The following is a 288358-nucleotide window of genomic DNA, read 5'->3' as shown; positions in this document are numbered from 1 at the left end:
TACTACATAGAGTTAGGGACCGCAAGAGCCATCAACAAACTTCAAATCTTTGATCTAGAAGTTATCTAGGTAATTATCTAGATAATTACTAGAGAATTGATTCATTGTAGTTATCTAGGTAGTAGTTTTAGGCATGTTTGAAGAAGTGGCCCATGATCTAGAAGTTATAGGGTAGTTTCTATAACTAAATCAATCATGGGTGATATTGTGGAGTGAGATAATTACTACTAGGTTCTATAAATATGACCATAGTTCATGAAACAAGATAGAGAGTGTGTGCACTTGAGAATATCTTATAAGTATTCTTGTCTTACCTCTTATTAAATACTGTATCGATTTTTTTGATCGAAAGGATTCCTTTTAATTGCATCATAGTATTATGTTTTTATTTTTTTCTTGCTCCTCTATCCCTAACATTTATGGTATCAGAGCCTCAATCTGAACTGGGTATTATGACTTTCAGTGGCAATTCTATGTCGTAATCCCTTATTCCCATCTTCTTGGGCAAATGCTATGAATTTTGGAGTATCAAGATGAAGACTCTGTTCAAGTCTTAAAATCTTTATGACTTAATAGAGAATGAATATATAGATCCAGATGAAGAAATCAGACTGAGGGAGAATAGAAAGGACTCAAAGGCATTATTCTTCATTCAACAAGTTATACATGAAACAATCTTCTCGAGAATTGCAGTAGCGACAATCACAAAACAAGCTTGGTTGATACTTCAAAATAAATTTCAAAGCTCATCAAGAGTGATTACGGTAAAACTTCAAACCCTTCGTCGTGAGTTTGAAATTTTGTTTATGAAAAGCAATGAATCGATACAAGATTTTCTTTCTCGAGTGACTGAAATTATTAGTTAAATGAAATCTTATGGTGAACATCTTCATGATCATATAATTATTGTAAAAGTTTTGAGAAGTTTAACTCCAAAATTTGATAATGTTTTTGCCATAATTGAGGAGTCAAAAGATTTATCTACTTTTTCATTTGATGAACTAATGAGTTCCTTGTAAGCACATGAAGCAAGGTTGAACAAGTCACTTGAGAAAAGTGAAGAAAAAGTATTTCAGGTTAAGAGGGAGTCTTCTACTTCAAAAGAAGACAAAAAATTAGTAGGAAGAGGACATGTCGGAGGAGGATTTCATGGAAGAGGAAATGAAAGAGGAAAAGGAAGAGGACACTTTGATGGGCATGATGAACAAAGGCAACCAAATTATGATAAAAAAAATTACAAGAGTGGAATTCAATGTCACTATTGCAAAAAGTTTGATCACATGAAGGCATATTACTGAAAAAGAGAAAAGCAAGCAAGCTATATGGAGGAAAATGAAGGAAATAATAAGTTGTTTATGACCCATTCACAAGTTAATGATATCTCAAATGATATTTGGTTTCTAGATAGTGGATGTTCTAATCATATGTCAGACATAAGATCAATATTTAGAGATGTTGATGAAACTCATAAGTTAAAAGTTAGACTTGGAGATAACAAGCAAATCTAAGTGGAAGGGAAATGAACAATTGAGGTGAAGACAAATCAAGGGAAGGTAAAATACCTTAATAATGTTTTCTTTGTTCTTACTTTATCACATAACTTATTGAGTATTAGACAATTGATAAATGATGAATATTCAGTTATATTTGATGATGGTTCATGCACTATTAAAGATAAAAAATCTAGTTTGATTACGGTAAATGTTTGCATGACACAAAACAAGATGTTTCCACTTAATGTTTCAAATATTAAAAAGTATGCTCTTGTTGCAACTAAAAAAAATGAGTCTAATTTATGGCATTTAAGATATGGACACCTTAACATTAAGGGTTTAAAGTTGTTAAATAAAAAAGGAATGGTTTTCGGATTACCTAAAATTAATACACTTAATGTATGTGAAGGATGCATTTATGGCAAATAAAGTAAAAATTATTTCCTATTAAAAAAGCATGGAGAGTATTTAATTGTCTTGAATTAATTCATGCTGATTTATGTGGACCTATGAATATAAAATCATTTAGTGAAAGTCAATATTTTCTATTGTTTACTGATGAGTATAGTCACATGAGTTGGGTATATTTTCTGAAATTGAAATCTGAAACATTTGATAATTTTTAAAAATTCAAGTCACTTGTAGAAAGGCAAAGTGGTGGATACATAAAGACACTTCGGACAAATAAAGATGGTGAATTTTTATCTAATTAGTTTAGTTCTTTTTATGAAGAAAATGATATTCACAGAGAATTGACAGCACCATACAAACCGGAGCAAAATGGTGTAGCTGAATGTAAGAATTGAACTGTCGATGAAATGACAAGAAGTTTGCTTAAAGAAAAACACCTTCCAAATCAGTTTTAGGCAGAAGCAATTGCAATAGTAGTTTATTTTTTGAATATTTCACCAATAAAGGTTGTTATAAATCAAACTCCTTTTGAGACTTGGTATGGTATAAAACCAAATATAAGCCATCTAAGAATTTTTGGCTATATTGCTTATGCTTGGGTGAATTCACAAAATTATCACAAGCTTGATGAAAAATTTAAAAAATACATCTTAACTGGTTATTCTTTACAATCCAAAGCATATCGATTATATAATCTTATTAGTGATAAATTTATTATTAAAGGTGAAAAACAAATTCAGATTCCAACGGAACTAGACATTCTATAGAATCAAATGACAGATTCTACTCTAATAAGTTCATCGTCAACCTCACCTAGTAGCAGCTCAAATTCTGATTCCTTAGATGAAACCCCTGCAAGAAATTTCAGATCACTAATAGAAATTTATGACTCAACATTTGCTTTGTTTATTTCAAATCTTATAACTTTTGAGGAAGCAGTTGAAAAAGAGGAATGACGATAAGCAATAAAGGAGGAAATTAAGTCAATTGAGAAGAATGAAACTTGGGAGCAATCTACCAAAAGAAAAGAAACCTATTGGGTTAAAATGGGTGTTCAAAACTAAGTTTAATATAGATGGAAGTATCCAAAACCATAAGACTCAGCTTGTAGCAAAAGGATATTCACATAAACAAGGTATTGATTTTGATGATATTTTTTCTTCAATTGCTAGATTTGAAACTGTGAGAATTTTCTTGGCTTTAACTGCTCATATGAGTTGGCTTCTTTATAAATTTGATGTGAAATATGTGTTTTTAAATGGTGATTTATACGAAGAGATTTTTGTTACTCAACCTAAAGGTTTTTTTTATTAAAGGATCTGAATAAAAGGTATATAAGCTAAAGAAAGCTCTTTATGGGCTTAAACAAGCTCCAAGGGTATGATATAGTAAAATTGATTACTATTTTCTTTAAAATGGATTTAAGAGGAGCAATAATGTGTTGAATCTCAGATTTTGATGATGAAGTCAATTGTCATTTGTTGTCTAATCTATGTGTTTGAGATAAGTGTGCAGGATTAACTACGATGAAAGTTAGACAAGCAGCAGGAGTTGCGCCGGAGTCAAGTTCATGATCACGTTGGGAGTTCGAGAGTTCGACGGAAGTTCGGACGGTCGTCGGAGGTTCTGCGAGAACAGATCCGAGAAGTCCCGAAGCTTGCCAAGCGAAGCTCGTCGGAACTTGCCAAGTGGATCGTCGCAAAGTCCAAGAGTTTGCCGGAAGTCCGCAGGAGCATCACCGAGGGTTCATCGGATGATCGACGGAAGTTCGCCGGAAACTCGCCGGAAGAAGCGATTGACGCACCGAAGCAAAGCTGCAGAAATTGTCTTAGATCTAATCGTAGTTAGCACGTTGATTAAGTTAGAAAATGGGAGGTGATCCCATTAGCTTAATCTTGGGGCAATTGGGCCCCTAAAAGACTGAAATTGGGCCGAATGGAGCTAACCATTCGGACCCTGATTGCACCAGGAGGTGCAACCACCTAGGCCAGGAGGTGGCACCGCCTGGGCTAAGCCTCCCAGCGAGACTGGGCGGTGCAACCTCTCCAGCCGGGAGGTGGCACCGCCTGAGCTCAGTCTTCGAGCAAGACTGGGCGGTGCAACCTCCCTGACAGGGAGGTGGCACCGCCTGAGCTCAGTCTTCGAGCAAGACTGGGCGGTGCAACCTCCCTGACAGGGAGGTGGCACCGCCTGAGCTCAGTCTTCGAGGAAGACTGGGCGGTGCAACCTCCCTGACAGAGAGGTGGCACCGCCTGAGCTCGGTCTTCGAGCTCTGCCAGGCGGTGCAACCTCTCCAGTCAGGAGGTGCAACCGCCTGATCCCGGAATTCCGGGATTTGATCGTTTTGAGCTCCAAATTTGAACTGGGTTGGGGCCTATAAATACCCCACCCATTCAGTACTGAAAAGATACAGACCTATACCGAAATCTTGATCTTTTCTGTGATTCTAAGAGCTCAAAAGTGTTGTAAAGCCTTTAAGTCTCCTCCTTCTGTTCTTCAAGTTTTGAGTTGTAAAGTGAGGAGAGAAAGGTCTATAAAGGTTGTCTCCTGAGCCTGCCAAAAGGAGAGAAACTGTAAAAGGGCAGTTGGCCTTCGCCTAATTGAAGGAAGGCCTCTAGTTGACATCGGTGACCTCGTCGGTGGAGGAAGCCAAAAGTGGAGTAGGTCAAGAATGACCGAACCACTCTAAATCTCTGGTTTGCGTTTATTTTGAGCACTTTATCATTACTGCAAACCTCCTTCATAACTACTGCATTCTGCGCTTTTACGAACAAGTTCTAAGTGCTGTTCTTTCCGAATCTGCATTCAGACGTAAATCGGTGTTTTCGTACATTACAGTTTACGTTTACGTTTTGATTCTGCAAAACTGTCTTCTACGCCTTCACGAACAAGTTTTTAAGTGCTGATCTGTCCGAATCTGCTTTCAGACGTAAACCAGCGTTTTCGTACGATATTTACATTGCAGTTTACGTTTACGCCTTGATTATGCAAAACTGTCTTCTGCGCTTTTACGAAAGAGTTTCTAAAGTTCAGATCCCTTTGAAACTGCGTCTAGACGTAAAAATTACGTTTAGACGTAAACTGTGTAAAGACCTTTTAGACGTAAACTGAGTTTAGACGTAAATCTGCGTTTAGACGTAAAACTGCGTTTAGACGTAAATCTGCGTTTAGATGTAAAATTGCGTTCAGACGTAAATCTGAGTTTAGACGTAAATCTGCGTTTAGACGTAAAACTGCGTTTAGACGTAAATCTGCGTTTAGACGTAAAACTGCGTTTAGACATAAATCTGCGTTTAGACGTAAATCTGCGTTTAGACGTAAAACTGCGTTTAGACGTAAATCTGAGTTTAGACGTAAATATGCGTTTTGCGCTTAGACGCAAAACTGCGCTTAAACGCAAACTGTGTTTAGACGTGAACTGCGCTTAGACGCAAACTGCACTTAGATACCAACTGAGAATTAGCTTTTGCATCATAATAGTTTTTATTGAACGAACGCAGCTTTTGGTTTTAATCGTTGTAAGATTTCCGCTGCACTAATTCACCCCCCCCCTCTTAGTGCTCTCGATCCTAACAATTGGTATCAGAGCAAGGTTAACTCTCTAACGGATTAAAACCCAAAGAGAAATGGAATACTCCGGAAACCAAGAGGGGCATTCTATTACGCGTCCACCCATGTTCAGTGGGACAGACTACACCTACTGGAAGACCCGAATGAGGATCTTTCTTATTTCTATGGATTTTGAACTGTGGAATCTTATCGAAAACGGATTTTCGAAGTCTTCTCTTCCAATGATCGATTGGAATGATTTGGAGAAGAAGGCTGTCGCTCTTAATGCAAAGGCTATGAATGCCTTATTTTGTGCACTTGATAAAAACGAGTTTAACCGTGTTTCAACTTGTGAAACTGCATTTGATATTTGGCACACACTCGAAGTGACCCATGAGGGCACAAGTAGAGTAAAAGAGTCAAAAATCAATTTGTTGTTACATTCTTTTGAACTTTTCCGCATGAAACCGAGTGAAACCATTGGCGACATGTTTACCCGTTTCACGGATGTCGTCAACGGTCTAAAAGGACTCGGAAAGAGCTTTTCGGATTCTGAGCTTGTTAACAAAATACTAAGATCCCTTCCTAAGAGTTGGGATCCTAAAGTCACTGCTATTCAAGAGGCAAAAGATTTGCGAAATTTCCCTCTTGAAGAACTAATCGGGTCATTAATGATCTACGAAATGACTTGTAAAGCTCATGAAGAGCAAGAAGACATCCTTCCAAAGAACAGGAAGGATATGGCACTCAAAACTTCTGAATGTCACATGAGAGAAAACTCAAGTGATGAGGACTGTGATGATGACTTAGCACTTCTAACAAGAAAATTTAAAAAGTTCTTTAAAAGAAACAAGTTTAAGAATGATGCAAAAAATAAACTTGAACCCAAGAAGGACCAAGTAATCTGCTATGAATGCAAAAAGCCGGGACACTACAAGAGTGATTGTCCCCAAGTCAAGAAGAGAACATCAAAGAAAAAAGCGCTTCAAGCAACATGGGATGACTCAAGCGCATCCGAAGAAGAAGAGTCCAACACCGAGCAAGTTGCTCATTACGCCTTAATGGCCATCGAAGATGAGGTAACAAATTCAATAGATACAGATTTATCTTTCGATGAATTATTAAATGCTTTCCATGAATTGTTTGATGAGTATAAGACTATCAGTAGTAAATACAAATTGCTAAAGAAGGAGCATGATAGTCTTATTTGTAATTTCGATAAGTTAAATGCTGAACATCATGATAGTTTAAGCCCATGCATAAAATGCCATAATCTAGAAACTCTCCAAAAAGAAAACTTGCTACTTAAGGACACCTTGAAGAAATTCGAGGTTGGTAGCAAGTCATTGAACATGATCCTTACAAACAAGGGTCACGTTCCCAAAAGGAGTGGAATTGGATTTGTGAGAAGTCCTCACCAAAATCCAACCACCTTCATAAAAGGCTCCATCTTACATGTTCAACACCAAACCAAGTGCAACTTCTGTTGCAAATCTGGACACAAGACACATTGTTGTCCATTCAAGAAAATAAGTCCAAACAAATTGATTTGGGTTCCTAAAGGAACCATGACAAATTCTATGCAACATGATAAAAAATGTAGATCTATTTATGAGGCACCCAAAAGCAAATGGGTACCTAAACATCATCCTTTCTTGTAGAAAACTAAACCATCGCAAGCTAGGAGCAAGAGATGGTACCTTGATAGTGGATGCTCAAGGCATATGACCGGAGATCCATCTCAATTCTCTAAGCTCGCTAGCATAGACGAAGGCTATGTCACCTTCGGAGACAACAACAAGGGTAAAATCATTGGCAAAGGAACCATAGGTAACAAATCCAACCTCTTTATTGAAGATGTTCTGTTAGTTGATGGTTTAAAACATAACCTCTTGAGTATCAGTCAATTATGTGATAAAGGATATACTGTCAAATTCGAATCTAATGCTTGCATCATTGAAAAACCACATAAAAATATGTCTATGATTGCATTAAAACATAATAACGTATACACTATTGACATCAATGACTTATGTGATGAAATGTGTTTTGCGGTTATGAATGAGGATGCTTGGCTATGGCATAGAAGATTAGGTCATGCTAGCATGAAACTAATCACTCAAGTATCATCTAGAGAACTTGTAAGAGGAATTCCTCATATCAAGTTCATCAAAGATAATGTATGCGATGCTTGCCAATTAGGTAAACAGATTAAGGGTAGTTTCAAAGCTAAGAATCAAATAAGCATCTCTAGGCCCTTACAATTGATCCATATGGACTTGTTCGGACCAATCTCTACATCGAGTCTAGGAGGTAGCAAATACGCATTTGTCATTGTTGATGACTATAGCAGATATACATGGACCTACTTCTTAAAACAGAAAAATGAATGCTTTAGATATTTTACCAAGTTTTGTAAACTTGTTCAAAATGAGAAGGGATCTATGATTTCGTCAATTAGAAGTGATCATGGTGGAGAATTTCAAAACCATGATTTCCAAGAATTCTGTGAACTCAATGGATACAACCATAATTTCTCTACTCCAAGAAATCCTCAACAAAATGGGGTAGTAGAAAGAAAAAATCGAAATCTACAAGAAATGGCAAGAACCATGTTGAATGAACATAGCCTACCCAAATATTTTTGGGCCGAAGCTGTAAACACTGCATGCTATATTTTGAATAGAGTTCTAGTAAGACCCTTACTCACCAAAACTCCTTATGAGTTATGGAATAACAAAAAACCAAATGTCTCATATTTTAAAGTCTTTGGGTGTAAGTGTTTTATCTTGAATGAAAAGGATAACTTAGGAAAATTCGATGCTAAATCTGATGAAGGAATCTTTCTTGGTTATTCTTCGGTCTCTAAAGCTTTTCATATTTTCAATAAAAGAACTTTAATTATTGAAGAATCCATCCATGTTGTTTTCAATGAGATTTCCGAAATTAAGAAAAATGATCTTGATGATGATGTTAACTTTGATTCTTTGAATTTAAACGAAACCCCGTCTCCAACTAGCAACTTGGATGCATCTACTTCCTTACCCAAGGATTAGAAGTATGTAGATGCTCATCCTAAGGAGCTAATCTTAGGAGACACGTCAAAGGGGGTTCAAACACGATCTTCTCTTAAAACTTTTTGTGCAAACGTCGCCTTTCTCTCCCAAATTGAACCCAAATGCGTTGACGAAGCCATGAAAGATGATTCATGGATTATCACAATGCAAGATGAATTGAATCAATTTGAGAGAAATGAGGTGTCGACGCTTGTTCCTAGGCCAAATGACCATTTAGTTATTGGTACTAAATGGGTCTTTAGAAACAAGCAAGATGAAAATGGTATCGTGGTTAGAAACAAGGCTAGATTAGTGGCCAAAGGTTTCAACCAAGAAGAAGGTATCGATTACGAAGAAACCTTCGCACCTGTGGCTCGATTGGAAGCCATAAGGATGCTCCTTGCCTATGCTAGTTGTAATAATTTTAAGTTATTTCAAATGGATGTTAAAAGCGCTTTTCTAAATGGCTTTATTTCCGAAGAAGTCTATGTTGAACAACCTCCTGGATTTGAAAATAATAGTCTCCCTAATCATGTGTTTAGATTAACTAAAGCTCTCTATGGTTTAAAACAAGCTCCAAGGGCTTGGTATGAGAGACTTAGTTCTTTTCTCATTGAAAATAATTTCATAAAAGGCAAGGTTGATACTACATTATTCATCAAGAATTTTGAAAATAATTTTCTCATTGTTCAAATTTATGTTGATGATATTATCTTTGGTTCTACGAATGAATCTCTCTGTGAATCTTTTGCTAAAACTATGAGTCTTGAATTCGAAATGAGTTTAATGGGAGAGTTAACATTCTTCTTAGGTTTACAAATCAAACAACTAAGCAATGACATCTTTATTAGTCAAACCAAATATGCCATGAATTTACTCAAGAAGTTTAATATGGAGAACTCAAAAGCCATTAACACTCCTATGAGCACCTCCACTAAATTAGAAATTGATGAAAGTGGAGAAAGCTTTGATCAAAAAACTTATAGGGGTATGATAGGAAGTTTACTTTACCTCACTGCAACAAGACCAGACATCATGTTCAGTGTAGGACTTTGTGCTAGATTTCAATCAAACCCTAAGACATCTCATCTCAAAGCAGTTAAAAGAATACTCAGATACCTTAATGGTACCACAAATCTAGGATTATGGTACCAAAAATCAGAGAATCTTGAGTTAATTGCTTATGCTGATGCGGACTTTGCTGGTTGTAGATTAGATAGAAAAAGCACATCAGGAACATGTCAATTTTTAGGACATGCTCTTGTTTCCTGGTCATCTAAGAAACAAAGCTCGGTTGCTCTATCAACAACCGAAGCTGAATATATTGCAGCAAGTGCATGCTGTGCACAAGTTGTATGGATGAAAAACACTTTAGAAGATTACAAAATTAATCTTAAAGATATTCCCATTAAATGTGATAACACGAGTGCAATATGCTTAACCAAGAATCCTATACAACACTCAAGAACAAAACATATTGATATCAGACATCACTTTATACGAGATCATGTTGCAAATCATGATATAATCATAGAGTTCATTGATACTAAACATCAACTAGCTGATATCTTTACAAAACCTCTAAGTGAAGAACAATTTGATTTCATTCGAAGAGAATTAGGAATGTTGATGTGTCCGAATAGATAAATTTGTTAAAATTATTTTTTCGGACTATGTTGAATGATCAAACCACTTGATTGCCATGTTTCTATGATTATATGTGAAAATCTGCAACAAAATCTTGTCCGAATGCATCTTATTTTTTGAATGCTATACACCAGATTTTCTCGTACACTTTCATGAAAAATAAGTTTCTGAAATAGATTTGATGAAGTGATTCATGTGTATGTATTCCATCCTGCAAAATCTTTACATAGACAATGGATTATAACAAAAAGGGGAAGAAGTATTTAAAGCAATCTATGTAAAATTCCTCTATAAGCTTGCTATTATTATTTTCCTGGTATCATAATTACTATGCTTTTTGTTTATGACAAAGGGGGAGATATATGAATAGATATATGAATTGATAAACACTGCCATGATTAGAAATACTATGAGTGATACTATAAACACACTGCTATGATTATGCCATCCTTGCATTACCAAGAGATATATGAACATGTGCTAAAGTTTGCATTATGCCTTAAGTTGATATCTTATCATGTGAAGAAAATGCAAAACTTGCTAGGATATTTCAAATGTGTGCATCATGTAATAGTGCTTCACAGCTTTATATGATAATGTTCAAACTACATGATGAATAGTTACAAACACAATCATACAAACTTGATGATGTATGTCAAGCCTTGACATCATCCTTGAAGAGATACATCATGATGAGTATCATGATGGGAGTATTGATGAGTTTAACTGATCTAACTTATCAATATGTCACTTGAATTCTCAGGTCTTGAATTCAAGGGTGACTTATCTCAACTATGGCATATAGACAGGGGGAGTTAAGGATAACTCCATTATCAATTGATTGTCATCATCAAAAAGGGGGAGATTGTTGAATCTCGGATTTTGATGATGAAGTCAATTGTCATTTGTTGTCTAATCTATGTGTTTGAGATAAGTGTGCAGGATTAACTACGATGAAAGTTAGACAAGCAGCAGGAGTTGCGCCGGAGTCAAGTTCATGATCACGTTGGGAGTTCGAGAGTTCGACGGAAGTTCGGACGGTCGTCGGAGGTTCTGCGAGAACAGATCCGAGAAGTCCAGAAGCTTGCCAAGCGAAGCTCGTCGGAACTTGCCAAGTGGATCGTCGCAAAGTCCAGGAGTTTGCCGGAAGTCCGCAGGAGCATCACCGAGGGTTCATCGGATGATCGACGGAAGTTCACCGGAAACTCGCCGGAAGAAGCGATTGACGCACCGAAGCAAAGCTGCAGAAATTGTCTTAGATCTAATCGTAGTTAGCACGTTGATTAAGTTGGAAAATGGGAGGTGATCCCATTAGCTTAATCTTGGGGCAATTGGGCCCCTGAAAGACTGAAATTGGGCCGAATAGAGCTAACCATTCGGACCCTGATTGCACCAGGAGGTGCAACCGCCTAGGCCAGGAGGTGGCACCGCCTGGGCTAAGCCTCCCAGCGAGACTGGGCGGTGCAACCTCTCCAGCCGGGAGGTGGCACCGCCTGAGCTCAGTCTTCGAGCAAGACTGGGCGGTGCAACCTCCCTGACAGGGAGGTGGCACCGCCTGAGCTCAGTCTTCAAGCAAGACTGGGCGGTGCAACCTCCCTGACAGGGAGGTGGCACCGCCTGAGCTCAATCTTCGAGCAAGACTGGGCGGTGCAACCTCCCTGACAGAGAGGTGGCACCGCCTGAGCTCGGTCTTCGAGCTCTGCCAGGCGGTGCAACCTCTCCAGTCAGGAGGTGCAACCGCCTGATCCCGGAATTCCGGGATTTGATCGTTTTGATCTCCAAATTTGAACTGGGTTGGGGCCTATAAATACCCCACCCATTCAGCACTGAAAAGATACAGACCTATACCGAAATCTTGATCTTTTCTGTGATTCTAAGAGCTCAAAAGTGTTGTAAAGCCTTTAAGTCTCCTCCTTCTGTTCTTCAAGTTTTGAGTTGTAAAGTGAGGAGAGAAAGGTCTGTAAAGGTTGTCTCCTGAGCCTGCCAAAAGGAGAGAAACTGTAAAAGGGCAGTTGGACTTCGCCTAATTGAAGGAAGGCCTCTAGTTGACGTCGGTGACCTCGTCGGTGGAGGAAGCCAAAAGTGGAGTAGGTCAAGAATGACCGAACCACTCTAAATCTCTGGTTTGCGTTTATTTTGAGCACTTTATCATTACTGCAAACCTCCTTCATAACTACTGCATTCTGCGCTTTTACGAACAAGTTCTAAGTGCTGTTCTTTCCGAATCTGCATTCAGACGTAAATCGGTGTTTTCGTACATTACAGTTTACGTTTACGTTTTGATTCTGCAAAACTGTCTTCTACGCCTTCACGAACAAGTTTTTAAGTGCTGATCTGTCCGAATCTGCTTTCAGACGTAAACCAGCGTTTTCGTATGATATTTACATTGCAGTTTACGTTTACGCCTTGATTCTGCAAAACTGTCTTCTGCGCTTTTACGAATGAGTTTCTAAAGTTCAGATCCCTTTGAAACTGCGTCTAGACGTAAAAATTACGTTTAGACGTAAACTGTGTAAAGAGGTTTTAGAGGTAAACTGAGTTTAGACGTAAATCTGCGTTTAGACGTAAAACTGCGTTTAGACGTAAATCTGCGTTTAGACGTAAAACTGCGTTCAGACGTAAATATGAGTTTAGACGTAAATCTGCGTTTAGACGTAAAACTACGTTTAGACGTAAATCTGCGTTTAGACGTAAAACTGCGTTTAGACGTAAATCTGCGTTTAGACGTAAATCTGCGTTTAGACGTAAAACTGCGTTTAGACGTAAATCTGAGTTTAGACGTAAATATGCATTTTGCGCTTAGACGCAAAACTGCGCTTAAACGCAAACTGTGTTTAGACGCGAACTGCGCTTAGACGCAATCTGCGCTTAGACGCAAACTGCACTTAGATACCAACTGAGAATTAGCTTTTGCATCATAATAGTTTTTATTGAACGAACGCAGCTTTTGGTTTTAATCGCTGTAAGATTTCCGCTGCACTAATTCACCCCCCCCCTCTTAGTGCTCTCGATCCTAACATAATGAACCTACTCTTTATCTAAAGAAGGAAGGTGAACATAATTTTCTAATGGTTTACTTCTATGTTGATGATATTATATATATATGAGTTCATCTAACTTTTTTGTGGCAGAATTTAAAAAGTGTACAATGAATAAGTTTGAAATGTCAGATTTATGTTTATTACGTTATTTTCTTGGGTTGAAAGTGAAGCAAGAATCGGATGAAAATTTTATTTCACAAAGAAAGTATGCAATAGATCTACTCAAAAAATCTAATATGATTATATGTCTAACAACACCCATGAATGTAAATGAGAAATTAAAACTTGAAGATGGTATATGTCTAACAAATGCAAGATATTACAGAAGTTTGGTTAGAGGTTTGATTTATCTAACTCATACTCGACCAGATATTACATTCTCTATTGGTATAGTATCCAGGTTTATACATAGCCCAAGCAAACATTATATCGGAGTTGTTAAAAGAATTTAACGTTATATTGCTGGAACTACAAATTATGGTATTTGGTATTCTTATAATTTTAAATATAAATTATTTGGTTTCACTAATAGTGATTGGGCAAGAGCTTTAGATGATAGAAAGAGTACTTCAAGTAATATTTTTAGCCTCGGATCAGGAATTATATCTTGTAGTTCAAAAAGACAAGCAACAACTGCGTTATCGACATCGAAAGCAGAATATATAGCCACAACATCAGCAGCTTGTCAAGCAATATGGCTTAGAAGACTTCTTGAAGATATTTATCAAGAATAAAAAGATGCAACAAAAATATTTTATGACAACAAAGCCACAATTGTAATAATGAAGAATCCAGCATTTCATCAAAAAATGATGCACATAGAGATACGCTATCATTTCATCCGAGATCTTGTAGCAAGTGGAGCTATTGCAATGAAGTATTATAGAACAGATGAACAGGTTGCATATATCCTCACTAAGTTGTTTCCAATTCAAAAGCATGTTTATTTCATGTCGCAAATCGATGTATGTAACTATGAATCAAGGGGAAGTGTTGAGAATTGATTCATGATATTTATCTAGGTAGTTACCATATTCTGAGTAGTTTTAGACATGTTTCATGAAGTGGCTCATGATCTAGAAGTTATAGGTGACAAGTAGTTCCTATAACTAACTCAATCATGAATGATATAATAAAGTTATGTAGTTACCACTGGGTCCTATAAATAGGACCATAATTAATAAAATAAGATAGAGAATGTGTGTACAATTACAAATATCTTATAAGTATTTTTATCTTATCTCTTATTAAATACTATATCACTTTTCTTGATCGAAATTTTTTTTTTAATTATATCATAATATTATGTTTTGAGCGTTTTCTTACTACTCCATCCCCAACATCCTTCACCACTCTTTTTTTTATTTCCCGGGTGCAGTGGCTTTCATAGATTTGTCTCCGTAATGTCTCTATTCAGATCATTTCTCGGGACGCAGCATGATCTCTGCAGTCTGCTGGCTTTCTATGACCCAGCACACAGCCTGTCATGGAATCTTTATATGGGTGTTTTACATTGCCCAAGTTCATGCATATCAGCAGAAATATCATCAGTTTCACATGTAGTTTACCATGTCTTTATCGGCAAATAGTGTAGGTTTAAGCTTTGCCAATTTATCTTAAGGGCAAAGTCTGAAATTAAACAGTAGCCTAAACATTAGAAAGCAACGTTTAAGGTTCCATAAACTCAGCCATTTTGCTCCGAGAGATGTCTCAACTTCACATTTGATGCTCAGAAAAAGATGTTTGCTGTTGTAACATTCGACAAGTCTGAATAACTATTGCAGGAATAATTAATTCGGTACAGTTTCAGCATACAGTTCCAAATGATTTATTTGTTATTTAGCTAGAAGCGAAAAGATAGTCAATATTTTCATATAAAATCTGCATAAATGAAAAATAATAATCATGGTTTATACATTGCACACACAATTCTTATGATTCTTTTTGTTCTCTCTGCAGACCAAGAATGGAGTCAGATGGATAATACTACAGCTGACTCGACCACGGAGTACATTTCTGTAGCAAAGGCAGCAAAAGAGAGAATTTGGATGAAGAAATTCATCATAGATCTAGAAGTCATGCCAAGCAGCGAGGAGCCGATTCCCTTATATTACGACAACAACGTGATGATTACTCAAGCGAAGGAAGGTGTTATGAGGAGGTTCCACTTAATCAAAGAGATCGTGATCCGAGGAGATATAGCAGTGGAAAGAGTTCTATACGAACATAACATTGCAGATCCGCTAATAAAACTGTTGTCTCATATTATCTTTAAGTGTCACAGGGGTCTGATGGGGATCAGACACATAGGTGATTGGCTTTAGGTCAAGTGGGAGATTGCTAGTCATATGTGCCGTACAAGCTAATCACGTGTAACTTAACACATAGTCTTTTTGCTTATTATATTTTGGCATTTATCACTTTATATTGCTTGTTGCATATATATATATATATATATGTATATGTATATATGTATATGTATATATGTATATGTATATATATATATACATATATATATACATATACATATATACATATACATATATACATATACATATACATATATACATATACATATATATATATATATATATACATATACATATATATATATATATACATATACATATATATATACATATATATATATACATATACATATACATATATATATACATATACATATATATATATACATATACATATATATATATATACATATATATATATATATATATATATATATATATATATATATATATATATATATATATATATATATTGTGATGTTCTTGGATATATATAATGTGAATTAGTTCGTGATGAGATCACGATAATGAGACCAATTTGCCTTTAAACATATATCCTAAATAATCCCGGTCATAAGTTACTAGAGAGGGACATCGAGATAACCGGACAGATTGGTGTGTTGTACACCCATCCATATGATGGGTGCAAATAGTCTAATAGCTGCTCTTGTGGAGACACTAGGGATATAATATAGGTGCTCATTGCAGAATAATTTCATTGAATGATCTGCTTACGGAATGCTAAATGGTTGATGATACCTTATTGTCAAATAGCGATTCTGTAGTCCCAGTGGTGTATCTGGTCCTTAGACTAAAGATATCAAGGATGTCCTATATGAGTGCTCCACTCTTTGATACTAGACTTATAGGTTTGGATGTCCCAGATCGAGCACAACCGGTCATCGGGAGTGGTAATCAACCTTATGAGAGCTATTGAGTGTTGATCGAGGATCATCCACTCTCAATATCATGAGAGGAATGTCCTATGTATTCTTGCTCAAACAAATCCCTAGCTAGGGTCATTCGGATTAAGAGAAAAAGAGTTCTTTAGGAGAATCTAATAAGAGCGAGACTCGAGTAGAGATCGTATGTGTCTAACAGCAGCATGCCCGGTATACGATCTCTAAGATATTAGATGGATGAGGGACTATAGGTACACGATAACTGAGGACAGATATGTCCATTGGATTGGATTCCCCTATATCGTCTAGGGACTACAACGTAGTGGCCTAGTACGTCCGCAGTTGATGAGTCGAGTGAATTATTATGGAGATAATAATTTACTGAGCCAGAAGAATTCCGATAGGTATGACTCACGACCAGCTCGATATTGGAATTAGAGGGTCACACATATATGGTGGGTATTGCGATGAGTAGAGGTTCAGATATGAGATATTCGCTGGAGCCCCTATATTATTGGATATCCAATAAACCCCAGAATTATTAGATTCTATGGATGAGATCTAATAAGAGCCCATGAGAGATTATTGGATAGATATCCACTAATCTAAGAGGCTTAGGTAGTTGGAAGGAGATCCAATACCCAATAGGGATGGATCCATTAGGGTTAAGTTGATAGGGGACATCTATAAATAGAATGGATCCATTTGAGTCACTGCTAGAGAGGAGGGTACTTGACCTCCTTCACCCTCTCCTAGAGATCTGTAGGGATTTAGGGATATGCGATCTCCCTAGGTAACATAATCTATCTCACATGTGGTTTTCTATTTCGCGGATTTTTGCACACCAATCTTTACACGACAATGAACATATCTTTAAGAATTAGGGATTTTATTTTTTGTTCTTCTTCTGCGCATGTGATGTCGCCCCTAAGATTTCCCAACATTCTTGCTCAGATAAATCCCTGGCCAGGGTCATTCGAATTGAGAGAAAGAGTTCTCCAAGAGAATCCGATTAGATCAAGACTGGCGTAGAAACCGTATGGGTCTAACAATACCATGCCAAGTATATGGTATCTAGGATATTAAATGGATGAGGGACTAAAGGTATACGGTAACCGAGTATAGGTAGGTCCAATGGATTGGATTCCCCTATATCGTCTAGGAACTGTGGCGTAGTGGCCTTGTATGTCTCAGTCAATGAGTCGAGTGAATTATTATGGAGATAATAATTCATTAAGTCAGAAGGAGTTCTGACAGGTATGATTCACAGCCAACTCGATATTAGGCTTGGAGGGTCACACACATATGGTAGGCATTGAGATGAGTAAAGGTTCGGATATGAGATATCCACTAGAGCCCCTATCTTATTGGATATCCAATAAGTCCCTGAATTATTGGATCCTATGGATGAAATCCAATAAGAGCAAATGAGAGATTATTGGATGGTACTTTTTACTCAAAGTTATACATTAATCCAATAATTCATGAAAAGCTTTTAAAAGCTTATCGAAAGATAAATTTGCATCTAATGAACTACTTTCCTCATCTCCGATAGCCATTAGTGCATAGTTGGGGATCTTCTTGTTGCTTTGTTTTTCGCCTTTGGAATCGCTCAAGTCATCCAATGTTGCTTTGAGCGCTTTCTTCTTCTTTGGTTGCTTCTTCTTTACTTGGGGACATTCGTTTTAGAAATGTCTCGGCTTCTTGCACTCATAGCATATAACTTATTCTTTCTTGGGTTCAATTTTATTTTTAGTATCATTTTTAGATTTATTTCTTTTTATGAAGTTTTTAAACTTTCTTGTCAAAAGTGTCAAATCATCATCATATTCCTCATCACTTGAATTTTCTTTTAGGTGGTCTTCATGAGTTCTTAGTGCCATATGCTTCTTGTTCTTTGGAATGTTATTCTCAAGTTCTTTATAAGTATTGTAAGTCATCTCATAGGTCATTAATGACCCGATAAGTTCTTTGATAGGAAAATTATTTAAGTCCTTGGCCTCTTGAATGGTCGTTACTTTAGGGTCCCAACTCTTTGGAAGAGATCTCAATATTTTATTAAAAAGTTTAAAATTAGAAAAACTTTTACTAAGTCCTTTTAAACCATTGACGATATCCATAAATCGGGTGTACATGTCTCCAATGGTCTCACTTGGTTTCATCCGAAACAACTCATAAGTATGGACTAAAATATTAATTTTAGACTCTTTTACTCTACTAGTGCCTTCGTGAGTGATTTCGAGTGTGTGCCAAATATCAAAAGTCGTTTCACAAATAGATACTCGATTGAACTTGTTTTTATTTAAAGCGTAAAATAAGCCATTCATAGCCTTGACATTTAAAGCGAAAGTCTTCTTCTCTAACTCATTCCAATTGTTCATTAGAAGAAAATACTTTTGAAATCCATTTTTCACAATGTTCCATAACTCAAAATCCATAGAAATTAAAAAAATCCTCATTCTAGAGTCTTCCAACAGGTGTAATCTATCCCATTGAACATGGGTGGATGTGTAATTGAGTGACCCTCTTGGTTGCTAGCAAATGCTATCTCTTTTGGGTTTCAAACCAAATCAAGAGTGACCTTACTTTGATACCAATTCTTAGGATCATGAGCGGCACTAAGAGGGGGGGTGAATTAGTGCAGCGAAAAAAAATCATCAATTTTGTAAGATATTCGTTCGTTGAAAACCAATCTCAGAAAGTGCTTAACTTTAGAGTAAATAAACTAGCAATTAACTTGGAAAGTAATTGTAGTAATAAAAAGCAGAATGGAAATGAGCACACTGAAAATTATAGTAGTTTGGTTGTTGTGACCTACATCCACTTTCGATTCCCCCTTCGTCGAGGTCACCGACATCCACTAATGGTCTTCCTTCACTAGGCGAAGACCAATCACCTCTTTACAGTGCATTCTCCTTTTCATGGGTTTAAGAGATAACACTTACAAGCCTCACACCTCTCTTAAATGATCACAAAACTTAGAAAGGGAGGAGGAGGGCTTGTAGCACTTTTATAATACTTTTAACACCCCAAGATTTCAAGATCTTGTCCATACTTCCATGCCCTTTCATGCAGAAAAGGGTGAGATATTTATAGGCCCTAATGGCTTCAAAATTGGAGCCAAAATATGTCTTATCCCAGATTTCCGGGGTACTAGCAATACCATCGCCAATATTGGGCAATACCAATGCCTGACACTCTAACACTAGGCGGTACCACCACCTAGTCTGACGGTATCACCACTTGACAGAGTTCTCAGAGACTGAACTCTGGTAGTACCACCGCTTGGCAGGTAATAACTGCCGACGGTACCACCACCTAGTTTGGGCGATACCATCGCCATACAAGGTCCACAACCTAGTTGGGCCTTGAATCCAGCCCAAATCAGTCCAATTACAGGTCTAATTGGCCCCCCTAACAGAGTTAGTGGGATTACCTCCCAAATCTAACCCTAATTACACGCTAACTATGATTCTTAAGGCATATACTAAGCAAATCAAGTCCGATTAGTCTAGGTTTCTTCCGGTAAGCTTCTAGCGAACTTCCGACGATCTCTCGGTAATGTTCTAGCGGACTCCTGACAAGCTCTTGGACTTCATGATAATCATTTTGGTGAGTTTCGACAAACTTCTTTGGCAAGCTCCTGGACTTCTTGGTCAATCCCGACAGAACTTCTGATGAACATCCAAACTTCCGACAAACTCTCGAACTCCCTACGAAATCTCGATCATGACTCCAGCATTTCGTTTTACTTTATGCATTGATTGCTATCGTAGTTAATCTTGCACACTTTTCTCAACATATAGATTTTATCAAATAATTTATCAATTGATTTCATCATCAAAATCTAAGATTCAATAGTTGGATGGAGATCTAATACCCAATAGGGTAGGATCCATTAGGGTTAAGTTGACAAGGGACCTCGATAAATAGGAGGGAACCAATGGTTCATAAGCTAGAGCCTCTTTAGGTTGCCATCTCCTATTCTTCTCCCCTTCTCCTCCTTAGATAGCTGGCTTGGAGTTTTGAGGAGCATCGTCGCAGCCCTATTGTGTGGATCACCGCTAAAGAGGAGGGCGCTTGACTTCCTTCTGTTGAATCTCGAATTTGATGATGAAACCAATTGATAGAGTTTATGATCTAATATGCATTTATGAGTAACGCTGGACTAGCTTTGATCATAAAAAGACAATTAAAGCAAGAAGAATCAATATTGGGCTGGAGTGAAACATGTTAGAAGATTGGATGTCGAGCCGAAGGATCGATCGACGTATTGGCAGAAGGCTTTGTGCCATGAGTCCGGACATCGGGCCTAGAAAAGCGGACATTACGCTAAAAAGATCGGAGTTGTGGAGGTCAACATGTCGATTGGGTAAAAAGTTATAAAAGAGGATGATGTGCCGAAGGATTAGACGATGTGCCGATGAACCAATGACATGCCGAAAAACATTTGATTAACGCTTTGTAATAATTGTCTAGATCGAAATAGTGTTAAGATGTAATTGGGTTGGAATTAAGCCAAATCAATTAGGGGGGCCATTGGGCCTAAGTAAAGGCTGAGTTGGGCCGAATGGAAGGCCCACTCGGCCATTTGGAACCATGCCAAGCGGTGGCACCACCCAGGGAGGGCAGTGGAACCGCTTGAGGCTCAGCCTCCAAGGAGGTTTGGGCGGTGGTAACATCGGCCATAAAGTCTATCAGGCGGTGGTATCGCCTTGTCAGGCGATGGTACCACCAGAGCCCAATCTCCAAGACTATGTCAGGCATTGGTACCACTAGACTAGGTGATGGTATCGCCTAGTGTTAGAGTGTCAAGCAGTAGTACTGCCCAATACTAGCGGTGGTACCGTTAGTACCCCAAAAATTAGGGATGAGACTCTTTTAGGCTTCAAGTTTGAATCCATTTAGAGCTTATAAAAGTCGCACTCATCCTTGCTTAGAATACACAAGAACTGAAAACAAAAATAAGGGAAAATTCTATTATAATCTTGTGAGAGTTCTCCTCCTATAGTCTAAGTGTTAATTTCTTTTTAAGAGAGGAATAAGTGGGGGTGTAAAGATTCTCTCCTGAGCATATCAAAAGGGTAGTTGGTCTTCACCCATTGAAGTTAGACCGTTAGTGGATGCCAATGGCCTCAACAGAAAAGGAATCGGGAGTGGATGTAGGTCACGATGACCAAACCACTATAAAACTCAGTTTACATTTACTTTAACCTCTTTAATTTCATTGAAAACTCCTTTATTTACTTATTCACTATGCTTCTGTATACTTTCAAGTTAACATCTTTCCGATATGGTTTTTCATAATATGAAGTTTCAAAATCGATGTGATTTTAACAAAAACACAACTATCTTTGTGATATTTTCTTCTAGTGCCCATCTTTGTTGCAGTAGAAGCACTGGTCTTTGTCTTTTGCTGGGTCTTTCTTAGCAACCTTTGCTTTACTCGGTCTGCCCTTGCCCTTCTTAAGGGACTTTTCTACTTTCTTTTTCTTTCTGGTCTCACTAGTATAGAGAACTGACTTCTCTTTCTCGATAGTGCTCTTTGCCTCCCTCAACATATTGAGAAGCTCAGGGATAGTCACATCAAGTTTATTTATATTAAAATTCATTATGAAATATGAAAAAGAATCTGGTAGAGACTGAAGCACAAGATCCACACAGGTTTTCCTCTAGGACCATTCCTAGACTTATGAGTTTCTCTATCCACTCAATCATCTTTAGGACATGGTTCTGAACTTGTGTCCTCTTAGTCATCCTAGCACAAAAGAGGCTCTTTGATATCTCATATCACTAAGTCCTTCCTTGTTCTTCAAACAGTTTACAGACATGTAGGAGAATGGATCTAGCATCCATCTTTTCATGCTATCTCTATAACTCAGGAGTCATAGAGCCCAACATATAATATTGAGCAAGAGTGGAGTCATCTATGTACTTCACGTAACGAGCAATCTCATTCTCGCTTGCCCCTTCCTCGGGTGTAGGCATCACTGTACCTTGAGAACAATTCTCATGTTGTGGAGCCAATCCATATAGTTTGGACCAGTGAGGCGGTTGACATCAAGTATGTCATATAATGGATTTGAAAGCGACATTTTCTGAAAATAAAGATGAAGCAAAAATAAATAACATATAAAATTTATAAAAAATAAATAAATAAGATATGGACTTATATCTTAATGTGCTCCTACTATTTTACTAGTGAGCCAAGCGACACCCTCAGCACGTGAAACGAAAGTCTCCGACAGACTTCTAGTGGGGATTAGGATCCAATCAGCATCTTAGTATAACCTCGAGGGACTCAACCAATCACACTAAGACCAAAAGGTAGGCAACTCTTGCTGATCATAAATCCTTATGATTCCCGTCCTATTCAGCCTCCGAACCACCATGGTCTTGAGCGACTCAACCAACCATGATGTCTGGTTAACTCAACACCATCGTTATAAGATGAGTCTGATTCAATGATATACCCTCGAGGGACTCGACTAAGCATACCATATCCTCAGGTCACTGGTTACATCTCTATGTCATAAGCAAGATAGCGAATTGTGATATAGGTGAGCCTCGAGGGACTCAACCAACTTAATATGAATCGAGAATCGGTCCCTACCTATAATGATGGAAGGTCACGTGGGTCAATATAATTGCCTCACGTTTACCGACTTAATATTATCGAGAGAGAGATTTCTTTGATTTGGTCTCCTAATATGATATGTCACACACATACATATTTAATATATATATCTATATCACATGAAAATATATATACATATCTAGTAGGTGTATAAGAAATCACACATCACATGAGCAATCACACTAGATGATCATGGACCACATCCTAATGTGATTTGGCTGGAGCTAGTAGGCATAATCATTCACATCAAGATCTATGTATGTTGTGGTGCATCTCTATGCCTTGTGATCATCCATCTCGTCCTCATTAGTTCTGTCGGCATCTTGACGCATCTCCATGCATCGCGATCGTCTGTCTCGTGGGTCCCGCTATCGCTTCCACGCTCCTACTATGCCTCATCATGTGATTAGAACTGAATCATAGGCATGCAGGCCTTACAATAAACAAGTAATAAAATGAAAGCTTGTAGACCCTAATAATAATAATCATAAGTATACATATCACATGGTCCATGATCATTCATCCATATCATACATCATATGTACACATCATCATCATGTAGGACTATTAGATAATAATAATAATTATTATTAATTAAAATTTTTTGAAGTCAAAGATATGTAGGGAATTTTTTAAATTATGAGGGGTATTTTCATAATTTGGATAAAAGGATAGAACTAGAATTTCTTAAATTCATAGGGGCGAAACTATCTTTTTACCCCAAAAAACCTAACCCTCCTTCTCTTGCTTGTTGCAACCGCCGCCACCCTATCGGCAATGGCCCTCTATGGCGGGGAGCGGGGGCATTACTGCTCTAGGTGGGTGCCCTCGCGGGCGGCTCTGCTCGCAAGCGCAGCTTCCGCAGGCACCGATGCCCTGTGGGCGTCTCTGTTGGGGCTCGCGCGCGGGCCCAACAGTGGCGGGCGCCGCCTGCGCCCACGTGCAAGAGGCTACCGCTAACGAGCCCCACCCCTTCGGGCAGCTCACCCATGGGTCCAGTGCCCGCAAGCGCCACCCTTGCGCGTGGGCGCAATGGCCGTGTGTAGGCGGTTGTTGTGTTTGCGACCCTACCTATAACCACTATTGTAGGCAGCCATACTTACACTCAGGCAGTAAGCCACCGATCATCGGCCAGGAGCCTGCATGCTGGCAACGCTACCATCTGCGAGGGTAGCAAGGACAGTAATAGTTTCTGCCCTTTCTCGCTTATGTGTTAACGATTTTGACATCAAAAGCTTCTCCAAAACACAACACATGCAGTTCAAAACCAATCTTTCGCACAAATAACCTAACTCTGATACCACTGTAAGGAAATATAGAGGGCAACACATGCCTAGCAGAAGAACATAAAAACAAAATCCCCAAATTTCCCATCGATGTGTTTGTCATCGTGCGAAGATTGGTGCACAAAATCCATGAAACTTAAAACCACGCATGAGATAGTTGTGTTACCTAGGTAACTCCTTGTTGTAGTAACTCTTTGTTGGAAAACCGATGTGATATTTTCTTCTAGATCAATGGTAACTCCTTGTTGGAAACCTTGATTCATATGAAACTTATTTCATCAGAAAGGAAATATAGAGGGCAACACATGCCTAGTAGAAGAACATAAAAACAAAATCCCCAAATTTCCCATTGATGTGTTTGTCATCGTACGAAGATTGGTGCACAAAATCCATGAAAGTTAAAACCACGCATGAGATAGTTGTGTTACCTAGGTAACTCCTTGTTGCAGTAACTCCTTGTTGGAAAACCGATGTGATATTTTCTTCTAAATCAATGGTAACTCCTTGTTGGAAACCTTGATTCGTATGAAACTTATTTCATTAGAAAATAGATTGATATATCTTTCGATAGTAGCTTTCTTAAGGGTATTGGAGCATAATTGATAATCTGAAGTATTTGTTCAATGTTCCTCTTGAATCGTGTCAAAAATCGAGCTTTGGTCGATTTCACGTATTCTGTTTCATTCGTTTGGAAATAGATTCCATTCAGTCCCCTTCGCTCAATTGAGGCTTATGTTAGTGCTTGAATTCTGGTTTGCTCTTGCCTATAAATTATTTACATTCTTGAAACATTTTTGTGTAACGTTTATGCTATATCGCATTGACACATATCGGCACATGTATATCCCATTGTTCCGCATTTGCTTTCGATATGTGCCCATTCTAGTTTCATTCCTTTGGATATTGAATTCATCTAACCTTCTTATTTGAATTGAGCTACATATGATTGCTTGGAATCCTGGTATACTCTTGCTTTCATTTTATTCCAAATCTGAATACATTTGTGAGAGATTGTTGCTTGCATCGTATTGACTCGTAACGGCACATGTACATTTTGTTATTCCGCGTGTGCTTCCGATATATGCTATTTATTGTTCATACTGCCCTTTTGTACTCTAGTGTTATGGGATAAAGTGAACCTTTGCCATAAATGGTAAAGGGAGTTATGCATAGAGCCTGCGATACTTTACCGACCCCCTCTGACTTCACCTAGACGTGGGTGGATGGAGCTCCCAGACATGGGAGACTTCTGTTTGGTGGTCATTCAAAAATGGATAAATCACATTCTGTCTGTGGTCCCACTACACCTTCTGTATGTTTGATATGATATCTAGAGCTTTGGTTATGTGTTTCTGTACATGCTTTGGATAAGAATGATATGAATGCAAGGTCAAAGACAACGTTTGAGCTTCTATTTGGTATTTGTTATTGATATGCTCCGAAATGTTCCATACACCGTTGATATACTCCGGAACATTTCATACACCACTGATAAGCTCCGAAACATTTAATTTGTTATTTATATGCTCCAAAATGTTTTATTCATTGTTGATATGCTTCGAAATGTTCCATACGGCATTGATATGCTCCGGAACATTTCATACGCCATTGATAAGCTCCGAAATGTTTCATTTGTTATTGATATGCTCCAAAACATTTCATTCGTTGCTGATATGCTCCAATTACTCTATGCCCCATCTATTATGAATCAAATATGTTTGATTGAAATGACAATTGTGATTCTGCACCTAATGATATTACGTCTATGAATTCTTATATTCTGCCTTGCATTTTAAAACTTTATCTCTTTGGAAATTATCCTCTTTTGACATGGATATGTTAGTCACTTGCTGAGCTTTATATGCTCACCCCGTTGTTGTATAAATTTTTCAGGATAGCTTGTCGCTTGCTTAAATGTTAAGATTGGGCTGAGGCAGTGGAAAGCTAAAAGATTTTGGGTAGATCTTTATTAGTATATATGTTTTTGTTGTATAAGCACACGCTGCATCTAATGAAATGTTAACGATGAATCTAAACTTGTGAATTTTGTATAAGTTTAAAGGATCTCTCATGTTTAGGATTCTGGAATGTTAAGTTTAATTCGTGTAATGATATGAACTTATGATAAACATTGGTTTTGTGACTGCGTAGACTTCCCCACTTGTGAATTTATGTTGTGGTTATTATTTTGATGATGAGTTCAGATTTTATGAATTATCGAGCGATGTATTGTATGTTTATAAACTGCACAGGGTTTATGAATTTGAGGATTATAGAGGTAAAATTTTGACTTGAATGTTTTCTTAGTAACCTCAAATGTTAGTTTGGATCCTGGATTGATTTGTTTTCTTAAAATTTAATATCATGGATAATTTTTTAGGGGCGTGACAGTCGAGTCCCTCGAAACCATGGTGATTCTGAGGCCGAATAGGATAGGAATCACAAGGAGTTGTGATCGACAAGAGTTGCCTACCTTTTGGGCTTAGTGTGATTGGTCGAGTCCATCAAGGTTACACTAAGATACTGATTGGATCCTGATCCCCACTAGAAGTCTGCTAGAGACTTACGTTTCACGTGCTAAGGGAGTCGCGTGACTCGCAACTAAAATAGTCGGAGCATATTAAGATAGAAGTCCATATCTTGATTGTTTATTTTTTTTTACAAAATCTACATGTTATTTATTTCTACTACATCTTTATTTTAAGAAAATGTCACTTTTAAATCCCATACATAGTATGCTTGATGTCAACCATCTCATTGGTCCAAATTATACGGATTGGCTCTGCAACATGAGAATTGTTCTCACGGCGGAGAAAATCACATATGTCCTTGATACAGTGATGCCTACGCCCGCGGAAGGGGCAAGCGAGGATAAGATCGCTCGCTACGTGAAGTACATTAATGACACTACTCTTGCTCAGTATTACATGTTGGGCTCTATGAATCCTGAGTTATAGAGGCAGCATGAAAAGTTTGATGCCAGATCCATTCTCCTACATGTCCATAAACTGTTTGAGGAATAAGGAAGGACTCAACGATATGGGAAATCCAAGAGCCTATTCTGTACTAGGATGACTAAGGGGATACCGGTTCATAACCATGTCCTAAAGATGATTAAGTGGATAGAGAAACTCACAGGTCTAGGAATGGTCCTAGAGGCTAACCTATGTGTGGACCTTGTGCTTTAGTCTCTATCAGATTCCTTTTCATAGTTCATAATGAATTTTAATATGAACAAGCTTGAGGTGACTCTCCCTGAGCTCCTCAATATGTTAAGGGAGGCAAAGAGCACTATCAAGAAAGAAAAGCCAGTTCTCGACAATGGTGAGACTAGAAAGCAAAGGAAAGCAGAAAAGTCCCTAAAGAAGGGCAAGGGCAAGGGCAGACCAGGTAAAGCAAAGGTTGCTATGAAAGACCCGACAAAGGATAAAGGCTAGTGCTTCCACTATGGCAAAGATGGGCACTGGAAGAGGAAGTGCAAAGAGTACCTTGTAGAGAGGTCGAAATAGAAGCATGGAGAAGCTTCAAGTACATTCATGATCAGTCTCCATTTGTCAAACTCTTATGATAACACATGGGTATTGGATACCGGTAGTGTTTATCATATTTGTAATTTATTGTAGGTTCTGGCAAGGCCTAGGAGGTAGGAGAGAGGCGAGATGGATCTTAAGATTGACAATGGAGCAAAAGTTGCTGTAGTAGCTATTGGGAGGTCACCCTACATCTACCTGGTGGAGCTATTATTGCATTAGATGCATGTTATTTTATTCCTCCTAGTATCAAAAACATTATCTCCATTTCATGATTGACAGTTAGTCGATATAAATTAGTTTTTGAGAACAATAGTTGTTCAATATTATTAGATGATGAGATCATCATACGAGGAATATTGCATAATGGTTTGTTTATGCTAGACACTACTCCACATATCATGAATGTAAGTGTGTCTAAGAGGAAACGAGATAAGGTGAACAGTTGATAGAACCCTTGCAGATTCTAAACTTGGGGTTGATCTCTTTAGGGGGATCGGCCTCCTTGGAACTCTATAGGGGTTCCTCCCTCCAGGTTGCTGCTCAAAGGCTGCATAAAAGATTCATATATTGCTTAAAAAAAGAGAAGGAATACATGGTTATTTATAGGGCTTCTAAACCCTAACTCCTAATAGGACTCCTACTTAAGACTCTTACTTCTAACCAACTCCTAATAGGACTCCTACTCAAGACTCCTATTCCCTTACAACTCCTAATTCTTCTCTAAGAAAAAATCTCCTACATGAATGTCCTTCTCAATTAGGACTCTCCTAGCTAGAGTCCTAACAGATCCGCTCTCTTCAAATCAGCCTTGTCCTCAAGGCTGAGATTCCATGAACTCAAGGAACCGGGTCTTCAACTCCTCATATGGTTCCCATGTGACGTCTTCAAGTGGTAAATTATTCCAATGCACTAGTACTTCTGTAGAGGGACGTCAACGACGCATCACGATCCTACGATCGAGGATGGCTTGTGGTTGAGCTTGAATAACTCCATCCTCAGTGGTGTTGGGCAGTTTGATCTGGGGTGACTCGTGTTCTCCCAACTTGGGCTTCAGGCATGACACGTGGAAGACAGGGTGAATTTTGGCATCCTCAGGTAATTTAAGTCTATACGCCACTGCTCCAATACGCTCTGTGATCTGATAGGGCCCAAAAAATCGTGGAGATAGCTTCATGGAGGCTCGAGTGTTGATGGAGATTTGCTTGTATGGTTGTAGGCGAAGATAAACCCAATCTCCTACTGAAAATTCTCTTTCGCTTCGTCGTGTGTCGGCTTGCTGCTTCATTCTGGCTTGAGCTATAGAGAGATTATCTTTTAGCAGTTGTAGGAGTTTGTCCCTATCAATCAATTCTTGTTCAATCTGATCTACCTTGGCCAAGCCAATTACATACATTGGAATCACAAGGGCTGGTCGACCATACAATGCTTCATAAGTGGCACATTTTGTAGATGAATGATATGTAGTATTATACCACCATTTGGCCCAAGGAAGCCATTTTGCCCACTCTTTTGGTCGGTCGCTAGCGAAACACCGAAGGTATGTCTCTAAATACCTATTTACCACCTCTGTTTGGCCGTTAGTTTGTGGATGATACGCTGTGCTCATCTTGAGTTTGGTGCCTTGTAACTGGAATAACTTGGTCCAAAATTTACTAGTGAAGATCCTATCACGATCACTTACAATGGACATTGGCATCCCGTGCAGTTTAATAATATTTTCTATGAAAACTTGGGCAATACTAACAGCAGTGTAGGGACTTCTCACAACACAAAAGAGCATATTTCATAAGTCGATCAACCACCACGAGAATTGTGCTTTTACCTTTGGCAGGTGGCAGCCCTTCAATGAAGTCCATGGAGATGTCAGTACACACCGAGTCTAGTATAGGTAGTGGTTGTAGTTTCCCTGGATTTGCTACAGTTTCACCCATGTGCTGTTGACATACATCACATTGTGCCACATATTCAGCAATAATTTTTTTCATCCCTCTCCAATAAAAATTTTGCTTCACTCTTTTGTAGGTTCTTAGGAATCCAGAGTGCCCTGCTGAAAGTATGGAGTGCATTTCATGCAGGATGATTGTAATACAAGGGGAGTCACGTATAAGCACAATACGACCTTTGTAGCGTAGATCCCTCGAATCCCAAGTGTAGTGGGCTATTGCACTTGGATCCTCCTCCAATTTTTTTTTAATGTTGCTGATCTCTGGATCCTTCTTCCATTCTTCCCTAATGTCCACGAGAAGACTAGTGGTAGGACGGGAGATGGCTGAAGCCTTAGCTTGCTCAGGTAGCCGTGAGAGTGCATCTGCAACAACGTTTTCTTTCCCCTTTTTGTAAATAATTTCATAATCAAATCCAAGAAGTTTGGTTGCCCATATTTGTTGCTCAGGGGATGATATCTTTTGCTCCAAAAAATACTTGAGGCTTCTATGGTCGGTTTTAATTTGAAATCGCCGGCCGATCAGGTAGGGTCTCCACCTCATTACTGCGTGTACAATGGCGAGCATCTCCTTATCATATACTGACATGTTTTGATGGGAGGGAGATAATGCCTTGCTAGTGTATGCGAGTGGTCGACCGTCTTGCATGAGAACGGCTCCAATTCCGATTCCAGATGCGTCGGTCTCAATGATGAAGGGTCGGCTAAAATCTGGTAGCACTAGCACCGGCGTCGTTATCATGGCTACCTTAAGTTTGTCGAAGACAGCAGAGGCTTTGTCCGACCATTGGAAAGCATCTTTTTTCAGTAGAGAAGTGAGTGGTGTACTGATCTTCCCATAGTCCTTAACAAATTTTTGGTAGTAGCCTGTTAGTCCAAGGAACCCGCGTAGTAATTTCACGTTTGTAGGTTTCGGCCAGCCTTGCATTGTCTCAATTTTTGTTGGGTCTACCGCCAAAAATACTCTTTTTGCTGGTGGCTTGCCCGCAAGGATTGGAATTCGATGGTCATGTTGTCGAGAAGGAGGAAGACCGCATGGTTCAACCAAAATATCGGCAAATTCAGTAAGCAATTTGGCAAGATTTTGATCTTCAATTTCTATTATCTTCCCCTCTGGTTGCCGCTAGAGGTGCATCAAAAAGCCACCATTTACCTTGTGTAAAACTTTCTCCATTCGTTGGGTCGAAACAATGGTAACGTTGCTTCCGCGCTTCCCGCGTAGGATGATCTGTTTGCCCTTACAGTAGAATTTCATAATTAATTTAGAAAAGTTCCAAGAGACATCACCTAGTGTAGTCAGCCATTCTATGCCAAGCACTGCCTCATAGTCATCAAGTGGTAGGAGGAAGAAATCGGTGATAATTTCTTGGTCTTGCAGTAATAGTTTCACCTGCGAGCATCTTTGGTCGCATTTTAGGATTCTACCGTCGGCCACCTTTACATTAAACTTGCTGCAACCTTCTATATGCAGTGCCATCCGAGCAGCAACCTTACTATTCAAGAAGTTATTAGTGCTGCCCGTGTCGATGAGAATAGTACTCGGCTATTGTTTGAGAAGGCCTCTAACTTTCATCGTTTACGGGCTTGAGTAGCCGGCTAGTGCGTATACCATAATGTCGGTCGGTTGTGGCTCTTCTTCCATATCTTCTATTTCATATTCACGGCTCTCTTCTGGATATTCAATGACCTCTTCTTCTACTGGTTCAATCATAAGAAGTCTCCCTTTTTTACAGCGATGCTCGTGGCTCCACGGCTCGTCGCAATGCCAACATAACCCCTTCACAAATCGCTCCCGAAGTTCTTCTCTTGTTAACCTTTTCAGTGCAGGGACTCGGTTGATAGTAGGGGGGGCCAAGGGCTTTAGAATTGTAGGTCAAGGAGTGATCCTAGTCCTTCGGGCTTCATGGTTCAATCGCTCCTCTTGAAGTCGTGCGAAAGAGATGGCTGCCATAAGCGTGTATGATTGTCGCGCCTTAACTTCTCCCCGGATCTCCGGCTTTAAGCCCTCAATAAAAGTCCCCAATAGTTGTTTTTCAGACCAATCACAAGTTTTATTAGATAATCTTTCAAACCTGGTTTGGTACTCCTGAATGGTGGAGGTTTGTCGGATCTTTGCTAATTGTCCGTCAATGTTCTCGTAATAAGTTGGTCCGAAGCGGATCAGTAGTCATTCTTTGAATTGTCGCCATAAAAGAACTCCATAAGTGTGTTCAAACCAGTCAAACCATTGTATGGCATCCCCTTCAAGATTTATAGCTGTAATTTCCACCATGGATGCATCCGTAGTTTTATGGTACCGAAAATATCACTCCACGCGCGAGATCCAACCAATTGGGTCTCCTTCTTCCCATCTAGGGAAGTCTACTCTCATGCGTGAATAGTTAGGGTCGGTCATAGAGCCTCCCCTCTCTTGGAAGTCATCTCTTTGGGCATGATGTGATTGGTTAGAGCTGTCTCCTTGATGTGATTTCTTTGGGCTTGGTAGTCGGCCCAAACTGAATTCGGTAAGGAGAGTCCGAATCTTATCCTCCATTCGTGCCTCGAAGGCTTCAAATTTAGCATTGATTGCCTCCTCAGAAGCCATAGTATATGACTCCAAATCTGTGATGTTAATATCTCTCTTTTGTTGACGAGTTAAAGGCATGTATAGGTTTGATAGAAATCAGTGAAAGTTTGTTGCAGAATTGTGTTGTCTTGTAAGAGTAGAATTATCGTCTAAGAAACAATGGTTTCTCGACGAAATGTCCACAAAAAATTTGAGAGATTTGAGGAGGGAATTGATAGCAATATCTTAGTTTATATGACAGCAAGGATGTCTAATTTAATCAAGAAAATTTCGACAGTAATAGTAAGAAAATTGGTGTAAGTTGCGATAGCAGAATTCTCGTCGAAAAATTTCAGCAACTTACAATGAAAATTTGCAGCAATATAGGAACGCAATTTTTTTTTTTTGGATTTTCGAATAGGGATAACTAAATTGCAGCAGCAGTAAGGTAGGAAACCAGAACCTCTTGCAATTCATGGGGAGATCAAAGGATGATCTGCGGTGGTGGAGATGACGGTGGAATTTGGCGACGATCTTTTAAGCAATTGTGGGAATTGCTTTGGGCAGTTGTGGAGGGTTGATGGATGGCAGTGGAAGGGCAGCGAGATGCCAAGAATGCTGCTCTGATAATAGGTGTTAGAACCCTTGCAGATTCTAAACTTGGGGTTGATCTCTTTAGGGGATCGACCTCCTTGGAACTCTATAGGGGTTCCTCCCTCCAAGTTGCTGCTCAAAGGCTGCAGAAAAGATTCATCTATTGCTTATCAAAAGAGAAGGAATACATGGCTATTTATAGGGCTTATAAACCCTAACTCCTAATAGGACTCCTACTTAAGACTCTTACTTCTAACCAACTCCTAATTGGACTCCTACTCAAGACTCCTATTCCCTTACAACTCCTAATTCTTCTCTAAGAAAAAACCTCCTACATGAATGTCCCTCTCAATTAGGACTCTCCTAGCTAGAGTCCTAACAGAATGTCCCTCTCAATTTGGACTCTCCTAGCTAGAGTCCTAACAATATATCACTTTATAACTATTGCATATATGCATATATATATATTGTGATGTCCTTGGATTTGTGCAATGGGAATCGGATCATGATGAGATCACGGTAATGAGATCGATTCACCTTTAAACACTGATCCTAAATAATCCCGGTCATAGGTTACTCGAGAGGGACATCGTGATAACCGGACAGACTGGTGTGCTGTATACCCGTCCATATGATGGATGCAGCTGGTCTTATAGCTGCTCGTGTAGGGACACTAGGGATATATTACAAGTGCTCATTGGAGAATGAGTTCACTGATTGATCCGCTTACGGAATGCCGGATGGTTGATAATGCCTTATTGTGAGACAGCGATTCCGTAGTCCTAGTGGTGTATCTGGTCCTTAGACTTGAGACATCAAGGATGTCCTATATGAGTGCTCCACTCTTTGATACCAGACTTATAGGTTTGGCTGTCCCAAATCTAGTACAATTGGTTATTGGGAGTGGTAGTCGACCTTACGAGGGCTATTGAGTGTCGATAGAGGATCATCCACTCTCGACGTCATGAGAGGAATATCCCATGTGTTCTTGCTTAGACAAATCCCTAGCCAGGGTCATTCGGGTTGAAAGAGAAAGGTTTTTCCGGGAGAATCCGATTAGAGCGAGACTCGAGTAGAAACCGTATGGGTCTGACAGCACCATGCTCGATATACGGTCTCTGGGATATTAGATGGATGAGGGACTATAGGTATACAGTAACTGAGGAAAAACAGGTCTAATGAATTGGATTCCCCTTATCATTTGGGGACTACGGCGTAGTGGCCTAGTACGTCCGTAGTCGATGAGTTGAGTGAATTATTATAGAGATAATAATTCACTAAGTTAGAAGGAGTTCTGATAGGTATGACTCACGGCCAGCTCGATATTGGGCCTAGAGGGTCACACACACATATAGTAGGCATTGTGATGAGTAGAGGTTCGGATATGAGATATCCGACAGAGCCATTGTCTTATTTGATATCCAATAAGCCACTGAATTATTGGATCCCATGGACGAGATCCAATAAGAGCCCATGAGAGATTATTGGATAGAGATCCACTAATCTAAAAGGCTTGGGTTATTGGATGCAGATCCAATACCCACTATGGGAGGATCCATTAGGGTTTGACAAGGGGCCTCTATAAATAGGAGGGATTCAAAGCCTCATAGGCTAGAGCCTTTGCTTGCTTCTCTTATTCTCCTCCCCCTCTCTACCTTAGAGCAGGCTTGGAGTTTTGAGGAGCGTCGTCGCAGCCCTGCTGTGTGGATCACCACTAGAGAGGAGGACGCTTGACCTCCTTCACCCTCTCCTAAAGATCTACAAGGAAACAGGGATATACGATCTCCCTAGGTAACACAAACTACTCTATACGTAGTTTTCAGTTTCGCGGATTTTGCGCACCAATCTTCGCACGACGACGAACATCTCTTTGGGAATCAGGGATTTTGTTTTTCTTGTTCTTCCGCTGTGCATGTGATGTCGCCCCCAAGATTTCCCTATAGTGGTATCAGAGCTAGGTTGTTCATGCGATAGATTGGTTTTGAACTGCATGTGTTGTGTTTTGAAGAAACTTTTGACATCAAAATCGTTGACGCAAATGTAAGAAAGGGCAGCAGCAGTTGCTGCCTTCGATCTACGTGCGTGCAGCGCAGTCGCAAGCAGGCAGCACAGGGGTTGCATCTGCAGTAGCCGGTCGGTGGCCTGCTTACAACAGGCTTGCGGCCGACGGGGATGGCAGCCCGTGGGCAGAGGGGCCTGCGGTCGCTCCTCCCGCGGGGTGAGGCGCCGCAGGGTAGCGGCGCTTGCCGCCGCTGCTCCCGCGGGCAAAACCCCCCTGCAGGGGCGGCCGCCCGGGGGGACAGCGCCACCTGCGGGCGTTGCCCCGCGGGCAGAACCGCCCGCGGAGGCGGCGGCGCCCGTAGGGGCAGCCCCGCCTGTGGGCACTGGCCCGCTGGTAGAACCGCCTACGGGGGCGCCCACTCGCGGCGGCAGCGCCGCCAGCGGGCGTGCCGCCTGCAGGCGAGGGCGGCGCCCTCGTCCCGCCGCACGGGCCGCCGCCAACAGGGTGGCGACGGCGGTGGCAGCAGGGGAGTAGGGCATTAGGGCATTCTTGGGTAAAAAGCTAGTTTTACCCTTGTGAATTTCTTAAATTCAAATTCTATCCTTTTATCCAAATTATAAAAATACCCCTATGAATTCAGAAATTTCCTATATGTCCCTGATTTCATAAAATACTAATTAATTAAAAGGTTTAGTTGATTATTTTTTTATCATTATTTAGTAGTCCTACATGATGATGATTAATTATACACGTGATGTTTGATGTATGGACGGATGATCATGGACTATGTGATGTGTGTACTTGTGATTATTATTATTGGAGTCTGCGGGCCTCCATTATATTTCTCGTTTATTGTTGGGCATGCGTGCCTATGATTAAGTTGTAATCACATGAGGAGGCGTAGTGGAAGCATGGATGCGATAGCGGGACCCACGAGATGGACGATTGTGATGCATGAAGATGCATCGAGATGTTGACGGAACCGACAAGGACGAGATAGACGATCACAGGGCATGGAGATGCACCGTTGCACACATAGATCTTGATGTGAGTGATTAGGCCTACTGGCTCGGGCCTAAACACATTAGGTTGTGGTTTATGATCATCTGGTATGATTGCTTATGCACATACTAGATATGTATATATATTTGCATGCGATGTAGATATATATTAAATATGTATATGTATGACATGTCATATTAGGAGAGCAAATCATAGAAACATCTCTCTTGATAATATTAAGTCAGTAAATATGAGGCAATTAGATTGACCCACGTGGCCTTCCATCGTTATAGATAGGGACCGATTCTCGATGTAGGTTGAGTTGGTCAAGTCTCTCGAGGCTCACCTATATCACGATTCGCTATCTTGCCTATGACATAGAGATGTCACCGGTGACCTAAGGACATGGTATGCTTGGTTGAGTCTCTCAAGGGTAAATCATCGAATCAGACTCATCTTGTATCGATAGTGTTGACTTAACCGAACATCATGGTTGGTCGAGTCCCTCGAAACCATGGTGATTCTGAGGCCGAATAGGATAAGAATCACAAGGAGTTGTGATCGACAAGAGTTGCCTACCTTTTGGGCTTAGTGTGATTGGTCGAGTCCATCGAGGTTACACTAAGATACTGATTGGATCCTGATCCCCACTAGAAGTCTGCCGAAGACTTCCGTTTCACATGCTGAGGGAGTCGCGTGACTTGCAACTAAAATAGTGAGAGCATATTAAGATAGAAGTCCATATCTTGATAGTTTATTTCTTACAAAATCTGCATGTTATTCATTTCTACTGCATCTTTATTTTCAGAAAATGTCACTTTCAAATCCCTTACGTGGCATATTTGATGTCAACCGCCTCACTAGTCCAAATTATACGGATTGGCTCCATAACTTGAGAATTGTTCTCATGACGGAGAAAATCGTGTACGTCCTTGATACAATGATGCCTATGTGTCACGGACAAACTTCTAAACAAGGTGTTTGATGTAATGCTTATATCTGTCCGTGTCTGTTGGCATGTTCATGCCTTGTACAGCATGTAAAGGGGCGGCCGAAGGCTTAATAGTCCCATTTTAGTTGGGTTGGTGGCCTCTTTAGGCTTGTAAATAAAGGTTGTGTCATGTGGACACGTGCGAGAGATTCTCGGTCTGTAATGGACCATTTTACCCTTTGTTGTGCCACTTTTCAGAGCTTGTAAAGTCTGTTTGTAATTTGCATTGTCTATGAAGTGTTTTTCAGAGATGTTTGCTTGTGGATCCCGATTGAGGCGTTCTCTCTAGCCCGTTCTCTCTTTTGTTGGTCCTAAGGGACAATGGGAGGCTTCGGGGAGGCTGACCTTTGCGGACGGACTCGCAAGGGTGCCGCATGGCTTAGGCAAAACCAGCTAAGTCCGTGTCATATGGTATCAGAGCGGGACAAGCACTCATAGAAACACTTGACATGCAAACGTGGGGGACCTAACGGGGCTGCGTTGAGGGCAGTCAGCACACGCGCGACCGTTTGAGGGAAAACGGGCATGGAGATGTAGGGAAAAGAGTCGCTCAGAGGAGCGGGCATCTGAGATTGGCATTCAGAGGAATGGCCAACCCTTCGCGCAAGAGGCACCATGAGAACAGGTAAGCATGGAAGAATTTGGAGCGCACAAAGGTTGGGATGGCTGAGTTTGAGCTACGGCTCAACGTTGACAACTATACTTGATGGTGCTCTAGGCAAGCAAGGCGCTTGGCAAGAATGAGACCATCCAAGGTGGAATGAGTTGCTCAACGTCCAAAAGAGTTATGCAAAGCTCACAGAGGTGAGGGGAATTGCTAACTCGAAGAATTTGGTACTCATGCATGGGCTTGTATGCGGACGATGGAATGTTCGTGGCCATCCCAAGGCGGTCGAGACCCGGCGCCATGGAGCATTGAAACTTTCTCTTCGGCATGCGAAGGATACGTCCGGAGGAGGCTGAAGTGTGCAACGAGTTCAGCATGTTGCTAGGCCTTGAGGGGTGTAGCGGTGGCTGTATTGACGTGGAGGCGCAATCTAGCAAGTGCGTTTGCAAGAGGCATAACAATGCACAGTTTGTTCAGCAGATCGGAGTAGTCCAAGGGGATGGTGGCCTCCGAAACGAAGAGAGATATTGCTCCAATGGGACAGTTATCCAGGAGGGATAAGTCTCGGCACTCCAGAGGGAGAATCATGTGAGACGAACTTCACATGTTGAGGAGGAGTACCTCACAAACAACAACTCCACGAAGCTCAATGGACCGAGCAAGCAGCAAGGAGTTGCCGCATGATCTCGCTCGAGAGAATGCATTGGTGGATGCATTGCGAGATCAAGTGGGGGAGCGACCTGAAGCAACTTAAATGAAGGCACACTTGGAGTCGATGTGGAGATCGGACTCAAGGGAGGGCTGACCCGTGGAATGGTGGGAGCGAGGGCCACCATCGACTCAATGCGAAAACGAGGAGCGGAGCAACTTGGGTGTAACTTGGCAAAGTTCCCAAGCCGCATGAAGGGAGCCAGCAGAGAAGTTGGAACATGGAGAAGAGGCACAGTGCTTTTCTTAGACAGAGGTCAAGGACATGAGCTCTTGCAGAGGCAAGAGCAGGATCATGTTGTTCTATGGGTCCTTCATTCTGACGGATTGGACTCATCTGGCATGGTGCCAAAGACGAAGGGAGCTTCTGGGCACATGCACCTTATCTCGGAGGAGCATTTGATGGAGGAACTAAGGCGACTCAATTTGCGGAGGCGAAGTTGGGTTCAGAAGGCCTTAGCACAGGGCAAGAGGACGCAGAGGCGGGTACTCTTGAAGAATATGCCACAGTGTTGCCATTCGAGTTGCTATGAAGGAAGCGGTGTGCAGCGGAGATTGTGCTGGTAGGGGCAGAGGCCCAGGATCCAGACAATGGTGCACAAATTACAGTGAAGTCGGTGGACTTCGGGAGCTACTAGGCGACGGACTGTCCTAGAGCGGTGCTTCATCTAGGTGTGACCCAAGAGTGGGTGGATGAAGGTCGATTGCCAAAGGAGCGAACAAAGTCGAAGGTGGAGGAGACCCTGCGATGTATTGGCAGAGGCCACACATGGAGGGTTCACAATTCAAGTTTATTCCACAAGGATCAGAATGCAATGGAGATGTCACCAGGAGGCGACATGGTGCAGCGGATCGTGGTGGAACAGTTCGATGGCAATGCGATACACACGACCTTGTCCCGTGAGGGATGAGATCATATGGAGGTATGATCGGGAGCTACTGGGAGCTCCACTTTGGTGAACAACACGACAGCAAGAAGGGCTATGGATTCAAGGAGTGAAGGCCATGGTACCGCAGAGGCGGGTCTTCCGGGCGTGCACCGAATTTTGCATCGAATGAAAACCTTGGACATCAGCATATGGGGGCTGGGTTCCACCAAGGGAAAAGTTCGAATGCAAGTACCAGTGAGTTCCATGGGAGGGACTTGATCATGCAGAGGTATGATCGAAGCAGCTGGAGAGTTGGACTGCTCCAGAGCTCATATTCGCTTAAGGGAGCCCGACAAGTCAGAGGACAAGGTCGAGTAAGCGAACGTTGCTACCAAGGAAGCTAAGGAGAACAGAATTGGTGCAAACCCTACAACGCGATGGCAGAGGCCATGCATGGGAGTTGCAGTCTGTCTTTCCGTCGACCAAACATACTGCTTGGAGAACACAGAGGTGTTGAAGCAAGGGGTCGAAAGGGGCGAGGAAGCGACGATGAGTCCAGAGGGACTTAGCTACCCAAAATCAAGCATCAGTTAGAATGGAGGTGGACTCAGAGGAGTGCCACGGAGACATATCTACTGATCGTGAAGAAAAGGGATGCAGATGCGAGGCGACGGATAGTAGGGCCATGGGCATGGCAGCGCCATGGTACTGTAGAGGCGGGACTTCCGTCAAAGTCATTGATCCCTTGCTCTTACGGAGGGAGAGCGCTTGGTCGTGAAAGGGGCCGAGGAGGCGGAGCATGCAGAGGCAATCTCCAAGTACCGAGATAAGGCTGAAGGGCAGAGGCCAAGAAACTTCGTAAGACCAGTGTCAACAAGTTTCTCATCAAGATAGCCGTAAGTGAAGGACTTCGGGTCATGCAAGAGTGCACGACCAAGGAACGAAGCAGGCAGTACGCGGTGCTGTACCTTTGCTACTCAGGGGAGTAGGTGGCAGGGTTGATGGAGAAGACGGTACAATCCCAGAGGCGACCTCATCTATCAGAGAATTACTCCAAGTTGGGGTGAAAACTTCCTGCATTCCAGAAGTTCAATGGCATTGAGAAGGTGAATCACAGTAGCTAACTCAACACAATGAGTGCAAACACTTCAAGTGCTTCAGAAGTGTGAGCAAAGAGCAGGTGAAGGCCAGTAACCAGCTCGATGCGTGAAGTACAACCTCGAGGAGGCGGGCGAAGTCAAGTAACCTTTGCCTTCTCAACTCTTAAGAGAATGGGCGAAACCGAGTACCCCAGTTCTCTTATCTATCCAGCAGAGGAGCTCTGCACAAGTTCAAAGACCCTTCGAAGATAATGGAAGACAATAGTTGTCAAATCTTCACCAACGGTGATCAGTGCTACTGAGAGTAGATTGTCCGCTTCATTTCCCAACGAAATGCCAATCGAAAGCGGAAGTGATGCGAACCTACTTGAATGTGACAACTAACTGAAAGAAGAGTCAATGAGCAGATTTTGTGGAGAAAGGACTCAAAACTTCAGAAGTTTGCGAGGCGATGCTCGTTAAAGCTCCAACAAGCATCCACCCAGTTCAAGCAGCATGTGGAAATTTTGAGAGACTAGCGCAGTAAGGATGGTCTTTTCCTTCATCTGGGAGATCCGCAGGAATCAACAAGGATCAACACAACTCAGCCAACCCCACACCAGAGTCAGAGTCATTGGCGAGTTGAAGCAGCATGGCGGATCAAAGGTTCGACTACTCAAAAACAACAGCGGAGAGCAGTTGGGAGCTAGGAGGCGCATTGCAGCTGGAGCAGAAGATTGAAGACTCAGTAAAGGCAAAGAGTTGCAGTGTTCACAAAGGCTTCGACGAGGACGTCAAAGGGATAAGTGGGGGAGAATGTCACGGACAAACTTCTAAACAAGGTGTTTGATGTAATGCTTATATCTGTCCGTGTCTGTTGGCATGTTCATGCCTTGTACAACATGTAAAGGGGCGGTCGAAGGCTTAATAGTCCCATTTTAGTTGGGTTGGTGGCCTCTTTAGGCTTGTAAATAAAGGTTGTGTCATGTGGACACGTGTGAGAGATTCTCGGTCTGTAATGGACCATTTTACCCTTTGTTGTGCCACTTTTCAAAGCTTGTAAAGTCTGTTTGTAATTTGCATTATCTATGAAGTGTTTTTCAGAGATATTTGCTTGTGGATCCCGATTGAGGCGTTCTCTCTAGCCCGTTCTCTCTTTTGTTGGTCCTAAGGGACAATGGGAGGCTTCGGGGAGGCTGACCTTTGCGGACGGACTCGCAAGGGTGCCGCACGGCTTAGGCAAAACCAGCTAAGTCCGTGTCATTTGTCCGAAGAAGGGGCTAGCGAGGATGAGATCGCTCGCTATGTGAAGTACATTGATGACTCCACTCTTGCTCAATGCTATATGTTGGGCTCTATGACTCTTGAGTTACAGAGACAACATGAAAAGATGGATGCCAGATTCATTCTCCTACATGTCCGTAAATTGTTTGAGGAACAGGGAAGGACTCAGCGATGTGAGATATCCAAGTGCCTCTTCTGCACTAGGATGACTGAGGGGACACTGGTTCAGAACCATGTCCTAAAGATGATTGAGTGAATAGAGAAACTCACAGGTCTAGGAATGGTCCTAGAGGATAACTTGTGTGTGGACATTGTGCTTCAGTCCCTACCAGATTCCTTTTCACAGTTCATAATGAATTTTAATATGAACAAGCTTGAGGTGACTCTCCCAGAACTCCTCAATATGTTGAGGGAGGTAGAGAGTACTATTAAGAAAGAGAAGCCAGTTCTCTTTACTGGTGAGACCAGAAAGAAAAGGAAAGTAGAAAGGTCCCTTAAGAAGTGAATGGGCAAGGGCAGACCAGGTAAAGCAAAGGTTGCTAAGAAAGACCCAGCAAAGGACAAAGGCCAGTGCTTCCACTGTGGTAAAGATGGGCACTAGAAGAGGAACTGCAAAGAGTACCTTGTAGAAAGGGTGAAACAAAAGTTTGATGAAGCTTCAAGTACATATCATAAATGTAAATGTGTCCAAGAGGAAACGAGATGAGATGAACAGTGCATACCTGTGGCATTGTAGGCTAGGTCACATCCATGAAAAAAGGATTCAAAAGTTACTAAATGATAGATATCTAGATCCATTCGACTATGTGTCATATGCAACTTACGAGCCTTTCCTTCGTGGAAAACTGACCAACTCTCCATTTAGTGAAACTGGAGAGAGAGCCACTAAGCTGTTGAAACTCATACATAGTGATGTATGTGGACCCATGTCAACTAATGCGATTGGTGGTTACTCCTACTTCATTACCTTTACTGATGATTTCTCAAGGTATGGATATGTATACTTAATGAAGTACAAGTCCGAGGCCTTTGAAAAATTCAGAGAGTATAAGAATGAGGTGGAGAACTAGACTAGAAAGAGTATCAAAACTCTTCGATCAGATCGAGGAGGTGAGTACTTAAGTACAGAGTTTACTCAGTTCCTCAAGGACCATGGGATATTATCCCAATGGACACCTCCTTATACACCTCAGCTCAATGGTGTCTCTAAAAGGAGAAATCGTACGCTATTAGACATGGTATGGTCCATGATGAGTTTCGCTGACTTACCCATCTCATTCTGGGGATATGCCCTAGAAACCGCAGCTTACCTTCTTACCAGAGTTCTAACTAATTCGGTAGTGTCTACACCATATGAGATATGGAAAGGGAAGAAGCCTGATCTTAAGGTTGTTAAGATTTGGGGCTGCCCTACCCACGTTAAAAGAAACAACCCCGATAAGCTAGAATCAAGGACAAAGCGATGTAAATTTATGGGATACCCTAAGGAAACTTGTGTGTATTATTTCTATCATCTCGAGGACCAAAAGTTCTTTGTAGCTAAGAGAGCAATGTTCCTTGAGAAGGAACACATTCTTGGCGAAGATAGTGGGAGAATGATAGAGTTGAGCGAGGTTGGAGAACCAAGCTCAAGCACCACTCTACAGCTCGAGTCTGTTCAGGTACCTAATACACAAGTTTCAACTTTGTGTAGGTCTGATAGAGTATCTCATCCTCCTGAGAGATATGTGGGACATATTATAGGAGAGGATATTGAGGATATTGATCCTTAGACCTATGAGGATGCTATTATGAGTATAGACTCTAGGAAGTGGCAAGAAGCCATGAATTTTGAGATAGATTCTATGTACTCCAACAAGGTTTGGAACCTAGTTGATGCGCCTATTGTACCCATCAGTTGCAAGTGGATCTTTAAGAAAAAGATCGGAGTAGATGAAAAGATAGAGACCTATAAAGCAAGACTAGTGGCTAACGGGTATCGTCAAAGGCAAGGTGTTGACTACGACGAAACCTTCTCACTTGTAGCAATGCTAAAATCCATCAGAATTCTATTGGCTATTGCAGCACACTATGATTATGAGATCTGGCAGATAGATGTGAAAACCACATTCCTCAATGGGAACCTCGAGGAGGAGGTGAATATGATGCAATATGAGGGATTCGTGTCCAAGAACTGCCAAGATAAAGTGTGTAGGTTGCTTAGATCCATTTATGGACTAAAGCAAGCTTCCCGAAGTTGGAACATAAGATTTGATGAAGCAATCATATCTTATGACTTTGTTAAGAATGAAGATGAGCCTTGTGTGTATAGGAAGGTAAGTGGGAGCGCTATCACCTTTTTGGTGTTATATGTGGATGACATCCTGATCATTGGGAATGATGTAGGAATGCTATCCACAGTAAAGGCTTGGTTATCTAGACACTTCTCCATGAAGGACTTAGAGGAAGCATCATATATCTTGGGGATTAAAATCTATAGAGATAGATCCAAAAGGATGCTTGGCTTGTCTCAGTCCAGGTACATAGAAACCATTGTCAAAAGGTTTGACATAGAAAATTTCAAGAGAGGTCTCATACCGATGAGACATGGGATATCACTTTCTATGAGTATGTCCCCAAAGACTCCAGAAGAAAGGGCGAACATGGATATGATACCTTATGCCTTAACATTAGGGTCTATCATGTATGTCATGATATGTACTAGGCCTGATATAGCGCATGCTCTGAGTGTCACTAGCAGGTATCAGGCGGATCCAGGCTTGGAGCATTGGAAAGCAGTAAAGTGTATCCTTAAGTACTTGAGAAGGACTAAGGATCTTTTACTAGTATATGGAGGTAATAGCCTTAAGGTTGAAGGCTACACGGACTCAAGTTTTCAGTCTGATGTCGATGATAGCAAGTCGAATTCAGGGTATGTGTACACCTTGAATGGAGGAGCAGTGTGCTGGAAGAGTTCCAAGCAAAATACTACTGCTAACTCGACCACAGAGGCGGAGTACATTGATGCATCAAATGCTGCAAAGGAGGGAGTCTGGGTGAAGAAGTTCATCACAGATTTGGGAGTCGTGCCGAGTAGCGAGGAGCCGATCTCCTTATATTGCGATAACAACGGGGTGATTGCTTAAGTGAAGGAACCCATGTCTCATCAGAAATCTAAGCATGTTCTGAGGAGGTTCCACTTTATCAGAGAGATCGTAACCCGAGGAGATGTAGTAGTGGAAAGAGTTCCATCCGAAGATAACATTGCAGATCCACTAACAAAGCTGTTGTCTTAGATTGTCTTTGAGCGTCACAAGGGTCTGATGGGGATCAGACACATAGGTGATTAGCTTTAGGTCAAGTGGGAGATTGCTAGTCATAGGTGCCTAGCAAGCCAATCATGTGAGTGATGGCACGTGTGACATGATACAAAATCTTTTTGCTTGTTATATTTTGGCATATATCACTTTATAACTATTGCATATATGCATATATATATATATATATTGTGATGTCCTTGGATTTGTGCAATGGGAATCAGATCGTGATGAGATCATGATAATGAGATCGATTCACCTTTAAACGCAGATCCTAAATAATCCCAGTCATAGGTTACTTGAGAGGGACATCGTGAAAACCGGATAGACTGGTGTGCTGTATACCCATCCATATGATGGATGCAGCTGGTCTCATAGCTTCTCGTGTAGGGACATTAGGGATACAATACATGTGCTCATTGGAGAATGAGTTCACTGATTGATCCGCTTACGGAATGTTGGATAGTTGATTATGCCTTATTGTTAGATAGTGATTCCGTAGTCCTAGTGGTGTATCTGGTCCTTAGACTTGAGACACCAAGGATGTCCTGTATGAGTGCTCCACTCTTTGATAACAAACTTATAGGTTTGGTTGTCCCAAATCTAGTACAACTGGTCATTGGGAGTGGTAGTCGACCTTACGAGGGCTATTGAGTGTCGATAGAGGATCATCTACTCTCGGCGTCATGAGAGGAATATTCCATGTGTTCTTGATCTGACAAATCCTTGGCCAAGGTCATTCGGGTTGAGAGAGAAAGGTTTCTCCGGGAGAATCCGATTAGAGCGAGACTCGAGTAGAAACCGTATGGGTCTGACAGCACTATACTCGATATACGGTCTCTGGGATATTAGATGGATGAGGGACTATAGGTATATGATAACTAAGGACAGACAAGTCCAATGGATTAGATTCCCCTTATCATCTGGGGACTACGGCGTAGTGGCCTAGTACGTCTGTAGTCGATGAGTTGAGTGAATTATTACAGAGATAATAATTCACTAAGCTAGAAGGAGTTCTGACAGGTATGACTCACGACCAGCTCGATATTGGGCCTAGAGGGTCACACACATATGGTAGGCATTGCGATGAGTAGAGGTTCGGATATGAGATATCCGACGGAGCCCTTGTCTTATTGGATATCCAATAAGCCCCTGAATTATTGGATCCCATGGACGAGATTCAATAAGAGCCCATGAGAGATTATTGGATAGAGATCCACTAATCTAAAAGGCTTGGGTTATTGGATGCAGATCCAATACCCACTAGGGGAGGATCCATTAGGGTTTGACAAGAGGCCTCTATAAATAGGAGGGATTTAGAGCCTCATAGGCTAGAGCCTTTGCTTGCCTCTCCTATTCTCCTCCCCCTCTCCACCTCAAAGCAGGCTTGGAGTTTTGAGGAGCATCGTCGCAGCCCTGCTGTGTGGATCACCACTAGAGAGGAGGACGCTTGACCTCCGTCACCCTCTCCTAAAGATCTGTAAGGAAACAGGGATATACGATCTCCCTAGGTAACACAATCTACTCTATAAGCAGCTTTCAGTTTCGCAGATTTTGCGCACCAATCTTTGCACGACGATGAATATCTCTTTGGGAATCGGGGATTTTGTTTTTCTTGTTCTTCCGCTGCGCATGTGATGTCGCCCCCAAGATTTCCCAACACGAAGCCTTCTGCCGATACGTCGACCGATCCTCCGGCTCCACGTCCAATCTTCTAAAATGTCTTTCTCTGGCCCAACATGATTCTTCCTAATTTAATTATCTCTCCCTGATCGAAGCATTCTGCGTCACTCAAAATGAATATCAAATCATAAATACTATCAATTGGTTTCATCATCAAAATTCGAGATTAAAAAATCTCACCCTTTTTAATGATGACAACCAATTGATGATGGAGTTTAAACAAACTCCCCCTATCAATATGTCATATTGATAGAACTTTTGGATTCAGAAATCCAAGCAACATGTTATCATAAAAGTATACATAACATCATACTTCTCCCCCTTTGTCATCAACAAAAAAGAGAAATGCAACTTTCAAGTGTTTGAGATATAAGCTTTATAACATTGCATAATAAACATAATCTCAAGTTTTATCATCATTGCAGTTTGTAAGCTAGCAAATTTAGCAAGTGTTACATCATATTAGAACATGCAAGCTAGCAAATTTTATATCACTTTACAATATGTATAATCACCGAATCATCATTAACTTTAAAGATGTGCAAAATTATAAATTTTACAAGTTTATATTTTTGCTTCTCTTTTGAGATGAGGAAGCTAGCAAGTTTTGCTCTCTTTGCGATGTGCAAGCTAACAAGTTTTAGCTTCTTCTTCCATATATTATCATGCAAGCTAACAGATTTTATCTCCCCCTTTGTCATTATCAAAAAGAAGAGAAGAATACAATTTGTAATTCTTTTTCCCTTTACATCTCATCCTTATGCATGATACCAAATAAATCAATATGGGCATATCATATATGATACTAAGACATTAAAATTTTTAAGCATTTATCACTTATTTTCTCTCTCTTTCCATCAATTTTCAAATCATCACATAAAGAATAACAAGAAAAATTAATTTGGTGATGAGTTATACTTCATCAAAACAAGGGAGTATCGAAACATGGAAGAAAAATCAATTTACGTATACAATGTTCCAAACATCAAAGCACATCATCTCAAGTTATGAGAAAATAATATTCAAGGAAACATTATGATTCATTTGGACAAATATTCCCTTTAATAAAATGTAAGAAATCATTCGAGAATAAAAAGTGAGTGATCTTGATTCACATAAGAAAATTATCAAGTTTTGATTCCGAGAATTCAATATTATGGTTTCAATAATGCTTCCTTTTAATATATAGCAAGTAGAATCATAGGAGATCAAATAGTAAAAGATGTTCAAAAGAAATTTTAAGTCATGAATTCCAAAAGAGATATTTCTTTAGTAAATGGCAAAAAGAGACATAAGAGATCAAATGATATAATATCTTGAATCATGCAAAAGAAATCTCAAGTTATAATTCTTGAAAAATCAAGATAAAAGTTCATTCAAATTCAAATTATCAACTCAAAATCATTTTCAAGAGATTTAAAAAATAACAAACATACATTCGTTGATATCCTTTTTTGAAAGATCGATAAAGTAGGGATTGAGAAATTCTTTAAGAAAAATGTTTTCCTTCCCTTTTTTTTATTTGATTTATTTCACACAAGCATGCCAAAGTTTTTTATTCCAAGTCAAAGTATGCATCATTTTTAAAACCAAAAAAGTAACTTTCATTACGGTAAAACTCGATAAGCGATAAATTACAAGAATCATCATGCATAATTTCAAAATATAAACTCATTAAGCATGATCATTATGTATTATTGAATTATTATGCATGATTTTATTAAACATGAAGTATTTTTAATCACATTCGGAAATCATCAATTTAGATACACATTCATGCTTCTTAAACAAATAAATAAGATTAATCTTACTTGGTCTACAAGCATTAGATTAACATTTTGTTCATTTATCATAAAACATGTAATTTTTATGATCATTTTTCCAAAATAAAATGAAGCATGATATAACCTTTTTGTATTTTATATTTTTTATTTTTTACTAACTAATTTAAAAACAACTCATGAAAAAACATCCAGTAATTTCGAAATAAGGCAAAGAGGTTTTGGTTACCTCATTGTCAAAAGCCGTTAAGGCGTAGTTTGCCACCTCTCTTTTGTTAGTTGGCTCCTTCTCTTCGGATGCACTCGTTTCATCCCAAGTCACTTTGAATACTCTCTTCTTCTTTGGCAACTTCTTTTTAAGTTTATTTTTATTTTTTAATTCTTATTTAATGAACTTTTCAAGTTTTATAGTGAGAAGTTCAAGTTCATCATCACTTGAGCTTTCGCTCGAGTTGTCTTTATTTGTTCTAAGTGCTTAATCTTCTTATTCTTTAGAAGGTTGTTCTCATGTTCGTTTTGTGCCACATTGGTCATTTCATAGGTAATCAAAGACCCAATAAGTTCTTCGATCGAAAAAGTATTTCAATCTTTGGCCTCTTTAATGACTGTTACTTTAGGATCCCAAGTTTTAGAAAGAGATCATAAAATTTTGTTCACAAATTCAAGGTTCGAAAAGCATTTGCCAAGAGCTTTTAAACCATTGACAACATCCGTAAAATGGGTGTACATGTCAACAACGGTTTCGCTTGGCTTCATTCGAAAATGTTCAAAATCATGCATTAAAAGATTTATCTTAGAATCTTTTACTCTACTAGTACCTTCATGTGTGATTTCGAGAGTGTGCCATATATAGAAAGCTATTTCGCAAGTAGAAACCCGATTAAACTCAATTTTATCCAAAGCACAAAATAGAGCGTTCATAGCTCTAGCATTTAAGGAAAAAGTTTTCTTCTCCAAATTATTCCATTCTTTCATTGGAGTAGAAGACTTTTGAAAACCACTTTCGATAATATTCCATAAATTCAAATCCAAGGAAAACAAGAAAACTCTCATTTGAGTTTTCCAATATGTGTAGTCCGTCCCATTGAATATGGGATGATGAATGAGAGCGTGACCCTCTTGAAAGCCAAAAAGAGTCATTTCTCTTGGGTGTTAAACCAAATGAGAAAAACATGGCTCTAATACCAATTGTTAGGAATGAGTCAACGCTAAAAGGGGGGGGTGAATTAGTGCAGTAGTAAAAATTATGTGAGTTTAAAATCTCTCGTTTGATTAAAGCTGATTTTGGAAAGATACTTAAAATTGAAAGTATACGGAAGAGCGTAGTGGATGTAAAGCAAGTAAGTTTGTAATAAAGGTAAATTGCATAATTAGAAATGCAAACCGAGTTTATAGTGGTTCGGTCGTCGTGACCTACATCCACTCCATCGATTCCTCTTCCGTCGAGGCCACCGACATCCACTATCGGTCTTCTTTCAATAGGCAAAGACTAACCACCTTTTATAGCTCTTTCTCCTTTTACCGGGTTTAGGAGATAACATTTACACCCCCACTTGCTCCTCTCTCAAACTATTCTAATACTTAGATTTTTTAGAGGAGTTCACATAATATTACAATAGCGTTTCTTTCTTTTTCACTCTCAATTCTTGTGTTTGTTAACCAGGGATGAGAGGGGTATTTGTAGGCCTCAAGTTGATTCAAACTTGGAGCCTAAAAATGTCTCATCCCAAGTTTCGCGGGTTGTGGCAGTACCACTGCCTACAGCACTGACACTGGGCGGTACCACCGCCCAATCTAGTGGTACCACCGCTTGGGAGACTGTGTCTAGGTGGTACCACCGCCCAGACTAGCGGTACCCCCGCCTGACACAGTCTTGGAGACTGTGCCATGACGGTGCCACATGTTGGGTCATTGTTTGGGTCTTTCATTGGGCCCAACATAGTCCATATATAGGCCCAACTAGTACCTAATTAGGTTGGCCCAATTCCAATCTCAATTATGTGCTAACTATAAAATTTAAGACATTTACTAAGCTAAACAAGTTCGTAAGTCTAGGTTTATTCCGGTAAGCTTCCGGTGATCTTCCGGCAAACTTCTGATGATCTCTCGGCAATGTTCCAACGGACTCCCAGCAAGCTCCTAGACTTCTTGGTCAATTCCGATAGAACTTCCGACGAATGTTCGGACTTCCGACAAACTCTCAAACTCCTAACGGAATCGCGTTCTTGACTCTGGGACTTTATTTTGCTTTATGCCTTGCTATTGTAATTAATCCTGCACATATAAAACCTACTTCGATCTAGAGAATTATTACAAAGCAAATCAAGTGTTGTCCGGCATGTCATTGGTTTATCGGCGCTTCGTTCGAATCTTTAGCGCATCATTCTCTCTTGTGGCCTATTGCTCAATCGGTTAGTTGACCTCCGCAACTTCGATTTCCTTGGTGCAATATACGCTTTTCTTGGCCCGATGCCCGAACTCATGGCCCAAAGCCTTCCGCCGATACATTGACCGATCCTCCGGGTCGATGTCCAATCTTCTGACATATTTTTCTCCGGCCCAACATGATTCTTCCTGCTTTAATTGTCTCTCCCTGATCGAAGCATCCTACGTCACTCAAAACGCAGATCAAATCATAAACATTATTAATTGGTTTTATTATCAAAATTTGAGATTCAACAAGAACGAAGATGAGCCTTGTGTGTACAGGAAGGTAAGTGAGAGCGCTATCACCTTCTTGGTATTGTATGTGGATGACATCTTGATAATTGGGAATGATGTAGGAATGCTCTCCATAGTAAATGCTTGGTTATCTAGACACTTCTCTATGAATGACTTAGGAGAAACATCCTATATCTTGGGGATTCAGATCTATAGAGATAGATCCAAGATGATGCTTATCCAGTCCAAGTACATAGACACCATTGTCAAAAGGTTTGGCATGAAAAATTCTAAGAGAGGTCTTATACTGATGAGACATCGGATGTTGCTTTCTAGGAGTATGTCCCCAGAGACTCCTACAGTAAAGACGAACATGGATAGGATACCCTATACCTCAGCAATAGGGTCCATCATGTATGTCATGCTATGTACTAGGCTTGATATAGCACATGCTTTGAGTGTCACGAGCAAATATCAGGCGAATTCAGGCTTGGAGCATTGGAAAGCAGTAAAGTGTATCATGAAGTACTTGAGAAGGACTAAGGATCTTTTACTAGTATGTGGAGGTAGTAGCCTCAGGGTTGAAGGCTACACAGACTCGAGTTTTCAATCTAATATCAATGATAGCAAGTCGAATTCGAGGTATGTGTGCACCTTGAATGGAGGAGCAGTATGCTGGAAGAGTTTCAAGCAAGATACTACTGTTGACTTGACCATAAAGGCGGAGTACATTACTGCAGCAGAGGCAGCAAAGGAGGGAGTTTGGATAAAGAAGTTCATCACAGATCTAGGAGTCATGTCAGGTAGCGAGGAGTCGATTCCCTTATATTGCGACAACTATGGGGTGATTACTCAAATAAGTGAACTCGGGTCTTTTCAAAAGTATTATGAGGAGGTTCTAGCTTATTAGAGAGATCATAACCCGAAGATATGTAGTAGTGGAAAGAGTTACATCTAAAGAAAACATTACAGATCCACTGACAAAGCCGTTGTTTCAGATTGTTTTTGAGCGTCACAGGGGTCTGATGGAGATCAGACACATAGTTGATTGGTTTTAGGTCAAGTGGGAGATTGCTAGTTATATATGCCCTGCAAGCTAATCACGTGAGTGATGGCACGTGTGACTTGACATGAGGTCTTTTTGCTTATTATATTTTGATATTTATCACTTTATGTTGCTTGTTGCATATATATATATATATATATATATATATATATATATATATATATATATATATATATATATATATATATATATATATATATATATATATATATATATATATATATATTGTGATGTCTGTGGATCTATGAAATATGAATCGGATAATGATGAGATCATGATAATGAGACCGATTCACCTTTAAACACAGATCCTAAATAATCCCGGTCATATGTTACTCGAGAGGAAAATCGAGATAATCGGACAGACTAGTGTGCTGTATACCCGTCCATATGATGGATGCAGTTGGTATTATAGTTGCTCATGTGGGGACACTAGGGATACATGTACTCATTGGAGAATGAGTTCACTGATTGATTTGCTTATGGAATGCTGAATGGTTGATGATGCCTTATTGTCACACAGCGATTCCGTAGTCCCAATAGTGTATCTGGTCCATAGACTTGAGACACCAAGGATGTCCTTTATGAGCACTTCACTCTTTGATACCAAACTTTTAGGTTTGAATGTCTAAGATCTAGCACAACCGGTCTTCGGGAGTAGTAGTCAACCTTACAAGGGCTATTGAGTGCCGATAGAGGATCATTCACTCTCGGTGTCATGAGAGAAATGTCCTATATGTTCTTACTTAGACAAATCCCTAGTCAAGGTTATTCGGATTGAGAGACAAAGAGTTCTTCGGGAGAATCTGACTAGAGCAAGACTCGAATAGAAACTATATGGGTCTAACAACACCATGCCCAATATACGGTCTCTAAGATATTAGATAGATGAGGGACTATAGGTACATGGTAACTAAGGACAGACAGGTCCAATGGATTGGATTCCCTTGTATCATCTAGGGACTACGACATAGTGGCCTAGTACGTCCGTAGTCGATAAGTCAAGTGAATTATTAAGGAGATAATAATTCACTGAGCTAGAAGGAGTTCTTATAGGTATAACTCATGGCCAGCTTAATATTGGGCCTAGAGGGTCACACGCATATGGTAGGCGTTACGACGAGTAGAGGTTCGGATATGAGATATCCGCCGAAGCTCCTATCTTATTGGATATCCAATAAGTCCCTGAATTATTGGATCCCATGGACGAGATCCAATAAGAGCCTATGAGAGATTATTGGATAGAGATCCACTAATCTAAGAGGCTTTGGTAGTTGGATGGAGATCCAATACATAATAGAGGACGATCCATTAGGGTTAAGTTGATAGGGGACCTCTATAAATAGGAGGGATTCAATGGTTCATTGGCTAGAGCCTTTGCTTGCCTCTCCTATTCTCCTCCCCCTCTCCATCTCAGAGAAGGCTTGGAGTTTTGAGGAGTGTTGTCGCAACCTTGCTATGTGGATCACCACTAGAGAAGAGGGTGCTTGATCTCCTTTAATCTCTCTTAGAGATATGTAGGGACACAGAGATATACGATCTCCCTAGGTAACATAATCTATTCTATATGTAGTTTTAAGTTTCACAGATTTTTGTGCACCAATCTTCGCACGATGACAAACATATTTTTGGGAATTAGGGATTTTGTTTTCTATTCTTCCACTACACATGTGATGTCGCCCCCAAGATTTCCCACTATGAGGCTGAGCCTCAAACGGTTCCACCACCCACCCTGGGTAGTGCCATAGCCTGGCAAGGCTCCAAGTGGCCAAGTGGGCCTTCCATCCAGCCTAACTCAGCCTTGTTTTAGGCCCAATTGGTCCCTAATTGAATTAGTGGGATTACCTCCCAATGCTAACTTAATCTAAGTTTTAACTGTGATAATTAAGGCATTAACTAAGTAATCTTTGTCTGTTATGTCAATCATTCTTCCGGCAAAGTCTCGATAAACTTTCGGTGAACTTTCGGCATCCTTTTGGTGAACTTCCAATGAACTCTCGGTGAACCCCCGATGAACTCTCGGTGAACTCCTGAAAAACTCTTGGCGAGCTCCCGATGAACTCTTAGTGAACTTCTGACGAACTCTTGGCGAGCTCTCGACAAACTCTCAACAAGCTCCCGATGAACTCTCGACGAGCTTCCGACATTTCGTCCAAATCTTTGTCATATCGTCCGATCTTTGACTCCAGCCCAATATATGCTTTATGCTTTATTTATTATCGTAGCTAATCCTATAAAACTTATTTTAATATATAGATTAGATCAGTAATTTATTAATTGATTTTATCATCAAAATCTGATATTCAACATTTATTTCTCATCATATATAATTTTATCATAAAAAATAGTATAATATCCTTTTCTTATCCGATGTTCTATACTAATAAGATTTTATTTTAGATCAAACATAAATATCACATCATTAATATATTTTTTATCAAATTTAGTAATTATAGCAATTATTTCTTTCCCTTCCACCGTAACCTGTCATTTTTCATCTACACTATAGTCTTGATTGAATTATTAAGCATTTAAAATAAAAATTTTTCCCTTCTTATATGATTACTATATCTACTATATAAAAATCAAATAGATTTAGAATATTCTTCATCTAATGCTATAAAAAAAATATTTTTTTATTTTTTTATTCATTATAAAAAAATATTCTTCATCTAAAATAAAATATATTTTATTTTTCTTCATTATAATTTCAAGAAGACCATTTTTTTACAATGAGAGTAGAGAGAAATATCTAGATTTTTTTATACTAGTAATATTTTTTAATATATCTATTTTTTTTAACAAAAATATTGATGAGTTTCTTTATTACATTCACCAGAATTCCTTCAACTCTCCTATCTCTCAGTGTCAAATCATCTATAACCTCTACTATTCTAACCTCTCTCTTAAGATATAATTTTTTATTTTTTATTTTTTATTCTTCTTCTAATCTCTCTTCAGTTGAAAAGCATGTTCTATCTAAAGATCTATTCACTTTTATTCTTAAACTAAAAGTGATTATATTAATTTATCAACAAAGAATGTACCTGTATCTTTAGTTTCTTCTATAACAGTAGAAATCATATCAAATTTTAAAAATAAATTTTGTAAAATTTTTTTTTGCTATTAGTTGATCTTTTAGGTTTTTACCATAAGACCTTATTTGGTTAACAATAGAAGAGACTTTTGAAAAACAAAAATCAGTAATAGATTCATAATCTTTTATCATAAGAGTTTCAAATTCATATCAAATAATTTGAAACTTTCAAGTTTTTACCTTGTCTGCACCTTCAAATATGCTTTTTAATATTTTTCAGAGTTTTATTTATGTTGATATCAATATGATTCGAAAAAATAAAGACTCGTCTATTGCTTATTGTATAATATAAAGAGCTTTTGCATCTTTCTACATGTTCCCATTCATTTGATCTTTTTAATCTTTAGTGATATTGGGATCAAATCATACTCAACAAAACTATTTTCTATCAAATTTTATAATTTTTATGAAATAAATAGTATTTGTATTTTAATGGCTCAAAACTGATAATTTTTACCTTTGAAGATAAGAAAAAATTGATTAGAAATACTTACTTCCTTGTTATCTTCTTTTTTTTTCCCTAAATCTACTAATCTCCTCTTTTTTTTTTACAATGTATTCTTACTAATCTTCTTCAAATTTACTTCGATGTCTATCATCTTTTTGTTCCTTTTTTTTTTTTTCTAGATTTACTAGTCTTCTTCGAACTAGGCTCTAATATCATATTTATTGGCTTCCTATAATACAGACTTATACAAAAGTACACACTTATATTAGTCAAAATAATAAATTATAATTTTTTTAAATAAGAAAGAAATAAACCATAATCTAACAAACCTCCTCGTCCTCATCCATACATTAACAAAATAATCACTTATCTATTTATCTTAATTTAAATTTAAATTTTTTAATTTTAATTGATTCTAATTATTTAAATTAATTTATTGTGAAAAAGGTGTAAAATGAAATTCCTAACTGATTTCCAAGATAGATCTTTACAATTTTAATTAAAAATCTTCACGAGGAACAATCATTAATAGGCGAACATGAAGTGAAATAACTGCATGATCCATGTAAAATTCACCTGTGGATTGATGGTTCATATGAAAGTGGAAAGATGTATCTGGAGGCAAAGTATGGAACAAGAATTATCGACGGGTGAGATCTTGAGAGCTCTCTGGAAAAGCGAGAGCAGTGAGCAGTGTACATGTCTGAGCCCTGGGGAACATGCCACATGCTCCTTGCATGGAGCTTGAAACTGATGGGAAATCTACATCCAAAACATGCTATTATACCGTAATACTGAACCCTTTTATCTCCTTTATAAGCTGCTCTTGTTTCTTTTTTACTTGACGTCTCATTTCCTCCCTTCCTCCACAATGTCAGACCGTAGTCATGGCCTCCAAAATCACCAACACCTTCCTGTGCTTCTTCTTTCTCTTGTCCTTTGTTCTCTCTATTTTTGTTTCTGAACCTGCAGGTCCTATCATCTCTTCTACTCTTGTTCTTTATTGTGACATATGAATAAGAAAACCACTCTTTCTAACATGACAAGGTTGCAGGTTCTGAAGCACATGTTTACAGCTCAAATTTACTGCCACTGCAGGTGTTCCAACCAACATGTAAGCGTGAAATATTTCCAAAAAGTATACCTGATGGTTATAGAATAACAAGTTGATGTTGCACTTGCGTTACTAGGAGCTAAATGAACAAGGGTTGTGGAGATCCAGAAATGCAGGTCCAAGGAGACTAATGATAGGTTCCAGAGTTCCTCTTTGCACCTACAACGAATGCCGAGGGTGCCGATTCAAGTGCAGTGCTCAGCAAGTTCCCGTTGATGCCAATGACCCCATCAACAGCCCCTACCATTACAGTCCATATGCTTTAACTCATGTTCCATCTGTCCATGGCTTCCTCTCAATGCTTTCTGTCCATTGACTTCGTATCGTATGAAATGATTATTTGAATGCTATAAACTACTCCCATGATATTGATAAATATGTTTTTTTCACTGTTGTCTAGTCTCTTGTGCTCTATATATATATATATATATATGTATATATATGTATATATGTATATATATGTATATATACATATATACATATATATACATATATATATATACATATACATATATACATGCATACATATATATATGTATGTATACATATATGTATACATACATATATATATATATATATATATATATATATATATATATATAGAGCTGGATCCATCTAAAAAGTACAAACACATCTTGAAAAGAATTTGGCCAATATAGAACAATTAAAAAACAATCAAGTCTAGCTTATGATCCAACCTGTCTCGGAAATTGTTTTAGAATAAACTATGTTCATGTCCTTGTTGTAAGAATAGCTTTTCAGGAAGCCTGCGTTTATGAATCACTAGTTTTCTAATCCACCAAAGGTTTTGAAGCCTGGGGTTATGTACTCCGCCTATTGCTTGAAATTTTTTCAATAGTTTATTTCTATATTCAAGGTGCACATATATCTTAAAATTGACTTATTATCATTGACATCAGACTGAAAATTTGAGTCTATATAGTCTTCAACCCTAAGGCTACTATCTTTATATACTAGTAAAAGATCCTTAGTCATTCTCAAGTACTTAAGAATATACTTTATTGCTTTTCAATGCTCCAAGCCTGAATCCGCATGATACTTGCTCGTGACACTCATAGCATACGCTGTATAAGACCTGGTACATAGCATGACATACATGATAGAGCCTATTGCTAAGGCATAGGGTATCCTATCTATGTTCGTCTTTTCTTCTGGAGTCTTTAGGGACATACTCCTAGAAAGCGATATCCCATGTCTCATCGGTATGAGACCTTTCTTAAAATTTTCCATGCCAAACCTTTTAATAATGGTGTCTATATACCTAAACTTGGACAAGCCAAGCATCCTCTTGGATCTATCTCCATAGATCTGAATCCCCAAGATATAGGATGCTTCCACTAAGTCTTTCATGAAGAAGTGCCTAGATAACCAAGCCTTTACTGTAGATATCATTCCTACATCATTTCCAATGATCAAGATGTCATCCACATATAAGACCAAGAAGGTGATAGCGCTCCCACTTATCTTCCTATACATATAAGGCTCATCTTCATTCTTAACGAAATCATAAGATATGATTGACTCATCAAATCTTATGTTTCGACTTCGAGAAGCTTGCTTTAGTCCATAAATGAATCTAAGTAACTTGCACACCTTATCTGGGCAGTCTTTGGACACGAATCTCTCAAACTGTATCATATATATCTCCTCCTCGAGGTTGCCATTGAGGAATACAATTTTCATATCCATCGACCAAATCTTATAATCATAGTGTGCTGCAATAGCCAATAGAATTCGGATGGATTTTAGTATGACTATGGGTGATAAGGTTTCGTCATAGTCAACACCTTGCTTTTAACGATACCCCTTAGCCACTAGCCTTGCTTTATAAGTCTCTACATTTTCATCTACTCCGATCTTTTTCTTAAAGATCCACTTGCAACCGATGGGTATAATACTCTCAGGCGCATTAACTAGGTTCCAAACCTTGTTGGAGTACATGTAATCCATCTTAGAATTCATAGCTTCTTGCTACTTCCCGGAGTCTATAGTCATAATAGCCTCCTCGTAGGTCTGAGGATCAATATCCTCAACATCCTCTCCTCGAATATATCCCACATATCTCTCAAGAAGATGGGATACTCTGTCGGACCTATGTAAAATTAGAGCTTGTGTGTTAGGTACTTGAACATACTTAAGCTATAGAGGGGTGCTTGAGCTAGGTTCTTCAATCTCGCTCAACTCTATTATGCTCCCACTATCTCTACCAAGAATGTGTTCCTTCTCAAGGAACACCGCTCTCTTGGCTACAAAGACCTTTTGGTCCTTGAGATGATAGAAATAATATTCAAATTTTCTTGGGGTATCCCACGGATTTGCACCGCTCTGTTCTTGATTCTAACTTATCTTGGTTGTGTCTTTTAACGTGGGTAGGATAGCCCCAAATCTTAAAAACCTTAAGATCATGCTTTTTCTCTTTCCATATCTCATATGGTGTAGATACTACCTATTGAATCTCGGATTTTGATGATGAAACCAATTAATAGTACTCATGATTTGATCTGCGTTTTGAGTGATGCAAGATGCTTCGATCAGGGAGAGACAATTAAAGCAAGAAGAATCATATTGGGCCGGAGGAAAACATATTAGAAGATTGGATGTCGCGTCGAAGGATCGGTCGTCATCGATAGAAGGCTTCGGTCCATGGATTTGGGCATCGGCCCAAGAAGAAGGGATATTGCTATTAGGAACGAGAGCGGGGTCGACATTGGGGGAGGGGGGGGGGGGGTTTGAATTAGTGCAACGGTAAAAAACATCTTCAAAAAACCTTTCGTTTCAATAAAATCGTTTACGTTGAAAACCAATCTTGGAAAGTGTTTAACTTTAAAATGTTTGCAAGAATGTAATGAGCAAGTGAAGTAAAGATTCAATTTGTAGTATGTAAATGGCAGGAAGTAAATGCAAACCAGAGAACATGCCAATTTTATAGTGGTTCGGGTGTCGTGACCTACATCTACTCTACTGATTCCTCTTCCGTCGAGGCCATCAGCATCCACTATCGATCTTCCTTCAATAGGGGAAGACCAACTACCTTTTACATCCCTCTTCTCCTTTTCACAAGTTTAGGAGACAATCCTTACAAGCACTCACACTCCTTTTACAGAATTCTAAACTTAGAGTGGAGGAGAGAATTTTTAAAAAGATTACATGAGCATTTTCTCACTTTTGAATACTCTGTGCTTATGTGCTTTAACCAGGGATGAGAGGGGTATTTATAGGCTTCAAGCTGATTCAAACTTGGAGCCTAAAACCTTCCCATCCAAGGTTTCCCAAGCACGGGCGGTACCACTGCCTGCGCTAGGTGGTACCACCGCCCAGTGTTTGTAATATCCCTCTTTTGAAATTAATCAATAAAGATTTATATGTAAATTTGAGGACCTATATGTAAATATAAAAATTTCAAGGACTAAACTGTTAAGTTACAAAAAAAAAAGAAAAAGAAACCCAAAAATTTCGGTTTTATCCCACTGCCTCCCATGTTCTCTGTTTCCGAAACAGGGAGAGGACCTATGGGGCGTGGGGAGAAGAAGAGAAGTAGAGGGAGAAGAGAAGAAAAGAAGAGAAAGAGGGAAAAGAAGAGAGGAGGAAGAAGAGGGAGAAGAGAAGAAAAGAAAAATAAGAAGAGAGGGAAGAGGGAGAGGAGAGAGAGGTAGCTGCAGCAGCTAGGGTTGCAGCACCTAGGGCTGCAGCACCTCTGTTTCCTATAGGAGGAAATAGAGGAGTGCATGTGTGGGGCGTCGGGGAGGTGAAGGGAAGAGGAGGAGAAGAAGAGGAGAAGGAGAAGAAGAAGAAGAGGAAGAGAAGAAGGAGAAGCGGGAGAAGAGGTTGTGATACTGGAGGAAACAGAGGAGAGGGTGTGTGTGGCGCCGGGGAGGAGAAGGGAAGGAGAGGAGAAGAAGAGAAGAAGAAGAGCAGGGGAGGAAGAAGAGGCTGCGGCTGCAGCGGTGCAGCTGCAACCGGAAGAGAAGAACAAGAGGGAAGAAGAGGAAGAGGGGAAGGTGGCTATGGCTGCAACTACGGTAGCAGTTGAGGTGGCGGCGGTGGCTGCGGTAGCTGCGGTAGCGGTGGTGGCTGCAGCAGCTGCTTTTGGGAAAGAGAAAGAAAGGAAAGGGAAAAAAAAGGGGCTGCGGCCATGATTGCGCCTGCGGTGGCCGCGGCTGTGTCTACGAAAGAAGAGGAGGAAGAAGGCAGTTCGGTGGAAGGGGCTGCGACTGTGGCAGCGGCGGTGGCTGCGGTAGCTATGTTTGGGAAAGAAAAAGTAGGAACGAGAGAAGAGAGGAAGGAAGTAGTGCAGGGGAAGGGGCTGCGGTTGTGATAGCAACTGCGGTCGTGGCTACGACTATTATTGTGGCAGCGGCGATGGCTGCAATAGTTGCATTCGAAAATGAAAACGAAGGAATGAGAGTAAGAGAGAGCAAGTGGCTATGCCTCTATGTTCTGCATGAGCTGTAGTTGTGGAGGAAAAAGAGAAGACATGTAGAAACTGAAACAAGGAGAGGACATGGAGGAAAAGTAGAAGGATTTGGGCTGACACCTTCTTTGGATCTTCGGATCAAAATCTTGGAAAGGCAAGTGTTCCGATCCTTCCTATTGCAAGCTTTCTAATCTTTCCTATTGCAAGTGTCTTGATCTTTCCTTACTGTAATTTTATCTCTATATTTGCTTTGAATATGAGGAACTTTGAATTGTTCTAGCCTTGCATTTGATATATCTCCTATTTAGACGTAATGATTCGAATCTATGCAACTTTTGAGATTATGATCTTTCTACCTTGTTATGATTATAACTTCATGTATTGACATCTGATTTAGACAAAACTTATTTGATCAGAATATAGACTCACAAACCTTTATTTTGATAGCTTATTTTAAGAATTTGGAGTAAGTTTGTTTGCCCAAACTTCTGTTTCAAATGAGCCTACAGATTCTGCAAAACATGGATCGTAATTTTTGACCTTTTGATACCGAGCTACCTATAAGTCGATGTTGGAAACTCCGATTTGTTCAAAACTAATTTAATTAGAAATTAGACTCATAGATCTTTCTTTTAATATATGGATTGAAAGATTTGGAGTCCAAACACCTGCCCAGTTATCTGTTAAATTCTACTAAACAAAGATTTTGTTCTCCGACCCTTGTTTACCAAATTATTTGTAACTCTATGTTGGACCATTCAATTCATATGAAGCTTATTTTATTTGAATGTAGATTGAAATATCTTTCCAATGATATATTTCTGAGTAAATTGGAGCATGATTGATAGTTTGAATCATTTGTTCAATGTGCCTCTTGAATTATGCCATAAATCGAGCTTTGGTCGATTTCGTATATTCTGGTTTCATTCCTTTGGAAATTGATATCATTTGACTTTCTTATTCAATTGAGCTTTATATTACTGCTTTGAGTTCTTGTATGCTCTTGTCCTTAAAATTATTTACATTCTTGAAAACTATTGTGTAACGTTTATGGTATATTGTATTGACTCATATAAGCACATGTATATCCCATTGTTTCGCATTTGCTTTCGATATGTGCCTATTCCAGTTTTATTCCTTTGGATATTGAATTCATCTAACCTTCTTATTTGAATTGAGTTATATGTGATTGCTTGGAATCCTTGAATGCTCTTGCTTTCATTTCCTTTCAAATCTGAATACATTTGTGAAAGATTATGCTTGCATCGTATTGACTCTTAAAGGCACATGTACATTTTGTTGTTCCGCGTGTGCTTCTGATATGTACTATTTATTGTTCATACTCTGGTGTTTGTGGGATATTGTGAACCTTTGCCAGAAATGGTGAAGGGAGTTATGCATAGAGCCTGTGATGCTCTGCTGGCCCTTATGACTTTACTCAGACGTGGGTGGATGGAGCTCCCAGACTTGGGAGAGCTCCGAGATGTGGGAGACTTATGTTTGGTGTTCATTCAGAAATGGATGTACCATATTATGTTATGGTCGCACTTCACCTTCTGTATGTTTGATATGACATCTAGAGCTTTAGTTATGTGTTTCTATACATGCTTTGGATAAGAATGATATGAATACAACGTCAAATTCAACATTTGAGCTTTTGTTTCATATTTGTTCTTTGATATGCTATGAAATGATTCATATGCCATTGATACGCTTTGAAATGTTTAACATACCATTGATATGTTCTGAAATGTTTCATTTGTTATTGATATGCTCCGAAACATTTTATACCCCATTGATATGCTCCGAAATGTTTCATCTGCTACTGTCCTAATTTATTGTTCACAATACCCTTTTGTACTATGGTGTTTGTGGGATTATTTGGACCTTTGCCAGAAATGGTAAAGGGTATGTGCTTAGAGCCTGCGATGCTCTTGATTATGTTTGGTGGTTATTCAAAAATGGATGGACCATATTATGTTTGGAATCCCACTTCACCTTCTATCTGTTTCATCTGTTATTGTTACGCTTCGAAATGTTTCATACCTCATTGATATGCTCCGGAACATTTCATACGCTATTGATATGCTCCAATTACTCTATGCTCCATTTGTTTTGAATCAAATATGTTATGAATGAAATGACATTTGCGATTCTGTATCTAATGAGATGATATCCTTGAATCTCTTGGATTCTTTCTTACATTATGATATCTTGTTCGTTTGAAACTATCCCTTTTCGTGCTAGACATGCTTTGTCACTTGCTGAGCTGTTTTTAGCTCACTCCATTGTTATATAAATCTTTCATGTTAGCTTGTCACTCTCTGAGATGTTTGAATTGGGCTGAGGCAATGAAGAGCTATTCAGAATTATGGGCAAGTCTTGTTGGTTATTATGTTATTGTTGTATAAGCATATTTTGTATGTAATGAAATATTATCGATGAATCGAAATGGATATACCTTGTAAAATTATTAGATGATCTCTCTTATTTGGAATTTCGGAATGTTAAGTCTAGTTTACGATGATATGAACTTGTGGTAAATGGTTGGAGTTCTGATTGTATAAATTACTTAACTTGTGGATTTATAAATGTTGTTTTATGTTTGTTAAGTTGGCTTGGGTTGTCATAAATGTGAATTATCGAGTGATGTGATATATGATTATAAACTGTACAGGTTTTATAGATGTGAATTTGATAGAATGCTTTTCAGTGTCCTCAAATGTGTGTTTGGATCTTGGATGAGTTTATGATGAAAACTTTAATATTATTGATATATATATTTTGAGGGGCGTGATAGAGGTGGTATCAGAGCATGGTTTGAGGACTACTAAAATATTTGATATGTTGACGTGCAAAATATATTGAGATCTAATAAATTATAGTGATTGGTGGAAATTTTCTTTGATGCATTTTAGGAATCTAAGATGATGAGGAAATTATGATCCTCCTATTTCATTTGTTTCTGATTAATTAAGGGGAATGAAAGGGTTGATCGAGGATACTAAATCAGAGTAGCGCAATGAAAGCATGGTGAACCTAATTTCATTAGTGGTAGAAAAATGAATGATTCAAACAGAGAAGATATTTGATGTACAAAATTGTTTTGATGATTGAAAGATTTCTTTTGCCACCTTATATTGGAAGTAGAGGCTGATCATTAATGGCAACAATGAAAAGAATTTTTGGAGATCAGTGGCAAAATTGATAAGGACAAGTTTACCAATAACAAGGGGGTCAAGACATTTGGATTTGAAATGAGAAGTCACCACAAAAGACTCAATCATGTGTGAATTATAAGTTAAATTATCAAACAAATTTGTGTTATTGGGTGACTGGAGTCTATTTTGCTTGTAGAAAGTTGGATCATAAAATAAAAGACTACTTTTTGAACAAGAAAAAAGAGTCATTGCCTTCTAAATCATCAGCCCATGTCAGAGTGTATGCTATCACTGAATATGATTCTAAAATTTCTGAATTAGTAGTCGAAGGTATTATGCATGTTTATGAAAGAATGCAAATATTTGTTTGACCATGGGTCCTATCAATGATTTGATTCGTAATATTTTGCTTATCACTTGGGCAATCAACCTAGACCACTGCATTATGTGATATATGTAAATACAATCATTGGAGATTCTTTGATAACAGACTTGAATCTGGTTCTCTTGTTTGATTTTATTGGAGAACTTGAACTTTTTGTTGATTTAGTTCTCCTAGAGATTTAGAGTTTTGATATTATACTTGGTATGAATTAGCTATCTTCCTATCATACTAGTATGGATTGGTATATAACAAATGATTACTTTTTGCATATTTGATCAACCGATCTTTTATTTTCAGAGTATTGGACATGATTTATCTCCTTGCCTAATGTATCCCAGGATGACATGCTTAGATTACCTCCAAACGTGACTTTGCTTTTGATTTGGTCCTTGGGACAATCCCAATATCTAAGCCTCTCTACAGAATAATATCATTTAAGTAAGTGGAATTGAAAAAACAACTACAAGGACTATTAAATGAGGATTTTATTTGGCTTAATATTTCATCATGGGGTGCTCTGGTGTTAGTTAGAAAGATGAATGGAACATTGACACTTTATATTAATTTTAGACAATTGAATTAGGTGACCATAAAAAATGAGTATTCTCTAAAGTGACGACTTATTTGATCAACTGTAGGGTGCACAAGTATTCTCTAAGATTGACCTAAGGTCAGGTTACTATCAATTGAAGATCAAGGAGGAGGATATTCCAAAAACAGCTTTTAGAACTCGATATGGTTACTATGAATTCTTGGTGATGCCTTTTGGTTTGACTAATACCCCTACAGCTTTTATGGAACTAATGAATAAGACATTTCAACCACTCTTGGATGATTATGTAATTATATTCATTGATGACGTAGTGGTGTATTCAAGGAGTAATCAGGAGCATGAGGAACACTTGAGAAATGTATTGTCTGAGAAAAGAAGTTGTATGCAAAGTTCAGCAAATGTGAATTTTGGTTGAATGAAGTTACCTTCTTAGGCCATGTCATTTCAAGAAAGGGCATATCTGTTGATCCAAAGAAAGTAGAAGCTGTAGTTAAATGGGAAGTGCCAATAAATGTAACATAAGTTAGAAGCTTCTTGGGTATCACAGGTTATTACATGAGATTTGTGGAGGGATTTTATCGAATCGCTCAATCTCTCACCAAACTCACTAAAAAAAATGTGAAATTTGTAGTGGATGATGATTGTGAGCAAAGTTTTCAAGAGTTAAAAAGAAGATTGACTAGTGCCCCTATTCTCACTATTCCAAGTGGTAGTGAGGGATTTGTAGTTTATACTGATGCTTCAAGAAAGGGCCTTAGATGTGTTTTGATGTAGGAAGGGAGAGTGATTGCTTATGCTCCTAGACAACTAAAAGGTTATGAACTAAATTATCTAACTCATGATTTGGAATTGGTAGCAATTGTTTTTGCTCTAAAGATTTGGAGACATTATTTGTATGGGCGGTAATTTGATATCTTTACTGATCACAAGAGTTTAAAATATATTTTCACTCAGAAAGAGTTAAACATGAGACAGCGAAGATAGATAGAACTTCTAAAGGATTATGATTGTGCCATCCGTTATCACCCGGGCAAAGCCAATGTTATAGCTGATGCACTTAGTAGAAAATCTACAAATTTTATAGCTAGTCTTGTCGTGAAGCAATGTAAGTTATTAAAAGAAAATTTTGATTTAAATGCTATGAGGAAAGAGCAAGACTCAATGATATTGATGGCCTCAATTCAAGTGCAATCTGATCTTACTCAACAAATTAAGGAAGGACAATTACGAGATCCACGTTTAATCTACTTGAGGAACGAAGTAGAAAGGAAATTGAAGCCAAAATTTCAAGTTTCAAAGGATGGCCAATTGAGATTTGGGGATAGAGTATGTGTACCAAATGAACCAGATATCAAGAACCAAATCCTAAAGGAAAGTTAAGCCTAAGATTTATTGGACCTTTTGAGGTCCTTGAGAGGGTTGGTTCAGTCGCTTATAGGTTTGCCTTGCCACCATCGTTGTGTCATATCCATAATATATTTCATGTTTCGATAATTAGAAAGTATATACCTGATCCTACTCATAACATTAAGTATGAGCTGATGGAGATCGATAAGGATTTATCTTATATGGAAGAGCTCACTCAGATTGTTGATAAGAAGGAAAAGATCCTAAGGAATCGAGTTATCCCTCTAGTTAAAGTAATTTGGAGACATCATTCTAGAGAGGAAATGAAAAAGGTTTATCCTCGTCTTTTTCATCGATTGAGGTATAACCAATTTAGAGGACTAAATTTTCTTTTAAGGGGGGGGAGAGTGTAATATCCCTCTTTTGAAATTTATCAATAAGGATTTATATGTAAATTTGAGGACCTATATGTAAATTTAGAAATTTCAAGGACTAAACTGTTAAGTTACAAAAGAAAAAAGAAAAAGAAAACCGAAAATTTCAGTTTTATCCCACCATCTCCCACGCTCTCTGTTTCCCATGAGAGAGGACCTGTGGGGCATGGGGAGAAGAACAAGAGAAGTAGAGGGAGAAGAGAAGAAAAGAAGTGAGAGGGAAAAGAAGAGAGGAGGAAGAAGAGGGAGAAGAGAAGAAAAGAAGAATAAGAAGAGAGGGAAGAGGGAGAGGAGAGAGAGGTAGCTGCAGTAGCTAGGGCTGCAGCACCTTAGTTTCCTATAGGAGGAAACAGAGGAGTGCATGTGTGGGGCGTCGGGGAGGTGAAGGGAAGAAGAGGAGAAGAAGAGGAGAAGGAGAAGAAGAAGAAGAGGAAGAGAAGAAGGAGAAGCGGGAGAAGAGGTTGTGATACCTCTGTTTCTTGCAGGAGGAAATAAAGGAGAGGGTGTGTGTGGCGCCGGGGAGGAGAAGGGAAGGAGAGGAGAAGAAGAGAAGAAGAAGAGCAGGGGAGGAAGAAGAGGCTGCGGCTGCAGTGGTGGCAGCTGCAGCTGGAAGAGAAGAACAAGAGGGAAGAAGAGGAAGAGGGGAAGGTGGCTGTGGCTACAACTGCGGTGGCAGCTGAGGTGGCGGTGGTGGCTACGGTAGCTGCGGCAGCGGTGGTTGCTGCAGCAGTTGCTTTTGGGAAAGAGAAAGAAATGAAAGGGAAAAAAAAGGGGTTGCAGCCATGATTGCGGCTGCGGTGGTCGCGGCTGTGTCTGCGAAAGAAGAGGAGGAAGAAGGTAGTTCGGTGGAAGAGGCTGCAACTGTGGCAGCGGCAGTGGCTGCGGTAGTTGTGTTTGGGAAAAAAAAAAGTAGGAATGATAGAAAGGAGGAAGGAAGTAGTGCAGGGGAAGGGGCTGCGGTTGTGACAGCAGCTACGGTCGTGGCTACGACTGTGGTAGTGGCAGTGGCGATGGCTGCGATAGCTACGTTTGAAAAAGAAAACGAAGGAATGAGAGTAAGAGAGAGCAGGTGACTATGCCTCTATGTTCTGCATGAGCCGCAGTTGTGGAGGAAAAAGAGAAGACATGTAGAAAACGAAACAAGGAGAGGACATGGAGGAAAAGTAGAAGGATTTGGGCTGACACCTTCTTTGGATCTTCGGATCAAAATCTTGGAAAGACAAGTGTTCCGATCCTTCCTATTGCAAGCTTTCTAATCTTTCCTATTGCAAGTGTCCTGATCTTTCCTTACTGCAATTTTATCTCTATATTTGCTTTGAATATGAGGAACTTTGAATTGTTCTAGCCTTGCATTTGATATATCTCCTGTTTAGACGTAACGATTCGAATCTGTGCAACTTTTGAGATTATGATCTTTCTACCTTGTTATGGTTATAACTTCATGTATTGACCTTTGATTTAGACAAAACTTATTTGATCAGAATATAGACTCATAAACCTTTCTTTTGATAGCTTATTTTAAGAATTCAGAGTAAGGTTGTCTGCCCAAACTTCTGTTTCAAATGAGCCTACAGATTCTGCAAAACAAGGATCGTAATTTTTGACCTTTTGATACCGAGCTGTCTATAAGTCGATGTTGGAAACTTCGATTTGTTTAAAACTAATTTCATTAGAAACTAAACTCGTAGATCTTTCTTTTGATATATGGATTGAAAGATTTGGAGTCCAAACACCCGCCCAGTTATCTGTTGAATTCTGCTAAACAGAGATTTCGTTCTCCGACCCTTGTTTACCAAATTATTTATAACTCTATGTTGGACAGTTCAATTCATATCAAGCTTGTTTTTATCTAAAATTAGATTGAAATATCTTTCTAATGATATATTTCTGAGTAAATTGGAGCACGATTGATAGTTTGAATCATTTGTTCAATGTGCCTCTTGAATTCTGCCAGATATCGAGTTTTGGTCGATTTCACATATTCTGGGTTCATTCCTTTAGAAATTGATATCCTTTGGCTTTCTTATTCAATTGAGCTTTATATTACTCTTTGAATTCTTGTAAGCTCTTGTCCTTAAAATTATGTACATTCTTGAAAACTATTGTGTAACGTTTATGCTATATCGTATTGACTCATATAGGCACATGTATATCCCATTATTTTGTATTTGCTTTTGATATATGCCTATTCCAGTTTCATTCCTTTGGACATTGAATTCATCTAACCTTTTTATTTGAATTGAGTTATATGTGATTGCTTGGAATCCTTGAATGCTCTTGCTTTCATTTCCTTTCAAATCTGAATACATTTGTGAAAGATTATGCTTGCATCGTATTGACTCGTAAAGGCACAAATACATTTTATTGTTCCGCGTGTGCTTCCGATATGTGCTATTTATTGTTCATACTATCCTCTTGTACTATGGTGTTTGTGGGATATTGTGAACCTTTGCCAGAAATGGTGAAGGGAGTTATGCATAGAGCCTATGATGCTCTGCCGGCCCTTATAACTTCACTCAGACGTGGGTGTATGGAGCTCCCAGACGTGGGAGACTTATGTTTGGTGGTCATTCAGAAATCAATATACTATATTATGTTATGGTCCCACTTCACCTTCTGTTTGTTTGATATGATATCTAGAGCTTTGGTTATGTGTTTCTATATATGCTTTGTATAAGAATGATATGAATGCAACGTCGTATTTCAACGTTTGAGCTTCTGTTTCATATTTGTTCTTTGATATGCTCTGAAATAATTCATATGTCATTGGTACGCTTTGAAATGTTTCACATACAATTGATATGTTCCGAAATGTTTCATTTGTTATTGATATGCTCCGAAACATTTCATACCCCATTGATATGCTCTAAAATGTTTTATCTATTATTGTTACGCTTCAAAATATTTCATATGTCTTTGATATGCTCCGGAACATTTCATACGCCATTGATATGCTCCGAAATGTTTCATCTGCTACTATCCTAATTTATTGTTCACAATACCCTTTTGCACTCTTGTGTTTGTGGGATTATTTGGACCTTTGCTAGAAATGGTAAAGGGTATGTGCTTAGAGCCTACGATGCTCTAGATTATGTTTGGTGGTTATTCAGAAATGGATGGACCATATTATCTTTGGAATCCCACTTCACCTTCTATTAGTTTCATCTGTTATTGTTATGCTTCGAAATGTTTCATACCTCATTGATATGCTCTGGAACATTTCATACGCTATTGATATGCTCCAATTACTCTATGCTCCATTTGTTATGAATCAAATATATTATGAATGAAATGACATTTGCAATTCTGTATCTAATGAGATGATATCCTTGAATCTCTTGGATTCTTTCTTCCATTGTGATATCTTGTTCGTGTGAAACTGTCTTCATGCTAGACATGCTTTGTCACTTGCTGAGCTATTTTTAGCTCATTCCGTTGTTATTTAAATCTTTTAAGTTAGCTTGTCACTCTTTGAGATGTTTGTACTGGGCTGAGGTAGTGGAGAGCTATTCAGAATTATGGGCAAGTCTTGTTGGTTATTATGTTATTGTTGTATAAGCATATTTTGTATGTAATGAAATTTTGTCGATGAACCGAAATGGATATACCTTGTAAAAGTATTAGACGATCTCTCTTATTTGAAATTTCGGAATGTTAAGTCTAGTTTACGATGATATGAACTTGTGGTAAATGGTTGGAGTTCTGATTATATAAATTACTTAGCTTGTGGATTTATAAATATTGTTATATTTGTTAAGTTGGCTTAGGTTGTCATAAATGTAAATTATTAAGTAATATAATATATGATTATAAACTGCACAAGTTTTATAGATGTGAATTTAATAGAATGCTTTTCAGTGTTCTCAAATGTGTGTTTGGATCCTAGATGGGTTTGTGATGAAAACTTTAATATTATTGATATATATATTTTGAGGGGTGTGATAGTGTCAGTCTGACACTAACACTACCCTGGGCAGTACCACTGCCTAGGTCTGGTGGTACCACCACCTGGGGTGCAGTGCTGGGCGGTACCACCGCCTAGACTGGTAGTACCACCGCCTAGACTGGTGGTACCATCGCCTAACATAATCTCGAAGACTATGTCACGACGGTGATACTTCTTGTGGCACTGTTTGGGCCTCTCATTGGGCCCAACACAATTCTTACATAGGCCTTTCTGGCCCTTAATTGGGTTGACCCAAATCAAAACCCAATTACGTGCTAACTACGAAATATAAGACATAATTTGAGCTAAACAAGTCTATAAGTCTATTCTTCCGGCGAGCTTCCGACGATCTTCTAGCAATGTTCCGGTGGACTCCTGGTAAGCTCCTGGACTTCACGATGATCTTCTTGGCGAGTTCCGACAAGGTTCTCTGGCAAGCTCTGAGACTTCTCGGCTGGTTCTACCAGAACTTCCAACGAACGTCTAGACATCCGACGAACTCTTGAACTCCCAATGAAATCGCGTCATTGATCATACACCACAGAGGCGGAGTACATTGCTGCATCGGATGCAGCAAAGGAGGGAGTCTGGGTGAAGAAGTTCATCACATATTTGGGAGTCGATACAGATAGCGACAAGTCGACTTCCTTATATTGCGACAACTATGGGGTGATTACTCAAATAAGGGAACCCGGGTCTCATCAGAAGTGTTCTGTGGAGGTTCCAGCTTATAAGAGAGATCGTAACCCGAGGAGATGTAGTAATGGAAAGAGTTCCATCCGAAGATAACATTGCAGATCCACTGACAAAGCCATTATCTCAGATTGTTTTTGAGCATCACAGGGGTCTGATGGGGATCAGACACATAGGTGATTGGCTTTAGGTCAAGTGGGAGATTGCTAGTCATATGTGCCCAGCAAGCCAATCACGTGAGTGATGGCACGTGTGACTTGATACATAATCTTTTTGCTTATTATATTTTGGCGTATATCACTTTATAACTATTGCATAAATGCATATATATATTGTGATGTCCTTGGATTTGTGCAATGGGAATCGGATCGTGATGAGATCACGATAATGAGATCGATTCACCTTTAAACACATATCCTAAATAATCCCGGTCATAGGTTACTCGAGAGGGACATCGTGATAACCGGATAGACTGGTGTGCTATATACCCGTCCATATGATGGATACAGTTGGTCTCATAGCTGCTCGTGTAGGGACACTAGGGATACAGTACAAGTGCTCATTAGAGAATGAGTTCACTGATTGATCCGCTTACGGAATGCTGGATGGTTGATGTTGCCTTATTGTCAGACAACGATTCCGTAGTCCTAGTGGTGTATCTGGTCCTTAGACTTGAGACACCAAGGATGTCCTGTATGAGTGCTCCACTCTTTGATACCAGACTTATAGGTTTGGCTGTCCCCAGATCTAGTACAGCTGGTCATTGGGAGTGGTAGTCGACCTTACGAGGGCTATTGAGTGTCAATAGTGGATCATCCACTCTCGGCGTCATGAGAGGAATATCCTATGTGTTCTTGCTCAGACAAATCCCTGGCCAGGGTCATTCGGGTTGAGAGAGAAAGAGTTCTCCGGGAGAATCCGATTAGAGCGAGACTCGAGTAGAAACCGTATGGGTCTGACAGCACCATGCTCGATATACGGTCTCTGGGATATTAGATGGATGAGGGACTATAGGTACATGGTAACTGAGGACAGACAGGTCCAATGGATTGGATTCTCCTGTATCGTCTGGGGACTACGGCGTAGTGGCCTAGTACGTCCGTAGTCGATGAGTCGAGTGAATTATTACAGAGATAATAATTCACTGAGTTAGAAGGAGTTCTGACAGGTATGACTCACGGCCAGCTCGATATTGGGCCTAGAGGGTCACACACATATGGTAGGCATTGCGATGAGTAGAGGTTCAGATATGAGATATCCGACGGAGCCCTTGTCTTATTGGATGCAGATCCAATACCCACTAGGGAAGGACCCATTAGGGTTTGACACGGGATCTCTATAAATAGGAGGGATTCACAGCCTCATAGGCTAGAGTCTTTGCTTGCCTTTCCTATTCTCCTCTCCCTCTCCACCTTAGAGTAGGCCTGGAGTTTTGAGGAGCGTCGTCGCAACCCCGCTGTGTGGATCACTGCTAGAGAGGAGGACGCTTGACCTTCTTCACCCTCTCCTAAGGATCTGCAAGGAAACAGGGATATACGATCTCCCTAGGTAACACAATCTCTATACGCCATTTTGTGTTTCGCGGATTTTTTGCGCACCAATCTTCGCACGACGACGAACATCTTTTTGGGAATCGGGGATTTTTGTTTTCTTGTTCTTCCGCTGCGCATATGATGTTGCCCCCCCAATGATTTCCCAACAGTTGGAACTCTGTTCAGAAGGTAAGCTGCGGTTTCTAGGGCATATCCCCAGAATGAGATGGGTAGGTCAGCGAAACTCATCATGGACCGTACCATATCTAATAAAGTATGATTTCTCCTTTCAGAGACACCATTGAGCTGAGGTGTGTAAGGAGGTGTCCATTGGGATAATATCCCATGGTCCTTGAGGAACTGAGTAAACTCTGTACTTAAGTACTCACCTCCTCGTTCTGATCGAAGAGTTTTGATATTCTTTCCAGTCTGGTTCTCCACCTCATTCTAATACTCTCCGAATTTCTTAAAAGCCTTGGACTTGTACTTCATTAAGTACACATATCCATATCTTGAGAAATCATCAGTAAATGTAATGAAGTAGGAGTAACCTCCAATGGCATGAGTTGACATGGGTCCACATACATCACTAAGTATGAGTTCCAACAACTCAGTGGCTCTCTATCCAGTTCCACAAAATGGAGAGTTGGTCAATTTTCCACGAATGCAAGGCTCGCAAGTTGCATATGACACATAGTCGAATGGATCTAGATATCCATTATTTAGCAACTTTTGAATCCTTCTTTCATGGATGCGACCTAGCCTACAATGCCATAGGTATGCACTGTTCACCTCATCTCGTTTCCTTTTAGACACTTACATTCATGATATGAGGAGTAGTGTCTAACATAAATAAACCATTATGCAATGTTCCTTTCGTGATGATCTTCTCATCTAATAATATCGAACAACCATTGTTCTCAAAAACAAATTTATATCCACTAACTGTTAAACATGAAATGGAGATAATGTTTTTGATAATAGAAGGAACAAAATAACATGCATCTAATGCAATAAAAGCTCCACTAGGCAGATGTAGGGCGACCTCGCCAACAACTAATACAGCAACTTTTGCTCCATTACCCATCTTGAGGTCCATTTCGCCTCTCTCTAGTCTCCTAGGCCTTGCCAGAACCTGCAACGAATTGCATATATGATAAGCACTACCGGTATCCAATACCCATGTGTTATCATAAGAGTCTGACAAATGGAGACTGATCATGAATGTACCTGAAGCTTCATCAAGCTTTTGTTTCGCCCTTTCTGCAAGGTACTCTTTGCAGTTTCTCTTCCAGTGCCCATCTTTACCATAGTGGAAGCACTGGCCTTTGTCCTTTGTTGGGTCTTTCTTAGCAACCTTTGCTTTACCTTGTTTGCTCTTGCCCTTTCCCTTCTTAAGGGACCTTTCTGCTTTCCTTTTCTTTCTGGTCTCACCAGTGTAGAGAACTGGCTTCTCTTTCTTAATAGTACTCTCTGCCTCCCTCAACATATTGAGGAGCTATGGGAGAGTCACCTCAAGCTTGTTCATATTAAAATTCATTATGAACTGTGAAAAGGAATCTGGTAGGGACTGAAGCACAATGTCCACACATAAGTTATCCTCTAGGACCATTCCTAGACCTGTGAGTTTCTCAATCATCTTTAGGACATGGTTCTGAACCAGTGTCCCCTCAGTCATCCTAGCGCGGAAAAGGCTCTTGGATATCTCATATCGTTGAGTCCTTCCCTGTTCCTCAAACAATTTGCGGACATATAGGAGAATGGATCTGGCATCCATCTTTTCATGTTGTCTCTGTAACTCTGGAGTCATAGAGCCCAACATATAGCACTGAGCAAGAGTGGAGTCATCAATGTACTTCACGTAGCGAGCGATCTCATCCTCGCTTGCCCCTTCTTCGGGCGTAGGCATCACTGTATCAAGGACGTACACGATTTTCTCCGCTGTGAGAACAATTCTCAAGTTACGGAGCCAATCCGTATAATTTGGACTAGTGAGGCAGTTGACATCAAGTATGCCACGTAAGGGATTTGAAAGCGACATTTTCTGAAAATAAAGATGTAGCAGAAATGAATAACATGCAGATTTTGCAAGAAACAAACTATCAAGATATGGACTTCTATCTTAATATGCTCCTACTATTTTACTATCGAGTCACGCGACACCCTCAGCACGTAAAACGGAAGTCTCCGGCATACTTCTAGTGGGGATCAGGATCCAATCAGCGTCTTAGTGTAACCTCGAGGGACTCGACCAATCACACTAAGCCTAAAAGGTAGGCAACTCTTGCCGATCACAACTCCTTATGATTCCCGTCCTGTTCGGCCTCCGAATCACCATGGCCTCGAGGGACTCGACCAACCATGATGCTCGGTTAAGTCAACACCTTCGTTACAAGATGAGTCTGATTTGATGATATACCCTCGAGGGACTCGACCAAGCATACCATGCCCTTAGGTCACCGGTGACATCTCTATGTCGTAAGCAAGATAGCAAATCGCGATATAGGTGAGTCTCGAGGGACTCGACCAACTCAACCTACACCGGGAATCGGTTCCTACTCATAACGATGGAAGGCCACGTGGGTCAATCTAATTGCCTCACGTTTACCGACTTAATATTATCGAGAGATGTTTCTATGATTTGGTCTCCTAATATGACATGTCACACATATACATATTTAATATATATCTACATCGCATGTAAATATATATACATATCTAGTATGCGTATAAGCAATCACACCAGATGATCATGGACCACAACCTAATATGATTAGGCCCGAGCCAGTAGGCCTAATCACTCACATCAAGATCTATGTGTGCAACGGTGCATCTCCATGCCCTGTGATCGTCCATCTCGTCCTCGTCGGTTCCGTCGACATCTTGATGCATCTCCATGCATCACGATCGTCCGTCTCGTGGGTCCCGCTATCGCATCCACGCTCCCGCTGCGCCTCCTCATGTGATTACAACTTAATCATAGGCACGCAGGCCCGACAATAAACGAGAAATATAATGGAGGCTCGTAGTCCTCAATAATAATAATCACAAGTACACACATCACACGGTCCATGATCATCCGTCCACACATCATATATCACATGTATAAATAATCATCATCATGTATGACTACTAGATAATAATAAAAATAATAATCAACTAAACCTTTTAATTAATTAATATTTTCTGAAATCAGGGACATGTAGGGAATTTCTGAATTTATAGGGGTATTTTCGTAATTTAGACAAAAGACAGAAACTGGAATTTCTCAAATTCCGAGGGGCAAAACTATCTTTTGCCCATAAAACCCTAATGCCCTTTCCCCTTTTCGCTGCTGCCGCCGCCGCCACCCTGCCGGCAGCGGCCTGTGCTGCGGGGCGAGGGCACTGCTGTCGCCTGCAGGCGGCACGCCCGCTGGCGGCGATGCCGCTGCGGGTGGGCGCCCCCTTCGGGCGTCGCTGCCTCCGCAGGCGGTGCTGTCCCGCCGGGCGGCCGCCCCTGTGGGGGGGGGGTTTCGCCCGCGGGAGCAGCGGCGGTAGGCGCCGCTGCCCTGCGGCGCCTCTGCCCGTGGGCTGCCAGCCCCGCCGGCAGCAAGCCTGCTGCAAGCAGGCCGCCGGCCGGCTGCTGCAGAAGCAGCCCCTGTGCTGCCCGCCTTCGGCTGCGCTTCACGCACGCAGATCGAGGGTAGCAACTGTTGCTGCCCTTTCTCGCTTTTGCGTCAACGATTTTGACGTCAAAATTCTTCCTAAACACAACACACGTAGTTCAAAACCAATCATTCGCACGAACAACCTGGCTCTGATACCACTGTTGGGAAATCATGGGGGGGCGACATAATATGCACAGCGGAAGAACAAGAAAACAAAATCCCCGATTCCCAAAAAGATGTTCGTCGTCGTGCGAAGATTGGTGCGCAAAAATCTGCAAAACACAAAACTGCGTATAGAGATTGTGTTACCTAGGGAGATCGTATATCCCTGTTTCCTTGCAGATCCTTAGGAGAGGGTGAAGGGGGTCAAGCGTCCTCCTCTCTAGCGGTGATCCACATAGCAGGGTTGCGACGACGCTCCTCAAAACTCCAGGCCTACTTTGAGGTGGAGAGGGAGAGGAGAATGGGTCTGACAGCACTATGCTCGATATACGGTCTCTGGGATATTAGATGGATGAGGGACTATAGGTACATGGTAACTGAGGACAGACAGGTCCAATGGATTGGATTCCCCTGTATCGTCTGGGTACTACGGCGTAGTGGCCTAGTACGTCCGTAGTTGATGAGTCGAGTGAATTATTACAGAGATAATAATTCACTGAGTTAGAAGGAGTTCTGACAAGTATGACTCACGGCCAGCTCGATATTGGGCCTAGAGGGTCACACACATATGGTAGGCATTGCGATGAGTAGAGGTTCAGATATGAGATATCCGACGGAGCCCTTGTCTTATTGGATGCAGATCCAATACCCACTAAGGAAGGACCCATTAGGGTTTGACACGGGATCTCTATAAATAGGAGGGATTCACAGCCTCATAGGCTAGAGTCTTTGCTTGCCAAGTCTTCATCAAGGTCCTCATCCTTTGAGTTTTCTTTTAAGTGGTCTTCTTGCGATTTTAGTGCCATATCCTTCCTGTTCTTTGGAAGGGTGTCCTCAAGCTCTTCATGAGCTTTACAAGTCATCTCATAGGTCATTAGTGACCTAATTAGTTCTTCAAGAGGAAAATTATTTAGGTCTTTGGCCTCTTGAACGGTAACTCTTTGGAAGGGATCTTAAAATTTTATTAACAAGTTCAAAATCCGAGAAACCTTTACCAAGTCATTTTAGACCATTGATTACATTCGTAAATCAGGTGTACATGTCTCCAATGGTCTCACTCAGTTTCATTCGAAACAACTCATAAGTATGCACTAAGAGATTAATTTTTGACTCCTTTACTCTACTAATGCCTTCATGAGTCATTTCAAGTGTGAACCAAATATAAAAAATAGTTTCACAAATGGACACACGATTAAACTCCTTTTTATCTAAGGCACAAAATAAGGCATTCATAGTCTTTGCGTTTAAAGTGAAAGTCTTCTTCTCCAACTCATTCTAATCATTCATTTGTAGAGAAGACTTTTGAAACTCATTTTCTACAATATTCCATAATTCGAAATCCATTGAAATTAGGAAGATCCTCATTCTAGTCTTCCAATATATGTAATCCGCCCCATTGAACATGGGCGGACGTGTAATTGAATGACCCTCTAGGTTGCCGGCAAATGCCATCTCTCTTGGGTTTAAAACCAAATGAGAGTAAACCTTACTTTGATACCAATTGTTGGGATCAAGAGCGGCACTAAGAGGGGGGGATGAATTAGTGCAGCGGAAAACTTTCCCGATTTTAGAAAAATGTTCGTTTCGATTAAAACTGATTCCGACGAAAATAATTTCGATTTAATCCGTTTCGGAGAGAATATGAACTTGAAAGCTTTCATAAAAGTGCAAGAGAGGATTAAGGAGATTTGTAGTAATGTAAATTGTACAAGTGGAAAGTAAACCAGAATTTAGAGTGGTTTGGTCAATATGACCTACATCCACTTTCGGATTCCTCCTCCGACGAGGTCTCCAGCGTCCACTAAAGGCCTTCCTTTAATAGGTGAAGGCCAATCACATTTTACAACTCTTTTTTCTTTTGTTGGGTTTAGGAGACAACCCTTACAAGTCTCACTCCTCTTTCTTGGATGGTTACAAGGCTAAGAGATAAAGGAGGAGAACTCTTCAATTTTACAACAATTTAAGACTCAAGAACTTAAGATTATGCCAGTGCTTTTCATGCCCTTTCATGTAGAAAAGGGTGGGATTTTTATAGGCCCCAATGACTTTAAAATTGGAGCCAAAAAGTGTCTCATCCTAGATTTCCGAGGTACTAGCGGTACCATCGCCATTACTGGGTGGTACCACCACTTGACACTTAACACTAGGTGGTACCACCACCTAGTCTGGGCGATACCACTGCTTGATAAAGCTCGAAGACCGAGCTCTGGCGGTACCACCGCTGACAGCATTCACTTTCAGTAGTAATATCACCCAATTTAGGTGGTATCACCGCTCAGATAACCTGGGGCACTGCTTTCCAGGTCGTGCTATCGTTGGCTAAGAATTCAGGGGCTGAATGAGCTGCTCAATTTGACCCAATTCCACCCTATTAAGGGCCCAATTGGCCCCTAATTAAGCTAGTAGGATTACTTCCCAATCCTAACTTAATTTACGATATAACTACGATAATTAAGATATAATAATAGTACTTCTTATTTCGGTGCGTCAATTGCTCGTTCGGCGAGCTTCCGGTGAACATCCGACGAACTCTCGGCAATGCTCCGACAGACTCCCGGTAAACTCCTCGACTTTACAACGATCTTCTTGGCGAGTTCCTATGAGCTTCTTTAGCAAGCTCTTGGACTTCTCAGTTGGTTCCGGTAGAATTTCCTACGAATGTCCGGAATTCCGAGGAACTCTTGAACTCCCATTGAGATCTCGATCTTGATTCTAGCACAACACCTGCTTTATGTCTCACTACTATAATAGTTAATCTTGCACACTTTTCTCAACATACAGATTAGATAAAACAATTGACAATTGACTTCATCATCAAAATTTGAGATTCAACATGTATAAGGGCAGTGAGACGCCAAGAACGTTGCTCTAATACCATGTGTTGGAACCCTTGCAGGTTCTAAGCTTTGGGTTGATCTCTTTAGGGGATCGGCCTCCTTAGAACTCTATAGGAGTTCCTTCCTCTAGGTTGCTACTCAAAGGTTGCTAAAAAGATTCATCTATTTATTATCAAAAGATGATGAATATATCACCATTTATAGGGCTTTTAAACCCCAACTCCTAATAGGACTCCTACTCAAGACTCCTACTTCTAACCAACTCCTGATAGGACTCTTACTAAAGACTCTTACTTCTAACCAACTCCTAATGCTTCTCTAAGAAGCAACCTCCAAACTAATCCTAACCTTAGCCGGCCTCTTCACCTTTTTAATATGGGTCAGCTAGGTAGGTTTTATATGAATGCTCCTTTCAATGAATTATGACTCTCCTAGATAGAGTCCTAACACCCCCCTCCCCCTCCTAGTGCCGACTCGATTCTAATAATTATTACTTGTATTTTATCACATATTAATTGGATGTATATTGTGATGTCCTTGGATCTGTATAATGGGAATCGAATAATGATGAGATCATGATAATGAAATCGATTTACTTTTAAATATAGACCCTAAATCATCCCGATCATAGGTTACTCGAGAAGGACATCGAGATGACTGGATAGACCGGTGCGCTATATACTTGTCCATACGATGGAGGTGGTTTATCTCATAGTCACTCATGTAGGGACACTAGAGGTATAGTGGAGGTGCTCATTGGAAAATGAGTTCACTGATTGATCCACATAAGGAATGCTAGATAGTTAATGATACTTGATGTCAAACAGTGATTCTTGTTGAATCCCGGATTTTGATTATGAAATCAATTGATGAGTTTACGATCTAATGTGCTGCTGAAGGAAAGTGATGCGGGACTAACTTTGATAAAAAAAAAGTTAAAACAATTGAAGCAAGAAGAATCAGACATTGGGCCGAAGTCAGAAAATGGGCATCAATCGGAAAAATTGGATGTTGCGCCAAGATCGGAAGTTGCGGGAGTCAACTTACCGATAGATCAGGCAATACACCAAAGATTCGGATGATACATCGGAAGTTCGTCGAAAGTTCATCGGGAGTTTGGATAAACAAATAACAAGTCGGACAACTTAGATTTACTGTCTTGTAATTATTTTAGTCCTTATTGTTAAAGTTAGGTTTTAATTTGAGTTAAGTTTGGGTGTAACCTTACTAACTCAATTAGGGGCCAACTAGGCCTGAGTTGGGGCTATTTGAGCCAAGTGGAAGGCTCATTTAGTGACCCTTAGCTGGCCCAGGTAGTGGCACCACCTTTGACTCCGCCTCCTAGGCTGTTTGGGCAATGGTACCGCTTAGACTAGCGATGGTACTACTAGAGCCCAATCTTTGAGGCCTAATCAGGCGATGATACTGCTAGACTAGGTGGTGGTACTGCCTAGTGTCAGTGTTAGATTGGGCGATAGTACTGTCCAATGTTAGACTAACAAGCGATAGTACCGCTAATTGTCAGTTTGACAAACGATAGTATTACCCAATAATGACGATGGTACTGCGAGTACTTGAAAACCTAGGATGGGATACTTTTTTGCTCCATTTTTTAAGCCATTTGGGTTTTATAAGTACCCTAATATTTCCTACTTACAAAGCATGAAATTGAGAATAAAAGTCTTGAGATTCTTAGTTGTAAAAGTCTTGAAAAATTGCTAAGTATCCTCCTCCTCTTCCTTAAGTTTTGTGATCATTCTAAGAGAGGTGTGAGACTTGTAAAGGTTGTCTCCAAAACCTGTGAAAAGGAGAAAGAGTTATAAGAGAGAGTCGGTCTTCGCCCATTGAAAGAAGATCGTTAGTGGATGTCGGTGGCCTCAACGGAAGAGGAATCGGGAGTGGACGTAGGTCACAACGACCGAACCACTATAAATTCGATTTGTATTTACATTCTGTTTTTCATTGCTATTACTCTCTAAGTTAATTGCTTAGTTCACTTACTCCAAGTCGAGCACATTTTCGATACGAATTTTTATTGAACAAAAGTTATTCAAAACTGTCGATTTTATCGAAAGCATTAATTCACCCCCTCTTAGTGCCGAAATGGTCCTAATAGTTGGTATCAAATCCACGTTTCTCTCTGTTTGATTTAAACCCAAGAGAGATGGCTTTTGTTGGTAATCTAGAGGGTCATTCTAGCACTCGTTCTCCTATGTTCAATGTGATAGACTACACATATTGGAAAACTCGCATGAGGATTTATCTGATTTCTATCGATTTCAAGTTATGGAATATCATTGAAAGTGGTTTTCAAATATCTTCTAAACTAATGAACGAATATAATGATTTGGAGAAGAAGACATTCTCTATGAATGCTAAAGCGATGAATGCTTTGTTTTATGTTCTAGATAAAAATGAATTTAATCGGGTTTCTATATGCGAAACTACACGTGATATTTGGCACACTCGAAGTCACACATGAAGGCACAAGTAGAGTTAAAGAGTTAAAAATTAATCTCTTGGTGCATAGTAATGAGTTGTTTCGAATAAAACCAAGTGAGACCATTGGAGACATGTACACTCGTTTTACGGATGTCATCAATGGTTTAAAAGCACTTGGTAAAAGTTTTTCTAACTTTGAACTTGTAAATAAAATACTAAGATCATTTCCAAAAAGTTGAGATCTAAAAGTAAAGACAATAAAAGAAGCAAAGGACTTAAATAATTTTTCGCTTGAAAAACTTATCGAGTCATTAATGACCTATGAAATGACATGTATAGCATATGATAAATATGAGAACAACCTTCCAAAGAGCAAGAAGGACATGACACTTAGAACTAAAAAAGATGACTTGGGAGAAAACTCAAGTGATGATGATGATGATGATTACTAGGCACTTCTTACAAAAAAATTTAAAAAATTCTTAGAAAGGAACAAAATAAAACAAGATACTAAGAACAAAAATAAACTCAAAAAGGACACAATAATATGCTATGAATGCAAGAAGCCAAGGCACTTCAAAAATGAATATCCCCAAATGAAAAAGAAGCTATCAAAGAAGAAGAAAGCACTCTAGGTGACTTGGAACGATTCGAGTGCATTCGAAGATGAGGAGCTAACCAATAATAATGAAGTTGCAAATTACACTCTAACGGCACTCAATGAGGAGGTAAGCGACTCAAACGAATCTCATTTAGCTTATGATGATTTACTTAATGTGTTTAATGATTTATATGATGAATGTAAGCTAGTTGGTAAAAAATATAAGTTGTTCAAAAATAATCATGCTTCTCTCTCTAGTAAATTTAAAAAATTAAAAAATGAGCATGATAATAGTATGTTAACTCATTGCATTAAGTGTATAGAGTTAGATTCACTTAAGAAAGAAAATATAGTATCACAACAAACTTTGAAAAAAATTTAAAATTGGTAACAAATCATTAAACATGATCCTTGCCAATAAGGGTCATGTTTGTAAAGATGAAGGAATTGGCTTTATGAGTAATACTCAACAAAATCTAACTACTTTTATTAAAGGACCCACATTACATGCTTCCCCTAAAAATAAATATAATTTCTATGGTAGGTGTGGACATTTTGCCTATAAATGTTCATTTAAAAAAGATAGCTCACACAAATTAGTTTAGATTCGTAAAGAAACCATAAATAACTCAATGCTATTAGTAAAAATAGGTAGATCTTTTCACGAGGGACCCAAAGCTAAATGGGTACCTAAAGTGAACCTCTCTTTCTTATAGATATGTCTACAATCAAAAGCTAGGAGCAAGAGATAGTACCTTGATAGTGGATGCTCAAGGCATACGATCGGAGATCCAACACAATTCTCTAAGCTCACTAGCCAAGATGAAAGATTTGTCACCTTTGGAGATAATAAAAAAGGAAAAATTATTGGTAAAGGAAATATAGGTAACAAATCAAACCTTTTGGTTGAAAATATTTTATTAGTAGATGGTTTAAAACATAACTTGCTAAGCATTAGTCAATTGTGCAATAAAGGTTACAATATCAAATTTGAATCTAATACTTGTATTATAGAAATACTACACATAAATAAATCTTTGATTGCCTTCAGGACTAATAATATCTATACTATTGATCCTGATGAGTTTTGTGATGAAACATGCTTTTCAATTTAAATTAGTTTCATACTGCCAGGCAAGCATGAAACTAATTTCATAAATTACAACTAAAGAACTTGTAAGAGGTATGCCTAAAATTAAATTTGTCAAAGATAAAGTTTGTTATGCATGCCAACTAGGTAAATAAATAAAGAGTGGCTTTAAATTTAAAAAACAAGTATCTCTATACCACTATAATTAATCTATATGGATTTATTTGGACCAATTGATATAACAAGTCTAGGAGGTAGTAAATGTGCCTTCGTAATTGTTGATGATTATAGTAGATATACTTGGATATAACTTCTTGGCATATAAAATTGATTACTTTAAATATTTTTTGAAATTTGTAAACTAGTTCAAAATAAAAAGGGTTTTATGATTGCCTTTATTCGAAGTGATCTAGGTAGTGAATTTTAAAACTATGATTTTAAATTTTTTTGTGATTTAAATGGGTATAACCATAACTTCTATACTCCAAGAAACCCCCAACAAAATAGAGTTGTTGAGAGAAAAAATAGGAGTTTATAATAAATGGTAAGAACCATGCTTAATGAGCATAGCCTACCCAAATATTTTTGGGCCAAAGCCATTAATATGGCATGCTATGTCATGAATAAGGTTCTAATAACACCATTACTTTCCAAAACTCCTTATGAATTGTGAAACAACGAAAAACCGAACATTTTATATTTTAAAAGTTTTTGATTGGAAATGCTTTATTTACATGAAAAAGATGCCTAAGAAAAATTTGGTGTAAAATCCAATGAAGGCATATTTCTTGGATATTCCTCTATTTCTAAAGCTTATCGTGTCTTTAATAAAAGAAATTTAGTTATTAAAGAATCTATTCATGTTATTTTTAATAAGATTTTTGAATTAAAGAAAAATGATATTGATGATTATTTTAATTTTGATACTTTAAATTTGAATGAAAACTCTCATCTTCCTAGCAACTTGAAGCATCTACTTCTAATGTATCCTTACCCATGGAATGAAAGTATGTAGATGCTCATCCTAAGGAGTTAATCATTGGAGATACATTAAAAGGTATTCAAACTCATTCTTCTTTTAAAATCTTTTGTGTGAATGCGACCTTTTCATCTCAAATTGAAATGAAATGCATTGATGATGCTCTAAAAGACGAATCATGGGCTTTTGCAATGCATGAGGAGTTAAATCAATTGAGAAAAATGAGGTATGTAAGCTTGTTCTTAGACCTAGTGACCATCTTGTAATTGACACTAAATAGGTATTTAAAAACAAGTAAAATGAACTTGGTATCGTAATTCGAAATAAAGCTAGATTAGTGGCTAGAAATTTCAACCGAAGAAGATATTGATTATGAAGAAACCTTCGCTCCTGTGGCAAGATTAGAAGCCATAAGGATACTCGTTGCCTATGCTATTTGTAATAATTTTAAGTTATTTCAAATGGATGTTAAAAGTGTTGAATCTTAGATTTTGATGATGAAATCAATTGATGTGTTTGTCATCTAATGTGCGTTTAAATGATATAAGACTAACTTCGATCAGAAAAGGTAAATTAATTAAAGTAGGAGGAATTGGACATTAGGCCAGAGCAAACATGTTAGAAGATGGGACATCAGGCCGGAGGATCGATCAATATGTTGGCAAAAGGCTTTGGTCCATGAATTCGGGCATCAGGCCAAGAAGATCGAATATTGCGCCAAGGAGATTGGATGTTACAAGAAGACAACATGTGCTGATTGGGTAATACGCTAAAGGAGAGGACGACGTGCTGAAGGATCGGACGAATCGTCAGAAGAACCAATGACATGTCAGACAACATAGGATTTGCTTGCAATCGATTATGTCTAGATCAAGTTAATTTAGAGTCTAATTGAGTTGATTTAGAATATAATTAGGCCAACTCAATTAAGGGCCAACTAGGCCCAAAGTGAGACTATTTTGAGCCAAGAAAAAGACCCATTCACTAACCCAAAAGTTGGTCAAGCGGTGGCACCGCCGGTCTAGGCGGTGGCACCACCAATGGCTCAGTCTATGAGATATAGTCTCCAAGACTATGTTAGGTGGTAGTATCGCCTAGTGTCAAGCGATGGTACCACTAGTCTAGGCGATGGTACTGCCCTGACATAGTTTGGGGTGGTGGTATCGCCCAAACATAGTCTCCTAAACTGTGTCAGGCGATGGTACAACCAGACTTGGCAGTGGTACTACCTAGTGTTCATGTTGCAGGTGGTGGTATGGCCCAGCACAAGTAGTGGTATCGTCAGTACCGCAAAAACTGGGGATGAGATACTTGTAGGCTCTAAGTTTGAATCTATTTGAGGCCTATAAAAACACCTCTCATCCCTATTCAGATGACACAAGAACTGAGAGCAAAAAAAAAGAAAAACGCTGTTGTAATCTTGTGAGAACTTATCTCGAACTCTAAGTGTTAGTAAAGTTTAAACGAGGACGTAGTAAGTGTTGAATCTCGGATTTTGATGATATAATCAATTGGTGGGTTAATTGATCTAATCCATATTATTGAGTTAAGTGTGCAGGATTAACTACGATAACCAGCAAACATAAAGCAAGGATACCGGAGTCGAGCTCGATGGACGTTTAAGAGACCGAAGAATCATCGGAGATGCTGCCGGAACCATCCGAGAAGAAATCGGGAACGTGTCGGAAGTTCGCCGAAGAAATCGTCGGAGGCTCGCGGAGATCACCGAGAAGGCTCGGCTACTCGTTAAAGTCATCACAAAGATTGGGAGCTTGCAGGGAGTCCGTCGGAAGAAGTTCGTCGGAAAGCTCGCCGGAACAAGACTCGACGTTCGCGGTTGAAAATTTGCTTAGGATGTTTTTGTGTTATGTAGTTCACTTGTAATTAGGATTAGGATTAAGAGATAATCCTATATCCTGGTTAGGGGCCAATTGGGCCCAAAGTCAGATTTGGTTTGGGCTAAAATTAAGCCAAACCAATGAATCGGAGAGCCAGGCGGTGGCACCGCCTGGCTGGGCGGTGAAACTGCCCAGCACCCGAGAGCTGGGCGGTGACACCTCCTTGGCTGGGCGGTTGCACCGTCCAGCACCCGAGTGCTGGGCGGTGGCACCGCCTGGCTAGGCGGTGGAACCTCCAGCACCGGGAACCCTAAGAGAATTCAAATTTTGGAGCCCAAAATTTGAATCCTCTTGAGGCCTATAAATACCCCTCAAATCTCAGCTGAGGTTACAACTTTTGAGAAGCATTTTGATTGAGAGAAAAGTCTTAGAAAGTCTTAGCAAGTCTTGTTTTCAATTTGCTAGAGAGTTCTCCTCCTCCTTTCTTATTGAAAATTTGTAAGAGGTTGAGCTGCTTGTAAAAGGTTGTAAGAGGGGTGTTTACCCTTCCATTTCAAGAGACTTGCTAGTGGAAGGTGGGAGCCTCATCGAAGAGGGGCCTCGCAAGTGGAGTAGGTCATTTGACCGAACCACTCTAAAAATCGGCGTAATCTCTGGTTTGCTTTTTATTATTGTCATTTACATTACTGCAAATCTTCTTACTGCTTTAGTTCCTCATTACTCTTGCTGCGCAACTTTAAGAATACGCCTTCAAGTTAAATTTCTCAAGTTTCGTTCTTAACGTACGAAAGATTTTGATTAAAATTGAAGTTTTAATCCGCTGCACTAATTCACCACCCCCCTCTTAGTGCCGCTCCGATCCTAACAAGTGGTATCAGAGCGAGGTTATCTCTCATATTTGGTTTAATACCCAAGAGAGATGGCTTACTCCGGCATGCAAGAGGGTCATTCTATTGCACGACCACCTTTGTTTAATGGGTCGGATTACACATATTGGAAGACTCGCATGAGAATCTTCCTCATTTCTATGGACTTTGAGCTTTGGTCTATTGTCGAGAATGGATTTCAAAAATCTTCTCTTCCGATGAGCGAATGAGATGAATCGGAGAATAAGGTTTTTGCTTTAAATGCAAAGGCTATGAATGCCTTGTTTTGTGCACTAGACAAAAACGAATTTAATCGTGTTTCAATGTGTGATTCGGCTTTTGATATTTGGAGAACTCTTGAGGTCACTCATGAAGGCACTAGCCGAGTGAAAGAGTCCAAAATCAACATCCTTGTGCACTCTTACGAACTTTTCCGAATGAAACCAAGTGAGTCCATCGGAGACATGTACACCCGGTTTACGGATGTCATCAATGGACTCAAAGCTCTTGGTAAAGATTTTACTAACTTTGAACTAGTAACTAAAATCTTAAGATCCCTCCCTAAAAGTTGGGATCCAAAAGTTACGGCCATTCAAGAGGCCAAAGACCTTAAAGCATTCCCTCTTGAAGAACTCATTGGGTCTCTAATGACCTACGAAATGACATGTCAAGCTCATGACGAGCTCGAGAACCCCCTTCCAAAGAACAGGAAGGATATGGCACTCAAATCACAAGAAGACCACTTGAAAGGAACATCAAGTGATGAGGACAGTGATAATGACATTGCACTTTTGACTCAAAAATTTAAAAAATATTTAAGAAAGAACAGATTTAAAAATAATACAAAAAATAAATTTGAACAAAAGAAGGACCAAGTGATTTGCTATGAATGCAAAAAACTGGGACACTATAAGAACGATTGTCCTCAAGCCAAAAAGAGAACATCAAAGAAGAAGGCATTCAAGGCAATGTGGGATGATTCAAGCGCATCCGAAGAAGAGGAGTCCAACACCGAGCAAGTTGCTCATTACGCGCTAATGGCGTTAGGAGAAGAGGTATGTGATTTATTTAATGAAGATTTATCTTTTGAAGAACTATCTATTGCGTTTCATGAATTATTTGATGAATGTAGAACTGTTAGCAAGAAGTTAAGTATCTTAAAGAAAGAGCATGCTTTGCTACAAGATAAGTTTGATAGTCTTCAAACTCCTCCATGCTCTAAGTGTGAGCACTTAGAAGCAATAAAAAATGAAAATTTGCTTCTTAAGGAAACCTTAAATAAGTTTAAGGTTGGTAGCAAAGGATTAGATATGATCCTTGCACACAAGGGTCACATCGCAAATAGAAATGGAATTGGATTTGTAAAAGGATTACATCAAAATCCTACCACTTTCATAAAAGGACCTACATTACATGTTTTCTCTTATATGAAATACAACTTTTGTTGCAAATCCGGACATATTGCCTACAAATGCCCATTTAGGAAAATTAGTTCACAAAAATTAATATGGGTTCCTAAAGGAACTATAAAGAATTCAATCATAAATAACAAAGTTAGTGGGTCAATTTTTGAGGCACCCAAAATCAAATGGGTACCTAAAAATCATCCTCTTTTGTAGACAAACCCACAAGCTAGGAGCAAGAGATGGTATCTCGATAGTGGATGCTCAAGACATATGACTGGAGATCCATCTCATTTCTCTATGCTCACTAGCAAAGAAGAAGGGTACGTTACCTTCGGAGACAACAACAAGGGCAAAATCATTGGCAAGGGAACTATTGGTAACAAATTTAATTTTTCCATTGATGATGTCTTACTAGTTGATGGATTGAAACATAATCTCTTGAGTATTAGTCAACTATGCGATAAAGGTTACATCGTTAGATTTGAATCAAATATGTGCATTATTGAAAAACCAAATCATAACATGACTATGATTGCTTTAAAACAAAATAATGTCTATACCATCAATCTTGATGAACTAAGTAATGAAATGTGCTTCTCCGTCGTAAATGATGATGCTTGGCTTTGGCATAGGAGATTAGGCCATGCAAGCATGAAAACAATATCTAAGATCTCATCTCAAGAATTAGTACGAGGAATTCCAAATATAAAGTTTATTAAGGACAAAGTATGCGATGCATGTCAACTAGGCAAACAAATAAAAACAAGCTTCAAACTAAAAAATCAAATTAGCACTACTAGACCATTACAATTGATCCATTTGGACCTATTTGGACCAATTGATACAACAAGTCTAGGTGGAAGCAAATATGCTTTTGTGATTGTGGATGACTACTCTAGATACACTTGGACCTATTTCTTAGCTCACAAAAGTGATTGCTTCAAGTGTTTCTCTAAATTTTGTAAACTCACTCAAAATGAAAAAGGCTTCATGATTTCATCAATTCGGAGTGATCACGGTGGTGAATTCCAAAACCGTGACTTTCAAAATTTTTGCGAAAGTAATGGGTACAATCACAACTTCTCAACTCCAAGAAATCCTCAACAAAATGGAGTAGTTGAAAGGAAAAATAGAAACCTACAAGAAATGGCAAGAACTATGTTGAATGAACATAGTTTACCTAAGTACTTTTGGGCCGAAGCCGTAAATACGGCTTACTACATCATGAATAGAGTCCTAATAAGACCATCCTTATCCAAAACTCCCTATGAATTATGGAATAACAAAAAACCAAACATCTCCTATTTTAAAGTTTTTGGTTGTAAATGCTTTATTTTAAATGAAAGGGATGCTTTAGGAAAATTTGATGCTAAATCCGATGAAGGCATCTTTCTTGGTTACTCTTCCGTTTCTAAAGCTTTTCGGGTTTTTAATAAAAGAACTTTAGTAATTGAAGAGTCTATTAATGTAGTTTTTAATGAAATTTCTGATTTAAAGAAAAATGATTTTGATGATGATCTTGGTTTTGATAATTTGAATTTAAATGAACCCTCTCCTCAAAATAGCCATTTGAATGCATCTTCTTCCGAAATTTCTTTACCAAAAGAATGGAAGTATGTAGATGCTCATCCAAAAGAGCAAATTATAGGAGATACATCAAAAGGGGTTCAAACTCGTTCTTCTTTCAAAAATTTCTGTGCTAACGCCGCTTTCCTTTCTTAAATTGAACCTAAATGCATTGACGAAGCCTTAAAAGATGATTTTTGGATCATTGCAATGCAAGAAGAATTGAACCAATTTGAGAGGAATGAGGTATGGAAGCTTGTTCCTAGACCAAGTGACCACTTAGTCATAGGTACTAAGTGGGTCTTTAGAAACAAGCAAGACGAAAATGGTATCGTGGTTAGAAACAAGGCTAGATTAGTGGCCAAAGGTTTCAACCAAGAAGAAGGTATCGATTATGAAGAAACCTTCGCTCCCGTGGCTCGATTAGAAGCCATAAGGATGCTCCTTGCCTATGCTAGTAGTAATAATTTTAAACTATTTCAAATGGATGTTAAAAGTGCTTTCTTGAATGGTTTTATTTCCGAAGTATTTGTCGAACAACCTCCCAGATTTGAAAATTCTCTTCTTCCTAATCATGTATTCAAATTGACTAAACCTCTCTATGGCTTAAAACAAGCTCCTAGAGCTTGGTATGAAAGGCTTAGCTCCTTTCTTATTTTAAATAATTTTACCAAAGGCAAGGTTGATACTACATTGTTTATTAAACATTTTGAAAATAATTTTCTTATTGTGCAAATTTATGTTGATGATATTGTGTTTGGCTCTTCGGATGAATCACTATGTGAATCATTTGCCAAATGTATGAGTCTTGAATTTGAAATGAGTTTAATGGGTGAATTAACTTTCTTTTTGGGATTACAAATCAAACAACTTAGTGATGGTATATTTCTTAACCAATCCAAATATACATTAGAATTGTTAAAACGATTTAACATGGATAATTCAAAAGCAATAAACACCCCTATGAGTACTGCGACTAAGTTAGATATGGATGAAAATGGTGAAAGTTTCGATCAAAAAACATATAGGGGAATGATAGGTAGTCTACTCTACCTCACTGCGACTAGACCGGATATTATGTTTAGTGTAGGACTTTGCGCTAGGTTTCAATCTAATCCTAAATTATCTCATCTTAAGAGTGTTAAAAGAATATTTAGGTATCTTAAAGGAACTCCAAATTTAGGATTGTGGTATCCAAAATCTGAAAAATTTGATCTAATAGCTTATGCAGATGCCGATTTTGGCGGATGCAGGATAGATAGAAAAAGTACATCCGGAACATGCCAATTTTTAGGACATGCACTTGTTTCTTCGACTTCCAAGAAACAAAATTCAATTGCACTATCTACGGCGGAAGCCGAATACATTGCTGCAAGTGCATGTTGTGCACAAGTCATTTGGATGAAAAATACATTAGAAGACTATGGAATTCACTTTAAAAACATTCCCATAAAATGTGATAATACTAGTGTCATATGTCTTACTAAAAATCCAATTCAGCACTCTAGAACTAAGCACATCGACGTTAGGCATCATTTCATACGCGATCATGTCCTTAACAATGATGTTGTTCTAGAATTCATTGACATAAAGCATCAATTAGCAGATATATTCACAAAAGCCTTGAATGAAGACCAATTTGAATTCATCCGAAGGGAATTAGGCATGCTAAATTGTCCCTAAAATGAACTTCACAAAAAAAAAGGGACTCGTTCTTTTCCCTTCGTTTATAAATTTGAATTCTTCCTTCTTCTACAATTCAAAATGATCCATTAAAGTATAAATTATGATCTTGAGGGAAGAAGCTAAACAAAAGGAAGGAAGAAATTTTTTTTCTTTCCTCCGCGTGATGCCAGCGGTGGCACCGCCAGATCCGGCGGTTGGACCGACTGGCGCTCGGGTGCCAGGCGGTGACACCGACCAGTTTGGCGGTGACACCGACCGAGTCACCCTTTTAACCCGAGGGGTTAGGGCCGGCGGTGACACCGCCCCCAACCCGAAGAAAGACCCCTCCAAAACCCTCTCCCATTCCCTCTAACCCTCATTCTACCTCTTAGAAACATTGGAGAAGGATTCTTGGTGGTCCAAGCTTTCCATCTCTCAACATAATCTCCACAAGGTAACACTTGAAATCCCTCATTTCTTTTCTCTTTCTCTTGCTTATTTTTCACAATTTCATCATCATCTTGTCTAGAAAATGGCACCAAAGAGATCAAAAGGAATAAGGATTGAAGGAGATTCATATAACCATGACCTTTTTAGATCAAAAGAGGTAGCCCTTAGCTTTCCAAAATTTGAAACACGATGTATCCATAAGGGAAAATACGTTGATTTGGATGAACTAGAGGACTTAGATCCCATTAAGTGGTTTGCTCAACTAGAAGCTCTACCTCTACTACAAATAGATGAACCAATCTATCCACGGTTAGTGAGATTGTTCTATGCCAACCTATATGAAGACAATGATAGCCTAAGCACTTACATTCTAGGAACACCCATTAGAATTTTTGACAGCACCATTTGTGAGCTAATTGGCATAACTGAAAAAGATAGGGGATGCTATTTTAAAGGTAAATGGGACGTCAAAAAAAATAGGAGCAACCTATTCCGAAGCCGTGAAAACAATTTTTGCAAATCCAAACCTTGACTTCCTACCCAAGAGCTGTGAACACTTAATGCCTTTCAACTCTAAAATTCTTCATCACATTATCACAAGCATCATATTCCCCAAACAATTTCATCTTGACGAAGTAAGTCAATTAGAGATAGGAACCATGTATTGGATTATGACCAGTCAGCATAATTGTTTTGGGTACTTGATTCGCCAACACATGCAGGAAATTATGACTAAAGATACTATATTGCCATATGGGAGGTTAATCACTAGAATTCTTCATGCCTATGACATTTGCATACCACCCGATAAAGAATCTATTCAAAATGATCGATATAACATAATAAATAAAAACCTGCTAAAAAAAACTTAGGTGCACTCTTAGCAATGGCATATGGGTTAGGCAGCCTAGAAGGACGGATCCAATTCCTACACCAATAGAATAACCCGAAACACCAATTCTTATGGGAAATGAATCTCCTCCTCCTAGTCCCTTTGGAGCAGCACCTTCAGCTCCTGTTTCCTCCTCTGAAGATATCATTATGGCGGAGCTATCTCAGATCAAATCACAGTAAGAACAAATTCAGAATCAACAAGTTGAAATTTTGAAGACACTACGACAGATGAATGAAAAAATAGATATCATGTATCAGCACTGTGGATTACCTCCTAAGGATTAAATCGATGTATCTTTTTATTCTGTTCTGTTTGCTTTTAAAAACAAGTTCATGTTTATCATCGATTGTACGATAACTGATCTTTCCTTTAGATAACTACTGTCTTAATCTGCATAGATGATGATGTCTTTTGGATAAACTATTTCTGGCAAATTTGAATGATGAACTTTGATAAATGCTAAACCTTTTTCTATGATCATCAATTAGCTGGCTTGTCTCTTTTTGTTGATGACAAAGGGGGAGAAGTGATGACTTGCACCAGAACGATAGCATGACTAATATGAATTACAAAAACTTATGTGATATGAATGTCCTATATGACTTGCAAATCCTTGAAAATATCACAAGATTGATATCATGAAATTTATATTGAAAATCTTTATCTTCTGTGTGATATGAATGTCTTATATGACTTGCAAATCCTTGAAAATATCACAAGTTTGATATCATGAAATTTATATTGAAAATCTTTATCTTCTGTCGTAGCAAAATTCGTCCCGTATCATTTAACTTATGATTTTCATCGAAGTTTCGTACTTACTATTGTTTAATGAGGATAACGATAAAGTTCTACGATTAGAACTTATCGGGTTATGCTTGAATCCAATGGGATGGAATTCAAGTGTTTTTTATCTTCTCATAATATGGCATATAGATAGGGGGAGTTATGTTTAACTCCATCATCAATTGATTGTCATCATCAAAAAGGGGGAGATTGTTGAATCTCGGATTTTGATGATATAATCAATTGGTGGGTTAATTGATCTAATCCATATTATTGAGTTAAGTGTGCAGGATTAACTACGATAACCAGCAAACATAAAGCAAGGATACCGGAGTCGAGCTCGATGGACGTTTAAGAGACCGAAGAATCATCGGAGATGCTGCCGGAACCATCCGAGAAGAAATCGGGAACATGTCGGAAGTTCGCCGAAGAAATCGTCGGAGGCTCGCGGAGATCACCGAGAAGGCTCGGCTACTCGTTAAAGTCATCACAAAGATTGGGAGCTTGCAGGGAGTCCGTCGGAAGAAGTTCGTCGGAAAGCTCGCCGGAACAAGACTCGACGTTCGCGGTTGAAAATTTGCTTAGGATGTTTTTGTGTTATGTAGTTCACTTGTAATTAGGATTAGGATTAAGAGATAATCCTATATCCTGGTTTGGGGCCAACTGGGCCCAAAGTCAGATTTGGTTTGGGCTAAAATTAAGCCAAACCAATGAATCGGAGAGCCAGGCGGTGGCACCGCCTAGCTGGGCGGTGAAACCGCCCAGCACCCGAGAGCTGGGCGGTGACACCTCCTTGGCTGGGCGGTTGCACCGTCCAGCACCCGAGTGCTGGGCGGTGGCACCGCCTGGCTGGGCGGTGGAACCTCCAGCACCGGGAACCCTAAGAGAATTCAAATTTTGGAGCCCAAAATTTGAATCCTCTTGAGGCCTATAAATACCCCTCAAATCTCAGCTGAGGTTACAACTTTTGAGAAGCATTTTGATTGAGAGAAAAGTCTTAGAAAGTCTTAGCAAGTCTTGTTTTCAATTTGCTAGAGAGTTCTCCTCCTCCTTTCTTATTGAAAATTTGTAAGAGGTTGAGCTGCTTGTAAAAGGTTGTAAGAGGGGTGTTTACCCTTCCATTTCAAGAGACTTGCTAGTGGAAGGTGGGAGCCTCATCGAAGAGGGGCCTCGCAAGTGGAGTAGGTCATTTGACCGAACCACTCTAAAAATCGGCGTAATCTCTGGTTTGCTTTTTATTATTGTCATTTACATTACTGCAAATCTTCTTACTGCTTTAGTTCCTCATTACTCTTGCTGCGCAACTTTAAGAATACGCCTTCAAGTTAAATTTCTCAAGTTTCGTTCTTAACGTACGAAAGATTTTGATTAAAATCGAAGTTTTAATCCGCTGCACTAATTCACCCCCCCCTCTTAGTGTCGCTCCGATCCTAACAGTAAGGGTGTAAAGGTTCTCTCCAAAGCCTATAAAAATGATAATAGAGTTGTACGAAGGTGGTTGGTCTTCGCCTATTGAAGGAAGACTATTAGTGATGCTAGTGGCCTCGACGGAAGAGGAATCGGGAGTGAATGTAGGTCACGACGATCGAACCATTATAATACTTGGTTTGCATTTCTATTTTACTTTTTATTCTCTTACTGCAAAATACCTTACTTGCTAATTGCTTTCACTATTCTTCTATACATTTTCAAGTTACACTTACATTTCCGATGCGAGCCTTTATCGAATGAAAGATTTTTGAACTAACGTCATTTTTATCCACTATATTAATTCACACCCCTCTTAGTGCCGACTCGATCCTAACAGTTGGTATCAGGGCCAAGTTTGTTCTCATTTGGTTTAATAGCCAAGAGAAATGACTCTTTTCGGATTTCAAGATGGTCACTCTATCATTCGTCCTCCTATGTTCAATGAGACAGACTACACATTTTTAAAAACTCGTATGATAGTTTTCTTGCTTTTTATGAATTTCAATTTATGGAACATCGTAAATCTAAAAAGGGGACAGACTATAAATAAAAGGGGATCATGCTTTTCTTTTTCTAGCTAATTTTAAAAATGATAATGATAATTTCATGTTTTATGAAAATATAACAAAATGTTAGATTTAAATCTAATGATTAATCCTATGTATGTTTTTAAGAAAAAATAATGTGTATCTAAATTTATGATTTTTTATTTTGATTGAAAATGCTTTATGAAATCATGTTTGATGATTATGCTTAATGAGTTTATATTTCAAAATTATGCATAATGATTTTTGTAATTTATGACTTATCGATCTTCACGTAATGGAAGTTACTTTCTCGGTTTTAAATATGATGCATGTTTCGATTTACAATAAATGACAAAGGCATGGCCTTTGTATGAAAGACCTGAACATGAAATCAATCACAAAATTTGGAACTAAAAGAACTTGAGCTATCTTTAATCTTATAGGAATATTTCTATGTTGCTTTTATTGAATTTTCCAAAAAGTAATTTTGATGATGATTTTGGATTCTTTTTCGTATGATTCGGTTTAATAATGAGATGATATGTCTAATCGAATTATTTATCAATGTTTGTGACATAAGATGTATTTTATATGAAATATTTTTTTCTTGATTTATGTATGATTTACTTGTCTAAGAGAAGATTTATCCAAACGAATCTTGATTCCTGACATTAATAATTTGAGATTTATTTGAATGAATATATATTATTTGATCTCCTATGATTCTAATTGTTATTTAAGGGATAATTGGGCCCATGTTTAGGTTGTGTTGGGCCAAGTAAAAGGCCCAAATAGTGACCCAATAGGTGGAACTGTCGTGACATAGTCTCTAAGACTATGTCAAGCAGTGGTACTGCTAGTCTAGGTGATGGTACCACCGATACACAATCTCCAAGAGACTATCAGGTGGTGGTGTTGCTAGATTGGGCTGTGGTACGGTCCAGTGTCAGTTCTACAAGCGGTGGTACCGCCCAGCATAGGCGGTGGTACTGTTAGTACCTTGAAAACTAGGGATGAGACTCTTTTAGGCTCAAAGTTTGAATCCACTTGAGGCCTATAAATACCTTTCTCATCCTTGGTTAACATACATAAAAATTGAGAGCAAAAAAATAGAAAAATATTGTTGTAATCTTGTGAGAACTCCTCTCAAGCTCTATTCGTTAGTGTCGTTTAAGAGAGGAGTAAGTGGGGGTGTAATGGTTCTCTCCTGAACTTGTCAAAAGGAGAATCGAGTGTAAAAGGGTAGTTGATCTTCGCCCATTAAAAGAAGATTATTAGTGGATGCCGATGGCCTCGACGGAAGAGGAATCAGAAGTGGATGTAGGTCACGATGACCAAACCACTATAAAATCTGATTTTTATTTCTTCACGCTTTTTCTTTATATTGCAAACTAAATTCCTACTTTCACTACACTTTCATACGATTTCAAAGTTAAACTCTTTCTGATAAGTTTTTTTATCGTACAAAGATTTTTGACTCAATGTAATTTTACCACTGTACTAATTCACCCCCCTCTTAGTGCCGACTTGATCCTAACAAAGGGAATTAACTCCTCGCTGCCCGGCATGACTCTCATATCTATGATAAACTTCTTCATCCAGACTCCCTCTTTTGCTGCCTCTGTTGCAGTAATGTACTCCGCCTCTGTGGTCGAGTCAATAGTAGTATCTTGCTTGGAACTCTTCCAGCATACTACTCCTCTATTCAGGGTGAACACATACCCTGAATTAGACTTGCTATCATTGAAATAAAATAGGAAACTCGAGTTCATGTAGCCTTCAATACTAAGGCTACTACCTTTATATACTAGTAAGAGATCCTTAATCCTTCTAAGTACTTAAGGATACACTTTATTGCTTTCCAATGCTCCAAGCCTAGATCCGCCTAATACTTACTCGTGACACTCAGAGCATACGCTATATTAGGCATGATATATAGCATGACATGCATAATAGACCCTATTACTAAGGCATAGGGTATCCTATCCATATTCATCCTTTCTTCAGTAGTCTTTGGGGACAAACTCCTAGAAAGCGATATCCCATGTCTTATCGGTATGATACATCTCTTGAAATTTTTCATGCCGAACCTTTTAACAATGGTGTCTATGTACCTGAACTGAGACAAGCTAAGCATTCTCTTAGATCTATCTCTATATATCCAAATCTCCAAAATATAGGATGCTTCCCCTAAGTCCTTAACGGAGAAGTGTCTAGATAACCAAGATTTTACTATAGATACTATTCCAACATCATTCCCAATGATCAGGATGTCATCCACATATAATACCAAGAAGGTGATAGTGCTCCCACTCACCTTCTTATATACACAAAGGCTCATCTTTATTCTTAACAAAGTTATAAGATATTATTGCCTCATCAAATCTTATGTTCCAAATTCGAGAAGCTTACTTCAGTCCATAAATAGAACTAAGTAACCTACACACTTTATTTGGGCAGGCATTGGACATGAATCCCTCAGGCTGTATCATATACACCTCCTTCTCGAGGTTGCAATTGACAAACGTGGTTTTCACATCCATTTGTCAGATCTCATAATCATAGTATGCTGCAATAGTTAATAGATTTCGGATGGATTTCAGCATGGCTACGAGTGAGAAGGTTTCGTCATAGTTAACACCTTGTCTTTGACGATACACCCCTTAGCCATTTTAGGACTCTAGCTAGGAGAGCCCTAATTGAGAGGGACATTCATGTAAAATCTACCTAAGTCGACCCCTATTAAAGAGGTGAAGAGGCTGGCTAAGGTTCGGAGGTTGTTTCTTAGAGAAGAATTATGAGTTATAAAGGAATAGGAGTCTTGAGTAGGAGTCCTATTAGGAGTTTGTTAGAAGTAGGAGTCTTGAGTAGGAGTCCTATTAGGAGTTAGGGTTTAGATGCCCTAAAAATAGCTATGTATTTCTCCTCTTTTCATAAAAAATAGATGAATCTTTTCTGCAGCCTTTGAGTAGCAACTTGGAGGGAGGAACTCCTATAGAGTTCCAAGGAGGCCGATCCCCTAAAGAGATATACCCTAAGTTTTGAATCTGCAAGGGTTCTAACACCTGGTATCAGAGTAATATTCTTACATCTCACTACCCTTCCATAGCCATCCATCAACCCTCCACAACCGCCAAAAGCAATTCCCACAATTGCTTAGTCGCCAAATTCTACTGTCATCTCCACCACCGCGGATCATCCTTTGATCTCCCTGTGAATTGGAATAGGTTCTAGTTTCCTACCTTACTATTGCTGGAATTTAGTTATCCTTATTCGAAAATCCAAAAAAAAAAATTGTTCCAAAATTGCTGCATAAACTTTTCGTCGTAAAGTTTTTATCTCTACGACGAAAGATACATTGCAAAATTCCAGCTGCATAGCACATATTGTTTGATCTTGCTACTACATTTTTTCTATCCAAATCTCTATAAAATTTTTATGATAGCTTTGACACTTCCTAACAGCAGATTTCCCTTTGGTTTTGTCAAAAAATTCTCAATATAAACTATTGATCTTTTATGTCTAATCTGCTATACTTGAAAATCTGTACTATAAAATTTTAGCCGCATAGCACTGCTTGTTTGATCTTGATACTATATTTTTTCTATCTAAATCTCTACAAAATTTTTATGATAGTTTTGACACTTCCTAAAGTAGATTTTTCTTTGGTTTCGTCAAAAACTTCTTAATATAAACCATTGATCTTTTGCATCCAATCTGCTACACTTGAAAATCTGTGATGCAGAAAATTTCAACCACATATTGTTGCCTTAACCCATCTATTTGTAATATTTTTTGAATAAAATTTCTTATACACTTCATAGATCATCTTGGCTTCGATCTAAGATTGATCTATTGAAGAATTCATCTCTAAAATCGATTTTGTGTTGCTGCAAATTTTCATCATAAATTGCTGAAATTTTTTGACGAGAATTCTGCTATTGCAACTTGCACCAATTTTCTTACTGTTACTGCTGAAATTTTCTTGATTAAATTGGATATCCTTGCTATCATATAAACTGAGATATTGCTATCAATTTCCTCCTCAAATCTCTTGAGTTTTTGGTGGAAATTTTATCAAGAAACTATTATTTCTTCGACGACAATTCTGTTCTTAAAAGATAGCACATATTTATAGCAACTTCCATTGATTTCTATCAAACCTTTGCTTCCATCTGCCACAGATCTAAAACTTTCATCTACAACCCTAAAACTTCACTAAACCACACCCTCAAACATCACCCAAAACAGCTACAAAACAAGCCTAAACCGCAGCCTACATCCACCTATCCACCAACCCTTTCGACCATCACTTCTCTCAACCTATACATACCTTTAACCTGACAACAAAAGAGAGATCTTAACATCACATATTTGGAGGCATATACTATGACATCTAAGGAGGCAATCAATGCTAAATTCGAAGTCTTGGAGGCACGAATGGACGATAAGATTCGGACGCTCTTTACCGAACTCAGACTGGGCCGACCACTAAGCCCGAAGAAATCATATCAAGGAGAGAGCTTTGCCCAATCACACCAAGCCCGAAGAGATGACTTCTAAGGGAGGGGAGGCTCTATGACCGACCCCAACTATCCGTGCATGAGAGTAGACTTCCCTAGATGGGAAGAAGGAGACCCGATTGGTTGGATCTCGCGCACGGAGCGATATTTTCGGTACCACAAAACCGCGGACGCATCTATGGTGAAAATTGCAGCTATACATCTTGAAGGGGATGCCATACAGTGGTTTGACTGGTTTGAACATACTTATGGAGTCCTTTCATAGCAACAATTCAAAGAAGGATTGCTGCTCCGCTTCGGACCAACCGATTACGGGAATATTGACAGACAACATACAAAGATCTGACAAACCTCCATCATTCAGGAGTACCAAACCTGTTAGGATCAAGAGCACTAAGAGGGGGGGGGGGTGAATTAGTGCAGCGGAAATATTTCAACGATTAAAACCGAAAGCTGCGTTCGTTTGATAAAAATAATTTCGATGTAAAAGCCGATTCTAAGATTACTTTAACTTAAGATTAAGCGAGATGACGTTAAAGTAAATCTACAAAGGTAGTTTGCAGTTTATGATGAAAATCAGAATGCAAGCGTAAACTGAAATGCGACGTTCGTATGATAAAATTGGTTTACGTCTAAATGTCAATTTTGAAGATACTGAACTTTGAGAAATATTTTATAAATGCTCAGAGGGCAGTTTGCAGTTATGATTGAAATCAAAACGTAAACGTAAACTGAAATGTAATGATCGTACAAAAAAGTCGATTTACGTCTAAACGCAGATTCGGAAAGCTCTGAACTTAGAAACTCGTTCGTAAAAGCACAGAAGGCAGTACTTATTTAGTAGGTTTGCAGTAAAGATAAAATGCTCAAAGTAAATGCAAACCAAGATTTAGAGTGGTTCGGTCAATCTTGACCTACTCCACTTTTGGCTTCCTCCACCGACGAGGTCACCGACGTCAACTAGAGGCCTTCTTTCAATAGGCGAAGGCCAACCACCCTTTTACAGTTTCACTCCTTTTGACAAGCTTAGGAGACAACCCTTACATAAATTTTCTCTCCTCTCTTTACAACTCAAAACTTTGAAGAACAGAGGGAGGAGAACTTTTGGCCTTTACAACAATTTTAAGCTCTAAGAATCATAGAAAGATGTCAAGATTTCGAGTGTTAAGTTCCTGCTTTCAGTGCTGAATGGGTGGGGTATTTATAGGCCCCAACCCAGTTCAACTTTGGAGCTCAAAACTATCAATTCCTGGAATTCCGGGATCAGGCGGTTGCACCTCCTGATTGGAGCGGTTGCATCGCCTGGCAGAGCTCGAAGACTGAGCCTCTGGGCGGTACCACCTCTGTTAGGGGCGGTTGCATCGCTCTGCCAGAGCTCGAAGACCGAGCTCAGGCGGTTGCACCTCCTGACTGGGGTGGTTGCACCGCCTGCCAGAGCTCGAAGACCGAGCTCAGGCGGTGCTACCTCCTGTCAGGAGAGGTTGCACCGCCCAGTCTCGCTTGGAGACTGAGCCCAGGTGGTTGCACCTCCTGGCTTGGGCGGTTGCACCTCCCACAGCAATCAGGGTCCGAATGGGTAGATCCATTCGGCCCAAATTGGGTTTTTCAGGGGCCCAACTGCCCCAAGATTAAGCTAATGGGATCACCTCCCATTTCCAACTTAATCATTGTGCTAACTACGATAAATTCTAAGACAATTTCTGCAGCTTGCTCCGGTGCGTCAATCGCTTTTTCCGACGAGTTTCCGGCGAACTTTCGTCGATCATCCGATGAACCCTCGGTGATTCTCCTGCGGACTTCCGGCAAACTCCTGGACTTGCGACGTTACACTTGGCGAGTTCCGACGAGCTTCTTTGGCAAGCTTATGGACTTCTCGGATTTGTTCCCGCAGAACCTCCGACGATTGTCCGAACTTCCGTCGAGCTCTTGAACTCCCAACGTGATCATTGTCATGACTCCAGCGCAACTCCTGTTGCATGTCTTACTTTCATCGTAGTTAATCCTGCACACTTATCTCAACATATAGGTTAGACAACAAATGACAATTGACTTCATCATCAAAATCCGAGATTCAACAAAACCAGGTTTGAAAGGTTATCTAATCAAACTCGTGATTGGTCTCAAAAATAGCTACTAGGGACCTTTATTGAGGGCTTGAAGTTGGAGATCTAAGGAGAAGTTAAAGCGTGACAACCGTACACGCTTATGGCAGCCATCTCTTTCGCATGATATCAAGAGGAGTAATTGAACCATGAAGCTCGGAGGACTAGGGTCACCCCTTGACCAGCAATACTGAAGCCCTTAGCCCACCCTACTATCGACCGAGTCTCAACACTAAAAAGGTTGACAAGAGAAGAGCTTCGGGAGAGATATGCGAAGGGGTTATGTTGGCATTGCGACGAGCCGTGAGCATCGTTGTAGTAAAGGGAGACTTCTTATGATTGAACTAGTAGAAGAAGAGGTCATTAAACATCTAGAAGAGATCCTTGAACATGAAGAAGAAGATGCAGAAGAAGAGCCACAACCGACCAAAGTTATAGTACATGCATTAGCCGGCTACTCAAATCCGCAAACGATGAAAGTTGGAGGCCTTCTCAAACAACAACCGATCACTGTTCTCATTGACACGAGCAGTACTAATATCTTCCTAAATAGTAAGGTTGCTATCCGGATGGCCTTACCTAATAGCAGATGAACTGCTAGATGAAAGGGAGCACAAATCTTCACAAAGCTAGACCTTTGATCTAAGTATCATCAAATACGAGTGTATAAAGAAGATATACTGAAAACCACCTTTTGAACACACAACAACCACTAAGAATTTTTGCTTTCTTCAACAAAAGGTGAAATATCTTGGTCATATCATATCAGAGAAAGGTGTGGCAATGGACCCCTTCAAAATTGGAGCAATGCAAAACTAGCCAACCCCGAGGAACATAAAATTGCTACATGGCTTTCTAGGTTTAATAAGCTACTACCGCAAGTTCGTGAAAAACTATAGAAAGATCAGTACACCACTTACTTCCTTACTAAAAAAAGATATCTTCCAATGGTCAAACAAAGCCTCCGCTGCCTTCGACAAACTTAAGGCAACTATGACGACGTCGCTGGTGCTAGCACTACCAGATTTCAACCGACCCTTCATTATTGAGGCCGATGCATCTGGAGTCGGAATTGGAGCCATTCTCATGCAAGATGGTCGACCACTCACATACACTAGCAAGACATTGTCTGCCTCCCATCAAAATATGTCAACATATGATAAGGAGATACTCGCCATTGTGCACGCAGCAACGAGGTGGAGACCCTACCTGATCGGTCGATGATTTCAAATTAAAATCGACCATAAAAGCCTCAAATATTTTTTGGAGCAAAAGATATCATCCCCTGAGCAGCAAAAATGGGTAACAAAACTTCTTGGATTTGATTATGAAATAACTTATAAAAAGGGGAAAGAGAATATTGTTGTAGATGTGCTTTCGCGACTACCCGAGCAAGCTGAATTTTTGGTCGTTTCACTTCCGACCAATAATTTCTTTGAGGGTATTAAGATGGAATGGTAGGAAGATTCAGAAACCAGTAAGATCATAAAAAAATTGGAGGAAGCACCAAGCTCGTGGCTCATTATAATTGGGACTCAAAAGAATTACACTATAATGGACACATTGTGCTTGTGACAAATTCTACTTCCATCTTCACGAGTAAATTTTGGACAAAGTTATTCCATATTCAGGGTATTAAATTGAAAAGGAGTATGGCATATCACCCACAAACCGATGGCCAGATGAAAGTTGTAAATAGCTGCTTGTAGACAGCCCAAAGCTACCCACCAAATAAGACTACCTAAGGAGAACTCCAGACCTAGCCAAGTGCCATTATTGATCGACAGATCGTGACTTGACGACGATGACCCACTACTGAAGTGCTAATACAGTGGGCAAACCTACCAACAGAAGATGCCACTTGGGAGAACTATGATGACTTGAAGATCAAATTCCTAGAATTCATGAATCGTCAACCTTGAGGATAAGACTGATTTGAAGAGGGTGGGTCTGTTAGGACTCTAGCTAGGAGAGCCCTAATTGAGAGAGATATTCATATAAAACCTACCTAAGTCGACCCCTATTAAAGAGATAAAAAGGCCGGCAAGGGTTAGGAGGTTGTTTCTTAGAGAAGAATTAGGAGTTGTAAAGGAATAGGAGTCTTGAGTAGGAGTCCTATTAGGAGTTGGTTAGAAGTAGGAGTCTTGAGTAGGAGTCCTATTAGGAGTTAGGGTTTAGAAGCTCTATAAATAGCTATATATTCCTCCTCCTTTCATAAGCAATAGATGAATCTTTTCTATAGTCTTTGAGCAGTAACTTGGAGGGAGGAACTCCTATAGAGTTCCAAGGAGGTCGATCCCCTAAAGAGATCAACCCCAAGTTTAGAATCTGCAAAGGTTCTAACAAGCCACTAGCCTTGCTTTATTAGTCTCTACCTTTCCAAATACTCCAATCTTCTTCTTGAAGATCCACTTGTAACCAATGGGTATAATACCCTCAGGTGCATCAACTAGGTTTCAAACCTTGTTGGAGAACATGAAATCTATCTCAAACTTCATGATTTCTTGCTACTTCCTAGAGTTGATACTCGTAATAGTCTCATCATTGGTCTAAGGATCAATATTCTCAACATCCTCTCTTCTAATATATCCCATATATCTCTTAGGATAATGAGATACTCTACCGGACCTATATAAATTTGGAACTTGTGTGCTAAGTACCTGAACAGACTAGGTTGTGGAGTGGTGTTTGAGCTAGATTTTTTAACCTCGCTCAACTTTATCACGCTCTCACTATCTCCGGCAAGAATGTGTTCCTTCATAAGGAACACCAGTCTCTTGGCTACAAAGACCTTTTGGTGCTTAGTATGATAGAAATAATACCCGCAAGTTTTTTTGGGTTATCTCACAAACTTGCACCGCTCCGTCCTGGATTCCAACTTAGTTGAAACTCTATTCAAATGTTAAGCTATGGTCTCTAAGGCATATCCCAAGAATGAGATGGGTAGATTGGCGAAGCTCATCATGGACTGCACTATGTCTAATAATGTACGATTCCTCCTTTCAGATACTCCATTAAGCTGAGATGTATAAGGAGGTATCCATTGGGATAAAATCTCATGGTCTTTGAGGAATTTGGTGAACTCTATACTTAAGTACACACCTCCTCGATATGATCGAAGTGTCTTGATACTCTTTCTAGTCTGGTTTTCCTCTTTATTCTTATACTCTTTGAATTTATCAAAGGTCTCGGACTTGTACTTCATCAAGTACACATATCCATACCTTAAGAAATCATTAGTCAAAGTAATAAAGTAGGAGTAATCACCTATAGCATGAGTTAATATAGGTCCACATACATCACTATGTACGAGTTCTAGCAGCTCAATGGCTCTCTCTCTAGTTCCACTAAATAGAGAGTTGGTTAGTTTTCTACTAAGGTAAGGCTCGTAAATTATAAATGACTCATAGTTGAATAGATCTAGATATTCATCCTTTAGTAACTTTTCAATCCTTCCTTCATGAGTGTGACCTAGCCTACAATGTCATAAGTATGCACTATTCACCTTATCTCATTTCCTCTTGGATATATTCATGATATGTGGAGCAGTGTCTAGCATAAATAAACCATTATGCAATGTTCCTCTCGTGATGATCTCATCATCTAATAATATTAAATAATTATTTTTCTCAAAAACTAATTTATATCTACTAATTGTCAAACATGAAATGGAAATAATGTTTCTGCTAATAGAAAGAACTAAATAGCATGCATGCAATGCAACAATAGCTCCACTAGGTAGATGTAGGGTGATGTTAGGACCGTAGCTAGGAGAGTCCTAATTGAGAGGGGCATTCATGTTAACCTACCTAGCCGACCCCTATTAAAGAGGTGAAGAGGCCGGCTAGGGTTAGGAGGTTTATTTCTTAGAGAAGAATTAGATGTTGTAAAGGAATAGGAGTCTCAATTAGGAGTCATATTAGGAGTTGTTCTTAGATAAGCATAAGGAGTTGTAAAGGTATAGGAGTCTTGAGTAGGAGTCCTATTAGGAGTTAGGGTTTAGAAGCCCTATAAATAGTCATGTATTCATCCTCTTTTAACAAGCAATAGATAAAACTTTTCTATAGCCTGAGCAGCAAATTGGAGGAAGGAACCCCTATAGAGTTCCAAGGAGATCGATCCCCTAAAGAGTTCAACCCTAAGCTTAGAATCTGCAAGGGTTCTATTAGTTGGTATCAGAGCAGTGTTCTTGGCATCTCGCTACCTTTCCACAACCACCCATTAGCCCTCTACAGCCGCCTAAAGCAATTCCCATAATTGCTTAAAAGATTGTCGCCAAATTCCGCCATCATCTTCACCACCGGGGATCATCCATTGATCTCCCCGTGAATTGCAATAGGTTATGGTTTTCTACCTTACTGCTGCTACAATTTAGTTATCCTTATTCAAAAATCCAAAAAAAATCATTCCTATATTCCTATGAATTCCTTTCATCGTAAAAGTTATCATCTTTGTGAACAAAGGATTACTGTAGAAAATTTTAGCCGCATATTATTGCCTTAACCGATCTATTTGCAATCCTTTTAAACAAAATTTCTTATACACTTCATAGATCATCGTGGCTTCCATCTAAGATTGATCTATTGAAGAATTCATCTCTAAAAATGTTCTTGTGTTGTTGCAAAATTTTGTCACAAACCGTTGAAATTTTTCGACGAGAATTCTGCTATCACAACTTGCACCAATTTCCTTGCTGTTATACTACCAAAATTTTCTTAATTATATAATCCAAGATTTTACCATCAAATTTGCTCCTTAAATCTCTTGGTTTTTACTAGAAATTTCATCAAGAAACTGTTATTTCTTTGACGATAATTCTATTCTTACAAGACAACACATATCTGCAGCAACTTCCACTGATTTCTAGCAAACCTTTGCTGCTATCTATGTTAGAACCCTTGTAGATTCTAAACTTGGGGTTGATCTCTTTAGGAGATCGGCCTCTTTGGATCTCTATAGGGATTCCTCTCTCTAAGTTACTACTCAAAGGCTACAGAAAAGATTTATCTATTGCTTATTAAAAGAGGGTGAATACATGACTATTTATAGGGTTTCTAAACCCTAACTCCTAATAGGACTTTACTTAAGACTCCTACTCAAGACTCCTAATAGGACTCCTACTTAAGACTCCTATTCCTTTACAACTCCTAATTCTTCTCTAAGAAATAACCTCCAAACCCTAGCAGACCTCTTCACCTCTTTAATAGGGGTCGGCTTAGGTAGGTTTTACATGAATGGCCCTCTCAATTAGAACTCTCCTAGCTAGAGTCCTAACAGACCCACCCTCTTCAAATCAGCCTTGTCCTCGAGGCTGACAATCCATGAATTCTAGGAATTTGATCTTCAAGTCATTATAGTTCTCCCAAGTGGCACCTTCTGTTAGTAAGTTCGCCCACTGTTTGCCACTTCTGTCTGATCGTCGATTTACGGGTGATACGCCGTACTCCTTTTAAATTTAGTGCCCTTATAGCGTAATTCTTTTGAGTCCCAATTGTAATGAGTCATGGAGCTTGGTGTTTCCTCGAATTTTTTTATGATCTTACTAGTCTCTGGATCTTCCTGCCATTCCCTCTTAATATCCTTAAGGAAGTTCCTGGTCGAAAGTGAAATGACCGAAAATTCGGCTTGCTAGGGTAGCCGTGAAAGCGCATCTGCAACAATATTCTCTTTCCCCTTTTTGTAAGTTATTTTATAATCATATTCAAGAAGCTTTGTTACCCATTTTTGCTGCTCGGGGAAAGATATCTTCTGCTCCAAGAAATATTTTAGGCTTTTATGGTCGATCTTGATTTGAAAGTGTCACCTAATCAAGTACGATCTCCATTTGGCCACCATAAGTAGAATCACATGTTAGGATCAAGAGCACTAAGAGGGGGGGGGGGGGGGTGAATTAGTGCAGCGGAAAACCTTCTGCGATTAAAATCGAAAACTGCTTTCGTTCGATAGAAGTGATTTTAGTAAGAAAGATGATTCGTAAATCACTTCAACTTTTGACTAGGAGAGATGCAGCAAAGATATGAACGCAGTTTGCAGTTATGATGGAAATCAGAATATAAGCGTAAACTGAAATACGACGTTCGTACGATAAAAGCGATTTAGGTATAAAAGCTAATTCGTAAACCACTTTAACTTGAGATAAGGCGAGATGCAGTTAAAGCAAAGATATAAAGGCAGTTTGCAGTTATAATGGAAATCAGAACGTAAGCGCAAACTGAAATACGACGTTCGTACGATAAAACTGATTTATGTTTTAAACCCCGATTCGGAAAGCACTGAACTTTGAAACACGTTCGTAAAAACACAAAAGGCAGTAAGCTATTGAAGAGGTTTGCAGTAAAGATAAGATGCTCAAAGTAAATGCAAACCGAGATTTAGAGTGGTTCGGTCAATCTTGACCTACTCCACTTTTGGCTTCCTCCACCGACGAGGTCATCGATGTCAACTATTGGCCTTCCTTCAATAGGCGAAGGCCAACCACCCTTTTACAGTTTCACTCCTTTTGACGGGCTTAGGAGACAACCCTTACAAAATATTCTCTCCTCTCTTTACAACTCAGAACTTGGAAGAACAAAGGGAGAAGAACTTTTGGCCTTTATAATAATTTTGAGCTCTAAGAATCACAGAAAAAGATCAAGATTTCGGTGTAAGTTCATACCCTTTCAGTGTTGAATGGGTGGGGTATTTATAGGCCCCAACCCAGTTCAAATTTGGAGCTCAAAACTGTCAATTCCCGGAATTCCGGGATCAGGCAATTGCACCTCTTGACTAGAGCGGTTGCACCGCCTGGCAGAGCTCGAAGACTGAGCCTCTGGGCAGTGCTACCTCCTGTCAGGGGCGGTTGCACCTCCTGACAGAGCTCGACGACCAAGCTCAGGCGGTTGCACCTCCTGACTGAGGCGGTTGCACCGCCTGGCAGAGCTCGAAGACCGAGCTCAGGAGGTGCCACCTCCTGTTAGGGGAGGTTGCATCCCCAGTCTCGCTTGGAGACTGAGCCCCAGGCGGTGCCACCGCCTGGCTAGAGCGGTTGCACTGATAGAACCCTTGCAGATTCTAAACTTGGGGTTGATCTCTTTAGGGGATCGGCCTCCTTGGAACTCTATAGGGGTTCCTCCCTCCAAGTTGCTGCTCAAAGGCTGCAGAAAAGATTCATCTATTGCTTCTGAAAAGAGAAGGAATACATGACTATTTATAGGGCTTCTAAACCCTAACTCCTAATAGGACTCCTACTTAAGACTCTTACTTCTAACCAACTCCTAATAGGACTCCTACTCAAGACTCCTATTCCCTTACAACTCCTAATTCTTCTCTAAGAAAAAACCTCCTTCATGAATGCCCCTCTCAATTAGGACTCTCTTAGCTAGAGTCCTAATAGAATGTCCCTCTCAATTAGGACTCTCTTAGCTAGAGTCCTAACAGTTTTACATGAATGTCCCTCTCAATTAGGACTCTCCAAGCTAGAGTCCTAACAGACCCGCCCTCTTCAAATCAGCCTTGTCCTCGAGGCTGATGACTCATGAATTCTGGAAATTTGATCTTCATGTCGTCATAGTTCTCCCAAGTGGCATCTTCTATTGGTAGGTTCGCCCACTGTATTAGCACTTCATTAGTGGGTCGTCGTCGTCGAGTCACGATCCGTCGATCAATAATGGCACTTGGCTGGGTCTGGAGTTCTCTTTGGGTAGTCATATTTGGTGGATGGCTTTGGGCTGTCTCCAAGCACCTATTTAAAACTTCTGTCTGGCTATTGGTTTGTGGGTGATATGTCGTACTCCTTTTCAATTTAGTACCCTACATATGGAATAACTTTGTCCAAAATCTGCTCTTGAAGATGCAAGTAGAATTTGTCACAAGCATAATGCGTCCCTTATAGCATAATTCTTTTGAGTCCCGATTGTAATGAGCCACGGAGCTTGGTGCTTCCTCCAATTTTTTTTTTTTTTTTTTTTTTTACTAGTCTCCGAATCTTCCTGCCATTCCATCTTAATATCCTCAAGGAAGTCACCGGTTGGAAGTTAAACGACCGAAAATTCAGCTTGCTCAGGTAGCTGCGAAAGCGCATCTGCAACAACATTCTCTTTCCACATTTTTTAAGTTATTTCATAATCAAATCCAAGAAGTTTTGTTACCCATTTTTGCTGCTTGGGGGAAGATATCTTCTGCTCCAAGAGATATTTTAGGCTTTTATGGTCGGTCTTGATTTGAAAGTATCGCTTGATCAAGTACAATCTCCACCTCGTTGCTGCGTGCACAATGGCGAGCATCTCCTTATCATATGTTGACTTATTTTGATAGGAGGGAGATAATGTCTTGCTAGTGTATAAGAGTGGTCGACCATCTTGCATGAGAATGACTCCAATTCTGACTCTAGATGTGTCGGCCTCAATAATGAAGGGTCGGTTGAAATCTGGTAGTGTTAGCACCGGCGTCGTCGTCATGGCTGCCTTAAGTTTGTCGAAGGCAGATGAGGCTCTGTCCAACCATTGGAAGACATCTTTTTCTAGTAAGGAAGTAAGTGGTGCACTGATCTTTCCATAGTTTTTCACGAACTTGTGGTAGTAGCCTGTTAAACCCAGAAAGCCATGTAGCAATTTTATGTTTCTCGAGGTCGGCCAGTTTTGCATTGCTCCAATTTTGAAGGGGTCCACTGCCACACCTTCCTCTGATATGATATGCCCAAGATATACCACATTTTGTTGCAGAAAGCAAAAATTCGTGGTTGTTGTGTGTTCAAAAGGTGGTTTTCCGTATGTCTTCTTCGCATGCTCGTATTTGATGATACCCGGATCAAAGGTCCAGCTTTGTAAAGATTTGTGCTCCCTTTCATCTAGTAATTCATCTACTATTGGAATAAAGTATTTGTCCTTGATGATTATGCCATTGAGAGCTCGGTAATCAACACATATTCGCCTTGTTCCGTCTTTCTTGCGTACAAGTAGCACCGGCGAAGAGTAGAGGTTGCAACTTGGCCGAATAACTCCTGTTTCGAGCATCTCTTTTATAATCCTTTCTATTTCATCCTTCTGGAGATGTGGATACTGATATGGCTGAGCATTTGCTGAAGATTTGCCTGGAAGAATCATTATACAATGATTATGCCGACAGGTAAGAGGTAGGTTGCGCGGTTCGTCAAATATATTTAAAAATTCAGCAAGCAAAGGAAGTAGATTTGGATCTTCAAATTCTGTTGGCTCTCCCTTAGTTTGCTGCTCAAGTTGTACCAAAAAGCCGCTGCATGCTTTATGCAAAACATTCTCCATTTGTTGTGTGCAAATCGTTGTTATGTCACCCCCACGTTTCCCGTGCAATGTCACCTGTTTCTCCTTACTGTAAAATTTCATAATTAGTTTCATAAAATTCCAGGAAATATCACCTAATGTCGTCAACCATTTAATTCTGAGCATGGCCTCATGATTGTTAAGAGGGAGAAGGAAGAAATCTACAATTATCTCTTGGTCCTGCAGCAATAGTTTCTCCTGCAAGCGCCTATGATCACAATTCAAAATCCGTCCGTCGGTGACCTTAACATCAAACCTGCAGCGATTCTCGATAGGTAATGATATCTGAACAGCAAGCTTACTATTTAGGAAGTTAGTAGTACTGCCCGTGTCGATGAGAACAGTGATTGGTTGTTGTTTGAGAAGGCCTCCAATTTTCATCGTTTGCGGGTTTGAGTAGCTAGCTAGTGTATGTACCGTAACTTCGGTCGGTTGTGGCTCTTCTTCTGCATCTTCTTCTTCATGTTCAAAGCTCTCTTTTGGATGTTCAATGACCTCTTCTTCTATCGGTTCAATCATAAGAAGTCCTCCTTTACTACAGCGATGCTCACGGCTCCACGGCTCGTCACAATGCCAACATAACCCCTTCGCATATCGCTCCCGAAGCTCTTCTCCTGTTAACCTCTTTGGTGCAGGGACTTGGTCGACAGTAGGGGGGGCTGAGGGCTTCAATATTACTGGTTGAGGAGTGACCCTAGTCCTCCGAGCTTCATGGTTCAATTGCTCCTCTTGATGTCGTGAGAAAGAGATGGCTGCCATAAGCGTGTACGGTTGTCACGCTTTAACTTCTCCTCGGATCTCCGGCTTCAAGCCCTCAATGAAGGTCCTCAATAGCTGTTTTTGAGACCAATCATGATTTTGATTAGATAACCTTTCAAACCTGGTTTGGTACTCCTGAATGGTGGAGGTTTGTCGGATCTTTGCTAGTTGTTCGTCAATATTCTCGTAATCGGTTGGTCTGAAGCGAATCAGCAGTTCTTCTTTGAATTGTTGCCATGAAAGGACTCCATAAGTATGTTCAAACCAGTCAAACCACTGAATAGCATCCCCTTCAAGATGTATAGCTGCAATTTTCACCATAGATACATCCGCGGTTTTGTGGTACCGAAAATATCGCTCCGCATGCGAAATCCAACCAATCGGGTCTCCTTCTTCCCATCTAGGGAAGTCCACTCTCATGCATGGATAGTTGGGGTTGGTCATAGAGCTTCCCCTCTCTTGGAAGTCATCTCTTCAGGCTTGGTGTGATTGGGCAAAGCTCTCTCCTTGATATGATTTCTTCGGGCTTAGTGGTCGGCCCAATCTGAGTTCGGTAAAGAGCGTCCGAATCTTATCCTCCATTCGCGCCTCCAAGGCTTCGAATTTAGCATTGATTGCCTCCTTAGATGCCATAGTATATGGCCCCAAATCAATGATGTTAAGATCTCTCTTTTGCTGTTGGGTTAAAGGCATGTATAGGTTGAGAGAAGTGATGGTCGAAAGTGTTGGTGGATTGGTGGATGTAGGCTACGGTTTAGGCTTGTTTTGTGGCTGTTTTGGGTGCAGTTTGAGGGTGTGGTTTGGTAGAGTTTTAGGGCTGTGGATGAAAGTTTTGGATCTGTGGTAGATGGTAGCAAAGGTTTGACAGAAATCCGTGGAAGTTGCAGCAAGTATGTGCTATCTTGTAAGTGTAGAATTGTCGTCGAAGAAACAACGGTTTCTCGACGTAATTTCCACCAAAAACTTAAGAGAATTGAGGAGGGAATTGATAGCAAAATCACAGTTTATATGACAGCAAGGATATCTAATTTAATCAAGAAAATTTCGGCAGTATAACAGCAAAGAAATTGGTGCAAGTTGCAATTGCAGAATTATCGTCGAAAAATTTCAGCGGGTAACGATGAAAATTTGCAGCAACATAAAATCATTTTTAGAGATGAATTTCTTAATAGATCAATCTTAGATGGAAGCCAAGATGATATATGAAGTCTATAAGAAATTTCATTCAAAAATGATTGCAAATAGATGGGTTAAGGCAACGATATGCAGCTGAAATTTTCTGCAGCATAGATTTTCAAGTGCAGCAGATGGACATAAAAGATCAGTAGTTTATATTGAGAATTTTTCGATGAAACCAAAGGGAAATCTACTGTTAGGAAGTGTCAAAGATGTCATAAAAATTTCGTAGAAATTTGGATAGAAAAAGCACAGTAGCAAGATCAAATAGATGGTGCTATGCGGCTTGAATTCTGCAATTCAAGTGCAGCAGATTGGACATAAAAGATCAGTAGTTTATATTGAGAATTTTTTGATGAAACCAAAGGGAAATCCACTGTTAAGAAGTGTCAAAGATGTCATAAAAATTTCGTAGAAATTTAGATAGAAAAAGCACAGTAGCAAGATCAAACAGATGGTGCTATGCGGCTGGAATTCTGCAATGTATCTTTCGTCGTAGAGATGAAAACTTTGTGACGAAAAGTTTATGCAGCAATATAGGAACGAATTTTTTTTTTTTTTTTGGATTTTCGAATAAGGATAACTAAATTGCAGCAGCAGTAAGGTAGAAAATCAGAACCTGTTACAATTCATGGGGAGATCAAAGGATGATCCGTGGTGGTGGAGATGATGGCGGAATTCGGTGACGATCTTTTAAGCAATTGTGGGAATTGCTTTGGATGGTTGTGGAGGGTTGATGGATGGCTGTGAAAGGGCAGCGAGACGCCAAGAACGCTGCTCTGATACCAGGTGTTAGAACCCTTGCAGATTCTAAACTTGGGGTTGATCTCTTTAGGGGATCGGCCTCCTTGGAACTCTATAGGGGTTCCTCCCTCCAAGTTGCTGCTCAAAGGCTGCAGAAAAGATTCATCTATTGCTTCTGAAAAGAGAAGGAATACATGACTATTTATAGGGCTTCTAAACCCTAACTCCTAATAGGACTCCTACTTAAGACTCTTACTTCTAACCAACTCCTAATAGGACTCCTACTCAAGACTCCTATTCCCTTACAACTCCTAATTCTTCTCTAAGAAAAAACCTCCTTCATGAATGCCCCTCTCAATTAGGACTCTCTTAGCTAGAGTCCTAATAGAATGTCCCTCTCAATTAGGACTCTCTTAGCTAGAGTCCTAACAGTTTTACATGAATGTCCCTCTCAATTAGGACTCTCCAAGCTAGAGTCCTAACAAGCACCTCCCAGTCTCGCTCGGAGACTGAGCCTAGGCGGTGCAACCTCCTGCCTTGGGCGGTTCAACCGCCTGGCAGAAATCAGGGTCCGAATGGGTTGATCCATTCAGCCCAATTTGGGTTTTTCAGGGGCCCAATTGCCCCAAGATTAAGTTAATAGGATCACCTCCCATTTCCAACTTAATTAATGTGCTAACTACGATTTTTCCTAAGACATTTACTGTAACTTGCTCCGGTGCGTGAATCACTTCTTCCGGCGAGCTTCTGGCGAACTTCCGTCGATCATCCGATGAACCCTCGGTGATGCTCCTGCGGACTTCCGGCAAACTCCTGGACTCGCGATGATTCACTTGGTGAGTTCCGACGAGCTTCTTTGGCAAGCTTATGGACTTCTCGGATTTGTTCCCGCAGAACTTCCGACGACTGTCCGAACTTCCGTTGAACTCTCGAACTCCCAACGTGATCATTGTCTTTACTCCGGCGCAACTCCTACTGCATGTCTCACTTTCATCGTAGTTAATCCTGCACACTTATCTCAACATATAGATTAGATAACAAATGACAATTGACTTCATCATCAAAATCCAAGATTCAACAATCTCCCCCTTTTTGATGATGACAATCAATTGATAATGGAGTTAACCTTAACTCCCCCTATCTATATGCCATACTTGAGATAAGTCATTCTTGAATTCAAAATCTAAGAATTCAAGAGACATATTGATAAGTTAAAATCATTTGAACTTATCAACACTCCCATCATGATTCCCATCATGATGTATCTCTCTGAAGATGATGTCAAGGCTTGACATTCATTTTCAAATATAACAAGTTTGAATGATGGTAATAGTAGCAATTCATCATATTGTAAGATATCAACATGTAAAGCTGTGAAGTAAGATTTTGATATCATTACATGATGTACACATTTCAAATATTTTAGCAAGTATTGCATTTCTTCACATGATAAGATATCAACTCAAGGCATAATGCAAATTAATGCATGGCATCTGTTCATATATCTCTTGGTGATGCAAGCATGGCATAATCATAGCATCAGTGTTTATAGCATCAATTCATATATTTCTCCCCCTTTGTCATCAACAAAAAGCATGGTAGTTGTGATAGCAGCAAATTATCAAGCATATAAAGGAAGGCATGATACGTAGATTGCTTTGAATACTTCTTCCTCTTTTTTTGTTATTATCCTTTTTGCATGAAGGAGGAAAGCCATTTGTGATACCAGCTATTTGTGAGTTTACTTTGAGTCAAGATATGTGTGTGAAACAACTTTTTGCAAGAAAAATACTATCATCCATATTTCAAGATGGAATTCATAAGCAGGAATCATTTCATCAAATCCATTTCAGAAAAAAAAATATTTTTCATAAGAGTGTATGAGAAAATTTGATTTTTAGCATTCTAATTGTTAAGCGAATCCGAAAAATGAAATGAACTCTTTCATGCATTCGGACAAGACTATGCTACAGATTTTCAAATACAATCATGAAGACAAAACCATTTTGTATTCAACACATAATTTCCAACATGTTATTTAGGCATGTAATGGCAATCAAGTGATTTGAGCATTTAAAGTCCGAAAAATAATTTTAACTAGTTTATGTATTCGGACACATCAACATTCCTAGTTCTCTTCAAATTGTTCTTCACTTAGAGGTAAAAATATCAGCTAGTTGATGTTTAGTGTTAATATCATGGCAATGTCATGACTTATCAACTGCATTGGTATATCACTTTCTGAAATTATATTTATCATGGAAATCAAGGCACAAGGTTTTCAAAACATTTAGTTTCAATGTAAAATCCGAGATAAACAATGAGAGATGTTTGTAACTCTGCATATGCTCAAAAAAAAAAAATATCAGGTAACCATATCAAGGATCAAGGCAAAGCCCATCATGGTGAGTAACATAAGGAGTTTACAATAACAATAGATGATTGTGTTCATACAAGCTCATTCATGAGGTGGAAAATTAAAGTGCCTAAACAAAGAGTCAAATTGTCGATGAATTTGCTGCAGCCCAGATAGGATTTGATCTTGTCGATGTTCAAGCCGTTCTTGTCTTTGTTCGAATCGGTCCATCCGAATCCCAATATCTTCGACAGATGATGTATGAGTTTGCTCAAATGGATGTGTTTCCTCAAAGGGACAGATCGGAGGAGATTGGGTACCCCTAAAGACTGGTGTTTCCGGTTCTGGTTCAGGTTGAGAGGGATCGGTTCTTCTTGGCATTCTAACCCAGTTACCATTTCTATAAAAACATCTTAATCGGTGAAGTAGATTTTTATTTATTATGCTAAACCTATCTACTTTTATTACTTCTTCTTTCGGTGGTATTAGAATATCGTAGACTTTCATTATTCTAGTGATTATACCACCATATGGGAGCATCATGTCTTTTTTAGATAGTTCTAACATGTTTTGTTGGATAAGATAACCAAGACAGATGTCATGTCCTTTCATGATCAAATACATAGTTCCTAATTCTAATTAGCTTACTTCATCATGATGGTATTGTTTAGGGAGAATGATGCTAGTTAGGATATGATGAAGTACCTTAGTATTTAGAGGTAGTAGATGTTCACAACTTTTAGGAACAAATGCTAAGTTGGGATTGGCAAAAATTGTTCCTAAGGCTTCAACATATGTTGTTCCAATAGTTTCATCATCCCATGATCCTCTAAAGTAAAGTCCTCTACTTTTTATGGGAATGCCTATCATGTCGCAAATGAATTTATCCGTAATGGAGATGTGTTGTCCTAAAAGATAGGTAGACATTCTTTTTTCTTCATCTATTTGTATGTTGTTGTAAAACAATCTAACAAGTCTTGGATAGATGGGTTCATTAATTTGCAAAATAGGGAGTAGATCTAAGTTTGTAAACCATTGGATTGTCTCTATGTCTCTTAGTTCATTTAAATCTACATATTTTCCTTTATTGACACTCCTAAGTTCGAAAGAGGAAAACTTTTCAGCATGGTATTTTGAATCGAAAAGGGTGAGATCAAAATCTTCTACTAATCTCTTCTTTCCTTTGTCCCTTGAGGATCTTCTAGATCCCATAACTACTGCTGTTTAGAAGAATAGTGATGAGCAAGAGTAAATGAATCAAAAAACAGAATTTAAGGGCTTCTTAGAGAATACCTTAGTGAGATCTTCAAGAGAGGGAAGGATTGTTGATGTTTTGCTCCGAAATGAGGGGTATTCGGGATGCTATGAGGGGAGAAATGGGGATGGAGGAGCCTTGGAAGAGTAGAGAGGGGAAGGGAGTGAGTTGGGGTCGGTTTCACCGCCGGCCCTAGCTTGGGTTAAAAAGGGCAGAGTTGCGGGCGGTTGCACCTCTGGCTGGGGCGGTGCAACCGCTTGCAACACGTGACAGCCGGAGGTGCTACCTCCAGTTGGGGTGGTGTCACCGCCTGCAGGCGGTGAGCACTTGTTCTGATCGCAATGTGATCTGATTTGATAGTATTTGTCTTGAGAAGAATTTTCATTCAGAGCAATCAACTTTACTTACGTAATTACGTAAGAGTTTTCGTTTTAAGACAAGAACTTTTGCACGATCAAGATAGATCTTTTAACGTGCATACTCTCAATGTCGTACACATGTTTGTGACAGTTTGTTCAAGTTGGTAAGCCTTGCATGTTCATGACAGACTTAGTTAGTTCATGATACAGAGTTGGATTCGAAAGTTATGAACGGATGAAATTGATGGGTTCGAAAATCTAGAGGATATGTGAATTGAGAATCATGCGTTTCTAATTCTAAAAAATCAAATAGGATTGTATCTAAATCGCATTTGTGATTTTAAATTTGTAATCTCCATCTGTTATTTAGGATAGAGATCATTGCGAGTTCTTTTTGGATCTTGGGTCATGAATATCGAGAATCCAAGGAGCAGAATATTATTTCTTACTCCAGCTTATAATTTTTTATGTTTTTACAGGAAAGGATGATTTTTAGGTACCCATTTGCTTTTGGGTGCCTCAAAAATAGATCTACATTATTTATCATGTTGCATAGAATTTATTATGGTTCCTTTAGGAACCCAAATTAATTTGTTTGGACTAATTTTCTTGAATGGACAATAATACGTTTTGTGTCCAAATTTGCAACAAAAGTTGCATTTGCTTTGGTGTCGAACATGTAAGATGGGGCCTTTTATGAAGGTGGTTGGATTTTGGCGAGGACTTCTCACAAATCCAATTCCACTTCTTTTGGGAACGTGACCCTTGTTTGCAAGGATCATGTTCAAAGACTTGCTACTAACCTCGAATTTCTTCAAGGTGTCCTTAAGTAGCAAGTTTTCCTTTTGGAGAGTTTCTAGATCATGGCATTTTATGCATGAACTTAAACTATCATGATATTCAGTTTTTAACTTATCAAAATTACAAGTAAGACTATCATGCTCTTTTTTTAGCAATTTGTATTTTCTACTAATAATCTTGCATTCATCAAATAAGTCATGGAAGGCATTTAATAATTCATCAAATGATAAATCTGCATCTATTAAATTTGTTACCTCCTCTCCGATGGCCATTAAGGCGTAGTGAGCAACTTGCTCGGTGTTGGACTCCTCTTCTTCGGACGTGCTCGAGTCATCCCACGTTGCGTTGAGCGCCTTCTTCTTTGATGTTCTCTTTTTGGCTTGGGGATAATCACTCTTATAGTGTCCCGGCTTTTTGCACTCATAGCAAATAACTTGGTCCTTCTTGGGTTCAAGTTTATTTTTTGCGTCATTCTTAAACTTGTTTCTTTTAATAAATTTTTTAAATTTTCTTGTTAGAAGTGCCAAGTCATCATCATAGTCCTCATCACTTGAGTTTTCTCTCAAGTGGCCTTCTGAAGTTTTAAGTGCCATATCCTTCCTGTTCTTTGGAAGGATGTCTTCTTGCTCTTCATGAGCTTTGCAAGTCATCTCGTAGGTCATTAATGACCCGATTAGTTCTTCAAGAGGGAAGTTGCTTAGATCTTTCGCCTCTTGAATAGTAGTGACTTTAGGATCCCAACTCTTAGGAAGGGATCTTAGAATCTTATTTACGAGCTCAAAATCCGAAAAAAAATTTCCGAGTCCTTTTAGACTGTTGACGACATCCGTGAAACGGGTAAACATGTCGCCAATGGTTTCACTCGGTTTCATCCAAAAAAGTTTGAAAGAATGTAACAGAAGATTGATTTTTGTCTCTTTCACTCTACTTGTGCCTTCGTGAGTCACTTCGAGTGTGTGCCAAATATCAAATACGGTTTCACAAGTCGAAACACGATTAAACTCGTTTTTATCAAGTGCACAAAATAAGGCATTCATAGCCTTTGCATTAAGAGCGAAAGCCTTCTTCTCCAATTCATTCCAATCGATCACTGGAAGAGAAGGCTTCGAAAATCCATTTTCAACAAGATTCCAAAGTTCAAAATCTATAGAAATAAGAAAGATCCTCATTCGGGTCTTCCAATAGGTGTAGTCCGTCCCACTGAACATGGGTGGACGTGTAATAGAATGGCCCTCTTGGTTTCCGGCGTATGCAATCTCTCTTGGGTTTTAATCCGTTAGAGAGTTAACCCCGCTCTGATACCAATTGTTAGGATCAAGAGCACTAAGACGGGGGGGGGGGGGGTGAATTAGTGCAGCGGAAAACCTTCTGCGATTAAAATCGAAAACTGCTTTCGTTCGATAGAAGTGATTTTGGTAAGAAAGCCGATTCGTAAATCACTTCAACTTTTGACTAGGAGAGATGTAGCAAAGATATGAACGCAGTTTGCAGTTATGGTGGAAATTAGAATATAAGCGCAAACTGAAATACGACGTTCGTACGATAAAAGCGATTTCGGTATAAAAGCTGATTCGTAAACCACTTTAATTTGAGATAAGGCGAGATGCAGTTAAAGCAAAGATATAAAGGCAGTTTGCAGTTATAATGGAAATCAGAACGTAAGCGCAAACTGAAATACGATGTTCGTACGATAAAACTGATTTGCGTTTTAAACCCCGATTCGGAAAGCACTGAACTTTCAAACACGTTCGTAAAAACACAGAAGGCAGTAAGCTATTGAGGAGGTTTGCAGTAAAGATAAGATGCTCAAAGTAAATACAAACCGAGATTTAGAGTGGTTCGGTCAATCTTGACCTACTCCACTTTTGGCTTCCTCCATCGACGAGGTCACCGACGTCAACTAGAGGCCTTCCTTCAATAGGCGAAGGCCAACCACCCTTTTACAGTTTCACTCCTTTTGACGGGCTTAGGAGACAACCCTTACAGAATGTTCTCTCTTCTCTTTACAACTCAGAACTTGGAAGAACAGAGGGAGAAGAACTTTTGGCCTTTACAACAATTTTAAGCTCTAAGAATCACAGAAAAAGATCAAGATTTCGGTGTAAGTTCATACCCTTTCAGTGTTGAATGGGTGGGGTATTTATAGGCCCCAACCCAGTTCAAATTTGGAGCTCAAAACTGTCAATTCCCGGAATTCCGGGATCAGGCGGTTGCACCTCCTAACTAGAGCGGTTGCACCGCCTAGTAGAGCTCGAAGACTGAGACTCTGGGCGGTGCTACCTCCTGTCAGGGGTGGTTGCACCTCCTGATAGAGCTCGAAGACCGAGATCAGGCGGTTGCACCGCTTGGCAGAGCTCGAAGACCGAGCTCAGGCGGTGCCACCTCTTGTCAGGGGAGGTTGCACCGCCTAGTCTCGATCGGAGACTGAGCCCGAGGCGATGCCACCGCCTGGCTGGAGCAGTTGCACCTCCCAGTCTCGCTCGAAGACTGAGCCCAGGCAGTGCAACCTCCTGCCTTGGGCGGTTCAACCGCCTGGCAGAAATCAAGGTCTGAATGGGTTGATCCATTCGGCCCAATTTGGGTTTTTCAGGGGCCCAATTGCCCCAAGATTAAGTTAATGGGATCACCTCCCATTTCCAACTTAATCAATGTGCTAACTACGATTTTTCCTAAGACATTTACTGCAACTTGCTCCGGTGCGTCAATCGCTTCTTCCGGCGAGCTTCCGGCGAACTTCCGTCGATCATCCGATGAACCCTCGGTGATGCTCCTGTAGACTTCCGGCAAACTCCTGGACTTGCGACGATTCACTTGGTGACTTCTGATGACTGTCCGAACTTCCGTCGAACTCTCGAACTCCCAACGTGATCATTGTCTTGACTCCGGCGTAACTCATGCTGCATGTCTCACTTTCATCGTAGTTAATCCTGCACACTTATCTCAACATATAGATTAGATAACAAATGACAATTGACGTCATCATCAAAATCCGAGATTCAACATCGCAAGCATCTCCTTATCGTAAATAGTCATCTTGAGATGGGAAGGAGATAATGCCTAACTGATATATGCGAGGGGGCAGCCATCTTGCATTAGTACAGCACCAATTCTGACTCTGGAGGCATCGGCTTTAATAACAAAAGTCTTGTCAAAGTTAGGTAGCGCTAGTATGGGCATTGTCATCATTGCAGCCTTAAGTTCATCAAAGGTAGTGGTGGCTTTGTCTGACTATTGGAAAGCATCTTTTTTCAGTAAGGTAGTAAGGGGTGCACTGATCTTTCCATAGTTTTTCATGAACTTACGGTAGTAGCATATTAAACCGAGAAAGCCACGTAGTAATTTTATGTTCCTTGGGGTCAACCAGTTCTGCGTTGTTTCAATTTTGGAGGAGTCCACTATCGCACCTTCCTCTGATATGATATGCCCAAGATATTCCACCTTCTGTTGAAGAAAGCAAAAATTCGTAGTGGTCGTTGTGTGTTCAGAAGGTGGTTTTCGGTATATCTTCTTCGCACACTCATATTTGATGATACCCAGATCAAAAGTCCAGCTTTGTGAAGATTTGTACTCCCTTTCATCTAGCAATTCATCTACTATTGGAATAGGGTATTTGTCCTTGATAGTTATGTCGTTGAGAGCTCGGTAATCAACGCACAATCACCTTGTTCCATCCTTCTTTCGTACAAAGAGCACTGGTGAAGAGTAGGGGATGCAACTTGGCCGAATAACTCCTGTTTCGAGCATTTCTTTTACAATCCTTTCTATTTCATCCTTTTATAGATATGGATGCTGATATGGTCGAATATTTGCAGGAGGTTTGCCTAAAAGAATTGGTATACAATGATCATGCCGACGGGTAGGAGGTAGGTTGCACAGTTCATCAAATATATCTGAAAATTCAACAAGCAAAGGAGTAGGTTTGGATCTTTAAATTCTATTAGCTCTCTCTTAGTTTGCAGCTCAAGTTGTACCAAAAAGCCACTGCATGCTTAATGCAAAATCTTCTCCATTTGTTGTGTGCAAATCGTCATTACGTCGCCCACACATTTCCCATTCAATATCACCTGTTTCCCTTTTCTATAACATTCCATAGTTAGTTTCATAAAATTCTAGGAAATATCACATAATGTCATCAACCATTCAATTTTGAGTATGGCCTCAAGATCATTAAGAGGGAGGAGGAAGAAATATGTAATTATCTCTTGGTCCTACAGTAATAGTTTTGTTGAATCTCAGATTTTGATGATGAAATCAATTGATGGGATAATTGATCTAATCCATATTATTGAGTTAAGTGTGCAGGATTAACTACGGTAGCCTGAAAATATAAAGCAAGAATACCGGAGTCAAGTTCAATGGACGTTTGAGAGTCTGAAGATTCGTCGGAGATACTATCGGAACCAACCAAGAAGAAATCGAGGACTTGTCGGAGGTTCATAGTGATCACCGAGAAGGCTCGGCTACACGCTGAATTCGTCACAAGATCGGGAGACTACTGGGAGTCCACTGGAAGAAATCCGAGGGCATATCGAAAGTTCGCTAGAAGATCGTCGAAAAGCTCACCAGAATAAGACTCGACGTTTGCCGGTTAAAAACATGCTTAGGATTATGTTTTTAGTTACGTAGTTCACATATAATTAGGGTTAGGATTAAGGGATAATCCTATATCCTGGTTAGGGGCCAATTGAGCCCAAATGTGACCTGGTTTGGGCCGGACTTGAAGCGCAACCAAAGAGATCTGTAAGGCCGGGCGGTGGCACCGCCAGCCTTGGAAACTCAAGAGAATTCAAAATTTGGAGCCCAAATTTGAATCCTTTTGGGGCCTATAAATACCCCTCAATTTTCAGCTGAGATTACAACTTTTGTGAAAGCAATAGATTGAGATAAAGGTCTTAGAAAAGTCTTTAGCAAGTCTTGTCTTCAATTGCTTGAGTGTTCACCTCCTTCTTTCTATTTAAAAATTTGTAAAAGTGTGAACCACTTGTAAAAGGTTGTAAGACGGGTATTTGTCCATCCCCTTCAAAGAGATTTGCTAGTGAAAGTTGGGAGCCTCATCGAAGAAGGCTTCGCAAGTGGATGTAGGTTATTTGACAGAACCACTTTAAATTACCTTTCTGCAATCGTTATCTACACAGCAGCAAGTTTCCAGTTTTTACTTTACTCAAGTTACTGTCAAAGCGAAATCTCCTTGCATTTTACGGAATCATTTTTGAACTTACAAGTTTTAATCCGCTGCACTAATTCACCCCCCCCCCCCCCCCCCCTCTTAGTGCCGCTTCTGATCCTAACAATTGGTATTAGAGCAAGGTTCACTCTCATATTTGGTTTAATACCCAAGAGAGATGACTTACTCCGGCATGCATGAGGGTCATTCTATCACACGTCCACCTATGTTTAATGGGTCAGATTACACGTATTGGAAGACTCGTATGAGGATCTTCCTCATTTTCATGGATTTCAAGCTTTGGACTATTGGCGAAAATAGATATAAAAAATCTTCTATTCCGATGAGCGAATGGAATGAATCAGAGAAGAAGGTTTTTGCTTTAAACACAAAGGCTATGAATGCCTTGTTTTGTGCACTAGACAAAAATGAATTTAATCGTGTTTCAATTTGTGATTCGGCTTTTGATATTTGGAGAACTCTTGAGGTCACTCATGAAGGCACTAGCTGAGTGAAAGAGTCCAAAATCAATATTCTTGTGCAATCTTATGAACTTTTCCAAATGAAACCAAGTGAGTCCATCGGAGACATATACACCCATTTCACGGATGTCATCAATGGACTCAAAGCTTTTGGTAAAGATTTTTCTAACTTTGAACTAGTAACTAAAATCTTAAGATCCCTTCCAAAAAGTTGGGATCCAAAAGTTACGGCCATTCAAGAGGCCAAGGACCTTAAAACATTCCCTCTTGAAGAACTTATTGGGTCCCTAATGACCTACTAAATGACGTGTCAAGTTCATGACGAGCTCGAGAACCCCCTTCCAAAGAACAGGAAGGATATGACACTCACATCATAAGAAGACCACTTGAAAGGAACATCAAGTGATAAGGATAATGACAATAACATTGTACTTTTGACTCAAAATTTTAAAAAATTTATAAAAAAGAACAAATTTAAAAATAACACCAAAAATAGACTTGAACTTAAAAAGGACCAAGTGATATGTTACGAATGCAAGAAGCCGGGGCATTTAAAAAATGAATGCCCCCAAGCCAAGAAGAAGCAACCGAAGAAGAAAAAAGCTTTAAAAGCAACATGGGACGATTCAAGTGAAGATGCTAGCAACAAAGAGGAGGCAAACTTTGCGCTAATTGCTTTAGGATAAGAGGTATGTGATTTAATTAGTGAAGATTTATCTTTTGAAGAACTCTCTATCACTTTTCATGATTTATTTGATGAATGTAGAACTATTAGTAAGAAGTTTAATATCTTAAAGAAAGAGCATGTCTTACTACAAAATAAGTTTTATAGTCATCAAACTCCTCCATGCTCTAAATGTGAGCGCTCTAAATGTGAGCATTTAGAAGCAATAAAAAATAAAAATTTACTACTTAAAGAGACCTTAAATAAGTTTAAAGTCAGTAGCAAAGGATTAGACATAATTCTTGCAAACAAGGGTCATGTCGCAAATAGAAGTGGAATTGGATTTGTAAAAGGATCACATCAAAATCCTACCACTTTCATTAAAGGACCTACATTGCATGTTTCATCTGTTAGGATCGAGAGCACAAAGAGGGGGGTTTGAATTAGTGCAGCAGAAATCTTTCAGCGATTAAAAACGAAAGCTGCGTTCGTTCGATAAAAACTATTTTAATGCAAAAGCCAATTCTAAAATTACTTATGATTAAGTGCAGTTTATGTCTAAACACAGTTTGTGTCTAAGCGCAATTTATGCAGTTTGCAGTTTGCGTCTAAATGCAGATTGCGTCTAAGCGCAGTTTGCATCTAAGCGCAGTTTGCGTCTAAGCTCAGATTGCGTTTAAGCGTAGTTTGCGTCTAAGCGCAGTTTACGTCTAAACTCAGATTGCGTCTAAGCGCAGTTTATGTCTAAGCGCAGATTGCGTTTAAGCGCAGTTTGCGTCTGAGCGCAGTTCAGTTTGCGTCTAAACGCAGTTTTACGTCTAAACACAGTTTTACGTCTAAACGTAGTTTTACGTCTAAATGCAGTTTACGTCTAAACGCAGTTTTATGTCTAAACGTAGTTTTACGTCTAAACGCAGTTTACGTCTAAACGCAGTTTTACGTCTAAACGTAGTTTTACGTTTAAAAGTAGTTTACGTCTAAAACACAGTTTTACGTCTAAGCAGAATCAAGACGTAAACGTAAACTGCAAAGAAACTCATTCGCAGACATCAGTTTGCAGTTATAAACAGAATCAAGACGTAAACGTAAACTGCAAAGCAACTCGTTCGTAAAAGCGCAGAAGATAGTTTACAGTTATAAATAGAATCAAAACGTAAGTGTAAACCGTAATGTAGAGATCGTACGAAAACACCGATTTACGTCTGGATGCAGATTTGAAAAAAACAGAACTTAGAAACTTGTTCGTAAAAGCGCAGAGAGCAGTAGCTATGTAGGAGGTTTGCAGTAATGATAAAGTGCTCAAAATGAAAGCAAACCAGAGATTTAGAGTGGTTCGGTCAGTCTTGACCTACTCCACTTTTGGCTTCCTCCACCGACGAGGTCACCGACGTCAACTAGAAGCCTTCCTTCAATAGGCGAAGGCCAACTACCAGTTCAAATTTGACGGGCTTAGGAGACAACCCTTACAGAAGTTTTCTCTCCTCTCTTTACAACTCAAACTTGAAGAATAGAAAGAGGAGAACTAGCAGTTTTGAGCTCTAAGAAACACAGAAAGATAGCAAGATTTCGAGCGTGTGTTCTATACTTTCAGTGCTGAATGGGTGGGGTATTTATAGGCCCCAACCCAGTTCAAATTTGGAGCTCAAAACGATCAAATCCCGGAATTCCGGGATCAGGCGGTTGCACCTCTTGACTGGAGAGGTTGCACCGCCTGGCAGAGCTCGAAGACTGAGCCCAGGCGGTGCCACATCTTGACTGAGGCGGTTGCACCTCTCTGCCAGAGCTCGAAGACCGAGCTCAGGCAGTGCCACCTCTCTGTCAGGGAGGTTGCACCGCCCAGTCTTGCTCGAAGACTGAGCTCAAGCGGTGCCACCTCCTGGCTGGGGAGGTTGCACCGCCCAGTCTCGCTGGGAGGCTTAGCCTAGGCGGTGCCACCTCCTGGCTGGGGCGGTGCCACCTCTTTCACTATTTCAGCTCACTTGGTTTGGCTCCAAACTTGGCCCAAACCAGTCCGAACTTGGGCCTAATTGGCCCCTACTTGGGTTATAGGATTAACACCTAATCCTAACCCTAATTAATGTGCTAACTATGATTTTAAAGACATTTTCTAAGCTATTACAAAGTCCGCAAGTCAAGACTTCTTCTGGCGAGCTTCCGGCAAACTTCCGGCGGTCTTCTGATGAACTCTCGGAAACCATTCTGCGGACTCCCGGCAAGCTCCTAGACTTCACGATTTGTTCTTAGCGAGTTCTAACAAGCTTCTTCGGCAAGCTCCGATCTTTCTCGGCGAGCTCCGCGAACTCCCAACGAACCTTCTGGCGAGCTTCCGAAAAACCCTTCGACAAGCTCCCAACTCATTCTCGGCTAGTTCCGGTAGCATTCCCGACGAACCTTCGGACTTCCGTCGAACTCTCGAACTCGCAACAAATCCTTCGCGCTTGACTCCGACACTTTGTTTCGCTTTATGTCTTCATCGTTATCATAGTTAATCCTGCACAATTAAAACAAAACTTCGATCGAGACAATTAATCCTAAGCAATTAACCAAGTTGTCCGGCATGTCATTGGTCCCTCGACGCTTCGTTTGATTCTTCGGCGCATCGTCCTCTCCTGCGGCCTATTGCCCAATCGGTCGGTTGACTCCGCAACTCCGATATCCTTGGCACAATAACCGCTCTTCTTGGCCCGATGCCCGAGTCCACTGCCCGAAGCCTTCTGTCGATACGTCGACCGATCTACCGGCCCGGCATCCAATCTTCTGACATGTTCCTCCGGTACAACATGATTTTCCTGCTTTAATTGTCTCATCCTGATCAAAGCATCCTACGTCACTCAAAACGTAGATTAAATCATAAACATATATCAAGTAGTTTCATCATCAAAATACTAGATTCAACAATCTCCCCCTTTTTGATGATGACAACCACTTGATGACGGAGTTAAACCTAACTCCCGGAGTTTAAACAAACTCCCCCTATCAATATGCCATATTGATAGAAACTCTTAGATTCAAAAATCTAAGCAACATGTCATCATAAACGGAGTTAACCTTAACTCCCATAGTTTAAACAAACTCCCCCTATCAATATGCCATATTGATAGAACCTTGAATTCAAACTGAATTCAAGTCATTGCAATATTCATCATGAATACTTGCAACACGTTATCATGATCTTATGCATAAACTTATGCATGTCATGTCATCAAATACTTCTCCCCCTTTGTCATCAACAAAAAGGAGAAGTACCACAATCAAGTGTTTGTGATATTGGTTTAACTTATTGCATGAAAAACATAATATCAAGTTTTATCATCATGCAGTTTTGAAGCCGGAAAATTTAGCAAATGTTACATCATGCTTAGAACATTCAAGCTATCAAGTTTTAGATATGCAAGTTTTACAGCATACAAGATAGCACTTTTATAACATGCAAGCTAGCAATGTTGCAACATTTTAGAACTTGCAAGCTAGTAATTTAGAGATGTTCAAGAAGGCAACTCTTGCTTCTTGAAATATGCAAGTTGCAAGCTAGCAAATTTTTACGATATGCAAGTTTTGCTTCTTGAGATAGGCAAGATAGCACTTTTGCAATTTTTGTTTGGCAAGCTTGTGATGTTCAAGATAACAAGCTCTTTCTTCTCTTTTGAGAAGTGTCATTTTTGCTTTCGTTGCAAAGTGCAAGCTAGCAAAATGCCAAACTAGCAAGAGATAATGTTTTACATGAGGCAAGCAAACAATTTGGCAAGTGTTACATTTGCATCTTCTCTTTAGATGTGCAAGAAAATAAACAAGTTTTTGCATTTTCTTGACATTTCAAGCTAGCAATTATCGGTGATGTTCAAGATAGCAATTTTTTCTCTTTTATAATTTTTGCCTTTTTCTTGAATTGTGCTAGCAATCTATCTCCCCCTTTGTCATTGTCAAAAAGAAGGGAAAAACCCTTTACATCAATTTCTAAATTATGACAAAGGTAAGTAATCATTCTTATTTGTGCATCATTATAGTTTCAATGCACAAATTCATTAACATTACATTTCATTTTTTTATGCACGATACCGAAAAAATCAATCATCATCATGAGCATATCAAACATGATATTCAAGCATTCATGATATATCATTTTGGCAACATAATCATAGATATTCAAACGATGGTATCTAAATGTCAGAATTCATTACATCCTATTATGCATGATCATTGACTCCTCATTTGTATTTCATGCATTATTTTATTTCATCTCATAAGCAATATCAAGAAGAGTTATTGGATGATGAGATAAATATTTTATGAATACACGGAATATCATAAGTGTTTCATGTATTCATATTATCACATGAAGCATATTATCATTTTTAAGATTCATAACATGAATAACGTTATTACTATTTCATCAAAATCAATTTCGAGATTCACACAATATCATGAAATCATTAATCTCGATAAGATGGGAAAAGTATTTTCTTTTTAAGTGATTCTTTTAACACATCATAAAAAACTCATTCATAATTCAAGTGATTTACAAGATATCATAAATGAATTTATCACTTGTATTTCATCAAAATCGAGAACTCTAGAGATAGAAAATGATTGAAGCATTTAACATGATTGATGCATGATTCATATTTAAAGTGTATCTTATGTCGTAAATACGAATCAAGCATTTGTCAAATCTGAAATCATCCTCAAAATTACATTCAATAAATTCATGTATGACAAGCATAGATTTATTGAAAAATCAATAAGATAGAGGATTACATTTCAAGTGTTCATCAATTGTAGCATTTCATCATATGGTAAGATATCAATGCGTAAAACTGTGAAGCAAGATTTTGTTTGATATCTTGATACAGGGCATGATGTACACATTTCAAATATTTTAGCAAGTGTAGCATTGCATCACATGGTAAGATATCAGCTCGTATGATGCAAATTTTTATTTGATATCTTGATACAGGGCATATAGCAATGATAGCAATCATATATTTCTTGGTGATGCAAGCATGGGATAATCATAGCATAGTGTTTATAGCATCAATTCATATATTTCTCCCCTTTTTTTTAAGTGTTTCATCTTAAGTGATCGATTTCATGTTAGCATGCCTTTTCATTTATGTCAAATGAAAACATGCATCAACGTTTAGGATCGTGAAATGAATTTCATCATAAAACCATCAATCACAAAAATCATCATGTATAACTTTAAAATCTCAAATCTTTATTCTTATGTCAAAATCATACATTATATTTAACAAACAAAGACAATGAAAAATATCAAGCCTTCCAGACAAAAGCCATGTATCGTCATTGAAAAGCAATATGAAAATCATCAAAATATACATTCTTGCTTCTCAAGCACATAAATAAGATTTAATCTCACTAGGTGTACAATCATTAGATTTCTATCTTGCATTAACATAAGACATGAAATTTTCATTATTATTTTCAAAATTACAAGCATGATCATATTTTTGCATTTTAATTAAAAATGCAATTTTCAAGAAAATTTAAAGAAAAAGAAAAATGCATCATGAAAAACATCATGTAATTTCGAAGTAAATTAAAGGCATTTTGATTACCTTAGCGTCGAAAGGCGTAAAGGCGTAGTTTGCCACCTCGCCTTTGTTGATTTTCTCCTCGTCTTCGGAGGAGCTCGATTCATCCCAGTTTTTGTTCTTCTTCTTGCGTTCAAAGCAAGTAGTTCCGTTCTTTTTACTTTTTAATTTTTGTTTCATTTGTAGTTTAAGTTCACCATCACTTGAGCTTATGCTCGAGTGGTCTTCAAATGTTCTATGTCCCAAATCCTTCCTGTTCTTTGGAAGGTGGTTCTCAAGTTCTTCACGTGCATTGCACGTCATTTCATATGTGAGCAATGAACCAATTAGTTCTTCAAGTGGAAATTGGTTCAAGTTTTTCGATTCTTGAATAGCAGTTACTTTTGAATCCCAAGTTTTAGAAAGTGAGCGCAAAACTTTGTTATCGAGTTCAAAATCCGAAAAGCTTTTACCAAGTGATTTTAAACCATTGACGACATCCGTAAAACGGGTGTACATGTCAACAACGGTTTCGCTTGGTTTCATATGAAAAAGCTCGAAATCATGCAGTAAAATATTAACTTTCGAGTCTTTGACTCTACTAGTTCCCTCGTGCGTGATTTCAAGAGCACGCCAAATATCGAAAGCCGTTTCGCACAAAGAAACCCGATTGAACTCATTTTTGTCCAAAGCGCAAAATAAGGCATTCATAGCCTTTGCGTTTAAAGAAAAATACTTCTTCTCTAAATCCGACCATTCGTTCATCGGTTTAGAGGGAAGTTGAAAACCGTTTTCAAAGATATTCCATAAATCCAGATTTAGAGAAATCAAGAAAACTCTCATTCGAGTTTTCCAATAAGTGTAGTCCAATCCGTTAAAGAACGGTGGACGAAAGATCGAAAAGCCCTCTTGAAGAGCCATTTCTCTCGGGTGTAAATCCGAAATGAGAAATACCCCACTCTGATACCAATTGTTAGGATCGAGAGCACTAAGAGGGGGGGGTGAATTAGTGCAGCGGAAATCTTTCAGCGATTAAAAACGAAAGCTGCGTTCGTTTGATAAAAACTATTTTAATGCAAAAGCCAATTCTAAAATTACTTATGATTAAGTGCAGTTTATGTCTAAACACAGTTTGTGTCTAAGCGCGATTTATGCAGTTTGCAGTTTGCGTCTAAATGCAGATTGCGTCTAAGCGCAGTTAGCATCTAAGCGCAGTTTGCGTCTAAGCTCAGATTGCGTTTAAGCGCAGTTTGCGTCTAAGCGCAGTTTACGTCTAAACTCAGATTGCGTCTAAGCGCAGTTTGCGTCTAAGCGCAGATTGCGTTTAAGCGCAGTTTACATCTGAGCGCAGTTCAGTTTGCGTCTAAATGCAGTTTTACGTCTAAACACAGTTTTACGTCTAAACGTAGTTTTACGTCTAAACGCAGTTTGCGTCTAAACGCAGTTTTACGTCTAAACGCAGTTTACGTCTAAACGCAGTTTACGTCTAAACGCAGTTTTACGTCTAAACGTAGTTTTACGTTTAAAAGTAGTTTACGTCTAAAACACAATTTTACGTCTAAGCAGAATCAAGACGTAAACGTAAACTGCAAAGAAGCTCGTTCGCAGACATCAGTTTGCAGTTATAAACAGAATCAAGACGTAAACGTAAACTGCAAAGAAACTCATTCGTAAAAGCGCAGAAGACATTTTACAGTTATAAATAGAATCAAAACGTAAGTGTAAACCGTAATGTAGAGATCGTACGAAAACACCGATTTACGTCTGGATGCAGATTTGAAAAGAACATAACTTAGAAACTTGTTCGTAAAAGCGCAGAGAGCAGTAGCTATGTAGGAGGTTTGCAGTAATGATAAAGTGCTCAAAATGAAAGCAAACCAGAGATTTAGAGTGGTTCGGTCAATCTTGACCTACTCCACTTTTGGCTTCCTACACCGACGAGGTCACCGACGTCAACTATAAGCCTTCCTTCAATAGGCGAAGGCCAACTACCCTCTTACAGATTCACTCCTTTTGACGGCTTAGGAGACAACCCTTACAGAAGTTTTCTCTCCTCTCTTTCCAACTCAAACTTGAAGAATAGAAAGAGGAGAACTAGCAGTTTTGAGCTCTAAGAAACACAGAAAGATAGCAAGATTTCGAGTGTGTGTTCTATATTTTCAGTGCTGAATGGGTGGGGTATTTATAGGCCCCAACCCAGTTCAAATTTGGAGCTCAAAACGATCAAATCCCGGAATTCCGGGATCAGGCGGTTGCACCTCTTGACTGGAGAGGTTGCACCACCTGGCAGAGCTCGAAGACTGAGCCCAGACGGTGCCACCTCTTGACTGAGGCGGTTGCACCTCTCTGCCAGAGCTCGAAGACCGAGCTCAGGCGGTGCCACCTCTCTGTCAGGGAGGTTGCACCGCCCAGTCTTGCTCGAAGACTGAGCTCAGGCGGTGCCAACTCCTGGCTGGGGAGGTTGCACCGCCCAGTCTCGCTGGGAGGCTTAGCCCAAGCGGTGCCACCTCCTGGCTGGGGCGGTGCCACCTCTTTCACTATTTCAGCTCACTTGGTTTGGCTCCAAACTTGGCCCAAACCAGTCCGAACTTGGGCCTAATTGGCCCCTACTTGGGTTATAGGATTAACACCTAATCCTAACCCTAATTAATGTGCTAACTATGATTTTAAAGACATTTTCTAAGCTATTACAAAGTTCGCAAGTCAAGACTTATTCTGGCGAGCTTCCGGCAAACTTCCGGCGGTCTTCCGATGAACTCTCGGAAACCATTCTGCGGACTCCCGGCAAGCTCCTAGACTTCACGATTTGTTCTTATCGAGTTCCAACAAGCTTCTTCGGCAAGCTCCGATCTTTCTCGGCGAGCTCCGCGAACTCCCAACAAACCTTCCGGCGAGCTTCCGAAAAACCCTTCGACAAGCTCCCAACTCATTCTCGGCTAGTTCCAGTAGCATTCCCGACGAACCTTCGGACTTCCGTCGAACTCTCGAACTCGCAACAAATCCTTCGCGCTTGACTCCGACACTTTGTTTCGCTTTATGTCTTCATCGTTATCATAGTTAATCCTGCACAATTAAAACAAAACTTCGATCGAGATAATTAATCCTAAGCAATTAACCAAGTTGTCCGGCATGTCATTGGTCCCTCGACGCTTCGTCTGATTCTTCGGCGCATCGTCCTCTCCTGCGGCCTATTGCCCAATCGGCCAGTTGACTCCGCAACTCCGATATCCTTGGCACAATAACCGCTCTTCTTGGCCCGATGCCCGAGTCCACTGCCCGAAGCCTTCTATCGATACGTCGATCGATCTACCGGCCCGACGTCCAATCTTCTGACATGTTCCTCCGGCACAACATGATTTTCCTGCTTTAATTGTCTCATCCTGATCAAAGCATCCTGCGTCACTCAAAACGCAGATTAAATCATAAACATATATCAAGTAGTTTCATCATCAAAATACGAGATTCAACATCATCTTGTTGTTAGGATCGGAGCGGCACTAAGAGGGGGGGGTGAATTAGTGCAGCGGATTAAAACTTCGATTTTAATAAGATCTTTCGTACGTTAAGAACGAAACTTGAGAAATTTAACTTGAAGGCGTATTCTTGAAGTTGCGCAGCAAGAGTAATAAGGAACCAAAGCAGTAAGAAGATTTGCAGTAATGTAAATGACAATAATAAAGAGCAAACCAGAGATTACGCCGATTTTTAGAGTGGTTCGGTCAAATGACCTACTCCACTTGCGAGGCCCCTCTTCGATGAGGCTCCCACCTTCCACTAGCAAGTCTCTTGAAATGGAAGGGTAAACAGCCCTCTTACAACCTTTTACAAGCAGCTCAACCTCTTACAAATTTTCAATAAGAAAGGAGGAGGAGAACTCTCTAGCAAATTGAAAACAAGACTTGCTAAGACTTTCTAAGACTTTTCTCTCAATCAAAATGCTTCTCAAAAGTTGTAACCTCAGCTGAGATTTGAGGGGTATTTATAGGCCTCAAGAGGATTCAAATTTTGGGCTCCAAAATTTGAATTTTCTTAGGGTTTCCGGTGCTGGAGGTGCCACCGCCCAACCAGGCGGTGCCACCGCCCAGCGCTCGGGTGCTGGACGGTGCAACCGCCCAGCCAAGGAGGTGTCACCGCCCAGCTCTCGGGTGCTGGGCGGTGCCACCGCCCAGCTAGGCGGTGCCACCGCCTATAGTGTTTTCAGCCCGACTACAGTGTTTTCAGCCACTAGTTGGGCTTCAATCTTGGCTCTCTAGTTCGCTGGTTTAGCTTAATTTTTAGCCTAAACCAACTCTGACTTTGGGCCCAGTTGGCCCCTAACCAGGATATAGGATTATCTCTTAATCCTAATCCTAATTACAAGTGAACTACATAACAAAAAAAACATCCTAAGCAAGTTTTTTAACCGCGAACGTCGAGTCTTGTTCCGACGAGCTTTCCGACGAATTTCTTCCGACGGACTCCCTGCAAGCTCCCAATCTTTGTGATGACTTTAACGAGTAGCCGAACCTTCTCGGTGATCTCCGCGAGCCTCCGACGATTTCTTCGGCGAACTTCCGACACGTTCCCGATTTCTTCTCGGATGGTTCCGGCAGCATCTCCGATGATTCTTCGGTCTCTTAAACGTCCATCAAGCTCGACTCCGGTATCCTTGCTTTATGTTTTCTGGTTATCGTAGTTAATCCTGCACACTTAACTCAATAATATGGATTAGATCAATTAACCCACCAATTGATTATATCATCAAAATCCGAGATTCAACAATCTCCCCCTTTTTGATGATGACAATCAATTGATGACGGAGTTAAACATAACTCCCCCTATCTATATGCCATATTATGAGAAGATAAAAAACACTTGAATTCCATCCCATTGGATTCAAGCATAACCCGATAAGTTCTAATCGTAGAACTCTATCGTTATCCTCATTAAACAATAGTAAGTACGAAACTTTGATGAAAATCTTTTTCAAGTCGAAAGATAAGAGACAAATTTTACTATGACAAGAGATAAAGATTTTCAACTTGAATTGCATGATTATACATTTTAGACATGCATTCAATATGATCAATCAATCTTACGATATTTTCAAGGATTTTGCAAGGCATATAAGATAATCATCGATCGATCACTTTTCTCAAGGATTTTGCAATTCATATTTTGTCATGCTATTAAGAATGATATAAGTCATCACCTTTCTCCCCCTATGTCATCAACAAAAAGGAAAATGAGACTTGAAGCACATATTTTGTCATACAACGATTTTATCATTGAAAATTAAGTATGCAAAAATATTTACGCAGAGTTCATTTTAGAGGAAAATTCAGCATGCATTCATATTATCTAATCTCTTCTTTCTATGAATAATAGAAATTGTAGATGTATAAGAGAGAGATTGGGATAAAAAATTCAAGTAATAATTTCACGAAGTCAAGATCATAATTCGAATACAAACTCATTCAAATCGTCAAATTCATGAAAATCTCAACATTACTTTTTAATCATCACATAAGGCATTTAAAGAATTTTTGAAACATAGGAGAATGATGAATTTAAGCATACAATGTTTCAATCAAATTCAAGTCATGAATGCCAATACTTTCATATTTGTAAGTATCAATTCATGAATGCCAAAAGATATTATTTGTGATTCCAATTTTGCAAGATCAAGATTATGATTTAGATAAAACTTATTTAAATCAAATCGCTAACTTGAAATTCATAATCAAGTCATCAAAGTCGATTTCGAGATTTCACAACATGTCATATGGAATTTGAAGGAGAATGAGAGATGGAAAGAAGATGAAAAACTTTACGGAAAATCCAATCAAACAAGTTTATTGTTTAGGGACAATTTAACATACCTAATTCCCTTCTAATGAATTCAAATTGGTCTTCATTCAAGGCTTTTGTGAATATATCTGCTAATTGATGCTTTGTGTCAATGAATTCTAGAACAACATTATTGTTAAGGACATGATCGCGTATGAAATGATGCCTAACGTCGATGTGCTTAGTTCTAGAATGCTGAATTGGATTTTTAGTAAGGCATATGGCACTAGTATTATCGCATTTTATGGGAATATTTTCAAGGTGAATTCCATAGTCTTCTAATGTATTTTTCATCCAAATTACTTGTGCACAACATGCACTTGCAGCAATGTATTCGGCTTCCGCCGTAGATAGTGCAACTGAATTTTGTTTCTTGGAAGTCCAAGAAACAAGTGCATGTCCTAAAAATTGGCATGTTCCGGATGTACTTTTTCTATCTATCCTGCATCCGCCAAAATCGGCATCTGCATAAGCTATTAGATCAAATTTTTCAGATTTTGGATACCACAATCCTAAATTTGGAGTTCCTTTAAGATACCTAAATATTCTTTTAACACTCTTAAGATGAGATAATTTAGGATTAGATTGAAACCTAGCGCAAAGTCCTACACTAAACATAATATCCGGTCTAGTCGCAGTGAGGTAGAGTAGACTACCTATCATTCCCCTATATGTTTTTTGATCGAAACTTTCACCATTTTCATCCATATCTAACTTAGTCGTAGTACTCATAGGGGTGTTTATTGCTTTTGAATTATCCATGTTAAATCGTTTTAACAATTCTAATGTATATTTGGATTGGTTAAGAAATATACCATCACTAAGTTGTTTGATTTGTAATCCCAAAAAGAAAGTTAATTCACCCATTAAACTCATTTCAAATTCAAGACTCATACATTTGGCAAATGATTCACATAGTGATTCATCCGAAGAGCCAAACACAATATCGTCAACATAAATTTGCACAATAAGAAAATTATTTTTAAAATGTTTAATAAACAATGTAGTATCAACCTTGCCTTTGGTAAAATTATTTCAAATAAGAAAGGAACTAAGCCTTTCATACCAAGCTCTAGGAGCTTGTTTTAAGCCATAGAGAGCTTTAGTCAATTTGAATACATGATTAGGAAGAAGAGAATTTTCAAATCCGGGAGGTTGTTCGACAAATACTTCTTCGGAAATAAAACCATTCAAGAAAGCACTTTTAACATCCATTTGAAATAGTTTAAAATTATTACTACTAGCATAGGCAAGGAGCATCCTTATGGCTTCTAATCGAGCCACGGGAGCGAAGGTTTCTTCGTAATCGATACCTTCTTCTTGGTTGAAACCTTTGGCCACTAATCTAGCCTTGTTTCTAACCACGATACCATTTTCGTCTTGCTTGTTTCTAAAGACCCACTTAGTACCTATGACTAAGTGGTCACTTGGTCTAGGAACAAGCTTCCATACCTCATTCCTCTCAAATTGGTTCAATTCTTCTTGCATTGCAATGATCCAAAAATCATCTTTTAAGGCTTCGTCAATGCATTTAGGTTCAATTTGAGAAAGAAAAGCGGCGTTAGCACAGAAATTTTTGAAAGAAGAACGAGTTTGAACCCCTTTTGATGTATCTCCTATAATTTGCTCTTTTGGATGAGCATCTACATACTTCCATTCTTTTGGTAAAGAAATTTCGGAAGAAGATGCATTCAAATGGCTATTTTGAGGAGAGGGTTCATTTAAATTCAAATTATCAAAACCTAGATCATCATCAAAATCATTTTTCTTTAAATCAAAAATTTCATTAAAAACTACATGAATAGACTCTTCAATTACTAAAGTTCTTTTATTAAAAACCCGAAAAGCTTTAGAAACGGAAGAGTAACCAAGAAAGATGCCTTCATCGGATTTAGCATCAAATTTTCCTAAAGCATCCCTTTCATTTAAAATAAAGCATTTACAACCAAAAACTTTAAAATAGGAGATGTTTGGTTTTTTGTTATTCCATAATTCATAGGGAGTTTTGGATAAGGATGGTCTTATTAGGACTCTATTCATGATGTAGCAAGCCGTATTTACGGCTTCGGCCCAAAAGTACTTAGGTAAACTATGTTCATTCAACATAGTTCTTGCCATTTCTTGTAGGTTTCTATTTTTCCTTTCAACTACTCCATTTTGTTGAGGATTTCTTGGAGTTTAGAAGTTGTGATTGTACCCATTACTTTCGCAAAAATTTTGAAAGTCACGGTTTTGGAATTCACCACCGTGATCACTCCGAATTGATGAAATCATGAAGCCTTTTTCGTTTTGAGTGAGTTTACAAAATTTAGAGAAACACTTGAAGCAATCACTTTTGTGAGCTAAGAAATAGGTCCAAGTGTATCTAGAGTAGTCATCCACAATCACAAAAGCATATTTGCTTCCACCTAGACTTGTTGTATCAATTGGTCCAAATAGGTCCAAATGGATCAATTGTAATGGTCTAGTAGTGCTAATTTGATTTTTTGGTTTGAAGCTTGTTTTTATTTGTTTGCCTAGTTGACATGCATCGCATACTTTGTCCTTAATAAACTTTATATTTGGAATTCCTCGTACTAATTCTTGAGATGAGATCTTAGATATTGTTTTCATGCTTGCATGGCCTAATCTCCTATGCCAAAGCCAAGCATCATCATTTACGACGGAGAAGCACATTTCATTACTTAGTTCATCAAGATTGATGGTATAGACATTATTTTGTTTTAAAGCAATCATAGTCATGTTATGATTTGGTTTTTCAATAATGCACATATTTGATTCAAATCTAACGATGTAACCTTTATCGCATAGTTGACTAATACTCAAGAGATTATGTTTCAATCCATCAACTAGTAAGACATCATCAATGGAAAAATTAAATTTGTTACCAATAGTTCCCTTACCAATGATTTTGCCCTTGTTGTTGTCTCCGAAGGTAACGTACCCTTCTTCTTTGCTAGTGAGCATAGAGAAATGAGATGGATCTCCAGTCATATGTCTTGAGCATCCACTATCGAGATACCATCTCTTGCTCCTAGCTTGTGGGTTTGTCTACAAAAGAGGATGATTTTTAGGTACCCATTTGATTTTGGGTGCCTCAAAAATTGACCCACTAACTTTGTTATTTATTATTGAATTCTTTATAGTTCCTTTAGGAACCCATATTAATTTTTGTGAACTAATTTTCCTAAATGGGCATTTGTAGGCAATATGTCCGGATTTGCAACAAAAGTTGCATTTCATATAAGAGGAAACATGTAATGTAGGTCCTTTTATGAAAGTGGTAGGATTTTGATGTAATCCTTTTACAAATCCAATTCCATTTCTATTTGCGATGTGACCCTTGTGTGCAAGGATCATATCTAATCCTTTGCTACCAACCTTAAACTTGTTTAAGGTTTCCTTAAGAAGCAAATTTTCATTTTTTATTGCTTCTAAGTGCTCACACTTAGAGCATGGAGGAGTTTGAAGACTATCAAACTTATCTTGTAGCAAAGCATGCTCTTTCTTTAAGATACTTAACTTCTTGCTAACAGTTCTACATTCATCAAATAATTCATGAAAAGCGATAGATAGTTCTTCAAAAGATAAATCTTCATTAAATAAATCACATACCTCTTCTCCTAACGCCATTAGCGCGTAATGAGCAACTTGCTCGGTGTTAGACTCCTCTTCTTCGGATGCGCTTGAATCATCCCACGTTGCCTTGAACGCCTTCTTCTTTGATGTTCTCTTTTTGGCTTGAGGACAATCGTTCTTGTAGTGTCCCGGTTTTTTGCATTCATAGCAAATCACTTGGTCCTTCTTTTGTTCAAATTTGTTTTTAAATTTGTTCTTTCTTAAGTATTTCTTAAATTTTTGAGTCAAAAGTGCAATGTCATTATCATTGTCCTCATCACTTGATGTTCCTTTCAAGTGGTCTTCTTGTGATTTGAGTGCCATATCCTTCCTGTTCTTTGGAAGGGGGTTCTCGAGCTCGTCATGAGCTTGACATGTCATTTCGTAGGTCATTAGAGACCCAATGAGTTCTTCAAGAGGGAATGTTTTAAGGTCTTTGGCCTCTTGAATGGCCGTAACTTTTGGATCCCAACTTTTAGGGAGGGATCTTAAGATTTTAGTTACTAGTTCAAAGTTAGTAAAATCTTTACCAAGAGTTTTGAGTCCATTGATGACATCCGTAAACCGGGTGTACATGTCTCCGATGGACTCACTTGGTTTCATTCGGAAAAGTTCGTAAGAGTGCACAAGGATGTTGATTTTGGACTCTTTCACTCGGCTAGTGCCTTCATGAGTGACCTCAAGAGTTCTCCAAATATCAAAAACCAAATCACACATTGAAACACGATTAAATTCGTTTTTGTCTAGTGCACAAAACAAGGCATTCATAGCCTTTGCATTTAAAGCAAAAACCTTCTTCTCCGATTCATTCCATTCGCTCATCGGAAGAGAAGATTTTTGAAATCCATTCTCGACAATAGACCAAAGCTCAAAGTCCATAGAAATGAGGAAGATTCTCATGCGAGTCTTCCAATATGTATAATCCAACCCATTAAACAAAGGTGGTCGTGCAATAGAATGGCCCTCTTGCATGCCGGAGTAAGCCATCTCTCTTGGGTATTAAACCAAATATGAGAGATAACCTTGCTCTGATACCACTTGTTAGGATCGGAGCGGCACTAAGAGGGGGGGGTGAATTAGTGCAGCGGATTAAAACTTCGATTTTAATAAGATCTTTCGTACATTAAGAACGAAACTTGAGAAATTTAACTTGAAGGCGTATTCTTGAAGTTGCGCAGCAAGAGTAATAAGGAACCAAAGCAGTAAGAAGATTTGCAGTAATGTAAATGACAATAATAAAGAGCAAACCAGAGATTACGCCGATTTTTAGAGTGGTTCGGTCAAATGACCTACTCCACTTGCGAGGCCCCTCTACGATGAGGCTCCCACCTTCCACTAGCAAGTCTCTTGAAATGGAAGGGTAAACACCCCTCTTACAACCTTTTACAAGCAGCTCAACCTCTTACAAATTTTCAATAAGAAAGGAGGAGGAGAACTCTCTAGCAAATTGAAAACAAGACTTGCTAAGACTTTCTAAGACTTTTCTCTCAATCAAAATGCTTCTCAAAAGTTGTAACCTCAGTTGAGATTTGAGGGGTATTTATAGGCCTCAAGAGGATTCAAATTTTGGGCTCCAAAATTTGAATTTTCTTAGGGTTTCCGGTGCTGGAGGTGCCACCGCCCAACCAGGCGGTGCCACCGCCCAGCGCTCGGGTGCTGGACGGTGCAACCGCCCAGCCAAGGAGGTGTCACCGCCCAGCTCTCGGGTGCTGGGCGGTGCCACCGCCTACAGTGTTTTCAGCCCGACTACAGTGTTTTCAGCCACTAGTTGGGCTTCAATCTTGGCTCTCTAGTTCGCTGGTTTAGCTTAATTTTTAGCCTAAACCAACTCTGACTTTGGGCCCAGTTGGCCCCTAACCAGGATATAGGATTATCTCTTAATCCTAATCCTAATTACAAGTGAACTACATAACAAAAAAAACATCCTAAGCAAGTTTTTTAACCGCGAACGTCGAGTCTTGTTCCGGCGAGCTTTCCGACGAATTTCTTCCGAAGGACTCCCTGCAAGCTCCCAATCTTTGTGATGACTTTAACGAGTAGCCGAACCTTCTCGGTGATCTCCGCGAGCCTCCGACGATTTCTTCGGCGAACTTCCGACACGTTCTCGATTTCTTCTCGGATGGTTCCGGCAACATCTCCGATGATTCTTCGGTCTCTTAAACGTCCATCGAGCTCGACTCCGGTATCCTTGCTTTATGTTTTCTGGTTATCGTAGTAAATCCTGCACACTTAACTCAATAATATGGATTAGATCAATTAACCCACCAATTGATTATATCATCAAAATCCGAGATTCAACACTTGTATGAAATGTAACTTTTGTTGCAAATCCGGACATGTTGCCTACAAATGTCCATTTAGAAAAATTAGTCCACATAAATTAATATGGGTTCCTAAAGGAACTATAAATAATTCAATAATGAATAACAAAATTGGTGAATCAATTTTTGAGGCACCCAAAATCAAATGGGTACCTAAAAATCATCCTATTTTGTAGAAAAACCCACAAGCTAGGAGCAAGAGATGGTATCTTGATAGTGGATACTCAAGACATATGACTGGAGATCCATCTCATTTCTCTATGCTCACTAGCAAAGAAGAAGGGTACGTCACCTTCGGAGACAACAACAAAGGCAAAATCATTGGCAAAGGAACCATAGGTAACAAATTAAGTTTTTCTATTGATGATGTATTACTAGTTGATGGATTGAAACATAATCTCTTGAGTATTAGTCAATTATGCGATAAAGGTTATATTGTTAGATTTGAATCAAATGTGTGCATTATTGAAAAATAAAAAAATAACATGTCAATGATTGCTTTAAAGCAAAATAATATCTATACCATCAACCTTGATGAACTAAGTAATGAAATGTGCTTCTCCGGTTTAAATGATGATGATTGGCTTTGGCATAGGAGATTAGGCCATGCAAGTATAAAACTTATATCTAAGATCTCATCTAAAGAATTAGTACGAGGGATTCCAAATATGAAGTTTGTTAAGGACAAAGTATGTGATGCGTGTCAACTAGGTAAACAAATAAAAACTAGTTTCAAACCAAAAATCAAATTAGCACCACTAGACCATTACAATTGATCCATTTGGACTTATTTGGACCAATTGACACGGCAAGTCTACGAGGAAGCAAATATGCTTTTGTAATTGTAGATGACTATACTAGATATACTTGGACCTATTTCTTGGTTCACAAAAGTGATTGTTTCAAGTGTTTCTCTAAATTTTGTAAACTCACTGAAAACGAAAAAGGCTTCATGATTTCATCAATTCGGAGTGATCATAGTGGTGAATTTCAAAACCGTGATTTCTAAAGTTTTTGTGAAGTTAATGAATACAATCACAACTTCTCCACTCCAAGAAATCCTCAACAAAATGGAGTAGTTGAAAGAAAGAATAGAAACCTACAAGAAACGACAAGAACTATGTTAAATGAACATAGTCTACCCAAGTATTTTTGGGCCGAAGCCGTAAATACGGCTTGCTACATCATGAATAGGGTTCTAATAAGACCGTCTCTATCAAAAACTCTCTATGAATTATGGAATAACAAAAAACCAAATGTTTCTTACTTTAAAGTTTTCGGTTGCAAATGCTTTATTTTGAATGAAAAGGATGCCTTAGAAAAATTTGATGCTAAATCCGATGAAGGTATCTTTCTTGTTTACTCTTCTGTTTCTAAGGATTTTCGTGTTTTTAACAAAAGAACCTTAGTTATAGAAGAATATATTCATGTGATTTTTAATAAAATTTTTAAGTTAAAGAAAAATGATTTTGATGATGATCTTGGTTTTGATAATTTGAATTTAAAGGAACCCCCTCCTCAAATTAGCAACTTGGATGCATCTTCATCCAAAATTTCCTTACCCAAAGAATGGAAATATGTAGATGCTCATCCAAAAGAGCAAATTACAGGAGATACATCACAAGGGTTTAAACTCATTCTTCTTTCAAGAATTTTTGTGCTAATGTCGTCTTCCTTTCTCAAATCGAACTAAAATGCATTGACGAGGCCTTGTTGTTAGGATCAAGAGCACTAAGAGGGGGGGGTGAATTAGTGCAGCGGAAATCTTTCTACGATTAAAAAAACGTTCGAACGATAAAAGCGATTTCGGTGTGAAAGCCGATTCTAAGATTACTTTAACTTAAGATCAAGTGAGATGACGTTAAAGTAAATCTATGAAGGCAGTTTGCAGTTATGATGAAAATCATAATATAAGCGCAAACTGAAATACGACGTTCGTACGATAAAACTGATTTACGTTTTAAACCCCGATTCGGAAAGCACTGAACTTTGAAACACGTTCATAAAAGCACAAAAGGCAGTAAGCTATTGAGGAGGTTTGCAGTAAAGATAAGATGCTCAAAATAAATGCAAACCGAGATTTAGAGTGGTTCGATCAATCTTGACCTACTCCACTTTTGGCTTCCTCCACCGATGAGGTCACCGACGTCAACTAGAGGCCTTCCTTCAATAGGCGAAGGCCAACCACCCTTTTACAGTTTCACTCCTTTTGACGGGCTTAGGAGACAACCCTTACAGAATTTTCTCTCCTCTCTTTACAACTCAGAACTTGGAAAAAAGAGGGAGAATGACTTTTAGCCTTTACAACAACTTTGAGCTCTAAAAATCACAGAACAAGATCAAGATTTCGATGTAAGTTTATGCCCTTTCAGTGCTGAATGGGTGGGGTATTTATAGGCCCCAACCCAGTTCAAATTTGGAGCTCAAAACTGTCAATTCCCGAAATTCCGGGATCAGGCGGTTGCACCTCCTGACTGAGGCGGTTGCACCGCCTGGCAGAGCTCGAAGACTGAACATCTGGGCAGTGCTACCTCCTGTTAGGGGTGGTTGCACCTCCTACCAGAGCTCGAAGACCGAGCTCAGGCGGTTGCACCTCCTAACTGAGGCGGTTGCATCGCCTGGCAGAGCTCGAAGACCGAGCCCTAGCGTTGCCACCTCCTGTCAGGGGAGGTTGCACCGCCCAGTCTCGCTCGGAGACTGAGACCAGGCGGTGCCACCTCCTGGCTGGGGCGGTTGCAACACCCAGTCTCGCTCGGAGACTTAACCCAGGCGGTGCCACCTCCTGGCTTGGGCGGTTGCACCTCCCAGCAGAAATCAGGGTCCGAATGGGTTGATCCATTCTGCCCAATTTGGGTTTTTCAGGGGCCCAATTGCCCCAAGATTAAGTTAATGGGATCATCTCCCATTTCCAACTTAATCATTGTGGTAATTACGATATTCCCTAAGACATTTACTGCAACTTGCTCCGGTGCGTCAATCGCTTCTTCCGGCGAGCTTCCGGCGAACTTCCGTTGATCATCCGATGAACCCTCGGTGATGCTCCTGCGGACTTCCGGCAAACTCCTGGACTTGCGACGATCCACTTGGCGAGTTCTGACAAGCTTCTTTGGCAAGCTCATGGACTTCTCGGATTTGTTCCCGCAGAACCTCTGACGACTGTCCGAACTTCCGTCGAACTCCCAACGTGATCATTGTCTTGACTACGGCACAACTCTTGCTGCATGTCTTTCTTCCATCGTAGTTAATCCTGCACACTTAAAACAAAACTTCGATCGAGACAATTAATCCTAAGCAATTAACCAAGTTGTCCGGCATGTCATTGGTCCCTCGACGCTTCGTCCGATTCTTCGGCGCATCGTCCTCTCTTGCAGCCTATTGCCCAATCGGCCAGTTGACTCCGCAACTCCGATATCCTTGGCACAATACCCGCTCTTCTTGGCTCGATGCCCGAGTCCACGACCCGAAGCCTTCTGTTGATACGTCGACCGATCCACCAGCCCGACTTCCAATCTTCTGACATGTTCCTCTAGCACAACATCATTTTCCTGCTTTAATTGTCTCATCCTGATCGAAGCATCCTGTGTTACTCAAAACACAGATTAAATCATAAACATATATCAAGTAGTTTCATCATCAAATTACGAGATTCAACACTTGAAAGACAATTCTTGGGTCATTGCAATGCAAGAGGAATTGAACCAATTTGAGATGAATGAGGTATGGAAGCTTGTTCCTAGACCTAGTGACCATTTAGTCATTAGTACTAAATAGGTTTTTAGAAACAAGCAAGACGAATGCGGTATCGTGGTTAGAAACAAGGCTAGATTAGTGGCCAAAGGTTTTAAACCAAGAAGAAGGTATCGACTACGAAGAAACCTTCACTCCTGTGGCAAGATTAGAAGCCGGATGCTCCTTGCCTATGCTAGTAGTAATGATTTTAAACTATTTCAAATGGATGTCAAAAGTGCCTTCTTGAATGGTTTTATTTCCGAAGAAGTATATGTCGAACAACGTCCCAGATTTGAAAATTCTCTTCTTCATAATCATGTATTTAAATTGACTAAAGCTCTCTATGGCTTGAAAGAAGCTCCTCGAGCATGGTATGAAAGGTTTAGTTCCTTTCTTATTTTAAATAATTTTATCAAAGGCAAGGTTGATACTACATTGTTTATCAAACACTTTGAAAATAATTTTCTTATTGTGCAAATTTCTGTTGACGATATTATTTTTGGCTCTTCAGATGAATCACTATATGAATCATTTGCCAAATGTATGAGTCATGAACTTGAATTGAGTTTAATGGGTGAATTAACTTTTTTTTTAGGATTACAAATCAAACAACTTAGTGATGGTATATTTCTTAACCAATCTAAATATACGTTAGAATTGTTAAAACGATTTAACATGGATAATTCAAAAGCAATAAACACCCCTATGAGTACTTCGACTAAGTTAGATATGGATGAAAATAGTGAAAATTTTGATCAAAAAACGTATAGGGGAATTATAGGTAGTCTACTCTACCTCACCGCGACTAGACCGGATGTAATGTTTAGTGTAGGACTTTGCGCTAGGTTTCAATCTAATCCTAAATTATCTCATCTTATGAGTGTTAAAAGAATATTTAGATATCTTAAAAGAACTCCAAATTTAGGATTGTGGTATCCAAAAACTGATAAATTTGATTTAATAGCTTATGCATATGCCGATTTTGGCGGATGCAGGATAGATAGAAAAAGTACATCCGGAACATGCCAATTCTTAGGACATGCACTTGTTTCTTGGACTTCCAAGAAACAAAATTCAGTTGCACTATCTACGGTGGAAGCCGAATACATTGCTGCAAGTGCATGCTGTGCATAAGTTGTTTGGATGAAGAATACATTAAAAGACTATGGAATTCACTTGAAAAATATTCCCATAAAATGTGATAATACAAGTGACATATGTCTTACCAAAAATCCAATTCAGCACTCTAGAACTAAGAATATCGACGTTAGGCATCATTTCATACGCGATCATGTCCTTAACAATAATGTCATTCTAGAATTTATTGACACAAAGCATCAATTAGCAGACATTTTTACAAAAGCCTTAAATGAAGACCAATTTGAATTCACTAGAAGGGAACTAGGCATGTTAAATTGTCCCTGAAAATAAGCTTATTTAAATATATTTTCCAAAAAATGTCTCATCCTTTTTCTGTTCTTTTGTGGATCTAATTTTATCCATCTCTTTCGATTCCAAATGACATATTAAAGTACAACCTAATATCTTATCCTATCTTGAGTCAAAGACCTCCGAAAAACAAAAGGGGGGAAGAAAGAATTATTTTTTCTCTTCCGCGGCATGCCAACGGTGGCACCACCAAAACCAGTGGTAGCACTGCCTGAGCGCTCGGGCGCCAGGCAGTGGCACCACTCGGTTTGGCGGTGGCACCGCCCGAGAGCCCCTTTATAAGACGAAGGGTTAGGGCTGGTAGTGACACCGCCCCCAACCCGTGAGAAATTGGCTCAAGCTCTCCCACAACCTCTCTAAACCCTCATTCCAACCTTTAGAAGCCTAGGAGAGGGATTCTTGTTGGTCCAAGCTCTCCATCTTCCAAGAAATTCTCCATAAGGTAAAATCAGAAATCTTTCCTTCCTCTTCTCATTATTTTGCCTACTCTTCATAGTTTCATATTTTTTATCTATCATCTTGTCTAGATAATGGCTCCTAAGAGATCAAAAGGGAAAAGGGTTGAAGGAGATTCATATGACCAAGATCTTTTTAGATCCAAAGAAGTAGCTCTTAGGTTTCCAAATTTTGAAACAAGATCTATCCATAAGGGTAAACACGTTGATCTTGATGAATTAGGAAACCTAGAACCCATTAGGTGGTTTACACATCTAGATGCCCTACCTCTTCTACAAATAAATGAACCAATTTATCCTAGGTTAGTTAGGCTATTTTATGCAAACTTATGTGTGGATAACGATAGCCTAAGTACTTACCTTCTAGGAACATAAATTAGAATTTTTGATAGTACTATTTGTGAACTAATTGGAATCACTGAAAAAGATAGGGATTGTTATTTTAGAGGTAAATGAGATGTCAATGTAATCGGAGCAACTTACTTCGAAGCCGTAGAAACTATTTTTGCAAATCCAGACCTCGGCATAATACCCAAGAGTTGCGAGCACTTACTTCCCTTTAACTCTAAAATTCTTCATCACATCATAACAAGCATACTATTCCCTAAGCAATTTCATCTTGATGAAATGAGTCAAATAGAGATAAGCACCATGTTTTGGATACTCAATCCTGCAACACATGCAGGATATTATAGCTAAAGACATTATGTTACCATATGGAGGGGTAATCACTCGATTTATACTTGCTCATGACATTTGTATCCCACCCGGTGAAAAAACAATTCAAAGTGATCAATATAACATCATCAATAGAAATCTACTAAAAAGACTTAGGTGCAAATTTAGCAATGGTATATGGGTTAGGCAACCTAGAAGGACTGATCCAATTCCCCCACTAGTAGAACACCCCGAAACACCAATCTTTAGGGGAAATGAATCTCCTCCTCCAAGTCCCTTTGGAGCAGCACCTTCAGCTCCTGCGTCATCTTCTAAAGAACTCATTATGGCAGAATTGCATCGGATCAAATTACAACAAGATCAATTTAAATCATAGCAAGAGCAAATTCAAATTCAGCAAATTGAAATTTTGAAGGAACTGTGACAAATAAATCAAAAAATAGATATCATGTAGAATAACTATGGTTTTCTTCCTACGGATTAATCGATATACCTCCTTATTCTGTTACTTTGATACTTGTATGTTTACTCTTAATGCCAAGTTAGACTTTTGTCATCTTCTTTCTTTTGCATAAAAGTTGAACTTTCTTTTGAGATGTATTTTGAATAAAAGATGAATTTTTAAAATTCTGGATGAATGCTGATTTTCTTTCCGGATGAATGTTGAATTTTGTATGATCTATCTTAATGCTGAATTCCTTTTCTAATGGTTTTATAATCACAAATTATACGCTTCAAGTCTCTCTCCTTTTTGTTGATGACAAAGGGGGAGAAGAATGAGCAAAACATGACTTATGATGACTTGTACCATTTCGATAGCATGACTTAATGAAAATGTCTTATACGCATTGATAGCATGACTTATATGAATTGCAAAAGCTTGTGTAATGCAAATGTCTTATATGCCTTGCAAAAATCTTTGACTATATCGCAAGTTCTTAGATTGGTTGATAATATGAATTCATGGCTCACTTTTATATCTTGAAATTCATATTGAAAATTTTTATCTCTTGTCGTAGTGTTAATTGTCTTTTATCATTCGACTTGAAAATAATTTTTATAGCTGAAAATTATGAGAAATACGAAGTTTCGTATTTGCTCATGCTTAAAGAGAATAACGATAAGTTCAATGGATAGAACTTATCGGTTTATGCTTGAATTCAAAGGGATGTAATTCAAGTATTTTTATCTTCTTATAATATGGCATATAGATAGGGGGAGTTATGTTTAACTCCGTCATCAATTGATTGTCATCATCAAAAAGGGGGAGATTGTTGAATCTCAGATTTTGATGATGAAATCATTTGATGGGATAATTGATCTAATCCATATTATTGAGTTAAGTGTGTAGGATTAACTACGATAGCTTGAAAACATAAAGCAAGAATACCGGAGTCAAGTTCGATGGACGTTTAAGAGTCCGAATATTCGTCGGAGATACTGCTAGAACTAACCAAGAAGAAATCGAGAACTTGTCGGAGGTATGCGGAGATCACCGAGAAGGCTCGGTGTTAGAACCCTTGCAGATTCTAAACTTGGGGTTGATCTCTTTAGGGGATCGACCTCCTTGGAACTCTATAGGGGTTCCTCCCTCCAAGTTGCTGCTCAAAGGCTACAGAAAAGATTCATCTATTGCTTATCAAAAGAGGAGGAATACATGGCTATTTATAGGGTTTCTAAACCCTAATTCCTAATAGGACTCCTACTCAAGACTCCTACTTCTAACCAACTCCTAATAGGACTTCTACTCAAGACTCCTATTCCTTTACAACTCCTAATTCTTCTCTAAGAAACAACCTCCTAACCCTAGCCGGCCTCTTCACCTCTATAATAGGGGTCAGCTTAGGTAGGTTTTACATGAATGTCCCAGTTGTTGAATCTCGGATTTTGATGATGAAGTCAATTGTCATTTGTTGTCTAATCTATGTGTTGAGATAAGTGTGCAGGATTAACTACGATGAAAGTTAGACAAGCAGCAGGAGTTGCGTCGGAGTCAAGTTCATGATCACGTTGGGAGTTCGAGAGTTCGACGGAAGTTCGGACGGTCGTCGGAGGTTCTGCGAGAACAGATCCGAGAAGTCCAGAAGCTTGCCAAGCGAAGCTCGTCGGAACTTGCCAAGTGGATCGTCGCAAAGTCCAGGAGTTTGCCGGAAGTCCGCAGGAGCATCACCGAGGGTTCATCGGATGATCGACGGAAGTTCGCCGGAAACTCGCCGGAAGGAGCGATTGACGCACCGAAGCAAAGCTGCAGAAATTGTCTTAGATTTAATCGTAGTTAGCTGATTAAGTTGGAAAATGGGAAGTGATCCCATTGGCTTAATCTTGGGGCAATTGGGCCCCTGAAGGACTGAAATTGGGCCGAATGGAATGAACCATTCGGACCCTGATTGCACCAGGAGGTGCAACCGCCTAGGCCAGGAGGTGGCACTGCCTGGGCTGTGTCTTCCAGCGAGACTGGGTGGTGCAACCTCCCCAGCCGGGAGGTGGCACCGCCTGAGCTCAGTCTTCGAGCTAGACTGGGCGGTGCAACCTCCCTGGCAGAGAGGTGGCACCGCCTGAGCTCAGTCTTCGAGCAAAACTGGGCGGTGCAACCTCCCTGGCAGAGAGGTGGCACCGCCTGAGCTCGGTCTTCGAGCTCTGCCAGGCGGTGCAACCTCTCCAGTCAAGAGGTGCAACCGCCTGATCCCGGAATTCCGGGATTTGATCGTTTTGAGCTCCAAATTTGAATTGGGTTGGGGCCTATAAATTCCCCACCCATTCAGCACTGAAAAGATACAGACCTACACCGAACTCTTGATCTTTTCTGTGATTCTAAGAGCTCAAAAGTGTTGTAAAGCCTTTAAGTCTCCTCCTTCTGTTCTTCAAGTTTTCAGTTGTAAAGTGAGGAGAGAAAGGTCTGTAAAGGTTGTCTCCTGAGCCTGTCAAAAGGAGAGAAACTGTAAAAGGGCTGTTTGGCCTTCACCCATTGAAGGAAAGCCCCTAGTTGACGTCGGCAACCTCGTCGGTGGAGGAAGCCAAAAGTGGAGTAGGTCAGGACTGACCAAACCACTCTAAATCTCTGGTTTGCGTTTATTTTTGAGCACTTTATCTTTACTGCAAACCTCCTCCACTACTACTGCTCTCTGCGCTTTCACGAACAAGTTCTAAGTGCTGTTCTTCCGAATCTGCATTCAGACGTAAAGTCGTGTTTTAGTACATTACAGTTTACGTTTACGTTTTGATTCTGCAGAACTGTTCTCTGTGCTTTTGCGAACGAGTTTCTTTGCAGTTTACACTTACAGTTTGATTCTATTTATAACTGCAAACTGTCTTCTGCAATTTTACGAACGAGTTTCAACATTTAGACGTAAAACTGCATTTAGACGTAAATCGGCTTTCCTCGCACAATCGTCAGATTTCAGTTTACGTTTACGTCTTGATTTCAACTGCATATTGCCCTCTGCGAATATACAAACGAGTTTCAAAGTTCAGACGTAAATCTGCGTCTAATCTGCGTTTAAGACGTAAATCTGCGTTTAGACGTAAATCTGTTTCAGATTACCTTTTGAGCTGTACAACAGCAGCACATTGTCTTTATACTTCTGCTCAATCCGCGCTTAGACGCAATCTGCGTTTAGACGCAATCTGCGCTTAGACGCAATCTGCGTCTAGACGCAATCTGCACTTAGACGCAATCTGCGCTAAGACGCAAACTGCGCTTAGACGCAATCTGAGTTTAGACGCAATCTGCATTTAGACGCTAACTGCGTTTAGACGCTAACTACGCTTAAACGTAAACTGCACTTAATCATAAGTAATCTTAGAATCGGTTTTTGCATCAAAATACTCTTTGTCGAACGAACGCAGCCTTCGCTTTTTAATCGCTGAAAAATATCCGCTGCACTAATTCACCCCCCCCCCCCTCTTAGTGCTCTCGATCCTAACAATTGGTATCAGAGCCCGGTTAACTCTCAAAAGGATTAAAACCCAAGAGAGATGGCTTACGCCGGAAACCAAGAGGGCCATTCTATTACACGTCCACCCATGTTTAATGGGACGGACTACACCTACTGGAAGACCCGAATGAGGATCTTTCTTATTTCTATGGATTTTGAACTGTGGAATCTTGTCGAAAACGGTTTTTCAAAGTCTTCTCTTCCAATGATCGATTGGAATGATTTGGAGAAGAAGGCTTTCGCTCTAAATGCAAAGGCTATGAATGCCTTATTTTGTGCACTTGATAAAAACGAGTTTAACCGTGTTTCAACTTGTGAAACTGCATTCGATATTTGGCACACACTCGAAGTGACCCATGAGGGCACAAGTAGAGTAAAAGAGTCAAAAATCAATTTGCTGTTACACTCCTTCGAACTTTTTCGGATGAAACCGAGTGAAACCATTGGCGACATGTTTACCCGTTTCACGGATGTCGTCAACGGTCTAAAAGGACTCGGAAAGAGCTTTTCGGATTTTGAGCTTGTTAATAAGATACTAAGATCCCTTCCTAAGAGTTGGGATCCTAAAGTCACCGCTATTCAAGAGGCAAAAGATCTGCGAAATTTCCCTCTTGAAGAACTAATCGGGTCATTAATGACCTACGAAATGACTTGTAAAGCTCATGAAGAGCAAGAAGACATCCTTCCAAAGAACAGGAAGGATATGGCACTCAAAACTTCAGAATGCCACTTGAGAGAAAACTCAAGTGATGAGGACTGTGATGATGACTTGGCACTCCTAACAAGAAGGTTTAAAAAGTTCTTTAAAAGAAACAAGTTTAAGAATGATGCAAAAAATAAACTTGAACCCAAAAAGGACCAAGTAATCTGCTATGAATGCAAAAAGCCGGGACACTACAAGAGTGACTGTCCCCAAGTCAAGAAAAGAACAACAAAGAAGAAGGCGCTCCAAGCAACATGGGATGATTCAAGCGCATCTAAGGAAGAGGAGTCCAACACCGAGCAAGTTGCTCATTACGCCTTAATGGCTATCGGAGAGGAGGTAACGAATTCATTAAATGCTGATTTATCTTTCGATGAATTATTAAATGCTTTCAATGACTTATTTGACGAATGCAAGAGTATAAGTAGAAAATATAAATTGCTGAAAAAGGTGCATGATAGTCTTACTTGTGAGTTTGATAAGTTAAAAGTCGAACATCATGATAGTTTAAATTCATGTACCAAATGTCATGATTTAGAAACTTTACAAAAAGAAAACCTGCTACTCAAGGATACCTTGAAGAAATTCGAGGTTGGTAGCAAGTCGTTGAACATGATCCTTGCAAACAAGGGTCACGTTCCAAAAAGGAGCGGAATTGGATTTGTGAGAAGTCCTCACCAAAATCCAACGACTTTTATAAAAGGCTCCATCTTACATGTTCAACACCAAACCAAGTGCAACTTTTGTTGGAAATCTGGACATAGGACACATTGTTGTCCATTCAAGAAAATAAGTCCAAACAAACTGATTTGGGTTCCTAAAGGAACCATGATAAACTCGATGCAACATGATAGAAAATATAGATCTATTTATGAGGCACCCAAAAGCAAATGGGTACCTAAACATCATCCTTTCTTGTAGAAAACTAAACCATCGCAAGCTAGGAGCAAGAGATGGTACCTTGATAGTGGATGCTCAAGGCATATGACCGGAGATCCATCTCAATTCTCTAAGCTCACTAGCATAGACGAAGGATATGTCACCTTCGGAGACAACAACAAGGGTAAAATCATTGGCAAAGGAACCATAGGTAACAAATCCAACTTCTCTATTGAAGATGTTTTGCTAGTTGATGGTTTAAAACATAACCTCTTGAGCATTAGTCAATTATGTGATAAAGGATATATTATAAGATTTGAATCTAATGCTTGCATCATTGAAAAACCACACAAAAATATATCTATGATTGCATTGAAACAAAATAACGTATACACTATTGACATCAATGATTTGTGTAATGAAATGTGTTTTTCTGCCTTAAATGAGGATGCTTGGATATGGCATAGAAGATTAGGTCATGCTAGCATGAAACTGATCACTCAAATATCATCCAAAGAACTTGTAAGAGGAATTCCTCATATCAAGTTCATCAAGGATAATGTATGTGATGCTTGCCAATTAGGTAAACAAATTAAGAGCAGCTTCAAATCTAAAAATCAAATAAGCACCTCTAGGCCCTTACAATTAATCCATATGGACTTGTTCGGACCAATCTCCACATCGAGTCTAGGAGGTAGCAAATACGCCTTTGTCATTGTTGATGACTATAGCAGATATACATGGACCTACTTCTTAAGACAGAAAAATGAATGCTTTAAATGCTTTACCAAGTTTTGTAAACTTGTTCAAAATGAGAAGGGTTCTATGATTTCGTCAATTAGAAGTGATCATGGTGGAGAATTTCAAAACCATGACTTCCAAGAATTCTGTGAACTCAATGGATACAACCATAATTTCTCTACTCCAAGAAATCCTCAACAAAATGGGGTTGTAGAAAGAAAAAATCAAAACTTACAAGAAATGGTAAGAACCATGTTGAATGAACATAGCCTACCCAAATATTTTTGGGCCGAAGCCATAAACACTGCATGTTATATTTTAAATAGAGTACTACTAAGACCCTTACTCACCAAAACTCCTTATGAGTTATGGAATAACAAAATACCCAATGTTTCATATTTTAAAGTCTTTGGGTGTAAGTGTTTTATCTTAAATGAAAAGGAAAACTTAGGAAAATTTGATGCTAAATCCGATGAAGGAATCTTTCTTGGTTATTCTTCGGTTTCTAAAGCTTTTCGTATCTTCAATAAAAGAACTTTAATTATTGAAGAATCCATTCATGTTGTTTTTAATGAGATTTCCGAAACTAAGAAAAATGATCTTGATGATGATGTTAATTTTGATTCCTTAAATTTAAATGAAACCCCTTCTCCAACTAGCAACTTGGATGCATCCACTTCCGAAACATCCTTACCCAAGGATTGGAAGTATGTAGATGCTCATCCTAAGGAGCTAATATTAGGAGACACATCAAAGGGGGTTCAAATACGATCTTCTTTTAAAAATTTTTGTGCCAACGCCGCCTTTCTCTCCCAAATTGAACCCAAATGTGTTGATGAAGCCATGAAAGATGATTCATGGATTATCGCAATGCAAGATGAATTGAATCAATTTGAGAGAAATGAGGTGTGGACGCTTGTTCCTAGGCCAAATGACCATTTAGTTATTGGTACTAAATGGGTCTTTAGAAACAAGCAAGATGAAAATGGTATCGTGGTTAGAAACAAGGCTAGATTAGTGGCCAAAGGTTTCAACCAAGAAGAAGGTATCGATTACGAAGAAACCTTCGCACCTGTGGCTCGATTGGAAGCCATAAGGATGCTCCTTGCCTACGCGAGTTGTAATAATTTTAAGTTATTTCAAATGGATGTTAAAAGCGCTTTTCTAAATGGTTTTATTTCTGAAGAAGTTTATGTTGAACAACCTCCTGGATTTGAAAATAATAGCCTCCCTAATCATGTGTTTAGATTAACTAAAGCTCTCTATGGTTTAAAACAAGCCCCAAGGGCTTGGTATGAGAGACTTAGTTCTTTTCTCATTAAAAATAATTTCATAAAAGGCAAGGTTGATACTACATTGTTTATCAAGAATTTTGAAAATAATTTTCTCATTGTTCAGATTTATGTTGATGATATCATCTTTGGCTCTACAAATGAATCTCTGTGTGAATCTTTTGCTAAAACTATGAGTCTTGAATTCGAAATGAGCTTAATGGGAGAATTAACATTCTTCTTAGGTTTACAAATTAAACAACTAAGCAATGGCATCTTTATTAGTCAAACTAAATATGCCATGAATTTATTAAAAAGGTTTAGTATGAACAACTCAAAGGCTAGTAACACTCCTATGAGCACCTCCACTAAGTTAGAAACTGATGAAAGTGGAGAAAGCTTTGATCAAAAAACTTATAGGGGTATGATAGGAAGTTTACTTTACCTCACTACAACCAGACCAGACATCATGTTCAGTGTAGGACTTTGTGCTAGATTTCAATCAAACCCTAAGATATCTCATCTCAAAGCAGTTAAAAGAATATTTAGATATCTTAATGGTACCACAAATCTAGGATTATGGTACCCAAAATCAGAGAATTTTGAGTTAATTGCTTATGCTGATGCTGACTTTGCTGGCTGTAGATTAGATAGAAAAAGCACATCAGGATCATGTCAATTTTTAGGACATGCCCTTGTTTCCTGGTCATCAAAGAAACAAAACTCGGTTGCACTATCAACAACCGAAGCTGAATATATTGCAGCAAGTGCATGCTGTGCACAAGTTGTATGGATGAAAAATACCTTAGAAGATTATAAAGTTCATCTCAAAAATATTCTAATTAAATGTGATAACACAAGTGCAATATGCTTAACCAAGAATCCTATACAACACTCAAGAACAAAACATATTGATATCAGACATCACTTTATACGAGATCATGTCACCAATCATGACGTAACCATAGAGTTCATTGATACTAAACATCAACTAGCTGACATTTTTACAAAACCTCTAAGTGAAGAACAATTTGACTTCATTAGAAGAGAATTAGGAATGTTGATATGTCCGAATACTTAAATTTGTTAAAATTATTTTTCGGACTATATTGTATGATCAAATCACTTGATTGCCATGTCTCTATGATTATATGCAACAAAATCTTCTCCGAATGCATCTTATTTTTCGAATGCTATAAACCAGATTTTTTCGTACACTTTCATGAAAAATAAGTATCTGAAATAGATTTGATGAAGTGATTCATGTGTATGTATTCCATCCTGCAAAATCTTTACATGGACAATGGATTATAACACAAAGGGGAAGAAGTATTTAGAGCAATCTATGTGAAATTCCTCTATAAGCTTGCTTTGATTAATTTCCTGGTATCATGATTATTATGCTTTTTGTTGATGACAAAGGGGGAGATATATATATGAATTGATAAACACTGCCATACTATAAGTGATGCTATAAACACTGCTATGATTATGCCATCCTTGCATCACCAAGAGATACAAAAACATGTGCTAAAGTTTGCATTATGCCCTGAGTTGATATGTTATCATGTGAAGAAAATGCAAAAACTTGATAGTATATTTCAAATGTATGCATCATGTAATAGTGCTTCACAGCTTTATATGATAATATTCATACTATATGATGAATGGTTACAAACACAATCATACAAACTTGATGATGAATGTCAAGCCCTGACATCATCTTTGAAGAGATACATCATGATGAGTATCATGATGGGAGTATTGATAAGTTTAACTGATCTAACTTATCAATACGTCACTTGAATTCTTAGGTCTTGAATTCAAGGTTGACTTATCTCAACTATGGCATATAGATAGGGGGAGTTAAGGATAACTCCATTATCAATTGATTGTCATCATCAAAAAGGGGGAGATTGTTGAATCTCGGATTTTGATGATGAAGTCAATTGTCATTTGTTGTCTAATCTATGTGTTGAGATAAGTGTGCAGGATTAACTACGATGAAAGTTAGACAAGCAGCAGGAGTTGCGCCGGAGTCAAGTTCATGATCACGTTGGGAGTTCGAGAGTTCGACGGAAGTTCGGACGGTCGTCGGAGGTTCTGCGAGAACAGATCCGAGAAGTCCAGAAGCTTGCCAAGCGAAGCTCGTCGGAACTTGCCAAGTGGATCGTCGCAAAGTCCAGGAGTTTGCCGGAAGTCCGCAGGAGCATCACCGAGGGTTCATCGGATGATCGACGGAAGTTCGCCGGAAACTCGCCGGAAGGAGCGATTGACGCACCGAAGCAAAGCTGCAGAAATTGTCTTAGATTTAATCGTAGTTAGCTGATTAAGTTGGAAAATGGGAAGTGATCCCATTGGCTTAATCTTGGGGCAATTGGGCCCCTGAAGGACTGAAATTGGGCCGAATGGAATGAACCATTCGGACCCTGATTGCACCAGGAGGTGCAACCGCCCAGGCCAGGAGGTGGCACCGCCTGGGCTGTGTCTTCCAGCGAGACTGGGCGGTGCAACCTCCCCAGCCGGGAGGTGGCACCGCCTGAGCTCAGTCTTCGAGCTAGACTGGGCGGTGCAACCTCCCTGGCAGAGAGGTGGCACCGCCTGAGCTCAGTCTTCGAGCAAGACTGGGCGGTGCAACCTCCCTGGCAGAGAGGTGGCACCGCCTGAGCTCGGTCTTCGAGCTCTGCCAGGCGGTGCAACCTCTCCAGTCAAGAGGTGCAACCGCCTGATCCCGGAATTCCGGGATTTGATCGTTTTGAGCTCCAAATTTGAATTGGGTTGGGGCCTATAAATTCCCCACCCATTCAGCACTGAAAAGATACAGACCTACACCGAAATCTTGATCTTTTCTGTGATTCTAAGAGCTCAAAAGTGTTGTAAAGCCTTTAAGTCTCCTCCTTCTGTTCTTCAAGTTTTCAGTTGTAAAGTGAGGAGAGAAAGGTCTGTAAAGGTTGTCTCCTGAGCCTGTCAAAAGGAGAGAAACTGTAAAAGGGCAGTTTGGCCTTCACCCATTGAAGGAAGGCCCCTAGTTGACGTCGGCAACCTCGTCGGTGGAGGAAGCCAAAAGTGGAGTAGGTCAGGACTGACCGAACCACTCTAAATCTCTGGTTTGCGTTTATTTTTGAGCACTTTATCTTTACTGCAAACCTCCTCCACTACTACTGCTCTCTGCGCTTTCACGAACAAGTTCTAAGTGCTGTTCTTCCGAATATGCATTCAGACGTAAAGTCGTGTTTTAGTACATTACAGTTTACGTTTACGTTTTGATTCTGCAGAACTGTTCTCTGTGCTTTTGCGAACGAGTTTCTTTGCAGTTTACACTTACAGTTTGATTCTATTTATAACTGCAAACTGTCTTCTGCAATTTTACGAACGAGTTTTAACATTTAGACGTAAAACTGCATTTAGACGTAAATCGGCTTTCCTCGCACAATCGTCAGATTTCAGTTTACGTTTACGTCTTGATTTCAACTGCATATTGCCCTCTACGAATATACAAACGAGTTTCAAAGTTCAGACGTAAATCTGCGTCTAATCTGCGTTTAAGACGTAAATCTGCGTTTAGACGTAAATCTGCGTTTAGACGCAAATCTGCGTTTAGACATAAATCTGTTTCAGATTACCTTTTGAGCTGTACAACAGCAGCACATTGTCTTTATACTTCTGCTCAATCCGCGCTTAGACGCAATCTGCGTCTAGACGCAATCTGCGTCTAGACGCAAACTGCGCTTAGACGCAATCTGAGTTTAGACGCAATCTGCATTTAGACGCTAACTGCGTTTAGACGCTAACTGCGCTTAAACGTAAACTGCACTTAATCATAAGTAATCTTAGAATCGGTTTTTGCATCAAAATACTCTTTGTCGAACGAACGCAGCCTTCGCTTTTTAATCGCTGAAAAATATCCGCTGCACTAATTCACCCCACCCCCTCTTAGTGCTCTCGATCCTAACACCTATCAATTAGGACTCTCCTAGCTAGAGTCTTAACAGACCCACCTTTTTCAAATCAGCCTTGTCCTCGAGGCTGACGATTCTTGAATTTTGGGAATTTGATCTTCAAGTCGTCATAGTTCTCCCAAGTGGCATCTTCTTTTGGTAGGTTCACCCATTGTATTAGCACTTTAGTAGTGGGTCGTCGTCGTCAAGTCACGATCCATCGATCAATAATGGCACTTGGATGGGTCTGGAGTTCTCCTTGGATAGTCATATTTGGTGGGTGGCTTTGGGATGTCTCCAAGCACCTATTTACAACTTCTGTCTGGCCGACGATTTGTGGGTGATATGTCATACTCCTTTTCAATTTAGTACCCTGCATATGGAATAACTTTGTCCAAAATCTACTCGTGAAGATGCAAGTAGAATTTATTACAAGCACAATGCTTCCCTTATAGTATAATTCTTTCGAGTCCCAATTGTAATGAGCCACGGAATTTGGTGCTTCCTCCAATTTTTTTATAATCTTACTAGTCTATGAATCTTCCTACCATTCCATCTTAATATCCTCAAGGAAGTCGCTGGTCAGAAGTGTAACGACCGAAACTTCAGCTTGCTCGGGTAGTTACGAAAGCACATCTGCAAGAACATTCTCTTTCCCCTTTTTGTAAGTTATTTCATAATCAAATCTAAGAAGTTTTGTTACCCATTTTTGCTGCTCAGTGGATGATATCTTTCACTCCAAAAAGTACTTGAGGCTTTTATGGTCGGTTTTAATTTGAAATCGTCGACCAATCAAGTAGGGTCTCCACCTCGTTGCTGCGCGCACAATGGCGAGCATCTCCTTATCATATGTTGACTTATTTTGATGGGAGAGAGATAATACCTTGCTAGTGTATGTGAGTGGTCGACCATCTTGTATGAGAATGACTCCAATTCCGACTTCAGATGCGTCGGCCTCAATAATGAAGGGTCGATTGAAATCTGGTAGTGTTAGCACCGGTGTCATCATCATGGCTGCCTTAAGTTTGTCGAAGGCAGCGAAGGCTCTGTCCAACCATTGGAAGACATCTTTTTCTAGTAAGGAAATAAGTGGTGCACTGATCTTTCCATAGTTTTTCACGAACTTGCAGTAGTAGCCTGTTAAACCTAGAAAGCCATGTAGCAATTTTATGTTCCTCGGGGTAGGCCAGTTTTGCATTGCTTCAATTTTAAAGGGGTCCACCATCACACCTTCCTCTGATATGATATGTCTAAGATATTCCACCTTTTGTTGAAGAAAGCAAAAATTCGTAGTGGTTGTTGTGTGTTCAAAAGGTGGTTTTCGATATAACTTCTTCGCACGCTCATATTTGATGATACCCGGATCAAAGGTCCAGCTTTGTAAAGATTTATGCTCCATTTCATCTAGAAATTCATCTACTATTGGAATAAGGTATTTATCCTTGATGGTTATGCCATTGAGAGCTCGGTAATCAACAAATATTCACCTTGTTCCATCCTTCTTGCGTACAAGTAGCACCGGTGAAGAGTAGAGGTTGTAACTTGGCCGAATAACTCCTGTTTTGAGCATCTCTTTTACAATCCTTTCTATTTCATCCTTCTGAAGATGTAGATATTGATATGACCGAGTATTTGCTGGAGGTTTGCCTGAAAGAATCATTATATAATGATCATGCCGACGGGTAAGAGGTAGGTTGTGCGGTTCGTCAAATATATCTGAAAATTCACCAAGCAAAGGAAGTAGGTCTGGATCTTCAAATTCTATTGGCTCTCCCTTAGTTTTCTGCTCAAGTTGTACCAAAAATCTGCTACATATTTTATGCAAAACCTTCCCCATTTGTTGTGTGCAAATCGTCGTTACGTCGCCCCCACGTTTCCCGTTTAGTATCACCTGTTTCTCCTTACTATAAAATTTCATAATTAGTTGCATAAAATTTCAAGAAATATCACCTAATATCATCAACCATTTAATTATGAGCATGGCCTCATGATCATCAAGAGGGTGAAGGAAGAAATATGCAATTATCTCTTGGTAAGGCCTCATGATCAGCAACAGTTTCACTTGCGGGCGCCTACGATCATACTTCAAAATCCATCCATCGGCGACCTTAATGTCAAACCTGTTACAATTCTCGATAGGTAAGGCCATCTGGATAGTAACCTTACTATTTAGAAAGTTATTAGTACTGCCCGTGTCGATAAGAACAGTGATCGGTTGTTATTTGAGAAGGCCTCCAACTTTCATCGTTTGCGAGTTTGAGTAGCCGGCTAGTGTATGTACCGTAACTTCGGTCGGTTGTGGCTCTTCTTCTGCATCTTCTTCTTCATATTCAAGGCTCTCTTCTGGATGTTCAATGACCTCTTCTTCTATTGGTTCAATCATAAGAAGTCTCCCTTTACTACAGCGATGCTCACGGCTCCACGGCTCGTCACAATGCCAACATAACCCCTTCGCATATCACTCCCGAAGCTCTTCTCTTGTTAACCTCTTTGGTGTAGGGACTTGGTCAATAGTAGGGGGGCTAAGGGCTTCAATATTACTGGTTGAGGAGCTACCCTAGTCCTCTGAGCTTCATGGTTCAATTGCTCCTCTTGATGTCGTGCGAAAGAGATGGCTGCCATAAGCGTATATGGTTGTTGCGCTTTAACTTCTCATCGGATCTCCGGCTTCAAGCCCTCAATGAAGGTCCTCAATAGCTATTTTTAAGACCAATCATGAGTTTGATTAGATAATCTTTCAAACCTGGTTTGGTACTCCTGAATGGTAGAGGTTTGTCATATCTTTGCTAGTTGTCCGTCAATATTCTCGTAATCGGTTGGTCTGAAGCAGATCAGCAGTCCTTCTTTGAATTGTCGCCATGAAAGGACTCCATTAGTATGTTCAAATTAGTCAAACCACTGTATAGCATCCCCTTCAAGATGTATAGCTGCAATTGTCACCATAGATGTATCTGCGATTTTATGGTACCGAAAATATCGCTCCGCGTGCGACATCCAACCAATCGGGTCTCCTTCTTCCAATCTAGGGAAGTCCACTCTCATGCATGGATAGTTAGGGTTTGTTATAGATCTTCCCCTCTCTTGGAAGTCATATCTTTGGGCTTGGTGCAATTGGGCAAAGCTCTCTCCTTGATGTGATTTCTTCAGGCTTAGTGGTCGGCCCAATCTGAGTTCGGTAAAGAGTGTCCGAATCTTATCCTCCATTCGCGCCTCGAAGACTTCGAATTTAGCATTGATTACCTCCTCAGATGCCATAGTATATGCTGCCAAATCTGTGATGATAAGATCTCTCTTTTGTTGTCGGGTTAAAGGCATGTATTGGTTGAGAGAGGTGATGGTCAAAAGGGTTGGTGGATTGGTGGATGTAGGCTACGGTTTAGGCTTGTTTTGTGGCTATTTTGGGTTCAGTTTAGGGTATGGTTTGGTGGAATTTTAGGGCTATAGATGAAAGTTTTGGATCTATGGTAGATGGTAGCAATGGTTCGATAGAAATCAGTGGAAGTTACAGCAAGTATGCGTTGTCTTGTAAGAGTAGAATTGTCGTCGAAGAAACAACGGTTTCTCGACGTAATTTCTACCAAAAACTTGAGAGAATTGAGGAAGGAATTGATAGAAAAATCACAATTTATATAACGGCAAGGATATCTAATTTAATCAAGAAAATTTCGGCAGTATAACAGCAAGAAAATTGGTGCAAGTTGTGATTGCAAAATTCTCGTCGAAAAATTTCAACGGGTTACGACAAAAATTTGCAGCAATACAAAATCATTTTTAGAGATGAATTTCCTAATAGATCAATCTTAGATGGAAGCCAAGATTGTTAGGATTGAGAGCACTAAGAGGGGGGGGTGAATTAGTGCAGCATAAATTTTACAGCGATTAAAACCGAAAGCTGCGTTCGTTCGATACAAACTATTATGATGCAAAAGCTGATTCACAGTTTGTATCTAAGTGCTGTTTGCGTCTAAGCGCAGATTGCGTCTAAGCGCAGTTTGCGTCTAAACACAGTTTGCGTCTAAACACAGTTTGCGTCTAAGCGCAGTTTACGTCTAAACGCAGTTTACGTCTAAACGCAGTTTGCGTCTAAACGCAGTTTGCGTCTAAGCGCAGTTTGCGTCTAAACGCAGTTTGCGTCTAAACGCAGTTTGCGTCTAAACGTAGATGACAGTTTGCAGTTCTAAATCAAATCAAGACGTAAACGTAAACTGCACAGAACCTTGTTCGTAAAAGCGCAGAAGACAGTTTGCAGTTGTAAGTGAAATCAAGACGTAAACGTAAACTGCACAGAACTCATTCGTAAAAGCGCAGAGAGACAGTTTGCAGTTTGTAGATGGAATCAAGACGTAAACGTAAACTGCACAGAATTCGTTCGTAAAAGCGCAGAGAGCAGTTTGCAGTTTGTAAATGGAATTAAGACGTGAACGTAAACTGCACAGAACTCGTTCGTAAAAGCGCAGAGAGCAGTAGCTATGTAGGAGGTTTGCAGTAATGATAAAGTGCTCAAAATAAACGCAAACCAGAGATTTAGAGTGGTTCGGTCAGTCTTGACCTACTCCACTTTTGGCTTCCTCCACCGATGAGGTTACCGACGTCAACTAGAGGCCTTCCTTCAATAGGCGAAGGCCAACTACCCTCTTACAGATTCACTCCTTTTGACGGGCTTAGGAGACAACCCTTACAGATGTTTTCTCTCCTCTCTTTACAACTCAAACTTGAGGAACAGAAGGAGGAGGAAAACTAGCAGTTTTGAGCTGTAAGAACCACTGAAAAGATCAAGATTTCGGGTAAGTTCTTGCTTGTCTCAGTGCTGAATGGGTGGGGTATTTATAGGCCCCAACCCAGTTCAAATTTGGAGCTCAAAACGATCAAATCCCAGAATTCCGGGATCAGGCGGTTGCACCTCTTGACTGGAGAGGTTGCACCGCCTGGCAGAGCTCGAAGACCGAGCTCAGGCGGTGCCACCTCTCTGTCAGGGAGGTTGCACCGCCCAGTCTTGCTCGAAGACTGAGCTCAGGCGGTGCCACCTCTCTGTCAGGGAGGTTGCACCGCCCAGTCTAGCTCGAAGACTGAGCTCAGGTAGGTGCCACCTCCCGGCTGGGGAGGTTGCACCGCCCAGTCTCGCTGGGAGGCTTAGCCCAGGCGGTGCCACCTCCTGGCACTATTCCAGATCACTGGTTGGGCTCCAAACTTGGCCCAAACTAGTCCGAATTCGGGCCCAATTGGCCCAAGATTAAGTTAATGGGATCACCTCCCATTTTCCAACTTAATCAACATGCTAACTACGATTAGATCTAAGACAATTTCTGCAGCTTTGCTTCGGTGCGTCAATCGCTTCTTCCGGCGAGTTTCCGGCGAACTTCCGTCGATCATCCGATGAACCCTCGGTGATGCTCCTGCGGACTTCCGGCAAACTCCTGGACTTTGCGACGATCCACTTGGCAAGTTCCGACGAGCTTCGCTTGGCAAGCTTCTGGACTTCTCGGATCTGTTCTCGCAGAACCTCCGACGACCGTCCGAACTTCCGTCGAACTCTCAAACTCCCAACGTGATCATGAACTTGACTCCAGCGCAACTCCTGCTGCTTGTCTAACTTTCATCGTAGTTAATCCTGCACACTTAAAACAAAAACTTTGATCGAGACAATTAATCCTAAGCAATTAATCAAGTTGTCCGGCATGTCATTGGTCCCTCGACGCTTCATTCGATTCTTCGGCGCATCGTCCTTTCCTGCAGCCTATTGCCCAATCGGCCAGTTGACTCCGCAACTCCGATATCCTTGGCACAATACCCGCTCTTCTTGGCCCGATGCCCGAGTCCACGACCCGAAGCCTTCTGTCGATACGTCGACTGATCCACCGGCCCGACGTCCAATCTTCTGACATGTTCCTCCGACACAACATGATTTTCCTGCTTTAATTGTCTCATCCTGATCGAAGCATCCTGCATCACTCAAAACGCAGATTAAATCATAAACATATGTCAAGTAGTTTCATCATCAAAATACGAGATTCAACAATCTCCCCCTTTTTGATGATGACAACTACTTGATGACGGAGTTAAACTTAACTCCCGGAGTTTAAACAAACTCCCCCTATCAATATGCCATATTGATAGAAACTCTTAGATTCAAAAATCTAAGCAACATGTCATCATAAACGGAGTTAACCTTAACTCCCAGAGTTTAAACAAACTCCCCCTATCAATATGCCATATTGATAGAACCTTGAATTCAAACTGAATTCAAGTCATTGCAATATTCATCATGAATACTTGCAACATGTTATCATGAACATATGCATAAACTTATGCATCACATGTCATGTCATCAACATACTTTCATCAACATACTTCTCCCCCTTTGTCATCAACAAAAAGGAGAAGTACCACAATCAAGTGTTTGTGATATAGGTTCAATTCATTGCATGAAAAACATAATATCAAGTTTTATCATCATGCAGTTTTGAAGCCAAAAAATTTAGCAAATGTTACATCATGCTTAGAACATTCAAGCTATCAAGTTTTAGATATGCAAGTTTTACAGTATACAAGATAGCACTTGGTATGAAAATTAGAGATGTTCAAGATAGCAAGTTCTATATCATGCAAGCTAGCAAATTAGAGATGTTCAAGAAGGCAACTCTTGCTTCTTGAAATATGCAAATTTGTCAAGTTTTGCTAGAGGTGCAAGTTAGCATTTTTGCCTCTTGAGATAGGCAAGATAGCACATTTGCTTCTTTTGAGATAGCAACTTTTCGCTTCTCTTTAGACTACAAGCTAGCAATTTTTTTACGATATACAAGTTAGCAAAAACTTCGAAAGCAAATGCAAGATAACTTTCTTGTGTAGGCTCATGATTATTGCTTCTTATTGTAATGTGCAGGTTGCAAGTCTTGCTTCTTGAGATATTCAAGATGGTGATGTTCAAGAAGACAACTTTTGCTTCTTGAAATAAGCAAGTTAGCAATCTTTGCTACTTAAGATAGGCAAGCTAGCAATCAAGTTTTTGCATCTTCTTGACTTGTGCAAGCTAGCTATCTCCCCCTTTGTCATTGTCAAAAAGAAAGGAAGAATACAGTTTTGTAGTTTTTTTTCCTTTTACAACGATTTCAAAATCATGACAAAGGATGAATAATCAAGTTATGAATGTCAAGACAATTTTTCATCATGAATATTTTATCATTGCATTATCATAAGTTGAAGTATTACATGCATAATATCATATCATCATTCATAATTACATTAATGTTTCAATATAGCAATTTCTTCTCAAAATGTATAACTTAGCACTCATCATGATTTACATCATATGCAATACATCACATCATAATTAGAAAGCACAAGTATTGCATGCATAATTGCAAATCATAAATGTTTCATATCATGATGGTATCAATTTTGTCAAATTATATCCTACCATGCATGATCAATAACTCCTCATTTGTATTTCATGCATTATTTCATTTCATCTCATAAGGAATATCAAGAAAAGTTATTGGATGAGGAGATAAATATTTTATGAATACACGGAATTGTATAAAAATCATATCATAAGTGTTTCGTGTATTCATATTATCACATGAAGCATATTATCATTTTTGATATTCATAACATGAATAACGTTATTACTATTTCATCAAAATCAATTTCGAGATTCACACAATATCATAAAATCATTAATCTCGATAAGATGGGAAAAGCATTTTCTTTTTAAGTGATTCTTTTAACACATCATAAAAAACTCATTCATAATTCAAGTGATTTACAAGATATCATAAATGAATTTATCACTTGTATTTCATCAAAATCGAGAACTCTAGAGATAGAAAATGATTGAAGCATGTTTCATATTTAAAGTGTATCTTATGTCGTAAATACGAATCAAGCATTTGACAAATCTGAAATCATCCTCAAAATTACATTCAATAAATTCATGTATGACAAGCATAGATTTATTGAAAGATCAATAAGATAGAGGATTACATTTCAAGTGTTCATCAATTGTAGCATTTCATCATATGGTAAGATATCAATGCGTAAAATTATGATACAAGTTCTTGATATCTTAACGCATGATGCAAACATGGCATAATGCAAATTTGGCAATCATAGCATCAATTCATATATCTCTTGATGATGCAAGCATGGGATAATCATAGCATAGTGTTTATAGCATCAATTCATATATTTCTCCCCTTTTTTAAGTGTTTCATCTTAAGTGATCGATTTCATGTTAGCATGCCTTTTCATTTATGTCAAATGAAAACATGCATCAACGTTTAGGATCGTAAAATGAATTTCATCATAAAACCATCAATCACAAAAATCATCATGTATATCTCATGCATGAAATTGTCAATCGAAATATTTAATTTCATCATTATGCATTTCTTCAAATCAAACATGATCTTTAATCAAAATCGAGAAATAACAATGGAAATCAACGTAATGCACATTATTACTTCTTAACCATGATTTCATATTTTCAATCAAGATCATTTTATTTGTTTATCATAAAATATGCAATATTATCATTTTCGAAATTACTTAGTATGATCATAATAATTTTTTTTTAACATGTAATTTTTAAGAAAATTAATTCTAAACTAAAAGAGAAAAATACATCATGAAAGCATCAAGTAATTTCAAAATAAATTAGGGGGATTTCGATTACCTCATCATTGTGGGCTGTTAAGGCGTAGTTTGCCGCCTTGCTTTTGTTGACTTTCTCTTCTTCGGAGGAGCTCGATTCATCCCAATTTTTGTTCTTCTTCTTGCATTTAAAGCAAGTAGTTTGATTCTTTTTGCTTTTTAATTTTCGTTTCATTTGTAGTTTAAGTTCACCATCACTTGAGCTTATGCTCGAGTGGTCTTCAAATGTTCTATGTCCCAAATCCTTCCTGTCCTTTGGAAGGTGGTTCTCAAGTTCTTCACGTGCATTGCACGTCATTTCATATGTGATCAATGAACCAATTAGTTCTTTAAGTGGAAATTGGTTCAAGTTTTTCGATTCTTGAATAGCAGTTACTTTTGAATCCCAAGTTTTAGAAAGTGAGCGCAAAACTTTGTTAACGAGTTCAAAATCCGAAAAGCTTTTACCAAGTAAATTTAAACCATTGACGACATCCGTAAAACGGGTGTACATGTCAATAATGGTTTCGCTTGGTTTCATATGAAAAAGTTCGAAATCATGCAGTAAAATATTAACTTTCGAGTCTTTGACTCTACTAGTTCCCTCGTGCATGATTTCAAGAGCACGCCAAATATCGAAAGTCGTTTCACACAAAGAAACCCGATTGAACTCATTTTTGTCCAAAGCGCAAAATAAGGCATTCATAGCCTTTGTGTTTAAAGAAAAATACTTCTTCTCCAAATCTGACCATTCGTTCGTCGGTTTAAAGGGAAGTTGAAAACCGTTTTCAACGATATTCCATAAATCCAGATTTAGAGAAATCAAGAAAACTCTCATTCGAGTTTTCCAATAAGTGTAGTCCAATCCGTTAAAAACGGTGGATGAAAGACCGAAAAGCCCTCTTGAAAAGCCATTTCTCTCGGGTGTAAATCCGAAATGAGAAATACCCTGCTCTGATACCAATTGTTAGGATCGAGAGCACTAAGAGGGGTGAATTAGTGCAGCGGAAATTTTACAGCGATTAAAACTGAAAGCTGCGTTCGTTCGATAGAAACTATTATGATGCAAAAGCTGATTCACAGTTTGTATCTAAGTGCTGTTTGCGTCTAAGCGCAGATTGCGTCTAAGCGCAGTTTGCGTCTAAACACAGTTTGCGTCTAAACACAGTTTGCGTCTAAGCGCAGTTTACGTCTAAACGCAGTTTACGTCTAAACGCAGTTTGCGTCTAAACGCAGTTTGCGTCTAAGCGTAGTTTACGTCTAAACGCAGTTTGCGTCTAAACGCAGTTTGCGTCTAAACGTAGATGACAGTTTGCAGTTCTAAATGAAATCAAGACGTAAACGTAAACTGCACAGAACCTTGTTCGTAAAAGCGCAGAAGACAGTTTGAAGTTGTAAATGAAATCAAGACGTAAACGTAAACTACACAGAACCTTGTCCGTAAAAAAAAGCGCAGAAGACAGTTTGCAGTTGTAAGTGAAATCAAGACGTAAACGTAAACTGCACAGAACTCATTCGTAAAAGCGCAGAGAGACAGTTTGCAGTTTGTAGATGGAATCAAGACGTAGACTGCACAGAATTCGTTCGTAAAAGCGCAGAGAGCAGTTTGCAGTTTGTAAATGGAATTAAGACGTGAACGTAAACTGCACAGAACTCGTTCGTAAAAGCGCAGAGAGCAGTAGCTATGTAGGAGGTTTGCAATAATGATAAAGTGCTCAAAATAAACGCAAACCAGAGATTTAGAGTGGTTCGGTCAGTCTTGACCTACTCCACTTTTGGCTTCCTCCACCGATGAGGTTACCGACGTCAACTAGAGGCCTTCCTTCAATAGGCGAAGGCCAACTACCCTCTTACAGATTCACTCCTTTTGACGGGCTTAGGAGACAACCCTTACAGATGTTTTCTCTCCTCTCTTTACAACTCAAACTTGAGGAACAGAAGGAGGAAAACTAGCAGTTTTGAGCTGTAAGAACCACTGAAAAGATCAAGATTTCGGGTAAGTTCTTGCTTGTCTCAGTGCTGAATGGGTGGGGTATTTATAGGCCCCAACCCAGTTCAAATTTGGAGCTCAAAACGATCAAATCCCAGAATTCCGGGATCAGGCGGTTGCACCTCTTGACTGGAGAGGTTGCACCGCCTGGCAAAGCTCGAAGACCGAGCTCAGGCGGTGCCACCTCTCTGTCAGGGAGGTTGCACCGCCCAGTCTTGCTCGAAGACTGAGCTCAGGCGGTGCCACCTCTCTGTCAGGGAGGTTGCACCGCCCAGTCTAGCTCGAAGACTGAGCTCAGGCGGTGCCACCTCCCGGCTGGGGAGGTTGCACCGCCCAGTCTCGCTGGGAGGCTTAGCCCAGGCGGTGCCACCTCCTGGCCTAGGCGGTGCCACCTCCTGGCACTATTCCAGATCACTGGTTGGGCTCCAAACTTGGCCCAAACTAGTCCGAATTCGGGCCCAATTGGCCCAAGATTAAGTTAATGGGATCACCTCCCATTTTCCAACTTAATCAATGTGCTAACTACGATTAGATCTAAGACAATTTCTGCAGCTTTGCTTCGGTGCGTCAATCGCTTCTTCCGGCGAGTTTCCGGCGAACTTCCGTCGATCATCCGATGAACCCTAGGTGATGCTCCTGCGGACTTCCGGCAAACTCCTGGACTTTACGACGATCCACTTGGCAAGTTCCGACGAGCTTCGCTTGGCAAGCTTCTGGACTTCTCGGATATGTTCTCGCAGAACCTCCGACGACCGTCCGAACTTCCGTCGAACTCTCGAACTCCCAACGTGATCATGAACTTGACTCCGGCGCAACTCCTACTGCTTGTCTAACTTTCATCGTAGTTAATCCTGCACACTTAAAACAAAAACTTCGATCGAGACAATTAATCCTAAGCAATTAATCAAGTTGTCCGGCATGTCATTGGTCCCTCGACGCTTCGTCCGATTCTTCGGCGCATCGTCCTTTCCTGCAGCCTATTGCCCAATCGGCCAGTTGACTCCGCAACTCCGATATCCTTGGCACAATACCCGCTCTTCTTGGCCCGATGCCCGAGTCCACGACCCGAAGCCTTCTGTCGATACGTCGACCGATCCACCGGCCCGACGTCCAATCTTCTGACATGTTCCTCCGACACAACATGATTTTCCTGCTTTAATTGTCTCATCCTGATCGAAGCATCCTACATCACTCAAAACGCAGATTAAATCATAAACATATGTCAAGTAGTTTCATCATCAAAATACGAGATTCAACAAAGATGATCTATGAGATGTATAAGAAATTTCATTCAAAAAAGATTGCAAATAGATGGGTTAAGGCAATAACATGCGGCTGAAATTTTCTGCAACACAGGTTTTTAAGTATAGCAGATTGGACGTAAAAGATCAGTGGATTATATTGAGAATTTTTTGATGAAACTAAAGAGAAATCTACTGTTAGGAAGTGTCAAAGCTATCATAAAAATTTCATAGAGATTTAGATAGAAACAACGTAGTATCAAGATCAAACAAACAGTGTTATGCGGCTGAAATTTTATAGTGCAGTTTTTCAAGTATAGCATATTAGACGTAAAATATCAATAGTTTATATTGAGAATTTTATGACAAAACCAAAGGAAATCTGCTGTTAGGAATTGTCAAAGATTTCATAAAAATTTCGAATAGATTTGGATAGAAAAAACATAATAGCAAGATCAAACAGACGGTGTTATACGGTTGGAATTCTGCAATGTATCTTTCATCGTAGAGATGAAAACTTTATGACGAAAAGTTTATGCAGCAATATAAGAATAATTTTTTTAGGATTTTCAAATAAGGATAACTAAATTGCAGCAGCAGTAAGGTAGAAAACCAGAACCTGTTGCAATTCACGGGGAGATCAAAGGATGATCCGTGATGGTGGAGATGACAGTGGAATTTGGCAACGATCTTTTAAGCAATTGTGGGAATTGCTTTGGGCGGTTGTGGAGGGTTGATGGATGGCTGCGGAAGGGCAGCGAGACGCCAAGAATGCTGCTATGATACCAGGTGTTAGAACCCTTGCAGATTCTAAACTTAGGGTTGATCTCTTTAGGGGATCGACCTCCTTGGAACTCTATAGGGGTTCCTCCCTCCAAGTTGCTGCTCAAAGGCTGCAGAAAAGATTCATCTATTGCTTATCAAAAAAGGAGGAATACATGGCTATTTATAGAGTTTCTAAACCCTAATTCCTAATAGGACTCCTACTCAAGACTCCTACTTCTAACCAACTCCTAATAGGACTTCTACTCAAGACTCCTATTCCTTTACAACTCCTAATTCTTCTCTAAGAAACAACCTCCTAACCCTAGCCGGCCTCTTCACCTCTATAATATGGGTCAACTTAGGTAGGTTTTACATGAATGTCCCTCTCAATTAGGACTCTCCTAGCTAGAGTCCTAACACTCGGCTACTCATTGAATTCGTCACAAGATCGGGAACCTGCTGGGAGTCCGCTAGAAGAAATTCGTTACAAGACTCGACGTTTGTTAATTAAAAAATTTGCTTAGGATTATGTTTTTAGTTATGTAGTTTGCATGTAATTAGGATTAGGATTAAGGGATACTCTTATATCCTGATTAGGGGCCAATTGGGCCCAAATGTGACCTGGTTTGGGCCGGACTTGAAGCCTAACCAGAGATCCGTAAGGACGGGCGGTGGCACCGCCCAGAGCCCGAAGGGTCAGGCAGTGGAACCGCCAGACTGGGTGGTGGCACCGCCACTGACAAGCGGTGGCACCGCCAGCCTCGGAAACCGAAGAGAATTCAAAATTTGGAGCCCAAATTTGAATCCTTTTGGGGCCTATAAATACCCCTCAATTCTCAGCTGAGATTACAACTTTTGTGAAAGCAATAGATTGAGATAAAGGTCTTAGAAAAGTCTTTAGCATGTCTTGTCTTCAATTGCTTGAGTGTTCACCTCCTTCTTTCTATTCAAAAATTTGTAAGAGTGTGAACCACTTGTAAAAGGTTGTAAGAGGGGTATTTGTCCTTCCCCTTCAAAGAGATTTGTTAGTGGAAGTTGGGAGTCTCATCGAAAAAGGCTTTGCAAGTGGATGTAAACCATTTGACCGCTTTAAATTGGCGTGTTCATTGAATGTGTGAGTACTTACCTTTCTGTAATCGTTATCTACACAACAGTAAGTTTTCGATTTTTACTTTACTCAAGTTACTATCAAAGTGAAATCTCCTTGCATTTTACGGAATCATTTTCGAACTTACAAGTTTTAATCCGCTGCACTAATTCACCCCCCCTTTAGTGCCGCTCCGATCCTAACAAGTTTCATCTGCGGGCACCTACGATCACACTTTAAAATCCATCCATCGGTGACCTTAACATCAAACCTGCTGTAATTCTCGATAAGTAAGGTCATCTAGACAACAACCTTACTTTTTAGGAAGTTATTAGTGCTACCCATGTTGTTGAGAACAGTGATCGGTTGTTGTTTGAGAAGGCCTCCAACTTTCATTGTTTGCAGGTTTGAGTAGTCGGCTAGTGAATGTATTGTAATGTCGGTCGGTTGTCGCTCTTTTTCTGCATCTTCTTCTTTATGTTCAAGGGTCTCTTCTAAATGTTCAATGACCTCTTCTTCTACTGGTTCAATAATAAGAAGTCTACCTTTTCTACATCGATGCTCACGGCTCCACGGCTCGTCGTAGTGCCAACATAACCCCTTCGCAAATCGCTCCCGAAGCACTTCTCTTGTCAATCTTTCTAGTAAAAGGACTCGGTTGATAGTAGGGGTGGTTGAGGGCTTCAGTATTGCTAGTTAAGGAGCGACCCTAGTCCTCCAGGCTTCATGGTTCAATTGCTCCTCTTGAAATCAAGCGAAAGAGATGGCTGCTATAAGCGTGTACGGTTGTCATGCTTTAACTTCTCCCCGGATCTCCGACTTCAAGCCCTCATTGAAGGTCCCCAATAGCTATTTTTTAGACCAATCATGAGTTTGATTAGATAACCTTTCAAACCTGATTTGGTACTGCTGAATGGTAGAGATTTATCGGATCTTTGCTAGTTGTCCGTCAATGTTCTCATAATCAATTGGTCCGAAGCAGATCAGCAGTCCTTCTTTGAATTGTTGCCATGAGAGGACTCTATGAGTGTGTTCAAACTAGTCAAACTATTGTATGGCATCTCCTTCAAGATGTATAGCCGTAATTTTTACCATAAATGCGTCTGCGGTTTTGTGGTACCGAAAATATCGCTCCGCACGCGAGCTCCAACCAATCGGGTCTCCTTCTTCCCATCTAGGGAAGTCCACCCTCATGTGTGGATAGTTGGGGTCAGTCATAGAGCCTCCCCTCCCTTGGAAGTTATCTTTTCGGGTTTGGTGCGATTGGACAGAGCTCTCTCCTTGATGTGATTTCTTCGAGCTTGGTGGTCGGCCCAATCTGAGTTCGGTAAAAAACGTCTGATTCTTATCATCCATTCGTGCCTCGAAGGCTTCAAATTCGTGCCTCGAAGGCTTCAAGTTAAAGGTATGTATAGGTTAAGAGAAGTGATGGTCGAAAGGGTTGGTGGATTGGTGGATGTAGGCTGCGGTTTAGGCTTCTTTTGTGGCTGTTTTGGGTGTAGTTTGAGGGTGTGGTTTGGTAGTTTTAGGGTTATGGATTAAAGTTTTAGATCTGTGGTAGCTGACAGCAAAGGTTTGATAAAAATCTGTCGAAGTTGCTGCAGGTATGTTTTGTCTTGTAAGAGCAAAATTGTCATCGAAGAAATAGCGGTTTCTCAACGAAATTTCCACCAAAAAATTGAGAGATTTGAGTAGGGAATCAACAGTAAAATCTTAGTTTATATAACAGCAAGGATGTCAATTTAATCAAAAAATTTCGGCAGTATAACACCAAGGAAATTGGTGCAAGTTGCGATAGCAGAATTCTCGTCAAAAAATTTCAACGGCTTGCGACAAAAATTTGCAGCAACACAAAATCGTTTATAGCGATGAATTTCTTAATAGATCAATCTTACATGGAAGCCAAGATGATCTACAAAGTGTATAAGAAATTTTATTGAAAAAATGTTGCAAATAGATGGGTTAAGGCAATAATATTCCACTGAAATTTTTTGTTATCCAGATTTTCAAGTATAGTAGATTGGATGTAAAAGATCAGTAATTTATATTGAGAATTTTTCAATGAAACTAAAAAAAAATCTACTATTTGAAGTGTCAAAGCTATCATAAAAATTTCATAGAGATTTGGACAGAAAAAATGTAGTAGCAAGATCAAACAAACTGTGCTATGGGGTTGGAATTTTACAGTGCAGATTTTCAAGTATAGCAGAATAGACGTAAAAGATCAATAGTTTATGTTGAGAATTTTTTGACAAAACCAAATGGAAATGTGCTGTTAGGAAGTGTTAAAGTTGTCATAAAAAATTTGTAGAGATTTGGATAAAAAAAATGCAGTAGCAAGATCAAACAAACTGTGCTATGCGACTGAAATTTTATAGTGTAGATTTTCAAGTATAGTAGCTTAGATGTAAAAGATCAATGGTTTATTTTGAGAATTTTTTGACAAAACTAAAGGTAAATCTGCTGTTAGGAAGTGTCAAAGTTGTCATAAAAATTTCGTAGAGATTTGGATAGAAAAAACATAGTAGCAAGATCAAACAAGCTGTGCTATGCGGTTGGAATTCTGCAATGTATCTTTCGTCGAAGAGATGAAAACTTTACGATGAAAAGTTTGTACAGCAATATAGGAATAATTTTTTTGGATTTCCGAATAAGGATAACTAAATTGCAGTAGTAGTAAGGTAGGAAACCAGAACTTATTGCAATTCATGGGGAGATCAAAGGATGATTCGCGGTAGTGGAGATGACGATGGAATTTGGTGATGATCTTTTAAGCAATTGTGGGAATTGCTTTGGGTGGTTGTGGAGGGATGATGGATGGCTATAGAAGGGCAGTGAGACACCAAGAATGCTGCTATGATACCAGGTTTTAGAACCCTTATAGATTCTAAACTTGGGGTTGATCTCTTTAGGGGATCAACCTCCTTGGAACTCTATAGGGGTTCCTCCCTCCAAGTTGCTGCTCAAAGGCTGCAGAAAAGATTCATCTATTACTTATTAAAAGAGGATGAATACATAGCTATTTATAGGATTTCTAAACCCTAACTCCTAATATGACTCCTACTCAAGACTCATAATAGGACTCCTACTCAAGATTCCTATTCCTTTACAACTCCTAATTCTTCTCTAAGAAATAACCTCCAAACCCTAGCTGACCTCTTCACCTCTTTAATAGGGGTCAGCTTAGGTAGGTTTTACATTAATGCTCCTCTCAATTAGGACACTCCTAGCTAGAGTCCTAATAGTCTACCATAGATCTATAACTTTTTTCCCTAACCTTCATCCACTACCATCACAGCCCAAACTCCATCAAACCATACCCTCAAACTGCATTCAAAATAGCCACAAAACAAGCCTAAACTACAGCCTACATCCATCAATCCACTAACTCTTTCGACCACCACTTCTCTCAACATATACATGCCTTTAACCCGTCAACAAAAGAGAGATCTTAATATTACATATTTGAAGGTATATACTATGGCATCTAAGGAGGCAATCAATGCTAAATTCGAAGTCTTCGAGGCACGAATGAAGGATAAGATTCAGACTCTCTTTACTGAACTCAGTTTGGGCCGACCACCAGGCCCGAAGAAATCATATCAAGAAGAGAGCTCTGACCAATCACACCAAGCCCGAAGAGATGACTTCCAAGAGAGGGGAGGCTCTATGACCGATCCCAATTATCCACACATGAGGGTGGACTTCCCTAGATGGGAAGAAGGAGACCCGATTGGTTGGATCTCGCGCGCAGAGTGATATTTTCGATACCATAAAACCGCGGATGCATCTATGGTGGAAATTACAGCTATACATCTTGAAAGGGATGTCATACAGTGGTTTGACTAGTTTGAACACACTCATGGAGTCCTCTCATGGTGATAATTCAAAGAAGGACTGTTGATCTGCTTCGGACCAACCAATTACGAGAGCATTAACGGACAACTAGCAAAGATCTAACAAACCTCCCCCATTTAAGAGTACCAAACTAGGTTTGATAGGTTATCTAATCAAACTCATGATTAGTCTAAAAAATAGCAATTAGGGACCTTCATTGAGGGCTTCAAGCCAGAGATCCGGGGAGGAGTTAAAGCGCGACAATCATACACGCTTATGGCAGCCATCTCTTTTGCACGATTTCAAGATGAGCAATTGAACCATGAAGTCCGGAGGATGAGAGTCACTCTCTGACTAGTAATACCAAAACCCTCAGCCCCCCTTACTATCAACCGAGCCCCTATACCAAAAAGGTTGACAAGAGAAGAGCTTCAAGAGCAATCTGCGAAGGGGTTATGTTAGCACTACGATGAGCCGTGGAGCCACAAGCATCACTATAAAAAAGAGAGACTTGTTATGATTAAACCAGTAGAATAAGATATTACTGAATATCTAGAAGAGAGCCTTGAACATAAAGAAGAAGATGCGGAAGAAAAGTCACAACCAACCGACTTTATGGTACATGTACTAGCTGGCTACTCAAACCCGCAAATAATGAAAGTTGGAGGCCTTCTCAAACAACAATTGATCACTGTTCTCATCGACACGGGTAGTACTAATAACTTCCTAAATAGTAAGGTTGCTGCTAGGATGATGCTCCACATCAAAGGTTGTAGCAAGTTTGACGTAAAGGTCGTCGACGAAAGAATCCTAAAGTGCGACCAAAGTTGTCCGTAGGTGAAACTATTACAGCAAGACTAAGAAATTATCTCCAACTTCTTCCTCCTACCAATTGTGTTAGGAAAAGAGTCGGCACTAAGAGGGGGGGGTGAATTAGTGCAGCGGTAAAAATTATGTCGATTTAAAACTTCGTTGTGATTAAATCTGTTTCCGACGAAAAACCATTTCGTAAAGGTATTAACTTTGAAAGCATAGGATGAGCATAGTGGATTTAAAGTAAGTAAAGTGGTTTGCAGTAAAATAAATTGTATAAGAGAAACACAAACCAGATTTTTATAGTGGTTCGATCGTCGTGACCTACATCCACTTCACTGATTCCTCTTCTGTTGAGGCCACCGGCATCTACTATCGGTCTTCTTTCAATGGGCAAAGACCAACTACCCTTTTACACCTCTCTTCTCCTTTTCATAGGTTTAGGAGACAACTTTTTACAACCCTCTTTTATAAGGTATCCCTCTCACAATCTCCCTTAGAACTCTCTCTAAGCTTTGGGAGGAGGGAACTCAACTTTCTAAGGTTTACAGCTTTAGAATCACAGAGTTTTGCTCAATATTTCTTGCTTATCTATGCAGGAATAGCTGAAATATTTATAGGCCCCAAATGGATTCAAATTTGGAGCCCAAAATTCAAACCCTAGAAATTTCAGGGTACGGGCGGTACCACCGCCTGCAACCTGACATTGGGCGGTCTCACCACCCAGAGAGTCTCAGAGACTAAACCTAGACAGTACCATTGCCCAGACTAGCGGTACCACTGCCTGACAATCTCGGAGACTGTGCCACAATGGTTTTACATGTTTGGTCACTGTTTGGGCCTTTCTCTTAGCCCAACACAGCCCAAACTTGGCCCAACTATCTCCTAATTGGGTTGGACCAAATATAATCCCTATTATTTACTAACTATAAATTTTAAGACATTTACTAAGCTAAATAAAGTCTGTAAGTATAGGTTTCTTCCGGCGAACTTCCGATGATCTCTCGGGAATGTTCTAGCAGACTCCCGACAAGCTCCTAGACTTCACGATGATCTTCTTCATGAGTTCTGATGAGCTTCTTTGGTAAACTCCTAGACTTCTCGATCATTTCTGAAGAACATCCGACGAATGTTTGGACTTCCGATGAACTCTCAAACTCTCGTTCTTGACTCCGAGATTTCATTTTGCTTTATGCCTTGCTATTGTAGTTAATCCTGCACACTTAAAACATATTTCGATCTAGACAATTATAACAAAGCTTGAATCAAAGTTGTCCAACATGTCATTGGTTTATCGACGCTTCGTCCGATTCTTCGGTGCATCATCCTCTCTTGCGGCATATTGCCTAATCGGTTAGTTGATCTCCGCAACTCAGATTTTCTTGGCATAATTTTCGCTCTTCTTGGCCCGAAACCTTCAATCGATACGTTGACCAATCCTTTGGCTCGACATATGATAGAACCCTTAGAGATTCTAAGCTTGGGGTTGATCTCTTTGGGGGATCGGCCTCCTTGGAACTCTATAGGGGTTCCTTCCTCCAAATTGCAACTCAAAGGCTGCAAAAAAGATTCATCTATTGCTTGTTAAAAGAGGATGAATACATGGCTATTTATAGGGCTTCTAAACCCTAACTCCTAATAGGACTCCTACTCAAGACTCATATTCCTTTACAACTCCTAATGCTTCTCTTATAAATAATCTCCTAACCCTAGCTGACCTCTTCACCTCTTTAATAGGGGTCGGCTAGGTAAGTTAACATTGTTAAGAATGAGTCGGCACTAAGAGGGGGGGGGGGGGGGGGGGTAAATGAGTGCAGCGGTAAAAATTATGTTGGTTCGAAATCTCTCATTCGATTAAAGTCGATTTCAAAAAGATACTTAAAATTGAAAGTGTACAGAAGAGCGTAGTGGATGTAAAGCAAGTATGTTTGCAGTAAAGGTAAATTGCATAAATAGAAATGCAAACCGAGTTTATAGTGGTTCGGTCATTGTGACCTACCTCCACTCCGCCGATTCCTCTTTAGTCGAGGCCACTGGCATCCACTATCAATCTTCTTTTAATAGACAAAGACCAACTACATTTTACAGCTCTTTCTCCTTTTATTGGGTTTAGGATATAACCCTTACACCCCCACTTACTCCTCTCTCAAACTATTCTATCACTTAGATTTTTTAGAGTAGTTCACACAAGATTACAATAGCGTTTCTCTCTTTTTCAGTCTCAATTCTTCTATTATTTAACTAGGGATGAAACGGGTATTTACAGGCCTCAAGTTGATTCAAACTTGGAGTTTAAAAATGTCTTATCATGGGTTTCCCAAGTCTTGGCGGTACCACTACTTGTGCTGGGCAGTACCACCATCTATAGCACTGACATTGAGCAGTACCACCACCCAGTCTAGCGGTACCACCGCTTGGGAGACTGTGTCTGGGTGGTACCACAGCCAAGACTAGCGGTACCATTGCTTGACACAATCTCGGAGACTGTGCCATGATGGTGCCACTTGTTTGGTCATTGTTTGGGCCTTTCATTGGGCCCAACATAGTCCATACATAGACCCAATTCGCCTCTAATTAGGTTGGCCCAATTTTAATCTCAATTATATGCTAACTATGAAATTTAAGATATTTACTAAGCTAAACAAGTCTATAAGTCTAGGTTTCTTCCAGCGATCTTCCGACGAAATTCCAATGATCTCTCGGCAATGTTCCAACGAACTCCCGACAAGCTCCTGGACTTCAAGATGATCTTCTTGGCAAGTTTTGATGAGCTTTTTTGGCAAGCTCCTGGACTTCTTGATCAATTCTAGTAGAACTTTCGACGAATGTCCGGACTTCCGATGAACTCTCGAACTGTAACATCCCTCATTTCTAAATTTTCGTATAAATTTCTAGTTGTAATGTAAGAATCCATTTTAAATTTGATAAAAGAGCCAAAGTATAAATCTGAGAAATTATTCATAAGATTTGGGGATCTGTTCAATGAGAAAAAAAAAATTTGAGGACCTATATGTAAACCCTAAGGACCTAATCGTAAATATAATAATGTAAGGACTAAACTATAAAATGTACAAAATTACAAATCCCACTGCTTAAGCCTCTTTGCCTTTGTTCTGAAGGAATCAGAGAAGGCAGCTACATGGAAGAACAGAGGAAGAGAGAAAGAAGAAGAAAAAAAAGGGGAAGAAGAAGAAGAGAAATTTGGGGCTTTGGGGATTTCTTTGATCAAATCTTCCCATTTGGGGTCATAATTCTCAAAGGCAAGTGTTCTAATCCCATCCTACAGAAATATTTGTCTCTGTTCTCATATTAATTCTGAATAATCTGAAAGATTTCTGCTTAGAACATGATATTTCTCTTGTTAGACACAAAACCATGGATCTAAATTTTTTTAGTAAACTGACCCCTATAGATTTTTTCAGCCATAATTTTTAGCACCACATATGAATTTAGGCAAGACCTTATTCATTTAAAATTAGACACTTATGCCTTTCTTTTGACACTGATATTGAAAATTTTCGACATCAAATACTTACCCAAACTTCTATTTCAAATGAGCCTATGGATGCTGCAAAACAGGGATCAAAATTTCTGACCTTTCGATACTAAAATACCTATAAGTCCCTGTTGGAAATTTTGATTTATACCAAATTAACTTCATTTGAAACTAAACTTGTAGATCTTTCTTTTGTTATATAGATTGAAAAATTTAACATTCAAATGTCTATCCTATTATCTATTGAATCTGACCCTATGAATTATGCAAAACAGTGATTTTGTTTTTGACCTTTGGTTACTAAATCAATGGTAACTCCTTGTTGGAAACCATGATTCCTACAAAACTTATTTCATTAGAAAATAGATTGATATATCTTTCAACAATAGCTTTCTTGAGGCTATTGGAGTATAAATGATAATCTGAAGTATTTGTTCAATGTGCCTATCGAACTCTGTCCGAAATCGAGCTTTGGTCGATTTCGCATATTCTGTTTTCATTCGTTTGGAAATAGATTTCATTCAGTTTCCTTCACTCAATTGAGGTTTATATTAATGCTTAAATTTTGGTTGCTCGTTTATAAGTTATTTATATTCTTGAAATATATTATGTAATGTTTATGCTATATTGTATTGACTCATATAGGCACATGTATATCCCATTGTTCCGTATTTGCTTTCGATATGCGTCTATTCCAGTTTCATTCCTTTAGATATTAAATTCATCTAACCTTCTTATTTGAATTGAGCTATATATGATTGTTTGAAATCCGTGTGTACTCTTGCTTTCATTTCCTGTCAAATTTGAATACATTTGTGAAAGATTATTGCTTGCATCGTATTGACTCGTAAAGGCACATGTACGTTTTGTTGTTCCACGTGTGCTTCCGATATGTGCTATTTATTATTCATACTGCCCTTTTGTACTCTGGTGTTGTGGGATAATGTGAACCTTTACCAGAAATGGTAAACAGGAGTTATGCATAGAGCCTGCGATGCTCTACCGACCCCCTCTGACTTCACCTAGACGTGGGTGGATGGAGCTCCCAGACGTGGGGGACTTCTGTCTGGTGGTCATTCAAAAATGGATGAATCATATTCTGTCTATGGTCCCACTACACCTTCTGTATGTTTGATATGATATCCAGAGCTTTGGTTATGTATTTATGTATGCGCTTTGGATAAGAAAGATATGAATGCAACGTCAAATACGACGTTACAGCTTCTGTTTCGTATTCGTTCTTTGATATGCTCTGAAATGGTTCATATGTCGTTGATATGCTCTGAAATATTTCCAATGCTATTGATATGTTCCGAAATGCTCCCTATGCCTCTGAAATGTTCATATGCCATTGATATGCTTTGAAATATTCCATATGCCATTGATATGTTCTGAAATGTTCCATTTGTCATTGATATGCTCCGAAACATTTCATACGCCATTGATAAGCTCTGAAATGTTTCATTCATTATTGATATGCTCCAAAATATTTTATCTATTATTGGGATGCTCTGAAATATTCCATATGCTGTTGATATGCTCCGGAACATTTTCTACGCTATTGATATGCTCCAATTACTCTATGCTCCATTTGTTTTGGAACCAAATATGTTTCGATTGAAATGACACATATGATTTTGTATCTATTGAGATGGTTTCCTTAAGAATTCTGATATTCTATCTTGTATTATGATACCTTACTTGTTTGAAATTGTTCCTTTTGTTCTGAATATGCTTTGTCACTTGTAGCTCACTCCGTTGTTATATAAAATCTTTCAGGTTACCTTGTTACTCTTTGAGATGTTTGAATTGGGCTGAGATAGTGGAGAGCTATTCAGAATTATGGGCAAGTCTTGTTGGTTATTATGTTATTGTTGTATAAGCATATTTTGTATGTAATGAAATGTTGTCGATGAACCGAAATGGATATACCTTGTAAAAGTGTTAGAAAATCTCTCTTATTTGAAATTTTGGAATGTTAAGTCTAGTTTACGATGATAGGAACTTGTGGTAAATGGTTAGAGTTCTGATTGTATAAATTACTTAGCTTATGGATTTATAAATGTTGTTCATGTTTGTTAAGTTGGCTTGGGTTACCATAGATATGAATTATCGAGTGATGTGCTATATGATTATAAACTATACAGGTTTTATAGATATGAATTTGATAGAATATTTTTTAGTGTCCTCAAATGTTAGTTTGGATCCTGGATTGGTTTGTGTTGAAAATTTTAATATCATCAATTTTTTTTTAGTGGCGTGACACGAACTCCCAACGAAATTGCGTTCTTGACTCCGGGACTTCATTTTACTTTATGCCTTACTACTGTAGTTAATCCTACATACATAAAACCTACTTCGATCTAGATAATTATTACAAAGCAAATCAAGTGTTATCTGTATGTCATTGGTTTATCGGTACTTCGTCCGAATCTTCGGTGCATCGTCCTCTCTTACGGCCTATTGCCCAATTGGCTAGTTGACCACTACAACTCCGATTTACTTGGCACAATTTCTGCTCTTCTTGGCCCGATAACCAAACTCATGGCCCGAAGACGTTTGCCAATATGTCGACCGATCCTTCGGCTCAACGTCCAATCTTCTGATATGTTTTTCTCCGGCCCAACATGATTCTTCTTGCTTTAATTGTCTCACCCTGATCGAAGTATCTTGCGTCACTCAAAACACAGATCACTCAAAACACAGATCAAATCATAAACACTATTAATTAGTTTCATCATCAAAATATGAGATTTAACAATCTCCTCATTTTTTATGATGATAACCAATTGATGATGGAGTTTATACAAACTCCCCCTATCAATATGCCATATTGATATAACTCTTGGATTCAAAAATCCAAGCAATACATTATCATAAACTTATACATAACATTATACTTCTCCCCCTTTGTCATCAACAAAAATGAGAAGTGCAACTATCAAATTTTAGACATACAAGTTCAAATCATTGCAAAATAAATATAATCTTTAATTTTTTTCATCATGCAAGGTAGTAAATTTGTTCACCAACTTAGAAGATGCATAATTACCAAATCATCATTAATTTTAAAGATATGCAAGATTGTAAATTTTGCAAGTTTGCATTTTTGCTTCTTAAGATAGACAAGCTAGCAATTTTTGGTGATGTTCAAGATAGCATGTCCTTTCTTCTCTTTTGAGAAGTGCCAGCTATCAAATTTTCTCCCCCTTTGTCTTTGTGAAAAAGAAGGGAATAATATAATTTTATATTTTTTTTCCTTTACTGTAATTTTTAATTTATGACAAAGGTAAAATATCAATCTTATTTTAATATGTTTGTGCATCATTATAGTTTCAAATTAAAACATGCACAATTTGAAAACCTTACATTTCATCCTTACTTTATGAATGATACCAAAAATAAATCATCACTATGGGCATATCATACATTATACTCAAGACATTAAAATTTTTTAAGCATTTATCAACATTTTGATCATGATGCCAAACATTCATCATTTAAAACATTCATGATATAATATCTTGATTCATGCAAAAAAAATCTCAAGTTATAAATCTTGAAAAATCAAGATAAAGCACACTCAAATTCAAATCATCAAATCAAAATTATTTTCAAGAGATTCATAAAAAAAAAGGGCATAGATAGATTCAGTAATCTCTCTCTTTTAGATAAATGGTAAGAAGATACATAGGAGTTCAAAATCAAGATGATGATTCATATAAAAAAAAATATCATAAGTTATAATCAAGAGAAAAATCATCATTTATCTTTAACTCATTCAACTTATCAAATCACCAAAGTCACTTTTAAGAGATTCATAAAAATGATCGAATAGATTCATCAAAATCAATAGAGAAAAAGAATTTTCAAGAAAAATATTTTCATCTTTTTAGTTGTCTCAATTGAAGTGATTTGTTTTCTTACAAGCATGCCCAATAAAAATATGCATCAATGTTTAAAACCGAAAGTGCAAGATTTATTACATCAAAGATCAATAAGGCATAAATCACAAAAATCATCATGCATCATTTCTAAATCTCATGCATAATATAAAATCACCAAGCATTGTACCAAAACTTTTAATATTTTTATTTCATAATTATATCATTATGCATCATTAAATCATCAAAATTGATTTCATCAAACATAAAGCATTTTCCATCAAAATCATTTTGTTTGTTATAGTCATGCAATTTTCTTTTTAGGTGAACCTAACCTTTTATGCTTAGTTTTTCATTCAAAATCCATGCATCATTATTTATAATCGGAGGGCAATATGAAAATTATTAAGATATATATTATTGCTTTTTAAAATATGCATAGAATCAACATTTTCAAAATTACTATAAGGGTAAGCATGATTCCTAAATTTTTTTTTATTTTTATCATGCAACTAAAAAAAATTATAAATAATTTTTCTAAACTAATTTAAGAACAACTCATGAAATGCATCATGTAATTTTGAAATAAAGCAAAGGAGTTTCGTTTGAGTTGTTTACCTCATTGTCAAGAGTCATCAAAGCAAAGTTCGTCGTTTCATCTTCATCGGTTTGCTCCTTGTCATTGGATGAGCTTGATTCATCCCAAGGTAGTTCCTTCTTCTTGCATTCATAGCAAGTAGTTGCATTCGTTTTAAGTTTATTTTTGTTCTTTAATTCTTGTTTAATGAACTTTTTAAACTTTAAGAGTTCAAGGTCATCATTATCATCACTTGAGTCATCACTCAAGTGGTATTCTATTGTTCGAAGTACCAAATCCTTCTTATTCCTTCGAAGGTTGTTCTCAAGCTCTTCATAAGTGTTGCAAGTCATTTCATATGTCAATAATGAACTGATAAGTTCTCCGAGAGGAAAGTTGTTTAAATCCTTGGCCTCTTGAATGGCTATTACTTTAGAATCCTAATTTTTAGAAAGAGATCGTAAAATTTTGTTCACAAATTCAAGGTTCGAAAAATTATTACCAAGAGCTTTTAAACTATTGACGACATCCGTAAAACGGGTGTATATGTCAACAACGGTTTCGCTTGGCTTCATTCAAAAAAGTTCAAAATCATGTATTAAAAGATTGAGTTTAGACTCTTTAACTCTATTCGTGCTTTCGTATGTGATTTCAAGAGTAAACCAAATATTGAAAGTCGTTTCGTACATAGAAATTCTATTGAATTCATTTTTGTCTAATATGCAAAATAAGGTATTCATAGCCTTTGCATTTAATGTAAAAGTCTTCAACTCCAACTCATTCCAATCGTTCATCGGAAGAGAAGACTTTTAAAAACCAAATCCGATTATATTCCATAAATCGAGATTCAATGAAAGCAACAAAACTTTCATTTGAGTTTTTCAATATACGTAGTCCCCATTGAACATGGGAGGACGAATGAGAGGGTGCCCCTCTTGAAAGCCGAAAAGTGTCATTTCTCTTTGGGTGTTAAACCAAAAGAGAAAAACATGGCATTGATACCAACTATTTGTTAGGACCGGAGCGGCACTAAGAGGGGGGGGGGTGAATTAGTGCAACGGTAAAGTATGATAAAGTTTCGACGATTTAAACACTTTCGGAAACTTCGTACGATAAATGCAACATTTCGTTTGAAATCATTTCGATTGCGTTTTAACTTGAAGGGATACGTAAGACGGAGACAGAGAAGTAGAGCATTAAAGTGCAAATGGTTTGCAGTAATGTAAATGACAATAAGTAAATGCAAACCAGAAATCACGCCGATTTTACAGTGGTTCGGTCAAATGACCTACATCCACTTGCGAGGCCCCTCTTCGATGAGGCTCCCACCTTCCACTAACAAATCTCTTGAAATGGAAGGGCAAATACCCCTCTTACAACTTTTTACAAGCGGTTCACTCTCTTACAGATTTTCAATAAGAAAGAAGGAGGTGAACACTAGCAAATTGAAAACAATACTAGCAAAGACTTTTCTCTCAAACAATTGCTGCTCAAAAAGTTGTAATCTCAGCTGAGATTTGAGGGGTATTTATAGGCCTCAAGAGGATTCAAATTTGGGCTCCAAAATTTGAATTCTCTTTGGGTTCCCGATGCTAGCGGTGCCACCGCCTGTCAGTGGCGGTGCCACCGCCTGTCACTGTCAGACATTGACAGTGCTGGGCGGTGCCACCGCCCAGTCAAGCGGTGCCACTGCCCAGCCTAGGCGGTGCCACCACCTAGGCCAATTCAGCTCACTGGATGGGCTCCAAACCAGTCCGAACTCGGGCCCAATTGGTCCCTACTTGGGTTATAGGATTAACACTTAATCCTAACCCTAATTAACGTGCTAACTACGAATTTAAAGACATTTTCTAAGCTATTACAAAGTCCGTAAGTCAAGACTTCTTCCGGCGAGCTTCCGGCGAACTTCCGATGGTCTTCCGATAAACTCTCGGAAACCATTCTGCGGACTCCCGGCAAGCTCCTAGACTTCACGATTTGATCTTAGCGAGTTCCAACGAGCTTCTTCGGTAAGCTCCGATCTTTCTCGGTGAGCTCCGCGGACTTCCAACGAACCTTCTGGCAAGCTTCCGAAAAACCCTTCGACAAGCTCCATACTCATTCTCGGCTAGTTCCGGCAGCATTCCCGACGAACCTTCGGACTTTCGTCGAACTCTCGAACTCCCAATGAATCCTTTGCGCTTGACTCCAGCACTTTGTTTCACTTTATGCCTTCATCGTTATCGTAGTTAATCCTGCACACACAAGCAAAAACTCTACTCCGATCTAGACAATTATTATAAAGCGAATTGACATTATGTTGCCCGGCACGTCATTGGTTGGCGCTTCGTCCGATTCTTCGGCGCATCATCCTCTCTTGCGGCTTATTGCCCAATCAGCAGTTGACCTCCGCAACACCGATATCCTTGGCGCAATTCCGCTCTTGGCCCGATGCCCGACGTCCGAAGCCTTCTGCCATCCAATATCCTAACGTGATCTCCTCCGGCGCAACGTCAATTCCTCCTGCCTTAATTGTCTAATCCTGATCGAGTAGACCTGCATCACTCAAAATGCAGTTAAACATAAACATAATTATCAATTGGTTTCATCATCAAAATATGAGATTCAACAATCTCCCCCTTTTTGATGATGACAACCAATTGATGACGGAGTTAAACTTGACTCCCGGAGTTTAAACAAACTCCCCCTATCAATATGCCATATTGATAGAACCTTGAATTCAAACTGAATTCAAGTCATTGCAATATTCATCATGAATACTTGCAACATGTCATTATGAACTCATGCATAGACTTATGCATATCATGTCATCAACATACTATTTGGACTCTAGCTAGGAGAGTCCTAATTGAGAGGGACATTCTGTTAGGACTCTAGCTAGGAGAGTCCTAATTGAGAAGGACATTTATGTAGGAGGTTTTTTCTTAGAGAAGAATTAGGAGTTGTAAGGGAATAGGAGTCTTGACTAGGAGTCCTACTAGGAGTTAGTTAGAAGTAAGAGTCTTAAGTAGGAGTCCCATTAGGAGTTAGGGTTTAGAAGCCCTATAAATAACCATGTATTCCTTCTCTTTTCATAAGTAATAGATGAATCTTTTCTGCAGCCTTTGAGCAGCAACTTGGAGGAAGGAACCCCTATAGAGTTCCAAGGAGGCCGATCCCCTAAAGAGATCAACCCCAAGTTTAGAATCTGCAAGGGTTCTAACACCTGGTATCAGAGCAGCGTTCTTGGCGTCTCGCTGCCCTTCCACAGCCATCCATCAACCCTCCACAACCGTCCAAAGCAATTCCCACAATTGCTTAAAAGATCATCGCCGAATTCCGCCATCATCTCCACCACCACGGATCATCCTTTGATCTCCCCGTGAATTGCAACAGGTTCTGGTTTTCTACCTTACTGCTGCTGTAATTTAGTTATCTTTATTTGAAAATCCCAAAAAATTTATTCCTATATTGCTGCATAAACTTTTCGTCATAAAGTTTTCATCTCTACGACGAAAGATACATTGCAGAATTCCAACCGTATAGCACTATCTGTTTGATCTTGCTACTATGTTTTTTCTATCCAAATCTCCACGAAATTTTATGACATCTTTGACACTTCCTAACAGCAGATTTCCCTTTGGTTTTGTCAAAAAATTCTCAATATAAACCATTGATATTTTACATCTAATCTGCTATACTTGAAAATCTGCACCGTAAAATTTCAACCGCATAGCACTGATTGTTTGATCTTGATACTATGTTGTTTCTATCCAAATCTCTACGAAATTTTTATGATAGCTTTGACACTTCCTAATAGTAGATTTCCCTTTGGTTTCATCAAAAAATTCTTAATATAAACTTCTGATCTTTTACGTCCAATCTGCTATACTTAAAAATCTATGCTGCAGAAAATTTCAGCCGCATATTGTTGCCTTAACCCATCTATTTGCAATCTTTTTTGAATGAAATTTCTTATACACTTTATAGATAATCTTGGCTTCCATCTAAGATTGATCTATTGAGGAATTCATCTCTAAAACTGATTTTTGTGTTGCTATAAATTTTCATCATAAACTGCTGAAATTTTTCGACGAGAATTCTGCTATCGCAACTTGCACCAATTTCCTTGCTATTATACTGCCGAAATTTTCTTGATTAAATTAGTCATCCTTGCTGTCATATAAATTGTGATTTTGCTATCAATTCCCTCCTCAATTCTCTCAAGTTTTTTATGGAAATTACATCGAGAAACCGCTGTTTCTTCGACGACAATTCTGCTCTTACAAGACAGCACATACTTGCTGCAACTTCCACTGATTTCTCTCAAACCTTTGCTGCCATCTACCACAGATCCAAAACTTTCATCCACAGCCCTAAAACTCCACCAAACCACACCCTCAAACTGCATCCAAAACAGCCACAAAACAAGCCTAAATCGTAGCCTACATCCACCGATCCATCAACCCTTTCGACCATCACTTCTCTCAACCTATACATGCCTTTAACTTGACAACAAAAGAGAGATCTTAACATCATAGATTTAGAGGCATATACTATGGCATCTAAGGAGGCAATCGATGCTAAATTCGAAGCCTTGGAGGCGCGAATGGAGGATAAGATTCGGACGCTCTTTACCGAACTCAGATTGGGCCGACTACAAAGCCCGAAAAAATCATATCACGGAGAGAGCTTTGCCCAATCGCACCAGGCCCGAAGAGATGAGTTCCAAGGGAGGGGAGGCTCTATAATCGGTCCCAACTATCCACGCATAAGGGTGGACTTCCCTAGATGGGAAGAAGGATACCCGATTGGTTGGATCTTGCACGCGGAGCGATATTTTTGGTACCACAAAACCGCGGATGCATCTATGGTGCAAATTGCAGCTATACATCTTGAAGGGGATGCTATACAGTGGTTTGACTAGTTTGAACATACTTATGGAGTCCTTTCATGGCAACAATTCAAAGAAGGACTGCTGATCCGCTTCAGACCAACCGATTACGAGAATATTGACGGACAACTAGCAAAGATCCGACAAACCTCCACCATTCAGGAGTACCAAACCAGGTTTAAAAGGTTATCTAATCAAACTCTTGATTGGTCTCAAAAACAGCTATTGAGGACCTATATTGAGAGCTTGAAGCCGGAGATCCGAGGAGAAGTTAAAGCGCGACAACCGTACACGCTTATGGCAGCCATCTCTTTCGCACGACATCAAGAGGAGCAATTGAACCATGAAGCTCGAAGGACTAGGGTCACTCCTCAACTAGTAATATTGAAGCCCTTAGCCCCCCCTACTGTTGACCGAGTCCCTGCACCAAAAAGGTTGACAAGAGAAGAGCTTCAGGAGCGATCTGCGAAGGGGTTATGTTGGCATTGCGACGAGCCGTGGAGCCATGAGCATCGCTGTAGTAAAGGGAGGCTTTTTATCATTGAACTAGTAGAAGAAGAGGTCATTGAACATCCAGAAGAGAGCATTGAACATAAAGAAAAAGATGCAGAAGAAGAGCCACAACCGACTGAAGTTACGGTACATGCACTAGCCGGCTACTCAAACCCGCAAATGATGAAAGTAGGAGGTCTTCTCAAACAACAATTGATCACTGTTTTCATCGACACGGGCAGCACTAATAATATCCTAAACAGTAAGGTTGCTATCCGAATGGCATTACCTATCGAGAATCGTTGCAGGTTTGATGTTAAGGTCACCGACAGACAAATTTTGAAGTGTGATCGTAGGCGCCCGCAGGAGAAACTATTGCTGCAGGACCAAGAGATAATTGCAGATTTCTTCCTTCTCCCTCTTGATGATCATGAGGCCATGCTCATAATTAAATGGTTGACAACATTAGGTGATTTTTCTTGGAATTTTATGAAACTAATTATGAAATTTTACAGTAAGGAGAAACAGGTGATACTGCACGGGAAACGTGGGGGCGACGTAACGATGATTTGCACACAACAAATGAAGAAGGTTTTGCATAAAGCATGCAGTGGCTTTTTGGTATAACTTGAGCAGCAAACTAAGGGAGAGCCAACAAAATTGGAAGATCCAAATCTACTTCCTTTGCTTGCTGAATTTTCAGATATATTTGACGAACTACGCAACCTACCTCTTACCCGTCGGCATGATCATTGTATAACGATTCTTCCAGGCCAATCTCCAGCAAATGCTCAGCCATATCAGTATCCACATCTCCAGAAGGATGAAATAGAAAGGATTGTAAAAGAGATGCTCAAAACAGGAGTTATTCGGCCATGTTGTAGCCCCTACTCTTCACCGGTGCTCCTCATACGAAAGAAGGACGGAACATGGCGAATATGCATTGATTACCGAGCTCTCAATGGCATAACCATCAAGGACAAATATCTTATTCCAATAGCATATGAATTGCTAGAAGAAAGGGAGTACAAATCTTTACAAAGCTGGACCTTCGATCCGGGTATCATCAAATACGAGTATGCGAAGAAGACATACCGAAAACCACCTTTTGAACACACAATAACCACTATGAATTTTTGCTTTCTTCAAAAGAAGGTGGAATATCTTGGGCATATCATATCAGAGGAAGGTGTGGCAGTAGATCCCTTCAAAATTGGAGCAACGCAAAATTGGCTGACCCCGAGGAACATAAAATTGCTACATGGCTTTCTGGGTTTAACAGGCTACTATTGCAAGTTCGTGAAAAACTATGGAGAGATCAGTGCACCACTTACTTCCTTTCTAAAAAAAGATGTCTTCCAATGGTCAGACAGAGCCTTCGTTGCCTTCGACAAACTTAAGGCAGCCATGACGACGACGCCAGTGCTAACACTACCAGATTTCAACCGACCCTTCATTATTGAGGCCGACGCATCTGGAGTCAGAATTGGAGCAATTCTCATGCAAGATGGTCGACCACTCGCATACACTAGCAAGGCATTATCTCCCTCCCATCAAAATAAGTCAACATATGATAAGGAGATGCTCGCCATTGTGCGTGCAGCAACGAGGTGGAGACCCTACTTGATTGGTCGACGATTTCAAATTAAAACCGACCATAAAAGCCTCAAGTACTTTTTAGAGCGAAAGATATCATCCCCTGAGCAGCAAAACTAGGTAACAAAACTTCTTGGATTTGATTATAAAATAACTTACAAAAAGGGGAAAGAGAATGTTCTTGCAGATGTGCTTTCGCAGCTACCCGAGCAAGCTGAAGTTTTGGCCATTTCACTTCCGACCAGCGACTTCCTTAAGGATATTAAGATGGAATGGCAGGAAGATTCAGAGACTAGTAAGATTATAAAAAAATTGGAGGAAGCACCAAGCTCCGTAGCTCATTACAATTGGGACTCAAAAGAATTACACTATAAGAGTACTAAATTGAAAAGGAGTATGGCATATCACTCACAAACCGACGGCCAGACAGAAGTTGTAAATAGGTTCTTGGAGATAGCCCAAAGCCACCCACCAAATATGACTACCCAAGGAGGACTTCAGACTCAGCCAAGTGCCATTATTGATCAATGGATTATGACTCGACGATGACGATCCACTACTGAATTGCTAATACAATGGGCAAACCTACTAATAGAAGATGCCACTTTGGAGAACTATGATGACTTGAAGATCAAATTCCCAAAATTCATGAATCGTCAGCCTCGAGGACAAGGCTGATTTGAAGAGGGCGGGTTTGTTAGGACTCTAGCTAGGAGAGTCCTAATTGAGAGGGACATTCTGTTAGGACTCTAGCTAGGAGAGTCCTAATTGAGAGGGACATTTATGTTGGAGGTTTTTTCTTAGAGAAGAATTAGGAGTTGTAAGGGAATAGGAGTCTTGACTAGGAGTCCTACTAGGAGTTAGTTAGAAGTAAGAGTCTTAAGTAGGAGTCCCATTAGGAGTTAGGGTTTAGAAGCCCTATAAATAGCCATGTATTCCTTCTCTTTTCATAAGTAATAGATGAATCTTTTCTGCAGCCTTTGAGCAGCAACTTGGAGGAAGGAACCCCTATAGAGTTCCAAGAAGGCCGATCCCCTAAAGAGATCAACCCCAAGTTTAGAATCTGCAAGGGTTCTAACACATACTTCTCCCCCTTTGTCATCAACAAAAAGGAGAAGTACAACTATTCTTTGTGTTTGTAATATAAGTTCAACTCATTGCATGAAAAACATAATATTAAGTTTTATCATCATGCAGTTTTGAAGCTAGAAAATTTAGCAAGTAATGCATCATGCTTAGGACATTCAAGCTATCAAGTTTTAGATATGCAAGTTTTACAGCATACAAGATAGCACTTTTGGTAATGTTCAAGATAGCAAGTTCTACATCATGCAAGCTAGCAATATTTGAGATGTTCAAGAAAGCAACTCTTGCTTCTTGAAATATGCAAATTTGTCAAGTTTTGCTAGATGTGCAAGTTAGCATTTTTGCCTCTTAAGATAGGCAAGATAGCACATTTGCTTCTTTTGAGATAGCAACTTTTTGCTTCTCTTTAGACTACAAGCTAGCAATTTTTACGATATGTAAGTTTCACAATATACAAGATAGCAAAAATTTCGAAAGCAAATGCAAGATAGCTTTCTTGTGTAAGCTCATAATTCTTGCTTCCTATTGCAATGTGCAAGTCGCAAGTTTTGCTTCTTGAGATAGGCAAGATAGCACTTTTGCAATTTTTGTTTCTTAAGATAGGCAAGCTTGTGATGTTCAAAATAACAAGCTCTTTCTTCTAGAAGTGTCATTTTTGCTTTCTTTGCAAAGTGTAAGCTAGCAAAATGTTTGAAAAAAGTGATCAAGGTTTGCAACATACAAGCTAGCAAAAATTCCAAACTAGCAAGAGATAATGTTTTACATGAGGCAAGCAAACAATTTGGCAAATGTTACATTTGCATCTTCTCTTTTGAGAAGTGCAATTTTTGCTTTCATCTTGAATTGTGCAAGCTAGTTAGTTTGCCTCTTTTCATGATGTCCACGCTAGAAATTCTTGCTCCCCCTTTGTCATTGTCAAAAAGAAGGGAAGACCCTTATATCAATTTTCATATTATGACAAAGGTAAGTATCATTCTTATTTGTGCATCATTATATATTCAAATTAAAACATACATAATTTCAATAACCTTATTTTTCATGCACGATACTGAAAAATAAATCAATAATCATTAATAAGCATATCATACATGATACTCAAACATTAAAATTTTTAAGCATTTATCAACATGTTGATCATGATACCAAACATTCATCATTTAAAGCATTCATGATACACATCATATGCAATAAATACATCATATACATCATTATCATAAGTATTGCATACATCATTTTAACTTTATGAATATTTCATCATTGCATGCATTATACCAAAACATTTCAAGCCATGCAAGCCATAAATACAAAGAAATCATGTCATGAAGGATAAAATCATTTGAATACCAAAAGACATGATTCATATAGTAAATATCTTTTTTAAATAAAATATCAAGAAAAATTATAGGAGTACAAAGAAGAGATCTTGTTTTAAAAGAAAATTCAAGTAATAACTCCAAGAACTCACAAGGAAAAATCATGATTCATTTAGAAAATCTCCTCTCAAGAGAATATCAAGTAAAATTGTAGAAGATCGATTAATGAGAAATTTTGATTTATAATAAAATCTCATGTATCGAATGTCGAGAAATCAAAATGATGATTTATATAAAAAATATCACAAGTTATATTCAAGAGAAAAATCATCATTCATTTTCAACTTATTCAATTTGTCACATCAATATTTCTTAGATATGCATGATACCAAAACATGGTTTTAAATCTTTAACATATAACATGCATAAATTGAAAGGAGAATGGAAGAATTCAAACGTACAAAGATTTCAACATCTCATAAACAAATGTAAGACCAAGTCATGAATCCAAAATTCCATGAATCAAAATGATCATCAAAGGTAATCTCATGTTATTCCAAGAAATCAATATCATGATTTTGATAAAACTCATTTCAAATTTAAATCATCAAAATCATCAAAATATCAACATTACTTTCAAGAGATTCAAAATGGTATACATAGATTTATCATAATAAACATCAAGATCAATAGGATAGAAAAAAATAATTTTTCAAGGAAAAAATATTTTCCTCTTTTCAGTTGTTTCAATTCATATGATTTTATTTCAATTATACCAAATAAAAACATGTATAATGTTTAAAACCGAAAGTGTAAGATTTATTACAACAAAGATTAATAAGGCACTTTCATTATGGTAAAAATCAATAATCCATAAATCACAAGATTCATATGCATAATTTCGAAATTTATTAAGCATGATCATTATGCATGACACTAAAACATGGTTTCAAAATGTTTAATATTTTCATTACATCATTATGCAATGGTTTCATTGAACATAATTTTGAATGATTCTTATAGATAACTAAAACTTCTTTAGTTTTAATTTATGTGATTGACTTTATATTAGCATGCTCAAGTTTTGTTCTTATTTCAAAAACATACATCATGTTTGAAAACCAAAGACAAGGTTTAAAAAAAATCATCAAGACTTCCATATAAAAACCATGCATCATCATTGAAGGTTAATATGGAAATCATCAAAATACACATTCTTGCTTCTCAAGCACATATATATGATTATTTAAATCTAATATTTTATTCTATTAATATAAAACATACAATTTTCACGAAAAATAATTATTCAAAAGAAAAGAGAAAATGCATAATGGAAAACATCAAGTAATTTCAAAATAATTCAAGAGAGTTGAGTTACTTACCTTGTAGTCGAAGCCCGTCAAAGCCCAATTCGCCGTTTCACCTTTGGAAGTTGTTGATTCATCCTTGGTTGCCTTCCTCTTCTTTGGCCTCTTCCTCCGTTCAAGTTCATTATTTATTTTAGATTTTTGTTTAATAAACTTATTAAGATTTAGTGTTCGAAATTCAAGTTCATCATTGTCCTCATCACTTGAGTCATTGCTCAAGTGGTATCCATTTGTCCGGAGTTCCAAATCCTTCCTGTTCTTTGGAAGGTGATTTTGTTCATCATGTGCATTGTGCACCATTTCATATGTCATCAACAACCCAATTAGTTCTTCAAGTGGAAAAATATTTAAATCTTTTGTTTCTTGTATTGCGGTTATTTTAGAATCCCACCTTTTTGGAAGGGATCTTAAGATCTTGCTTACGAGATCAAAATTCGAAAAAATTTTACCAAGAACTCTTAGATTATTGACGACATCCGTGAAACGGGTGTACATGTCGCCTATAGTCTCGCTTGGTTGCATTTGAAAAAGCTCAAAATCATGCAATAAAATGTTAACTTTCGAGTCTTTGACTCAACTAGTTCCCTCGTGCGTGATTTCAAGTGTTTGCCAAATATCGAAAGCCGTTTCGCACGTAGAAATCCGATTGAACTCATTTTTGTCCAAAGCGCAAAATAAGGCATTCATAGCCTTTGCGTTTAAAGAAAAATATTTCTTCTCCAAATCCAACCATTCGTTCATCGGTTTAGAGGGAAGTTGAAAACCATTTTCAACGATATTCCATAAATCGAAATTCATAGAAATCAAGAAAACTCTCATTCGAGTTTTCCAATAAGTGTAGTCCAATCCGTTTAACAACGGTGGACGAATAACCGATAAGCCCTCTTGAAAGCCATGAAGAGCCATTTCTCTCGAGTGTAAATCCGAAATAAGAAATACCAGGCTCTGATACCAATTGTTAGGACCGGAGCGGCACTAAGAGGGGGGGGGGTGAATTAGTGTAACGGTAAAGTATGATAAACTTTCGACGATTTAAACACTTTCGGAAACTTCGTACGATAAATGCAACGTTTCGTTTGAAATCGTTTCGATTGCGTTTTAACTTGAAGGGATATGTAAGACGAAGACAAAGAAGTAGAGCATTAAAGTGCAAATGGTTTGCAGTAATGTAAATGACAATAAGTAAATGCAAACCAGAAATCACGCCGATTTTACAGTGGTTCGGTCAAATGACCTACATCCACTTGCGAGGCCCCTCTTCGATGAGGCTCCCACCTTCCACTAACAAATCTCTTGAAATGGAAGGGCAAATACCCCTCTTACAACTTTTTACAAGCGGTTCACTCTCTTACATATTTTCAACAAGAAAGAAGGAGGTGAACACTAGAAAATTGAAAACAAGACTAGCAAAGACTTTTCTAAGACATTTCTCTCAAACAATTGTTGCTCAAAAAGTTGTAATCTCAGCTGAGATTTGAGGGGTATTTATAGGCCTCAAGAGGATTCAAATTTGGGCTCCAAAATTTGAATTCTATTTGGGTTCCCGATGCTGGCGGTGCCACCGCCTGTCAGTGGCGGTGCCACCGCCTGTCACTGTCAAACATTGACAGTGCTGGGTGGTGCCACCGCCTAGGCCAATTCAGCTCACTGGTTGGGCTCCAAACCAGTCCGAACTCGGGCCCAATTGGCCCCTAGTTGGGTTATAGGATTAGCACTTAATCCTAACCCTAATTAACATGCTAACTATGAATTTAAAGGCATTTTCTAAGCTATTACAAAGTCTGTAAGTCAAGACTTCTTCCAGCGAGCTTCCGGCGAACTTCCGACGGTCTTCCGATAAACTCTCGGAAACCATTCTGCGGACTCCCGGCAAGCTCCTAGACTTCACGATTTGATCTTGGCGAGTTCCAACGAGCTTCTTCGGTAAGCTCTGATCTTTCTCGGTGAGCTCCGTGAACTTCCAACGAACCTTCCGGCGAGCTTCCGAAAAACCCTTCGACAAGCTCCCTACTCATTCTCGGCTAGTTCTGGCAGCATTCCCGATGAACCTTCGGACTTCCGTCGAACTCTCGAACTCCCAACGAATCCTTCGCGCTTGACTCCAGCACTTTGTTTCGCTTTATGTCTTCATCGTTATCGTAGTTAATCCTGCACACACAAGCAAAAACTCTACTCCGATCTAGACAATTATTATAAAGCGAATTGACATTCTGTTGCCCGGCACGTCATTGGTTGGCGCTTCGTCCGATTCTTCGGCGCATCATCCTCTCTTGCGGCTTATTGCCCAATCAGCGGTTGACCTCCGCAACACCGATATCCTTGGCGCAATTTCGCTCTTGGCCCGATGCCCGACATCCGAAGCCTTCTGCCATCCAATATCCTAACGTGATCTCCTCCGGCGCAACGTCAATTCCTCCTGCCTTAATTGTCTAATCCTGATCGAGTAGACCTGCATCACTCAAAATGCAGTTAAACATAAACATAATTATCAATTGGTTTCATCATCAAAATATGAGATTCAACACTATTAGGAATGAGTTGGCACTAAGAGGGGGGGGGTGAATTAGTACAGCGGTAAAAATTACGTTGGTTCGAAATCTCTCGTTCGATTAAAGCTGATTTTGGAAAGATACTTAAAATTGAAAGCATATGGAAGAGGATAGTGGATGTAAAGCAAGTAAGTTTGCAGTAAAGGTAAATTGCATAAATAAAAATACAAACTGAGTTTGTAGTGGTTCGGTCGTCGTGACCTACATCCACTCTACCGATTCCTCTTCTGTTGAGGCCACCGGCATCCACTATCGGTCTTCCTTCAATAGGCGAAGACCAACCACCTTTGATAGCTCTTTCTCCTTTTACCAAGTTTAGGAGATAACCCTTACACCCCCACTTACTCCTCTCTCAAATTATTCTATCACTTAGATTTTTTAGAGGAGTTCACACAAGATTACAATAACGTTTCTTTCTTTTTCACTCTCAATTCTTGTGTTATTTAATCAAGGATGAGAGGGGTATTTATAGTCCTCAAGTTGATTCAAACTGGGAGCCTAAAAATGTCTTATCTCGGGTTTTCCGGGTCCTAGTAGTACCACCTCCTACAGCACTGACACTGGGTGGTACCACCGCCCAATCTGGCGGTACCATTGCTTGGGAGACTTTGTCTTGGCAGTACCACCGCCTGACATAGTCTCGGAGACCGTGCCATAATAGTGGCACCTGTTGGGTCACTATTTGGGCCTTTCATTGGTCCTAACACAGTCCATACATGGACCAACTGGCACCTAGTTGGGTTGGCCCCATTCCAATCCTAATTATGTGCTAACTTTGAAATTTAAGACATTTACTAAGCTAAACAAGTATGTAAGTCTAGGTTTCTTCTAGCGAGCTTCCGACGATCTTCCGACGAACATCCGACGATCTCTCGGCATTATTCCAACGGACTCCTAGCAAGCTCTTAGACTTCACGATGATCTTCTTGGCAAATTCCGATGAGCTTCTTTAGCAAGTTCCTGGACTTCTCAGTCAATTCCGGTAGAACTTCCGATGAACGTCCGGACTTCCGATGATCTCTCGAACTCCCAACGAAATCACGTTCGTAACTCCGGGATTTCATTTTACTTTATGCTTTGCTATCGTAGTTAATCCTGCACACATAAAACCTACTTCGATCTAGACAATTATTATAAAGCAAATCAAGTGTTGTTCAGCACGTCATTGGTTTATCGACGATTTGTCCGAATCTTCAGTGCATCGTCCTCTCTTGTGGCCTATATTCCAATTGGCCAATTGACCTTCACAACTCTGATTTACTTGGCACAATTTCAGCTCTTCTTGTGCCGATGCCCAAACTTATGGCCCAAAGCCTTTTGTTGATACGTTGACCGATCCTTTGGCTCAGCATCCAATTTTCTGACATTTTTTCTTTGGCTCAACATGATTCTTCCTACTTTAATTATCTCACCCTGATAGAAGCATCCTGCATCACTCAAAAGGTAGATCAAATCATAAACGTGATCAATTGGTTTTATCATTAAAATTAGAGATTCAACAAACATGAATGCCCCTCTCAATTAGGACTCTCCTAGCTAGAGTCATAACAAACTCGTCCTCTTCAAATCAGCCTTGTCCTTGAGGCTGGTGATTCATGAATTCTGCTAATTTGATCTTTAAGTTATCATAGTTCTCCCAATTGGCACCTTCTGCTAGTAAGTTCACCCACTGTATTAGCACTTCAGTAGTGGGTCATCGTCGTCGAGTCACGATCTATCGATCAATAATGGCACTTAGTTGGGTCTGGAGTTTCCCTTGGGTAGTCATATTTGGTGGATGGCTTTTGGCTATATTCAAGCACCTATTCACCACTTCTATCAAGCTGTCAATTTGTGACTAATACGTCGTACTCCTTTTCAATTTAGTCTAAATATGCTCGTGAAGATGCAAGTAGAATTTGGCACAAGCACAATACGTCCCATATAGCACAATCCTTTTAAGTCCCAATTGTAATGAGCCACGAAGCTTGATGCTTCCTCCAATTTTTTTATGATCTTACTGGTCTCTGGATCTTCCTGCCATTCTCTCTCAGTATCCTTAAGGAAGTCATTGGTCAGAAGTGAAACGGCTGAAATTCAGCTTGCTCGGGTAGTCGCGAAAGCGCATTTGCAACAACATTCTTTTTCCCTTTTTTGTAAGTTAATTCATAATCATATCCAATAAGCTTTGTTACCCATTTTTGCTACTCGGGAAAAGATATCTTCTACTTTAAGAAATATTTTAGACTTTTATTGTCCACCTTGATTTGAAAGCGTCGCCCGATCATGTATGGTCTCCACTAGGCCACCACATGCACAATCGCGAGCATCTCCTTGTGGTAAATAGTCATCTTGAGATGGGAAGGAGATAACGCCTTACTGGTATAAGCGAAAGGGCGGCCATCTTACATTAGTATAGCACCAATTCTGACTCCGGAGGCATCAGCTTCAATAACAAATCTTGCCCAAGTCGGGTAGCGTTAGTACGAGCATTGTCATCCTCACTACCTTAAGTTTGTCGAAGGCAGCAGAGGCTTTGTCCGACTATTGGAAGGCATCTTTTTTCAGTAGAGAAGTGAGGGGTACGCTGATATTCCCATAGTCCTTAATAAATTTTCGGTAGTAGCACGTTAGTCCAAGGAACCTGCGTTGTAATTTCATGTTTGTAGGTTTCGGCCAGCCTTGCATTGCTTCAATTTTTGTTGAGTCTACCGCCACTCCTTTTTCTGATATTATGTGCCCAAACTACTCTACTTTTTGCTGGAGAAAACTACACTTTGGCTATTTAACAAAAAGAGTATTCTCCCGAATGATCGTCAAAACAACCCGTAAATGGTGAAAGTATGTCTCAAGAGAAGGGATGTAAATGAGAATATCATCAAAAAATACCAGCATAAATTTGCGAAGAAAGATCCAAAAAATATCTTTCATGAGACTTTGAAAGGTTGAAGGAGCATTAGTGAGTACGAAAGGTATTACCAAGAGTTCGTAATGGCCTTTATGTGTGCGGAATGTAGTTTTTAGAATATCATCTTCACATACCTGAAGTTAAAGCTCAGTAGTCGATGCACATCCACCAAGTTTTGTCCTTCTTGCGTATAAGTAGCACCGGTGAGGAATAGGGGTTGCAACTTGGCCGAATCAAACTTGTTTCAAGAATCTCTTTTATGATCTTTTTAATTTCATCCTTCTAGAGGTGAGGATATTAGTACAGCCGAGTGTTCATTGGTGGCTTGCCCAGAAGGATTGGAATCCAATGGTTATGTTTCCGAGTAGAAGGAAGACCGTGCGGCTCAACAAAAATGTTGACAAATTCAGCAAGCAAATGGGCAAGATTTTGATCTTCAATTTCTATTTTCTTCCCCTCTAGTTGCTGCTGGAGATGCATCAAAAAGCCACCATTTACCTTATGTAAAACTTTCTCCATTCATTGGGTTGAAATGGAGATTACGTTGCTTCTGCGCTTCCCGCGTAGGATGATTTATTTGCCTTTGCAGTAGAATTTCATAATTAATTTGGAGAAGTTTAAAGAGACATCACCCAGCATCGTCAGCCATTCTATGACAAACATGGCCTCAAAGTCATCAATTGGTAGGAGGAAGAAGTCGGTGATAATTTCTTGGTCTTCAAATAATAGTTTCACTTGCGGACATCTTTGGTCGCACTTTAGGATTCTTTCGTCAACGACCTTTACGTCAAACTTGCTATAACCTGTTGAATCTCGGATTTTGATGATGAAATCAATTGATGGGTTAATTGATCTAATCCATATTATTGAGTTAAGTGTGCAGGATTAACTACGATAACCAGAAAACACAAAGCAAGAATACCGGAGTCAAGATCGATGGATGTTTAAGAGTCCGAAGAATCGTCGGAGATGCTGCCGGAACCAACCGAGAAGAAATCGGAAAACTATCGGAAGTTCGCCGAAGAGATCGTCGGAGGTTCACGGAGATCACCGAGAAGGCTCGGCTACTCGTTAAAGTCATCACAAGATCGGGAGCTTGATGGGAGTCCGTCGGAAGAAGTTCGTCGGAAAGCTCGCCGAAACAAGACTCGACGTTCGCGGTTGAAAGCTTGCTTAGGATGTGTTTTTGTTATGTAGTTTACTTGTAATTAGGATTAGGATTAAGAGATAATCCTATATCCTGGTTAGGGGCCAACTGGGCCCAAAGTCAGAGTTGGTTTAGGCTAAAAATTAAGCTAAACCAGCGAACTAGAGAGCCAAGATTGAAGCCCAACTAGTGGCTGAAAACACTGTAGTCGGGCTGAAAACACTGTAGGCGGTGGCACCGCCTAGCTGGGCGGTGGCATCGCCCAGCACCCGAGAGCTGGGCGGTGACACCTCCTTGGCTGGGCGGTTGCACCGTCCAACACCCGAGCGCTGGGCGGTGGCACCGCCTGGTTGGGCGGTGGCACCTCCTGCACCGGAAACCCTAAGAAAATTTAAATTTTGGAGCCCAAAATTTGAATCCTCTTGAGGCCTATAAATACCCCTTAAATCTCAGCTGAGGTTACAACTTTTGAGAAGCATTTTTGATTGAGAGAAAAGTCTTAGAAAGTCTTAGCAAGTCTTGTTTTCAATTTGCTAGAGAGTTCTCCTCCTCCTTTTTTATTGAAAATTTGTAAGAGGTTGAGCTGCTTGTAAAAGGTTGTAAGAGGGGTGTTTACCCTTCCATTTCAAGAGACTTGCTAGTGGAAGGTGGGAGCCTCATCGAAGAGGGGCCTCGCAAGTGGAGTAGGTCATTTGACCGAACCACTCTAAAAATCGGCGTAATCTCTGGTTTGCTTTTTATTATTGTCATTTACATTACTGCAAATCTTCTTACTGCTTTAGTTCCTCATTACTCTTGCTACGCAACTTTAAGAATACGCCTTCAAGTTAAATTTCTCAAGTTTCGTTCTTAACGTACGAAATATTTTGATTAAAATCGAAGTTTTAATCCGCTGCACTAATTCACCCCCCCCTCTTAGTGCCGCTCCGATCCTAACAAGTGGTATCAGAGCAAGGTTATCTCTCATATTTGGTTTAATACCCAAGAGAGATGGCTTACTCCGGCATGCAAGAGGGTCATTCTATTGCACGACCACCTTTGTTTAATGGGTCGGATTACACATATTGGAAGACTCGCATGAGAATCTTCCTCATTTCTATGGACTTTGAGCTTTGGTCTATTGTCGAGAATGGATTTCAAAAATCTTCTCTTCCGATGAGCGAATGGGATGAATCGGAGAAGAAGGTTTTTGCTTTAAATGCAAAGGCTATGAATGCCTTGTTTTGTGCACTAGACAAAAACGAATTTAATCGTGTTTCAATGTGTGATTTGGCTTTTGATATTTGGAGAACTCTTGAGGTCACTCATGAAGGCACTAGCCGAGTTAAAGAGTCCAAAATCAACATCCTTGTGCACTCTTACGAATTTTTCCGAATGAAACCAAGTGAGTCCATCGGAGACATGTACACCCGGTTTACGGATGTCATCAATGGACTCAAAGCTCTTGGTAAAGATTTTACTAACTTTGAACTAGTAACTAAAATCTTAAGATCCCTCCCTAAAAGTTGAGATCCAAAAGTTACGGCCATTCAAGAGGCCAAAGACCTTAAAGCATTCCCTCTTGAAGAACTCATTGGGTCTCTAATGACCTACGAAATGACATGTCAAGCTCATGACGAGCTCGAGAACCCCCTTCCAAAGAACAGGAAGGATATGGCACTCAAATCATAAGAAGACCACTTGAAAGGAACATCAAGTGATGAGGACAGTGACAATGACATTGCACTTTTGACTCAAAAATTTAAAAAATATTTAAGAAAGAACAGATTTAAAAATAATACAAAAAATAAATATGAACAAAAGAAGGACCAAGTGATTTGCTATGAATGCAAAAAATCGGGACACTATAAGAACGATAGTCCTCAAGCCAAAAAGAGAACATCAAAGAAGAAGGCATTCAAGGCAACGTGGGATGATTCAAGCGCATCCGAAGAAGAGGAGTCCAATACCGAGCAAGTTGCTCATTACGCGCTAATGGCGTTAGGAGAAGAGGTATGTGATTTATTTAATGAAGATTTATCTTTTGAAGAACTATCTATCGCTTTTCATGAATTATTTGATGAATGTAGAACTGTTAGCAAGAAGTTAAGTATCTTAAAGAAAGAGCATGCTTTGCTACAAGATAAGTTTGATAGTCTTCAAACTCCTCCATGCTCTAAGTGTGAGCACTTAGAAGCAATAAAAAATAAAAATTTGCTTCTTAAGGAAACCTTAAACAAGTTTAAGGTTGGTAGCAAAGGATTAGATATGATCCTTGCACACAAGGGTCACATCGCAAATAGAAATGGAATTGGATTTGTAAAAGGATTACATCAAAATTCTACCACTTTCATAAAAGGACCTACATTACATGTTTCCTCTTATATGAAATGCAACTTTTGTTGCAAATCCGGACATATTGCCTACAAATGCCCATTTAGGAAAATTAGTTCACAAAAATTAATATGGGTTCCTAAAGGAACTATAAAGAATTCAATCATAAATAACAAAGTTAGTGGGTCAATTTTTGAGGCACCCAAAATCAAATGGGTACCTAAAAATCATCCTCTTTTGTAGACAAACCCACAAGCTAGGAGCAAGAGATGGTATCTCGATAGTGGATGCTCAAGACATATGACTGGAGATCCATCTCATTTCTCTATGCTCACTAGCAAAGAAGAAGGGTACGTTACCTTCGGAGACAACAACAAGGGCAAAATCATTGGCAAGGGAACTATTGGTAACAAATTTAATTTTTCCATTGATGATGTCTTACTAGTTGATGGATTGAAACATAATCTCTTGAGTATTAGTCAACTATGCGATAAAGGTTACATCGTTAGATTTGAATCAAATATGTGCATTATTGAAAAACCAAATCATAACATGACTATGATTGCTTTAAAACAAAATAATGTCTATACCATCAATCTTGATGAACTAAGTAATGAAATGTGCTTCTCCGTCATAAATGATGATGCTTGGCTTTGGCATAGGAGATTAGGCCATGCAAGCATGAAAACAATATCTAAGATCTCATCTCAAGAATTAGTACGAGGAATTCCAAATATAAAGTTTATTAAGGACAAAGTATGCGATGCATGTCAACTAGGCAAACAAATAAAAACAAGCTTCAAACCAAAAAATCAAATTAGCACTACTAGACCATTACAATTGATCCATTTGGACCTATTTGGACCAATTGATACAACAAGTCTAGGTGGAAGCAAATATGCTTTTGTGATTGTGGATGACTACTCTAGATACACTTGGACCTATTTCTTAGCTCACAAAAGTGATTGCTTCAAGTGTTTCTCTAAATTTTGTAAACTCACTCAAAACGAAAAAGGCTTCATGATTTCATCAATTCGGAGTGATCACGGTGGTGAATTCCAAAACCGTGACTTTCAAAATTTTTGCGAAAGTAATGGGTACAATCACAACTTCTCAACTCCAAGAAATCCTCAACAAAATGGAGTAGTTGAAAGGAAAAATAGAAACCTACAAGAAATGGCAAGAACTATGTTGAATAAACATAGTTTACCTAAGTACTTTTGGGCCGAAGCCGTAAATACGGCTTGCTACATCATGAATAGAGTCCTAATAAGACCATCCTTATCCAAAACTCCCTATGAATTATGGAATAACAAAAAACCAAACATCTCCTATTTTAAAGTTTTTGATTGTAAATGCTTTATTTTAAATGAAAGGGATGCTTTAGGAAAATTTGATGCTAAATCCGATGAAGGCATCTTTCTTGGTTACTCTTCCGTTTCTAAAGCTTTTCGGGTTTTTAATAAAAGAACTTTAGTAATTGAAGAGTCTATTCATGTAGTTTTTAATGAAATTTTTGATTTAAAGAAAAATGATTTTGATGATGATCTTGGTTTTGATAATTTGAATTTAAATGAACCCTCTCCTCAAAATAGCCATTTGAATGCATCTTCTTCCGAAATTTCTTTACCAAAAGAATGGAAGTATGTAGATGCTCATCCAAAAGAGCAAATTATAGGAGATACATCAAAAGGGGTTCAAACTCGTTCTTCTTTCAAAAATTTCTGTGCTAACGCCGCTTTCCTTTCTCAAATTGAACCTAAATGCATTGACGAAGCCTTAAAAGATGATTTTTGGATCATTGCAATGCAAGAAGAATTGAACCAATTTGAGAGGAATGAGGTATGGAAGCTTGTTCCTAGACCAAGTGACCACTTAGTCATAGGTACTAAGTGGGTCTTTAGAAACAAGCAAGACGAAAATGGTATCGTGGTTAGAAACAAGGCTAGATTAGTGGCCAAAGGTTTCAACCAAGAAGAAGGTATCGATTACGAAGAAACCTTCGCTCCCGTGGCTCGATTAGAAGCCATAAGGATGCTCTTTGCCTATGCTAGTAGTAATAATTTTAAACTATTTCAAATGGATGTTAAAAGTGCTTTCTTGAATGGTTTTATTTCCGAAGAAGTATTTGTCGAACAACCTCCCGGATTTGAAAATTCTCTTCTTCCTAATCATGTATTCAAATTGACTAAAGCTCTCTATGGCTTAAAACAAGCTCCTAGAGCTTGGTATGAAAGGCTTAGTTCCTTTCTTATTTTAAATAATTTTACCAAAGGCAAGGTTGATACTACATTGTTTATTAAACATTTTAAAAATAATTTTCTTATTGTGCAAATTTATGTTGACGATATTGTGTTTGGCTCTTCGGATGAATCACTATGTGAATCATTTGCCAAATGTATGAGTCTTGAATTTGAAATGAGTTTAATGGGTGAATTAACTTTTTTTTTGGGATTACAAATCAAACAACTTAGTGATGGTATATTTCTTAACCAATCCAAATATACATTAGAATTGTTAAAACGATTTAACATGGATAATTCAAAAGCAATAAACACCCCTATGAGTACTGCGACTAAGTTAGATATGGATGAAAATGGTGAAAGTTTCGATCAAAAAATATATAGGGGAATGATAGGTAGTCTACTCTACCTCACTGCGACTAGACCGGATATTATGTTTAGTGTAGGACTTTGCGCTAGGTTTCAATCTAATCCTAAATTATCTCATCTTAAGAGTGTTAAAAGAATATTTAGGTATCTTAAAGGAACTCCAAATTTAGGATTGTGGTATCCAAAATCTGAAAAATTCGATCTAATAGCTTATGCAGATGCCGATTTTGGCGGATGCAGGATAGATAGAAAAAGTACATCCGGAACATGCCAATTTTTAGGACATGCACTTGTTTCTTGGACTTCCAAGAAACAAAATTCAGTTGCACTATCTACGGCGGAAGCCGAATACATTGCTGCAAGTGCATGTTGTGCACAAGTAATTTGGATGAAAAATACATTAGAAGACTATGGAATTTACCTTGAAAATATTCCCATAAAATACGATAATACTAGTGCCATATGCCTTACTAAAAATCCAATTCAGCATTCTAGAACTAAGCACATCGACGTTAGGCATCATTTCATACGCGATCATGTCCTTAACAATAATGTTGTTCTAGAATTCATTGACACAAAGCATCAATTAGCAGATATATTCACAAAAGCCTTGAATGAAGACCAATTTGAATTCATTAGAAGGGAATTAGGTATGTTAAATTGTCCCTAAACAATAAACTTGTTTGATTGGATTTTCCGTAAAGTTTTTCATCTTCTTTCCATCTCTCATTCTCCTTCAAATTCCATATGACATGTTGTGAAATCTCGAAATCGACTTCGATGACTTGATTATGAATTTCAAGTTAGCGATTTGATTTAAATAAGTTTTATCTAAATCATAATCTTGATCTTGCAAAATTGGAATCACAAATAATATCTTTTGGCATTCATGAATTGATACTTACAAATATGAAAGTATTGGCATTCATGACTTGAATTTGATTGAAACATTGTATGTTTAAATTCATCATTCTCCTATGTTTCAAAAATTCTTTAAATGCCTTATGTGATGATTAAAAAGTAATGTTGAGATTTTCATGAATTTGACGATTTGAATGAGTTTGTATTCGAATTATGATCTTGACTTCGTGAAATTACTACTTGAATTTTTTTATCCCAATCTCTCTCTTATACATCTACAATTTCTATTATTCATAGAAAGAAGAGATTAGATAATATGAATGCATGCTGAATTTTCCTCTAAAATGAACTCTGCGTAAATATTTTTGCATACTTAATTTTCAATGATAAAATCGTTGTATGACAAAATATGTGCTTCAAGTCTCATTTTCCTTTTTGTTGATGACAAAGGGGGAGAAAAGTGATGACTTATATCATTCTTAATAGTATGACAAAATATGCCTTGCAAAATCCTTGAGAATATCACAAGATTGATTGATCATATTGAAAGCATGCCTTACATCGATATCATGAAATTCATGTTGAAAATCTTTATCTCCTATCGTAGTAAAAATTGTCCCATATCATTCGACTTATGATTTTCATCGAAGTTTCGCATTTACTATTGCTTAATGAGAATAACGATAAGCTCTACGGTTAGAACTTATCGGTTTATGCTTGAATTCAATGGATGAAATTCAAGTGTTTTCATCTTCTCATAATATGGCATATAGATAGGGGGAGTTATGTTTAACTCCGTCATCAATTGATTGTCATCATCAAAAAGGGGGAGATTGTTGAATCTCGGATTTTGATGATGAAATCAATTGATGGGTTAATTGATCTAATCCATATTATTGAGTTAAGTGTGCAGGATTAACTACGATAACCAGAAAACACAAAGCAAGAATACCGGAGTCAAGATCGATGGATGTTTAAGAGTCCGAAGAATCGTCGGAGATGCTGCCGGAACCAACCGAGAAGAAATCGGGAACCTATCGGAAGTTCGCCGAAGAGATCGTCGGAGGTTCACGGAGATCACCGAGAAGGCTCGGCTACTCGTTAAAGTCATCACAAGATCGGGAGCTTGATGGGAGTCCGTCGGAAGAAGTTCGTCGGAAAGCTCGCCGAAACAAGACTCGACGTTCGCGGTTGAAAGCTTGCTTAGGATGTGTTTTTGTTATGTAGTTCACTTGTAATTAGGATTAGGATTAAGAGATAATCCTATATCCTGGTTAGGGGCCAACTGGGCCACAAGTCAGAGTTGGTTTAGGCTAAAAATTAAGCTAAACCAGCGAACTAGAGAGCCAAGATTGAAGCCTAACTAGTGGCTGAAAACACTATAGTCGGGCTGAAAACACTGTAGGCGGTGGCACCGCCCAGCACCCGAGAGCTGGGCGGTGACACCTCTTTGGCTGGGCGGTTGCACCGTCCAGCACCCGAGCGTTGGGCGGTGGCACCGCCTGGTTGGGCGGTGGCACCTCCAGCACCGAAAACCCTAAGAAAATTCAAATTTTGGAGCCCAAAATTTGAATCCTCTTGAGGCCTATAAATACCCCTTAAATCTCAGCTGAGGTTACAACTTTTGAGAAGCATTTTTGATTGAGAGAAAAGTCTTAGAAAGTCTTAGCAAGTCTTGTTTTCAATTTGCTAGAGAGTTCTCCTCCTCCTTTCTTATTGAAAATTTGTAAGAGGTTGAGCTGCTTGTAAAAGGTTGTAAGAGGGGTGTTTACCCTTCCATTTCAAGAGACTTGCTAGTGGAAGGTGGGAGCCTCATCGAAGAGGGGCCTCTCAAGTGGAGTAGGTCATTTGACCGAACCACTCTAAAAATCGGCGTAATCTCTGGTTTACTTTTTATTATTGTCATTTACATTACTGCAAATCTTCTTACTGCTTTAGTTCCTCATTACTCTTGCTGCGCAACTTTAAGAATACGCCTTCAAGTTAAATTTCTCAAGTTTCGTTCTTAACGTACGAAAGATTTTGATTAAAATCGAAGTTTTAATCCGCTGCACTAATTCACCCCCCCCTCTTAGTGCCGCTCCGATCCTAACATAACCATCGATGTAGAGCGCCATCTAAGCAGCAACCTTTTTGTTTAGGAATTTATTAGTGCTGCCCATGTTGATGAGAACAGTGATCGGTTGTTGTTTGAGAAGGCCTCTAACTTTCATCGTTTGCGGGTTTGAGTAGCGTGTATCGTAAAGTAGGTTGGTTGTGGCTTTCTTTGCATCTTATTCTTCTTGTTCAAGGCTCTTTTCTACATGTTCAATAACCTCTTCTTCTACTAGTTCAATCATAAGAAGTCTCCCTTTTCTACAGCGATGCTCGCGGCTCCACGGCTCGTCGCAGTGCCAACATAACCCCTTTGCAGATCGCTTTCGAAGCTCTTCTTTTGTCAACCTTTTTGGTATAGGGGCTTGGTTGATATTAGGGGGGGCTGAGGGCTTTGGTATTGCTAGTCGGGGAGTGACTCTAGTCCTCTAGGCTTCATGGTTCAATCGCTCCTCTTGAAGTCGTGTGAAAGAGATGGTTGCCATAAGCTTGTATGGTTGTCGCGCTTTAACTTCTCCTCGGACTAGCCTCAAGCCCTTAATGAAGGTCCCTAATAGCTGTTTTTCAGACCAATCATGAGTTTGATTAGATTTCCTTTTAAACCTGGTTTGGTACTCCTGAATGGTGGAGGTTTGTAGAATCTTTGCTAGTTGTCCGTCAATGTTCTCGTAATCAGTTGGTCCGAAGTGGCTCAGCAGTCCTTCTTTGAATTGTCACCATGAGAGGACTCCATGAGTGTGTTTAAACTAGTCAAACCACTATATGGCATCCCCTTCAAGATGTATAGCCACAATTTCTATCATAGATGCATTCGCGGTTTTGTGGTACTGAAATATCGCTTCGCACGCGAGATCCAACCAATGGGGTCTCCTTCTTCCTATCTAGGGAAGTCCACCCACATTCGTGGATAGTTGGGATCGGTCATAGAGCCTCCCCTCTCTTGGAAGTCATCTCTTCGGGCTTGGTGTGATTGGTCAGAGCTCTCTCCTTGATGTGATTTTTTCGGGGTTTGTGGTCAGCCCAAACTGAGTTGGGTAAAGAGAGTCCGGATCTTATTCTTCATTCACGCGTCGAATGTTAGGATCAAGAGCACCAAGAGGGAGGGGAGTGAATTAGTATAGTGAAAAACTTTCGATGATTAAAACTGCATTCGTACGATAAAAGCGATTTTGGTAAGAAAGTCGATTCGTAAATCACTTTAACTTGTGATCAAGCGAGATGCAGTTAAAGCAAAGATATAAAGGTAGTTTGTCATTATGATGGAAATCAGAATGTAAGCGCAAACTGAAATATGATGTTCGTATGATAAAACTGATTTCCGTCTTAACGCCGATTCGGAAAATACTCAACTATGAAACACGTTTGTAAATGAGCAGAAGGCAGTAAGATACTGAGGAGGTTTGCAGTAAAGATAAGATACTCAAAGTAAATGCAAACCAAGATTTAGAGTGGTTTGGTCAAACGTGACCTACATCCACTTTCGGCTTCCTCCTCCGACGAGATCATCGCCGTCCACTAGAGGCCTTCCTTCAATAGGCGAAGGCCAACCACCCTTTTATAGTTTAACTCCTTTTGACAGGCTTAGGAGACAAACCTTACAGAATTTTCTCTCCTCTCTTGAAAGATCAAACCTTGGAAGAAAATAGGGAAGAGAACTTCTAGCCTTTACAATACTTTTGAGCTCTAAAATCATAGAGTAAGATCAAGCTTTCAGTGCTTTTGGGTTGCCCTTTCATGCAGGAAAGGGTAGGGTTTATGTAAGCTCCAAACTGGTTTGAATTTGGAGCTCAAAAGTGTCTTTTCTCGGATTTTCGGGGTCCTGGCGGTACTTCCTCCTGACTAGGACGATACAACCACCTGACAGAGCTCAGAGACTGAGCTCTAGCGGTGCCACCGCCTGACAGGGGCGGTTACACATCCCAGTCTCACTCGGAGACTGAGCCCAAGCGGTGCCACCGCCTAATTGGAGCGGTTGCACCGCCCAGTCTCGCTCGGAGACTAAGCCCAAGCGGTGCCACCGCCTAACCTAGGCGGTTGCACCGCCCAGCTTTCATGGGAGACCAACTCCTGGGCAGTGCCACCGCCTAGCAGGAATTCTGGTCCAAATGGGTTGGATCCATTCGGCCTAATTTGGGTCTATCAAGGGCCTAATTGCCCCCAGATTAAGTTAATGGGATCACCTCCCATTCCTAACTTAATCTACATGCTAACTACGATATTTCTTAAGACATTTACTGCAACTTGCTCTGGTGCGTCAATCGTTTTTTTCCGGCGAACATCCGACGAACCTTCGGTGATGCTACAGTGAACTTCCGGCATACTCCTGGACTTGCGATGATCCACTTACCGAGTTCCGACGAGCTTCTTTGGCAAGCTCCTGGACTTCTCGGATTTGTTCCCGCAGAACCTCCGACGACCGTCCGGACTTCCGTCGAACTCTCGAACCACCAACGTGATCATGGTCTTGACTCCGGCGTAACTCCTACTGCATGTCTTTCTTCCATCGTAGTTAATCCTGCACATGTAAAATAAAACTTCGATCGAGACAATTAATCCTAAGCAATTAACCAAGTTGTCCGGCATGTCATTGGTCCCTCGACACTTCATCCGATTATTCGACGCATCGTCCTCTCCTACGGCCTATTGCCCAATCGGCCAGTTGACTCCGCAACTTTAATATCCTTGGCATAATACCTGCTCTTCTTGGCCTGATGCCCGAGTCCATGGCCCGAAGCCTTTTGTCGATACGTCGACCGATCCACCGGCCCGACGTCCAATCTTCTGACATGTTCCTCCGGCACAACATGATTTTCCTGCTTTAATTGTCTCATCCTAATCAAAGTATCCTGCGTCACTGAAAATGTAGATTAAATCATAAATATATATCAAGTGGTTTCATCATCAAAATACGAGATTCAACATCAAAGGCTTCAAATTTTGCATTGATTGCCTCCTCATATGTCATAATATATGCCTCCAAATCTATAATTTTAAGATCTCTCTTTTGTTGTCGGGTTAAAGGCATATATAGGTTGAGAGAAGTGGTGGTCGAATGGGTTGGTGGATTGGTGGATGTAGGTTATGGTTTAGGCTTGTTTTGTGGCTATTTTGGATGTAGTTTGAGGGTGTCGTTTGATGGAGTTTTAGGGCTGTGATGGTAGTGGATGAAGGTTAGGAAAAATTTTTAGATCTGTGGTAGATGGCAGCAAAGGTTTGATAGAAATTAGTGGAAGTTGCTGCAGATATGTGTTGTCTCTTCGTCCATTGAAGGAAGATCGATAGTGGAAGTCGGTGGCCTTAAGTGTGGAGGAATCGGGAGTGAATGTAGGTCACGATAATCAAACCACTATAAAACTCCATTTGCATTTACTTTAAGCTCTTTAATTTAATTACAAACTATTTTACTTACTTATTCACTACTCTTATGAATGCTTTCAAGTTAAACACTTTTCGGATATCATTTTTAATCATATGATTATCACCCCCTATTAGAACCCATGCGGATTCTAAGCTTGGGGTTGATCTCTTTAGGGGATTGGCCTATTGGAACTCTATAGGCGTTCCTTCCTCTAGGTTGCTGCTCAAAGGCTGCTGAAAAGATTCATCTATTTTTTGTCAAAAGAGTATGAATACATGACTATTTATAGGGCTTCTAAACCCTAACTCCTAATAGGACTCCTATTCAAGACTCCTACTTCTAACCAACTCCTAATATGACTCCTACTTATAACTAACTCCTAATACTTCTCTAAGAAGTAACCTCCAGACTAATCCTAACCTTAGTTGGCCTCTTCATCTCTTTAATAAGGGTCAGCTAGGTAGGTTTTATATGAATACCCCTTTCAATTAAATTCAATTAGGACTCTCCTAGCTAGAGTCCCAATAGACCCGCCCTCTTCAAATCAGCCTTGTCCTCGAGGCTGACGATCAATGAATTCTGGGAATTTGATCTTTAAGTCGTCAAAGTTCTCCCTAGTGGCATATTCTGTTGGTAGGTCAGCCTATTGTATTAGCACTTCAGTAGTGGGTTGTCGTCGTCGAGTCACGATCCGTCGATCAATAATGGCACTCGGTTGGGACTGGTGTTCTCCTTGGATAGTCATATTTGGTAGATAACTTTGGGCTGTCTCGTTTTGTCCTAGATTGAGCTTTAAACACGACACATGAAAGACTGGATGGATTTGGGAGCTGGCGGGAAAGTCCTATCTGTAATCTACTGCTCCGATATGCTCCAAAATTTGGTAGGGTCCATAGAACCAAGGTGAAAGCTTCATAGATGCTCTAGTCTGGATTGATGTTTGCTTATATAGCTGGAGCCGTAGGAAGATCCAATCTCCTACTGAAATTTATCTTTCGCCTTTGTGTTGATCATATTATTGTTTCATCCTTGCTTGAGCTGTAGTGAGATTATCTTTTAGCAACGTCAGTATTTTGTCTATATTCTATAGTTCCCTATCTACTTGTTCTACTTTAGAGATGCCCAACACATATTTTGGGATCACAAGGGGAGGTCGGCCGATCACAAGGGGAGGTCGGCCATACAAAGCCTCACAGGGAGTAGATTTTATGGATGAATGATAAGTTGCATTATACTACCACTCATCCCAGGGAAGCCACTTTATCCACTCTTTTGGTCGGTCACTGGTGAAGTATCTGAGGTATGTCTCTAAGCACCTGTTCACCACTTCAATCTGATCGTTGGTTTGTGGGTGATATGCCATATTCATTTTTAATTTAGTGCCCTGCATCTGGAATAACTCTATCCAAAATATGCTCATAAAGACCCTACCACGATCACTTATAATAGATCTCAGCATCCTATGCAATTTTACAATATTCTCCATAAGGATTCGAGCAAAACTAGAAGTAGTGTGGGGATTACGAACAACACAAAAGTGAGCATACTTTGTAAGGCGATCAACCATGATAAGAATTGTACCTTTTCCTTGTGATGAGGGAAGCCTTTCGATGAAGTCCATTGATATATCAGTTCATATTGAGTCCAAGATGGGCAAAGGTTGCAGCTTTCCGGGACTTGCCACTATCTCGCTTTTATGTCATTGACATACATCATATTGTGCCATAAATTTAAAAATAATATTTTTCATCCCTACCCAATAAAAATTTTGCTTAATTCTCTTATAGGTTCTAAGGAACCTAGAGTGCCTAGCTGTAGGTGTGGAATGCATCTCTTGAAGGATTATCTTTATGTAAGTATAATTTGGCACAAGCACAATACATCCCTTATAGCACAATTCTTTTGAGTCATAATTGTAATGAGCCACGGAGCTTGGTGTTTCCTCCAATTTTGTTATTATCTTACTAGTCTCTGGATCTTCTTACCATTCCTTCTTAATATCCTCAAGGAAGTCGCTAGTCGGAAGTGAAACAGCCAAAAATTCAACTTGCTCGAGTACCCACGAAAGCGCATCTGCAACAACATTCTCTTTCCCCTTTTGATAAGTTATTTCATAATTATATCCAAGAAGCTTTTTTACCCATTTTTGCTGCTCAGGGGAAGATATCTTCTGTTCTAAGAAATATTTTAGGCTTTTATGGTTGGTCTTGATTTAAAAGCATCGCCTGATCAAGTACGATCTCTATTTGGTCGCCGCATGCACAATCGTGAGCATCTCCATGTCGTAAATAGTCATCATGAGATAGGAAGAAGATAATGCCTTACTTGTATAAGTGAGGGGGCGGCCATCTTGCATTGGTACAACACTAATAAGCGAGGGGGTAGCACGAGTATGGGTGTTGTCATCATTACAGGTTTAAGTTTGTCGAAGGCGGTGGTGGCTTTGTTTGACCATTGGAAAGCATATTTTTTTAACGAGGAAGTAAGGAGTGCACTGATCTTTGCATAGTTTTTCATGAACTTGCGATACTAGCCTATTAAACCAAGAAAGCCACATAGCGATTTTATGTTCGGCCAGTTCTACATTGCTACAATTTTGGAGGGGTCCACCACCACACCTTCCTCTGATATAATATGCCGAAGATATTCCACCTTCTATTGAAGAAAGTTATACTTCGATTTTTTGACAAAAAGAACATGTTCTCGCAAAATCGTCAAAACAAGTCATAAGTGTTGAAAATCACTTTCAAGAGTAGGGTTGTAAATAAGGATATCGTCAAAGAAATCCAGCATAAACATAAGAAGATAATTCCAGAAAATATCATTCATAAGGTTTTGGAAGGTGCAGGGAGCATTGGTGAGACCAAAGGGCATTACCAAAAATTCGTAGAGGCTATTGTGCATTCGAAAGGCAATTTTCGGTATGTCTTCTTCGCACACTCATATTTTATTATATCCAAATTGAAGGTCCAGCTTTGTGAAGACTCGTGCTCCCTTTTATTCATCAAGTAATTCATCTATTACTAGAATAGGGTATTTTTCCTTAACTGTTATGCCATTGAGAGCTTGGTAATCAATGCACATTTGCCATGTTACATCCTTCTTTCGTATGAGGAGCACCGGTGAAGAGTAGGGGCTGCAACTTGGCCAAATAACTCCTGTTTTGAGCATCTCTTTTATAATCTTTTCTATTTCATCCTTCTAGAGATATAGATACTAATATGGCTGAGTATTTGCTAGAGGTTTGCTCGAAAGAATCGGTATACAATGATCATTCCGATGGGTAGGATGTAGGTTGCCCGGTTTGTCAAATATATCTGAAAATTCAGCAAGCAAAGGAAGTAGGTTTGGATCTTCAAATTATGTTGGCTCTCTCTTAGTTTTCTACTCAAGTTATACCAAAAAGCCGCTGCATGCTTTGTGCAGAACCTTCTCCATTTGTTGTGTATAAATCATCGTTAAGTCGCCCCCACGTTTCCCGTGCAATATCACTTGTTTCCCCTTACTGTAAAATTTCATAATTAGTTTCACAAAATTCTAAGAAACATCACCTAATGTCATTAGCCATTCGTTGTCAAGCATGGCCTCATAATCATCAAGCTGGAGGAGGAAGAAATCTGCACTGATCTATTGGTCCTGCAGCAATAGCTTCACCCGCGGGCACCTATGATCACACTTCAAAATTCATCCGTCGGCGACTTTAACATCAAACCTGCTACAATTCTTGATAGGTAAAGCCATCCAGACAGAAACCTTGCTGTTCATAAAATTATTAGTGCTCCCAATGTCAATAAGAACGGTGATAGGTTGTTGCTTCAGAAGCCCTTCCACTTTCATCATTTGCGGGTTTGCGTAACCGGCAAGGGCATGCATCGTAATATCAATTGGCTATTGTTCTTCATCCGCAACCTCTTCCTTATGCTCCTGGACCTCCTCCTCCATGTCTTTAAGAGGTTGAATCAGTAGGAAGCGGCCCCCTTTACAGTGATGATCGCGGTTCTACGGTTCGTCGCAATGCCAATAAAGACCCTTTGCTGATCGGTCACGTAGTTCTTCTCTTGTCAATTTTTTTGGCAGCAAAGGATAGCTAGGAGTAGAAGGAGGTTTATATGCCACAGGCCTAGGAGAGGTTCTCATCCTCCAAGCATTATAGTTGAGCCATTCTTCTTGTATTCAGGCAAAAGAAATTGCAGTTGTCACGGTACGGGTTTGCCATGCCTTAACCTCCCATTTTATCTCTAGCTTTAGTCCTTCGATAAATGTTCCTAACAATTGATGGTCAGTCCAATCACAAGCAAGGTAGGAGAGCCTCTCAAACCTGGTTTGGTACTATAGAATCGTAGAGGTTTGTCGAATCTTTGCGAGTTGGTCATCGATATTTTCATACTCCGTAGGTCCGAAATGATTCAACAGTGCATTCTTAAATTGATTCTATGTCAGAGCCCCATGATTATATTTCAGCCAATTGTACCATTGAATAGTGTCTCCTTCAAGGTGTATGACAGCAATTTTCACCATAGCATCATCCCCACTGGGTCTCTTTCTTCCCATCGTGGGAAGTCCACCCTCATGCGTGGCTGAAGCATGTCCGAGGGCTATCCTTCTTTCTCTAGAGACCTCTATGAACTCTCTCCTTTGTAAAATTTGGTTGGACTCGGCGGTTGTCCAATTTTGAATTCTACAAACAAAGTGCATAATTTGTCCTTCAAGCACGATTCAAGCCGCGATTCAATCCGAGATTCCAATGCTTCAAATTTGGCATCAATTGGATTTTAAAAAGCAATACATAAGCTTGTAGGTCAGAGATGTCCTTGTCTTTTTTTTGTTGATGCATTAATGGCATAGGGTGGTGGAAGGTTCGAAAAAATTAAGATCATAGAAAGATACTATAGTAGATTTTTACGTCTAAAGTGTAGCAGTTTGGACATAAAAGGTTAGTATTTTATATTGAGAATTTTTTGATGAAACAAAAGGGAAATCCACTATTAGGAAGTATCAAAGCTGTTATAAAAATTTTGTAAAGATTTGGATAAAAAAAAAGCAGTATCAAGATCAAACAAATTGTGCTATGCGGTTGGAATTTTGAAGTGCATCTTTCATCGTAGAGATAAAAACTTTATGACAAAAAGTTTATGCTACAATATAGGAACAAATTTTTTTTTTGGTTTTTGAATAAATATAACTAAATTGCAGTAGTAGTAAAGTCGGAAACCAGAACCTATTGTAATTCATGGGGAGATCAAAGGATGATCCACGGAGGTGGAGATGACGGCGGAATTCAGTGACAATCTTTTAAGCAACTGTTGGAATTGATTTGAGCGGTTGTGGAGGGCTAATGGATGACTGTATTGTTAGGATCAAGAGTGGCACTACGAGGGGTGGTGAATTAGTGTAGCAGAAAACTTTTTTTATTTCAAAAAAATGTTCGTTTCGATCAAAACTGATTCCAACGAAAATGGTTTCGATTCAATCTGTTTCGGAGAAAATATGAACTTGAAACCTTTCTTAAAAGTGCAAGAGAGGATTAAGGAGATTTGCAGTAATGTAAATTGCACAAATAAAAAGCAAACCAGAATTTAGAGTGGTTCGGTCAATATGACCTACATCCACTTTCGGATTCCTCCTCTGACGAGGTCTCCGGCGTCCACTAAATTTCATCCTTCAATAGGCAAAGGTCAACCACCTTTTACAACTCTTTCTCCTTTTGCTGGGTTTAGGAGACAACCCTTACAAGTCTCACTCCTCTTTCTTGGATGGTTACAAGGCTAAGAGATGAAGGAGGAGAACTCTTCACTTTTACAACACTTTAAGACTCAAGAATTCAAGATTATGCCAATGCTTTTCATGCCCTTTCATGCAGAAAAGGGTGAGGTTTTTATAGGCCCCAATGGCTTCAAAATTGGAGCCAAAAAGTGTCTCATCTCGGATTTCCACAGTACTGGTGGTACCACCGTCATTATTGGGAGATACCACCGCTTGACACCTGACACTAGGCGGTACCACCGCTTGACAGGGTAGTACCACCACTGGCAGCATTAACTGCCAACAGTACCACTGCCCAGTCTGGGTTGTACCACTGCCCAGATAACTTGGGGCATTACTTTCCAAGCGGTGCCACCACCGGCCAAGAATTCAGGGGCTGAATTGGTTGCTCAATTCGGCCCAATTCAGCCCGTTAAGAGCCCAGTTGGCCCCTAATTAAGTTAGTGGAATTACCTCCCAATCCTAACATAATTTATGATCTAACTATGACAATTAAGACATAATCATAGCACTTCTTATTCCTGTGCATCAATTACTTGTCCGGTGAGCTTTTGCCGAACTTCCGACGAACATCCAAAGAACTCTCGGCAATGCTCCGATGGACTCCCAACAAGCTCCTGGACTTTATGACGATCTTCTTGTTGAGTTTCGATGAGCTTCTTTGGCAAGCTCCTGGACTTCTTGGTTGGTTCCGGTAGAACTTCCGATGAACATCCGGACTTTCGATGAACTCTTGAACTCCCAACGAGATCTCGATCTTGATTCTGGCACAACACCTGCTTTATGTCTTACTGCTATCGTAGTTCATCCTGCACACTTTTCTCAACATATAGATTAGATCAAATAATTTACAATTGACTTTATAATCAAAATCTAAGATTCAATAATCTCTCCCTTTTCGATGATGACAATTAATTGATGACAAAGTTAACCTTAACTCCCCCTATCTATATGCCATACTTGAGAAAAGATATTCTTGAATTCAAGACCTTTGAATTCAAGAAACAAACTGATAAGATATATTCATTAAACTTATCAACATGCACATCATGATTCCTATCAAGATCTAACATATGCTTCCATGTTTTTATCAAAATTATGTTAAGGCATGACATCCATTTTCAAGCATAATATCTCAAATGTGAAAGATGACAAAGATAGCAATTCATCATTCTATGGCACAACATCAATTGTAAAATAGTAAGTTAAGCTCCAGATATCTTATCATAATGAAAAAAATTTATCAAACAAATATTTCAAGTATATATGATGAAATACATTGTATACATTTGTCATCAATTTACCACATTTTGATATTATTTCTCCCCCTTTGTCATCAACAAAAAGGAGAACAATTCAATAATGCAAGTGTGGTAAAAAAATTCAAACAAGTTTCACACTTAAAAGTTCTCATTATTAAATATTATCAACATTAAAGCGATAGATTCTATCAATTTCTCCCCTTTGTAATCACAATTTTGCATGAAGAAGAGGAAAGACGGTAAGGAGGGAACCCATTAGGAACTAAATTTGTGAAATGATTTAAATCAAGTCAAAAATGATAAATAAGTTTTCATTAAAATATGCTTTCATTTTGACAAAGAAAAGGGATTCATAAAAAGGATCAAGATATCCATATGAAATCAAATCCCCAATCTTGCAAATAATTATCACACATGAAAATTCATCTTTCAAAGATTAAGATATCCATTGGAATTTATAAAATTCATCTTTCATGAGAAGAAAAAGGAAGAATTCATGGGAGAGGAGTATCACATGAAGGAGAAATTCATGAATAAAACTTCATAGTTAGAAGAGCATTACATCAAATCCATTTCTCATTAAAAATTCACAAAAGTGAAATCCGTGAGAGATGCATTTGTTAATGACTTCCATGTATCAAACATCAAGATATTGAAATGCACAATCACTTTATGCATGATAAAATGTTTTGGCATAGCCTTTATCACTCTTTGCATAAAATATCATTATTATTGCATTGTAGCATTCAAAAGTTCATAATATTAAGAATCCGATAATGCATCATTGGTATGATAAAGAGATCACAACATCATAAAATTTTTAACACAGAGTTTTGACATCAAAGTAAGAGTTGTAACATCTAAGAATCTTATTCGCATTATAAGAGGAGAAGATTCCCACTCAAACATCATATAAAACTTATATGGGAAAATGCATATGGCTTATTGCACATACTATAAGATCATGATTTAAGTGAGTGATCCAAGGAATCAAGAAAGTTCGAAAATGAAATTTAACAAATGCATGCATTCGAACAAATTAACATTCCTAATTCTCTTCTAATAAAATCAAATTATTCTTCACTTAAAGGCTTTGTAAAAATATCGACTAATTGATGATTGATATTAATAAACTCTAAGATTATATCATAATTATTAACATGATCTCATATAAAGTGATGTCCAATATCAATATGTTTAGTTCTAGAGTGTTGAATGAGATTTTTTGTTAAACATATTACACTTGTGTTATCACATTTTATGGGAATATTTTTAAAATGAATCTTATAATCCTCTAAAGTATTTTTCATCCACAACTTGTGCACAACATGCACAAGCTACAATGTACTCAGCTTCGGTTTTAGATAGTGCAATCGAGTTTTGTTTCTTGGAAGACGAAGAAATAAGTGCATGTCCTAAAAAATAATATGTTCCGGATATGCTTTTTCTATCTAATCTACATCCAGCAAAATCCGCATCTGCATAAGCAATTAGTTTAAAGTTCTCAAATTTTGGATACCATAATCCTAGATTACTGGTACCTTTAAGATACCTAAGAATTCTCTTAAGTGCTTTAAGATGAGATGTCTTAGGATTAGATTAAATCATAGCATAAAGTCCTACACTAAACATAATATATGGTCTAGTTGCGGTAAGGTATAGTAAACTTTCTATCATACCCCTATAAGCTTTTTGATCAATGCTTTCTCCACTTTCATCAATGTCTAACTTAGTGGAGGTACTCATGGGAGTATTGATAGCCTTTGAGCTATCCATATTAAACCGTTTTGGCAAATCTAAAACATATTTTGTTTGATTAAGAAATATACTATTACTTAGTTGTTTGATTTGTAAGCCTAAAAAGAAAGTTAATTCCCCCATCAAACTTATTTCAAATTCAAGACTCATACTTTTAGCAAATGATTCACTTAGAATTCATTCATGGAACCGAAAATAATATCATCAACATAAATTTGAATAATAAAAAAATTATTTTTAAAATTTTTGATAAACAATGTAGTATCAATCTTGCCTTTAGAGAAATTATTTTCAATAAGAAATGAGCTAAGTCTCTCATACCAAGTCCTTAGAGATTGTTTCAATCCATAGAGAGCTTTAATCAATTTAAACACATGATTAAGAAGATTACCATTCTCAAATCCGGGAGGTTGTTCAACATAAACTTCTTCGGAAATAAAGCTATTAAGAAAAGCACTTTTAACATCCATTTGAAACAACTTAAAATTATTGCTACTAGCATAGGCAAGGAGCATCCTTATGACTTCTAATCGAGCTACAAGAGCGAAGGTTTCTTTATAATCGATACATTCTTCTTGGTTGAAACCTTTGACTACTAATCTAGCCTTGTTTCTAACCACGATACCAAATTCACCTTGCTTGTTTCTAAAGACCCATTTAGTACCAATAACTAAATGATTATTTGGCCTTAGAACAAGCTTCCACATCTCATTTCTCTCAAATTGATTTAACTCATCTTGTATTACGATGACCCATGAATCATCTTTTAATGCCTCATCAATGCATTTAGGTTCAATTTGAGAGAGAAAAGCGACATTTGTACAAAAATTCTTAAGAGAGAAATGAGTTTGAACCCCTTTAGATATATATGTCTTCTATGATTAGCTCCTAGGTGGAGAAGGGAATTCATTTAAATTCAAAGTATCAAAATTAAGATCATTATCAAAATCATTTTTCTTAACTTCGGAAACTTCATTAAAAACCACATGAATTGATTCTTCTATAATCAAAGTTCCTTTATTAAAGATACGAAAAGCTTTAGAAATAAAAGAATAACCAAGAAAAATTTCTTCATCGGATTTTGCATCAAACTTTCCTAAGGTATCTTTTTCTTTCAATATAATACATTTACATCTGAAAACTTAAAAATATGAAACATTGGGTTTTTTGTTATTCCATAACTTATAAGGAGTTTTGGAAAGTAATGGTCTTACTAGAACCCTATTCATGACATAGCATACCATATTTATGGCTTTGGCCCAAAAATAATCGGGTAGGCTATGTTCGTTTAACATGGTTCTAGCCATTTCTTGTAAGTTTCTATTCTTTCTTTTTACTACTCAATTTTGTTGAGGATTTCTTGGAGTAGAGACGTTGTGGTTGTATCCATTAGATTCACAAAATTCTTGAAAATCATGGTTTTAAAATTCACCACTGTGATCATTTCGTATTGATAAAATCATAAAACCCTTTTCATTTTGAACTAGTTTACAAAATATAGAGAAATACCTAAAGCAATCACTTTTGTGTGCCAAAAAGTAAGTCCATATGTATCTACTAAAATCATCCATAATAACAAATGTATATTTGCCACCTCCTAGGCTTGATATAGCAATTGGTCCGAACAAGTCCATATGGATCAATTGCAAAAGTCTAGAGGTGCTTATTTGATTCTTAGGTTTGAAGCTACCTTTTATTTATTTTCCTAGTTGACATGCATCACACACATTATCTTTGACAAGCTTGATATGAGGAATTTCTCTTACAAGTTCTTTAGATGAAATTTGAGAGATTAGTTTTATGCTAGTATGACCTAATCTTCTATGCCAAAGCCAAACATTGTCATTCAAAATCGTAAAGTACATTTCATTACATAGATCATTAATGTAGATAGTGTATACATTATTTTGTTTTAAGGCAATCATAGATGTGTTTTTGTATGATTTTCAATAATGCAAGCATTGGATTTAAATTTAATGATGTATGCTTTATCACACAATGGACTAATGCTTAAGAGATTATGCTTTAAGCCATCAACTAATAACATATCTTCAATAAAGAAGTTGGATTTGTTACCTATGGTTCATTTGCCAATGATTTTACCCTTGTTGTTGTCTCCGAATGTGACATATCCTTCGTCAATGCTAGTGAGCTTAGAGAAATGAGATGGATTTCTAGTCATATGCCTTGAGCATTTACTATCAAAGTGCTATCTCTTGCTCCTAATTTGTGATGGTACATTTTTCTAAAAAAAGGATGATTTTTAGGTACCAATTTGACCTTGGGTGCCTCAAAAATCGATGTACATAGCTTATTATGTTGCATTGAGTCATTTGAGGTTCTTTTAGGTGTTAGAATCAAGAGCACTAAGAGGGAGGGGGTGAATTAGTGCAGCGGAAAACCTTCTACGATAAAAATCGCGTTCGTTCGATAAAAGTGATTTTGGTAGGAAAGCCGATATGTAAATAACTTTAACTTTTGATTAAGCGAGATGCAACAAAGATATAAGTGCAGTTTGCAGTTATGGTTCAAATCAGATAGTAGGCGCAAACTGAAATATGATATTCGTATGAAAAAACTGATTTACGTCTAAATACTGATTCGTAAATCACTTGATTAAGCGAGATGCAGTTAAAGCAAGGATATAAAGGCAGTTTGCAGTTATGGTATAAATCAAAACGTAAACGCAAACTGAAATATGATGATCGTACGATAAAACTGATTTATGTCTAAACGCCGATTCGGAAAGTGCAAAGCTTGAAACCCGATCGTATATGCGCAGAAAGCAATAAGATTTTGAGGAGATTTGCAGTAAGGATAAGATGCTCAAAGTAAATGCAAACCGAGATTTAGAGTGGTTCGGTCAATCTTGACCTACTCCACTTTTGGCTTCCTCCACCGACGAGGTCATCGACGTCAACTAGAGGCCTTCCTTCAATAGGCGAAGGCCAACCACCCTTTTACAGTTTTACTCCTTTTGACGGGCTTAGGAGACAACCCTTACAGAATTTTCTCTCCTCTCTTGAAAGATCAGAACTTGGAAGAAAAGAGGGAGATGTATTCATCCTCTTTTAACAAGCAATAGATGAATCTTTTCTGTAGCCTTTGAGTAGCAAATTGGAGGAAGGAACTCGTATAGAGTTCCAAGGAGGCCGATCTCCTAAAGAGATCAACCCCAAGCTTAGAATCTACAAGGGTTCTCTCAAGTGACCTCACCAATAGCTACTACAATAATCTTTACTCCATTGCCTATCTTGAGGTCCATCTCGTCTCTTGCCAATCTCCTAAGTCTTACTAGAACCTGCAATAAATTGTAAATATAATAAGTACTATCGGTATCCAATACTCATGTATTATCATAAGAGTCTGACAAATGGAGACTGATTATAAATATACCTAATGCTTCTCCAAGCTTTCGTTTCACCCTTTTTGTAAGGTACTCTTTCAGTTCCTCTTCTAGTGCTCATCTTTGTCATAATTGAAGTACCAGCATTTGTCCTCTACTAGGTCTTTCTTAGCAACCTTTGCTTTACCCGGTCCGTCCTTACCTTTGCCCTTCTTAAGGAACTTTTCTGCTTTCCTTTTCTTTCTGGTCTCACTAGTATAGAGAACTGATTTCTCTTTCTTAATAGTACTCTTTGCCTCCTTCAACAAATTAAGAAGCTTATTGAATCTCGAATTTTGATGATAACATCAAGAGGTGAATTAATGATCTAATCCATATGTTGAGATAAGTGATGTATGTTAGGAACGAGTCGGCACTAGGAGGGAGGGGCGCGAATTAGTGCAGCGGATAAAATGGTCGGTTTCAAAAATCTTCATTTTGATTAAACATGTTTCGGAGAGATATTAACTTGAAATCTCATTTATAAGTGTAGTGAATGCAGTAAGCAGGTAAGACAGTTTGCAGTAAAGATAAATAGCAAGAATAAAAATGCAAACCGAGTTTTATAGTGGTTCGATTGTCATAACCTATAAACACTCCGTCGATTCCTCTTCCATCGAGGCCACCGACATCCACTAACGATCTTTCTTCAATGGGCGAAGATCAACTACCCTTACAACTCAATTCTCCTTTTGACAAGTTCAGGAGAGAACCTTTACAACCACCCTTACTCCTCTATCAAACAAAACTAACACTTTGAGCTTGAGAGGAGTTCTCATAAGAATACAATAGCATTTTTCTAATTTTTTGCTCTCAATTCTTCTGTATTTTAACCCAGGATGAGAGGGGTATTTATAGGCCTCAAGTGAATTCAAACTTGGAGCCTAAAAGAGTCTCATCTTGGGTTTCCTAGGTCCTAGCAGTACCATCGCCTGTGCTGGTTGGTACCACCGCTTGCAGCACTAACACTGGGTGGTACCACCACCCAGTCTAGCGAGACCACCACCTAGAAAACTATGTTTGGGTGGTACCACTGCCTGACACTACCATTGGGCGGTACCACTACTTAGTTTGGCAGTAGCACCGCCCGACATAGTCTCGGAGATTGTGCCACGATGGTGCCACCTGTTGGGTCACTGTTTGGGCCCTGCACTTGGCTCAACATAGCCCAAACTTAGGCCCAATTGACCCCTAATTGAGTTGGCCCAATTCCAATCCAATTATGTGCTAACTACAAATTTTAAGACATTTACTAAGCTAAATAAGTTTGTAAGTCTAGGTTTTTTCCAGCGAGCTTCCGACGATCTTCCGGCGAACTTCCAACGATCTCTCGACAATGTTCTAGCAAACTTCCGGCAAGCTCCTAGACTTCACAATAATCTTCTTGGTGAGTTCTGATGAGCTTCTTTAGTAAGCTCCTAGACTTCTCGGTCAATTCCGGTAGAACTTTCAACGAACGTCCGGACTTCCAATGAACTCTCGAACTCCCAACAAAATATCGTTCTTGACTCTGGAACTTCATTTTGCTTTATGCCTTGATCGCTATCATAGTTAATCCTGCATACTTAAAACCAACTTCGATCTAGATAATTATTATAAAGCTTGAATCAAATGTTGTCCGGTGTGTCATTGGTTCATCAACGCTTCGTCTGATTCTTTAGCGCATCGTCGTCTCTTGCGGCATATTTTCCAATCGACCAGTTGACCTCCACAATTCTGATTTCCTTGGCACAATTTTCGCTCTTTTTGGCCTAATGCCTGAACCCATGGTCCGAAGCCTTTTGTCAATACGTTCATCGATCCTCGGATCGGTCGACGTCCAATCTTTTGACATGTTTTTCTCCAGCCCAACATGATTTTTTCTGCTTTAATTGTCTCTCCCTGATCAAAGCTTCCTATGTCACTCAAAACGTTGATCAAATCATAAACACAATCAATTGGTTTCATCATCAAAATATGAGATTCAATAATCTCCCCCTTTTTGATGCTGACAACCAATTGATGACGGAGTTAACCTTAACTCCCCCTATCAATATGTCATATTGATAGAGCCTTGAATTCAAGTTGAATTCAAGTCAAAGCAGTCATGTGATCATAAAATCATGCATAACATCATCATACTTTTCCCCCTTTGTCATCAACAAAAAGGAGAAGTGTAACTATCAAGTGTTTGAGATATGATTTCAAATCATTGCATAATAAACATAATCTCAAGTTTTATCATCATGCAAGTTAGCAAGTTTTAGAGATGTGCAGAGTTTAGCATGTTTTCTTTTCTTTGCAATGTTTAAACTAGCAAGTTTTCGAAAAAAAATGCAAGATAGCATTTTTGCATCTTGTTGAAGTGTGCAAGCTAGCAATTCTTGCTTTCTTTTGCAATGTGCAATTTGCAAGTTTTGCTTCTTGAGATAGGCAAGATAACACTTTTGCTTCTCTTGAGATTGTAAGATAGCAATTCTTAGTGATGTTCAAGATAGCAAGTTCTACATCATGTAAGCTAATGAATTTTACAATATTTTAGAACATACAAGCTAGCAATTTTGATATGTTCAAGAAAGCCACTTTTGCTTCTTGAAATATGCAAGTTAGCAATCTTGGATTCTCTTTTGAGATGAACAAGCTAGCATGTTTTTACATTTTTTTAACTTATGCAAGCTAGCAAATTTAGTGATGTTCAAGATAACGAGTTCTTTCTTCTCTTTTGAGAAGTGCAAGGTAGCAATTTTGCTTCATATTGAGTTTTTCTCTTGCAATTTGTAAGCTAGCAAATCTTTCTCTTTTTAGATGTGCACACTAGCAATTCTTTCTCCCCCTTTGTCATTGGCAAAATGAGGGGAATAACAATACAATGGTGCAATTAATTTCCTTTATATCAATTTACAAATTATGATAAAGATAAAAGTGTCATTCTTATTGCAATATAAACCTTGAATTCAAATTAAATTTAAGTCAAAGCAATTTTAATCATGATTCACATCATATGCAATACATCATATACATCATCATAAAAAAATCATAAGTATTGCATGCTTTCATATCATCACATGAAGGATAACAAGAAAAATTTGGTGATGAGATATAAGGAATTATAAAAATCATATTATGAAAGATAAGATCATGTGAATACCAAAATACATGATTCATATAGTAAATCTCTTCTTTAAATAAAATACTAAGAAAAAAATCGTTGGAGTACAAAGAAGAGATCTTGGTTCAAAAAAAATCTCAAGTAATTCCAAAAAATCAAGATCATGATTTGGATAAAACTCATTCAAACTCAAATCATCAAATCATCAAAATTCCTTTCAAGAGATTCAAAATGGCATAAAAACTTTATCAATCTCTTAGTGAAAAATCAATAAGATTAGAGAAACAAAATTTCAAGAAAAATGTTTTCCTCTCTTTAGTTGTTTCAATTTATGTGATTTGATTTCATGCAAGCATTTCTTTATCTTTTATGCCAAACAAAAATATGCATCATTGATTAAAACCGAAAAACATATTTCATCATCAAAGTCATTATGACTACAAATATAAAACATTAAACATAAGGCTTCTTTAAATAAGCGATTTGATTTATCATTTTGATTCCAATGATAATACATTTTCCTTTTTATGTGTTTCAATTTAAGTGATTGATTTCATACAAGTATGCTCAAGTTTTTTTCATATGAAAACCATACATCATGTTTAAAACCAAAAAGCAACTTTCATTACGACAAAGATCAATCATCATGCATAATTTCAAAATATAAAATCATCATTACATGCATGATCATCATACATAATTTCAAATCATCATTTTATTATTACATCATTAATTCATCAAGCATAGTTTCATTGAACATAAAGCATCTTGAATTAAAATCAAAAGGCAATACGGAAATCATCAAGAAACACATTATTTCTTCTTAAAAACATACATATGATTATCATTAGATTTAAATCTAATATTTTGTTCCTTTATCATAAAACATATAATTTTCATGATCAAAAATAAAAAGAAGCATGATATATATTTTTTATATTTTTTATTTTTTATTTTTTACTAAATAATTTAAAAATAACTCATGAAAAATCATCAAGTAATTTTAAAATAAAGTAAAGGAGTTTCATTTGAGTTGTTTACCTCATTGTCGAGAGTCATCAAAGCGAAGTTCGTCTTCATCGGTTTGCTCCTCGTCATCGGATGAGCTCAATTCATCCCAATGTGCTTCCTTCATCTTGTGTTCATAACAAGTAGTTGCATTCTTTTTTATTTTTATTCTTTAATTCTTATTTTAAGAACTTTTTAAGTTTTATTGTGAGAAGTTCAAGTTCACCATCACTTGAGCTTTCGCTCGAGTAGTCTTCTTTTGTTCTAAGTGTAAAATCCTTCATTTTCTTTGGAAGGTAGTTCTCAAGTTCATCAAATTCATCATGTGTCATTTCATAGGTCATTAATGACCTGATAAGTTCTTCAAGTGGGAAATTATTCAAATCCTTGGCCTCTTGAATGGTCGTTACTTTAGGATCCTAACTCTTTGGAAGGGATCTCAATATTTTATTAACGAGTTCAAAATTTAAAAAATATTTGTCAAGTGCTTTTAGACTATTGACGATATCTGTAAAATATGTGCATATGTCTCCAATAGTCTCGCTTGGTTTTATTTGAAATAACTCGAAATCATGCATCAAAAGATTAATCTTCGAATTTTTTACTCTACTGGTGCCTTCGTGTGTGGTTTCAAGAGTGTGCCAAATATCGAAAGCTATTTTGCAAATAGAAACTTAATTAAAATCGTTTTTGCTCAAGACACAAATTAGAGCGTTCATAGCTCTAGCATTCAAAGAAAAAAAATTTTCTCTAAATCATTCCATTCGTTCATTGGAGTAAAAGACTTTTGAAAACCACTTTTGACAATATTCCATAAATTCAAATCCAAATAAAGCAAGAAAACTCTCATTCGAGTTTTTCAATATATGTAGTCTGTCCTATAAACATGGGAGGACGAACAATAGAAAAGCTCTCTTGAAAGCCGAAGAGAGCCATTTCTCTTGGGTATTAAACTAAATGAGAAATAATGTGGCTCTGATACCAACTATTAGGAACGAGTCAATACTAAGAGGGGGGATGAATTAGTGCAGTGGATAAAAACGTCAGTTTCAAAAATCTTCATTTCGATTAAACACGTTTCGGAAAGATATTAACTTGAAATCTCATTCATAAGCGGAGTGAAAGTAGTAAGCATGTAAGGCAGGTTATCGTAAAGATAAAATGCAAGAATAGAAATGCAAACCAAGTTTTATAGTGGTTCGGTCATCATGACCTACATCCACTCTATCAATTCATTTTCCATTGAGGCCACCGGCATCCATTAATGATCTTCCTTCAAAGGGCGAAGATTAGTTACCCTTACAACTCGATTCTCCTTTTGACAGGTTCATGAGAGAACCTTTACAACCCCCCTTACTCCTCTCTCAAACAAAACTAACACTTCTTATGTATTTTAACTAAGGATGAGAGGGATATTTATAGGCCTCAAGTGGAATCAAACTTGGATGAGAGGGATATTTATAGGCCTCAAGTGGATTCAAACTTGGATGAGAGGGGTATTTTAACCAATTTTTACTCTATATTTTTACTCTCAATTCTTATGTATTTTAACCAAGGATGAGAGGGGTATTTATAGGCCTCAAGTGGATTCAAACTTAGAGCCTAAAAGAGTCTTATCCTGTGTTTTCTGGGTCCTGACGGTACCATTGCTTGTGCTAGGCGGTACCATCGCCTGTGCTGGGCGATTCCATCGCCTACAACACTAACACTAGGCGGTACCACCGCCTAGAAGATTGTCTGGGTGGTACCACTACCTGACACTACCTCTGGGTGTTACCACCACTCAGTTTAGTAGTACCACCACCCGACATAGTCTCGGAGACTGTGCCACAATGGTGCCACTTGTTGGGTCACTGTTTGGACCCTGCACTTGGCCCAACAAAGCCCAAACTTAGGCCCAATTGACCCCTAATTGAGTTGGCCAAATTATAATCTAATTATGTGCTAACTATAAATTTTAAGACATTTACTAAGCTAAATAAGTTCGTAAGTCTAGGTTTCTTCCGGTGATCTTCCGACGAACTTCTGACGATCTCTCGGCAATGTTCCAACAGACTCCCGGCAAGCTCCTAGACTTCATAATGATCTTCTTGGCGAATTCTGATGAGCTTCTTTGGCAAGCTCTTGGACTTCTCGATCAATTATAGTAGAACTTTTGATGAACATCCAGACTTTCGATGAACTCTCAAACTCCAAACGAAATCTCATTCTTGACTCTAGGACTTAATTTTGCTTTATGCCTTGATCACTATCATAGTTAATCCTACACACTTAAAATCTACTTCGATCTAGACAATTATTATAAAGCTTGAATTAAATGTTGTTTGGCAAGCTCTTGGCATGTCATTGGTTCATCGATGCTTCATCTGATTCTTTGGTGCATCGTCCTCTCTTGTGGTATATTGCCCAATCGATCAGTTGACCTCCATAACTCTGATTTCCTTGGCATAATTTTCGCTCTTTTTTCCTCGATGCCTGAACCCATGGCTCGAAACCTTCTATCGATACGTCGACCGATCCTTCGGCGCGACATCCAATCTTCTAACATGTTTTCTCCAGCCCAACATGATTTTTCCTACTTTAATTGTCTCTCCCTGATCGAAGCTTCCTACGTTACTAAAACCAAATATCAAATCATAAATACTATCAATTGGTTTCATCATCAAAATCCAAGATTTAACAATGCATGACTGACAACGATCGTGAGAAAGGCAAAATGATTAAAGAAGAATTCAAGTTGGGCCGGAGTCAATGATCGAGCATTGTGTCAGATGAATCGGGAGATACACCGAAGGATCAGATGATTCAGTGAAAGCTTGCCAGAAGTTCGCCAAGAGTTCACCGAAAGCTCATCGGAGGATCGTTGGGAGTTCGCCAAAAGTTCGTCGGAAGATTACCGGGAGTTTGTTGAAAATTCACCGAGAGTTCGATTGAACAATTGATTTATATGACAACCTAGATTGTAAGTAGAGTAATTGATTTAGCCTTAACTATTGTAGTTAGGAGCTTGATTTGAGTTAGTTTTGGGAAAAATCCTACTAACTCAAATAGGGGCCAACTAGGCCCATAACAATGCTAAATTGGTACGGTTGGAAAGCTCATTCAGCCACTTGGAGCCACATCAGGTGGTGGCACCACCCAGACTAGGCAGTTGTACCGCTTAAGGCTCAACCTCCCAAGTGGTCTGGGCAGTGGTACCTGCTAGTCATAGGTGCCCAGCAAGCCAATCACGTGAGTGATGGCACGTGTGACTTGATACATAATCTTTTTGCTTATTATATTTTGGCGTATATCACTTTATAACAATTGCATATGTGCATATATATATTGTGATGTCCTTGGATTTGTGCAATGGGAATCGGATCATGATGAGATCACGATAATGAGATCGATTCACCTTTAAACACATATCCTAAATAATCCCGATCATAGGTTACTCGAGAAGGACATCGTGATAACCGGATAGACTGGTGTGCTGTATACCCGTCCATATGATGGATGCAGCTGGTCTCATAGTTGCTCGTGTAGGGACACTAGGGATACAGTACAGGTGCTCATTGGAGAATGAGTTCACTGATTGATCCGCTTACGGAATGCTGGATGGTTGATGATGCCTTATTGTTAGACAACGATTCCGTAGTCCTAGTGGTGTATCTGGTCCTTAGACTTGAGACACCAAGGATGTCCTGTATGAGTGCTCCACTCTTTGATACCAGACTTATAGGTTTGGCTGTCCCCAGATCTAGTACAGTTGGTCATTGGGAGTGGTAGTCGACCTTACGAGGGCTATTGAGTGTCAATAGAGGATCATCCACTCTCGGCGTCATGAGAGGAATATCCTATGTGTTCTTGCTCAGACAAATCCCTGGCCAGGGTCATTCGAGTTGAGAGAGAAAGAGTTCTCCGGGAGAATCCGATTAGAGCGAGACTCGAGTAGAAACCGTATGGGTCTGACAACACCATGCTTGATATACGGTCTTTGGGATATTAGATGGATGAGGGACTATAGGTACATGGTAACTGAGGACAAACAGGTCCAATGGATTGGATTCCCCTATATCGTTTGGGGACTACGGCATAGTGGCCTAGTATGTCCGTAGTCGATGAGTCAAGTGAATTATTACAGAGATAATAATTCACTCAGTCAGAAGGAGTTCTGACAGGTATGACTCACGGCCAGCTCGATATTGGGCCTAGAGGGTCACACACATATGGTAGGCATTGCGATGAGTAGAGGTTCGGATATGAGATATCCGACGGAGCCCTTGTCTTATTGGATGCAAATCCAATACCCACTAGGGAAGGACCCATTAGGGTTTGACACGGGATCTCTATAAATAGGAGGGATTCACAGCCTCAGTCTTTGCTTGCCTTTCCTATTCTCCTCTCCCTCTCCACCTCAGAGCAGGCTTGGAGTTTTGAGGAGCGTCGTCGCAACCCTACTGTGTGGATCACCGCTAGAGAGGAGGACGCTTGACCTCCTTCACCCTCTCCTAAGAATCTGCAAGGAAAAAGGGATATACGATCTCCCTAGGTAACACAATCTCTATACGCAGTTTTGTGTTTTGCGGATTTTTGCGCACCAATCTTCGCACGACGACAAACATCTTTTTGGGAATCGGGGATTTTTGTTTTCTTGTTCTTCTGCTGCGCATATGATGTCGCCCCCCAATGATTTCCCAACAGTGGTATCAGAGCCAGGTTGTTCGTGCGAATGATTGGTTTTGAACTGCGTGTATTGTGTTTAGGAAGAATTTTGACGTCAAAATCGTTGAGGCAAAAGCGAGGAAGGGCAGCAACAGTTGCTGCCCTCGATCTGCATGCCTGCAGCCACCTGCAGCGGCAGCCGCAGCCAGGCAGCACAGCGCCGGCGCATGCGCAAGCGCTGTGCCTGCAGCAGCCGGCCGGCGGTCTGCTTGCAGCAGGCTTGCTGCTGGCGGGGCTGGCAGCCCACGGGCAGTGCCGCCGCAGGGCAGCGACGCGCGACGCCTGCCGCCGCTGCTCCCGCGGGCGAAACCCCCCCAACAAGGGCGGCCGCCCGACGGGACAGCATCGCCTGCGGAGGCAGCGGCGCCCGAAAGGGGAGCCCACCCGCAGCGGCATCGCCGCCAGCGGGCGTGCCACCTGCAAGCGAGGGCAGTGCCCTCGCCCCGCCGCACAGGCCGCCGCCGGCAGGGTGGCGGCGGCGGCAGCAGCGAAAAGGGGAAAGGGCATTAGGGTTTTCTGGGAAAAAGACAGTTTTGCCCCTCGGAATTTGAGAAATTCCATTTTCTGTCTTTTGTCCAAATTACGAAAATACCCTTGGGAATTTAGAAATTCCCTACATGTCCTTGATTTCAGAAAATATTAATTAATTAAAACGTTTAGTTGATTATTATTTTTATTATTATCTAGTAGTCCTACAAGATGATGATTATTTATACATGTGATGTATGATGTGTGGACGGATGATCATGGACCGTGTGATGTGTGTACTTGTGATTATTGTTATTGAGGTCTGCGAACCTCCATTATATTTCTCGTTTATTGTCGGGCCTGCGTGCATATGATTAAGTTGTAATCACACGATGAGGCGCAGTAGGAGCGTGGATGCGATAGCGGGACCCACGAGACGGACGATCGTGATGCATAGAGATGCATCAAGATGTCGACGGAACCGACGAGGACGAGATGGACGATCACAGGGCATGGAGATGCACCGTTGCACTGGTAGAACCCTTGCAGATTCTAAACTTGGGGTTGATCTCTTTAGGGGATCGGCCTCCTTGGAACTCTATAGGGGTTCCTCCCTCCAAGTTGCTGCTCAAAGGCTGCAGAAAAGATTCATCTATTGCTTATAAAAAGAGGAGGAATACATGACTATTTATAGGGCTTCTAAACCCTAACTCCTTATAGGACTCCTACTCAAGACTCCTACTTCTAACCAACTCCTAATAGGACTCCTACTTAAGACTCATATTTCTTTACAACTCCTAATTCTTAAGACTCCTATTCCTTTACAACTCCTAATTCTTCTCTAAGAAACAACCTCCTACATGAATGCCCCTTTCAATTAGGACTCTCCTAGCTAGAGTCCTAACAGAATGTCCCTCTCAATTAGGACTCTCCTAGCTAGTCCTAACAGTTTTACATGAATGTCCCTCTCAATTAGGACTCTCCAAGCTAGAGTCCTAACAGACCCGCCCTCTTCAAATCAGCCTTGTCCTCGAGGCTGATGATTCGTGAATTCTGGGAATTTGATCTTCAAGTCGTCATAGTTCTCCCAAGTGGCATCTTCTATTGGTAGGTTCGCCCACTGTATTAGCACTTCATTAGTGGGTCGTCGTCGTCGAGTCACGATCCGTCGATCAATAATGGCGCTTGGCTGGGTCTGGAGTTCTCTTTGGGTAGTCATATTTCTCCCAAGTGTCATCTTCTATTGGTAGGTTCGCCCACTGTATTAGCACTTCATTAGTGGGTCGTCGTCGTCAAGTCACGATCCGTCGATCAATAATGGCGCTTGGCTGGGTCTGGAGTTCTCTTTGGGTAGTCATATTTGGTGGGTGGCTTTGGGCTGTCTCCAAGCACCTATTTACAACTTCTATCTGGCCATCGATTTGTGGGTGATATGTCGCACTCCTTTTCAATTTAGTACCCTGCATATGGAATAACTTTGTCCAAAATCTGCTCTTGAAGATGCAAGTAGAATTTATCACAAGCACAATGCGTCCCTTATAGCATAATTCTTTTGAGTCCCAATTGTAATGAGCCATGGGGCTTGGTGCTTCCTCCAATTTTTTTATAATCTTACTAGTCTCTGAATCTTCCTGCCATTCCATCTTAATATCCTCAAGGAAGTCACTGATCGGAAGTGAAACGACCGAAACTTCAACTTGCTCGGGTAGCTGCGAAAGCGTATCTGCAAGAACATTCTCTTTCCCCTTTTTGCAAGTTATTTCATAATCAAATTCAAGAAGTTTTGTTACCCATTTTTGCTGCTCAAGGGATGATATCTTTCGCTCCAAAAAGTACTTGAGGCTTTTATGGTCGGTTTTAATTTGAAATCGTCGACCAATCAAGTTGGGTCTCCACCTCGTTGCTGCGCGCACAATGGCAAGCATCTCCTTATCATATGTTGACTTATTTTGATGGGAGGGAGATAATGCCTTGCTAGTGTATGTGAGTGGTTGACCATCTTGCATAAGAATGGCTCCAATTCTGACTCCAGATGCGTCGGCCTCAATAATGAAGGGTCGGTTGAAATCTGGTAGTGTTAGCACCGTCGTCGTCGTCATGGCTGTCTTAAGTTTGTCGAAGGTAGCGGAGGCTCTGTCCGACCATTGGAAGACATCTTTTTTCAGTAAGGAAGTAAGTGGTGCACTGATCTCTCCATAGTTTTTCACGAACTTGCAGTAGTAGCCTGTTAAACCCAGAAAGCCATGTAGCAATTTTATATTCCACAAGGTCAGCCAGTTTTGCATTGCTCCAATTTTGAAGGGGTATACTGCCACACCTTCCTCTGATATGATATGCCCAAGATATTCCACCTTCTTATGAAGAAAGCAAAAATTCATAGTGGTTGTTGTGTATTCAAAAGGTGGTTTTCGGTATGTCTTCTTCGCATACTCGTATTTGATGATACCCGGATCAAAGGTCCAGCTTTGTGAAGATTTGTGCTCCCTTAGCAACTCATCTACTACTGGAATAGGGTATTTATCCTTGATGGTTATGCCATTGAGAGCTCGGTAATCAACACATAATCGCCATATTCCATCCTTCTTTCGTATGAGGAGCACCGGTGAAGAGTAGGGGCTGCAACTTGGCCGAATAACTCCTGTTTTGAGCATCTCTTTTACAATCCTTTCTATTTCATCCTTCTGGAGATGTGGATATTGATATGGCTGAGCATTTGCTGGAGATTTGCCTGGAAGAATCATTATACAATGATCATGCCGACGGGTAAGAGGTAGGTTGCGCGGTTCGTCAAATATATCCGAAAATTCAACAAGCAAAGGAAGTAGATTTGGATCTTCAAATTTTGTTGGCTCTCCCTTAGTTTGTTGCTCAAGTTGTACCAAAAAGCCGCTACATACTTTATGCAAAACCTTCTCTATTTGTTGTGTGCAAATCGTCGTTACGTCGCCCTCACGTTTCCCGTGCAGTATCACATGTTTCTCCTTACTGTAAAATTTTATAATTAGTTGCATAAAATTCCAAGAAATATCACCTAATGTCATCAACCATTTAATTCTTAGTATGGCCTCATGATCATCAAGAGGGAGGAGGAAGAAATCTGCAATTATCTCTTGGTCCTGCAACAATAGTTTCACTTGCGGGCACCTATGATCATACTTCAAAATCCGTCCGTTGGCGACCTTAACGACAAACCTGCTGCAATTCTCAATAGGTAAGTTCATATAGACAGCAACATTACTGTTTAGGAAGTTATTAGTGCTGCCCGTGTCGATGAGAACAGTGATCGGTTGTTGTTTGAGAAGGCCTCCAACTTTCATCGTTTGTGGGATTGAGTAGCCAACTAGTGTATGTACCGTAACTTTGGTCGGTTGTGGCTCTTCTTCTGCATCTTCTTCTTCATGTTCAAGGCTCTCTTTTGGATGTTCAATGACCTCTTCTTCTATCGGTTCAATCATAAGAAGTCCCCCTTTACTACAGCGATGCTCACGGCTCCACGGCTCGTCACAATGCCAACATAACCCCTTCGCATATCGCTCCCGAAACTCTTCTCTTGTTAACCTCTTTGGTATAGGGACTTGGTCGACAATAGGGGAGGCTGAGGGCTTCAATATTACTGGTTGAGGAGTGACCCTAGTCCTCCGAGCTTCATGGTTCAATTGCTCCTCTTGATGTCGTGCGAAAGAGATGGCTGCCATAAGCGTATACGGTTGTCGCGCTTTAACTTCTCCTCGGATCTCCGGCTTCAAGCCCTCAATGAAGGTCCTCAATAGCTGTTTTTGAGACCAATCACGAGTTTGATTAGATAACCTTTCAAACCTGGTTTGGTACTCCTGAATGGTGGAGGTTTGTCGGATCTTTGCTAGTTGTTTGTCAATATTCTCGTAATCGGTTGGTCTGAAGCGAATCAGCAGTCCTTCTTTGAATTGTCACCATGAAAGGACTCCAAAAGTATATTCAAACCAGTCAAACCACTGTATAGCATCCCCTTCAAGATGTATAGCTGCAATTTTCACCATAGATACATCCGCGGTTTTGTGGTACCGAAAATATCGCTCCGCGCGCGAGATCCAACCAATCGGGTCTCCTTCTTCCCATCTAGGGAAGTCCACTCTCATGCTTGGATAGTTGAGGTCAGTCATATAGCCTCCCCTCCCTTGGAAGTCATCTCTTTGGGCTTGGTGTGATTGGGCAAAGCTCTCTTCTTGATATGATTTCTTCGGGCTTAGTGGTCGGCCCAATCTGAGTTCGGTAAAGAGCATCCGAATCTTATCCTCCATTCGCACCTCCAAGGCTTCGAATTTAGCATTGATTGCCTCCTTAGATGCCATAGTATATTCCCCCAAATCTATGATGTTAAGATCTCTCTTTTGTTGTTGGGTTAAAGGCATGTATAGGTTGAGAGAAGTGATGGTTGAAAGGGTTGGTGGATTGGTGGATGTAGGCTGCGGTTTAGGCTTGTTTTGTGGTTGTTTTGGGTGCAGTTTGAGGGTGTGGTTTGGCAGAGTTTTAGGGTTATGGATTAAAGTTTTGGATCTATGGTAGATGGTAGCAAAGGTTTGACAGAAATCCATGGAAGTTGCAGCAAGTATGTGCTGTCTTGTAAGAGTAGAATTGTCGTCGAAGAAACAACGGTTTCTCGACGTAATTTCCACCAAAAACTTGAGAAAATTGAGGAGGGAATTGATAGAAAAATCACAGTTTATATGACAGCAAGGATATCTAATTTAATCAAGAAAATTTCGGCAGTATAACAGCAAGGAAATTGGTGCAAGTTGCAATTGCAGAATTATTGTCGAAAAATTTCAGCGGGTTACGATGAAAATTTGCAGCAACATAAAATCGTTTTTAGAGATGAATTTCTTAATATATCAATCTTAGATGGAATCCAAGATGATCTATGAAGTGTATAAGAAATTTCATTCAAAAAAGATTGCAAATAGATGGGTTAAGGCAACGATATGCAGCTGAAATTTTCTGCAGCATAGATTTTCAAGTGCAGCAGATTGGACATAAAAGATCAGTAGTTTATATTGAGAATTTTTCGATGAAACCAAAGGGAAATCCACTGTTAGGAAGTGTCAAAGATGTCATAAAAAATTCGTAGAAATTTGGATAGAAAAAGTACAGTAGCAAGATCAAACAGATGGTGCTATGCGGCTTGACTTCTGCAATTCAAGTGCAGCAGATTGGACATAAAAGATCAGTAGTTTATATTGAGAATTTTTTTATGAAACGAAAGGAAAATCCACTGTTAGGAAGTGTCAAAGATGTTATGAAAATTTCGTAGAAATTTGGATAGAAAAAGCACAGTAGCAAGATTAAACAGATGGTGTTATGTGGCTGGAATTCTGCAATGTATCTTTTGTCGTAGAGATGAAAACTTTGTGACGAAAAGTTTATGCAGCAATATAGGAATAATTTTTTTTTTTTTTTGGATTTTCGAATAAGGATAACTAAATTGCAGCAGCAGTAAGGTAGGAAACCAAAACCTGTTGCAATTCATGGGGAGATCAAAGGATGATCCGCGATGGTGGAGATGATGGCGGAATTCGGTGACGATCTTTTAAGCAATTGTGGGAATTGCTTTGGATGGTTGTAGAGGGTTGATGGATGGCTGTGGAAGGGCAGCGAGACGCCAAGAACGCTGCTCTGATACCAGGTGGTAGAACCCTTGCAGATTCTAAACTTGGGGTTGATCTCTTTAGGGGATCGGCCTCCTTGGAACTCTATAGGGGTTCCTCCCTCCAAGTTGCTGCTCAAAGGCTGCAGAAAAGATTCATCTATTGCTTATGAAAAGAGGAGGAATACATGACTATTTATAGGGCTTCTAAACCCTAACTCCTTATAGGACTCCTTCTCAAGACTCCTACTTCTAACCAACTCATAATAGGACTCCTACTTAAGACTCATATTTCTTTACAACTCCTAATTCTTAAGACTCCTATTCCTTTACAACTCCTAATTCTTCTCTAAGAAACAACCTCCTACATGAATGCCCCTTTCAATTAGGACTCTCCTAGCTAGAGTCCTAACAGAATGTCCCTCTCAATTAGGACTCTCCTAGCTAGTCCTAACAGTTTTACATGAATGTCCCTCTTAATTAGGACTCTCCAAGCTAGAGTCCTAACATGCACACATAGATCTTGATGTGAGTGATTAGGCCTACTGGCTCGGGCCTAATCATATTAGGTTGTGGTCCATGATCATCTGGTGTGATTGCTTATACACATACTAGATATGTATATATATTTGCATGCGATGTAGATATATATTAAATATGTATATGTGTGACATGTCATATTAGGAGACCAAATCATAGAAACATCTCTCGATAATATTAAGTCGGTAAACGTGAGGCAATTAGATTGACCCACGTGACCTTCCATCGTTATGAGTAGGAACCGATTCCCGGTGTAGGTTGAGTTGGTCGAGTCCCTCGAGACTCACCTATATCGCGATTCGCTATCTTGCTTACGGCATAGAGATGTCACCGGTGACCTGAGGGCATGGTATGCTTGGTCGAGTCCCTCGAGGGTATATCATCAAATCAGACTCATCTTGTAACAAAGGTGTTGACTTAACCGAGCATCATGGTTGGTCGAGTCCCTCGAGGCCATGGTGACTCGGAGGCCGAACAGGACGGGAATCACAAGGAGTTGTGATCGGCAAGAGTTGCCTACCTTTTAGGCTTAGTGTGATTGGTCGAGTCCCTCGAGGTTACACTAAGACGCTGATTGGATCCTGATCCCCACTGGAAGTCTGCCAGAGACTTCCGTTTCACGTGCTGAGGGTGTCGCGTGACTCGATAGTAAAATAGTGGGAGCATATTAAGATAGAAGTCCATATCTTGATAGTTTATTTCTTGCAAAATCTGCATGTTATTCATTTCTGCTACATCTTTATTTTCAGAAAATGTCGCTTTCAAATCCCTTACGTGGCATACTTGATGTCAACCGCCTCACTGGTCCAAATTATACGGATTGGCTCCATAACTTGAGAATTGTTCTCACAGTGGAGAAAATCGTGTACGTCCTTAATACAGTGATGCCTACGCCCGAAGAAGGGGCAAGCGAGGATGAGATCGCTCGCTATGTGAAGTACATTGATGACTCCACTCTTGCTCAGTGCTATATGTTGGGCTCTATGACTCCAGAGTTACAGAGACAACATGAAAAGATGGATGCCAGATCCATTCTCCTACATGTCCGTAAATTGTTTGAGGAACAGGGAAGGACTCAATGATATGAGATATCCAAGAGCCTTTTCCGCGCTAGGATGACTGAGGGGACACCGGTTCAGAACCATGTCCTAAAGATGAATGAGTGGATAGAGAAACTCACAGGTCTAGGAATGGTCCTAGAGGATAACTTGTGTGTGGACATTGTGCTCTAGTCCCTACCAGATTCCTTTTCACAATTCATAATGAATTTTAATATGAACAAGCTTGAGGTGACTCTCCCAGGGCTCCTCAATATGTTGAGGGAGGCAGAAAGTACTATTAAGAAAGAGAAGCCAGTTCTCTACACTAGTGAGACCAGAAAGAAAAGGAAAACAAAAAGGTCCCTTAAGAAGGGAAAGGGCAAGGGCAAACAAGGTAAAGCAAATGTTGCTAAGAAAGACCCAGCAAAGGACAAAGGCCAGTGCTTCCACTGTGGTAAAGATGGGCATTGGAAGAGAAACTGCAAAGAGTACCTTGCAGAAAGGGCGAAACAAAAGCTTGATGAAGCTTCAGGTACATTCATGATCAGTCTCCATTTGTCAGAATCTTATGATAACACATGGGTATTGGATACCGGTAGTGCTTATCATATATGCAATTCGTTGCAGGTTCTGACAAGGCCTAGGAGACTTGAAAGAGGTGAGATGGACCTCAAGATGGGTAATAGAGCAAAAGTTGCTGTAGTAGCTGTTGGCGAGGTCACCTTACATCTGCCTAGTGGAGCTTTTATTGCATTAGATGCATGCTATTTTGTTCCTTCTATTATCAAAAACATTATCTCCATTTCATGTTTAACAGTTAGTGGATATAAATTTGTTTTTGAGAACAATGGTTGTTCAATATTATTAGATGATAAGATCATCACGAAAGGAACATTGCATAATGGTTTATTTATGTTAGACACTACTCCACATATCATGAATGTAAATGTGTCTAAGAGGAAACGAGATGAGGTGAACAGTGCATACCTGTGGCATTGTAGGCTAGGTCACATCCATGAAAGAAGGATTCAAAAGTTGCTAAATAATGGATATCTAGATCCATTCGACTATGTGTCATATGTAACTTGTGAGCCTTGCATTCGTGGAAAATTGACCAACTCTCCATTTAGTGGAACTAGAGAGAGAGCCACTGAGTTGTTGGAACTCATACATAGTGATGTATGTGGACCCATGTCAACTCATGCCATTGGAGGTTACTCCTACTTCATTACATTTACTGATGATTTCTCAAGGTATGGATATGTGTACTTAATGAAGTACAAGTCCGAGGCCTTTGAGAAATTCAGAGAGTATAAGAATGAGGTGGAGAACCGGACTGGAAAGAGTATCAAAACTCTTCGATCAGATCGAGGAGGTGAGTACTTAAGTACAGAGTTTACTCAGTTCCTCAAGGACCATGGGATATTATCCCAATGGACACCTCCTTACACACCTCAACTCAATGGTGTCTCTGAAAGGAGAAATCATACGTTATTAGATATGGTACGGTCCATGATGAGTTTCACTGACCTACCCATCTCATTCTGGGGATATGCCTTAGAAACCACAGCTTACCTTCTGAACAGAGTTCCAACTAAGTCGGTAGTGTCTACACCATATGAGATATGGAAAGGGAAGAAGCCTGATCTTAAGGTTGTTAAGATTTGGGGATGCCCAGCCCACGTTAAAAGACACAACCCGGATAAGTTAGAATCAAGGACAGAGCAATGCAAATTTGTGGGACACCCCAAGGAAACTTGTGGGTATTATTTCTATCATCTCGAGGACTAAAAGGTCTTTGTAGCTAAGAGAATAGTGTTCCTTGAGAAGGAACACATTCTTGGCGGAGACAGTGGGAGAATGATAGAGTTGAGCGAGGTTGGAGAACCAAGCTCAAGCACCACTCTACAGTCCGAGTCTGTTCAGGTACCTAATACACAAGTTTCAACTTTACACAGGTCTGATAGAGTATCTCATCCTCCTGAGAGGTATGTGGGACATATTAGAGGAGAGGATGTTGAGGATATTGATCCTCAGACCTACGAGGAGGCTATTATGAGTATAGACTCTGGGAAGTGGCAAGAAGCCATGAATTCTGAGATGGATTCTATGTACTCCAATAAGGTTTGGAACCTAGTTGATGCGCCCGAAGGTATTGTACCCATCGGTTGCAAGTGGAACTTTAAGAAAAAGATCGGAGTAGATGGAAAGGTAGAGACCTATAAAGCAAGGCTAGTGGCTAAGGGGTATCGTCAAAGGCAAGGTGTTGACTACGACGAAACCTTCTCACCCGTAGCAATGCTAAAATCCATCAGAATTCTATTGGTTATTGCAGCACACTATGATTATGAGATCTGGCAGATGGATGTGAAAACCGCATTCCTCAATGGGAACCTCGAGGAGGAGGTGTATATGATGCAACCTGAGGGATTCATGTCCGAGAACTGCCCAGATAAGGTGTGTAGGTTGCTTAAATCCATTTATGGACTAAAGCAAGCTTCCCAAAGTTTGAACATAAGATTTGATGAGTCAATCAGATCTTATGACTTCGTTAAGAACGAAGATGAGCCTTGTGTGTACAGGAAGGTAAGTGGGAGCGCTATCACCTTTTTGGTGTTATATGTGGATGACATCCTCATCATTGGGAATGATGTAGGAATGCTATCCACAGTAAAGACTTGGTTATCTAGACACTTCTCCATAAAGGACTTAGGGGAAGCATCCTATATCTTGGGGATTAGAATCTATAGAGATAGATCCAAGAGGATGCTTGGCTTGTCCCAGTCCAGGTACATAGAAACCATTGTCAAAATGTTTGGTATTGAAAATTCTAAGAAAGGGCGAACATGGATATGATACCTTATGCCTCAGCAATATGGTATATCATGTATGCCATGCTATGTACTAGGCCTGATATAGCGCATGCTCTGAGTGTCACGAGCAGGTATCAGGCGGATCCAGGCTTGGAGCACTGGAAAGCAGTAAAGTGTATCCTTAAGTACTTGAGAAGGACTAAGGATCTTTTACTAGTATATGGAGGTAATAGCCTTAAGGTTGAAGGCTTCACTGACTCAAGTTTTCAGTCTGATGTCGATGATAGCAAGTCGAATTCAGGGTATGTGTACACCTTGAATGGAGGAGCAGTGTGCTGGAAGAGTTCCAAACAAAATACCACTGCTGACTCGACCATAGAGGCGGAGTACATTGCCGCATTAGATGCAGCGAAGGAGGGAGTCTGGGTGAAGAAGTTCATTACAGATTTGGGAGTCGTGCCGGGTAGCGAGGAGCCGATCTCCTTATATTGCGATAATAACGGGGCGATTACTCAAATAAGGGAACCCGGGTCTCATCAGAAGTGTTCTGAGGAGGTTCCAACTTATCAGAGAGATCGTAACTCGAGGATATGTAGCAGTGGAAAGAGTTCCATCCGAAGATAACATTGCAGATCCACTAACAAAGCCGTTGTCTCAGATTGTCTATGAGCGTCACAGGAGTCTGATGGGGATCAGACACATAGGTGATTGGCTTTAGGTCAAGTGGGAGATTGCTAGTCATAGGTGCCCAGCAAGCCAATCACGTGAGTGATGGCACGTGTGACTTGATACATAATCTTTTTGCTTATTATATTTTGGAGTATATCACTTTATAACAATTGCATATGTGCATATATATATTGTGATGTCCTTGGATTTGTGCAATGGGAATCGGATCGTGATGAGATCACGATAATGAGATCGATTCACCTTTAAACACATATCCTAAATAATCCCGGTCATAGGTTACTCGAGAAGGACATCATGATAACCGAATAAACTGGTGTGCTGTATACCCGTCCATATGATGGATGCAGCTGGTCTCATAGCTGCTCGTGTAGGGACACTAGGGATACAGTACAGGTGCTCATTGGAGAATGAGTTCACTGATTGATCCGCTTACGGAATGCTGGATGGTTGATGATGCCTTATTGTCAGACAGCGATTCCGTAGTCCTAGTGGTGTATCTGGTCCTTAGACTTGAGATACCAAGGATGTCCTGTATGAGTGCTCCACTCTTTGATACCAGACTTATAGGTTTGGCTGTCCCCAGATCTAGTACAGCTGGTCATTGGGAGTGGTAGTCGACCTTACGAGGGCTATTGAGTGTCAATAGAGGATCATCCACTCTCGGCGTCATGAGAGGAATATCCTATGTGTTCTTGCTCAAACAAATCCTTGGCCAGGGTCATTCGGGTTGAGAGAGAAAGAGTTCTCCGGGAGAATCCGATTAGAGCGAGACTCGAGTAGAAACCGTATGGGTCTGACAACACCATGCTCGATATACGGTCTCTGGGATATTAGATGGATGAGGGACTATAGGTACATGGTAACTGAGGACAGACAGGTCCAATGGATTGGATTCCCCTGTATCGTCTGGGGACTACGGCATAGTGGCCTAGTACGTCCGTAGTCGATGAGTCAAGTGAATTATTACAGAGATAATAATTCACTCAGTCAGAAGGAGTTCTGACAGGTATGACTCACGGCCAGCTCGATATTGGGCCTAGAGGGTCACACACATATGGTAGGCATTGCGATGAGTAGAGGTTCGGATATGAGATATCCGACGGAGCCCTTGTCTTATTGGATGCAAATCCAATACCCACTAGGGAAGACCCATTAGGGTTTGACACGGGATCTCTATAAATAGGAGGGATTCACAGCCTCAAAGGCTAGAGTCTTTGCTTGCCTTTCCTATTCTCCTCTCCCTCTCCACCTTAGAGCAGGCCTGGAGTTTTGAGGAGCGTCGTTGCAACCCTGCTGTGTGGATCACCGCTAGAGAGGAGGACGCTTGACCTCCTTCACCCTCTCCTAAGGATCTGCAAGGAAACAAGGATATACGATCTCCCTAGGTAACACAATCTCTATACGCAATTTTGTGTTTTGCGGATTTTTTGCGCACCAATCTTCGCACGACGACAAACATCTTTTTGGGAATCGGGGATTTTTGTTTTCTTGTTCTTCCGCTGCGCATATGATGTCGCCCCCCAATGATTTCCCAACAGTACCATCAGTAGTTAATGCTGCCAAGCTTTGGTACCGCCCTGTCAAGCAATGGTACCACTAGAGTCCAATCTCTAAGGCTTTGTCAGGTAGTGGTACCACCCAGACTAGGTGGTGGTACCGCCCAATGTTAGTCTATAGGTAGTGGTACCGCCTAATAAAGGTGGTGGTACTGCCAGTACCTTAAAATCCATGGATAAGATACTTTTTGGCTCTATTTTTTAATCCATTAGGGCCTATAAATACTTTACTCTTTCCTACATGAAAGAGCAATGAAAGTGTGAACATAAATCTTGAGATTTTGGGTTATAAAATTATTAAGTGTCCTCCTCCTCCCTTTCTAGTTTTGTGATCATTCAAGAGAGGTGTGAGACTTGTAAGGGTTGTCTCCTAAACCCATGAAAAAGAGAAAGTGTTATAAGAGGGTTGTTGGTCTTCACTTATTGAAGGAAGACTATTAGTGGATGTCGGTGGCCTCAACAAAGATGGAATCGGAAGTGAATGTAGGTCATGACGAGCGAACCACTATAAATCTGGTGTGCTTTCTTTCTGTGCCTTTCTTTCATGCTTTTCATTCTCATCACTCACTGATTTACTTGCTCACTACCCTTAATCACTTACGAATATTTTTAAATTTAAATGCTTTTTTTCATATAAGCTTTATCAGATGAATCTTTGAATCGATATCATTTTTATCAAAAGCACTAATTCACCCCCCTCTTAGTACCGCCTTGATTCTAACATAGCTCAAGGAGAGTCACCTTAAGCTTGTTTGTATTAAAATTTATTCTGAACTGTGAAAAGGAATCTGGTAGGGACTAAAACACAAGATCCACATACAGGTTATCCTCTAGGACCATTCCTAGACCTGTGAGTTTCTCTATCCACTCAATCATTTTTAGGACGTGGTTCTTGTTAGGATCGAGAGCACTAAGAGGGGGGGGGGGGTGAATTAGTGTAGCGGATATTTTTCAGCGATTAAAAAACGAAAGCTGCGTTCGTTCGATAAAGACTATTTTGATGCAAAAGCCGATTCTAAGATTACTTATGATTAAGTGCAGTTTACGTTTAAACACAGTTAGCGTCTAAATGCAGTTTGCGTCTAAATGCAGATTGCGTCTAAACTCAGATTGCGTCTAAGCGCAGTTTGCGTCATAGCGCAGATTGCGTCTAAGCGCAGATTGCGTCTAAACGCAGATTGCGTCTAAACGCAGATTGCGTCTAAACACAGTTTGCGTCTAGGAGCAGTTTAAGCAGAAGTGTAAAGACAATGTGCTACTGTTGTACAACTCAAAATGTAATCTGCAAAAAACAGATTTACGTCTAAACGCAGATTTACGTCTAGACGCAGATTTACGTCTAAACGTAGATTTACGTCTTAAACGCAGATTTGCGTCTGAACTTTAAAACTCGTTTGTATACTCGTAGAAGGCAGTATGCAGTTGAAATCAAGACGTAAATGTGAACTGAGATCTGATGATTGTGCGAGGAAAGTCAATTTACGTCTAAATGCAGTTTTACGTCTAAATGTTGAAACTCGTTCGTAAAATTGCAGAGGACAGTTTGCAGTTATCACTAGGATCAAAATGTAAGTGTAAACTGCAAAGAAACTCATTCGTAAAAGCACGGAAGACAGTTCTGCAGAATCAAACGTAAACGTAAACTGTAATGTACGAAAATACGAATTTACGTCTGAATGGAGATTCAGAAGAATAGCACTTAGAACTTGTTCGTGAAAGCGCAGAGAGCAGTAGTAATGAAGGAGGTTTGCAGTAATGATAAAGTGCTCCAAAATAAACGCAAACCAGAGATTTAGAGTGGTTCGGTCAGCCTTGACCTACTCCACTTTTGGCTTCCTCCACCGACGAGGTCGCCGACGTCAACTAGGGGCCTTCCTTCAATAGGCGAAGGCCAAACTTCCCTTTTACAGTTTCTCTCCTTTTGACAGGCTCAGGAGACAACCTTTACAGACCTTTCTCTCCTCACTTTACAACTGAAAACTTGAAGAACAGAAGGAGGAGACTTAAAGGCTTTACAACACTTTTGAGCTCTTAGAATCACAGAAAAGATCAAGATTTCGGTATAGGTCTGTTTCTTTTCAGTGCTGAATGGGTGGGGAATTTATAGGCCCCAACCCAATTCAAATTTGGAGCTCAAAACAATCAAATCCCGGAATTCAGGGATCAGGCGGTTGCACCTCTTGACTGGAGAGGTTGCACCGCTTGGCAGAGCTCGAAGACCGAGCTCAGGCGGTGCCACCTCTCTGCCAGGGAGGTTGCACCGCCTAGTCTTGCTCAAAGACTGAGCTCAGGCGGTGCCACCTCTCTGCCAGGGAGGTTGCACCGCCCAGTCTTGCTCGAAGACTGAGCTCAGGCGGTGCCACCTCTCTGCCAGGGAGGTTGCACCGCCCAGTCTTGCTCGAAGACTGAGCTCAGGCGGTGCCACCTCTCTGCTGGGGAGGTTGCACCGCCCAGTCTCGCTGGAAGGCCTAGCCCAGGCGGTGCCACCTCCTGGCCTGGGCGGTTGGACCTCCTAGTGCAATCAGGGTCCGAATGGTTCATTCCATTCGGCCTAATTTTAATCTTTCAGGGGCCCAATTGCCCCAAGATTAAGCCAATGGGATCACCTCTCATTTTCCAACTTAATCAATGTGCTAACTATGATTAAATCTAAGACAACTTCTGCAGCTTTGCTTCGGTGCGTCAATCGCTCCTTCCGGCGAGTTTCCGGCGAACTTCCGTCGATCATCCGATGAACCCTCGGTGATGCTCCTGCGGACTTCTGGCAAACTCCTGGACTTTGAGACGATCCACTTGGCACGTTCCGACGAGCTTTGCTTGGCAAGCTTCTGGACTTCTCGGATCTGTTCTCGCATAACCTCCGACGACCGTCCGAACTTCCGTCGAACTCTCGAACTCCCAACGTGATCATGAACTTGACTCCGGCGCAACTCCTGCTGCTTGTCTATCTTTCATCGTAGTTAATCCTGCACACTTATCTCAACACATAGATTAGACAACAAATGACAATTGACTTCATCATCAAAATCCGAGATTCAACAATCTCCCCCTTTTTGATGATGACAATCAATTGATAATGGAGTTATCCTTAACTCCCCCTGTCTATATGTCATAGTTGAGATAAGTCAACCTTGAATTCAAGACCTAAGAATTCAAGTGACGTATTGATAAGTTAGATCAGTTAAACTTATCAATACTCCCATCATGATACTCATCATGATGTATCTCTTCAAAGATGATGTCAGGGCTTGACATACATCAAGTTTGTATGATTGTGTTTGTAACTATTCATCATGTAGTTTGAACATTATCATATAAAGCTGTGAAACTTATTACATGATGCACACATTTGAAATATTCTAGCAAGGTTTGCATTTTCTTCACATGATAAGATATCAACTCAGGGCATAATGCAAACTTTAGCATATGTTCATATTTCTCTTGGTGATGCAAGGATGGCATAATCATAGCAGTGTTTATAGCATCATTCATAGTATTTCTAATCATGGCAGTTTTTATCAATTCATATATATATCTCCCCCTTTGTCATCAACAAAAAGCATAGTAACTATGATACCAGAAAATAATAATAGCAAGCTTATAGAGGAATTTTACATAGATTGCTTTAAATACTTCTTCCCCTTTGTGTTATAATCCATTGTAAAGATTTTGCAGGATGGAATACATACACATGAATCACTTCATCAAATCTATTTCAGAAACTCAATTTTCATGAAGGTGTACGAGAAAATCTGTTTCATAAATAAGATGCATTCGGACAAGATTTTGTTGCATATTTTCACATATAATCATGGAAATCAAGTGATTTGATTATACAATATAGTCCGAAAGAAAATTATTTTAACAAATTTATCTGTTCGGACACATCAACATTCCTAATTCTCTTCTAATGAAATCAAATTGTTCTTCACTTAGAGGTTTTGTAAAAATGTCAGCTAGTTGATGTTTAGTATCAATGAACTCTATGGTTACGTCATGATTGGTGACATGATCTCGTATAAAGTGATGTCTAATATCAATATGTTTTGTTCTTGAGTGTTGTATAGGATTCTTGGTTAAGCATATTGCACTTGTGTTATCACATTTAATTGGAATATTTTTTAGATGAACTTTATAATCTTCTAAGGTATTTTTCATCCATACAACTTGTGCACAGCATGCACTTGCTGCAATATATTCAGCTTCGGTTGTTGATAGTGCAACCGAGTTTTGTTTCTTTGATGACCAGGAAACAAGGGCATGTCCTAAAAATTGACATGATCCTGATGTGCTTTTTCTATCTAATCTACAGCCAGCAAAGTCAGCATCAGCATAAGCAATTAACTCAAAATTCTCTGATTTTGGGTACCATAATCCTAGATTTGTGGTACCATTAAGATATCTAAATATTCTTTTAACTGCTTTGAGATGAGATATCTTAGGGTTTGATTGAAATCTAGCACAAAGTCCTACACTGAACATGATGTCTGGTCTTATTGCAGTGAGGTAAAGTAAACTTCCTATCATACCCCTATAAGTTTTTTGATCAAAGCTTTCTCCACTTTCATCAATTTCTAACTTAGTGGAGGTGCTCATAGGAGTGTTACTAGCCTTTGAGTTGTTCATGTTAAACCTTTTTAATAAATTCATGGCATATTTAGTTTGACTAATAAAGATGCCATTGCTTAGTTGTTTGATTTGTAAACCTAAGAAGAATGTTAATTCTCCCATTAAGCTAATTTCGAATTCAAGACTCATAGTTTTAGCAAAAGATTCACAAAGAGATTCATTTGTAGAGCCAAAGATGATATCATCAACATAAATCTGAACAATGAGAAAATTATTTTCAAAATTCTTGATAAACAATGTAGTATCAACCTTGCCTTTTATGAAATTATTTTCAATGAGAAAAGAACTAAGTCTCTCATACCAAGCCCTTGGGGCTTGTTTTAAACCATAGAGAGCTTTAGTTAATCTAAACACATGATTAGGGAGGCTATTATTTTCAAATCCAGGAGGTTGTTCAACATAAACTTCTTCGGAAATAAAACCATTTAGAAAAGCGCTTTTAACATCCATTTGAAATAACTTAAAATTATTACAACTAGCATAGGCAAGGAGCATCCTTATGGCTTCCAATCGAGCCACAGGTGCGAAGGTTTCTTCGTAATCGATACCTTCTTCTTGGTTGAAACCTTTGGCCACTAATCTAGCCTTGTTTCTAACCACGATACCATTTTCATCTTGCTTGTTTCTAAAGACCCATTTAGTACCAATAACTAAATGGTCATCTGGCCTAGGAACAAGCGTCCACACCTCATTTCTCTCAAATTGATTTAATTCATCTTGCATTGCGATAATCCATGAATCATCTTTCATAGCTTCATCAACACATTTGGGTTCAATTTGGGAGAGAAAGGCGGCGTTGGCATAAAAGTTTTTAAAAGAAGATCGTGTTTGAACCCCCTTTGATGTGTCTCCTAGGATTAGCTCCTTAGGATGAGCATCTACATACTTCCAATCCTTGGGTAAGGATGTTTCGGAAGTGGATGCATCCAAGTTGCTAGTTGGAGACGGGGTTTCGTTTAAATTCAAGGAATCAAAATTAATGTCATCATCAAGATCATTTTTCTTAATTTCTGAAATCTCATTGAAAACAACATGGATGGATTCTTCAATAATTAAGGTTCTTTTATTGAAAATGCGAAAAGCTTTAGAAACCGAAGAATAACCAAGAAAGATTCCTTCATCAGATTTAGCATCGAATTTTCCTAAGTTATCCTTTTCATTCAAGATAAAACACTTACACCCAAAGACTTTAAAATATGAGACATTGGGTTTTTTGTTATTCCATAACTCATAAGGAGTTTTGGTGAGTAAGGGTCTTACTAGGACTCTATTTAAAATATAGCATGCAGTGTTTACAGCTTCGGCCCAAAAATATTTGGGTAGGCTATGTTCATTCAACATGGTTCTTGTCATTTCTTGTAAATTTTGATTTTTTCTTTCTACTACCCCATTTTGTTGAGGATTTCTTGGAGTAGAGAAATTATGGTTGTATCCGTTGAGTTCACAGAATTCTTGGAAATCATGGTTTTGAAATTCTCCACCATGATCACTTCTAATTGACGAAATCATAGATCCCTTCTCATTTTGAACAAGTTTACAAAACTTGGTAAAATATCTAAAGCATTCATTTTTCTGTTTTAAGAAGTAGGTCCATGTATATCTGCTATAGTCATCAACAATGACAAAGGCGTATTTGCTACCTCCTAGACTCGATGTAGAGATTGGTCCGAACAAGTCTATATGGATCAATTGTAAGGGCCTAGAGGTGCTTATTTGATTCTTAGCTTTGAAGCTACCCTTAATTTGCTTACCTAATTGGCAAGCATCACATACATTATCTTTGATGAACTTGATATGAGGAATTCCTCTTACAAGTTCTCTAGATGATACTTGAGTGATTAGTTTCATGCTAGCATGACCTAATCTTCTATGCCATAGCCAAGCATCCTCATTCATAACGGCAAAACACATTTCATCACATAAGTCATTGATGTCAATAGTGTATACGTTATTTTGTTTTAATGCAATCATAGATATATTTTTGTGTGGTTTTTCAATGATGCAAGCATTAGATTCAAATCTTATAATATATCCTTTATCACATAATTGACTAATGCTCAAGAGGTTATGTTTTAAACCATCAACTAGTAAAACATCTTCAATAGAGAAGTTGGATTTGTTACCTATGGTTCCTTTGCCAATGATTTTACCCTTGTTGTTGTCTCCAAAGGTGACATATCCTTCGTCTATGCTAGTGAGCTTAGAGAATTGAGATGGATCTCCGGTCATATGCCTTGAGCATCCACTATCAAGGTACCATCTCTTGCTCCTAGCTTGCGATGGTTTAGTTTTCTACAAGAAAGGATGATGTTTAGGCACCCATTTGCTTTTGGGTGCCTCATAAATAGATCTGCATTTTCTATCATGTTGCATAGAGTTTATCATGGTTCCTTTAGGAACCCAGATTAGTTTGTTTGGACTTATTTTCTTGAATGGACAACAATGTGTCTTGTGTCCAGATTTGCAACAAAAGTTGCACTTGGTTTGGTGTTGAACATGTAAGATGGAGCCTTTTATGAAGGTGGTTGGATTTTGGTGAGGACTTCTCACAAATCCAATTCCGCTCCTTTTTGGAATGTGACCCTAGTTTGCAAGGATCATGTTTAATGACTTGCTACCAACCTCGAATTTCTTCAAGGTGTCCTTGAGTAGCAGGTTTTCTTTTTGCAAAGTTTCTAAATCATGACATTTGATACATGAATTTAAACTATCATGATGTTCGACTTTTAACTTATCAAACTCACACGTAAGACTATCATGCATCTTTTTCAGCAATTTATATTTTCTACTTATACTCTTGCATTCGTCAAATAAGTCATTGAAAGCATTTAATAATTCATCGAAAGATAAATCAGCATCTATTGAATTTGTTACCTCATCTTCGATGGCCATTAAGGCGTAATGAGCAACTTGCTCGGTGTTGGACTCCTCTTCCTCAGATGCGCTCGAATCATCCCATGTTGCTTGGAGCGCCTTCTTCTTTGTTGTTCTTTTCTTGACTTGGGGACAATCACTCTTGTAGTGTCCCGGTTTTTTGCATTCATAGCAGATTACTTGGTCCTTTTTGGGTTCAAGTTTATTTTTTCCATCATTCTTAAACTTGTTTCTTTTAAAGAACTTTTTAAACTTTCTTGTTAGAAGTGCCAAGTCATCATCACAGTCCTCATCACTTGAGTTTTCTCTCAAGTGGCATTCTGAAGTTTTGAGTGCCATATCCTTCCTGTTCTTTGGAAGGATGTCTTCTTGCTCTTCATGAGCTTTACAAGTCATTTCGTAGGTCATTAATGACCCGATTAGTTCTTCAAAAGGGAAATTTTGCAGATCTTTTGCCTCTTGAATAGCGGTGACTTTAGGATCCCAACTCTTAGGAAGGGATCTTAGTATCTTATTAACAAGCTCAAAATCCGAAAAGCTCTTTCCGAGTCCTTTTAGACCGTTGACGACATCCGTGAAACGGGTAAACATGTCGCCAATGGTTTCACTCGGTTTCATCCGAAAAAGTTCGAAAGAATGTAACAGCAAATTGATTTTTGACTCTTTTACTCTACTTGTGCCCTCATGGGTCACTTCGAGCGTGTGCCAAATATCAAACGCAGTTTCACAAGTTGAAACACGGTTAAACTCGTTTTTATCAAGTGCACAAAATAAGGCATTCATAGCCTTTGCATTAAGAGCGAAAGCCTTCTTCTCCAAATCATTCCAATCGATCATTGGAAGAGAAGACTTTGAAAAACCATTCTCGACAAGATTCCAAAGATCAATGTCCATAGAAATAAGAAAGATTCTCATTCGGGTCTTCCAATAGGTGTAGTCCGTCCCATTAAACATGGGTGGACGTGTAATGGAATGGCCCTCTTGGTTTCCGGCGTAAGCCATCTCTCTTGGGTTTTAATCCTTTTGAGAGTTAACCGGGCTCTGATACCAATTGCTAGGATCGAGAGCACTAAGAGGGGGGGGGGGTGAATTAGTGCAGCGGATATTTTTCAGCGATTAAAAAACGAAAGCTGCGTTCGTTCGATAAAGACTATTTTGATGCAAAAGCCGATTCTAAGATTACTTATGATTAAGTGCAGTTTATGTTTAAACACAGTTAGCGTCTAAACGCAGTTTGCGTCTAAATGCAGATTGCGTCTAAACTCAGATTGCGTCTAAGCGCAGTTTACGTCTTAGCGCAGATTGCGTCTAAGCGCAGATTGCGTCTAAACGCAGATTGCGTCTAAACACAGTTTGCGTCTAGGAGCAGTTTAAGCATAAGTGTAAAGACAATGTGCTGCTGTTGTACAGCTCAAAATGTAATCTGCAAAAAACAGATTTACGTCTAAACGCAGATATACGTTTAGACGCAGATTTACGTCTAAACGCAGATTTACGTCTTAAACGCAGATTTGCGTCTGAACTTTAAAACTCGTTTGTATACTCGCAGAAGGCAGTATGCAGTTGAAATCAAGACGTAAACGTGAACTGAGATCTGATGATTGTGCGAGGAAAGTCGATTTACGTCTAAATGCAGTTTTACATCTAAATGTTGAAACTCGTTCGTAAAATTGTAGAGGACAGTTTGCAGTTATCACTAGGATCAAAATGTAAGTGTAAACTGCAAAGAAACTCGTTCGTAAAAGCACGGAAGACAGTTCTGCAGAATCAAACGTAAACGTAAACTATAATGTACGAAAATACAAATTTACGTCTGAATGGAGATTCGGAAGAATAGCACTTAGAACTTGTTCGTGAAAGCGCAGAGAGCAGTAGTAATGAAGGAGGTTTGCAGTAATGATAAAGTGCTCAAAAATAAACGCAAACCAGAGATTTAGAGTGGTTCGGTCAGCCTTGACCTACTCCACTTTTGGCTTCCTCCACCGACGAGGTCGCCGACGTCAACTAGGGGCCTTCCTTCAATAGGCGAAGGCCAAACTTCCCTTTTACAGTTTCTCTCCTTTTGACAGGCTCAGGAGACAACCTTTACAGACCTTTCTCTCCTCACTTTACAACTGAAAACTTGAAGAACAGAAGGAGGAGACTTAAAGGCTTTACAACACTTTTGAGCTCTTAGAATCACAGAAAAGATCAAGATTTCGGTATAGGTCTGTTTCTTTTCAGTGCTGAATGGGTGGGGAATTTATAGGCCCCAACCCAATTCAAATTTGGAGCTCAAAACAATCAAATCCCGGAATTCAGGGATCAGGCGGTTGCACCTCTTGACTGGAGAGGTTGCACCGCCTGGCAGAGCTCGAAGACCGAGCTCAGGCGGTGCCACCTCTCTGCCAGGGAGGTTGCACCGCCCAGTCTTGCTCGAAGACTGAGCTCAGGCGGTGCCACCTCTCTGCCAGGGAGGTTGCACCGCCCAGTCTTGCTCGAAGACTGAGCTCAGGCGGTGCCACCTCTCTGCTAGGGAGGTTGCACCGCCCAGTCTTGCTCGAAGACTGAGCTCAGGCGGTGCCACCTCTCTGCTGGGGAGGTTGCACCGCCCAGTCTCGCTGGAAGGCCTAGCCCAGGCGGTGCCACCTCCTGGCCTGGGCGGTTGCACCTCCTGGTGCAATCAGGGTCCGAATGGTTCATTCCATTCGGCCCAATTTCAATCTTTCAGGGGCCCAATTGCCCCAAGATTAAGCCAATGGGATCACCTCCCATTTTCCAACTTAATCAACGTGCTAACTACGATTAAATCTAAGACAACTTCTGCAGCTTTGCTTCGGTGCGTCAATCGCTCCTTCCGGCGAGTTTCCGGTGAACTTCCGTCGATCATCCGATGAACCCTCGGTGATGCTCTTGTGGACTTCCGGCAAACTCCTGGACTTTGCGACGATCCACTTGGCAAGTTCCGACGAGCTTCGCTTGGCAAGCTTCTGGACTTCTCGGATCTGTTCTCGCAGAACCTCCGACGACCGTCCGAACTTCCGTCGAACTCTCGAACTCCCAACATGATCATGAACTTGACTCCGGCGCATCTCCTGCTGCTTGTCTATCTTTCATCGTAGTTAATCCTGCACACTTATCTCAACACATAGATTAGACAACAAATGACAATTGACTTCATCATCAAAATCCGAGATTCAACAGTTCTAAATCGGTGTCCCCTCAGTCATCCGAGCATGGAAGAGACACTTTCATTGAGTCCTTCCCTGTTCCTCAAACAGTTTGCGAACATGTAGGAGAATAGATCTGGCATACACCTTTTCATGTTGTCTCTATAACTCAGGACTCATAGAGCCCCATATATATCACTAAGCAAGAGTGGAGTTATCTATGTACTTCACATAGTGAGCGATCTCATCCTCACTTGCCCCTTCCTCGGGCATAGGCATCACTATATCAAGGATGTATGTGATTTTCTCCACCATAAGAATAATTCTCAAGTTGCGGAGCCAATCTATATAATTCAAACCAATGTGGTAGTTAATATTAAGTATGCCACTAAGGGATTTGAAAGTAACATTTTTTGAAAATAAAGATGTAGTAGAAATAAATAACATGCAAATTTTGTAGAAGAATAAACAATCAAGATTTGAACTTCTATCTTAATCTATTCCCACTATTTTCTTGCAAAATACATAACTCCCTCCGGTATGTGAATCGGAGACCCCCGGTGGATCTCAAGTGGGGATCGAGATCCAATCGACATCTTAACGTAACCTCGAGGGACTCGACCAATCACACTAAGCCTGGAAAGGTACGAAACTCTCGTAAATCACAACTCCTTATGACTTCTGTCTTGTTCGGCCTCTGAGCCACCATGGTCTCGAGGGACTCGACCAACCATGATGTTTGGTTAAGTAAACACCATCGTTACAAGATGAGTCTAATTCGATGATATACCCTTAAGGGACTCGACCAAGCATACCATATCCTAAGGTCATTGGTGACATCTCTATGTCATAGGCAAGATAGTGAATCGTGATATAGGTGAGTCTCAAAGGACTCGACCAACTCAACCTATGTCGAAAATCGATCCCTACCTATAACGATAGAAGGTCACGTGGGTCAATCTAATTGTCTCACATTTACCGACTTAATATTATCGAGAGAGGGGATTTTGATTTGGTCTCCTAATATAACATGTCACACACATACATATTTAATAAATATCTACATCATATACAAATATATATATACATATCTAGTAGGTGTATAAACAATCACACATCACATGAACAATCAAACTAGATAATCATAAACTACAACCTAATGTGATCAGGCCCGAGCCAGTAGGCCTAATCACTCACATCAAGATTTATATATACAGCGGTACATCTTCATGCCCTATGATTGTACATCTCGTCCTCGTCGGTTCCGTCAGCATCTCGATGCATCTTCATATGTCGCGATCGTCCGTCTCGATCTCGTAGGTCCCGCTATCTCTTCCACGCTCTCGTAGAGTCTTATCATGCAATTATAATATAATCATAAGCATGTAGACCTGACAATAAATGAGAAATAAATTGGAAGCTCGTAGCCCCAATAATAAAAATAATCATATGTATACACACATCACACGGTCCATGATCATTTGTCCATATCATACATTACATGTAAATATTATTATGTAAGACTACTAGATAATAATAATACTTAATTAAAATTTTAATTAACTAATATTTTTCTGAATTAGGGATATGTAGGGAATTTTTTTAATTATAAGGGGTATTTTCATAATTTGGATAAAAGGATAGAAATCGAAATTTTTGAAATTCTGAGGGGCAAAATTATCTTTTATCTAAAAAATCCTATTGCCCCTTCTCCTTCTCCCCTATGTTGCGGTCACCGCCAACCTGCCGACGACGGCCTCTACCGAGGGAGCACCGCCCTTGCTCGCAGGTGGCTCGCTCGCAGGCAATGTGCCTGCCGGCGACGCTACCCCTATGGGCGGTTTTACTCGTGGGTGCAGCGCCCACAGATAGCGACCCCCTCGAGCTGGCACCCCTGTAGGCGGGTGCCCCTATGGGTGTTGTCCCCGTAGGCAGCTCACCCGTAGGTGACGATCGCCCCTACGGACGTGCGTCGCCCAAAAGGGGACTTGCCCGCGGGCACAGCATCACCCAAAAGGGGGCTTGCTTGCGGGCTCAATGCCGGCATGCGCCACCCTTGAGCGCGAGCGCAGTGACCGTGTGCAGGCGGCCTACATTACAAGCAGTCCTGCCTGCGGGTGGATGACCGCCAACCACTTGTGGCCCTAACACGCAGGTGGTTGAGACCTCCCTTGGGAGCTCTCGGGCTAGGCTACAAGCAGCCTTTGTCCAACCTGTGAGGGAAGCAATAGTTGCTGCCCTCTCTTGCCTCTTGCGCCAATAATTTTGATGTCAAAAGCTTTTCTAAAACACCACATGTAGTTTAAAACCAATTTGTCGCACGAACAACCTGGCTCTAATACCACTATAGGGAAACCTAGGGGTGACATCATATGTGCAGCGGAAGAATAGAAAATAAAAATACCAAATTTCTCAAAAATGTGTTCATCATCATGCGATGATTGGTACGCAAAACCCGTGAAACTTAAAACCACGTGTGAGATAGTTGTGTTGCCTAAGGAGATCGTATATCCCTGAATCCCTATAGATCTATAAGAGAGGATGAAGGAGGTCAAGTGCCCTTCTCTCTTGTGGTGATCCACACAACAAGGCTACGATGACATGCCTCAAATCGCTACCTAAATCTCCACACCTGCAATCCAAGGAGGAGAAGGGGAGAGGAGAATAAGATGTGGCAACTAAGAAACCTCTAGCCTTTGAGCCTTTGGTTTTCTCCTATTTATAGAAGTCCCATCTCAACTTAACCCTAATGGATCCTGCCCTCTTGGGTATTGGATCTCCATCTAACTACCCAAGCCACGTAGATTAGTGGATTTCTATCCAATAATCTCTCATTAGCTTTTATTAGATCTCATTCATAGGATCCAATAATTCAAGAGCTTATTGGATATCTAATAATATAGGGGCTCCGATAGATATCTCACATCTAAACCTCTACTCGTCACAATACCTACTATATGTATGTGACTCTTTAGGCTCAATATCGAGCTCGTCGTGAGTTATACCTATCAGAACTCTTTCTAGTTTAGTGAATTATTATCTTCATAATAATTCACTCGATTCATCAATTATGGACGTACTAGGCCACTACGCAACAGTCCCTAGATTGTTGAATCTCGGATTTTGATGATGAAGTCAATTGTCATTTGTTGTCTAATCTATGTGTTTGAGATAAGTGTGCAGGATTAACTACGATGAAAGTTAGACAAGCAGCAGGAGTTGTGCCGGAGTCAAGTTCATGATCACGTTGGGAGTTCGAGAGTTCGACGGAAGTTCGGACGGTCGTCGGAGGTTCTGCGAGAACAGATCCGAGAAGTCCAGAAGCTTGCCAAGCGAAGCTCGTCGGAACTTGCCAAGTGGATCGTCGCAAAGTCCAGGAGTTTGCCGGAAGTCCGCAGGAGCATCACCGAGGGTTCATCGGATGATCGACGGAAGTTCGCCGGAAACTCACCGGAAGAAGCGATTGACGCACCGAAGCAAAGCTGCAGAAATTGTCTTAGATCTAATCGTAGTTAGCACGTTGATTAAGTTGGAAAATGGGAGGTGATCCCATTAGCTTAATCTTGGGGCAATTGGGCCCCTGAAAGACTGAAATTGGGCCGAATGGAGCTAACCATTCGGACCCTGATTGCACCAGGAGGTGCAACCGCCTAGGCCAGGAGGTGGCACCGCCTGGGCTAAGCCTCCCAGCGAGACTGGGCGGTGCAACCTCTCCAGCCGGGAGGTGGCACCGCCTGAGCTCAGTCTTCGAGCAAGACTGGGCGGTGCAACCTCCCTGACAGAGAGGTGGCACCGCCTGAGCTCGGTCTTCGAGCTCTACCAGGCGGTGCAACCTCTCCAGTCAGGAGGTGCAACCGCCTGATCCCGGAATTCTGGGATTTGATCGTTTTGAGCTCCAAATTTGAACTGGGTTGGGGCCTATAAATACCCCACCCATTCAGCACTGAAAAGATACAGACCAATACCGAAATCTTGATCTTTTCTGTGATTCTAAGAGCTCAAAAGTGTTGTAAAGCCTTTAAGTCTCCTCCTTCTGTTCTTCAAGTTTTGAGTTGTAAAGTGAGGAGAGAAAGGTCTGTAAAGGTTGTCTCTTGAGCCTGCCAAAAGGAGAGAAACTGTAAAAGGGCAGTTGGCCTTCGCCTAATTGAAGGAAGGCCTCTAGTTGACGTCGGTGACCTCGTCGGTGGAGGAAGCCAAAAGTGGAGTAGGTCAAGACTGACCGAACCACTCTAAATCTCTTGTTTGCGTTTATTTTGAGCACTTTATCATTACTGCAAACCTCCTTCATAACTACTGCATTCTGCGCTTTTACGAACAAGTTCTAAGTGCTGTTCTTTCCGAATCTGCATTCAGACGTAAATCGGTGTTTTCGTACATTATAGTTTATGTTTACATTTTGATTCTGCAAAACTGTCTTCTACGCCTTCACGAACAAGTTTTTAAGTGCTGATCTGTCCGAATCTGCTTTCAGACGTAAACCAGCATTTTCGTACGATATTTACATTGTAGTTTACGTTTACGCCTTGATTCTGCAAAACTGTCTTCTGCGCTTTTACGAACGAGTTTCTAAAGTTCAGATCCCTTTGAAACTGCGTCTAGACGTAATATTGCGTTTAGACGTAAAACTGCTCAAACTGTGTAAAGACATTTTAGACGTAAACTGAGTTTAGACGTAAATCTGCGTTTAGACGTAAAACTGCGTTTAGACGTAAATCTGCGTTTAGACGTAAAACTACGTTTAGACGTAAATCTGAGTTTAGACATAAATCTGCGTTTAGACGTAAAACTGCGTTTAGACGTAAATCTGCGTTTAGACGTAAAACTGCGTTTAGACGTAAATCTGAGTTTAGACGTAAATCTGCGTTTAGACGCAAACTGTGCTTAGACGCAAAACTGCGCTTAGACGCAAACTGTGTTTAGACGCAAACTGCGCTTAGACGCAAAACTGCGCTTAGACGCAAACTCTGTTTAGACGCAAACTGCGCTTAGACGCAATCTGCGCTTAGACGCAAACTGCACTAAGATACAAATTGAGAATTAGCTTTTGCATCATAATAGTTTTTATTGAACGAACGCAGCTTTTGGTTTTAATCGCTGTAAGATTTCTGCTGCACTAATTCACCCCCCCCCTCTTAGTGCTCTCGATCCTAACAATTGGTATCAGAGCCAGGTTAACTCTCTAACGGATTAAAACCCAAAGAGAAATGGCATACGCCGGAAACCAAGAGGGGCATTCTATTACGCGTCCACCCATGTTCAGTGGGACGGACTACACCTACTGGAAGACCCGAATGAGGATCTTTCTTATTTCTATGGATTTTGAACTGTGGAATCTTGTCGAAAACGGATTTTCGAAGTCTTCTCTTCCAATGATCGATTGGAATGATTTGGAGAAGAAGGCTTTCGCTCTTAATGCAAAGGCTATGAATGCCTTATTTTGTGCACTTGATAAAAATGAGTTTAACCGTGTTTCAACTTGTGAAACTGCATTTGATATTTGGCACACACTCGAAGTGACCCATGAGGGCACAAGTAGAGTAAAAGAGTCAAAAATCAATTTGTTGTTACATTCTTTTGAACTTTTCCGCATGAAACCGAGTGAAACCATTTGTGACATGTTTACCCGTTTCACGGATGTCGTCAACGGTCTAAAAGGACTCGGAAAGAGCTTTTCGGATTTTGAGCTTGTTAACAAAATACTAAGATCCCTTCCTAAGAGTTGGGATCCTAAAGTCACTGCTATTCAAGAGGCAAAAGATTTGCGAAATTTTCCTCTTGAAGAACTAATCGGGTCATTAATGACCTACGAAATGACTTGTAAAGCTCATGAAGAGCAAGAAGACATCCTTCCAAAGAACAGGAAGGATATGGCACTCAAAACTTCTGAATGCCACTTGAGAGAAAACTCAAGTGATGAGGACTGTGATGATGACTTGGCACTTCTAACAAGAAAATTTAAAAAGTTCTTTAAAAGAAACAAGTTTAAGAATGATGCAAAAAATAAACTTGAACCCAAGAAGGACCAAGTAATCTGCTATGAATGCAAAAAGCCGGGACACTACAAGAGTGATTGTCCCCAAGTCAAGAAGAGAACATCAAAGAAAAAAGCGCTTCAAGCAACATGGGATGACTCAAGCGCATCCGAAGAAGAAGAGTCCAACACCGAGCAAGTTGCTCATTACGCCTTAATGGCCATCGAAGATGAGGTAACAAATTCAATAGATACAGATTTATCTTTCGATGAATTATTAAATGCTTTCCATGAATTGTTTGATGAGTATAAGACTATCAGTAGTAAATACAAATTGCTAAAGAAGGAGCATGATAGTCTTATTTGTAATTTCGATAAGTTAAATGCTGAACATCATGATAGTTTAAGCCCATGCATAAAATGCCATAATCGAGAAACTCTCCAAAAAGAAAACTTGCTACTTAAGGACACCTTGAAGAAATTCGAGGTTGGTAGCAAGTCATTGAACATGATCCTTACAAACAAGGGTCACGTTCCCAAAAGGAGTGGAATTGGATTTGTGAGAAGTCCTCACCAAAATCCAACCACCTTCATAAAAGGCTCCATCTTACATGTTCAACACCAAACCAAGTGCAACTTCTGTTGCAAATCTGGACACAAGACACATTGTTGTCCATTCAAGAAAATAAGTCCAAACAAATTGATTTGGGTTCCTAAAGGAACCATGACAAATTCTATGCAACATGATAAAAAATGTAGATCTATTTATGAGGCACCCAAAAGCAAATGGGTACCTAAACATCATCCTTTCTTGTAGAAAACTAAACCATCGCAAGCTAGGAGCAAGAGATGGTACCTTGATAGTGGATGCTCAAGGCATATGACCGGAGATCCATCTTAATTCTCTAAACTCGCTAGCATAGACGAAGGCTATGTCACCTTCGGAGACAACAACAAGGGTAAAATCATTGGCAAAGGAACCATAGGTAACAAATCCAACCTCTTTATTGAAGATGTTCTGTTAGTTGATGGTTTAAAACATAACCTCTTGAGTATCAGTCAATTATGTGATAAAGGATATACTGTCAAATTCGAATCTAATGCTTGCATCATTGAAAAACCACATAAAAATATGTCTATGATTGCATTAAAACATAATAACGTATACACTATTGACATCAATGACTTATGTGATGAAATGTGTTTTGCGGTTATGAATGAGGATGCTTGGCTATGGCATAGAAGATTAGGTCATGCTAGCATGAAACTAATCACTCAAGTATCATCTAGAGAACTTGTAAGAGGAATTCCTCATATCAAGTTCATCAAAGATAATGTATGCGATGCTTGCCAATTAGGTAAACAAATTAAGGGTAGTTTCAAAGCTAAGAATCAAATAAGCACCTCTAGGCCCTTACAATTGATCCATATGGACTTGTTCGGACCAATCTCTACATCGAGTCTAGGAGGTAGCAAATACGCATTTGTCATTGTTGATGACTATAGCAGATATACATGGACCTACTTCTTAAAACAGAAAAATGAATGCTTTAGATATTTTACCAAGTTTTGTAAACTTGTTCAAAATGAGAAGGGATCTATGATTTCGTCAATTAGAAGTGATCATGGTGGAGAATTTCAAAACCATGATTTCCAAGAATTCTATGAACTCAATGGATACAACCATAATTTCTCTACTCCAAGAAATCCTCAATAAAATGGGGTAGTAGAAAGAAAAAATTGAAATCTACAAGAAATGGCAAGAACCATGTTGAATGAACATAGCCTACCCAAATATTTTTGGGCCGAAGCTGTAAACACTGCATGCTATATTTTGAATAGAGTTCTAGTAAGACCCTTACTCACCAAAACTCCTTATGAGTTATGGAATAACAAAAAACCAAATGTCTCATATTTTAAAGTCTTTGGGTGTAAGTGTTTTATCTTGAATGAAAAGGATAACATAGGAAAATTCGATGCTAAATCTGATGAAGGAATCTTTCTTGGTTATTCTTCGGTTTCTAAAGCTTTTCGTATTTTCAATAAAAGAACTTTAATTATTGAAGAATCCATCCATGTTGTTTTCAATGAGATTTCCGAAATTAAGAAAAATGATCTTGATGATGATGTTAACTTTGATTCTTTGAATTTAAACGAAACCCCGTCTCCAACTAGCAACTTGGATGCATCCACTTCCTTACCCAAGGATTGGAAGTATGTAGATGCTCATCCTAAGGAGCTAATCTTAGGAGACACGTCAAAGGGGGTTCATGTTAGGATCGAGAGCACTAAGAGGGGGGGGGGGTGAATTAGTGCAGCGGAAATCTTACAGCGATTTAAAACCAAAAGCTGCGTTCGTTCAATAAAAACTATTATGATGCAAAAACTAATTCTCAGTTTGTATCTAAGTGCAGTTTGCGTCTAAGCGCAGATTGCGTCTAAGCGCAGTTTGCGTCTAAACACAGTTTGTGTCTAAGCGCAGTTTGCGTCTAAGCGCAGTTTGCGTCTAAACGCAGATTGACGTCTAAACGCAGATTTACGTCTAAACGCAGTTTTACGTCTAAACGCAGTTTTACGTCTAAACGCAGTTTTACATCTAAACTCAGTTTACGTCTAAAACGTCTAAACACAGTTTGGACAGTTTTACGTCTAAACGCAATTTTACGTCTAAACGCAGATTTACGTCTAAACGCAGTTTTACGTCTAAACGTAGATTTACGTCCAAACTCAGTTTACGTCTAAAACGTCTAAACACAGTTTGAGCAGTTTTACGTCTAAATGCAATTTTACGTCTAGATGCAGTTTCAAAGGGAGCTGAACTTTAGAAACTGGTTCGTAAGAGCGCAGAAGACAGTTTTGCAGAATCAAGGCGTAAACGTAAACTGCTATGTAAATATCGTACGAAAACACTGGTTTACGTCTGAAAACAGATTCGGACAGATCAGCACTTAAAGACTTGTTCGTGAAGGCGTAGAAGACAGTTTTGCAGAATTAAAACGTAAGCGTAAACTGTAATGTATGAAAACACCGATTTACGTCTGAATGCAGATTCGGAAAGAACAACACTTAGAACTTGTTCGTAAAAGCGCAGAGAGCAGTAGTAATGAAGGAGGTTTGCAGTAAGGATAAAGTGCTCAAAAGTAAACGCAAACCAGAGATTTAGAGTGGTTCGGTCAGTCTTGACCTACTCCACTTTTGGCTTCCTCCACCAACGAGGTCACCGATGTCCACTAGGGGCCTTCCTTCAAAAGGCGAAGGCCAAACTGCCCTTTTACAGTTTCTCTCCTTTTGACAGGCTTAGGAGACAACCTTTACAGACCTTTCTCTCCTCACTTTACAACTGAAAACTTGAAGAACAGAAGGAGGAGACTTAAAGGCTTTACAACACTTTTGAGCTCTTAGAATCACAGAAAAGATCAAGATTTTGGTGTAGGTCTGTTTCTTTTCAGTGCTGAATGGGTGGGGAATTTATAGGCCCCAACCCAATTCAAATTTGGAGCTCAAAACGATCAAATCCCGGAATTCCGGGATCAGGCGGTTGCACCTCTTGACTGGAGAGGTTGCACCGCCTGGCAGAGCTCGAAGACCGAGCTCAGGCGGTGCCACCTCTCTGCCAGGGAGGTTGCACCGCCCAGTCTTGCTCGAAGACTGAGCTCAGGCGGTGCCACCTCTCTGCCAGGGAGGTTGCACCGCCCAGTCTTGCTCGAAGACTGAGCTCAGGCGGTGCCACCTCTCTGTCAGGGAGGTTGCACCGCCCAGTCTAGCTCGAAGACTGAGCTCAGGCGGTGCCACCTCCCGGCTGGGGAGGTTGCACCGCCCAGTCTCGCTGGAAGGCCTAGCCCAGGCGGTGCCACCTCCTGGCTTGGGCGGTTGCACCTCCTAGTGCAATCAGGGTCCGAATGGTTCATTCCATTCGGCCCAATTTCACTCTTTCAGGGGCCCAATTGCCCCAAGATTAAGCCAATGGGATCACCTCCCATTTTCCAACTTAATCAACGTGCTAACTACGATTAAATCTAAGACAATTTCTGCAGCTTTGCTTTGGTGCGTCAATCGCTCCTTCCGGCGAGTTTCCGGTGAACTTCCGTCGATCATCCGATGAACCCTCGGTGATGCTCCTGCGGACTTCCGGCAAACTCCTGGACTTTGCGACGATCCACTTGGCAAGTTTCGACGAGCTTCGCTTGGCAAGCTTCTGGACTTCTCGGATCTGTTCTCGCAGAACCTCCGACGACCGTCCGAACTTCCGTCGAACTCTCGAACTCCCAACGTGATCATGAACTTGACTCCGGCGCAACTCCTGCTGCTTGTCTATCTTTCATCGTAGTTAATCCTGCACACTTATCTCAACACATAGATTAGACAACAAATGACAATTGACTTCATCATCAAAATCCGAGATTCAACAAATGACAATTGACTTCATCTCTTCAAAGATGATGTCAGGGCTTGACATACATCATCAAGTTTGTATGATTGTGTTTGTAACTATTCATCATGTAGTTTGAACATTATCATATAAAGCTGTGAAACACTATTACATGATGCACACATTTGAAATATTCTAGCAAGTTTTGCATTTTCTTCACATGATAAGATATCAACTTAGGGCATAATGCAAACTTTAGCACATGTTCATATATCTCTTGGTGATGCAAGGATGGCATAATCATAGCAGTGTTTATAGCATCATTCATAGTATTTCTAATCATGGCAGTGTTTATCAATTCATATATATCTCCCCCTTTGTCATCAACAAAAAGCATAGTAATCATGATACCAGAAAATAATAATAGCAAGCTTATAGAGGAATTTTACATAGATTGCTTTAAATACTTCTTCCCCTTTGTGTTATAATCCATTGTCTATGTAAAGATTTTGCAGGATGGAATACATACACATGAATCACTTCATCAAATCTATTTCAGAAACTCATTTTTTTATGAAAGTGTACGAGAAAATCTGTTTCATAAATAAGATGCATTCGGACAAGATTTTGTTGCAGATTTTCATATATAATCATGGAAATCAAGTGATTTGATCATACAATATAGTCCGAAAAAAAAATGATTTTAACAAATTTATCTGTTCGGACACATCATCATTCTTCGAATGAAATCAAAGCACAAGGTTTTCAAAACTTTTAGTTTCAAAGCACAACATTCTTAATTTGGACACATCATATACCAAACAATAATGATACCATAAAAATCTGAGATAACTTTTACCACAAGGCGCAAGATATATGTTTACCACGATAGATGTTTACAGCCAGTACATCAGAAGTGAGTAACATAAGAGGTTTACAACAACAACAGGTGTTCAACAAGTTCATTGATGAGGTGGAAAATTAAAGTGCCTAAACAAGGAGTCAAATTGACTATGAATTTTCTGCAGCTCAGATAGGATTTGATCTTGTCTTTGTTCAATCCGTTCTTGTCTCTGTTCGAATCGATCCATTCGAATCCCAATTTCTTCGATGGATGTATGAGTTTGCTCAACTGGATGTGTTTCCTCAAAGGGAAGGGTCGGAGGAGATTGGGTACCCCTAAATACTGGTGTTTCCGGTTCTGGTTCAGGTTGAGGGTGATCAGTCCTTCTAGGGATTCTAACCCAGTTACCATTTCTATAGTAACATCTTAGTCGGTGAAGTAGATTTTTGTTTATTATGCTGAATCGATCTACTTTCATTACTTCTTCTTCTGGTGGTATTAGAATGTCGTAAGCTTTCATTATTCTTGTGATTATACCACCATATGGGAGCATCATATCTTTCTTAGATAATTCTAACATATTTTGTTGAATAAGATAGCCAAGACAGATGTCATGTCCCTTCATGATTGAGTACATAGTTCCTAATTCTAATTGACTTATTTCATCATGATGGTATTGTTTAGGAAGAATTATACTAGTCATGATATAATGAAGTATCTTAGTGTTCAAAGGCAATAGATGTTCACAACTTTTAGGAACTAATGCTATGTTAGGATTGTCAAAGATTGTTCCTAAGGCTTCAACATAGGATGTTCCAATACTTTCATCATCCCATGATCCTCTAAAGTAAAGTCCTATGCTTTTTATGGGAATGCCTATTATATCACAAATGAACCTATCAGTGATTGTGATGTGTTGTCCTAAAAGATAAGTGGACATCCTTTCTTCATCATCTATTTGTATGTTATTGTAAAATAATCTAACTAGCCTAGGATAGATGGGTTCATTAATCTGCAAGATTGGAAGTAGATCTAGGTTTGCAAACCATTGGATAGTCTCTAAGTCTCTTTGTTCATTTAGATCTACGTATTTTCCCTTACTGATACATCTAAGTTCGAAAGAGGGAAATTTTTCAGCATGGTATTTTGAATCGAAAAGAGTGAAATCAAACTCTTCTACTAATCTCCTCTTTCCCTTGTCCCTTGAGGATCTTCTAGATCCCATAACTACTGCTGTTTAGAGGGATGATGATGAGCTAGAGTAAATGAAGAACAAAACAGAATTTAAGAGCTTCTTAGAGAGTACCTTTGTGAAATCTTCAAGAGAAGGAAGGATTCTTGATGTTTTGCTCCGAAATGGGAGGTATTTGGAAGGCTTAGAGGAGTGAAATGGGAATGGAGGAGACTTGGAAGAGTAGAGGAGGAAATGGGAGTGAGTTGGGTTCGGTTCCATAGCCGGCCCTAGTGTGGGTTTAAAAAGGCAGAGTTGCGGGCGGTTGCACCTCTGGCTGGAGCGGTGCAACCTCTGGCAACCCGTGGTAGCTGGAGGTGCCACCGCCAGCTGGAGAGGTGCCACCGCCTGCAGCCAGTGAGCACCTAATATGATTTGATCAGGGAGCCTTTGCCTTGAGGAGAGTTTCAGAGCAATTAATGTTTGTTACGTGATTTCGTATGAGTTTTTATTTAAGGAAGAAGCTCTTGTACGATCAAGATAGATCTTTTAACGTGCATATGTCATACGTATGTTGATAGTTTGTTTGGTATCCCTTTTAAGATCATGACATATTTAGTTTCTTCATGAAACAAGAATTAATTTGTAGATGATAGTGTTAACGGGTTTTGAAGATCAAGGGGATATGTGAATTTGGATATCATATGTTTCTAATAAGGTTGTATCCAAATCGTATTTGTGATTTCATAACTTCCACTTGTTACTTAAGCGTTGCGAGTTCCTTTTTGATTCTTGGTTTATGACTATCGAGAGTCAAGGAGCAGAACATTATTTCTTGCTCCAGCCTAAAATTTTAATGTTTTTATAGGAAGGGATGATTTTTAGGAACCCATTTCCTTTTGGGTGCATCATAAATAGATCTACATTTCTTATCATGTTGCATAGAATTTGTCATGGTTCCTTTAGGAACCCAAATCAATTTGTTTGGACTTATTTTCTTGAATGGACAACAATGTGTCTTGTGTCCAGATTTGCAACAAAAGTTGCACTTGGTTTGGTGTTGAACATGCAAGATGGAGCCTTTTATGAAGGTGGTTGGATTTTGGTGAGGACTTCTCACAAATCCAATTCCACTCCTTTTGGGAACGTGACCCTTGTTTGTAAGGATCATGTTCAATGACTTGCTACCAACCTCGAATTTCTTCAAGGTGTCCTTAAGTAGCAAGTTTTCTTTTTGGAGAGTTTCTAGATCATGGCATTTTATGCATGGGCTTAACTTATCATGATGTTCAGCATTTAACTTATCGAAATTACAAATAAGACTATCATGCTCCTTTTTTAGCAATTTGTATTTACTACTAATAGTCTTACACTCATCAAACAATTCATGGAAAGCATTTAATAATTCATCGAAAGATAAATCTGTATCTATTGAATTTGTTACCTCATCTTCAATGGCCATTAAGGCGTAATGAGCAACTTGCTCGGTGTTGGACTCCTCTTCCTCAGATGCGCTCGAATCATCCCATGTTGCTTGGAGCGCCTTCTTCTTTGTTGTTCTTTTCTTGACTTGGGGACAATCACTCTTGTAGTGTCCCGGCTTTTTGCATTCATAGCAGATTACTTGGTCCTTTTTGGGTTCAAGTTTATTTTTTGCATCATTCTTAAACTTGTTTCTTTTAAAGAACTTTTTAAACTTTCTTGTTAGAAGTGCCAAGTCATCATCACAGTCCTCATCACTTGAGTTTTCTCTCAAGTGGCATTCAGAAGTTTTGAGTGCCATATCCTTCCTGTTCTTTGGAAGGATGTCTTCTTGCTCTTCATGAGCTTTACAAGTCATTTCGTAGGTCATTAATGACCCGATTAGTTCTTCAAGAGGGAAATTTCGCAGATCTTTTGCCTCTTGAATAGCGGTGACTTTAGGATCCCAACTCTTAGGAAGGGATCTTAGTATCTTATTAACAAGCTCAAAATCCGAAAAGCTCTTTCCGAGTCCTTTTAGACCGTTGACGACATCCGTGAAATGGGTAAACATGTCGCCAATGGTTTCACTCGGTTTCATCCGAAAAAGTTCGAAAGAATGTAACAACAAATTGATTTTTGACTCTTTTACTCTACTTGTGCCCTCATGGGTCACTTCGAGCGTGTGCCAAATATCAAACGCAGTTTCACAAGTTGAAACACGGTTAAACTCGTTTTTATCAAGTGCACAAAATAAGGCATTCATAGCCTTTGCATTAAGAGCGAAAGCCTTCTTCTCCAAATCATTCCAATCGATCATTGGAAGAGAAGACTTTGAAAAACCATTCTCGACAAGATTCCAAAGATCAATGTCCATAGAAATAAGAAAGATTCTCATTCGGGTCTTCCAAAAGGTGTAGTCCATCCCATTAAACATGTGTGGACGTGTAATGGAATGGCCCTCTTGGTTTCCGGCGTAAGCCATCTCTCTTGGGTTTTATTCCTTTTGAGAGTTAACCGGGCTCTGATACCAATTGTTAGGATCGAGAGCACTAAGAGGGGGGGGGGGGTGAATTAGTGCAGCGGAAATCTTACAGCGATTTAAAACCAAAAGCTGCGTTCGTTCAATAAAAACTATTATGATGCAAAAACTAATTCTCAGTTTGTATCTAAGTGCAGTTTGCGTCTAAGCGCAGATTGCGTCTAAGCGCAGTTTGCGTCTAAACATAGTTTGCGTCTAAGCGCAGTTTGAGTCTAAGCGCAATTTGCGTCTAAACGCAGATTGACGTCTAAACGCAGTTTTACGTCTAAACGCAGATTTACGTCTAAACGTAGTTTTACGTCTAAACGCAGTTTTACGTCTAAACTCAGTTTACGTCTAAACTCAGTTTACGTCTAAAACGTCTAAACACAGTTTGGACAGTTTTACGTCTAAACGCAATTTTACGTCTAAACGCAGATTTACGTCTAAACGCAGTTTTACGTCTAAACGCAGATTTACGTCCAAACTCAGTTTACGTCTAAAACGTCTAAACACAGTTTGAGCAGTTTTACGTCTAAATGCAATTTTACGTCTAGATGCAGTTTCAAAGGGAGCTGAACTTTAGAAACTGGTTCGTAAGAGCGCAGAAGACAGTTTTGCAGAATCAAGGCGTAAACGTAAACTGCTATGTAAATATCGTACGAAAACACTGGTTTACGTCTGAAAACAGATTCGGACAGATCAGCACTTAAAGACTTGTTCGTGAAGGCGTAGAAGACAGTTTTGCAGAATTAAAACGTAAGCGTAAACTGTAATGTACGAAAACACCGATTTACGTCTGAATGCAGATTCGGAAAGAACAACACTTAGAACTTGTTCGTAAAAGCGCAGAGAGCAGTAGTAATGAAGGAGGTTTGCAGTAAGGATAAAGTGCTCAAAAGTAAACGCAAACTAGAGATTTAGAGTGGTTCGGTCAGTCTTGACCTACTCCACTTTTGGCTTCCTCCACCGACGAGGTCACCGACGTCAACTAGGGGCCTTCCTTCAATAGGCGAAGGCCAAACTGCCCTTTTACAGTTTCTCTCCTTTTGACAGGCTCAGGAGACAACCTTTACAGACCTTTCTCTCCTCACTTTACAACTGAAAACTTGAAGAATAGAAGGAGGAGACTTAAAGGCTTTACTGTTGAATCTCGTATTTTGATGATGAAACTACTTAATATATGTTTATGAGATAATCTGCGTTTTGAGTGACGCAGGGTGCTTTGATCAGGATGAGACAATTAAAGCAGGAACATCATGTTGTGCCGGAGGAACATGTGAGAAGATTGGACGTCGGGCCGGTGGATTGGTCGACGTATCGACAGAAGGCTTCGGGTCGTGGACTCGGGCATCGGGCCAAGAAAAGCGGGTATTGTGCCAAGGATATCGGAGTTGCGGAGTCAACTGGCCGATTGGGCAATAGGCTGCAGGAAAGGACGATGTGCCGAAGAATCGGACGAAGCGTCGAGGGACCAATGACATGTCGGACAACATGATTAATGCTTAGTATTAATTGTCTCGATCGAAGTTTTGCTTTAATTGTGCAGGATTACCTATGATAACGATGAAGACATAAAGCGAAACAAAGTGTCGGAGTCAAGCGCGAAGGATTTGTTGCAAGTTCGAGAGTTCGACGGAAGTCCGAAGGTTCGTCGGGAATGCTACCGGAACTAGCCGAGAATGAGTTGGGAGCTTGCCGAAGGGTTTTTCGGAAGCTCGCCGGAAGGTTCGTTGGGAGTTCGCGGAGTTCGCCGAGAAAGATCGGAGCTTGCCGAAGAAGCTTGTTGGAACTCGCTAAGAACAAATAGTGAAGTCTAGGAGCTTGCCGGGAGTCCGCAGAATGGTTTCCGAGAGTTCATCGGAAGACCGCCGGAAGTTTGCCGGAAGCTCGCCAGAAGAAGTCTTGACTTGCGGACTTTGTAATAGCTTAGAAAATGTCTTTAAAATCATAGTTAGCATATTAATTAGGGTTAGGATTAGGTGTTAATCCTATAACCCAAGTAGGGGCCAATTAGGCCCAAGTTCGGACTGGTTTGGGCCAAGTTTGGAGCCAAACCAAGTGAGCTGAAATAGTGAAAGAGGTGGCACCGCCCCAGCCAGGAGGTAGCACCGCCCAGGCTAAGTCTTCCAACGAGGCTGGGAGGTGCAACCGCCCCAGCCGGGAGGTGGCACCGCCTGAGCTCAGTCTTCGAGCAAGACTGGGCGGTGCAACCTCCCTGACAGAGAGGTGGCACCGCTTGAGCTCAGTCTTCGAGCTCTGGCAGAGAGGTGCAACCGCCTCTGTCAAGAGGTGGCACCGCCTGAGCTCAGTTTTCGAGCTCTGCCAGGCGGTGCAACCTCTCCAGTCAGGAGGTGCAACCGCCTGATCCCGGAATTCCGGGATTTGATCGTTCTGAGCTCCAAATTTGAACTGGGTTGGGGCCTATAAATACCCCACCCATTCAGCACTGAAAGAGCAAGAACTCAAGCCGAAATCTTGATCTTTTCAGTGGTTCTTAGAGCTCAAAACTGCTAGTTTTCCTCCTCCTTCTGTTCTTCAAGTTTGTGTTGTAAAGTGAGGAGAGAAAACATCTGTAAGGGTTGTCTCCTGAGCCCGTCAAAAGGAGAGAAACTGTAAAAGGGCAGTTTGGCCTTCACCCATTGAAGGAAGGCCCCTAGTTGACGTCGGTAACCTCGTCGGTGGAGGAAGCCAAAAGTGGAGTAGGTCAGGACTGACCGAACCACTCTAAATCTCTGGTTTGCGTTTATTTTTTAGCACTTTATCTTTACTGCAAACCTCCTCCACTACTACTGCTCTCTGCGCTTTCACGAACAAGTTCTAAGTGCTGTTCTTCCGAATCTGCATTCAGACGTAAAGTCATGTTTTAGTACATTACAGTTTACGTTTACGTTTTGATTCTGCAGAACTGTTCTCTGTGCTTTTGCGAACGAGTTTCTTTGCAGTTTACACTTACAGTTTGATTCTATTTATAACTGCAAACTGTCTTCTGCAATTTTACGAACGAGTTTCAACATTTAGACGTAAAACTGCATTTAGACGTAAATCGGCTTTCCTCGCACAATCGTCAGATTTCAGTTTACGTTTACGTCTTGATTTCAACTGCATATTGCCCTCTGCGAATATACAAACGAGTTTCAAAGTTCAGACGTAAATCTGCGTCTAATCTGCGTTTAAGACGTAAATCTGCGTTTAGACGCAAATCTGCGTTTAGACGTAAATCTATTTTTTTTGCAGATTACCTTTTGTGCTGTACAACAGCAGCACATTGTCTTTATACTTCTGCTCAATCCGCGCTTAGACGCAATCTGCGTTTAGACGCAATCTGCGCTTAGACGCAATCTGCGTTTAGACGCAATCTGCACTTAGACGCAATCTGCGCTAAGACGCAAACTGCGCTTAGACGCAATCTGAGTTTAGACGCAATCTGCATTTAGACGCTAACTGCGTTTAGACGCTAACTGCGCTTAAACGTAAACTACACTTAATCATCTTAGAATCGGTTTTTGCATCAAAATAGTCTTTGTCGAACGAACGCAGCCTTCGCTTTTTAATCGCTGAAAAATATCCGCTGCACTAATTCACCCCCCCCCTCTTAGTGCTCTCGATCCTAACAATTGGTATCAGAGCGGGGTATTTCTCATTTCGGATTTACACCCGAGAGAAATGGCTCTTCAAGAGGGCTTTTCGATCTTTCGTCCACCGTTCTTTAACGGATTGGACTACACTTATTGGAAAACTCGAATGAGAGTTTTCTTGATTTCTCTAAATCTGGATTTATGGAATATCGTTGAAAACGGTTTTCAACTTCCCTCTAAACCGATGAACGAATGGTCGGATTTAGAGAAGAAGTATTTTTCTTTAAACGCAAAGGCTATGAATGCCTTATTTTGCGCTTTGGACAAAAATGAGTTCAATCGGGTTTCTTTGTGCGAAACGGCTTTCGATATTTGGCGTGCTCTTGAAATCACGCACGAGGGAACTAGTAGAGTCAAAGACTCGAAAGTTAATATTTTACTGCATGATTTCGAGCTTTTTCATATGAAACCAAGCGAAACCGTTGTTGACATGTACACCCGTTTTACGGATGTCGTCAATGGTTTAAAATCACTTGGTAAAAGCTTTTCGGATTTTGAACTCGTTAACAAAGTTTTGCGCTCACTTTCTAAAACTTGGGATTCAAAAGTAACTGCTATTCAAGAATCGAAAAACTTGAACCAATTTCCACTTGAAGAACTAATTGGTTCATTGATCACATATGAAATGACGTGCAATGCACGTGAAGAACTTGAGAACCACCTTCCAAAGAACAGGAAGGATTTGGGACATAGAACATTTGAAGACCACTCGAGCATAAGCTCAAGTGATGGTGAACTTAAACTACAAATGAAAAAAAAATTAAAAAGCAAAAAGAATCAAACTACTTGCTTTAAACGCAAGAAGAAGAACAAAAATTGGGATGAATCGAGCTCCTCCGAAGAAGAGAAAGTCAACAAAAGGAAGGCGGCAAACTACGCCTTAACAGCCCACAATAATGAGGTAATCGAAATCCCCCTAATTTATTTTTAAATTACTTGATGCTTTCATGATGTATTTTTCTCTTTTAGTTTAGAATTAATTTTCTTAAAAATTACATGTTAAAAAAAAAAATTATTATGATCATACTAAGTAATTTCGAAAATGATAATATTGCATATTTTATGATAAACAAATAAAATGATCTTGATTGAAAATATGAAATCATGGTTAAGAAGTAATAATGTGCATTACGTTGATTTCCATTGTTATTTCTCGATTTTGATTAAAGATCATGTTTGATTTGAAGAAATGCATAATGATGAAATTAAATATTTCGATTGACAATTTCATGCATGAGATATACATGATGATTTTTGTGATTGATGGTTTTATGATGAAATTCATTTTACTATCCTAAACGTTGATGCATGTTTTCATTTGACATAAATGAAAAGGCATGCTAACATGAAATCGATCACTTAAGATGAAACACTTAAAAAAGGGGAGAAATATATGAATTGATGCTATAAACACTATGCTATGATTATCCCATGCTTGCATCATCAAGAGATATATGAATTGATGCTATGATTGCCAAATTTGCATTATGCCATGTTTGCATCATGCGTTAAGATATCAAGAACTTGTATCGTAATTTTACGCATTGATATCTTACCATATGATGAAATGCTACAATTGATGAACACTTGAAATGTAATCCTCTATCTTATTGATCTTTCAATAAATCTATGCTTGTCATACATGAATTTATTGAATGTAATTTTGAGGATGATTTCAGATTTGTCAAATGCTTGATTCGTATTTACGACATAAGATACACTTTAAATATGAAACATGCTTCAATCATTTTCTATCTCTAGAGTTCTCGATTTTGATGAAATACAAGTGATAAATTCATTTATGATATCTTGTAAATCACTTGAGTTATGAATGAGTTTTTTATGATGTGTTAAAAGAATCACTTAAAAAGAAAATGCTTTTCCCATCTTATCGAGATTAATGATTTCATGATATTGTGTGAATCTCGAAATTGATTTTGATGAAATAGTAATAACGTTATTCATGTTATGAATCTCAAAAATGATAATATGCTTCATGTGATAATATGAATACACGAAACACTTATGATATGATTTTTATACAATTCCGTGTATTCATAAAATATTTATCTCCTCATCCAATAACTTTTCTTGATATTCCTTATGAGATGAAATGAAATAATGCATGAAATACAAATGAGAAGTTATTGATCATGCATGGTAGGATATAATTTGACAAAATTGATACCATCATGATATGAAACATTTATGATTTGCAATTATGCATGCAATACTTGTGCTTTCTAATTATGATGTGATGTATTGCATATGATGTAAATCATGATGAGTGCTAAGTTACACATTTTGAGAAGAAATTACTATATTGAAACATTAATGTAATTATGATATTATGCATGTAATACTGCAACTTATGATAATGCAGTGATAAAATATTCATGATGAAAAATTGTCTTGACATTCATAACTTGATTATTCATCCTTTGTCATGATTTTGAAATCGTTGTAAAAGGAAAAAGAACTACAAAACTGTATTCTTCCTTTCTTTTTGACAATGACAAAGGGGGAGATAGCTAGCTTGCACAAGTCAAGAAGATGCAAAAACTTGATTGCTAGCTTGCCTATCTTAAGTAGCAAAGATTGCTAACTTGCTTATTTCAAGAAGCAAAAGTTGTCTTCTTGAACATCACCATCTTGAATATCTCAAGAAGCAAGACTTGCAACCTGCACATTACAATAGGAAGCAATAATCATGAGCCTACACAAGAAAATTATCTTGCATTTGCTTTCGAAGTTTTTGCTAACTCGTAAAAAAAAAAAAATTGCTAGCTTGTAGTCTAAAGAGAAGCGAAAAGTTGCTATATCAAAAGAAGCAAAGGTGCTATATTGCCTATCTCAAGAAGCAAAACATGCTAACTTGCGCATCTAGCAAAGTGGACGAAATTTTCATATTTCAAGAAGCAAGAGTTGCCTTCTTGAACATCTCTAATTTCCTAGCTTGCATGATGTAGAACTTGCTATCTTGAACATCTCTAATTTTCATACCAAGTGCTATCTTGTATACTGTAAAACTTGCATATCTAAAACTTGATAGCTTGAATGTTCTAAGCATGATGTAACATTTGCTAAATTTTCTGGCTTCAAAACTGCATGATGATAAAACTTGATAATATGTTTTTCATGCAATGAGTTGAACCAATATCACAAACACTTGATTGTGATACTTCTCCTTTTTGTTGATGACAAAGGGGGAGAAGTATGTTGATGAAAGTATGTTGATGACATGACATGTGATGCATGAGTTTATGCATATGTTCATGTTGACGTGTTGCAAGTATTCATGATGAATATTGCAATGACTTGAATTCAGTTTGAATTCAAGGTTCTATCAATATGGCATATTGATAGGGGGAGTTTGTTTAAACTCCGGGAGTTAAGTTTAACTCCGTCATCAAGTAGTTGTCATCATCAAAAAGGGGGAGATTGTTGAATCTCGTATTTTGATGATGAAACTACTTAATATATGTTTATGAGATAATCTGCGTTTTGAGTGACGCAGGGTGCTTTGATCAGGATGAGACAATTAAAGCAGGAACATCATGTTGTGCCGGAGGAACATGTGAGAAGATTGGACGTCGGGCCGGTGGATCGGTCGACGTATCGACAGAAGGCTTCGGGTCGTGGACTCGGGCATCGGGCCAAGAAAAGCGGGTATTGTGCCAAGGATATCGGAGTTGCGGAGTCAACTGGCCGATTGGGCAATAGGCTGCAGGAAAGGACGATGTGCCGAAGAATCGGACAAAGCGTCGAGGGACCAATGACATGTCGGACAACATGATTAATGCTTAGTATTAATTGTCTCGATCGAAGTTTTGCTTTAATTGTGCAGGATTACCTATGATAACGATGAAGACATAAAGCGAAACAAAGTGTCGGAGTCAAGCGCGAAGGATTTGTTGCAAGTTCGAGAGTTCGACGGAAGTCCGAAGGTTCGTCGGGAATGCTACCGGAACTAGCCGAGAATGAGTTGGGAGCTTGCCGAAGGGTTTTTCGGAAGCTCGCCGGAAGGTTCGTTGGGAGTTCGCGGAGTTCGCCGAGAAAGATCGGAGCTTGCCGAAGAAGCTTGTTGGAACTCGCTAAGAACAAATAGTGAAGTCTAGGAGCTTGCCGGGAGTCCGCAGAATGGTTTCCGAGAGTTCATCGGAAGACCGCCGGAAGTTTGCCGGAAGCTCGCCAGAAGAAGTCTTGACTTGCGGACTTTGTAATAGCTTAGAAAATGTCTTTAAAATCATAGTTAGCATATTAATTAGGGTTAGGATTAGGTGTTAATCCTATAACCCAAGTAGGGGCCAATTAGGCCCAAGTTCGGACTGGTTTGGGCCAAGTTTGGAGCCAAACCAAGTGAGCTGAAATAGTGAAAGAGGTGGCACCGCCCCAGCCAGGAGGTAGCACCGCCCAGGCTAAGTCTTCCAACGAGGCTGGGAGGTGCAACCGCCCCAGCCGGGAGGTGGCACCGCCTGAGCTCAATCTTCGAGCAAGACTGGGCGGTGCAACCTCCCTGACAGAGAGGTGGCACCGCTTGAGCTCAGTCTTCGAGCTCTGGCAGAGAGGTGCAACCGCCTCTGTCAAGAGGTGGCACCGCCTGAGCTCAGTTTTCGAGCTCTGCCAGGCGGTGCAACCTCTCCAGTCAGGAGGTGCAACCGCCTGATCCCGGAATTCCGGGATTTGATCGTTCTGAGCTCCAAATTTGAACTGGGTTGGGGCCTATAAATACCCCACCCATTCAGCACTGAAAGAGTAAGAACTCAAGCCGAAATCTTGATCTTTTCAGTTGTTCTTAGAGCTCAAAACTGCTAGTTTTCCTCCTCCTTCTGTTCTTCAAGTTTGTGTTGTAAAGTGAGGAGAGAAAACATCTGTAAGGGTTGTCTCCTGAGCCCGTCAAAAGGAGAGAAACTGTAAAAGGGCAGTTTGGCCTTCACCCATTGAAGGAAGGCCCCTAGTTGACGTCGGTAACCTCGTCGGTGGAGGAAGCCAAAAGTGGAGTAGGTCAGGACTGACCGAACCACTCTAAATCTCTGGTTTGCGTTTATTTTTTAGCACTTTATCTTTACTGCAAACCTCCTCCACTACTACTGCTCTCTGCGCTTTCACGAACAAGTTCTAAGTGCTGTTCTTCCGAATCTGCATTCAGACGTAAAGTCATGTTTTAGTACATTACAGTTTACGTTTACGTTTTGATTCTGCAGAACTGTTCTCTGTGCTTTTGCGAACGAGTTTCTTTGCAGTTTACACTTACAGTTTGATTCTATTTATAACTGCAAACTGTCTTCTGCAATTTTACGAACGAGTTTCAACATTTAGACGTAAAACTGCATTTAGACGTAAATCGGCTTTCCTCGCACAATCGTCAGATTTCAGTTTACGTTTACGTCTTGATTTCAACTGCATATTGCCCTCTGCGAATATACAAACGAGTTTCAAAGTTCAGACGTAAATCTGCGTCTAATCTGCGTTTAAGACGTAAATCTGCGTTTAGACGCAAATCTGCGTTTAGACGTAAATCTGTTTTTTTTGCAGATTACCTTTTGAGCTGTACAACAGCAGCACATTGTCTTTATACTTCTGCTCAATCCGCGCTTAGACGCAATCTGCGTTTAGACGCAATCTGTGCTTAGACGCAATCTGCGTTTAGACGCAATCTGCACTTAGACGCAATCTGCGCTAAGACGCAAACTGCGCTTAGACGCAATCTGCATTTAGACGCTAACTGCGTTTAGACGCTAACTGCGCTTAAACGTAAACTACACTTAATCATCTTAGAATCGGTTTTTGCATCAAAATAGTCTTTGTCGAACGAACGCAGCCTTCGCTTTTTAATCGCTGAAAAATATCCGCTGCACTAATTCACCCCCCCCCTCTTAGTGCTCTCGATCCTAACATTTACAACACTTTTGAGCTCTTAGAATCACAGAAAAGATTAAGATTTCGGTGTAGGTCTATTTCTTTTCAGTGCTGAATGGGTGGGGAATTTATAGGCCCCAACCCAATTCAAATTTGGAGCTCAAAACGATCAAATCCCGGAATTCCGGGATCAGGCGGTTGCACCTCTTGACTGGAGAGGTTGCACCGCCTGGCAGAGCTCGAAGACCGAGCTCAGGCGGTGCCACCTCTCTGCCAGGGAGGTTGCACCGCCCAGTCTTGCTCGAAGACTGAGCTCAGGCGGTGCCACCTCTCTGCCAGGGAGGTTGCACCGCCTAGTCTTGCTCGAAGACTGAGCTCAGGCGGTGCCACCTCTCTGTCAGGGAGGTTGCACCGCCCAGTCTAGCTCGAAGACTGAGCTCAGGCGGTGCCACCTCCCGACTGGGGAGGTTGCACCGCCCAGTCTCGCTGGAAGGCCTAGCCCAGGCGGTGCCACCTCCTGGCCTGGGCAGTTGCACCTCCTGGTGCAATCAGGGTCCGAATGGTTCATTCCATTCGGCCCAATTTCAGTCTTTCAGGGGCCCAATTGCCCCAAGATTAAGCCAATGGGATCACCTCCCATTTTCCAACTTAATCAACATGCTAACTACGATTAAATCTAAGACAATTTCTGCAGCTTTGCTTTGGTGCGTCAATCGCTCCTTCCGGCGAGTTTCCGGCGAACATCCGTCGATCATCCGATGAACCCTCGGTGATGCTCCTGCGGACTTCCGGCAAACTCTTGGACTTTGCGACGATCCACTTGGCAAGTTCCGATGAGCTTCGCTTGGCAAGCTTCTGGACTTCTCGGATTTGTTCTCGCAGAACCTCCGACGACTGTCCGAACTTCCGTCGAACTCTCGAACTCCCAACGTGATCATGAACTTGACTCCGGCGTAACTCCTGCTGCTTGTCTATCTTTTATCGTAGTTAATCCTGCACACTTATCTCAACACATAGATTAGACAACAAATGACAATTGACTTCATCATCAAAATCCGAGATTCAACAGTTCAAACACGATCTTCTCTTAAAACTTTTTGTGCAAACGCCGCCTTTCTCTCCCAAATTGAACCGAAATGCGTTGACGAAGCTATGAAAGATGATTCATGGATTATCGCAATGCAAGATGAATTGAATCAATTTGAGAGAAATGAGGTGTGGACGCTTGTTCCTAGGCCAAATGACCATTTAGTTATTGGTACTAAATGGGTCTTTAGAAACAAGCAAGATGAAAATGGTATCGTGGTTAGAAACAAGGCTAGATTAGTGGCCAAAGGTTTCAACCAAGAAGAAGGTATCGATTACGAAGAAACCTTCGCACCTGTGGCTCGATTGGAAGCCATAAGGATGCTCCTTGCCTATGCTAGTTGTAATAATTTTAAGTTATTTCAAATGGATGTTAAAAGCGCTTTTCTAAATGACTTTATTTCCGAAGAAGTCTATGTTGAACAACCTCCTGGATTTGAAAATAATAGTCTCCCTAATCATGTGTTTAGATTAACTAAAGCTCTCTATGGTTTAAAACAAGCTCCAAGGGCTTGGTATGAGAGACTTAGTTCTTTTCTCATTGAAAATAATTTCATAAAAGGCAAGGTTGATACTACATTATTCATCAAGAATTTTGAAAATAATTTTCTCATTGTTCAAATTTATGTTGATGATATTATCTTTGGTTCTACGAATGAATCTCTCTGTGAATCTTTTGCTAAAACTATGAGTCTTGAATTTGAAATGAGTTTAATGGGAGAGTTAACATTCTTCTTAGGTTTACAAATCAAACAACTAAGCAATGGCATCTTTATTAGTCAAACCAAATATGCCATGAATTTACTCAAGAAGTTTAATATGGAGAACTCAAAAGCCATTAACACTCCTATGAGCACCTCCACTAAATTAGAAATTGATGAAAGTGGAGAAAGCTTTGATCAAAAAACTTATAGGGGTATGATAGGAAGTTTACTTTACCTCACTGCAACAAGACCAGACATCATGTTCAGTGTAGGACTTTGTGCTAGATTTCAATCAAACCCTAAGACATCTCATCTCAAAGCAGTTAAAAGAATACTCAGATACCTTAATGGTACCACAAATCTAGGATTATGGTACCCAAAATCAGAGAATCTTGAGTTAATTGCTTATGCTGATGCGGACTTTGCTGGTTGTAGATTAGATAGAAAAAGCACATCAGGAACATGTCAATTTTTAGGACATGCTCTTGTTTCCTGGTCATCTAAGAAACAAAGCTCGGTTGCTCTATCAACAACCGAAGCGGAATATATTGCAGCAAGTGCATGCTGTGCACAAGTTGTATGGATGAAAAACACTTTAGAAGATTACAAAATTAATCTTAAAGATATTCCCATTAAATGTGATAACACGAGTGCAATATGCTTAACCAAGAATCCTATACAACACTCAAGAACAAAACATATTGATATCAGACATCACTTTATACGAGATCATGTTGCGAATCATGATATAATCATAGAGTTCATTGATACTAAACATCAACTAGCTGATATCTTTACAAAACCTCTAAGTGAAGAACAATTTGATTTCATTCGAAGAGAATTAGGAATGTTGATGTGTCCGAATAGATAAATTTGTTAAAATTATTTTTCGGACTATGTTGAATGATCAAACCACTTGATTGCCATGTTTCTATGATTATATGTGAAAATCTGCAACAAAATCTTGTCCGAATGCATCTTATTTTTTGAATGCTATACACCAGATTTTCTCGTACACTTTCATGAAAAATAAGTTTCTGAAATAGATTTGATGAAGTGATTCATGTGTATGTATTCCATCCTGCAAAATCTTTACATAGACAATGGATTATAAAGGGGAAGAAGTATTTAAAGCAATCTCTGTAAAATTCCTCTATAAGCTTGCTATTATTATTTTCCTGGTATCATAATTACTATGCTTTTTGTTGATGACAAAGGGGGAGATATATGAATAGATATATGAATTGATAAACACTGCCATGATTAGAAATACTATGAGTGATGCTATAAACACACTGCTATGATTATGCCATCCTTACATCACCAAGAGATATATGAACATGTGCTAAAGTTTGCATTATGCCTTAAGTTGATATCTTATCATGTGAAGAAAATGCAAAACTTGCTAGGATATTTCAAATGTGTGCATCATGTAATAGTGCTTCACAGCTTTATATGATAATGTTCAAACTACATGATGAATAGTTACAAACACAATCATACAAACTTGATGATGTATGTCAAGCCTTGACATCATCCTTGAAGAGATACATCATGATGAGTATCATGATGGGAGTATTGATGAGTTTAACGGATCTAACTTATCAATACGTCACTTGAATTCTCAGGTCTTGAATTCAAGGTTGACTTATCTCAACTATGGCATATAGACAGGGGGAGTTAAGGATAACTCCATTATCAATTGATTGTCATCATCAAAAAGGGGGAGATTGTTGAATCTCGGATTTTGATAATGAAGTCAATTGTCATTTGTTGTCTAATCTATGTGTTTGAGATAAGTGTGCAGGATTAACTACGATGAAAGTTAGACAAGCAGCAGGAGTTGCACCGGAGTCAAGTTCATGATCACGTTGGGAGTTCGAGAGTTCGACGGAAGTTCGGACGGTCGTCGGAGGTTCTGCGAGAACAGATCC

Source organism: Musa acuminata, chromosome BXJ2-1 (assembly GCF_036884655.1).
Source record: "Musa acuminata AAA Group cultivar baxijiao chromosome BXJ2-1, Cavendish_Baxijiao_AAA, whole genome shotgun sequence".
Taxonomy (NCBI): Eukaryota; Viridiplantae; Streptophyta; class Magnoliopsida; order Zingiberales; family Musaceae; genus Musa; species Musa acuminata.
The sequence above is the reverse complement of the archived record's forward strand: the minus strand, read 5'-3'. Positions refer to the sequence as shown.